Below are 233,595 nucleotides of genomic sequence, written 5' to 3' on the forward strand. Positions count from 1 at the left end.
GGATCTGAAAGGGTATTTAAGGCTTTCTGTGTAATGCTGAATATGTACTGAATATGAATTATACTGATGCAAACTGACACTGATTTAAGTTACTAAACAACTGCTTTTGCAGACGGTTCCACCAATGATGTGAAGTCTGTAAAGCATCAAATAAGAGAATATATTTACATCTGTATCTGGCTCTCACCTAAAGACCCGCCCTGTTGGGTATATTCATGTGATTTAGTGGATTCCAAGAATAATCTTGCACCACTATTATCATTCAAAAGTTAGAACACTTGTTCATAACAATGAGAAGGTCTTAGATTCTAAATTATGTACATTTTTTGTTTCTGAAAACATCCTTAAAAAAAATCTAAAAACAATTTTGCCCTTGTGTTATTGATGTTGTCCCATGTTCCTAACAAGGAAAGAGTTTCAAGGAAATTGGATAAATTCAGCTTCTGGTAGCTTTCTCTGTTATATTTTGTTTTACAAAACCATAGTAAGATACGTGGATAAAGGTGGAAGGAATAAAGCTGCAATATTGACATGATTTTATGTTAGATATTGAGTTCTGCTAACTGTAGGGAACAGAGGAAACAGCTAAAAGTTGTATCAGACTCTGCATTATTTTGAAGCATTTTAGATATCATAATCCAGTGTCTGTCTTCAGTGATAGAAGCTGATTTCTTGAGACTTGCAAGGACTGTTCTGGAAGGTGGTAGCACAGAAAGGCAGACTCCTCCAACAAGCAGAAAAGAAGGGAGAAGGTGAGACTCATGATCATCCTCATCAGCCCCATCTGAGCATTTCTTCATGTCAAACATCAATCTCTGTTTTTCAGAATCCAATTGTTGTTTGTCCACATTATGAATCAAAATATTAAAGAAACCGATCCCCAAAATAATTTTTGAGGAACTCTGCAAGCAAAATTCCTCAAGGCAGATTCCTACTCTTCTAGTTCTACAGCTCTACACATTGTCATCTTTCACTTAGTCAGTTCACCACCCTCTTTATAATTTCTGCCTTAATCCCTACCTTCTTCCATATAACTAATAATTTCCATGGTACTATATCACTTATTTTATGTAGTCAAGAGTACACTTTTCAAATAAAGATACTGGACTAACGAGGTACAATGTACCTTTAGTAATTTCATGTAGCATTCTAACCTATTTCCCATTCACTTTCATATCTTTGATAATTCTTTCTCTCACAGTATGTTCTAAAGTCTGGATACACTTGACGTCAGAGTGAAAAGATTGCAGATACCTAATCAACAAGCCAAAAATGTAAACTCTAGTTTGAATTTGCATCTTAGGTAAGGGGAGAAAAAAAATATTGAAGTCTTAAGACTCAAAAAGGTAGTAAGTAGAAATGGCAAGTCTATTAAAAAAAAAAAAAAAAAGAATGAAAAGGGCTGATTGTGAAAGAAACCTATGAATAAAGAGCCAAGGACTGTAGGGCTAAAAGAAGATAGAAAAGTGAAAAATGGGTTTTCTGAAGAATGACAATAAATAATCTCAGCATATTCCCACAATAATTGTTTACCTGTATGTAGAGTTACAAAGTTGAGCTTAGCAACAAAGCCAGGTTACTTAGGGGGAATGAGAAGAAAACAAAAATTATTGCTCCTGAGGTTATAACAAATTTCAGCATTTGCTTGATGGATTTTTAACTGTATAAACAGAGTCATCTTCACCCCAGCATGATGGAGAAACATGAAACTACAAGTCTGACAGCAAGGACTGAGCAGAGATAGTAACTCCCCAATGGAAAATAACAAATTTACTCCTTATACTCAGTAAAAGTGGTGGTAGGATGTCTGAGTGACAGGGCAACAACAGGCCTCAGAGATATGCAGCATGCACCACCATGCTAACTGCTGTGGAAAATGGTTGCATAGGACCAGTGCTGGCCACAAAACGTGATCTAACCCCCATCAACAACTTTGTACTGTGACTTCATGTAGTTTAGCTCATCCCAAGAGGGCGTATAAAGTTCTTGAACTTTGATCTTGAAGGTGATGCTGGTCTTCCTCCCTACCTCTTAACAAGCTGTGACAGCAGCATAGTTGCTCTCTGCACTCACATGAAATCCTGTTAGCAAGGTCAGCTTGACTACCTTTGCTACTGAGGGCCATGGAAAAATCCTGGAGACTGAAAACAACCACATAGCAAGGACCAAACACAAAAGTGAACCAGGCTGGAAACTCCCTAAGAGACATCCCTTCTCACTCTGCTGAGATATTTTCCTTAGAGAATCAGCAGTAAGAGAAAGGATGAAAACCAGGATCCCACCTCTCTTTGGGGAGTTCCCATTCACCAGACCTGGGAGATAAGTTTGCTCTTGCTTATTTTTTAGACTCTGGTCCCTTTAATCTTTCCTTCCTCTCTGAAAAACAGTTCAGCCATTTCAGACTGAGGCATTTTGTCAGAGGATCGAAGAGTATGCAGCAACAAGGCTCATTTTGTCAAACAAAGAGTATGCAGCACCAAGGCTAGACATTCCTTAGGGTGACTCAGGAGTTCATCAGAATACTGTTCTACACAGTGCTTTTTTGAAGAATGTGAATAAATCATAGTGGGAGAGAGCATACATCTTCAGTAGCTAATTAACAAGAATAATCATAGTAACAGATAGACATAAGAATCATACTAAAAATGAAATTTTTATCTTAGCAGATGCTAGATTTGTATAATTGATGCACATCTACACTAAGAGCTTATTTCTAATTGTCTGCAGTTGATTTTTACACTATGTCAGTATTGTTCAAACATTTACACAAGATATTTTTCCCACAACATCCAACATTTCCTGTTTGATATCCAATGACCTTAAATGCTGAGAAGCTCTCTAAATAGTTTGTGGTGGGTGACACAAGCTCATGTTTTTATTTTAATGAGAAAAGACACATATCTAATGAGGACCATCTACTCATGCAATTTGAAACACTGGGGCAAAAAAGAGTTTAGGGCCATAGTCAAACACCTTCCATTCCCCATGACTAATTTTCTAGTTGTTTGGCTCTAGCTGGCTGGATGACTTCCATGGGTATTCAGTAGATGATATTCAGATCAGAGATCTAAGAGAAATTTAAGCCTTCCTATTTGTTGTGGTACACCTTCACAGCTCATAAATTGTAGACAAAAACATTCCTCTGTTTTATGGGTAAGGAAGAACTAAAAAACTACAAGGCATTAAGATGTTACCTTATTGAGGAGGGACATATAAATATAAGATGCAACTAGTATTCACAGTGTCAACACTGACTTAGTTTGATTCACTGTTTTGTTCTGCATTAAAATCTCCTACCCTTCCCCAAGACAGGAAAAAAAAAAGTGCAACTTTTAAAAAAATAATGTTGGATACCCAGTGCTACATGTTTGTTTTTGTAACATCAGTATTTTTCCACTTGTGATGGAAATATTGTTATCAACTTACAGAATCACAGAATCCCTAAGTCTGGAAAAGACTTTCAAGATCATCAAGTCCAGCGTTCAACAGAATACCACTTTGTCCACTAAACCATATTGCCAAGTTCTACATCTACTTTTTTTGAACATTTCCAGGGATAGTGACTCACCACTTCCCTGGGCAGACTGTTCCAGTGCTTAACCACTCTTTCAGTGGAGAAATTTTTCCTAATATTCAGCCTGAACCTCACCTGGTGCAACTTGAAGCTACATCCCCTTGTTATATCATATCTCTATACTATATCCTCTGGGTGTTTGCATATATATATATATATATATATTTAAATATTTCTGTTTTCAAGAGCTGAAAAATGTTACAGAAGAGTTTACTCAGTTTAAACTCACTGGTAATATAGTCCTAAGGAATAACAAGATGTGAACATAAATAAAATAAAATTTCCTTCTGGAGTAACTTTTTCTTAAAAACTGAATTACCATCCAACATTTACTCAGGAGGAATCAAAGACATCTGTTAAGAACAGCTACTTCTGTGTTGCTTCTAGCCTTATATGTGCTACTTTTCTGAGTGGAAACAGGAGAAAACATGATACTTAAATAAACTGTAAAGTAATAAATTGTAAATCAGAGTAGGCAATATTATACAGAGTTAGAAATTACCCAGTTTACTGAGAATCAGTCTTCATAAAATGCACTATTGCTGCTCTTGTTGGGAAGTGAAAGCAAAGAATAATGCTCTTTAATACTAATTCAGTATATTCAGGAACTACTTAGCTTGAAATGGGCTCTCATTAAGGCATTGACCAAATTTGTAAGTGTAGTTTTTTTCATCATAATTATGATGAAATAGGGTAGTGGTCAATCCAACATTGTTAATTGGTTAAGTAAAATTTTATAAAAGTGTGGGATCACTAGAATGACTCGAGAGAAGTCTTTAGCACATAAATCTGATGAAGACGAGCTTGTAAAAGTTAAAAGCAAGAAAACAGTAGGGTAAACACAACGGATATTGTTGTAGGGAAAATCAAATTTTATCAGAGCACAAAAAATTTCTGAAGACATTACCAGTAATCAAATCCTACAATTTCAGGATGTCCAGTAAATCTCCTGTAAACCTTTGGCAGCTCAGCCAGTAGCATTAAGAACATTGAGACTGGATCTTTCCATTTTCTGAAGATTTAAAAACACCTCTCTTATAAACCACCTTTCAGAGTAAGATTAATAAGCATAAGGTAGATCCCCTAAGCATTGTTAATTCTCTTGTATTTTTCATAGTACAGGAAAACTGACAGTAAAACTAAGAACTATGGACTTAAATGGCTGTAAACCCAACAAAGCTCAGAGACATGCACTGTGTATTTCCATGCTGCATATTACCAAATGATTAAAGTAGGAGAACTATCCAGTGTATATCTAGATATATGGCATCTTCAGATTTTACCTTCAGCTGGTTCACGGTACAATTTTAGGCAGGAAAAAAGCTGGATATGTCCCATTTATTTTACTTAAAGCCCTCTCACTGAAAATCTTACTGGTTTAAATGTGCTACTGCTACATTTACTGGGAAGTTGGTACTCTGTCTTTACAAACACTACATCATTATACAAGGAATTGGTATTTCATTTTCAGTTGGGCCAATTCAGCTGACCAAACACCAAATTCAGGTTTATATGTATGTTTATCATTGCTCTTCCTATAAGAAAGTTGCCAGGCTGAGTGAAATCCCTCATACAGGATGCAAACCAAGAGCTCAATATTGTCTGTCCCCACTGAGTATCATCTAGATTGTCCTATTCTGCTGCATTAAAAAAGTAATCAAATGATGTAGCAACTTGTTTACCATACTGTTTGAATGTCAAGGTCCCCACAGAGTTAATTGCTAAGGATCTGACAATGACCTGTGCTCGTGTTCTAGGTAGTAATGATGTGAGGTCCTAAGCAATCGGCAGCTGTAAGAAACCGGACAACTACTGCCTCTGGATGTGTCCAGAGTGGTCTCATATGTGTTTAGTGATTCTTTTAGTAACTACAGTAACTCGAGTTGATCAGATGATAGAACAAAATGTCTGACCCTACACTGAGACTGTTTCTTTCCCTGAAAAAATTTACCACTATGAGCAGGATTAAGGACTTCTGCAGGTTCCAGATACAATGAGATGGACATTCTTGAACATCATTAAAGCAACCAGTCAGCAGCTCATTCCTTGATTGAATGCATATGAATTTGAAGTTCATCTGTGTTACAGAGAGTTATCATGGGGCTGAAGCAGATTACAAAAGCTGTTTGTTTAGACAAAGAATATTCTACTGTATTCCTTCTCTACGTCCCTGTAGACAGCTGCATGTTTTGCTAAGATTCTGTCTCTCCTTACATAAAACATCTTATATGGGTGAAATTTTAAATGACGCCTCTTTCTTCTATGTTAGCCATGTTCCAGCTCATCTTATGATTATACTAGTTCCTGGTGTTTGCTTGGAAGCTGCATGGCTGCCATAGCCTCATTGCAAAACTTAAGCTTAGAGGACTTTGTGTTCCTCTCTCTTCTTCTACAGCAACTCCCCTGACATTCAACTCTTTTGTGGCAAATATTATCTTCAATGAAGCGGGTCCAGTGTGAATAAATAAATAATGTGTCAGAATATTATTTGGGATATTTACTATAATCTCTCCTATTCTTTATAATTTTTATTTGTTTGTTTCTTCTGTGTCACCCTACTAGTCTCTCCCTACTTATCTAGTCTCATCTCTATTGTCTGATTCACCTTACTTCTGGATTTTGTGTGGGAACAGTGATCACCTGCTTCTTCAGGTACACAGACCTACACCGGCCTCAGCTGCAGAATCACAATCATTATTATTATACCTGCTATACACAGCAGATATTCAAAGCAGGAACAATCTCTTGGGTGACCAAGTTCAAGCTGAAACAGAAGCTTTAATGAAATATGAGCTGTTGCCTTTGAGTATATCTTCAGACTTAATCATGCACTTAGTGGAAAGTGTGCACTTGGTCCATCTCAGGCTGGAGAGCGTAGCCTTTCTGGAGCTCTCCAATCACTTGTTTCATCACCTAAAAAGCAGCTGCCATTCAGAAAACAAAGTATGATCTAGTCATCTACAGTTCAAAACACAATTAAAGTACCCAAACTAGGGATGGGGTTTCAAGCTCTGACTTTCAGTCAGTCTCACATGGGAGAATAATACTCAAGTCCTCCCCCTTTTCTCCTTGAGGTTTAAAAACCTTTCCTCCTGGCTGGTTTAGATACCCTCAAGAGAGGAAACTCTCTCTCTAAATGCACAGGAGGGAGAAGGCACCAAAGCTGGGTCAAATATGCACTGGAGCTCCTCTTGTTTCTAAGAGCTTGACTCATACGTTGCAGATGCTGAGTCAGGAAAAGTAAAGGTAGTCTCAGAGATCAGCTCAATTATTGCCCTTGCTTTATTCCTGAACTTGCCTCTGAATGACAATTTGATTATGCATAACTAACTCTGAGAATTTCATGAGTTGTAACTAAACTGCATGTTTCTTATTTTCTGGATACCTGACAAGCAACCCCAGGGTCTGTTTTTCTGAAGTACCAAGCATTTCCATCTCTTTTATGTAATACAAAGTACTTTGAAAAGGCTTAGTCTTTAGCAGACATCTCTGTGGGTCTCAGTCCCCAGTATGTGCCATGAGGGTAACAGAATTTTTGCAAAACCAAATTAGTGTGTTAGAAAGCTGTATATTTCACATGATGATTGCCATGAAAATAGTGCAAGGAAATCCTCCTCTCTTCAATACCTCTGCACCTTCTTCTGTTCCTTGTACCTGTTTTCTGTCAACACAAGCAACACGCAGGAAGGCCCCTATCCAAGAGGTAATTTTCTGTTTCTGTTCTGTATAAGAAACCTTAAAAATTCACTGTTTTGCCTTCAGGACTCTCCTTGGACTCTGAGGTTCATTATAAGCCCCTTATGATAGTCTGGCTTCTATCTGTTAAAATGAAACCATCAGCAGCTCAGAGTAGCAACTTCTCCACCATTATGTTAATCCTAAAGTGGATCCAGAATTAGCCAATTTCTGTTCTAGTCACTTTGAGAGAATACAGAAGAGTACCTGAATATTGAGAGTTTCTTGGGGGCAGGACAATAACCTTGGAAGAAGAAACCTTGCTGACACAAATATACATGTTTCACCTGTGACTTATTTCTCCAGACAGCACTTCCTGATCTCCCTTTCACAGGAACTGGTTTTGATGGACAGGGTGAGACCAGAAACAAACAAGGCAGGCTTGACAAAATAGCAAAGGCCAGCTAAAAGCAGGAGATGATTCTGTTGGTATGGATTAGATGTTTTCAACATTTGTCAGAGCACTATGGAGACAGAGAGATGAAGAGACCTCCATGTGGGACAGATATGTGCTAGGTATCTATTCCACAGATTTAGCTTCATGCCAATGCAAACATTTTAAGGGAGTATGCTTGGTCAAAGATAAATATGACATATGTGAAAAAGCAGAGTTCCCTGACCCTGTGTAAATCAAAAAATGGCCATCAGTTTTCCTTCCTTTCCCCCCTCCAGATATCTCCATGCAGTTCTAGCAAATCTTATTCTGCCCAATTCAGCCTCTCCTCCCGAATTCCTCCTCCACAGGAAATGGTGGGGGTGGGTGGCATATGGAGTCAAATTGATTTGGAAAGTAACTGCAAAGTCAGCATTACAGAATATCCTGTTTGGGAAAGCTATTTCTGCAGCAGTGGCTGGGAAGGCACAAAGGAGTGCTGGCTCCCTGTGCCCCAGACCCAGGACTGCCAGGAGACAGCAGCACACGGAGCTAGAACTTAGCACCAAGCAGAGGGTGTGTACAGGGAGCAGGGCTTTTATTTGGTCTCAGGTCTCAGCTGATTGCTCCTGGGTCACAGCTGATTTCCTTGGAGTAGAATAGCTGCTGCAGGGCCTGCTTGCTACTGCTGTGCTTTTGCCACCTCTCAAACACCTGTGGGGTCCCACTCCCCATGTCAAAAGAGAGTTTTAGATCTCTTGTGGAGTCCTAGACTTCAGGTCACACTGAGCTTCTGAAGAGCAACTGAAGAACCCAGATGAAAAACCAGAAAATAAATACAAAACAAGATAACAAACAAGGTTCCAAAAGCTTCCTAAACCCCGCATTTTTCAACAGAAAACTGTTGGCCAGAAAAACATCGTACCAACTCCACTAAATTTACTTATTTATGCTTCCCCAGCAGTAAAACACATTTCTATTTTTTTTAATTTCTCTGAGAACCATGTACAGGGGTTCAGCTAATAAGCAAACACCCTAAAATGCTTTCAGTATTCCTGAAGAAAATCCTCGCATAGGTGTGCAAATTCAGAAACAAGGAAATCTCCCACTACCTTAAAAATTTAATTAAATCACTACACTCACAGCTGTAAAGGACTCAAATGATTGCTATTTCATAGATGTGCCATAAAAAACTTATGCAATATTTTTGGCGTTTGCTTTGTATCTAAGGAACTTGACATTTTCTAAAGATCAGCCTCTTCAAAAAAGCCTTATACAATTTACAAATGGACCAAATGGATCAGCTAAGATCTGTCTGTCCAGCAGCAAAAATAATCTCATATTTCTGCAGCAGACCTGATTCTAGAATAATACTGACTATCATGAACTATGGAAACACCTACTTTGCTCCCAGTTAAAATGGGTTTTGAAGGTTTTCTCTCAAAAAACCACCCATTTCTTAATCCAAGATTACAGTCTTCAGTGTATTGCAAGGCTCTCTATTTTTCTATCCAGGAGGCATAATTTTTTTCTTTTTTCCTTTCTATTCCAATAGGATATTCAGAAGAGATTTGCATTGCTTCAGGAGTATCCTGAGAGATGGGAGACATAAACTAAGAGTGAGAAGGAAGGGAGATGATGAATCGTCACGTGAGGTCATGGTGGCCTGGCTTAGCAAACAAAGGGAGTAAGTTGCCATGGAAAAGGGAGACCCCAAAACTGACAAAGAAGGGCTGACAGTGGCCCACCTCAAGCATATGTACACAAATACAGAAGTGGAAAGAGGACAAGATGATGGGAGAAGCATTCACATCCTTTCTGGAAAATCTAGAAGAGTGTGCACCTCTCCAAGATGCATGGAAGGGGAAACCAGGCTTGACCAAGATGTTAGCCTTCTACAAGGGGATTACTGGCTCATTAGCTGAGAGGAGAGCCATGGGTGTTTTTTATCTTGACTTCAGTTGTGCTTTGGACACCTTTCCCATCACTGCCCCCTTCAAAACAAGCTGAGGAACTATATCTACAGATAGATGACACTGAGATGGATTGAAAGCTGGCTGAACTACCAGGCTCACAGGGTTTTCAAAAACATGTTCCTGGATATGCTGAGCACACATTGCAGTTATTACATGTACATACATTATAAACATATGGTATACAATAAATATGTATATTATACACACATACGCAGACACAGAAAGTCCTGTCATTCTGACTTCCCAGTGCAGAAACAAATAAGCATCTGCATGGAAATGCAGTTGGCTCCAGATAAACCCAACAGGTATATCATGAGAGGATGGTAAAATTCTAGCAGTATTAACTGGAGAGGTAAAACAGCATTTATGAAGCACAAGTTTTAAATCAACAGGATTAATTTGCATCTACATATCACAAACTGGTATTAAATTTCAATGCATCTTGAAATATGGAGGGACTAAAAGTCTTCAACATTGTATCAATTCTAAAAAAAGGTATACAGGTTGTCTGACAGAATTTGACAACAGTTTGCCTGATTTTTATTCCAGGCAAAATAAATATAAATTCTACAAGGGATCCAGATAAAACAGAAGAACAAGAATAGCAAAATACCAGTCTGCATGGCTTTAGAGGAACCAGAACTCATTAAATGAACTAGATTTTCTTTCATGATCAGACCCCGCACCTGATTTACTCATGCAGAAGCAAATATATAAGAGTTTATAAGCCATTCACTTTAATGTTATTTAATACTGTTAAATAAAAACTAGTACTCTAAGAGGTCTTTTCCAAATGTAACGATTCTATGATACTATCTCAATTCAACAGAGACTAGCTAGAAAGTGGGAGTAAAATCTGGTAGCTAGTAACTGGAGAGTAATTCCCAAATGTACATATTTCTGCAAAGCTTCCTCAGGGATCAACATTTTTTGCAGGTACTCTTCATGCTCAGTGAAGAGACAAGCACAAACTCCACTTTGTTCTTTTCCAGTATCTGTCTGGAGAGGGTTCAGCCCATGGCTCAAAGTAATACACCCTTGACCTTCACTGTGCTTCCAGCAAAGTCTGGGACTTTGCATTTTTCTATTGTTTAAGATCACATCAACTATTTCAGTCTCTTTTCTGAGTTACAAATCCTTTCCCTAAACTGTAATGCTTGTAGATCTGCTTATACCCGTACAAAAAGAAATTTTTTTTTTATAGACTTGATTTTTTCTGCTGACTTCAATAGGGTGTGGATCAATATCCTATACACTTCCTGAGCATATACTGTTCTTTCTTGCCCTACTTCTGTAGCACACAGGTCACTGATGTCTGCAGCTGTACTTGCTGGCTGTACTTTCATAGCAGGCCGTGTCAAAAGGCATCTCTGTTGTCAGCAAATGTAAACTCAAGAAAGAGCCTATCACAGTGTCACTGACTGACACACAGTCCCAGATAACTCAAATACTCAGCAGGTCAAAAGAAACCTGGTGGCAAAATGTCTTCATCCACTCCATACACTTCTTCCAGGAAATGAAGACACAAGCAGCATGGAAGAGTCATCTCATAAATACAGACATTGTTTGGGTATAACATATTTCTCCTTCTCTACTTCCAAATCACAGGAAAGCAAATATCAGAAAATAGAGTTAGTTATATCAGAGTTCATAGGAGTTTCTGAATACGACATTAGGTACAAGTTTGAGGAAATTATTAGAAGTGTTATATCAGTGTGACTGCAGCAGCATCTCTTCCACACTGACTACACAATTTCCCCTTGTTTAGGCAAAAACTTACAGACAACTTTTCTGCCACCAAAGGGGTAACACTACCAGTATATCTTACACATACAGTGGGGTATATATACTGGACATAACCATGTTTTGCATCGTGTTCATAGGCAAAAGAACGCCTTTGAGAAAAGAAATGCTCCAAATTAGTCATCATATTGAGCCATCAGTTTACTGCAGGTTGACTGTGCCCTGAGTATTCATCCCAATCCAGAACTGGTATGAGTAGTTCATGGTAGGTAAACCACAAGAGGCTCGTGAAGCCCCCAGCCAGCCCACAAATCCAGTGTGAAATGGCAGCTGCATGGTTCTGGGTGGCAGAGGAAGCAAGTGTTTGTCACCATTGCACTGAACCCAATTGTACACACAGCCACCATCACCATCACCGGTGTTGTGGGGTGCTCCGGTGCATTCCTGACAAAATCCAAATGCAGCTCTGAAGTTATTTAAAGACGAATAAAAAACTGCATCAGGGGTTTGGGCTGTGAGCAGTGTTTTCCTTCTATCACATCCCCAACATGTTGCTCCATGGGTCTCTTCCTGTCTCTGCCCTGGTGACAGCCTGCTGCTGCCTAAACCCACTCATCTGGTCTGTCCCATGCCAGGTTGTCTGCCATGCAGTGTGCCTTAGACACAGCACCGGTGAGTGCTACAGGACTTGTCTGCAAGCTTCAAGTCCCCCACTGAGATCCTGTAGTTCTGGATGTCCTGCCTATGCAAAGCCTCAGGACACCAAGGTGCCTTCAACGTGACAGCAGGGAGACAGTCAAGGACACCCTGCAAAAGAGGGTGCTCAGTCTCCCCATCCCCTGGTTTTCCTCACCATCCTCTCAGCATGCCCCCATTTCCAGTTTCCACTCAGGAGTGGCTTCTCCAGGAGACCTGAGGGTTGGGGGTTGTCAGGGGCAGGTGGCCCCTGATCAGTTTGGGGATATTTCCACAGTAATGTATGTGCCTCTTTAGTCAATGTTTTTATTGTTTGGATTAGTAAGATTTACTGTTTGGATTAAGACTAACTTTGTTCAGGCATCCTGAAGCAAGCCTAAAGCAGATTCATATATCCTTCCTTCATAACCTTGACTTAGAAAAATTCCATGCAGGAAAAGTCCATATTGCATAGAATTTTTTTCCCATAACTCTAATCAGGAATGGCACGTATTTGGCTCAAGGCAGTGGTGCATATTTGTGAGCTTTCCTTGCTCCTGGGTGACTTCTAAAAATGTCAGATCTAGAATTTGAGCACTTCCTTTTCTGATGTCATTTGAGAAAGCAAGTTTGTAAACAATTGGACTATATCTGCTGTTGATAACATTAACTGCATCTATTAGTGAAGCCATACATCCAGTTACTGTCTCCAGTAAGTCTGTAAGTAGTAATGTAGGAAAAGACAGGAGTTTTACAATGAACAGCATCAACTACTCAATAAAAGTATATTTGATTGTCTCCAAACCAACTGTGGAATTTTCCTGTAATTTTAAATGTTCCTTCACTGCACAACAGAAAATAAATTAAGCCAAGGCTTTCTCCAAGTAACATTTTAGAAGTTATCCACAAATTCATGAAATTAAAGCTTGTCATATACATTCTTCAGAGTCAATACAAAAATAGAGCCTGTTGAGCTTAAAATTATTTTATAGTTACTTCTGTAAAGGAGCTTAATCACAGTTCATTCAATTCAATAGAGATTTCACTTTATAATACAGTTGAAGTACACTCTGTCAGGGCAACTCGGCAGAACACCTTGCACCAATATGGCTGATATTAAATTTAATTAAATATTTCAGCTAAAGATCTTTTGCCTTGATTGACTAATCATGGGTCCTAAAACGAGACTTCAGCTTCCAGAAAAATACCTCCTTTGTGTATCTACCTGCTCCAGTGTGGGGTCTCCCACGGGCTAGAGGTGGATCTCTGCTCCCCTGTGGACCTACATGGGCTGCAGGGGCACAGCTACCTCACCACAGTCTGCATCACAGGCTGCAGGGGATTCTCTGCTCTGGCAACTGGAGCACCTTCCCCCTCTCCTTCTTCAGTGACCTTTGGGTCTGCAGTGCTGTTTCTCTCACGTATTCTGACTCCGCTCTTCTCTGCCTTCAGGTTGTCTGACAGAATTCAGTGACAGTTTGCCTGATGTTAATTCCCTCGCCAAAAAAAAAATTGCAAGTTCTACAAGGGGTCTGATTAATACTGAACAGCAGGTTCTGTATTAATCCAGAATGGCAGGGTTTTTTCCCTGTCTCAAATATGTTATCCCAGAGGTGGTACCACTGTCACTGATGGGCTCAGCTGTGGCTAGCAGTCTTGGAGATGGCTGGCATTGGCTACACGGGACATGGAAGAAGCTTCCAGCAGCTTCTCACAAAAGCCACACCTGTTGTCCCCTTGCAGCCCCCCACTACCAAAACCTAAACACATGAACCCAGTGCAGTGTTTTAAAATGATAAGCATTAATCAATCATTCATTTTCATTAGAATGCAGGAGTTATTTCTGCTTATGTCTTGTAATTATTAATTTAAAAGGACAGAAAGGATCTGAAGACAAATAGTTTAAGCATCTAAAAAGGTATTAGCAAAAGAATATAAAGCAGAATCAAAAAAGTTACAGAGCTGAATTCCTTCAAATATTTCACAAGAAAATAGAGTGTACTTTTTCTTCTGATTGCAATTTCCTAATAAGGAAGAAGTTATTAAAATTGTAATAGCTAACAGGCCTTATATAAAGTATTCTTTTATATTACTTGGACCTTCTTAGCTTTTGTACTCTGGCCTGCTGAATTCTGTTTATTTCTCAGCATTTTAGTGGACTGCCAATCTATTTGGTAGGATCAGAATTAAATCAGAATGTTAGAAAGGTTTGAAAAATATTTAACGTTGCAACAATGCAGGACCTGATTGACTATTATGAGGCAGAAATAGCTGCAAATATAAAAATTAATCTGTAATCATAGGCAGGAGACACACAAAATGAAACTTTATTTTTTAAACACTCTTGTGTTCCTGTGCTGAGTTCTCAGTTTCATAACTCACATATTTAGCTTTGCAACCAAAAAATACAGAAGAAGAAATAATTTCTATTTTATATCTGTTCATTGTGGAAAATTAATTGGATTTTGGCATTTTTTGTCTGCAGCTACATACCACAAAATAGCTGAGACTGGAAACATCTACTTCATTTTCCTGTATATCTCATAGTTTCCTCATCCCTGTTTCAGTTGAGAGACATAAACCTACATTTTTGTACATGGTCCAAGAAATGAGGTACAAGGACAGAGAGGGTTACATCTTCTCCCTCTACACTTAGGTGTGGGTACATGGTGAACTCAGAAGTCCTGGTCTGACAAGCATTCTGACCAGCACCTGGTCAAAGTGTGCTCTAATGCCTGCCTAGGGAGTGCCATGTGTTACTTCTGCATGAAAACCCAGGTGCATCAGAGGAATTAAGGGTCCGGGAGGCACCCAAGCACAAAAGGAGATAAGCACAGTGACATTAAGCCACAGGCAAAGCTTACCCATCCCACCTTAACTAGGAAGTGCTTCTCACATCTATCTCTATAAATTCAACTTCTAGGCACTTACAGAAATATATTATCCATGCCACACATTCCCACTATATAATCTTCATCCAAAGGTCCATCTAATCAAGCCTCACACCTGGTGGGAGCCTACAGCAGATGCCTGTGGAAGCTATCAAGGCAAAACAACACTCAGCCTTCAGAAACCTCTGGTGCAGGCATTTCCTATTCTAATGTCAATGTCTGTGAACATAATAGCACAGGGGAAGGTTTAGATTGAATATTAGAAAAAAATTCTTCACTGAAAGGGTGGTCAGGCATTGGAACAGGTTCCCCAGGGAAATGGTGGAATCACCTTCCCTGGAAGTGTTTAAAAAAAACGTGTAGATGTGGTGCTTAGGGACATGTGTTTAGTGGTGGATTTTAAAATGTTGGGTTAATAGTTGGACTAGATGATCTTGGAGGTTTTTTCGCAAACTTAATGATTCTATACATTCACCTTCCATGAATCCATCCAAGTCTTTTTGGAATACACGCAGACTTTCAGTGCCTTTGGCAAACGTTTCATGTGCGAAGATGCATTGCCATGAACCCCTCTTCCCTAATGCTACATACAAAATCCCTCCCAAAGTATTGCACAAAACCATAAAATACCGGGGAAAAAAAAATGAAAAAAAATAATTTAAAAAAAGAGGTGTGAAAACCATTAGTACACGGAAGTGCAGCGCATGCCTGAGTTTTTCGCATGGAAAGCAAACCCCAGTGACCGAAGTTCTGGGCTGCAAGGGGAGCCCAGCACAAGCTGCGCCTCCTGCCATCCAGCGCGCCCCGGGCTGCGCCATACAGCGAGGTACAAGTGACATCACTGCTGGAGGAGACTGTAGGCAAAATACATCCAGGAAAAGGAAACAGAGAAAGAGGAAGAAAATGAGAAAGAGGGAAAAGGGAAGGGAGAAAGAGAGGGGAAGGTAGGACCCCTCGGAAGGCGGAGAGGGCAGCGCCTCACGGCGGGGCCCGAGCGCGCGCCGCGCCCGGCGCTTTGGCGCCCCCTGGCGGCTGTCCCGGAGCAGCGCCGAGCGCAGGCCCGTCCCTGCTGCGGTCTGGAACCGCCTGGGATTCGGCTCCTTGGCAGGCGACAAAAGGGGTGTACCTGGAACAATCCTCTCAGTTTTGAACGGTTTTTATAACAAAGCTTTTCTGGACTCAAAGCTGAGCCTGATATTTTCTTCTGAGAGCTTGTCTTTGTTAGGCAGCCTTGCCTGTGAGCCCCCTGCCAAGGACAGCCGCTGAAACCACAAAACCCGAAACTGTCGGACCAGATAAGGGCTGGAGAAAAGCTGAGGCAATGGAGGAAAATACGTGGAAAATAAATGGTTGGGAGTGTCTTTGTTACTGTGTGTCCTAACAGCCTTCTGTCTCACTGAAAATTGCATTAGGAATATGCATTTGTACATAGGTTTGTCTGCACGCCTGTGATTTTTATACACACATACACAAATTGAAAATTGAAATGATGGAGCAGAAAAGCTTTCTGTAATGAAAGGACCATTCCCTTCTTCATGTGAATTGTATCTTTGTACAGTCCTGCAGAATACCATGTCATTTGCACCACTTGGTATAAGAAGTATTCATTAGAGCACGTTATAGAATAACAACTTCTGGTCAATGAATATAGAACATGTCAGCAAAACCTGTGTCTGCTGAAAGCCAAGGATGCCTTCCTTTCCTCAATTTTAACTCATTTTACAATGAACTACAAAATGAAGTGCAGCCTGTCTTTATAGATTAGAACACCTGGCAGATCAATACCCATCCTGGAAATGTGTATGCACGTTTCCAGTATCCCCTTTGTAAATAACTTATGTTCTTCGTGCAGCCATATCAACAGAAATCCCACAAAACAACCCTCCCATGCCAATGGATTGTCTCTGCTGGCTTTTGGGTTGATAATGGGACAATGCAGGGCATGCTCCAGGGGGAGCGGTGCAAAAGTAAATTGAAGTCCCCAGAAAGGTTTCTTGTGACCAGAAAGGTCAAATGGTTAAATAATTTGAGTTTGCCAAACTAAGATTTACAAATTAAAGATATACTATGGGGAAAAGAAAACAAAAGAAATGCAGTTTCATAACATCAAAGGTTGCATGTCCTTTAAATGCAACTTCTCATAGCTTAGAGTATCATTACTGGAGAAGATATTAAGAGTATTTAAACCAAGATACTCTTTATTTGAAACACTCAGTCAGTTTCTCTTAATATGGTACATCCTACATGTTCCTTTATATTATAGTTGAAATAAGACTACTTGGGCAATAACCAACTGATTACTGGTCCTAAGTATATGGCCACAAAAATCTTATGTGTGGTAGTTGGGAACCATCAGCTGTAAATATGGAACATAGGCCTCTGAAACAGTTTAATATTCTTGTAAATTCTCTGTGTTTAACTAAAAATTTATTTGTTTTCACAGTTGTTTTATTATTAGAGTGGAAATGGAATGAACCTTTGAAGACAGTAGCCATCTATCACATGGAAAATGTTCTCTTGTCATTGCTGTATTTCAGATTTGCATAGGCAAGCTGCCAACTAATCTGTAGCACTCTGATTTTCTGAGCATATGCTAAATTTTAAAACAAAACTAGACTAAACCAATACTCACATTTCAGAACATCCAAATGATAATAAAACTCAGATTCCTATGCTCAACAGCTTTTCATAGAAACCTCCATGAAAGGCAATAAAATCATTAAACTATATTAAATTATATTAATTATTGTCTAATTACTTGTTTTGGTGCCACAGAAGCACTTAGTGTGATCATGACTTGTAGATAAAAAAGAATTAAAGCATTGCCCATCTTTTGATTGAGAATATTACATTGAAAACTCATATCTGGATGATTTATAGGAGTTAAAACCTGACTAGTATTTGCAATTTGGACTTCATCCTTTTTGCAATTAACACTGCAGATCCAGCTCTCAGAGCACAACAAAGACACAAGTCAAGCCTGGGGCAAAATAAATTCATTTTATCTACAAAGGGACAGAACTCTAAGACACAGAGAACATAGTATCTACCTGCAGCCTTTTAGTAAGTAGTACCTAATGGTATTAAAGCATACGTATTGAGTTTAAAGCAAGTGTCTGCAAATAGTCTTGGAAATGTTTTTATCTTTCAAGGAACAGTAAAAGTCAAAACCTTGCCCAACTACCAATATTGAGAATTCAATTCATTTTTTTATGGGTTTTCAATCTGACTTGACTTAAAGGTCCGATGCCTATTTGCAGGAATGATCCTTCAAGATTTAGTTATCTTTCCAGGCCCATCTCCACTGTGATTACTTGCTGCCAGCTAATCTAAGCAATGATGGCAATGGGGAGATTAAACCTGATAATTAATCATGGTAGTATCTTCCAGCACACATCTGCAATCTCCACTTGTCACCTTCGTTTTTAATCAGGGATTCTAATTAAGCCACAAGCAGCCTCAGGGTGTCAGTAGAATATAGCTCTATGCATCCAGAGTCCCTACTTAGACTCTTCATTTGTGCTTGCAGGTTTGGACCTGGTTGTCAGAACAGGGGCCCCACGATCAAAGTTTGAGGCTTTCATTAAAGCCATTAAATTTCCATGAAATTTAGCCACTGGCATTCTCCAGTAGGATTGTTGTACTGCAGCCTGAGGACTCTTTCTGACATAAGAGCCCTAATACAATGACACCATCCAGGCTGGCAGCCAGGATTAATACTCTTTTTAAACTCTAATTAATACTCTTTTTAAGCCTGTTAATCTTGGTGCAGAAGCTCTTTCATTTCAGTATCTACCTTTATAGGTCTGCTGGGTCCATGTTGCCATTCAAAAAGATTGCATTCCTAATTAATATGGAGTGAGAAGGAGGGCTAAACAGGGTTTACATACAATCTCTTCACCTCTAATTTCAAAGACTACAATGTCTGACAACAAAATCCCCCCCGTGCCCAGAGAATTCAGTTTCCCCCAAGAGTGGGACCTATTCCCTTTCTCACAATCCCTCTACAGGGCCTGTGATATTCTTCCTCAAGCTGCTTCCTACCCTCTTTCTACTGCAGCCCCTGTCCCCTGATGAGGATAGTGCCCAGTTTCTCTCTAGCAGAGAAAGGCCTTCTGCTTTTAGTAACTTTTTACATCCAACTGTTAAAGACTAGTACTAAAGCATAGAAGAGGAATGTTTTCTCTCTCATAAGCTTGTAACACACCCTACGAAAAGCTTCATTTCTTCCTATAGCTACGTATATCTTTGGGAAGAAGTTCTAAACCACTGTGGTTCTGAACTGATGATGGTTTCTGCTCACTGTAATAGTATTTGATCAAAACAAAAAATAGCAAAGAGGAAACTCACAGAATTTTTAACTGTTTTCATTCCACGTGCTGCTACAGAGCTGATCTACTGAAACTGAAGCAAATACCATGTCTAGCTACTGCAGATTAGATGCCAGGTTCCAGAAACACTGCTGTACTGACAACATTCACATTTTTATTGATATTATTTTATTTTTACTGACAGACATTGAAAGAATTAACCATTTTAAACATACTTATACAACTTAAATTGGTTTTGTTCACCACCACATGATCATTCACAAAGTGAATGCCAATGAGAATGAAAAACCCATCAGGCCCATATATCCAAAAATTAAAATTCCAAAGCTATGCATTTTCTTTCAAAAAAAAATTTTATTTGTAGTGAACTGTGAAATAGACAATGGTAGACTAAAAATCATATTATGAAACACATTGACTGTGCAAATTAAAAACAAAATAGACCATAGTTCTTGAATCTCAGTATCAACCGTACTTGTATAAAAATCAGGCCCTAATTCTATACTGAACCTTATACATCCATTGCAACATTTTTTAACTTGCCTGATAAGGAATAGAGAAAGAAGAGCTGATTCTGGAAAATTAACCAATGGTGAAGAAAAGATATTTTTCCAAACTATTATGATGGAAATGGCAGGTATATAGGTTTTTAAAAGAAAATTTGCTGCAATTTCTTAGAATTCAGATATGCAGAGAGCACAGAAAAAGCACATTCAGAGGTCAGCATTACACTTCCTTTTATAATTTTTTTCTGCTGGTTCTGAGATTGCCTAAGAGTAAATAAAAGTTGAATAAAAGCTGACAAGAACTAAGCTTAATTCTTTTTCTGAAAACACAGTTCTTTTAGGACCTTCTTACTCAAGCGGGAACACTACAAATGCTGACATTTCCCAATAAAAATTAGTAACTGTATTGTAGAAGTACCTAATAAAGTTATAAGACTGAAATCTTCAAGTGAAGATGAAAAGTATTTATGATTGCAATGATACATTATTCCACATAATTGCTAGAAGAGATATATTTCTATTTTCATATGCTAATGGAAATATGGATAATAGGTTCTCCGAATTTTCATTGAAACTGATTTAATTTTGACTGGTTTATTCTTCATTTTCCATGTATCCCAGTGAATCCCAGTTGCAAGAAATCTACCTGTGTAGCGATGAACACCATTAAGGTTTGCAAGACCGCATTTGTTGAACCACCATCCGGTGCCATCACTGAAGTTACTGCAGCTCTTTACAGGCTGTTCTTTAATAGTGCACACTGGCCTGCATCCATCATTATCAACATCAAAAGTGCTGAAAGGCATTGAATTCTGGTTATCTTCTTTTCTATATCCTCTGAATGCATCACCTAAGCACAACAGATAGAACAGAAGGATAAAAAAATTATTTATGGAAGAACATTTCTTGCTTGTTGCATATCTTGCAAATTTTTCCTCTAAATTTATTAGAAAAAATAGAATTCTTCAGAAACGGTTCAAGAACACCAGATAATGAGCTGGTGAACTGGTAAAGATGAAGGAAAGAAAAAGAATAAAATACTGAAATATGGAAGAAGTTAAAATTTGATGAAACAACATCTTTATACTGTTGTTGCTTTTAGCAATGCATACTGGCTAGAAAAGTAAATGCTTCTGTCCTCAAAGAGAGAGGAAGAAAAGATAAACAAAACAAAAAGGCTTATAACTTCAGATTTTCCAGTAATGTGTCCAAAGTCCCAATGAGAGTCATGAGAAAAGGTGGAATTGTTAAAACTCAAAGGTCGTTGATTATTGGCTCTGTTGTCTTACTAAAGAAATACAAGTACAGTATTCTTTCAGATACAGGTAGAGGAAAGCACCAACACCTTTAGAGAATAGCTATTTCATTGGTAATAAGGAACATTCTTGCATATTACTAAACATGTAAAAAAATAGAGAAAAAAGCAGTAAGACATTGTGCAATACTTAATGAAAATCTTTGCAGACTTTGGATATTTATGCTATTAAGAGAGGTCTGAAATTGTAAATTAATTTCTGTCTAGGTATCACTCAGTAACTGTTACACACTGTAGACCAACTTTTTTCCACTCAGTTTCTATCTCTACCCTTTGTACTTGACTCTCTGGGCACTTCTGAATTAACCAAAGCATCGTCAGGAAGTCTTCCACTAACACCAGAAAATCTGGGATGAGATAATGGACATCTAAAAAACTGTCCCATTAGACAGATAACAGTAATACTTACAAAATCCCATATTTATTATATACATCCCATGGACTTGAATCTGTTAAAGATCCTTCCTTTATTCATCTTTATTAAAGAAGAGTTTATTCAGTTACTCCATTAAGGACATTGAAGTGATAAAGTGATTTCCTACTATGTAAAGATTAATGTTGGCATAACCAAAATCACTATATCATCAACCATTTATCTGCATAAGTGTTCATTATGCGCCAGAGAAAAACACATTATAAATAATTTTTTTAAAGTTATCTTAGTCATTACTCTTTTGAATGCATTTTCTCATATTAAGAAAGGGAGCAGCTACTTTTAAATACTTTAAAGTAGAAGTTCTTACCAGCATTTCCTGAATAATGCCCCAAATGGATCTTAAAAGAACATGTTTCATCCTCTATCCAGAATCCATCATATGATGCATAGGCATGCTTGTCATTTTCTGATTCCAAGTCCACATAAAGATTGAAACTAGTGACTTTTTGATTTACTATGTCAAAAATCTTCCTTAGTCCAAGCCAAAATTCCCCTTAAACAGAAATATAATATATAGTCTAGAAATGGAAACTGTAAAAGAAAAAATTATTGTTCTTTCTTTTCTACTTTTCTTCCTGAACCAAATGTAATAAATGTTGTATGATACGCTTATATTCCTTTAAAAGACCAATGAAGGAACATCCAATTTTCCTACTTCCTTAGGAAATCCACGGAAAGAATTCGATGTGGGTATCATCTTTTTTCTCGATGATACTTTTTAGAAAATTGTCCACATGATAGATTTCGAACATTTGTCTGCAATATATCTTGGAAAACCACAACAAAAATGGATGTGCTAAAGATCCACTTGCATAAACCAAATTCAGTAGCATTCCTAAGGGCAATACTGAGAAGTGATAAATGTTAGCATTCTATGAAACACAACAAAACACAAACCCTGTTCTCGAGATTTGCTGCCTCCGTAAATTACACTTGTTGCCCCATATGGGCTGTGCTTTTTTGTACAGAAAAGCTGTGTGGTTCCATTGCAATCCCAGATAATCTTCTAAAAAAGCAAATGGGTTTGGACTTGCTGGATGAAAGGTGGAAATAAAAAATTATTATCACAATTGTGTTGTTATTAGCTACTGAAATATTTCCATTCTGTTTCTAACTTTGCTTGTCCTATGGTGAAATATTACTGATTCTTCTCTCATTTAAGGAAATATTTTGCAAATGTGGTTCAAACCAACTAAGGCTATTTTTTTTTAAACTGAAAAGAGAGGAAATACAATCTATACATTATTTCAGGCAGAAAATATCATATTTTAAACACCTCCTATGAGACTGCAATGCCTGAAGACTCTAGTGGGGTTACAGTCATTATTGAAAAGATCATACAACAGATTTTATTAAAAAAATCCTTACATAAAAATAAGACTTTTAAGAAACAAGAACTTTATACTCCTGAAACTCCTACACAATTAATTTAGTGGTATGTTGCTTACATAAAGGCAGCAGAAATGTAGGCTATCAAGCACTTTAGAGTATTTAAAATTAATACCAGTAAGATCACCAAATCCATCCAGATATTCAGACCATGTTCTCTGGAATTGAATGATTCCATCAGTTCTTTTCTGAATCACAGTCCATCCACCTCCTCGAAAATCCATGTCACAAAAAACCTAAAATAGACACAGATATGACTTCAGAATTCAGATTCAGACTTCAAGCATTCTTGAAGGAGCTGTTATGAAGAAAACATTTTAATTAAATAAAAGTGGGCTATTCAGAATTTTGCTAAGTAACATACCTTTCAAATACCTTAACAAAAAGCTCAAAGAAAATCAAAAATGAAGCTGCTGTATTTTCTTATATGTTCTTGTGGGACTGCTTGATTTGGTGTAGTGGGTTTCTGTGGCTGGGGTTTGGTAGTGGGGGTGGGCTATAGGGATGGCTTCTGTTAGAAGCTGCCAGAAGCTTCCCCTGTCCCATGGAGCAGTGACAGCCAGCTCCAGGATGGACTTCCTGCCGCTGGCCAAGGCCGAGAAAATCAGGAGTGACAATAAGGCCTCTGTGATAACCTATTCAAGAACAGGAGGTTGTGGCACAAGAAAGAATTCCAGCCAGGAAAGAGTGGAGTGAGAACATGGGAACAACAAGGCAGACACCAAGGTCAGTGCAGAAGGAAGGGCAGGAGGTGCTCCAGATGCCGGAGCTGAGGTCCCTGCAGCCCGTGGTGCAGACCAGGGTGGGGCAGCTGTGCCCCTGCAGCCCATGGAGGAACCCAGGCTGGAGCAGGTGGATGCATGAAGGAGGCTGTGACCCTGTGGAAGGCCCAAGATGGAGCAGGGTCCTGCCAGAGACCTGCAGCCTGTGGAGAGGGAAGACCACGCTGGAGCAGGTTTTTCCCGGGTAGGACTTGTGGCCCCTGTGGGGGACCCATGTCAGCACAGCTCATCCGTGAAGGACTGCACCCCATGGAGGAGTGACCCACGGGACAGCAGTTTGGGAAGAGCTGCTGCCCAACAGATGGACTCACACTGGAGAGGTCCATCAAGGACTGTCTCCTGTGGGAGGGACCCCACAGGAGCAGGGGAAGGACTCCTTTCCCTGAGCAGCAGCAGAAACAACAACTGACTGTAACCCCCATTCCCCGTCCCCCTGCACCGCTGGGTGGGAGGAGGGAGAACATGGAAGGAGGAAGGGCAGGGGGGGAAGGTGTTTTTAAGTAATATCCCCACTTCAAGTCTGTTTTGCCTGTGAAGGTAATCAGTAAGTGACCTCTCCCAGCTCTTACCTTGACTCATGAAGCCTTAGCTGTTTGTTTTTTTTCTCTCCTCTGTCCAGTTGCAGAGGGAGAGTGAGAGAGTGGCTTTAGTGGGTACCTGGCATCTGACCAGGTCAACCCACTACATTTGGATATTTCCTTGACCAGTAGAATCTGTTGTGTGCAAACATCTACTCATATCAGATATAATAAATAAGCTTCGATAACTATTGCTGTAATATTTATAACATGAAATGGAATCAATATGCAGAGTCATGTATAGTCAGGCAAAATATTATCTCCACAGGCAGCAACACTGAATAAACCTTTATTTCAGCAAGCAAAACAGATACAACTTCTTACACATTCTCCCTCACCATCACAGAAATACTGTGCTTGTGGTGCCTGGGAAATGTAGAGCCCTTAATAAAGGTGAGAAAATGGGAAAAAGTGATAGCAGTAACCCAGTATATAATAATACTTTGCAGCAGCAAAAACCTCTGCATAAGAAGGGGCCCCAATCCATGGAACTCCCAATGTGAACGTTGCAACTGAGCAGTCCCACTCAATATATAAGATCAGCTCTGAAATTTATGAGTCTTTATGAGTCTTTGCTAAAATTTGTGCCCAACAGTATGTCAAATGGCAGTGGTCCAGCTGCCCTCTGCTCTGCTTTGAAATATCACACTATGTGGTACATTTTCTCCTCAGTCCATTTAACTTTAGACATGTAATTGAATTCCCTACATATGTCCCCAGTGCCAGATCTTGACCAGTTCTAACTGGGATTATAGTCTGGGAATCTAGGTGTAAGTCAGTTTGACCTTCAGCAAAATCTGTGGCAGTCTGAGTGTTATGCGTTCCCCACACACACACTGCCTGTACTAGCCAGATATTTTTCATGAACCAGATTTGTTCCTTGGCAGGAATGCATCAACATCATATTCAGAGCCTCTGTGAATTAACATCTTCTCAATGAATGACAAGAAAGCAACAGGACAGAGCTGCAATGTGGTCTAATACAACCTCAGGAGTCTTGGATTTTCAAGTAAGCCAATGCCATTGGATGCTATGGGCAATCCTTTCAACACAAATACTAAATGAACCATAGCAAGGGTCATGTGCATGCATGAAAATTGTGGTCGTTATTCCCTGGAGAATCACATGCTTATTTCAGTCACCCAGGGAGGGCTGAACATGAATAAAAAGAAATACAGAAGATTCCAAAATCAATATTTAGATGCAAATACCTAAAAGTCACTCAAAATAATCCCATTGCCTCATCTGCTGTCTTGAGATGATTGCATGCTTGGCTACTTCTCTGACTATGAGTCAGAAATGCTAAGAGGAGCCCACTTGATCACAACAGCAATCTTCAGTCCAATATAAATCAACAGGAGTGTTGACAATTCTCAGAAGGAGCAGATTTGGTTCTACATGAGAGGTCATCAGCCAACTAAATACAGCACCAATACAAACAGCAGCTAAGTAAAAATATAAGATAGATAGATAGATAGATAGATAGATAGATAGATAGATAGAAATAGAGAGAGAGAAATACAGTCATAGCTGTGTAGTTTCTTAATTCCTTATATGGTGGAAATGTTGCAATTGAAAACCCTTATAAGACTTTACAGTTTGCTCTATGTCTCATGTCATGTAAGATATGAGAGGTATGATTGTGCCAGGTGCAATTTAAATTAAATGAGCAGGAGGATGCTTCCACTGAATATTTCTCCTTTTTCCATCTTTAGTGTGCATAAGAGGTATATTCCAAACAACTGTTTAGTTGATTTATCATTGATCAAATATCATTGATCTAATTTTACTAATTGAAAAATGTATCAGAAATTGATCATGATTAATTTTTCCCAAAGTGAAATTGTTTTTAATTGCCTCATGTTTAAATTCTCATACAAAAGCCCATTTAGGATTCATTTTCTAGATGCTGAAAACCTGCCACCACCACTGAAATGGGATATTTTTATTGCTCCTGGAATTCAGGTTTCAATTAGCCTAAGTTAAGCATCAAAATCTATACTCACTTCTGACAACATGAGGCTTCAAGCATGAAAACATGAGAACAGGATCAAGTTGTTTAAATAGTTTTGTTCATTTAACTGGTATCTTCATGGAAATGATTCTAAACACATTTTCATTTAGTTTCTCTTACATTAAAAGGGCAGCTTATTGCTGAAAAGGTCCTCATTGAAATAAATTGTTTCATTTTGGCTTTGTTTCCTGTTTTTTAGTTTCTTACTATGGTTTTCTGATTCTTGTTTATGTTTTAACGTCTTGATATTTTTGTTCATCTATCATTTCCCCTGTACTTTTTTATGCTTCAAACACATGAAAGAATTTGCATAAAATAGTTTTCCTTAAAATAACATCCTTTATAGAACACATATTTTACATATTTTTCTCTGAGAACTTTTTGGCCCTGTCTTTTAAGTTCTGTGCAACATCTACCAGACTAGGAACGAGACACTCATTTCACAGCTGCAGACATTCTTCTCATTATTTATTTTTACCTTTTTGTTTTAATCAAATTATTATGATTTTTCTTTTTTGTAGCATTTTGAAAGGCTCCAATTGGCTAGAGGTAAAGGGATTCATCCTTCCTTTGTTGTATATAAAAGAAGACTATAACGTTAGATATTAAACTTTGCTATTTATTAGTTGGCTTAAATGTCATGCTTTTGTTTCAAAAGCTAATGACTCCAGCATGTACTGCAAAGTTAAAGGTTTGAAATTGCAATATCTGCCTTTCCACTACACATAAGGCCTCCTCTAGGTAGAATAGCCTGAAACAGAAAGAAAGACATAAAACAAAATATTCCTTGTGTTTGCATGAATGTGAATGTCCTGAGCCTGAAGAAATTAACCCAAAATTCTCTTCTAGATGAACACTATAACTCACTAATAACATAAAGTGCAGGTGGTGATAGGAAGCATGACTGCTGCAGTTTGTCTTAAGAATATATATCCTGCAAAATGGATATGAAAACTAGAATTTTAGATGCCTCTCTGCCTCAAGACTGGGTTATAATGATTGATACTCAGACAAGAGCTGAGCACCTGCTCCTCACACTAACGTACATCTGCCCCTATATTTAGATGCCTCCAGGCATCTGTGGAGTCACACTGAAAGAGAAGGCAATGGTATACAGCAGAATAAGTCAAAAGGCCAAAAGTCCCATTTTAGAAGCCAAATGGATCAGTCAACTGGCTCTCCAATTTTCCATCTCTAAAACAGAAAAGAACAGCACTTCTAAATGTCCAAACAGTGGTTGGACATTGGGTGCTGGAAAGTACGTTGGGTTTTCCTCTTTGGTACATTTTTCACTGCATATGAAAACTGACAATGTGCTCTTATGACAGAGATTCAATTTCTTTGTAGAAAATGAGAAACTTGTCAGAATTATAGTAACAGCAGACACATGCAGAGGGTTTACTACATTTCTTACTCATCTGTTGAGAAATTGTCAAGGAAAACACTTTAATAAAAATATTCTAAGTGCATATTCTCAAGCAAATTGTGACTATCCTGAGAGATAAATGTATTACCTCAAAAGGATAATTTGATCCTTCTGGATGGATAATGTACAGACCAGATGGAGTTTTTGAAACCGAACCAACGGTATCTTTAATATGAGTGCAGTCCAAACCTAGAGAAAAAACGTATTTGATGAAATTCATTAGCAAAATATGTTTTTTTAAAAAATACAGATTAAGCACAGAAGTATTACTATTCTTGGTAACATATGAATGACTTAAAATAGCATTTTTTTCTCAGGTAAACTTTAAAATTATGTTTTGTCATGAAATTATCTTGTAAATTCAAATTCTCTGATTTCCATTAAGCTCATAAGTAAGTATAAATTACACTGCATAGAGAAAGTTCTTTCTAATCTTAATAGATATGATACAGAAATTAAAGATTAAGTATTTGGGTAATTTTACAGATTTTTACATTTTATTTATAATATTTTACATTTTATTTAGAACACCTGTATTGAGAAAAAGACATATTATCTGGGAAATTATATCTTTTTCCTACAGATATTTGTATTTATGCTTGTAAAAGCCTTTTCATCATAATGTATACAAGAAAACCCATTTGTCTCTAAGTGTTAAGCCAGGTACATGTTCAATATACTCAAAGAAGCAGTTTCCACAGCCAGCACGGATGCTTAGACATAATGTTTCTTTTAGTTTGGATGGACACTACAAAGAAGATCAACTGTCCAGTGAGCAGTTGACTTACATCCTATTTGAAGAAGGATACTGCAGATGCAGAGCACACTTTATGTCCTAGCAAAAGAACATGCCATTTAGCAACATCAGATTTGTTACTAACAGATAACCATTCCTGGTATTTTGCATAAAAATCAACAACATGCTAAACAGGATGCCTGGAAATTATTATTGAACAGGATGCCAGTTACAAATTATTAAAAGCAGTATTTATGATAACATTTTTTAACCCTTTGTAAGTTTCCAGAGTTTATATACTACTAACACAGGATAAATGTCAATGTAACAATTCCTTACCTTTGCTGGTTTCTTGTCAAGATAAAAAGGTAAAAAGGGAAGGTATCAAGACTATATATGAAAAATATTTACCATGAGATTGAACTGCTTTGTAAGGAAGTGGATTCAGATGCTTTCTCAAAACTACCTCATTCAAAAGAACAAGTTTGTTCTTGAGTTCATTTACCTGTAAATTCAAATAAAAGATCTTTAATTAGGAAGCAATGAAGAATTTTACATTCTAAAGATTTTTTTTGACTCCTAGGAAATATAATCTGAAGTTTGGTTTTGTGATGTGTTAGTAAACTGTACCTTTATTACGCAAATCAATCTTCTTTTTTACTTTTTTCATCCAAAATCATTTTTAGGAACAATTCCAGTTAATTCAAAAAACATCCTTCAGTTTGATTAAAGCTTTTTATCTGTTCTGAGTGAGGCAAAGTGCTTGTAAAATACCATCAGAGCTAACCATAGTGTAATATGTTATCTGCACAAATACAATAGGACAGGAGATGGCAACTAATGGGAAGGAGTAGTCCTCCACTTATGCTACTGCCATGTATGACACTAAGTTGTAAAACAGGTGGTGCTCATCACTCCTTGTAGAATCACTCCTCATAGTATCACTCACAGCCTACCCAAGGTACAAGGAATAGTGATAGGGTCTCTAATTCTAATAGGGATAATGACAATAGTAATACTTATTTTTCCTCAGATAGACAACACCTGTAGTGAGTGAGAAATAACAAATACAAATGTTTATGATAAAGAAAAAAGTACCTGACTAGAAAGGTAGTCCAAAGAAGACTGTTGGTCATCCATCATGTCTCTGACCAGTTTTTGTGTACTTCTTGCATATTCAACAAGAGAGTCCTGCAAATTTCCTTCAAAAGAAATATGTTCATCTACTTTGTTATAATAAATCTAGAAATATTCTCGACTGAATGACAACACACTTATTTATGATATCTATGTGAATAGTGAAGGTGTTTTACCTTATGGAACCTGAAAGTGAAATGAAAGCAGTACAGTGGCCACAGATTAAAGCCAAAGATGCTAAAAACTTCAGACGCGCTAATTGCAGTAAAGACATCTTAAGACGTGATGGCTTTTCTTATGTTTTGAAGAAGAATTTCATCTTATTTCATCTTGGGCAAATGGGATGACCAGTAAACAGATATCACAGAAATATAAATTCAAATGATAAAAGACATATATAAGGTTTCCTATCATCATACATTTGCTCATTCACTGTGCTACTTCTATTTTTTGCCCTGATGCTAAAAATAAAATCATCATCATCATCCAGACAGATAATTAATAATATACACTAAAAAATCATATGTGAAAACCAAGAATTCATACAATTGTTTTCTGAGCCTGATTATATCATTTGCTGTGTAGTTTGTCAAGGCAGTGATAGAGAGTGTCCTGTGTATGCATGTATAAAAGGTAAGCTGAAGTACAGATTTACTCCCATGTAGTAACTAACTAACAAACTAGCTAACTCCCACTTAACACCCACACACCAAGCTATGATGTTTAAATGAGGGACAGACATGCTGCTCTTCCTCTCTAATGGAGACAGATACTGATGTTCAGAGGGTGACACAGATCTAGGTGGGCTGTGCTGCTGCTTGGACTTGTCTGTCTTCAGCCATAATTAACTTTGTCACACCAGCTGCATCCCAAAAACAGGGCGCCCCAAATTTTCTGAACAATAGGCAGTTTGGGCAGCAGGGTCAAAGGCTGTCACGTGCTCAAGAAGATTAAAAAATATATTGGCACAGCATAGCGTAGCATAGCAGAGGATTGCATAGCATGACATTGCATAGCTCATCACTAGAAGTATTCTTTATGAGTACATACTGCACATGTAATGTTTTTCCCCTTGTAAAATTTTAGCTTGAGCATCACATGGTACAAGGCATGGTTGTTTTTGTTTTGAAATATCTGCAGATTTATTTTTCTCTTCTGCCTTGAGTGGTCCCTCCACAGCTCCAACATTCCTTGTGTCCTGTTGTACCAAACAATGGAGGGGGAAATAAATTGATCATAAAGCATATATAAAATAGCTCATTCTGTCAAAATGAAGTAGGTTGCTCCACAGATCTTCCTTCAAAACCTCTTTCTTTACAACTTTGTCAAGCAAGAATTGACAAAGCTGAGGCCAAAACCTGTTTAGCCATACCTCACAAGAAAAAGATAGTGTCAGAGGTAAAGAATAACCTCTATAAATCTGAAAAAATGCCACCAGTATTTCTGGTGAGGTATTCTGCCTGTGAGAACTGTGAACTGGAAGCAAGAATGTGCAAATCTTGCAATTCAGAAGCTCACATTTTAGAAATCACCACACCCAACAAACATCTCAAATGCTAACAAAGGTATTTTCACTGGAAAGGAACAGGCTTCTGGATTTACCAGATATTAGCAAAATACTTTTAGTCTTGAAAATCCCTAAATTTATTACTCAGACTCTGATCAGGGAAATACTTGCATAAGTTATTAACCTATGCATTTAAGAAGTCCAGAGCAGATTTACAGACCAACTCAGCATTACAAAACCCCATTTTAAGTGTTTCTATAGAGAAATAGAATAAAGGGACAATATTCATGGGCACACGATTATGTGAAATAGTAACAATAATAGCATTAGTAGAAGTAGTTACAGTTATTAATGGTACTGAAAATAATATTTTCCTATTTAATGGTTTTTATTCTATGGTACCATGTGACATAAAATAAGGGAGTGCCTCTGAGTCATCACTTAAAGAAATGCTAAAAGTAATTCCTGAAATATGCGTCACTGACAAAAGATTAAGCAACGTATTTTCATATGAGTCTTTGTTTGTTGATTTTATAATCTCAGCAAACCATTTGCAGTATGTTCATATGATGTATTTTCAAATGTAAATAGGATTCTTAGACATTTCAAAATTTTAATGAAAAGGAAAACTTATTTGGACTTGAATATATCTTCAACATAGTTGTTCTTTTCCTGCTTCAGCTTTTTTCTTTCTAGTATTGGCACTGCCCTGGCAAAGCACTGAACAGGCTTTTCTCCTGAGTTTTGCTTTTAAAAAGTAAAACTAAAAATTACATAAAACTCTTAACAAGGAGATTTTACAAAAACGGTTTCTGAATGACTAGTATAATTGCATTTTGCACCTGGAAATAAATGGTAGAGAAGTAAAAGAACATGTTTCTTTAATTTTGAAGTAAGCACAAAGTAAAGGAGGAAAAATTATGTAAGAGTTACAAACAGATCACTTAAAATTTATAAATAGATCACTTGAAACTACAGCTTGTTCCAGAGCTTTATCACAGCTACTCACCAGATGTTCAATTAAATACTCTCAAGCAAATATTTTTAATCAATATTTATCTTTAACAAAAGCCAACATGACAAACAATTAAGTCTGAACTCAGCAATTCAAGCAAAAACTGCGACTCTGCCAAAAACAATAGTTACTCTGCATTTAGAGTCATGCAGATGAGATTAAAAATATGACCTAACAACTGAGCTGTGATAAAGGACATTAACACAAAAATGTTCTAATATCCTGAAGTCCTACAATTTCCATGTAGTTTCTTTTCTGAATCTGAAAATACCTGATTCTTCTGCATTTTCATATCTATCTTGAATAAGGCAATCTACATCTTTAAAACATCTGTCACTTTTCTGAGAAATCATTCAGTTATATTCATTATCTTTTCTAAGTAAAGTAATTTAAAATCTTACCTTACATGCACAATGCTTGCCATTACTTATGACAGTCTCTCCTAAACTGAACAAAAAAATATTAAGACAAATCAGTGAAGTTACCATAAAGTGGTGGTTCATCTTTTACTTGAAGAAATGCAAATGTTTTAAAAGGGTTTCAAATTTCTGTGGAAAGGATTGTACACAATGAAGTCCTGATCTAAGTATTTGGGAATGTCTACAGCACAAAGGGCAGCCAACACATCACTCCTTTACTGCCTGGATTTAATAAACCACATTTTAACTTCACAGTAGAATTTATATACTACTTCTTGGATCTTGAGGGAAGTTACCGCTTATCACCTCTACATGACACATCAAACACATATATTTTTATTGTGATAAACTATGACAGAATTTCTTATATGCTATTTTTGAGCATTGGTATATTTTGGTATGAGTGGTCTGGGCTACTTGAAAGAAAACCTAGTATTAATCAATGTCTTCAAATTTTTACAATGGTTTTTATCATTAAAATGAAGGTGTTTGTATTGTGGTGGTAGTGCACTAGAACAGGCATGGAGGCAATTTTGGGATATGTCATAAAAGCACGTTCAAAACAGAAAACTGAAAAACATTATTTTAAAGTAGTACTTTGCATTACATAGAAAATATTTACTGGAGGGACAACAGCAGTCTCTTGGTCTGACTGGTAGACCCACCTGTAGGAACACAGCTGCTGAGAGTGAGACAATCATTCAATACAATGGTTTTTATCCCTGAAGAATGTTAAAGTACAAGAGAATGGCCTGAAAAAGAAGAAAATTAAAGGCAGTCCACATAAGCTTAATTAAAACTATGAGGCACTAACAGTTTTCACACACTCAAGTGCATTACTTTTGTACCTAAAAACTGGATCTGATATTTTAACCAAAAAAAAAAACAAACACAAAACACAACAAAACAAACAAACAAAAAATTTAAATTGTTTTTTCTCTGGCTAAATAAATGAAATCTCAGCTTTTAATATACCACTAGGAGATACACTGTTCAAAGACTATTCAGAATACACTGTTCAACAGCACCTTACACTGGTACAGCGAGATAATGTTCCAAATTTGTCTTGATAAGGTGGTTCATCTCCATCCCTGTCTGAAGCTGGAATAGACAATAGCTTTTGCTATGAAGAGATTTGAAAGCATTTGTGAGCAGAGGGTTAATACAGTGTTAAATGCAGATTTAATTTAGTGGTTTAATCCATTTTTTCTTTAAAATTAATAGCTAAATTTGCTGTTCCTGAGACAAGCATATTCAACTGCTTGTGAAACTCTAAACAACTATCACTATTCTGTAGCTCTTGAAATCAAATTCTTATTTTTTTTCTGAAGTACCACACGGAAAATCATAGTTTTCCAGTATGAAAATTACAAAAGTTTGACTAGTGCATCAGTTGATACTCCCTAAAGACACAGGTTGTGATCCATAGTTTAATATCAGGAAAGTGAAAAGATTCTCATGGCTATCTATATGTGACATTAAAAGGGACCAAAAAGTTTTTCTTCTTCTTTCTATGGTGAAAGACTTCCATTTTAGGGTCATCTTCTCAACTGCTGTAACTGTGATATTGTAAATATTATGCACGTTTGGTGACCTGACCATCAGTGATCTTGACTGTAAAATGGTAATAGTAACACCTACTTCACAAGCTGTGCTACAAATAAGGGGGAAAGGGGCTGGGGGACGAGGTGTCTGTAGAGGAAAGTATTTTACAAATGCTGAGTACTATTTTTACCTTCCTAGTCAAAGACATGGAACAGCTGCACAGTGGAAAAAAAAAAAAGGAAAAATCGGTTTAAGCTGAAATACAACACCCAAGAAACGTCTCGCCAGGAAATCACCAAGGCATTTAGCCTGTTGCTGACAGCTCATCCAAGGCAAGGCAATATCCCAAGACAACCCTGCTTTGCCCCCAAAAAAAAAAAAAAAAAAAAAAAAAAAAAAAAAAAAAAAAAAAGTTTTACAGTTTTAAGAGCAAATTACTTTTGGGTTTGTTTTGTTTGTTTGTTTGGGGGGTTTTGTGTTTGTTTTTGTTTGGTTTTTGTTGTCGTTTGGCACTCAGAAGGACGTGTTTTCGTTCGGATACCGGGTGCGTCCCGGGTTTTTAAGCGGCCCCCGCGGTTCGCAGCGGTGCAGGGGGCACGGACAGCGCGGTGTCCGGCTCCGGGGTCCCTGATGGGACGGCAAGGCGCGGTGCGAGCGAGGTGCCCCAGCGCAGCTTCCACCCTGGCACGGGCACCGACGAGGACCTGCGAGGCGAGGCGGTGCCGGGGCCCGCCCTGTCCCTCGCTCCCGGCTCGGAGCAAGCGCCAGCACAGGCAGCGCCAGCCAAACAAGCTCCCCCTCCCGCTCCCCCGCCGCGGCCCCGCCCCGTTGCGAAGGAAGCGGCGTCCCCGGTTGCCACGATGCGGCGGGGCTGGGGCTGGGGCCGGGGCCCGGCACTGACCGCGGTCCCGGGGCGCTGGATGGAGCCCGGCGGGAAGGGCGGCGGGGCGGTGCGGGGGCAGCACCTCCCCGGAGCCCCGCAGGACCGCGCGGGAGGGAGGCGGAGCGCCCCCGGGTATCCTTCTGCGGGACGTGCGGGGCCGGGGATGGGGCCGGGGATGGGGCCGGGGCTCGGGCGGGCTCTCGGGGCTGGCTGCGCCGCTGGCCCGTGTGGGGCAAGGGCGGCGGTGGCCCAGCCCCCGCCCTGCTCTGCCTCTCGGTCAGGGACCGCCTCACGGGTGGCGTTAAATTAAAACTTAGACTCTTGTGAGTTTTAAGCTGCTGTGGGAAATTCGAATTCTCAGGCAACTTCGGAGTTTTCTTGTTTTCCCTCTTCTACGAGGCTCTGCTACAGGGAGCTGTATTTTCCATCCTAAGTGCTACTTAGATCAGTCTTGCCTCCTGCCAGTAGTGATTTGTCTCCGTGGAGAGAAATGCAGTAATGGTAATCAATTTCAATGTAAGCAACAAATAGTTTAGGTACGTGAGGGGCGGGGGGTGTGTGTTGGGGGGATTTGCTATTGAATCATTCTCCCTGTGGTACATGGATCCGTGTGTTACAGATTTAGAAAACTACAGAAATATGTCCCTTCAAATAAACATAATAAAGGTGAGATTTTTCAGCTGGTGATATCATGAAAGATGAGTGGAAAGCCTCTCTTAAAATCCCTTTAAAAAGTAATATGCAATTACATTCTTTTCTGGATAAGCATAAAGTTAGTTATGATTATAACATGCAATTATGGGACCAACTACTGTATGCTTAGTCAAAAGTCATATCAGCATTTTGTATCTCATCAATAAAATTTGCCTTTTCCCAAAAGAATTAAAGAAACATAAAAATCAATCAAAAATATAAAGTCAATTAAACAGGCTGTTTGATCCAATTTCTATTGTCCTTAACGCAAAACTAGGGGTAGAGCTTTAACATTTCATTTTGAACAGGATTTAGAAGAAGAACGTCGAGCTTTGAAAGAGGATCAGAAATTACATCGGAGTAAGACACAGAAATATTTGATAGAGACAAACAGAAGAAGAAGGTAACTAAGGTTCCTTTGGTGGAAGATTTAAAAAAAAAAAAGTCAAAACTATTTGCATATTCACTTTGGTCTAGCAGAGTCTAGGATAAAAAGTTTCACAAGTCCAGTTTCATGCTGTAGGACTAATAAAATAAAGAAGGAACAATATTCGGATTTACTAATTTTTGGAAACTCACTGTAGTCACCTCTTATTTTATAAAGTAAAAGTAAGTAGCACTTCCATCTTATGGCTCTGGTCTGCATTTCTAGTATTCTTCTGGGTTTTATTAGCTTCAATGGATGTGTAAAAAATGCACTCAGCTGTACAGAAAGGGCCAGCAAGCTGGAAATTGTTGTTTCCTTCTGAAGTGTATGCTTTTCTGGCTGCGCAGCATAACAGCTGCACAGCCTCCCCTTTGTGGTGGGGGTTTGTGCTCCCACTTTCCAATAAACACAGAGCAACATCTTTCTAGTACAGTATTATAAAGTTATTCTGTACTGACATTTAAAACAGACCTTTGAATAGTCTGTATTTCTGCATACATGAGAATGCAAAGCCATGAAATATTCTGTGACAAATGGATTAAGTAAATCAGACACTGAAATGTTTCATTGAAGTTCTGTGAGTAGTTTTAACAGATCTTTCCCCTTGCACTAGGATTGTGCTCACACATACAGGAGGCTTGCCTGTGTATTCTGTAGAGGCAGATGGGTTCCTCCTTGCCAGTCCCCAGCCTCAGGCCGGCGTCCTCTGCCTCATGTTAACTCATTAACACTCATCCCCTACAGTTCCTGTGTCAGGTGATTTGTTGTACAATGTTTACTGATTGGCATATGTTCATAACTCCTAAGAGAGGTGGTATATGTTTTTTATACTGCCACCTTAGCTTGACAGTATGTGCTGTCAAGATATGTTTTGAAATATAAAGAAAAGTGGAAGAGGAAATATAATCACCTGGGAGTGATTAAAGACAGTGTGTGACCCACAGCCTTTGCAGACAATAAACTGAGTCTCAGTTGAAAAATTAAATATCTAATTTAGTTTTCTGGAACAGTACCACTGTAACACTACACATCTAAGACGAACACTGTTTATTGTATTACTGGACTTGAAATATTATACTCTAATGTAAAAGCAAATACCAGACAGCCTGCATAGTTTTGACAGACTGGTGTAGTTAAACTAATGCTCACTGATACATAAATACAATTCCATATGTATTTCATTGCAACCTTAAGAAACACAGTATAAATCCAAGTCACTCAGGTGAGCCAGTTAAGAATTATAGGTATGGTAATTTCTATATAAAATGAAATTGTTTCAACTAGTGATAATTGAGAATGGCATAACTATTCGCATAATAAGCTGTTCAAATGGAAGTCTGGCGTGACAAGTCTGAAAAGGAGTTAGCTATTTAATGTTAGAAAGGTACTAAGTGCATACAGTGTTAATAAACTGTGAAATATAATTAAAAATTAAGGGTCAGTTGCATATATGGAGGAAAGTAGTTTGACAATAAAGGGTTCCTTGAATCTGAATATTTTCTCCAGACAGTTGTGCAGGTAGGAATTGATTAATCAACCAGCAGGTCATGTCTCAAATCCGTGTATGAATCTCTTGTTCAACTTCATGAGGTTCTGTCAGCACATTTCTGTAGCCTGTTGAGGTCCTTCTGAATGCCAGCACAACTGTCTGATGTATCAACCACTTCTCCCAGTTTGGTGTCATCTGCAAATATACTGCAAATACACTCTGTCCCATCATCCAGATAATTTTTGATCAACACCCAGCTGAACATGAGCCCGCAGTGTGGCCAAGTGGCCAGAAGGCCAATGACATCCTGGCTTGTATCAGCAATAGTGTGCCAGCAGGACCAGAGCAATGATTGTCCCACTGCACTCAGCACTGATGAGGCTGCACCTCAAATCCTGTGTTCAGTTTTGGGGCCCTCACTACAAGAAAGACATTGAGGTGCTGGAGCATGTCTAGAGAAGGGCAGTGGAGCTGGGGAAAGGGCTGGAGCTCAGGTCTTATGAGGAGTGGCTGACAGAGCTCAGGATGTTCAGACTGGAGAAAAGGAGACTCAGGGTAGACCTCTTCTCTCTCTACAACTACCTGAAAGGAGGTTGTAACAAGGTGGGGTTTGGTCTCTTCTCCCAAGTAACAAGTGCTATAGGATGAGAGCAAATGGCCTCAAGTTGTGCCAGGGGAGGTTTAGATTGAATACTAGAAAATTTTTTAATGAAAAAGGTTGCCAAGCATTGGAACAGGCTACTCAGAGAAGTGGTGGAGTCATTGTTCCTGAAGGTATTTAAAAGATGTATGGATGTGGCACTTCAAGTCATAGTTTAGTGGTGGACTTGGCAGTGCTGTGTTTGTTGTTGGACTTGATGATTGTAGAGGTCTCTTCTAACCTAAATGATTCTATGTTTCTCTGTTTAATGAAGATGTTAAACAGGATTGGGCCCAGTATTGACCGGTAGGGTTCGACACTATGTACTGGCCTCCATTAAGACTTTGTGTCACTAACCATCATGTACTTGTAATGAGGGAGCCCCTGGTGGTCTAGTGGTAAAGGCGCCGCGCTATCACCGTGGAGACCCGGGTTCGATTCCCGGTCAGGGCCACTCCCGGGCAGGTGGGGCTCGTTAGCCCTTAGAGGCAACCCACCTACGTCCTAAGGACCTCGCTGCCACCGTCCAAGCTCGCTTGGCCCCGGCAGATGAACCTTAGGATTAAAGGGTGGGCTCAGTTCCGCGCACACTGTGTCTCACCTAAAAAAAATCCAATGCGCAGGCTGGAAGGTGGAAAGACCTTCCCCGGATCTTTGCTCGCGAAGACTGGCCATTATTACTTGTAATGAATTTTCTAAATGTACTTGTAATGAAATTTTCCCTGACCATGTTGTATTGATTTGTTGTCAATACCTCTAAAATGCAGCAGGTTCAGCTTTAAAAATACTCAACTTCTACGAGATGTTCTCAGTTAATTGGTTTAACGGTGAAAGACAAAAGCATCACTTGTTCAGAAAAGAGCTGGTATAGCTTTGGAAAGAAAAGTCTCAGTAACTTAAGTCACAGACCTTTCTGATGCCATCTATTTCTTTGCATCTTTTGTACTGACCAAGCTACTTCATTTTGTGTTAACAACAGTGCTTCAAAACAGAAAAAAACCCCTAGCCTATGGATAACCTTTATATGAGTTGCCTGAGTATCAATAAAGTAATTTCTTTATTGTCTCACTAATATGTGAAGTTGCAATTTCAAGATCAGATTAAGAATTAAATATTCACTGGGGCAGTTAGTTGACAGATATTTTGTTTAAATAACAGTATTCTGGAAATAAGAGATACTGAATAAGCACATACTTGATGTAAATGAATAGGGTATCATATTTTGTGTTTATATAACACACTGCTTTCTAAATACCATCTGTCAGTTTTGCTGGGGACTATATACTTCCTACTGTTATTGCTCAGTGCAAAATGTGCATTCCATGTTACTGATGTTACTGGATGCACGTTGTTTGTCCACTCTGGAAATGCAATTGTCTATGTGCATTTTAAAATAAACCTTACAGTCAGTTATCTTGGTTCAGCATTTTGAATTACCTTGGAATAGCTTATCCATCTGTTGTAGCCAGGGAAGGGAATGCTTTCCCAATTTATATCAGTTTCCAATCTATTCTCATTACTATTTCTTTTCATAATACTTTATTTTCAACATGTGCACAAGCTTTGTGCTCCACCTGCTGGCTGATTAACATTGATTATAAAAGCTCTTTAAATTTTTCATCAGTGATACTGACAGAGAATGAAAAGCAGTCTGGGGCCAGAAATAAGAGAACAATGCTAGCACTTGGTAAAGAAAGTGTTATGCATTTTGTATTGCTTTCTAGATCAGAATGAAACTGTTAAAAGTAGGTGACCACTGTAACTTGAAATGCAGTATTACCATTTCTAATAATGGACCACAGGATTGTGCTGAATTTGCGAGGCCTTGGGACAGATACTTGCTAAGCTTGCTCTTTCTGAACTTTTCCTGACCTGACAGCATCTTTGTTTTACTTGGTTTACCTGTAACAACAGTTTCTCTAATTGACCAGGTGTCTGAGGCTAATTTATTTTGCCCTGGTTAACTTTTTATGGTACGACCATGGTTTTATATAGATAGCACTAACAAGCAGTTTTTCTATGTAGAGGCATTTATGGTGCTAAACTAATGATGTAGTGTAGGGAAATGCAGGCCTGGTACAGTAGCAGAGGCCTTGATATCTGAGGTGCAGGATGCAGCACAGAGGAGCACTGCAGACCCCATGGCTATAAATAACTCACCAATACTAGTTAAAGAAATGCAGAACTAGATCTGACAAACCTTTAGAGGCTTTAGAGGTAACAAAGAGAAGAAAAGAATAGTATATAATATACATAAAGGGCACCATGTATGGAGTATTTTTGGAGGTACTGTGGAGCTGCAGTTCAATGGAGAGCAAAGGTGTGGAAGTGTGTTAGCAAATATAAAAATTATTCCAAGTGGATCCTGAGGTGAGGAAGAAGAAAGCAATAACATGAACATCCTGTTGGTCCTGCTGAAGGGACTCCAGATGCTGCCAGTTCACCCTAACACTCCAGCACCACCAGAATGAAACTAGATGCAACACAAACATGACCTTTTTCTGTATAGAAGTATTCTAACTGTATTATTATTTTTCATTAACAATTATAGATGAATTAATAATAATTAGACTCTTAAGATTTGAATTATGCTAAAAAAAAATGCTTGGCTTTATATAAGATGTGCATGCTTTTTGTCTGTAAACAAGATATGGAGCATAACAACTGGTATAAAGTGCAGGCAGCCCTCCTGTGAACCTTTGGGGCATTTTGGAGGACAGCCCTCTGTGAGCCCCTACACTGTTGTAAGGGTTGGTCCATCTGAAGCCCTTACAGCACTTTCAGGCTGTCCTTTTGTAATAAGCATACAATAATCAAATTAATATGTGTTCCTGGTCTGGGTAAGCATTTCACCTAGAGGAAAAAGTTGATTTATTGGCAGTGTGCACAGATCTTTTTAAGGATATAAGGTGTGTTTCCTGCTTGCCCATGTAGGGAATTTTGAGTGTGACATCCCATTCTAACCTTTTCTTGATCTTGCTGTAGTCATTGACTACACAAATACCTCCCTACCTCAATTTTATAATGATTGTGCACTGATTTGCAAAATGATACGGCAACCAAAGGATGAATAACATCAACTCAATATCGAAAGGTTCATTTCATAGCATTCCATATGCACTGTATATATTCTTCCTTTTTATTATTATTTTCATCCAAGGCAGTAGTAAGCATTTAGTCCACCTGGGAAGGTAGCATCCATCACTCTACTGTGAAGACAATTTTGTAAAATTATCCAGGGAGTAGCTCCACCATTTAGTCGTACTGTTTTTAACATAAAAATGCCTTCCACATAATGTCTGTATATCTGAGACGGCTAAATATTTTAAGTTTCATATTCCAAATTCACTATAAACATTTTGGCAGCCGTTTCAAAAATTGCTGCACTGCTGGGTTGTTTATAGTAGACAGAAAAATTGGGTTAAAAAAACACCAGTCAGGAAATTCTTCTGCTAACTCTTCATCTTAAAGCCATACTCTTTTGCCAATGTTACATCTGTGATATGAACCTAAGCTGGTGGCTTAAGGAGAGTGCATGAACAAACATTTGCTTTAACTGTTTTTCAATGTGCATTTGTAAAATTATTTATTTTACATAGTGCACCTGGGTGTCACAATTTACATTCTGTAAGGTCAAAAAGTTAATGATGCCAGCTTCACTGAATATCTTTCATGCATTTCTTTACATTTAAAATAAGATCCTTTTTTCTCCTTCATGTCTTAATCCAAACCAAATAATGATCATGATGAGCTGTGGTGAAAAAGATCTCTTGCATCAGCATTTGGCCTTGCTCATTCCCAGCTATATGGAACAACAGTCCTTTTTTTGTGCCAGTTGTTAGGAATGTGGAAGAGTGCAGCTAAGTCATATCCAAAATAATTTAAAAAAATAAATAACTAAAAATTCTGTCAGAATTCACTTTTTCCTTTTTGGAGTTATATGCTGGAATTACTCCAGGTGTAAAGTTGCAGAATTTCCCACATGTTTGAATTTAACAACTACAGTTCAACTAAAGGCCTTCTTGACTGGCTTCTAGAAATATTAGGGACATCATGAAGAATGTGTTTAAAGTACTTACTAGGATAAGCAAGTCTGTTTCCTCTCTTGTGATTTTTCTTATTTCTTTAGTCAGGATAAAGATGTAAAACACTGCATATTTCTGTATCAGATTTTAGGTGAGTGAAATTCAGAACTACTGAAAGTGTAGGATGAACTTTAGTTCTACTTTTTAGTTCTAACATGTTTTGACAGACATGTATATGTGAGTTTTCAAAACAGTGAAAGTTGTTTATGTGTCTCTCTGCTATGCTTTGGCTTCCAAGTGGATTAAAGTGGATATTCCTGTATAAGTGTATACTTGGGAATTATTTGGCAGTTTTCCTATTTTTTTACTGTTGTTCAGTTACAGCCTTTAGACTTTCTAAAATAAAAAGAACCTATTTCAAATTATTTTTCTGTTTGTTTTCACAGGTCATCAGTTAGCATTTTGAAGGTATACTAGGGAGGCTCAAGTTGAATATTTCATTTTGAACATTTTTCTGAAAGGCAAAGGGAAGAATCATTAAAATATCTTAAGGAGAAGCTCTGTTAAGCAGCAGTCTTGCTCTGTTAAGCAACAAGATGTATGAAGCAACTGCAAGTGATTAAAGTTATGAGGTGATACCTTATTGTGATGAGAGAAACAAAGAACATATGGCTAAGCATTTCTTTCCACTAATGCTGGCTAAGAGTAGGACCCTACTTAGTGTACCAGTGACCTGTCAAATCACGTTTCTAATACACTGAGAATTTCAAAAATGGGAAGCTGCCTTGCATGGAAGGCTTTGGAAGTTGAACTTGAAGAATATTACTTTTACAGTATTACTACATTTAGAATAGAATGTTTCCAGGGATGGGGCATCTACAACCTCTCTGGGCGACCTGTTCTGGTGTTTCACCACTCTAACTGTAAAAAATGTCTTCCTTTTATCTAGTCTGAATCTACCCTCTTTTAGTTTAAAACTGTTAAATATGACTTGCCTACATAGGCACTGTGCCAATACATTTAATGGGTATATTTCACTCAAGGAGCTAGTTTGTCAGTAAAAGCTGATGATTTTGTCAGCAGGAAAAAAAAATCCACGTAACTTCATCAAGCTTGTGCCTTCTGAAGGAAACCTTTGTGATGATGGTTGGTTTTGATTAGAGCTGCTTTCCTTTCCATGTGGTAGAAGGACATGTTTAACATATTTGATATTAACAACTGATTCTGTCAATTACAGTTTAACATTACTATTTTATCCCATTTTGTGCTGCTATCTGATTGTCTTTCAGGAAGCTTCTTAACAACTAGAAGTTGAAACTAACTCTTGCATGTTTGCAGGTAAAAGCTGTAGTTCTTTTGTGTTGTTTCTAAATAACAACTTTTTCTATTTCCTGAACAGCTTGGAAAAACATACACACAGAGCATTTGCAGTTCAGCTTCCTATTGATCTGCTCACTGTGGTACGTTTACGGGGTCTTGTAAAGGCTGTTGTGAAAGTCACACTGGTAACAAGAACTGGTCAAGTCTGCATGTTAATTCACATATAAAAAGGAATCAAATCTTTGGCTGAGGCTAAAAAATAAAAATATGTTGTGACTTCTTCCCCACCCACTCTCACATTTACTATAGAAGTCCAGCTGTGCTGAAGGTAATATCATTTAATTTATGGACAAGCAAGCTTTTGTACTAAAGTGGAAAGTTGGTAAGCAAGTAAGTTACTAATATTTTGGTAAAAGTAATTTGAAAATGTAGGAAATATCTACTTCTTATTCTTACATACAGAGCCTTTGAGGAAAGACAGAAGCAAGAAGAAGAAAAAGAACAAAGATTTAGAGAAAGAGTTCTTCAGCAAAGGAAAATTAAACTTCAGGAGGCAACTGAGAAGTTCCAGCGTGCTCATCTACCTTTTTCTCAGCACAAACAAATAGGTTTGGAAACTAAAATTTAATCATTATTCGCAATACAGGTGTTTTTCTATTCACAGAATCATAGAATTCTTACGGGTGGAAGGGACTTCTGGAGATCATTATTACTCCAACCATTCCTATTATTCTATCAGTATAATATAATTGAGGCAAACGGAACAATTAACTTTACTCAAATTCATTGAATTCATAAAAGCAAAACAACTGACAAGAAGCTCAGATCTGATACATATGGCAGTTGAGTAGAGGGAATTAAAAACACAGTTCTGTTTTTTTTCCTAAAAACTGTTACTGTGAGATATTGCACTATATTCCGGTCACAGTAAGTACATCACCTCCTTGGGGTATTGTGGCTTCCTGGGTTTTCTCCATGTTTTTGACTGCAATGTGCTTATTGCTTATAGTACTGTGCTTTCACAGCTGGATGAGAGGTGTTACAAACAGTTACTAGGGTAGAGGAATGGTCCCCTCTTTGAACTGCTAAAAATGACATGTTCAAGAATGTGCACTTTGTTTATCAATAAGTAAAAGCAGTCCTAGCATATATTAATGTGTTACATAACCTTTTTTTTTCTGAATTAGTACATTTTCTAAGCTGTTCTCTCGTTGCTGGGAAGTAATGATCACTGCAGCTCAGTTCCTGCTTTCTTGGAATCAGTGCAGATTGGCAGAAGCTTGTAACAGCATTGGCCAAGTCTGATTTTCAGTCCACTTTCCAGTGTTCAAACTCTTCAGATATGGTCTATTACTTAGGTATGCTTTAGCAGATTTACTCTCTCAACTGCAGTTGTGCCAACTGTGAGGTAATGTCTCTTACTTCAAGATCAAATGTCAGATTAAAATAACAAAATAGAAAAGTACTGGTTTAGGGCTTCTTCGTAGCCCTACTGACAGTCCAGACTGTGTAGCAATAGAATGAATCATAATTTTTTTCCTTGGTTTTCTTTTATAGCAAAAAGTTACTCTCTACCCTACTTTTACTTACTTGAAAGAGGCAGTAACTTGTGCCTGTCTGGACTCCTTCTTTCTCCACTGATTGGATTATTAAATTACAATTTGGCCTCTGTAAAATATCTGCAAGCCATAACTTTGTCTTAGTGCATGAGCAGAATAATCATGATGTAAAAATAAAGTTAGATTTTTTAACCTCCTACTTTTTTCAACAATGCAGTTTGAAAACAAATAGCAAAACTGTTGAATACAAGTGTAACTCTAAACACTTAAATAGACTGGCATTTTGTTTCAGAGGAACTCAAGGTTCTCTAGCATGTCTAGTAATGCTATATCACTCTGTTTATTGTAACTATGGATTTAGGCTTCCAAACTTCAGAAACTTAACCAAACCATTTATGGTAAAATATTCCAATTTTAAAAATATTTTTTTCCATTGTGTTTTTTTAACTCCAATCCCTGTAGTCCAGACAAAAGCATCTTCTCAGTTAGAAGAAGCTCTTGAACAACTTAAAGGATCAGTTTTAACATCAGGATTGTGCTTGGCAAGCATAAATAAAATCAGGTAAGCATTCCTGTTTACTCTGATGATCAAAGGAAGTAAATTGCTTAGTGTATTCAATAAACAGGAGAAAATTACTCTTTAAGAAATTGCAGGACATTTCTCTCATAGCAAAGAAAGCATTTCTGTGAACTTTTCCAATGAAACATTATGCACCTTCCTTGAGTTGTTTGTGTCCACTTGGTAAGACAGCAGAGGAGGTGACACACACCTTTTCCCTTCAGCAGAACTCTGGGAATAGTCAGGACTAAGCCAATCTCCATTCAGTTATAGCCTGACTCAGATTTCCGTGGTTATCAAACCATTTGCCCTACTGTGATTTATAAAGTACTCTGTCTAGATGATTTCTTATTCTCATCCAGATGTTTTTCCTTTTGACGTTCAAGGATATTTTAGTTTATATATTCATGCAAGGATCTTCTTTCCAGCTGTCATTCCTTTATATTTCTCATTCTCTATATGTATTGAGTATCCTGTAATTTTATTTTATATCACGTACAATTTGATTTGCATACCTTTCACTCTGCCCAAGCACTCTTTCAAAGATACCTTGACTTATAGCAGAATGTTTCTTCATACATAGTTTGTCTAACTGCTGTATTTCATACTCCTTTCTGATTATTCCCTTCCTAATCTCTTACCTCTTTAACATTTCAGTTCAAGGGGTTATTTTTGTTATTGCTGCTTTTGTTGTTACTATTATTATAATTATTTTCTGCATTATATAAATTGTGCAGATGTTCAGAATAGACAAATTCTGTCTACAAGGGGTCTCCCTAATTTTGAGCTTCAGTGTGTTCTTCATTGTGACATTAATATTGAGCTTGTTTACATACCTGCTGCTGATTAATACCTTTACAGGTGATAAACTGGTCGATTGAGAAAATATTTCATAACTACAGCTAAACACCCATGCTATTTGCCAGCCAACATTCATAGGAAGATTTCAGCCATAAAAACAAAGAAACAAGCAAGAAATCTACCTGTTAAACTTAAGTTTAATTTATGGCAAAAAAATGTAGATGTTTCTGAACCTTGTCTCAGGGTTCTTTATGGTTTGCCTTATTTCACTCATAGGCTACATTAAAGACAGCAGCTCAGTGCCTCTTCCCACAGCCTTTATAATTTTTCTTTATTTTTAATCTTTTTTCAAATTGTTCCTTGTGCTTTGCTTTTGTCTCTCAGGGCCTCTTCAAACCACTTACCATTTTTTACAGCGCTGTCACTCCATTTTTATTTGTATAATTTTAAATATTCACTATCCTGTAATAATGATAGTTGTTCCTTTCCCAATTTTCAGTTTTATAATGAAAATTTTATTTCATTTTTATATGTTTTCCTAAGGAAATTACATGTTCATATTCTTTTACACCTTGTGTTTCCTTAGTAACCAAATTTGAGAGAGAGCTAAGAATCTCAAAGTTAATTATATTTTTATAAGTTTGAAATTAGTAATTGCTCAAAGCAAAAAATTTAAAATAAGTGACCCTAGAATGAAAAAAGCTTAGAAGTTGAGTCTAAGGACCTTAGGAAGGTTCTCAAAGGTGAAGGTTCTTCAAAGCTCACCAGTTCTGAGTTTTAAAGCTTTAAACATTTCTTGTAATCCCTTTAATTGGAAATTTTGGGACAGCTAATAAATAACTCAGATGAAGTAGTAGATACCTTTCTGTGTTTCTCCTTGCAATTCTATAAACACTTAAGCCAAAAATCTCCTCAAAAACAGAGTATATAGAATTCATTGACAGTCACCTTTTAAAGTTAGAAATGAACACTCTATTAAGCATTCAAGATAAATATGTCTGTAGACCCAGTTGGATATCAGTGAATTTTAAAAGGTTATAAAATTCCTAATGTCTGTGTTTAAAAAGGTGTAAAGAAATAAATTGAGCAATGGAGACATATTAACCCCTCTTAAAGAAAAGCAAAACCAGATTTTTGGGGGCCAGGTGTCTAACAAGAAAGTTTTGGGATAGGGATGATATCTGCCATACAAAAAATTACAGCGTGCAGTTTTCTGAGTTCTGTAAATAAATGCGAGAAGTTGCTATCCTGTCTGGTAAATCTTGTTGAATCTCTGCTTTTAGGTAAAAGCCATACCCATTTTACAAGTAACTTCACTGAAAGTTTATACTGATAGACTGTTTTAAGGATCTGTTCTACTTCTACCACCATTTGTCATCATTGAGGAGTACAACAAAGACAGTCATAGAGTCATAGAACTGGTTTGGTTGGAAAAGACCTTTAAGATCATCCAATCTATTTGTTAACTCAGCACTGCCAAGTCCATAATTAAATACTTGATCCTAAACCATCAAGACATAACCTTGACTTTCTAATCAATTGCAAGGATTATGGCTCTATTAAACATAGGTGAGAACATAAAGCATGGATCTGGTGAGAGATAGCTGTCTGTGCCACTTTGGATATGCCAGACTAAGGGCATTTAAGGCCCTTGAACCATATTGGAGCCAAAAGACAGGATCAGTGTCCTTCACTAAACTGTTCCACCTAGACAGTCTAGCATAGCTGGCAACCCAGTAATAGTTATACTTCCAGAATACTAAAGCTTGATCTACCCACAAGCTGTGGGTTTGGCATCTGGGTTATTTTTGATTTTTTTTTTCATGCCTTCTTTTCTTATTGCTTAAAGCTACTTGTTTCTTGGTTTTGTCATCCTTGATATCAACCCAGTTCTTGCTTCTTGTTTTCCAAAGCTTGGTTCTTATTCCTAGTGATCTTACCCAGCTTCATTCCAGTTCTATCTGTTTTTTGTTCTTGAACATACCTTGTAACACACTCCCTGCCTTCCTGGTCACTAATTGCACTTTGCTTTGCATGCTTCTTTCATTCCTGGTTGTCAACCAGTTCCATGGCTTTTGCTAATACTCATGTTGTAGAGACCTGTGGTTTCCTCTGCCTTAACTTGGGCCCACCCTGGTCACAGAAGCCAGCTACACTAGCTACTCCAAAGGTGGGTTTTTTCAGGCATCAAATACGTATTCTTTAACATAGCACAATACTGACATTACACATCATCAGTAGATCTGGGGTCTCTACATACTACAAAGCTTTCCTATCTTTGAAGTAAAGGAACACCTGACAGCATGCTCTATATAAGCCAACTTTATGAGAAAAACAAAGCCCATTTTCCTTGGTTTTTTATTTTCCTTGGTTTTTTTTTCTTTTTTTTTTAAAACAACCCTCTGTGTTCCATTTCTCCAAATTACCAAACTGTTGGCTGACATTTTCCGTATTAATTCAGCCTGAGGCAGTCACCCAACAACCCAATCAGAAAAGTCTGACTATTTATAAATAACAGAAGAGAGGTTTTAAAATGGAAAATGTTGGACACTTTTAGATAGTACTGACAGCACCACCTGTAGTTGCATGCAGCATGGCTGTCCTTCCCTTGGCAGGCATTTATTGGTGGTACAAACCTTTGGAAAGGGACATATTTAAAAGTGTACCGTTGACACATAAAAATAAGATAAAGTAATAAGTTGCTTGTCTGCATCAAGCACCACAGATGATACATCCTCATCAGCATCTAGAAATGATTCTTTGCATCAGAAGCAGAATTCAGCAATGTTTGGCTGTGATAAAACAATACGAGAGAGCAGTAGAACAAACATGGATAGTCACCAACTTCTCTTCCAGAAAAATCTGAAAGAAATGCAACAGCTTCTTGAAAAACAGCATCTGAACAACATGGAGGTAGGATATTTTCATGTGATTCATTACATGATGCTTTTTAAGAGTGACAGAAAGTTTCTTGAGTGTGACAATAGATTATTTATAGTAAAATTACACGTCTTTTGCAGTAAGAAGTCAGAGATTTTTCAAAATATTTGTAAGAATATTTTCACAAATTCTTCAAAGATATATGTCATGTTGTCTTCTTTTTCTTTGAATCTAAGATTTGTGTGTCGGACTTCATGGCTCTGAAGTTGTCTATCACAGGAGTCTTGCCCTACCTCCAGATTTAAATTGGTGGTTTTCAGTGCACACTAAAGTGTCTGCTTTTCTATTGCTATAGCTCAGCTACTGCTATAGCAGTATAGTGATAGTAGGTCAAATGTTGGGGAATTATTTTCTTGATTTTTTCCCAATGCATGGTGATTTGTTAGAGATTGGCTTCCAGACTCTTGAGGCCCTTTTTTTTGTCATCTTTGGAATAGCTGCAGGTGTTCCAGCAACAAGCTTTCTACCTAAACTGATTTTTGGACCCCAAATCGGTTTCATAACTCACCTTAGAAACAGTGAAAATCAAGAAGAACTGAGCTCCAAAGTGACTTCTTATTACTGCACTTTTAAGTGCAGTGTTATATTGGGTCTGTCAGTGTAGTCTTTGATTTTCGAAATACTGTCTTCAAAATTACATTTTATGGAAAGGAGCAGACATAGTTTGGGGCTGTTTCTTTTATTTCTGTAATATCTTACTGGTATCCAGAGGCATGGTATCTGAAATGACCTGGACTCTGTGAAACACCACCCCTCTATACTTGTGATGGCTAGAGGCATGAGATCATTGGTGGCCCTAAAGTAAGAACTTTTCTTTTAAATACATGTGTATAGATGACTTTTGAAAGACTTATAGAGTTTGAATATGCTTTGATATGGATGTTTTCAGGAACATTCATCTCTACCTTTGAATCTACTTTGTTCTGATGGTTATTTATGAAAATCTTGAGCAGCTGATGGCTAACAAAGAAAATCTCACTGAACAGGAGTGAGATTCGAAAAGATTGAGAAGACAGAAAGTATAGTTTGTACTCGCAATGACTAATGTTCTTTCTTATTTCCAAACATAAAAGAAGGAAGAGCAAATGATAATTTATAGAAAAATAGATCATAAAACTGAATTCTAGATAACCACTTTAAAACAAAATACAAAGAGGTCTAAGCTTTTTTTTTTTTTTTTAATTAATATCACATTGGTATAGTGCTTTCAAATCCCTCCCTAAATGATGATGCTGAATTTGGCAGTAGTTCCATTAGGATATCTTAGAATTAGAAAACAAAATGCATTCTCTTTGAGATTAAAAGATTCTTTATCTCTCTGAGATAAAAAGATTCTTCTTAATATATTGTAAGACATGTATATTGTAGTGTATTTTGTCAAACACAGTTATCACTTTCCAATGGAATACTAGGAAAAAACTGCCATGAGTCATGCATAATTTTTTACTTGCAGTTTTTTCTAAATGTTTTCAGCAACTTTGGACATTGTATATAAACTTGTGTTTACAAATTAATGTATTTTTGAAAACACCTTGGTCCTGTTGAAAATTTTGTGCTTTTTTCCAGAATGTATTTTTCTGCTGCCACTAGGGGTTGCTCAACTTCTTTCCTCTAATAAATAGTTTCAAAATGTAAATATTTGTACTTAAGACATTTGGACTTCCTTTCTTGAAATTGCATGTTTTGGAGTCTGAGAAGATAAAAAATCAAGAAAGCTATTGTCCTTGTTCTATAGCCTGAGTTTTGGAAGTTTAATATTTGGATTGTGCTGGTGTGTGTGTGCATTGGGAATTCCTGTGTTGTGAAATAGTATTTATAATACTCTTACTAATAAGATCTATAATTTATAATGATTTGAAATACTCTTATGGAAATGAATAGACTTCATTAGTCTTGCTCCTACCTGTTGTCCAAAGTAATTTCAACAGTGCTTGCCTTTCTGAAAGTAATGTCAAAGTATTTCATTGTGCACATGCTTTGCAATCTAACCATCCACTGAGATCCTTTGACCTCTCTTTGTTTCTGTTTTTACAGGCCCAGCAGGATTATAAAGATTCCTAAAATTCTTTACTTTCCTACAGGGGAATAAAGTTCTATGTAAACCTTTACCAGTAGATTTGTTGTGTTCCCTGTTTTACATCCCTAAAAATTTGTAGAGATTCATCAGTAAGCCAAGGTTTTTAGTGACCTCTCTACCATTTTCAAAAAATTATTTTTCTTAAAATATTGAGAGCAGTAGATTTTGGTTTGTGCAACAGTTGTATCTGAGCCAGTACATCAAATTATTATTTGTTTTATGTTCATGAGTATGTTCCATTTTGAAGAATTTAATATTGTTAACTTCATTCACAAGAAAAGGATTTGTTGCACAGTCCTTTCCTGGTTTGCTTGCATGCATAAATAAAATCTTTAAGGTGGAGCTGGTAGCATAGTCTTTGGCTAAAGCTGCAGGCATTCACCAAAAGACATTAGTCCCAAGTGCTTATAATTTTTCTAAATTATTAACCGATTACGTCCAAATTTTTTATTTCTGGTGCCTGCCTTGAACTGAATAATTTAGAAAATTCCCATTAAAATGGCTCAACTGTGACTAGTAATAGTATTATTCAGGTATCTTTTGTCTTTTTCTTTTGGCCACCTCTTTAATTTGGTGGCCATACGACATTGTTTGGGTCAGTACAACATTTCTAGGCTTCTCCAGAAGAATACATCATGTTGGAATCAAACTGATTGGCATAACATTTTACCTCTTTTGTTTCACTTTTTAAACAAAATACTTGGAAGTAAAGAGCCAATTCACTGACAAAATAGGTAAAGATTATCACATGGAGATCATATTTTCCTCTTCCGTCCTTTATATGCCCATAATTAGGTTACTCGGGTGATATCTGTGAAATCTAAATTTAAATCCCTTTCTGCTTGATTTGAAGCAGGATTTTTAGCTTGGCTCTCCTTTTCTTCCAAGCATATTGTCCAACCAGTGAAGTATTCAGTATCAGTCTTTCTGTGGATTCCATTCCCCTTGGAAGACAATACTTCAATATTTATTGAGATAGGGATGGAACATACAACTTGGAGCCCAAACCATGAACTCGGAAGGTTATTCTTATAGTATCTCTAATACAAGAAAAAGTTTTATGTTATTGTACTGTGTGTGTTTATGTGTGTGACACATAAAATCATATAAGTCTCTGAGAAATAATGAAAAGTGTTTTCTAAGTGATGTTCTGCTGAGTGGAAGCAGCATAGGTGTGAACGTGGCCTTCTTTGCCTGAGTCTACCTGTATGATGTCAGCTGTTTGTGTTGCTATGCTTTTGAGGTTGGACAGTGTCTATGAAATGGAGATGTTTCAGGTAACTGATGGAAAAACTGTAGTATGAGTGGAATGAGTTAAACAAAGGTTCCTTCTGCAAGGAATGTCATATCAGCCTAATTCTTCAGAGGCAGAGACAAGACCAGCGTGGAAAAAAGGAGGGCCTGTGTACAGAGTCTCTCCCAGGTATCAGGAACTTGTAGAATGCTCAGGGCCGGTTAGTGAGAAAACAGACTCTGAAGGGGAGGTTTGCAACAAAATGGCATTGAAACAGAAGTCAGACTAGATTTTGTAGAGACCAGTCAACAACTTGAAATAGGTTTCTACAGTCACTTTAAACCTAGAAATGTTGACCACTTTTTACTTATAAATGTGAGTGTTAACGTTCTTTATTTTGATCACTTGAATTTTGTGACAGACTTAAGTGATTTCCCTCATTATTTTCCTTTTGGCAAGTTCAGAGGGGTTCAGTTTTCATTGGCTTTCAACCAATAGTGCGATATACAGCTATCTTCCACATTATTTTGCTAATCCAAAAATCACATGTGCTATAAAAACAATTTGAAATGTATCTCCAGACTAAATTATTTTACCCATTTATTTTACTTTTAGATTGTCCTGTGTGGAGTCAGGCTTTAGACTCAGTGATATGTGTGTGTCCCTTGCAACTCAGAGTATTCTATGATTCTAAAAGTGTTTCTGAGTCTGACCTTTAGGAGCTCCTTATATAAATCCACCTTCTGCCTTGGCTGCTGCTGTGCAGTGCAGAAGATAGAGCGGGAAAATGTTAAAAACTATTCCATCTTTACAGTCTATTTACATTGCTAAAAGAAAAAATCATGTTTTGTCATAGACTACAAAAATGTATATAAGTGTTTTAGCAAATTAGAGAGTTCTGATAGAGTAGTCCCTCAGTTGACTTAGAGATTATTTTAAAAGTTATATTCACACATTGTGTGATTCTCTCAGGAAGTGTGTACTAGTCATATAATATTAATTTATTCTTTCTTACTGATGCTACAGCTCCAGTTCATTCAAATCTGTTAACTTAATCATTAAAATTATATTAGTTAAGCACTTAAGAACTTCTACAATTAATATTTCATATGCATGCCAAATTTTTTTCCATGACTCTTTGCCTCATGATTTTCAGTTATGCAGTCCCATAATACTTTTACATGACAAATTTGTGGGGTAGATGGTGCCTGCTCACCAGGTGCATAAATTTCTTAGTGGGTTAGAAGCAAAAAAAGGGACTAATGCATTATGGTGCACAATGCCTCAACATTTAATGTTTTACAAATTTTCATAGTGTTTAAACCTAGCATTATGAGTTCCACTCGTGGAGATGAATGACCAGGTTAGTCTGTGAGGGCTAGACACCTGGGACAGGGTACCTGAGAAACAGCACTCTGAGTACTGAGGTGCTAAAACAACAGAGAGACAAGTTTAGCTGAAAACATGTTTCCTGCACAACTATGTACATTTATGTCGGGACTTAATGAAAACTGGAAGTCAGACTGGCACCCTGGCATTCAGTGTTCAGATCACTTTTCTTTTAAACTTCTCTACCAGTATGGCTTACTGAATTGCCCAAGTGCCCATGAAATTAGAAACATTAGTTCTTTTTATCCCAAGAGGTTTGAACCTACATTTCTAGTATCCTGTGATGATTTTTCAAACAAGTGAATCAGGTCCTTTTAAATACTCGTAGAATCACAGATTTCTAGTTTCTGTATTCTAGGTAGCTTGAGGGGAGATCAGGCACTAGGAGTTAGAAAAGACAGTGTTAGTAGTAAGATTTTCTCTGGTAACACCTCCATAGCTTCTTTGGTGGGTCTGGCACAATAGAATGTATCTCTTGTGTAATGTAACTATTAGAATCCTTCTTCAGTGGAATTTGCGCTCTTGAGTCTTCCCAAATCTTCTGAGAACGTAGTGCCAAACTCAAATGGAAAAGAGATTATTAATTTTAATGGCCTTTCCTATTCCACAGTTGGTAAATTCAAAACTAGTGAAGGTGTTTAGCTACTTCACTGGCTTTGAGAGGTAGTTTTGTATCTGTATGTCAGCTGGTGTCTCTTACTTCAGAATCAGTTAGGTGTATAACAGTATATATCATATATAGGTGTCAGGTGTATAACATTATATATATGTATGTATATATGTATAACAAGGAAAGAATATCTGTAAAAATAAACTGGTTGAAATTATCAAAATAGTAAGTAGTGTGAGAGGTGAGGGCTTTCAGAGTAGGTAGCATTTTTTCCAGCATTTATCTTCAGAAGAGTGTTCCCATTCACCTCCTGGAATTATGAACAGTCAAAACGTCTTTTGCAGAACATGTCAAATATGCATATAGCAGCTCTTTGGTGTAATAGTGTTCTGACAGAGTCCTTTGGCAGAAAATTCACTTGTCAGGTTCACTTAAAATTTCACTTGTTGCAATGTTTCATTGGCCTTATGAAAGATTTATTAGGCTCATGTTTTCTCTTTGTTTTAGTGCTTTACTAGAATGAAATTTCTTGACACAGCTGTTGTACGCCTTAAGACATACAAGTGACCTCTTTAACTCCTCGGAAGTGTTCCCTTTCCTAGAATACCACATATATGGACAGAGGGGGGTTAGATTTCAAACACTAGAACAGAAGATAATGCAGGCCACAGGCAATTCAATACATTGTACTTTTATAAAAGAAATGCAAATACAGAAAATAACAAAACAGTACACTCTATGAACATTTTGTTTCCTTGTCATCCTATAGTATTCTCACAGATTAAATCAAATTAAATCATTGGGATTTCCAGGTTTATTTCCCTGCACTTATCGATCACTAAAAAGGATAATTGTTGAATGCGTTTTTTTTTACTGCACAAGTAGTTCTAGTTACACATTTTTACAAGGAAACATGGCATTCACTTGCATTACATGATAGGTTAAAATGGGAAATGAAATATGTGAATATTTTAATGAGAATGTTAAGCGTCTTTAATGTGTGAAAGGATGAAATTGTATGCTGCAACAGAATAAATGTAAAAAAAAATTAACTAAATTTGCATAAACTATGTAAAAGTGAGTATGTGTTTAAATGAGGACTCTATTCTTTAGTTCCTAACATTTCTGGATGTTACCTCAACTGAGATTTTGTGGTTTTTTACAGGGACAGTAAAATTATATATATATAATGCAAGATCATGTCTTTTGTGCTCTGGAGCACAACTAGGTAGAATTTTTCTTAATCTTAATTTTTAGAAGTGCAAATTTTCTTGCATCCTCCAGATTTATCAGTTTAAGCTGACCTGCTATCAGAAAAAGTGCTTTTTAAATCAATCCTTACAAAATTTTTCTGCTGTCTAACTTTGTCATTTTAGAAACACATATTTTGCCATATAGTTGCGATTTCCAAATTAGACAAGAAGTAAGCCTAACATCTCTAATTTCTTTTTACTGTTTTTTTTCTTTCCGCTTGAAAATTTCAAAGCTAGTTCTTAAATTTGGCCTGATACAGAAAATGCTGAGTATATGCCTTTTCCTTGTTTGGTGAAGTTCAAGCAGAGGTTAACAATATAATTTAGCCAAACATAAAAGTTAATAAATAACTAACAAAGTGTTATTTCTTTTTTTTCTATTAGAAAGGCACTGGTTTATATAGCGTTAGTTTGAAAGTTTTCCCTAAAGGGATCTTTCCCTACACTTAGTTCTTTGTTCTTCTATTTAATTTCTTTATCTCAGATCATAACTATGATGGAAGACTGCACCAACCTCTGAACATATAGTGAAAGATAAGATTTAATTCAACCATAAAAATCTTTCAGGACTTATTAAGCTTTTTAGTCTGCAATTTAATATATTTGTACAACTATAAAATATGCAATACTAAGGTATAACAATTTTATTAGAATAAAAATGTTTACGACAAAAATATATTATTATTATTCACTAAAGAATTTTATGTATTCTTTGCTGAGTTTTCAAAATATTAATTTTATGTTATTGCCAGGGGATATATAATCACTTACCTAGGTTAACAGATTTTGCTACTTGAAACATTTTCCATTTAAAGTCACTAATAAAAAAAATAAAATTTTCATTGCATAAGTTGCATATCTAATTCAACTTCTCTTAGTTTTTCACACCAGTTTTTTCCAACGTAAGTTTAAAAATCACTTTGCTTCTGAGTTGGTGACAGTGAGTGTATGAGATTGTGAAAATAATTGACATGTTTGTTGTCCTTTATGCTTATGGGTATTTTGAAGTCTTGTTCTTAAAGAAGTATATTTTGTGAATGATGTCAGCATCTCAGTGCTTGGATAGAGAAGTAATAGTGAAGAAAATGCTTGTACAGTGCATACATAAAATTGTCCCACTGATGTTTCAGATGGTGCCAGGTTCTCGTATTCATCACTCCATTAAAATCTGATGAGAAGGTTGGGCGAGTTCATGGGACTCCCTTACACTCTTAGACCTGATCTGTCCTCTTAGATCAGATGATATTTTCTTCTTTCTGAAAGACATCAACAGGGAATTTCACCGGGGGAGTTGGTAGCTGTTAGTCGCTGTGGTTATGATAGCTAAGAGATTTTTTTTGTGTGGCATGACAAGGCTTAACTCCTCATCATTTGTGGCCCTTTATATGAAAAGAAACTTATTCAGTCTAATATGATGGAAAAGTTCCAGTTTGGGGCAGATCCATTATCAAATCTTCATTTTCATGGATTCTCTTTCAATTTGGAAAATTCACTTAGAACTCTTACAGAGTATGGAAGCCATCCTGTATCATAGGGAAATCCAGAAACAGTACTGTTGTTTAGATAAATCTAGTTCCTTTTTTGATATTGCAGAATTCATATCTAACTGGGGATTAAATTTGTTGAACCATGCAGCTCTCTCTTCTGAATTTCTCCCCAAATTACATTATTTTCTTTTGCAACTTAACACAGGTAAATTTTGACTTGATGGAAACACTCATGGTGATATGAACCCAAGTCATAAAAACGCCAGGCTTAATATTGTTTGTATTTTAGTCTAAGCTCTCATTAATGAAAAATAGTATCAGCAAAACCACATTTCTGATAAATCTAACAGCCTGGTTCTATGCCTGTATTTCAGAATTTTTATCAAGAACTCAAAGAAAAAGATGATTCAGAAAGCCTGACAAGCCTTGACAGTCTTGAGGCTGGAGGACAAAGTGGAGATTACACAACACCAAGTGAATCGTCTTTGACTGCACAGTGTGACTATGCCCTGTATGATCCAGAAAAATCCCAGACTAGGAATAATTGCTTACTTCATATAGATCAAAGTACTTCTAAAAATGCGCATCTAAATAATTGCCTGAGAAATGCAGATTCACAACACTACCACAACATACCTATTCATGATCTTTTAGCTAAATATCATGTTCTAACTCTTGCTGAACACATGAACACTTCAGAAGAGGAATCATCTGCTTCTCAGAGATCTGGAAAAAAACTTGAGGAGTTCTTGACCTCTGATAACCAAAAGAGCTCTGTAATTAATACATTTAGTTTTCTGCAAAGTATAAAAGACAGAAGCAAGCCATCTTCTGGAACGGCTAGCACATTAGCCACTTGTCATCCTGTTTTCAGTCGTAGCAAAGCCTGGGACAGTCCTGATTCTATTCCAGGAGAAAGAGTTCAGGATCTGATGCAAGATCAGGGTTTTAAAATGACCCCACAGAAGAGAACTGTATCTGTGCAAGCATCCAGACAACCTATTGCAACATCTATAATCTTATTTCCTAATCGGGGATGTTCCACTGGCATTCCCAGCACAGCTGATACGTTACCAAAGGACAAAAATATCAGTACAAAGTTTTTTAAAAATACCTCAGGAAAAATGACTGAAACAAAAGAAGAAAATATGAAATGTATTAATGATACTATTCCAGTAACATCTTTATTTCAGGACATACCAAATGCCTCAGTTCGGTTGGAAGTTAAGCAACAGAATAACAAAGAGGAAGGAGAGGGAAATATAATTGAAACTATGTCACTGGGGTCAGATACAGAGTTCAATTCTGGAATTCCTGCACAGGACAAAACCCTGAAAAGTAACATTCTTGAAAGAAAAAGAGCAAAGTTACTCACAAGTATCCTAAAGAAGGATGCTAAATATGAATCCAGTCCTTTCAAAACTGTGGTTATGAACCATGGGATCAGTTTCGGAACTCGATCCATGCCATCTATCAGAGACAGTTTAGAACTGGCAAAAATAAAAAAGAAAAGTGCAGAAAGTGAAAAATACAATAGGAAGCTAAGATGGTGTGATCAAATTGACCAGATAATAACAGAAAATAATGAAAAATTCTATGAAAGAAGCACCAGTGAAGTATCTTCTTCAAAGCTGCAATATGTTCAAACAGCAAATAATGCTCCTAAGAATAATTTAAGTATTGTTGCTCAACCTTCAAACCCCATGTTCATAAAAAAGCATCAGGAAAATTCTTATATATCAAAACCAAATGTTAATACTGAAGAATCAAATAAAGAATGCACATCTCAGAATATATTTATGTCTGCTGAATCCTTTTCTGCTAAAAAAGCTTGGATGGTGTCAAAAGATGAAGCAAGTAAACCCTCAGTATATATCAATAATTCTAAAATTAATGAAGGTAATCAACTCAAAAATAAGGCAAAAATAACTGGAAGAGAAACATCTATAAGAGCCCAGTCAAGTTTTATGCCCAAGAGAAGAGGCATTATACTCCAGCTGCAGTCAACCACTGGAGCCAACGAAGCTCAAAAAGCTCCAGGGAAATTGCTAACACCTCACCCGCCTTCCACACCTCTGCCGGGAAACAGAAGTGCCAAAAACACCTCCAGCCCTGGGTGTCAGTCACTGCCGCCTTCAAGCCTCCAAGCTACCACTACTGGCAGGAATGATTTAAATGACAGGCATGTTGTGCTAGCAAATTGGGGTTTAAATAGGAACGGTAGAGAAAACAGTGAGAATATTGCTTATTGTTCTGGTTTGGCCGCTGTGATCTCTCCACCCGACTGCAGCACGGCCAAATACGAACCTTGGGCAAAAAATACTTGTTCTGTAAGTGGTGTTCAGGCAAGCGCCTGTCAAGATCATTCAGTAACCTGCACTGAGAGAAGACCTGTTAATGCAGAAAATGGATTACATCTCCATCATATTCCAGCAGCTGGAAAAACAAGTACCTCCTGGCATGGAGCACATTCTGCCCGAGCTGCAAAGGAGTCTGCTACTGGTAAGAGTCATGTTTCTGGGTCTGGAGTGGGGGGATGTTCAGACAAAAGTCTTCTTCAATTACATCATGAATTTGTTTTCAGTTAAAACATCCAACCTTTCATCCATCCACGCAGTACAACCAGTTTTAACAAGCTTTCACCATTTGTCATTGTCATTTCTATTCTAGTGGTGCCCAAAGGCCTTTCAAACATTGATCCCCATTTTTAATAGCTCTCTACAATATTAAATGAAAAGGAAGTATTTTCCCTGAGATTATATTCTTGACTAATGAGCAGATGTGACAGGTGGTCTAAATAATGATATAGGAGGAAGTGAATAAGTTTATACAAGCAAGTTTTACAAGGTAACTGAGTCATAGCTTGTCAACAGACACTGCCACATGAGAGTGAAAGAAGTGTAGATCTACTGTGTTTTTAAAATGTTGACACTGAAAATGCCTAAAATTATTAAGACTTAGTCACAGTAATATAATTAAACCTTAAAAAAAAATAAATTAAAGGTAAGTTAAAATTAAAGAGCTTCTGCCAAGCAAACTTTGCTCTGCTGCAAAGTATGTCTGATTTATAAAGAATTTTAAGGAATTTCATAAACAATCCTACATTTTATTAGAAATTAACCTTGATGAAGAGATTGGTTGGTAAGATAGAGCAAAGATGCATAAGAAATTTTTGGGAGAATAAACTTCAATCTCCCGTTTTTTACATTTCAAATTACATTTCATGCTTTTTGACTTGCCTTGTTTCTCCTGTGCAGCCTATTATCTGTGTCCTGTGCCTTGGTCACTGATGACATCCTTGTGCTTACAATTTCTATATAGTTTGCTGTTTTGTTTCCTATTGAGGGCTGCAGCTGGAGTTCCTGCAACTGTAGACCCTGCTCCAGGTACAAGCAGCATTTCAAACTTTCTCATGTACCAGAATCACCCCAAGGATTGGCCATGCAACTCAAAAATACTTTCCAGCAGAATAATTAATTCCCATAACTTAAAACCCATTTTCTAATTTTATTTCTAAACATTTCTAATTTTATCCACAGTAATATATAGCTTTAACTGTGGAGTGATTCAAAACAACTCTGTTGTGTAAGGCAGGCAGGTGAATATTCTTGGCCTAAAGTAGGGGTGGGAAATGAAAAATGCTATCTGCTTGTCTATTCCAGTTCAAAGTCAAACAGCTGAATTTAAGATCTGGGTGAGTTAACCTATTTGATTTTACATTGGAAATGAATGAAGACTTGCATTACCACGCCTCGCCTCCAGCAGAGATTCTTGCCTTTTGATGTCCTTATCTGCACATCAGATCAATCAATCAGGAAATGTACTGGGTCAAAGTTGTGTGCACTACTAACACTGTCTTCACTGCAGGTTTAAATGCTACATTCCCGGTGTCACATACCTCCAGCTCTTTCAGAGGAAGAGCTGAGTAATAAAATTTGGGTGGGTTGCCCTCTCTTAGTATCTGCTTAGATTCTGTGTTTTGAAAGTCTCCTTTATTTTGAATACTCTAGATAACTCTTACTGACTTGCTGTTATTTTTTCAATTGCCTACCAATTCACGCAGACACCATAGTCTTTGTCCTGAAGTGCTTGTTGTGGGATTGAATTCCTCATTGCTCTTGAGTAAAATACCTGCAGAGTTCTATGAGGTTTGTGAAGACACTGTAGAAAATGTGATTTGTTGCAATGCTTGGCCAAATGTACCTAAAGTGTAAGTGAGAACAAGATGAATGAATGAGTGTGTCATCTATGAGGATCTTAATTTAGTTTGGCTTCCATACTTCAAGTTGTATATCTTCTGATGACACTTATTATGTTATGGCTGGATATTAGAATTATTTTAAGACCTTTCTTGTTTAGTCAATAAAAGGCTTTAAAAATGTGTTTGACCTTTAGCCTGTCACAAATATGGGACTAATTACATGCTTATAGTTAATCAGCTGTAGACTGCTTAGTATCTTGTTCACTTAAAGATACTATTGCTTATTATAATTTTGTCTTACATGTCTCAAAGGAATCTTTTCCTTGGCATATATCTAGCATGTCTTGCAAACTAATTAAGTATTGATGCATATGCATAGAGCAAGTTTGAATTTTATTTTTTTTCTGAGAAAATCCTGTGACAACTAGTATAACCAGGGGTGTCTTGTTTTCTTTTCATTTTTCTGGTTTTGGTTTTGTTTTTTTCTACCATATTCAATATAACATTTCCTTTTTTTTTCAGGTGCTATTTAGCACCATGCATCATGTTACAATAACTTTCACATAACTAAATGGCAACCTTTTAAATCTAATGTGTCCCATGTTACTATTGATGGCAGCAGCCAGATGACTAGTTTCAAATATGCTTTAAGGATCAATTAATATTTTTCTTTTTCTGTGAATGGTAAGAATTCTGCTTTGTTAAATGTCACTATAATAACCACGAAAGAAATAAAATTTTATTAGAATCAGTAAAAGGTCTCTTGGTCAAATCATGAACTGTACATTAAACTGTGCATGTAAATATTTATTATGTAAAGAAAGAGGTAATTTATCTTCCCAAGTATAAATCAAGTAACTGCATTTACAAGTCTAGTAACTGTGTTTACAAATGAGAATATAATATCTCATTGTGTATGTAGATTCCTGAGTTGCCCATGAAAATACTAATTTGCATCTCCATTTTGTATGCATAAACATTTAATTAAGAACATGATTTTAATTTTGAAACTTGATGCTTTAATTTTGAAAATGTATTGCTATGCCAGACAAAACTGAGACAGATTTGAGGTACAGTGTCTAGATTAGACCTCTCTGATGAGGGAAAATGCTATACAACAGTACTGTCATTAAAATTAGTACACAGATGTATGAATTAGTAAGATTAACTACAAAATCCCAAGCTATAGAAATAAGATTTGAAACCATGGCTTTTAAACCTTACAACACTTGTGAGGCCCCACCTGAAGCACTTAGTTCTGGACTCCTCAGTACAAGAGACATGGACATGCTGGAGAGAATCTAGTGACTGGCTGTGAAAATGGTAAAGGAACTTCCTGGAGAAGAGAAGGTCATGGGGAATCTTATCAATGTCTATAAATACCTGGAAGGAGACTGCAAAGGGGACAATGCCGGGCTCTCTTCAGCGGTGCCCACTGATAGTAGCAGAGGCAAAGGGCCCAAACTGAAACACAGCAGTTTCCTTCTGAATATCAAGAAACGTTTGGTTTTTTCCTTTGTGACTGAGCACTGGCACAAATTGCCCAGAGACTTTATTGAGTCTCCATCCTTGAAGATACTCAAAAGCTGTCTGAACATGGTCCTGGACAAGGAGCTTTGTGTAGCCCTGTTTGAGTGGAGGTGCTGGAGACAACCTCCAAAGGTCTCTTCCCACCTCTACCATTCTTTGATTCTGTGAATCAAATAAACTGCGTGAACTACTACATATTTTCTGCAAACTGCTATGTCATCTTAACAAAAGTTGAATCCGTTAAGATGTACATTACAGCAACTTGTCAACAGGCATTTACTGTTTTGGGCAGTTAGGCTTCAAGATTATTCTTTAAATACAATTTTTCTAAAACATTACTTTTTGGCACATTATTTGGTATTTTTTGTATCATAGCTCACCTTTCATTCTCCTTTTTACTTGGGAAGACCACCTTGTATCTTTGTACCGACCATTTTTATTATCTGGCATTCAAAGTGGGGCTTCGCTTAACCTGTTTATGTCCACATACAATCCACACCTGTATCTCCTAGTCCTCTATGCTAACATGAGGTAAAAAATGTCTTACAAGGGCCTGAGATCAGATGTAAACATCTGAATGTGGGCAGAGATATTTACTCACCATTATTAGTTTTGCTACTACTGTCTTTATCATGTTTTTACACATTTTTGGTTTATTTTTGTCTGCATGTCGTTTAAGGTTTTGCTCCTGTTACAAGACAAAATCAAGTTCTTGGCAACTATGAAAATAAACACAGAGCTGTTTCAGGACACAGAAGACAAAATGTAGCATTTAAAAGATGGGAGCCTATTCATCATGCACAGGTTAATATAAAATACTATAAAAATAAAAAGCTTATTTATCTTCAAAATGGAAAGAGTTCTAGAAATATCAAAGATTTGTTCAGTCTCATGCAATTTTGAATCAATATGCTTAGTCAGCTTGCTGTCACTGCTAACAAGAATAAAACGAACCAGAATACCTCACTGAGTTAGTATACACTAATACTTTTGCACTTCTAAACATTTGGTAATATGAAATAATAAATAAAACATGTTCAGAAGGTAGTAGTTACCTTAAATTATACTAAAAATATTCTTATAATATTTTTTATAGAATTCATTATGTACTGTCCAGCTGAGTCCTGTTCCATCTGCATTTGATCCAGTACAAAAGATGAAAAACATCTATAAATCTGAGGAAGGTATAGTAACACAACTCATTTCAATTCTTGGTTGTGCATAAAGTAGAATGTGTAACATGACTTGTGCCTTTTGACATCAGTGATTCTAAGCAGAAAAAAAAAATTTTGATTCCATGTCTGTTTGTAGCTGTACGTGTCATACAAAACTGTATGATATGGACAGGTATTGCTTGCTACCATTTCGTATTTCCAAACTCATTAAGACTTGCTCTGGTGCCAATTATAAGATGAATTAGTGCTCTTAATTACTTTATTTTCTAATGTATCATGTTTCTTGATTTTGCCAATTGATCTTTCAATGTCAGTTTTATGTGTTTCACAGACATACAGTCATGAAAACAAGCAATTTACTTAAATGTAATGAGCTCTTCTCATTTGAAATTCCCCCCTGTAATCTCTTCAGTTTCAGAAAGCACTGTTCAGTTTCTAATGGCAGAAAAACTAGCAAATACACCCATTGCAGAGGGTGAAATCCTGGCAGCTATGGACAGTGTGCAGCCAGCCAGCCAGCCCTCACTGCTTAACAGGGCTCCGTGTCCAGGCATGAGTGCACTTTCAGTGGAAGAACAGAGGATTTTCCAGTCTCTTAATTGTCTCAATCAAAGGCTACAAAGTAAGTTGGATAATAAATATGATGATACATCAAGTGATTAAATAACTTGTATTTTGTCACCATAGATTTATTTGGATTAAACCCAGGAATCCTGTGATAGAAATTATTATTATTATTATCATCATCATCATCATCAACTGAATTTAGCAAACAGTATATCAAAATCATTAAACCCTTCTTGAAGTCAATGAGATTAATTTAAAATAATGGTGACCTTTTCTTGGCCAAAAATATGATTCAAAATATGACACCTTCAATCCAGCTGTAGATGTTGTTTGCAACAGATGTTTGTCAAAAATGTTCTTTCAAGATGCATCTTATCCATCTTGATTTTTTTGCAATTATTTTTGCAAATAATTGCCTTTTATATATCATACATTTTTTGTAAATATATCTCTTTATAATGAATGGCATTTTATTTTCTTCTAGTATTTTAGAATGTTCCTCTTCTCCATCAATTCTTAAAGGTCACAAATACTAAGCTAGGACATGGCTGCAGACAAATCTGAATGTTTAAGTGAATATCACTTGTGCAACCATTTTAAAAATGTCAAACTTACTTAAGTGTTCTCTAACTTGTTCTTTCTCTAAGCCAGGCTAATTTCGTGCCTACTTTATACTGGCACTTTTTATATGAAATTCCAATCGCAGCTTCCATGTTGCTGAAGAATGTGGGGAAACGTCTGTACCTGTTCTCGATAATTTTTTCCCCAGTGATTAATTAGCTAAAATTTTGCTTAGTCGTCTTACAATAACTAACACGGTTGTTGAACAAACTTACTTCTTGCATCTCTTCCTTTATCTAATGATTTGGATTTGCTTTGACCTATGCACTCATACATGTCTTCCATAAGAGCTCTCATTAGTTGGCATAGTTCTGGTATTTTGTGTGCTCCATCTTGTATTTGAAATCAGTGGGGAACTTGTGACTTAGTCTACATGGTCTCTTCACTTGACTTTTCATATGATTGAAATAACTTCTGCTTGCCTTTTGTGCTGTTTGTGGAATTGCCAACTCTCTTGAATTTTATGTTTTCCTTGGACTTTTTTCATGCAAGATTTTACATGCCAGTTATTTGAGTTTATACGAGTTCCTTGAAGTCCATTGATTTCATTTTACTAGTCCACTACTTTTCCTTCTGGACTGCACCATTTCATGATCAGGTTACTCAAGTATACCCCCTCATTTCCTGGAATCAAACTAAACCAGGGCTTATTAAGCTTCTGCACACTATCCATACATTTCTACATCACATGGTGGATTGCATGACTTTGAGGAAAAAGGCTTCAGTTTCCTATAAACTGCACAGCAGAATAATAGATCTTTGCAACTGTTTAGGAATTTTCTGCAGCTGTAGCTTACAATTCCTGCTCCATCAAACAGTGGTTCAGAATTTCATTATTTCATAACTTGTGGTTATTGCTTCCAGGCAAATGGAAATGAAGAATTCCATTCTTTACCAGAGAGATGTTTTAGTACGATGTGCTCAGGTTAGGAAAGTAGATATGAAAAGAGACATACATGAATATAGAATCTAAATGGCTGTATGAGTAACAGAGAAATTACAAAGAAATATAGGGAAAGGTAAATTCAGCAAAAGAACTGGGAGCAAGAATGCTGAAGTTTGCAAAGTGTGAAAAGGAAAACTATAAGAAAAGTATGTAAGGAATATGAAAGAAACAAAGAGTCATGGGATTTAACAGATTGCAAATGAAGTAACTGTGAAAATTAATGTAATACATACACAAATGTATGTACCTGGGAAACTTAATTAGCTTGCATAATTTTTTAGGGATTAAAATTGGCAATAGGAAGCTGGGAAATTTTACAGGTAGACTTACATGTAAGTAGGTACCTGTCCATAAGCAAATTGTTGTATGTACTTACATGTCATAAAAGTACATTGCTTTTTTAAACTGTGACCTTTCTGCACACCTTTTTTTGGCTTTATTTTCACATGTTAAAAAATTAACTGAAACTGTGCACTTTTATAGTAGTCTTTTTAATGAATAACAGTTTGTCACTAACCAGTCTATGCCTGGAATATTTGTTGCTGGCTTAGAGTTGCTGGCATTCTTTTCTCTAGCTTTAGATTTCTTTATTGACACTCAATCTTTTGTTCATATAATGTCTAGATACAGATTTTAAAAAATAGAGATGTGGCCTATATTTCAGCAGCAGTTGATAGGGGAAATAAACCCAGTGCTGTTAAACTACATTTTCACAATCTTCAAAAAGTTCTGTGTTGAATGTTTGACTGTGAATCTTATTTTTATTAAAGTATTTGGTTTACATAATATTTATTATATACTTTCATGCTTTTTTTAGATGTTCAAGAAGCCATTACCAAAAACCCATTTGCTTCACATGTTTTGCAGATAAGCACTCCTTAGTAAGTATTTAATTTAAATGTGTTCAGTTTTAATACCTACAAAGGGAAGCTATGGCTTATGTTGTAAAAATAGAATTGAAATACTGACATCAGTCTGTTCATCTGGCTTGCCATATTTTCAGATTTCTATTTATGCAAAACAATGGCCCCAAAAACATGACCTTTATAGTACTGTAAACAGGCTTTAACAGACTGCCTCATCCACTGGTTTCGTTTTCATTTTGGGATCTGAAGACACTTGCCAAGTCCAGGAAGTTCTGAGAACTTTTAAGGAACAGTAATTTACTAGGGTCTATTTGAAGTATATATAACTCATAAAAAAATTTTTGTTTCTTATTAACATAGAGAGGAAAGGGGTAATTATGCATGGCAGTGCATAAAATAATTGTTAATGCAATGAATTCTTACTTTGACCTGAAGATATACCATTTTCTATAAGTGACAGGTATTACCTTTCTTCAATAGGTGTTTGTATTTTATTTCATATATTCTAGACCTTGTCAGTTTGAAACAAATATGATACCTGGAATGCAAAGAAATGAATAGGCAGATGAGAGTCTGAAGTATAATATTTACATTTCAAATGTAAATGCATCAAATTATAGACGCATGACCATATACTTAGAATCATAGAACTGTTTAGGTTGAAAAATATCTCTAAGATCATCAAGTCCAGCCTTGAGCCCATCACTGCCCAGTCCATCCCTAAACCCACAGTGCCACATCTACACTACGCCAGGGGTCGTGACTCCTCCACTTCTCTGGACAGCCTGTTCCAATGCTTGACAATAGTTTTCATGAAGATAATCTTCCTAATATCCATTGTAAACCTCCCTGACACCATTTGAGGCTGTTTCCTCTTGTCCTGTCACTTGTTAGCTGTGAGGAGAGACTGACCCCCACCTGGCTACAACCTCCTTTCAGGTGGTTGTAGAGAGCAATAAGGTCCCCCCTAAGCCTCCTTTACTCCAGGCTAAACAACTGCACTCCCTCAGCCACTTCTCATAGGATTTACGTTCCAGACCCTTCATCAGCTCCATTGCCCTTCTTTGGACATGCTCCAGCACCTCAATGTCTTTCTTATCATGAGGTGCCTAAAACTGAACACAGGATTCAAGGCTTGGCCTTACCAGTGCCAAGTACAGGGGGACAATCAGTACCCTAGTCCTGCTGGCTGCACTATTGCTGATAAAGGCCGGGATGCCATTGGCCTTCTTGGCCACCTGGGCACACTGCTGGCTCATGTTCAGCTGCTGTTGGCCAGCACCCCCAGGTTCTTTTTGGCTGGACAGCTTTCCAGCCACTCTGCCCCCAGCCTGTAGCAGTGCCTGGGGTTATTGCGAGCCAGGTGCACCCAGCGCTTGGCCTTGTTGGACCTCGTACAAATGGTCTTGACCCATCAATACAGCCTGTCCAGATCCCTCAGCAGAGCCTTTCTGCCCTCCAGCAGATCAACTCCTGCCCAACTTGGTGCCAGCTGCAAAGTGTCTGAGGGTGCTCTTGATCCCCTTATCCAGGTATCAGTAAAGATATTAAACAGAACTGGCCCCGGCACTGAGCCCTGGGGAACCCCACTGGTGACCAGCCACCAGCTGGATGTAACACCCATCACCATGACTCTCTGGGCCCAGCCATCCAGATAGTTTTCTACCCAGTGAAGAGTGCATCCATCCACACCATGAGCAGCCAGCTTCTCCGGGAGAATGCTGTGGGAAACTGTGCCAAAGGCTTTACTTAAGTCCAGGTAGACAATATCCAGAGCCTTTCCTGCATCCACTAAATGGGTCACATGGACATAGAAAAAGATCAGGTCAGTGGAACAGGACTTGCCTTTCCTACACCCATGCTGGCTGGGCCTGATCCCCTAGTCCTGTACATACTGTTACAAAAAATGTTAGAGAAAATATTATTTTTCATAAGGCTTTTGCAACCTAGTGAATTTGAGACTGAAACGCCCCAGGAATTGTCCCAGCTCATAAATTCAAAGTGGCTGCCTGGTTGTGAAGTGGGACTGTGAAAAGACCACAGGGTACATCATTACCTCTCTTTTTGTGAATTTCAGTAATAGGTGTGACTTAGAATCTCAGCTGCCTTTCTTCTGCCTCCTGTCTTATAAATTTAGTGTTTTATGGCTAAACATCTTTTAAATTATTCATTTTTCATCAGGGTTACCTTTGTTGGATCTAATTGTGTTTTACTAACACATTTTTGAGCTTGCTCTCTGGTCCTTTCTTCATAGTCTGTCCTACGTTAAAACAAAACAAAACAAAAAAACTAAAACAAAACCCAAACAAACAAACAAACAAAAACCAGGAAACAAATCTGTTCCTTTAAGCAATGTGTTTTTCCTTGGCTGGCTGGTCTGTGACAAAGCTTTCTTCCACTAATTCTTCATCTACAAAATTTTTGTTTCACAAATAAGATATAAACACTACGTATTACTCAGGCTGTTTGGTCTCTGAAATTGTAAGTGCTCTGATGGACATTTAAGACCTTTCTTTCCCTAAAAATATATACTTAAATATTTAAATAGGTGTCCAACTGCAGATAAACATTCAGATCTCAGCCACTGGGCTAGAATTCTTCTTGAAGATAAGAGTGAACTGTCATACAAGTAGCCATCTTCAGAAAAAATACAGATGAATGGGATTTCATCAACTATGATAGGAGAAACACTGGGATTTTAAATTTTTACTTTACTGAGAGAACACCCCTCTTCAGCTCTCCTAGTTTCAGAGCACTCTATTAAAGTATGGCTATTCACTCAGTGGTTTCTGTGAAGGACATTGTATTCTGCAATACCAACCTCTAAATGCAGATGATGGTACACAATTGTTTATATAATAGAAAACATATCACATGACAACATCAAATGATATTTCTTGAATGTAATACATAATCACATTTCTGTTCAAATACATGTATATCTCATTATTCTCCATTTTATTATAGAGTATTCAGCAATGCATGTCCTCCTTTGGTGAGCCCTACAATGGCCTCAGAGCAGTGCCAGAGTGCCTCAGCAATCCATTGCAAATGTACAGAAGACACTGACATTATCTGCTACAGGATCTTGCAGCTTTGTGTTCTTTATATGCAGTGTCTATACTGTTTGACACTACAAAATTAGCAACAGAATAAAGATGAAAGCAAAACTCAAATAATGAATTTAAATTGACTGGTAAGCATTTTTAGGATAATTAACTTTGTTTTATTCTGCTTTTTATTGTCAAATTAAAATTCAAAAACCTGCCTGAGTTGTTACGCCAGTTCTAGATTAAAGGCCCTTTGTTAGTTAACCAGCATGATACCTAAATCTGTGAAGTTAGTTAATTGCAAAGAAGTGGTGACTTTTTAACTTCCTCTGTTTGCTCTTCCTCTGCTCTTTCAGTACAGAGTAGATAAACATTCACAGAGTCATAGAATCACAGAATCACTTAGGTTGGAAAAAACCTCTAAGATCATTGAGTCCAACCTGACAACCACCATGTTTACCACTAAACCAAGTCCCCAAGTGCCATATCCACACTTTTTTTTGGAAAAAAGTTCTAGGCTGCTGATTAGCTGTAAGAAGCAATAAAAGCAATTTACTAAATCTCTGGATTTATAACTCCCTCTTAGATGCCTGATTTTCTGCTCATATAAGTATACAGTAAGAATTGGGTAGGGTAGGGTAGGGTAGGGCGGGGTTTGTCTGGGGAATTAAGTCCCATACTTCCAGAGATGTGGTGGAAGTGTGTGACTTCCACCCCACACAGTGTCATTGCTAGCCGTTGAAACAAAGAGTATGGAAACTTAGGAGAGCTTTATTTAAGGAGTGCCGTAACAGTGCAACCATGGGAACATGCCCCCCGAGGAACACTGGTATTCTCTAAATGGAATGCATCTTCCCAAAAGAAGCTATTAAATGATTGTTTGGCAAAAGTATTTTAAAAACTTTATTGTTCCCCATCATAGTACCAAGATCATCCTGCCATTAGCTGTAAAAAGTGCTCCATTGCTTAGGAGGGGATCAACCTGTAAGAAAAAGAGAAGAGGAAAACATGTGCCATCCTAACAGTGGACAGTTTATCAGGGATTAGAGCTACCTGCTGGTGTATTGTATCAGCCAAGACTAAGGTGAGCTACACGTGTAAATAATAGTTAACCTCTGAAATTTTACAAAGAATGTTTAGGGAGAGATTGATTTCTTTTTTGATACAATGTTTTGAAGAATGGAATAATAAATAATAATCTTTCTCCTCTAGCTAGGCATTGCAACATCTTTGGAGGAAAAATCTGACAGGCTTAAAGAGGCTGACTTCAGTCTGGAACCTCTTAAGAAAAACTGTATTTAAACATCAAAATTTGAGAAACTTGGTGTCTTTTAATCACTGTTGCCATCTGTACTGACACTGCTGCCAGAAGAGGGAAACTATAGCTGAAGTCCACATGTCTAAAAATTCTGATGTGTAACAGGACTTACTGTGTCTTAGGTGATCAAATACATGTAGAATTTCCAGCAAAAGACATGAAACAAATGAACAAAGGGCCTTCTGAGTTGGAACTCAACACTGGTTTGCACTGAAATACTGAGCCCTGACATCTCTGTTTGTAAGCAGTACCCTGCGACATTCCAGCATGGTGAAGATTTCATATTTAAATAGCAGGGGAAGGTTTCCCCACAGAGATTAAGAGAGGGGAGAGCAAATAATCCAAATACCAGAGACCATGGATCAAAAGCAGTCCTGATAGTCAGCAAGCCAGAGCACCAGCTTAACCAGGTTTCTACTCCTGTTAACCGGTTTAGGTGGCAGAAGTAAAGCCCATGAGTCAGCTTCCTCAGTTACATGGAGACATTCTTTCAAAAACAGGTTGCCTGCATTTACATTTCTAGGAAAAGATTTTCAATTTAGTTTTTTTATTTAGGATTACAGGCTTTTTAAAATAAATTAGTCCATATTGTTCCTGTGATAAAAATTTAATATGAAAACATGAAAACCAGTTTAATATTATGGTTTCCAGTACTAGCCTAAATTCAAAACACCCACAAAGTTTCTTTAAAAATGTACCTTTGTCTCTGACTTTCAACTTGATTGAACACCCGTGGTTTCAGATGCAAGCATGCCATGGTACTTTTACAGAGAATGACATGGAAATGATCCCAAAAAATAAGCATGTGCAAGCAAGCAGTAAGGCTCCCGGGTCAAATAAAGACAAGATTTCAGCATGAGATGGCAGCTCCAGAGCTCTTCTGTGGCACTGTGTGGTGTGTCATGACACACCCATTATAGTTTAACTTGGGAAAAGTATTGTCTTTTGCCCATCAGCTCCTAGAAGGCAGTAGCCTGGGAGAATGTCCCAAAGGGGTTGCAAGCGGCAGCAGAGCAAAGCCTGATTAGAGTGCAATTGACAGCAGCCTCCCGAGTGCAGACATGGCCAGGAGAAGGCCAGGGTTAGAAGAAAGGAGTTGATGTTAACACAACCTTTGTGCCCCATCAGGAGTTTGCAGGGCATGAAAGTGCCTCTGACAAGGTTCACCTTCTCCTCCATTGCCTGTGCAGCAGCCTCCAGTGCCAGGAAGAATATTATCTACCTCCACATCTGGGGGGGCACCACAGCCAATAGCCACCAGCCACTCCAGCACTTGCAGCTAGGTTCTAGGATGGCAGGAGCCAACAGACCTGAAGCCTGCTGCTGTCATGGGAGGCAGTAGTGACAGGCATAACGGTGCTGTGAATGTGTGGGCTAGGTGCAGCTGCAGACACATGGGGACTATGACAAGTCCTCCATGCTGGCAGGGACAGGCAGTGAGACAGGGATAGGCTGAGCTACAGCTGGAGCTGCCACAGCAGCCTTGTTCTCCATTCTTTTCTGAAGCTTTCAGCAATCCAGGATCATCAGGCAGCAGGGCCCTTGCCTATGCTCATGGTAAGGTCTTGGTGGTGGCAAGAGCTGCAGTGGTAATGGGAGGGAAGAGAGGGGCCTGGGGGAAACCAGAGACCTTCCTTCTCCAGCCACTGCTCCTGGCCAATTTGCTTTCATGGGGAAAAAGTATTTTCTGTAGCTACAAAATTCACAGACTAACAGAACTATAGTCTTGTGAAGGGCTGAAGGCCTTTGCAGAGCCTCTACTGACACCTGTAATTGAGGCTTCAAGAATTTTAAACATAATGTTTTGCAGCCAAAGCAGGCACAAGTAAACCTTTATGACACTGTTTAGGGGCAGCCAAAGAGTGTGTAGAATTGCAGCAGTGAATACTGCTGTGATGTACAACTGCAGGTTGTTAGGACTGAGGGTGCTTCAAAACATTTGAGACTAAAGTGCACCCTCTAAATATGCATTTACCTGTATTAGGCTGGTATATAGTACACAAATCTTGAGTTGTGTGACGGCAGCTGTGGTAAAGCCCCTGCTGCTGGGAGGAGAACATGACTGATACTGTCAAATTCTGCAGACAAAGTGAGAATGACAATGCACATTACAAAAGAAACTAAAGATGACTCCGCAATGGTTTTGTAATTTTATTTCAAATCATAGCTGCAGGATTCCTTCAATATTGAATATAAATCCCAAGCCAGCAACAATGGTGGCAATGATCCAGACAACAGAAGTCGCTGTGGGTGACATGAATCTACATATAAAGTCTCTATTATTGTATATATTAATTTTGTTCTTTTTTGGAGAAGGAAGCAATTGTTCAACATTTTTATTTAATCTGTATCCAATAGTTTGTGCTCTTTCAGAAAAAAAAGAAACAAGGAAGAAAACAAAAACAGAAAGGAAAAATTAAAAAATGGAAAGATAAAAGAAACAAGGGGAAGGGAAGGCGAGGCAAGGGAAGGCGAGGCAAGGGAAGGCAAGGGAGAAAAAAATCACTTTCTTATGCTGTTTATCAGATTTTTAGCAACGTCTGTTCATATTTAATCTTTCTACCTGGGCCATGATGAGAATCTAAAAGATGCTGAATTTCTTTAAAATTGTGCCATCCTGCAGTTAGGTAAAAATGCTGATAGAATGGACCATTGTCTGTTATTTGATGGTCATTGAAGAGCTGTGACATTAAGCAAAACAAATATAGTGAAAATATATATTTCCAAAGAAGGGAATGCTCCTGAAATAATTCATGTTCAGAGTTTTGATCAAAGAAAAAAAATCACTAAAGTTCGGATATTTCTGTTTGTATATAAAAATGTGACTTTTCACTTCAAGGTAAGGTTTTGAGACTAGCTTAATCCAGTTAGTCAAAAGTTATGTGAAATGTTTAGTTTCAGGTCCACTTTTACCAATTTGGTCATTTTTGCCTGTGGAAATTATTTCCCCTTCTGATTTCTCAATTTGGCTATCTAATAAAAAGCAAAATTTGCACAGTCAAGCAGCCTGAGCTCTGTTCTCAGCTGTAGGCCAAGGTTTTGGCATTAGGGAACCATGGCCTTCACAGGTCATGTGGTCAGTGTGCTGGAGTTACTTTCTCTTGGTTATTCACACTGCAGCACTGATCTCTGTGATGTCCAGTCAACCCATGCCCATGGTCTGCCTTTGGAGAACAGAGCTATGTGGTGCTGCTTTGCAGACGTTGTCAGTAGCTCAGATCAGCACAGAGAGGTTTCAGCTAGTGGGGTTATGGTGGGAAGGATGAGTATTTACACAGACCTTTCATGATATTGCTCTGAACAGCAGGCAGAACTAGGGAGGCAGGGCACAGGGTACTAAGGGAGAACCTCTTTCCCTCCCTGTAAACTGAATCCTATCAAAGACAAAAGGTGACTTGGTTGAAAGGTTGTGCATTTAGGTTAAGTGTTTGATGAGTTACATTTGGTGGAGCTGATGAGTGAGCTTGGGATTTTCTACACAGCTTCTGAGCCAGTAATAAATATAGTAGATCCTTTCCTTATTTTCTGGGGTTGTTAGAAAGCTGGATGAAAATGTGAAAGCAATTATGTCCTTCAGAGCTCTTGAAATTACTGCACCGTCCGCACCCTGTGACTAAGTCCCCCTCTGACTGAGATCGTTAGAGGGAATCTTTCTTTTTGAAGCAGAATGCTCTGTGAGGTCTCGTGGGATGACAGAGGCTTCACACACACAATGAGCCTTTGCAGACAGAACTAAACCTTTCAATTCAATGATCTTGTTACATGTATGTGTGTTTGTTTTCTAGAAGGATGGAGATATATAGGGTATACATAAAGATATTCTTCGTCTTTAGTAATGAGCACTGTTTCTGACAGTGCTTTTTTCTTTTGTTCCTAGATTCCAGGATGTGGCACACTATAATGCATGCTTCTGTATCTTTGCTACAAAAAATACCCTGCTGCAAGGGGGGGGGATTTGTCTTCATTCAAGGGGGGTTGTAGACCAAATATGGCCCAAGCCTGTTAGATAGTTCTCTCGTAAATGAAATGATGACAATCCTCTTGTGACTAGGAAACATTCCAGAGCCAGGGTGTAGGGTTACACAATGGTACAGTGTCTTGCCCCTGATTTATAATTTGAGAAGCAGATTGCGTTCAGACAGAATGTGAGTTGAACAATGAGGTTTCTAGTCCTGATCTCATTAACAGAGATTTATACCAAGAGGCTATTGTATCTTGTTCCTTTGGTTTGCCATGCCAGCAAACATTCATAAAGTTATTTAAAAAAGAAAGCTTCTGTCACACACTTAGGTCAGAAAGTTCTCAGGAAAATAGCTAGTCAAATACAGAGCAGTCTCAATCTGCACTTAACTAATGCTTATGTTTCTGGCCTTTGTAAGTCTCAGAATGATTAGTGGATCAAACATCACATTCAAGCTTATTACATGTAAAGATTTGTGGGGACATGGCTTAAAATGCCTTTTCACATATTTATGTTTGTTCATGGTTGAGTCACTCTAAGATAGCTTACTATTTGCAAATCATACATAATCACCAAAAGAATGTTCTTCCAGTGCAGAAGAACCATTAGAGTGTGGAATAACAATAACATCCTGAGAGCTACTTTCCCTCCTGTGGCCCTAGAGCCTCTGTGCTAAATGAAAGGTTATAAAGACATGGCCTGGAACCTGCTCTTCATCGACAGCCTAGTAGTCATTGCACATCCCATTAATTAATATTTCAGTAATCCTGCCAGGCAATTTAGACTGACCACCAGTAAAAAGAAAATGGAGGTTCTTTTCCAGACTCACTGTGCCAGAAAATAGACTGGCCCATCCATGTGTGTTGACAACATAGCTCTGAAGCCTGCAGACCAATTCTGCTTCCGCAGCAGGAGGCTGTCTCGGAGTGTCACAGCAAGAGATGAAGTCACACAGAGCACAGCAAAATCCAGCACGACTCTTAGAAGATTAAAGGACAATGTATCTGGAATACAGGAGGCATCTGGCTTCAAAGTGTCACACAGTTGTCATCACCACTTTCTCATATCCTGTGAAACATGGACAGCTTATCATTATCAAGGCATGTGACTTCCCAATTTCACCTGCACCGACTTCTGTGTTGTTGCTGGTATAAATAAGCCCACAGTGCAATTAGCCTGTTATTCACAGTCCTGTCAAATATTGAGTGCTGTAGTAATACTCCTGTGAGCTGTGTTCTCCCAGGCAGCTAATGCACATGTCGGATGAGAGACCACTCATCCCCAAATTTGATGGTCAGTTTCTACATATGAAACACCTGAGAGTATGTCAGGAGACAGGGCAGCAGAAATGTCAGGCAAACCTGACATTGTGGAAAATTGCTGCTAAATAACATCTGTTGCAAAGAAGTTGGATCGGCCAGATTTCATAGATAAAAAGGGAGAGTAATGCTGTGCAGCATAGGGGCATGGAGGAAAGTGGGTGTTGGACAGATTGACAGTAACATCTTTGGTAGGTTCAAATTGTCCTGTGACAATGGGACACGTTTCTCCCCAGAAAAGGCACAACAATGGAGTCTTTGCGTGTTGAGTGAACAGCAACAATCATCCTTAAATCCTATGATGCAACTGTACCTAGACCTTCCATTTCATCTCCTCTGCTTGAACTCCTAGCAGAGTTTAAAAGAAATGATACAACATACTCTCAGCTCCTGGCCTCAGTGTTACGGAAGAGTGGAAATGAATTTTTTACCTTCATTTTTTAAAACACGTTTTGAAATGGATTCAGGTTATCTCAGCTTCATATCATGTACCTTTGCTCTCTGGTGAGCCTGGGGAAATTGGAACATGTTGATCATGTTTTATGTGCCCTTCATTGTTTTGTAAGCTTTTTCCAGAGGATTTCAGATTGTATTGCAATAGCAGCTTGTCTATCTTGCTAATGACTTGTTACTGAATGCCAGACAGCCCAAATATGGAATAATTAGGATAGGAATGAATGACATTTTCTAGGCAATATGTGAATGATAAGCGTTAACTAACTTTGGCAGTCTTCTGCTTAATCCATATCTTTTTTCCTTGGGCTGAATATTTGGTGTTAAGTGACAGAAAAGTGTGATCATTTAATTCTCTCTTTTCCCCAAAATGTATTAACTATTCTTTATCTCCCACAACAGCCACACTTTCCATAAAATTTATTCTCCATCCAGAAAGTTCTTCTTTACAAGTTTCCTATCCAAGTGCAAGTGATTTCTAGCATTTTACACTTCCTTTATTATGAAAAACTGGAAGACACAATCCAGACGGTTTGCTTAACTCCAGTTACTAAAGCTCTGTCAAAGGGCAATGATCTGACAAGGCAATGCTTAAAGCAATGAAACCTATGTTAAATCTTTGCAACAAAAAAAACCCAGTTTTCAATTCCTTTCTGAGTTTCCCTTCTTGCTGTCATCACCATTCACACATTTCAACTGCAGCACTCACAGCAGGATCACCAGCTTCCTCCCTGAAAACTGCCCTTTCCATGTTTCTGAGGACCTAGCCCCAGAGTGGGAAAAGCAAGGCTGAGGCCATGCAGAAGGAGGTTATGCTAAAGCTTCTAGCCTCTACTTTAGAATCAAGCTCCCCAATGTGTCTTCTTAAATCGTATTTTGTACTGACAAAATCAATATGAAAAGAGCCATGTTATTAGATTCCCACACTTTGATTTTAAAAAAGGTATACTTGACAGAAAGGGTCCTACTGGTAAGAGCAAATTGTTATGGCAAACTCACTGTCTGAGGGACTGCTCTGGCCATTAGACCCCTACACAACAGGCAACCAGGGCCACCTCCTCCACCCCTCACCTTGCTCTGAAACATGTGTTCCATGTTATCTGGATTTGTTACAGGTACTTTGTGAGTACCTCATTTTTCAGAACACATATACTAAGGAACAGGTAGATTTGGGCTCTCAAATGCCTTAGACCTATGACTGATGCCCAGGTAGTCTGTAAAACTGAAGTAGTAGCATTTCTGTGCATGGGTGGGAACCAAAATTTGGATATGGATTAAGTACTGGACCTGTGTCATGGAATTATTTATCCACGTAGATACATGCTCATCATTCTGAATCTTTCCAGAGATTAATATCATACAGAGAAATAAATGATTATTCCTTGCTTCTAGTCACTGTAACATATATCTCTAAGATATACCAATAGTCATAGCAGTTGTGCTTTCTCATTATTCAGTGAATTAGGACAGAGAAAAGGAATACAGAAGACTTTTCCAATCTTATTGAGGTTACATCCTACTCTAATACATGAACAGCTGTTTCCTGAGTCTGTCTCCTGTCTTTGCAATGGTCCAGCCACATGGTCCAGTCTCAGTGCCATTGAGCCCTTATTAGGCCCCTTGCTCACAAGGTCTGACAGCACATGTTAAAATCATAGGGTCAGTTAGATTGAAAATAACCCCTAAGATTACCAAGTCAAACCATGGCCCAACACTGGGCCACCTAAGGAGTCACAAACCTCATCTGTCCATCCCCACTCAGTCTCTGGAGATTTGCATCCCCATGGCTCAGCTCTACTTCACGAACAGAACATGTTAATGAACACCCAGGGCTGGGACCTGGGACACCTCAGGGCTCTGACTCACAAACCTTGTCATGGACAGCACTGGAAGTAAAACACAGTGTTTTCCAGGCTATCCTCAAGTCCTGTTCCATAGGAGACATTTAAAGAAGGAGAAATTGGATAGAAAACATATACTTGTAAAAGAGAGAGCCCTGGTATGCTCTCAATACCCATTCACTTTCTCCTCTTGTCAGGTATCTGGTAGATATTTTCTGCTCTTCCGACCATGAGTGCATGACAAGAAAGGAGAGGAAATAGCACTATAATAAGCACTGACACAGACCATTTCCAACAAGAAAACTGCTCCTGGCACTGCACGTCAAGTGGGTACATAGATGTATAAATGGTGGTTATGTAGATTAATATCTCCAGAATTTCTCATTGCAGCTAAAATAAGCTTGTTTCATTTTTGGTTTAGGTCTATTTTTTCATTTTTTTCTTCTCTGATATTGTTATTAAATCCATTGCCATGTCAATACCTAATGGAAAATGGTTGCAGAACCAGAGGCAGAGACTTCTGGATTCAAGTTTTGGCAGGCAGGGAAGAAGAGGAGGAGTTTGAAACTGAGCTAGCTATGGCAGTACCATTCCTAGGAGACTCTGCAGCAAGATGCAAAGCTTGCCACAAACCATTTGGGTACACATGGTAATTTCAACAGCAAGATCTACTGAACTGTCTCCAGCACAGCTGTGGTCTAAATGTATTACTTTATTGACTATGTAGAGTCCAGTGCAACTGTCCCTCATGCATATTAGTGGGACAGAGTATATTGCCCCTAATTTTGTGTTACTTTTTATTGGCATTTGTAGCAGACTTAGTCCCATCTCTTCTTTCACCTGAGGATGCTATGGGATACATATTTTTTTAGAGATTCCATACCAATATCATAGAATCATAGGATGGTTTGGATTGGAAGAGACCTTAAAGACCACCTAGCTCCAAACCCTCTGCTGTGGTCTGAGACCAGGTTACTCAGAGCCCCATCTAGACTGGCCTTGAACACTTTCAGGAGTGGGGAGTCCAAAATCTCTCTGGACAACCTATGCAAGTGCCTCACCACCCTCACAGTAAATCTGTCTAATCTAAACCTTTCCCTCCTTCAGCTTAAGGCCATTCCCTTTTGTCTTATGGCTGCCTATGGCTGGATATCCTTGTGAAAAGTCCCTCTCCAGCCTCCTTGTGAACCACCACAGTTTTGCATTATGGCAACCCAAATTATGAGAACATCATCAGGACAGACTTTGCCTGAATAATGTACAGAAAACTGTGCTTAAATTGTTTTGAGAGTGGTTCATCTCCATTCTTCATCCAATATACAAAAAAACATTAAGACCAGGTTTAAGTTGCTCTGCATCTGCCATTAATGGAGTAACAGAGACCCCACACAAAAGACAACTCTGTACTTTCAACCCAACACCAGCACAGCAGGAAGAAAGTCGGTACCATCTCTCTGCAGAATACTTGAAGGGTCTATTTTCTGAGGTCCTGTCATCTGCACTCAGTTATTCCAAGAGTAGTAAATACTAAAATTCTTTCCTCTCTCTTTACAAGTGACCCTTTGGCTCATAGGATTTACCCAAACAGGCTTCTCCGGGAAAGCACATTTCAAGTTTCCTTTTGGTCATACCACAGATTTTCAAATAAAACTTTATACTGGACAAAATTTCTTGATTTAAAGTTTAGATTAAGCAGATTATTGTGAGACGTTATATCCAAATGGCCATTTTTGTAAGTATGGTTACATTCTAGAACAGATCAGGTGTAATAGATCAGATGTCATGTGGGGAGTCAGATGGCCTTAGTAACTCAGCATGCTCATATCTCAGCATCTGTTACTCACATGTCTTTAAAATTTTGGGGGTGTACACCATGAGGAGGGGAACATTATGAAATCTATTTTTCAAAATTCTTATATTAGTATATAAAATTATGTGTAATAAGTTTTATAGTGTATATATATACCATATTGCATACATCTATTATTATATGTTGCCAATAATATCATTACATACCTAGTTTTATATTGGTGTCTTCAGCAAAATGGGAAGCCAAGAGAAAGCTTGAGTTTTGTGGCTTACTGAATGGAGCTAGGAAAGCAGAAAACATAGCAGGAGATTACTTTTCTTTTGAATGTAAAAGCAAGATGATTCTGAAAAGTGAGACTGATCTCTGCAAAATACTTTAATTTGACTTTTGTGCTATTGATAAAAATCAAAAATCAAAACAAATATGTTGCCATCAAGTCCTCATCAGAAGTGCTTTTTTATTATTTTATTTTTTTCTTCATTTTGAAAGGAAAGAAGATGAAATAAAGTATTCAATATACTGGGATGATCAATTATTTGTACAATGTTATAATAGTCCAAATCTGCTTCAGAAGTTTTTGTGGCACCTGAAGGGATAAGGTTCAAAGTTCCTGTTCATTTTAATGGAAATTCTGTCCCCACAATTTTTTGAAAGATTTTCAAATCTCAGGTGTTATTTATAAACCAAGTACAAAAGCATCTAAACAACACTCAAAAAGAACAGTAAATGTAGAGAGTACATTGCAGCAGAGCACATTGCAGCAAATCAAGGTGAATCCAATTGAAATACCTAGTTCAGTTACTGAATAACAAAGTTTAAATCCTTTACAGAACTTGTGCAGAAAATACTTTAAAAGATAACATAACTCTTAAAATCATACAGATTTTCTCAGTCTGTCTGGGTCAAAACTCTCATTCAGTGGTACGTAGCCACGTTACCCTTCCTCTGAGAGCTGACTACAAACACACAACTTTGTGGCACAGCACTTATAGCCCCGAACAGTCCTGTCAATTTAGCTTGGCCCTGCATACAACATCTGGCCCATAATAATTACAGCATTTTAAAATCCTTCTGGTACTATTAAATGGAAGATATGTTAAACTAAATAAGTCTCAAAGTTACTCTTTTTTTTTTTTTTTTTCTTCTGGAGAATTAAAAAACCAAAGGGTTAAGCAAGATGGAGTTATTTAAAAGCCAGAGTACTAGATTTGACAGTTCCTCAGATCTCTTTTGTCCTTAATAAGACAGTACTCGCACATTAGTCTGTGGGGTATCAGATGGCCTTTTTGTGCTTACTCATTTCCTATAAAGAACACAACTACTGTGGCTGCTCATGTTTCCTTTGGCAGCTGAGTAGGCAGAGATTTAACATGCCATAAAGCTGCAGCTGTAGCAGAGCCCAGGTCCCAGCAGATCCATGGCCACTGTGTTTTCCATGTGCTGAAGAGGGCCCCCAAGGTACTCCCCTTCCCTGGGCCACCATGTGTCACCTACATCCCACTGAGGTATACGCCCCTAATCTTCACTGCCTGACCACCATGGGAGGACTGCACATAAGCAAAATCTATGCCTTGGTAGACTACTGCTGCTGCTGTTATTTATTCAGAAAGTTCGAGGAAAATGTTAAAAAACATTGTATGGCACCATTGTAGACTGAGGAATTAGAAGCTATGCATATCTCCTGTAAATGTGCAGAAATTATGTGTGAGATGATTGCCATGTGATTCCTTTATAACAACTGGAGAGTAACAGACAATTTTAAGGTAAGTTTCAACTGTTCCTGTGTATCTAAAATAGGTCAGATGAATCAGTCCCTAATAAGTGCTTACTTGTTTCTAATGACTTGAAAGAGAGCTTACAGATTAGCTCAGATATAAAGCCGTATAGAAGTTAGATGACACGTATGCCATTGTAGGCAGACTTGGAAGAGGTCTACTGACTTCTTCACTTTCTCTCTTGGTGTATTGTAATGTGTTTTGAAAAACTAGATCTAAAGCTGAGATGACCAAAAATAGCTACAAAAGGATGTATAACATGCAGACATGATGATCACCAATGCATATGTACCTATGACACATTTTGGCCAAACTGATCGTGTTCCTGTAGATACAACTTTGTTCACTTGCAGCTAATTCTCCTTTATCCGAGTAACTGCAGTGCTGGGATTCCACAAGTAAATTAAAAAATGTGTTTCCAAACCTAAAATGAGGAAATTTGAAATCTCTGCATCCTAATTCCTAATGTGCAAGCGGCACACTGAGTGTTCAGAAGCTAAGCTGTCTCTGCATAGATCAGTTTGGCTTCATCTCTGTCAGTAAATAAAATGGATTAGAGCCCATTCTCTGGCTCCCAAAGAAGTGGCACACTACAGTTTGCAATCACACAATGAAACTCTCCTCTCACCTAGAGCAGGTGGCTCTGTTCATATTGCATTTGGGAAAAGTCTCAGGATTACACCAAGCCCTGAGCTGGACTTTGTTTGGGAAAGCACTAGCTGGAATGTGCCATACCATGGCAGGGACTGCCACCAGCTAAACTGTACAGAGCATTAGCAGGTCAGTGCCTAAACACATCCGCTCTAATACCACCTTTCCAGTGTAGTTATAGAAGTAGTTTAGGAGTCTAATAAAACACACAGGCACAGATATGCTGCTCTGTGAATGTGGGTTAGGGCTGCCATCAGGCAGACAGATAATATGGCTAGGACTTGGTTTAACTTCAGCAAAGATAATCTGACCATCAGTATGGGATAATTAGCTGTATTTTCAATATCATATCACCTTATGAGCATATCAAGGGAAATCAATATATTGCAGTAGCATGTTCAATATTTAACAGGAGTGGAATTTTGACACTACCTTTCTAGTCTCTGGACTCAACCTTTCAGGGCAGAAATTCAGTATTACCTAAGTAAGTGTTACAATCCAACCTAACTAACGCCACTACAAAGGTTTGAGTTGCTCTAGATGAAAGTTTTAACACAGGAAAAATGTCATTTCAAATTTAGTAAACGCAAAGTACATCTATACTGTCTTGTTGGTGTCTGCTGCATTTTTGTGCTTAAGTGTTATTTCCTGACTGTCCATGCTACTTAAGTGTTAGTTCACCCTCAAGCTTCGTTCTGGAGCAAGGTCAGTTGTTTATGGGCTGGGAAGAACTAGGCAGAGAGTAGGAGACAGTGTGTGCCAGTGTCCCACCCCCACACTGCATGAAGATATGGTACAAGTGTGACTCATGTGGGGCTTGGCTTCTGCCAGACTAACCAGTATTTCAGATGGCCTCACGTCCTAAGCCACCCTTGGTGTTACACAACAAAAAGACATATCTTGCAGCCTGTAAAGCAACTTTCCAACAGCAGCCCAGGGCAACATCTTAAAAGGACCATACTCAAATCAATGGCTCCATTGTTGGGAAGATTTCCTAGCAGCAATTTAAAATTATACTGAGTGCTGTAGCACTATGTGGTTTTATTTTATATAAACAAGAGAAGTGTTAGTTGTATTTCATAAATCTATCTGTATATCTACATACATGCATATAAATTTTATCTCCCATATGTATATGTGTGTGTGTGTATGTGTACATACATACAGGAGGGGTAACCAACTCTTGGGTGCAGGCAGGCACAGCTGCCTAGGCTATACCAAGGTGCATGTGATTCTCGTAAGGTCAGCTTTCAGCAGAATTCTTTGTGATCCATGCTGTGACCATGATTTTGAGAGGCAGGTCTCTGCTCTGCTTCTCCAGACATGAATATTACTGAGAGTAAGAGGGAGGAACCCTCTTACTAGGCTTAGACACATACCCCTGTAGACTCACACATCTAATGGATGCACCGTCACTGGTGCTCCGGTCGCTTGGTTTTACGTTTTCACAGCAACTGGATATTTTTTGCTTTAGAGAGTATCTATACTGATAAACCAAAGACAAACAGGTAATGAGCTCAGGTATTCACACTTACTGTCACACTGCTTAATTCTTAGTGCCCTCCTTCACTCTGTTTTGAAGCACTTCAGCTGTCACTGAGAGAAGTCAGTTGTAGAGGGAGTTGACCTTGTGGAGTGTGGACACAAGCCAGTCAGTGCTATTCAGCCTCAAGGCTTGAATCAACTCAGCAGTATAAACACAGCCAAACAGTCTGTATGTTCAATGAGATGAAAAGAAGCAAACAATTCTGATTCCATTTAATGCCAATTTACGGCTCTTAACACTGCCTTTCCCACAAATCAAGCAGTTGTATTGTCTAGCTGAGGGCTTTTGTCCAGTGACAGGATGAGACTCTGAGAAATCTGTCTGTTCTGATAATGTTGCAGGGAGTGTTCACGTTTACTATCAGGGCTTCACTAAGACATAGTCAACATGTTGATTTTGCTAAAATAAATGTCTGGAATAAAGGAAGGCACTAAAAATAAACATGATCTTAGGAAGGGCATTCACTTTATTTTTTCCCTGATGGGAAGAGGTACAGTGTGCCAGCCTTTCAAGTTGGTTGCTAACTGAGTAATGAACAGGGATAAACTAACTCTGACTGTGTTTTCAGTTTCCTTAGGGAAGTTGAAGCCAATGAGTTTGAAGTTTTTCTGTTAACATCTGAATACTTCTGTGTAGGGTGGCCCTTTATGCAGCTGAGGATATGATTGACTTTCTGGACACTAAGCACACATTGCTGGCTCATGCACTTGGCCTTGTTGATCTTCATGAGGTTCATATGGGCCCATTTCTTGATCTTGTTGAGGTCCCTCTGGACAGCATCCACTCCTTCAGGCATGTCAACCACACCACTCAGCTTGTTATCATCTGCAAACTTGCTGAGGATGTACTTGATCCCACTATCTATGTTATTGTCTCCCAGCAGGACAAGACCCAGGGACCATAATGCCTCCTGTAGTTGGAGTAAGAAGGCTTCATCAATAGTCTTCCTTTGATCAGGCAGCCTGAAGCAGAGATCAACCACAAGGTGTCCTTTGTTGTCTCAGTCTCTAATTCTTACCCATAAGCTTTCAACCTGCTAATGGCTATTCTTCAGAGACATCTCTTCACACTCCATCACGTACACCCCGCTTGGTGCAGAGGGCAATCTCTTTGCCCCTCCTTCCTTGTCTGACCCTCCTGAACAGCCTGCACTCATCAGTAGCTGCACTCCAGCCATGGGATTCGACCCACCAAGTTTCAGTAATAGCAACAGTAATAGCACCTTACAGCCAGATGATTTGCTAGAATTACAGTTCACAGGACAGTTGGCATCATAGATCTAATTTATGACAAATAAATAGATATAAATATATCATTATGAAAATTTCTCCCTGAGATCCCTTGTTTATTCCTTGAATACTCTTCTGTTCCCTTAACAACTCTCAGTGTGTTCTATATCTAACTTTAAAAAGTATATTCTGTAAAATTCTGTATTAATATTGTAAACCTAATTCTACACAAAGAGTGATAAGTTTGCAGCTCGAGATACTGACATATGAATAAGATGTATGTCTCCAGTCCTTCTGCTGTTGAAACAAAAGACAGACCTCAATAACTGTTGTGGAAGTAGCATCTGAAACATTTTCAGGGACCTAAAATGGGGAAGACAAATGGCTAGGAAGGAAAGAACAAAAATTAAACTCAAAAAAGCCCAAACACAACCAAAACAAAAAAAAAATCTGCACAGTAGCAAAGCTTGTTAATGCATTCACTTAAATTTAGTTTAAATAAAAACAAACAAGAAACCTATAGCCAATTCCAGGCTTATTAGGCATCAGAAGTTCTGCTAAAAGTCTTTTGGAAAAATCTTTGTATCTCTTTGTGCTTATGAAATAAGGAAATGCTGACAAGCTCTCTAGAAAATTAAATAGTGCTTTCTGAAATGTATGGAGATCTCTAGGTAGAATTGTAAAGCATCAGATTGTGTACAATTCTGAGTGCATTTTACAGATGAATTTGTAAGCTCTGAAGGAATTTATGGGTTTATTAAGAGCACCTTCACCTTTTCCTACTTATGTCCTGGATACAGGATTGAAAAACCTTTACACCTCTCCTTCAGATTGCAAACTCTTTTATTGCATGCACATGTCTGGCACAATTAGTCTATATTTTGGCAAGGATCTCTTGGTCTATTGTTATATAAATAATTTCTCCAAATGTTATTTCTCTAAATGTTCTTTAAATGTCCCTTATCCATTTTTTTTTCCTAAGAGGGTCTTAACACTCAAACATTTACCACTCTAGTCTAAATATTCCTCAGCTGAACTACAACATGAGTAGGAAGAGAAATGCAGCATTAGAGAAAATGGCAATGTTCCCACTGTGAGCTAGATCGGGCATTATAAATCATGCATCCTTCAGAAGAAAACCTCACATCCTTCTGCCAGGACTTCTGATTATGAAGTTTGTAAACTGAAAACTTTAGCAAATCACTTCTCAGCTTAAGCTCTAGGAAGGAGAATTTTAATTTAAACATTGAACTACAGGAAGTATTAAAATCAAAATCAAAATGCTGCCATTTCTCTTTCAGACTCAATCCTGAGGAAAAAAAGCAGATTATTCATTCTTCATCTGTTAGTTGAATAGAAAGGACAAATAATTTTATTTTGCAGGAGATGGAATGGTTTGGTTTCCATCAATTTCCACAGTTTGTAGCTAAGTTTGGCTTCTTCTTATTGCAAGTAAAAGGTATATCTTCTCAGAAACACTTTTAGAAAGCACTTATGTATCATTTTATTCAAACGAAGCTGTGCATAATAATAAACAAGTGAGACTCTTAACTGGCCCGTAACTCAGAATGAGTTTGTAATTTCCTCACTGGGACAGTATTGCTTTAGTAACTGAGCCCTACGCACTCATTTGGAAAGCTAAGAGAAAGCTCTTCTCTTTCATACTGATTCTTTCAGGATGGAGTCAGAGGGAAGCCAGAATTGACGCTGGCATTCTAGCTACACAGCATGATTTGCAGACGCAAGGACTGAAAGGAGATGCAAATACCTTGTGGGGAAGACAATATAAGGACGGATTCTAGAAGTTCTTTTTTTTTAATTGGAAGAATACTATCCTGCTCTACTTGCTGTAGATTGAAGGTAGGCTTTTTATTCACTTTGCAGGTGCAAATCTATTCTCACTAGATAAATTACAGAAGCAAACTAGTGTGCATATCCTCTTCTGGCATCTGTAGACAAGGTATGAGCTCTCTGATATGGTTTCCTAATGGAGGACACGCACAAGATTTAGGCCACACATTTCATGCCCATAAACAGGAACTCCACACTCTCCTTGCAGTCTTGGACCTTCATCTGAGGAATTTTTCCTTCAACATGGATTCTGAGGCATACTACTGTCAGAAGATCACTATTTAACACTATATACAGCAAACAACACAGAAGCTTAGAATAGAAAATAGAGAAGAAAATCACCAGCTGATCCAGGAGGAAGAGTTTGCAAAGATAACGTAGCAATCACATTCTCTGATATGTTATTTCATTCTGTTGTGTAACTGGAAGTTTTGGAGAAGCAAGTTTTCATTAGATAATCTCAATTTGTATGAATCAAAACCAACTTCACCAAAACTCATGCAGAATTCTGAATAAAAGCCCTCCTCATTTCCTGTCATCAAAAAAACTACTGCTTGGTAGAATAATGAGGACTTGGTCTTCCTGGGTTTGTGAATTCAAGATATTCAAGATAGATCTATTGTGCAGGTAGATCTGGATTCCTAAACCTCTATATTGTTATTTGCAGAGGCTAAAATTTCTAACTCTAATGAGAACTTCACCTTGGTACTGAGGGAGAAACCTGGACACTTGGTGACCTTCATCATAAACTGTGGAACCAAAGTTTTAGATTTTTAGCTCTGCCCTTGGAGACACCATTGAGTTTTCCTAACTACTGGAAACCCTGTAGACTTCTGCAACACTGACAAAAAGCCACAGATTCACCAATGGGCTTTCCACAGACAAACACCACAGAATTCCAGAAATTTAAAGCAAAACGGTTACCTATTTCCTGTTTCTTCTGCAGAAAATGTAGAAATGACAAGCTTTTGTTCAAACTGAGCAACAGTTTTGTTTTGACACCACCAGCGTTTCCTAAACTGACCCTATATTTGACTTCAGGCTATGCTGCTTTAATACACTCAAAATAGATATCCTTGACAGGCTACCCTCACTCTTCAATTAGTCCTGATTGCTATAGTCTGTCTCTTAGGCTGAGTAGAATAACAAGAACCCTTTGCTTCACACATTTACATGGGTGTCATTCTGCTCCCATGTACTTATTATCCCTAGGTCCCTAGAGATGTTTGTCTGTCCTAGAGCTGAATTTGTAGAGGTGAACTAGGACAGTCACAGTGCCTGGTGCTTTGCAAGGAACCCATTATCGCCAGCTCTCTGGCAGAATCTTTATCTCGCGTTGAGCAGGTCAAATTGCGTGAAACATCTCTGCCTTTCCCATGGCAGGAGGTACAAGCATCACCTTGAGAAATCAATGTCTTGTCTGATAGTCTATTGGCTGCTGTGGAAATCATAATTGTGGAGGAAAACAGCAAAATAGTTGTCTAGGCAATTTAAAAGAAAAAAAAATCTCCCCCAAGACCCCTTTTCTTCGTATTTTCTTTACTTTTGTGAACAAGCCTGCAACAACCTTGAACTTTACTTCATAGAATATCCTACACCTAAATAGTATCAGGATTCAAAGCATAGACTTTCCTCTTTCACATGAATTCAGCTCAATTCAGTAAGTATTCACTGAGGTGTCCCGGCAGATAGAATCCTACATTTAACAAGAGAGACAGTGGCTGTATCACCCTTCTCCTTTCGTCTGTGTGGGTAAAGCTGGATTTTACCCATACGGGAAATGAGTATTCATGTATCACCTTTTATAACTTCCAGATCAGAGGGCAGTATAGAACAGGTCTCCTTCAGTCTCACTGTTGAAAGTGTCTCTGTCTGGGTAGAAGTGTAATACTTGTTGAGCTGAAGAGCATAAAAACGACTGTAAAATTAACAGCCAGAATATTTAATTGAAATCAGGGAAGCTTAAATTCAAGGGCATGCCATAGTTCTCATAGTTCATATGGAACTTCTCCTTTTGTCAGATACTGGTTCCTTATAGCTAGTTTAGGCATCTTTTTGCCTAAAGTGGGGCTTTTTGAAGAGGCAGCTCAGACATGTATCTTAGAATCTGGATCTTGATGGGCATCTCAACCCAACAACAATACCTTCTATGCCCAGTGGTCTAGTGTTAAATGACTTGCTTAAATTGCAGTAAAAGCTTTGTGGTCACATTGGGAACTGATTTCAGTTCTGCCCAAAACAAGCAATTCACAGTGGAGTTCGTCTTTTCCTCCCCTTTCTAGGAAGAATATAATAAACTAGTTTTCCTTACACGATTGAAAACAACAGCAAGAAAAAATCTGCATAGGAATTTAGACCAGTTTAATGGTTTAAAATAAGCTCCCAAACAAATGAGGCATTCTGTAAAGGTCAAAGAACAGTTGCAGTTCAGCAAAAACCTCATAATTTTAGTAAACAAATCCCAAACCAAAGTAGTTTCTCCACCCTCCCAGACTGGATCAGGAGTTTAGATTGCCAGTCTCTCAGGTGGCCTAGATTAAGGTTCATGATTATGCAATGAAGGATGCTTGTCAGACTGAATGGAAGACATTTGGATACCTTATTTTATAACACTTCATAAGCTTTGTTTAAACAGTATAAACAGCAGACAAAGGAAAGTTTATTTTGCAATAAAAGCTATTTTTATGAAAGCAAAAGTCACATGACCTGTTACCCGGCTTTTAAGAGAGCAACAGAACTTGCTTTGCCTGCCAGCCCTGAAAAAACCTGAATTTAACGTCAAAGACAGAGGTCTTGTTAGGCAACAGTGCTAAATTCCAAATCTTACACATTTATAGCTTCCCTCCTTGCCTTAGCCTCCCCCTCTGGATGAGAAAAAAAACCAGTGGAGTTAGGTTTAAGTCCATAGCTCTCAACTTTTATAGCAGCTGTGACCATCTTGATTTTTCACTAGGCAAATTTTTCGAAGGGAAGTATTATGATGGGTAGTTCGCATACATGGCACATGTTAGTAAACATGCACTGCAGGAGAGAAATCAAGGTCTGAAATGAAGCTTTCCTTTTCCTTCCCTGAAACCTTTAATAAACTCCTAAAATAGAAACCCTGTAAAATCCCACGCAATAATAAGAAGAGCCAAGAAAATCAAGGTGAATAATTAACAAAATAAGCACCCAAGGAGTATACATTAGTGATCTGCTTAGAACTCATCTGTATTTCAGCAGACTGATACAAAATAAGCAAAAAAGAAGCTGTTTAAATACAGGAATAGTATTTAGCCCTTTTCAGAGAAGAAAAAGATATTTCTGCACTCTCTTTGTAATGAAAGTGGCTTTAGTATGTACAGTGAAGGACTTATGAGTGAGACACCAACGCCATGGCACAGGGAACACCACAGGATGCAAAGAACCCTGAGGGTCAGTGCAGCAAAAGGGACAAAGGAACCGAAGGCTGGATACAATGTGCCAGAGTTGGGAGAGAGGGAGGAAGATGGGATCCTGTAGATGGCTGTAATCTGCTCATAGGTACGGGGGAGTGGGGCTAAACTGGGATGTACAAAATACTGCTGGGAAGGTAATAGTCAGGAGTGTAAAAAGTCAGGAGACTAATGTGTACAAAGCTCAGAGGGATAGTAAGTTTTAGATAGTAAATTTACAATAGAAGGAACAGTTGTGCTTTTTCAGCCACTCAGTCAGGACCTCCACAGCTGGAATTCATCCCTGTTTTCCAAACTTTAGGAGCCTTATGAGTAGATGTAACGTGTACTTCATGTAATATGTAACATGTACTTCAGGTACACATGCAATCATACATTCAATGGAGTTCAATTATGGAGCTTAGGATGTTTTGAGCTCAACTTATGGTAGACATCTCATCAGCTGAATAAATCTGTTGACTCTAAGGACAGTACTGACTAGGGAGTCATTAGTGTTTCCACTGTTAAAATACTGTAAGATAAGTCTGATGGAGAGTAAATTAAAGTCCACATCCTGCACCTTTTCTATAATGAGGACTAGAACTATCCAGTATAGAAGGCACTGTGCACTACAGTGAAGTTCAGCTCCTGCAGAAGGTTTATGATGTATCAGTGTTCAATTCTAGGCACTTACACTGATTAAAGACTCCAGGTTCAAGCCTGTGAGAGATATAGAAGCCAATTAGAAGTCAAATACAAATATATCTAAATCAGTAAATTCCTCAGATGCTTCTATGTGGCCACCTAGATCCATCTAAGACAAAGCAGCAGTATGGCCTTTGTGGAGCTGGCAGATATATCACTACTTAAGAGAAGACTCAGCCTCTAGTTGCCATTCCAGAAAAACAGAAAAGAGGTATCTGAGACAATCTGAAAGATACCTTAGGCATCTGAAATACCTCTCTATGCAAATAAATTTACATCTTGATCTCCCTTGATGACAATGGAACTTGGCTGACCTGTAAAGACCTACAAGCAGACATCTAAAATTAAGTCACTGAAGCTGAAACACACCCCCAGGTCTCAGCTCTCACCTCCATGTCTAGTGCCATTTGAAATATCCACGTGACCTCTAGCCACCAGTCTGGAGGAGCATAAGTCTCCTCTAGGTCCTGTGCCGTGTCTGACAGACCCATGAAGATGTTCCAGCCCCTTGAGGGATTTTAAATGGTAGCAGACACCAAGTTCAAGCAACTAAATCAAGCTTCTGGCACCTAGACCTTCAGTCACTCCTGCAAGTACCCAGGTCATTGTCCAGAGACAAACAGCATATCCAGTGGCTGGGTAGTGCTGTATTCACACACACAGAGGGAGAGGAACTGTTACACTTTAAAGGAATTTGTAACAGAACACCTTGCAGTATGGCTACACAGTTGTCTACAAATAATAAGGAAAAAATTTAACCAGAACAAGTAAAAAACATTTAAAATAAGGTTTCTGAAGATTTTGCATGCCTAAATCCAATATTACTTCAGTATTACATATTAGCCAGGCAGTCACTGGATAAAAGTAATAAACAGTCTTTTGGAACTTGAACAGGCCCAGAGTTGTCCCCTACTTCCTAAAGTCCTTAATCAATAAGTTAGAGTTAAAAATTCATGTTTATGTTCTCCAACTATTATAGTAAAACTTTATTTTCTACACAGGGAAACAGTTTCCGAGGCACAGCTACCCAGACACTTTGTAAGCTTTTGTAGGTAAACTGTGTAGGAAAACTATGTATGCAAGTGCATGTTTGGCTTGTGGTCCTAGAACAACGGGGGTATAGCACTGAACTCTCAAAGCATAAGGTGAAAAGCTTAACTTTGAAAATGGGTATCTCAAATGCTGTTTATGTACTTGAAAAACTCCTGTATTTCTTGAGAAGAGGATTAGTAGCTCAGAAACCCTTTTTTTCTTCTGCTGCATTTAAAAGTAACAGTAACTCATATCTGATTTAGAGAAAGTGTGTTTAGCCACCAGCCTTTGAAGGAGAGCTTTAAGGCAGTGAATCTCCAGGGGAGCACGTAAATTGTAATGGTGAGATGAGACTTTAGTGTATGAATCCTCTTTGTTTCCCTCTTAGATGGGGCTGGATGTTTTCATACACACTGTGTTGAGTTTCCTAGGCCTCACTATAATTCCAGCTGTGCATCTACAGCATTTCATGTTTCTTTTTTGAAATCTAGGCATTGCAAAACTTGTTTCTTTGATACCTAAGCTCATTTCTGTAATTTATCCTCACATATTTTCCTTACTGCTTATCTCTAAATACTTTTAAAAACTTGCAAATTGTAAATTACCTGTATTTGCCTCACTTTTTAAATTAAGCCTCATAATAGTGCAATATACCACACTTCCTTTGGAAGCAGAGGTTATTCATGGAACAGTCACTCATATATATAAAGCTGATTACACTTAAACAGACAAATCTGACATGAACATAACCACCTATTAACCAGATACTGTGTGTCAGGCAATTGCAAGAGAGGGCTGCTCTGTAAAATTGGCTGAGCTGGCAGCCAAGGGTGACAGCAAACTTGGTAGGGCAGTGCCCTCTCTGACACAGCCCCGTCCCACAGCACCCTAACCAGCAAAGCAGGTCTGGTGACAGTGACCACATTCAACCACAAGTCCAGATCACCAGACCAGTCCAAACAGATGAGACAGGTTGAGTCTAAGGTCAGACTCAGGACCGGTAGGTTCATGGCCAGGCACGAGCATGCTGTCCACACAGCTACAACAAGAAGCTGGGACAACAGCTGGGTCTGAAATGCAGCTCCTCGAGCCAAGAGGATGAGGGTCCCATTGAGCTGCCTTGCAGCTCTGTCCCACCCTGCTGTCTGATCCAAGGTCACAGTGGAGCTGGCCTCAAGTACAGCAGCCCTATCACTTCTAAAGTGGTTGCTGAGTCTCTGCAGGATCCTGACACTATGATCCAGAAACACACTTGCTAGGACAGTGGCAGGTTAACTCAGAGGATGTGACAACAGCCCTAGTAATTGAGGCACTTTAGATGTAAAAGCTTGGACTTCCTCATGCCTAAAAATGCTAAAATCCAGATTTTCCTCTTCCTGGGTGAGGCCTCCAGTTGCATGGTATGAAGGTGGCCATCACAAGCCCTTTGGTTGTGTTTTAAAAGAAAAAAGTTCTCTGCAAGCAGAGGTGTTAATGCCTGCCCTCGCCTGAGGATCCAGACCTTGGCTCCAGAGCAGACAATGACTTCTGCTTTGCAGCCTTCAATTACTGAACAGTAATACTAGAGGTGGCTGGCAGTGGAGAAAGGGAGAAATTCAGATATATTCAGACTTTTCTATTTACTTATTTTGATATATTTGTATTTGGCTTCTAATTGGCATCTATCTCTCTCACAGACTTGAACCTGGAGCCTTTTATCAGTGTAAGTGCCTAGAATTGGACATTGATACCCCATGAATCTTCTGCAGGAGCTAAACTTCACAGTGCCTTCTATGCTGGGCAATTCTAGCTTTCACTACAGATAAGATGCAGGATCTGAACTTTAATTTACTCTCCATCAGACTTATCCTACAGAATTTTAACACTGGAAAGACTAATTTACATCACAGATGAATATATATAGTGATAATGATCCCTTTTCTCTTCCATTTGGCTAATTCAAGTGGCTTAACTATACCTCAGCGATGCTGAAGACTTCTGCAGGAGGGAAGGAGGGAGGGAGGAGCTGCCGTTCAGGTTCTTCACTACCTCCCCGACTGGAATGGGCTGCTGCTCTGTCACCAGCTGACCTTTGCCTTAAAGACTGATGCACTTCGAAAAGGTGCAACAGGGCCGGTCCTCTGTAATTTGATTTTTGTTTGCCATGGAAAGGCTGGTTTGTTTGCTTTGCACTTAAGGCCTACAGATTATTCAGGACTGTAAAACTCTTGAAAATCACACATAAGTAAATATGTGAAAAACAAACAATGCTGAAAATCAGTCTGCCTGAAAGGGAGGGACTACTATTGCTTAATAATATATACCTACCAGACTTCACTACATGACAGAAAAATATATTTTCCACCCTTCAAATGTCTTCTGTGAAAAGATAAAATCCTTAACGTTTTAAAAAACAAGTTCAGTGTCTGTGTTTAAAAGAGTACTGTGCCTGACTTTCTACTTCAGGCTGTTGTTCATGACATCAGAGGATAATGAGGTCAGTGTTTAAACTGAAAGTCCCAATTTAACTTTTATTGTTGTGTACTGCTTAAACTGGAACTATTGAATCATAAACTATGATAGGTAAATGGCACAACATTAAAGAAATTAATTCCACAGTTTAGAATTTCCTGTCCTGATCCCTCTGGGCCAGTCCTGAAGTCCTTGCTCATTTCCTTACTCCTGATTCACCAAAGTGTTTAAACACTCTAGATTTCAGTGGGGTTTAAGCATATGCTAGTTGATTCAACACTCTAACCAGAGCAAATCCCCACTAAAGTCAGGAGAATTTTTTGCCCACAAAGACCTAAAGTTTCAGTTTTGGGTTGTTGTTGTTGGGGTTTTTTTGTTTGTTTGTTTTTGTTTTTAAATCTGTATTTGAGTCCACACAGCTTGAAATTAAGAATTTATGTGTTTAGTAGTTGTTGCTACACATCACTCCCTGCCCAAACCAGTTCTTTCACTTTGGCTATTTAATCTATGGCTAGCAGTATTAGTGGCAAGAGGAATTTAACAGATGGGGTAGTGCTGGAGTAGGTGGAGACGTGTTGAGAATAAGGTTATAGTAACTTGTTTCTGGTGCCACCACTCTATATCATATTTAAAAACTGAGAAGAAAGGCACACTTTTTCTTTATCCCCTCTTGAACTGTCTCTACCATTTAAACATCTTGAAGTAAAGCGTAGCTTTATTTTCTATCATTGCTTAGGTGTAAACAAAATTTATTGGGTGAAAAAAATGGAAGTGTGTGGGAACTTGGAAAAAACAGAATGGAGAAGATACAGGGGAATGGATCCTTAAATCTCACAGACATAACTGCTACACAGCAACTTGGTCTGCTGAACTGCATCTCACTGCACTGTTAGAAAATGTAGTGAGTAATGAATTCTACTGAAACTATGCTAAAACAGGGCTTCTTAATAGGCTTATGATATCAATTTCTTCTGGATTCCTTTGGTCCAAGCCAGTTTGATGAACGTGTCTTACAAATTAAATCTGTGGGTCATCTTTTAGAGGCCATTCAGACCAGGGGTGCATGCCAGCAGTTTCAGCTTGGCTCCCCACTGTCGTGGCATGCTGCACCTTCCTCTTCCGCTTTCTAATCAAATGGAATTTGATTAATTTTTTTTATTAGAAATCAACAGCAACACTCCTAGGGGTGCTGGGGGAACAGGCGGAGGGTGCTGAGGGTTGGAGTCATCACCACGCCCTCAAGGCTCCTGCTCTGGTGGTGGTGGGTCTGTGTTTCTCTCTATTTTGCTTTTTCATTTTTTCCTTAGAAATGAGGCTGCTGTTCAACCTGAGCAGTAGATTAATGGGAAAATGCCATTTTTTGGAAATCTGTGGCAAAGTGAGGGTGCGTTTTGGAGGGGATGGGCTGCTGAAGGAGCACATGAGATGTGCAGCAACCTTAAACTCTCACTGCTTTCCCTAAAAAGGCCAGGAAATTGCCAAAACTTTGCATGGTTCCTTGCTTTACTAGACTTTAAAAAATATCTTCCATAAGTAAGAATGTGCTCTCCTTTAATTTCTACTGAGAAGAGTTCAAGAGCACGGCTCTGCTATTCCTAAGTGGCTCAGCATCCTGGAAAGCAAGAAGCAACTCTGATTCATTAGAGGTTCATAATTCATAACTTTGGGCTTTTCCTAATAGGTTTTGGTCTCACGTTACTGGGGTGGCCTTGGCAGAGGCAACAAGGGCAGCCCCCGCCCCTGCCTGTTGGGCTCTCCCTTGGCAAGCCTTTCCTGGCGCAAAGACAGGAACAGAAGGGAGGGGGGAGAAGGCTGGTGTTGAATTAGGGGATGTTATAGGTAAAATCCAAAGAAAGAGGGGTAGAGCCGTGTCTGGGGGCGCTGGCGGGCGGCGGAACGCTTGTGAGCGGGGTCGAGCTCCGCGCCGGAGCGGCGCCGTCTCCACGGCAACCGCCGGGCCGCGGCGAAGATGTCGGCCGCGGCTCGGCGCGGCGGGGCGGGCTTCGTGTTCCGGGCCCTGCCACAGAAATCCTTCTCCTGCCTGCAGGACAGGGACATCGGGGACCGCCTCCTCAAATGGTGGGAGGGGGAAGCCCGCTGCGAGAGGCGTCTGGCTAGGGGCGGCGGGGAGCGGTGGGCGGCGGGGAACAGGCAGGCGGTGCTGAGGGCTGGAGTCCTCACCGCGTCCTCAAGGCTCCCGCTCCGTTGGCGGCGGGTCCGTGTCTCTCTCTTTTCCTTTTATTTTTTTTTTAATTTTTTGCCCCCTGTTTGTTCCCCCACTTCTTAATCTGAAGTCTCCTTAATATTTTCCAGGCACACAAACCTCTCTTTCTGAGGTGCGAGGCATCTGTCCTCGCCTTCCAGAGTGAGCCGAGATCTATTTCAGCTTCGCAGCGATGCTCTGATGCAGCCTGAGCCCTCCGAAGTGGGGGGAGCGGGTCGGGGATGGGAAGCTCCTGTAACTGAGAATGAAAAGCAAAAACAAAACAAAACAAACAAAAACCCGAACAAACAACCCCTTCAATTATTGGTCAGGATAGGGCTCTATGTAGTGTACTTGGGCAAATTTGCGGAGTGAATAAGTTCTTGGTATGTCTGCAGAATATTTAATCTCATTTTTCCATTTCAGGTCCATGCAAGGCAGGATCACAGCACAAGCATTCGGTTTTGACCAGCAGTTTAAGCCCTATCAAAAGGATGAATTTGTTATGGTGGTTCTAAGTCCTTTGTATTTTAAGTTGACTTTTTTTCCCCCTCTTGAAATTAGAGCTAATGGAAAACTGCATAACAGCAAACATAGTGTTGCATGCTATTGGCCTGCTCACTGTCTCTTTGAAAACAGGTGATTTAGGTGTGGTGCTCAAGTCTTATTTTGTGGGTTAACTGTATTGTCCAGTAAAAATATTTTATTCTGTACTAATGTTACTCTGCTATAAGAGGGAACAATTTAGTCATTCAGGTTTCCCAAGAACGGAAATCTGAACTGGAGCTGATCTTGACCACAGCATTTAATATTGGGAAGTCCACCCAGGGTGATACTTTAAACAGCGTACATACAGGTGGTACCCTTGCTCACAGCTGCTATGGCTTTGTCACAGTAAATACACCATGCAATTAGATGTGCATGTGCACCACATATCTGGAAATAAAATTTTTTGAAAATTAACAGGTACTATTGCTTTATACTAGAAGTTTGGACTCTCAGCTTTTTTGAGACTCAAGTCTCTTGCTGATTTTTGTCCTTTGCTTCTCTTGTCTGCAAAATCAGATCTGTTCATCTATTTGCAGACAGAAAAAACCCCAAAGGAACCTGTGGTTGTTATATGTCTACTTTATATTGTTATCCTGGATAAAGAATTTAGCCTCTTTTTATTTTAAAGAAATTCACACAGAAATGCATGAATATTTCATCTTCCAGTGATAAAAATTTCAATTTATTGAACCTCAAACTATTGAAGTTTTCAAAACACACATTTGCCTTCTCAACGCTTGAATCCTTTGAATGGAAAATGTAAAGATATCACTATGAATTGATGAAATCTGAATAGCTGTGAAGTAATTGGGGGAAAAAAGGACAATTACATTATATTGTCTGATCTCTCTGTATCCCCGAGGGGTGGTAAAGAGATTTGGTGATGCAGAGACTGAAAAATCCATGGTTTTTGTAGCAGCTTTTTCAATGATTATTCACTCTGCTTGTATACAAGTACTTGAGTGTGGGTTTTCTCAGTTGCCTTATCTATCATTTAAACTTGCCAGTTACCAACATTTCTGTGCATTTTTAACTGATAAATCAATAGGATTGAATACTTCAAATCTTAATGTGGAACATCTTCTCCATGCTGTCAATAACTTATAGATCTCTTCTGTATCGGTTTAATAATTTTTGTGTCTCTACACTTCTCCAAGCTTTGAATTTATTTGAAAAGTGCAAATTTTAAAATCCTACTTAGCATTTCACTTTTAACTTCAATGACATTGCATAAAGAGGTAGAACTGTCTCAATTTTCTGTACCTCCAAGAATTTAATACAGCTTTATTGTGTATTCCTGGACTAAAAGTGCTTTACTGTAAAACTTTAATACTGCATATATAAACATGCACCTGAAGGTATCTTGGATGTATAAAAGATACTGGCTACATGAAGTTACAAAAACATGGATTTGGTGGTATCCATCCAAACTGAAAGATCATACAGAATCTGCTATTGGAATTTAGAGCCTTATAATTTGCTTTGAAAATATCCAAGACATTATAAATGGTGATTTTATGTTTCATTTCATTAACTGATATTCTCTTATTTGAATATTATAGGCATTTTTTAATGATCAAAATGTGAACTCCAGTTTAAAGTTGCTGTCAGCTTCAGGACAGTGGACTACATTGGGTAAATTTAGAATAAATAAGTCTTAAATAAAAAACTCTCTGTTGTAACTATTTTGCTCTAATTTGCCATTTTCTAATAACGACAGTTCATATATGTGTATTCTTACCTGGTTGAAATACCTTAAAGAATGACTTTTTTACTAAAAGAAAAGATTCCTTGTCTTGTCTGTTACTAAATTGTCACATTTTACACTTTTTTTTCCCCTTGATCCCTGCATCATTCATAAACCAAGCACCTAGAACTGTTTCTGAATGGTCTGTGACATCTGGTTGACCTGACCACATATCCAGACAAAATCAACTGCATTAATTTGTCAGATAACATTTGGAGAAAGGCATTCTTCTATAGATGCAACAACCTTACTTGAGACAGATCTGAGAATATTGTTCTGTTACACTTTAAGGTTGAGAGAGGAGCAGATTAGGTAGAGCTCGTGTAAATCTGCTGTCTGTACAACAGAGGTGACCGAGGCACAGAAGAGCCCCATGTCATAGGTTGCTCCAGGTGCAGTCACGCCATGAGGTTGACTTCTAGTTTGTTGCCATATCATCATCTTACCATTAAGAAACTACTTAAAACACTTGGTTACGTCTATAGATGTAGATGATACACTAAAGCAGAAAGGCTAAAAGCAAATAGCAAATTTATGGCACCACTTTGAAATGTATTTTTCAGTGTGTAAACGACAGACAAAATTTCATGGCAATTGCATGTGATAATGTGGCGGGATTTTGTGCATAATGTGATCTCTGATATTGCCAAAGTGATTTTCCATAATAGGAATATTTTAAAAGGGGATAGTGGGAAGTCCTATTTTCTTTTGGTTTGTCTGCAAATACTTTACTGTGTGTAAATATTTAATAGAGCTTTGGGAATTTTCTAACTTTTCCATTTCAGCTCTCTGAAATTGGCATAGGTTTTTCCCACTATATACAATGACACTAGACACTGCCACCCTTTTGTTCAGTTCATTTTCCAAACACTACATCCAACTGTTAAAACAATTGAAATAAAAGATGCAAAAAATATCTCAAGTACCCCTTCAGGTACCTCTTTTTCACTCTGGCAAGCAGAAAGAAAATAGATATATTTCAAACTATTAGGTAAAGCTCTTCCTGCTTTAGGCAAGAATTTTTTTAGGCTATCTGTCTAGCCTATGACTTGCCAGTCCCTGCAGTGAAGGTCAGTAGGTTACATACCTTATGTTAAGAGCGGAGGGTCGCTTGCCAAATATCCCAGTTTAACTTCCAATTCTACTCAGTCTTCCTCTGCACAGAAGTAATGCATTTTGTTCTAAGGACTGGAAGGGTTCCCTTTCTAAATCCTGAACAGCTGGTATACCCCATTTGCTCTTAAAATTTCATCTTCCCATTCTTTGCCTATTTTTGGTGAGGAATGTTGGCACATTTTTCTATACTTAGTCTTCATGTGCATTTTTTGAAAATATAGTAAGAATTTGCTGTGAGTGGGAGGAGGTAAAAATCATCTTCTAGTATTTTCTTCTTCAGACATGCTGATACATTAATCCAGATATATCATTTACTTATCACTGTGGAATAACTCTTTTAAAAACACATTCCTGTTCTTAAAAAAAATACTGGAAATGGGCTTATTTTGCTTTTTAGAAAATCTGAAGAAAAATTACATAATCTATGTTGGTTCAGATACTGCATTTATTCTCTTGCAAACAAAAATGTTAGGATTTTTTTTCAGGGGGAAATAGTTTGGATGCATAATATAAGTCAGATTTAGATAGATCCTTAGAAACTTCCCTTCTCCTCTGCTCCATGAGTAGCAAGTATTTATGGACCCACAGAAAGATGTCAGCATTATAAAAATCACCAATATAATATAACAGTAGTGTTTGTTTTCATAATAATTTTGTCTTTTTTGAGGATGTGGTCCCCTTGCACATTTTCACTAAGAATGTATATTTTTCTAGTAGAATCCACAATTGTACATTGTCTCAAGGACTCCAGCTTTAACATTGCTTGAAATAAAGCATTTTAGGTAAATTATACACAAGGACATTCTCTAGTCTGCTTTATCTGATCAGACAGATACTGTCCTATTCTCACACCACACTTTTTGCCTCTTATAGTAGGGATATCTTTCCCCTCCTCCTGGCTGCATGGCAGAGTACCTGATAGTTCTAAGATGTGCTTTAAGCCACCTCTTCATGGGTTAGTCTGATATTTCAAAAATAGAAGCAGCTAAAGGAACAAATTTGATGCATACCAATTTATGTCTTGAGTCTTGTGTTTTCTAAATAGGTGCAGTGAGAACTAAACAGTAGTTTTTCCTTGGACGCGTTGCTGGCCTTGCACCTGTCAGCAGTCTTGGGGAGGCAGGACTGTATCTGCTTAAGCTCAATTAACACTTGAAAACTTATCTTCAAAGGGGTAGAGTTATGGTCTTTTTGTGTAAATAAAAATTTAGTATTTGCCTAAAAAAAGATTCTTGAGTTCCCATGCATACCTGAAGCTTTAATGATTTCTGTCTTTGGAATGGGATTTTAAAATCTGAATTATAATCTCAAATTGGCAATATTTTAGACTGCAGTTGTAGGTTATAACTGTAGGTTAATTCTGAGCACTGAACTTGCAGTATATATAACCTGTTTTGTAAATAGTAAATTGCAAGATGTTTATCTGATGTAAAAACCCTTCTTAGATTTTGGAGGAATTCTAAATATACCTAATCTGGGGTTTATCTGCCCCCTACTAGATATGCAACGTGTTCGTTTAAAACGTGTATTGGCAGCACTTTATAGATACTCCAGAGCTGGCTGTTATAAGAAGTTGAAACTGCTTTAGGACTTCTCAGCTCTTTGTTTTACACTTGCAGAGTTGTCAAGGCATTTCTTCTTCCTATTTTATTGCTCACTTTTACAACGTTATTAAAACTGGTCATTCTTTTCCAGGAAATTTGGAATCTCCAATTTCAAATCTCACCTCTCAAATGGAGACTATAAGCTTCCAGTGTATTTAAACTTTTCCATTTATAGTTCAGTTTTCTGAACTACTGAATAGATTACAAAGCTCTGGATTTTTTTTACCTGATTAAAGTTTTCATAATATCTTTTGTCAGAGCAGAAGTGTGTCTTCTTCACTCCCCCCAGTAAAATCCTCATAATTTGAGGCCTGTAAATGGCTCAGTTTCTTACACTTTTAGCTCAGTAACTGGGAAAATGTAAGATTTTTCATTTTTCTCAAGTCATTTAACATCTGATTTATATTAGTTGACTCAGTTTTTAATTCATAGGTATTTACACAATCAGCCTGTTAAGGGCTGATTTGGCTCATATTAAATCCCTTATAAAATAAAAATTCTATCCTTGTGAAAGGAAGCTGGAAGTGAGAGGATGGGAGGAAGGATGAATAAGTAAATATAAATAAGTTTGGTTTTTTCCTTCGGTTGTGAGGCTGTAATTCATGTTTTTTTCTGACTTGTGTTTTTGGTTACATAATTTCATTATTGTTTGATAGTCACTACGTGGACAGGTAGGAGAACGTCCTAACCTTTTTTTTTTTTTAATAAAAGGTACTCCTTTTCATAACCATTATCTGTAGATGTGAAGCCAAGCAATTAAATATCTATAGCTGATTTTCTTTACATCACATTGGTCCAGTAAAATAATTATAAAATTTCCTGTCAGTATTTTAGCTCAAGTAGGCATGTTTTCAAGCCATCAACTTGTAACTTCTCTTTTTTTCTAGTGTTGATCAGGTTTACCTGATGTACAGTTTACCTGTGTTTAGATATTAAAATGCCAGTCCTACTTAACTTATGAATAAATAGTCTCCATGTAAGTATATGGCAGAAATCCCAAGGGCTTTCTAGAGGTGTGTGGGCAAGAGAAATTTTAGGTTATGCTCTTGAAGATGAGCATCAGAATGAAATAATAGGTGCTCTTGGAAGCATCCTGTTTCATACACCCCTTTTTGGCATGTTTCTGTTCCTGAAATACTATCATGTAGAGGGAAATACGGACATTTCCCAAATAGTAGTCCTTATTGATCCTTTAGGTTAGTTTGCCAGAACACAAATGAATTTTATCTTTAATTGTATGGTAGAAAGCCTTTTGGTACTGCTGTGTTGTTGACCAGTCTCCCATCAAGGGAACCTACAGAGGAGAATAGATAAGAGTAAACTCATGGACAGCTGGAATGCTGTGAATATTCTCTCTGCTCAGGCACACTGCCCTTGTGTTGCGTCTCACTTGTGCACTCCTCCCCTCTCCTGTTCAGAAGCACTTTGCAGGGTGTTCAGGTGGACTTACGAGAGGGATAGAGAATATGTTCTGAACACTTAGACTGTAGAGAGCACACAGAACTGGACTGAGTCCAAAGCTTCTCAGACATGGGGTCTTACGCTATTTAAGGTGCCATAAGTTATCCAACACCGTGCATACAGATTTGTAGATGTAACACTGTATATAGAGAAGATATGTGCCCTTATGGACTGCTGCCTCATTAAGGAAAATACTGTAGGGCATCTCAAATGGTTCAGATGTCTATGAGCAACAGGACTGGCCTTGGATGACTTGCAAGCAGAGGGAAAAAAAATATAGAAAAATATACCCTGCATTTAATGATTACAGAGATAATACTTCAGATTCCTACAAGAAGCGTTGATAGTACCTTTTTCATCTTCTGAAATAGCTAGTTAATAAAGCTTTTCAAAAAGTTCAGATATAATACTTAACAAATAAAAAATTTGTTGGGGTTGTGTTCATTGTGGTTTTTGCATGGTAGGGTGCTGTTAGCAGCTATTGACTTTTATACTGCATCGTGCCAAATTTGGCAGCTGTCCTCAGATTCTTTAAGGGTTAAGATGTGGAATATGATTTTTCTAAGGGTGTGGTCTAACGTGATGTTGGGTTCACGGTGTTCCATCTATTCCCAGTTTCGGTTGATAGTATTTACCGACAGGGGGAGCAAACACATGAGCCTTATTGGAAGGTGGTATTCAGAGGAATTTAATGTTTTCTTTACACTTGTTTCTTTCTTACGTTTCTTTGGCTTTTTTTGAGGGACTGTGTGATTGAGTCATACTTATGTGATCTTTTTTTTTTTTTTTTAAAGCATATGAAACATGCAACCAGCTTCCTATATATTCCAGGTTCCAAAGTGACAAAAATTGAAGCTACAGTGGTACCCTGTACACAGATTTCCATGTCATTTTTTGATCGGCTATACTGTGAAGGAGTTGTTAGAGAAACTGGAGATATTGTGAAATGTTACGATGACTATTACAATGATATTCTTGTCTCTGATGAATTAAGGAAGGTTAGTAAAGTAATGAATAATTTATTAGAATTTTTCATACTCTGTTAGGTACCAAAAGGACACATTTTTCTGATTGTTGGAGTTTTTTCCTGACAGTACCTACAGTTTTCTGACAGTGGTAAAAATGGGCATTGATAGCCCACCTGTGTCTCAAGTAGTCAGTGCTTGGGGCTGTACATGGGGAAATGCAGCTACTCATTTGCTTAGGAGAGGGAAACAAGGGCTGCCAAAGGGAAGGTTCTGTGATATTCAGAGCTGTAGGTTCACCTGGCCCTCCAGGTTGTTGATAAAATTGAATGTATTTGATAGCTACATCCTGAAGCATTCATGGCCAGGGATGCTGACCATATCATATGTGAAGACATTTAAAGAAAGTCATCTTCATAAATTTTCACTAAAAAAAAGAAGAGGAAACTATGAAAAAGGAAATTATTTTTCAGTGTAACACTGGAAAAGGACTAAATATAACTCCTGAACAGGCCTGCAATGTAAAAACTGTTTGTTATACTGTAGTGGAGATATCAGAAAGCAGATTATTCTGAAAAAGAATCTCTCTAACAGTGGCACCTTCTTAATAAATGTATGTCTTTATTGTGTTTCTTTTGACTTCATAAACTAAGCTAATACTATTTTTTAAACTTAAGTTTGTTTAGCATTAGCAAAGCATTGTGTGGGAGAACTGGATTTTGCTCTTCCTTGTATATATAATCAGCATAAGTACTTAATAATTATAGAGTTGCACTCATTTGCACTTGGCAAATCCTTTGAAGGCAATGTATTTGAACCAGTGACACTGGTTACAGGATGTGGCCTGAAATACTGGTCTGTCTTGTAAAGTTCTGGGAAAAGGTGAGAACTCAAGCTCATGTTTAACTTTCAGATATGGTTTGTAGCCTAGCAGTTCAAAATACTCTGTATTTATTTATAAGCTGGGTACATGCAAAATGTTTTCTGAAAATTAAGTATATTGTATGTAGGAAAGTTAGAGACAAATTTAAAATTAGAAATCATTGGGGTTTCAGTGTCTTCCCATTTTCCTTCCCATGGAAGGGATATGTGTGTCAGCATTTGCAAGTTGAGGGTTTCACATTCTCCTAGACAGCAGAAAGAATAAGAGTCAAAATCTTTCAGGAATGATATAAAAACTTCAAACTAAATTAGTCAGGGCTCTAGGACAGAAGACTGTAGAGGGCACCAAACTGTCTCCTGGTGTCAGAGGGTGGCCCTCAGCTGCAAGGCTCCATGTTTCTTTCCTACCTGCCACGTCTTCTCTTGCTTCAGCCAAGAAGGGGGTTGGGATATATATGAAATGGCCACCAAGAACACTGGTTGCCCTGACCTGTTTTTACTCAGGCTGTGTTAAAAAGAGGGCTAGAGAGCAGTAGGCTCATGTCTAGCTTTGACCAGTTTGCCTAGGCTGGCATCTGCAGTTTGGCTGATGTGACTCAAATGTCTTGCAGCCATTGGGATTGTTCTGTCCACATTTACAGTGTGCAGTGTTGGGACTAATTTAGCAAGTCCTCTGTGTTCACGTAATATCTCAGCAAAAGGCAGGTGAGACGCATGGAGACAGCTGGAGAGCATGTCTGGTTAATCCAGCCTACAGATTAAGGTTTACTGGAGTCTGCAATAAAGCATGATGTGAGTTTAAGTGATCTCCTCTGGGAAATCCTCAGAATTCTTTTACAAATGTGAAATAACTGTGTAAATCTAAGAGTGCAAAAGCAAGTGTTGGCTAAGTTGCCAAAACCTAACTGATTGGCAGTGATTCACATACCAAATATAATTAGATAGTTTTCAGATTATTGATTGTTTCATTAGTGTGACAAATAATTAATCAGTGAAACAACAAGACGAGAAAAATATTCCCTTACGTCTTTTGGGCGCAAATCTGACAGTGATTCTGTTTTAGATTTTATGTAAGAATTTTGAACATAATTGCATCCCTGGAAGAAGGATTTAGAGAGAAACATTTATTTCTGTCCCATATATTTTATATGGACATAATTTCTGTGTGCCATACAGCAAAGTAGTTGCATTATTTATAAACTGAATCTCAAATAAGAAATGTTTATCAATTTGACTGCCTTAATTTTTTCTTGTTGCACAAGGTCTTGCTTCTGGAGGATTCTGACCATTATGACTTATTCAGTCAATTGGATCGCGAGGAATTTCTGTTCTGTCTTTTTAAGCATTTTTGCATTGGAGGAACTCTTTGCCAGTTTGAAGATGTAGTTGACCCATACTTAGAAACTACGAAAGCTTTTTATAAAGACTTGGTGAGGTAAGTGTTATTCTGTTTTATACAACTTTATATGTATGTACTGATGCTTTGTGTCAATTTGTGTAAATTTATTGTGCATTGCTGCTTCAAAAATGGGGCTGTTATTTAATCCACCTGCAAACTTATTTGGCTTCAACTATCGAAGTACCATGTAACAACAGTAGTAGTTCAGCAGCAAAATATATGTCATTTTAATCACATCTATCCCACATAAGAACTCTTTTTATATAACAATTTTGGATATTGAGGGTTTATATTCACTCCCATTTTAAACATACTTTTTTTTGTAATCATCTATTGATTTTTTGGTAATGCAGTTGGATTTTGGCCTTCCTAATTCTGCAAATACACTTCTCACAGTGTAATGCTAAGGGTGATAGAATCTGGCTGTTAACATGACACCGTGGACTAACACATATTTTATGCCAGGTCTGGTGTATGGAATTGTTTGGAATTTTATGTGAGGGTTTCTCTTCCTTGAGATTAGGGGTGATTGATCAGACGTTCAAATTCAGAATAAAAAGGCGATTTTTTTGCCCTGTTTTGATATATCCATATGCTGACTTCTCCAATGGACAAAACTTCTTATTCCCTGGTTAATGGGATGTGGAATGTAGTTATAGGTTATGCAGACTCATTCCTAGTTAAGCAATGGGAATATAGAGATTGTCAAAGATATTACTAAATTTTTTATTAGTATGATTAGTTTCTGTATTTTCATATCATATATAGATGGAAATCAAATGAGTTCTTCAGAAATACTGGATGTGACAGAAAAAAGTCCATCAGTGCTTCAGCGCTATCCTCCCTTTTCTTTTAAATTGCTCACTCTGCACTTGAATCAAGCTCCTTGTTACTGTAATCCTGGGCCTTAGTTGACTCTGCATTGACTGCAGCTGTTTCTGCTCTTGTGTTGTTGAACTGATCTGGGACAAAGTGCAAATCCAATCAGTTCCTTTCCTTTACTACTTCCTTATGCTGTTGAATTGTTTTATCCTAAACATGGTCAAGTTCTCTTCTAAGCCACTCATTTTCTTTACCTTCCTATATCCTTAAACATCTTCCCATTCTTTTTCCTTTTTATGCTGTAAAGTTTGATAAGAATGTCAAGTAGTTCTTGTTACTTAAAACAAACAAAAAAAGCATCTGCCAAGATCTTCCCCCAGTTTTATCCTGCTTTCAAGGTTTACTTTTACTTTTTCTGTATCCTCAACCTATTGGCCCTTTATATATCTCTGTGATTTTCCTTTTGTGTGCTACTTCTGTCCTTTATACAATATTAGGAAAAAATATTTCAAGATCATTCCTCTGATGTTTGGTTTTGGTATTTTTATTTCTCAGTTGGCAGATTACGTTCTATCCTCCAGAGTTTTGAAGTACGTCTACTCAGTTCATGTGACATAACTGATCTTCAGTTTTTATCTACCATATGTCTCTCCATTTCTGTGCCTGTAAATGTCTGCTGGTTCCTCACTGCCAGAGGAACTGGTGTTAACACTCAATACCAGTTGAAAAAGAAACTTAAAATTTAACTAAACCTTTTATCTTGCTCCTTTGATATTAAGTTCTCTGTCAGTACCATGAGAAGTTTTTGATCTTTACATTTCAGACTTTCCCTCCCCCTTCATAATCACAGTTGTCTTTTTTTTAGTCTTATTTTCCCCCTCCCCAAAATACTGCTGTTGTTTTATTTCCACTATCTTAAGAGAGGAAAAGCCACTGAAAAACTCTGAAGAGGACCACTAATGACAGTCCTGACTTAATTTCTAATTTCTAGTCCATGCTAGGCATTGTGTTACTTCATTTTTTGCACAAATTGGCCAGGAAATTACCTGCTCATAGCCTTTTATTTTCAGTAAACAATTGCTAATGTCAGTAATAATTGCTTAAATTATTTTTCCCAAAGAGTTCACCTTCAAATTCCTGTTGAATACTAACTATCCTTTAAATTCTTTTTTAGACTGCTATCCTCTGTCTGGTTTCTTGTCATCTTGGATTACAGTTGCATTGGATACTTTCTACTCTTTGTAAAGTGATATTAAAAACCTTTCATGGTATTAAAAATTCTGTGAACTGTACTCTCCGTAGAGTTTCATTTTTAATTTTTATATTTGAGGGCTAAGAAGGCTTGGTAAAAAACAAATGGATACTAAAATAATTATTAGCTGCTAGGTGACGTGCACTGAAAAATTAGCTGCCACAGATGAATTCGGACTAATAACAATAAGCTTATAGAGATATAAACTACCACTGTTCAGTCCTGTAACAGTATTCCTTATGGAAAAGAGCCTTGGCGTGAAGAGTTACACAAAAGTGTCTTTACTGCTGGGAGCGGCAGGCCTATTATGAGCTTTTCCTTACTTATCTTTATTACAGCATTTTTTTCTGGCCTTTCCTAAGTTCTAACTCCAAGGCACTAGCATTCAAAATAGTATCAAAAGGTTTGAGATTTCATTTTATTAAAGCATTTCCATGTGTACAGTTTTATTATGAGAAAATGCAATAATCTTTTCAAAATTAAGAGATCTAGATATTTTACAAGCGCAGCTAGGGACTTCCAAATACAACTATTAAATGGCAGACATTTTCTTCATTGCAAAAAAAGTTATATTTTCTTACTAATGAATTAATGCACAACTTGTAATCTGTTACTAATCCATTTATAATTAGTCTGTGACCAGTTGAATCCATCCAGAATTCTAGTGTTTAGTGTCATATCCTGTGTACCTAAATAGTTTCAAAATTTCTTGTAATATTTTGATTTGGTTAAAGAATATACTAACACGACAAAAACTTGTTAATTAAAATACAATCTATGAATCTTGTCTTCTGTACTTAACCCCAGATTTTTCTTACAGTGTCTGTCGATGGTGACAGCTTCTGTGGTATCTTGTAGTGTTTCCTTCTCCTTGCTTCATCTTCATCTCGACGCCCTTTCCCCCATAATGAATGAATGTATGTAAAAGCATTAAGTTGTTCTTTTTTGTTGTTTGGAGAGTCTCTTAAAATATTCCTGGTAAGGTTAGGGTATAAATAAATTCGAAAGAGACCATGAAGAGAATTAACATGAATTAAGAGACCATGAAGATGTTTGCTCTTCATAAAAATAGAAGGGATGCACATTAAAATGATGAACTACCATAGTCAATGAATAGTTTAGAAGTCTACAATTCCAAAGAATATGGGGCTACTAACACTCTTTTTAAGGAAATACTGTCCTCTTCAAGAAGACAACATAGTTTTTTCTAAAACCTTTTAGGGAAAAAAAAAGAAATGGGGCAAATGCGCTTGTCAAAGGCAACCTCCTGGTTTCTCTCAAGTCAGCAAATGGAGAATCTCATCTGATTTTAACAGACATAATTTTTTGCCTTAAAACAATAACCAAAGTGCTAGAAATAAACACTTATTCTGAAAAATTACAGGAAGCTTACCACAAGGGGAAAATTTCTCAAGGCAGTGGAATAAATAGAAAAACTTACTCTTTGTCACCTCTTTCTTTGGTGTCCTAGATATATGAAACCAGAAAGTGGTAGCATTATTTTCAGAGAAGAATCTGAAGACAGAGTAACATAGAACTGTAGCTTTTGGGGATGGTAATATATGGTAGAAAGCAATAACCCCACTAATTCTATATCTTGTTCTGAAAGTTGTCACTCTTTCAACAGAGATGGTTAAACAGTTTCTGAAGTGCTGTAGTTTCCAGCTGAGTATGTCAGCATAAACTGACATCTATGTTAGTTTGTCTTAATAAGCTGGTCTGTAAACGGCAGTGGTTCAGAAGCTGAGTCATGAACCAGCTGAGCTGTCCCTGCTGGGGACAGTCATCCCTGAAGGGCTGGGAAGACAGACAGCTGGGGTCAGTACCAATTTCAGCAATGCTTTTCAATCCACTCTTGAGTATATCCACATATCAGATGCAGCAAAAGGTTCTGAGAAAGCCTTGTTACTGACTCGCCACAGGAAGATGATCTTCATAGTATGGGTTCAAACATGACTGTGTCATTACTCCAGACTAAGTCAGTTAATCGCAGAGTCAATTTCTTTTATTGGCTGGAGAGGTTGAATCAACAAAGGTGGTGTTGGTTGATTTGGGATTCATTTGCCCTTATTAAAAAAAGCTTTGCCAAAGCACTGGCAATAGGAGACTGCTGTGACAGCTTGGACCTGGTGTGGTGATTCAACTGGCCTGTGTTTAATGTACATCCTCTAGTAACTTGTCTATACTGGGACCTTTCCCAGGGATGGAACCTGTTGGTGACAAGGCAGGTATTGAGCTATGCATTTCTTGGAAGTGTGTAAGTATGGAAGTGATAAGCCTCAACTGTTCCATAGTGAGTTAATGTAAATAGGAACCTGTAAAATTAGAGAAATTATTAGCAATTACATGATCTAATTTCTGAAGAAATGTAAACATCACTTAAAGCAGAGCTAAGGAAAAATGACATATTAAAAATACTTAAACTGAAAATATATTGAGGTGCCTGGATTATTTGCAACGATATCTCAGTGTTTTTAGTAAACATGATGAATGAAATAGCAGTCTTCGTAAGACAGTCTAGAAATATAAAAATTCAGAACTAATCCCTTCCTAGGTTGCATAGCTATGTATACAAAATTCCAAAGGAGTAAAAATGATCCAAAACTATAATTATGTAATAGTTAAAAATGGGCTAAAGACTGCATTTCTTCACCAGTACTGCTGCTATTCCTTGTGGTCTGTACTAAGATGCATTTCACTTTGCAGGTTTCTTTCTCAAAGAATACGTGAAAAGATTTTTACAAAATACTTAGCTGCATATTTTTTCATAGCTATCAAAATGCAAACTATACTGGAGTCGTCAACATCTGGGTAATACTGCTGTGATTTATTAGCTGAAAACTGTGAAAAGTAGTGGGGTTTTGCAGGGCTGCATTTTGGGCCCCGTGTTCTTCAACCTCTTCATAAATGACTTGGACGCAAGACTGGAAGGGATACTGAGCAAGTTTGCAGATGACACAAAATTCAAAGGAGCTGTTGACTCCCTCAAAGGCAGGGAGGCCCTGCAGAGCGACCTTGACAAATTAGAGGACTGGGCAATCACCAACCATATGAAGTTTAACAAGGGAAGGTGCCACATTCTGCACCTGGGACAGGGCAACCCTGTACATATGTACAGACTGGGGAATGAGATGCTGGAAAGCAGTGCCGCAAAGAGGGACCTGGGGGTCCCAGTTGATGGCAAGTTGAACATGAGTCAGCAGTGCCCTGGCAGCCAGGAGGGCCAACTGTGTCCTTGGGGGGCATCCGGCAAAGCATCATCAGCCAGCCAAGGGAGGGGATTGTCCCTCTCTGCTCTGCGCTGGGGCAGCCTCACCTTGAATATTGTGTGCAGTTTTGGGCACTGCAATATAAGAAAGATGTTGAGCTCTTAGAGAGTGTCCAAAGGAGGGCAACAAAGATGGTGAAGGGCCTTGAAGGGAAGCCAAATGAGGAGCGGCTGAGATCACTTGGTCTTTTCAGCCTGGAGAAGAGACTGAGGGGAAACCTCATCACAGTCTATAACTTCCTCGTGAGGGGAAGAGGAGGGGCAGGCACTGATCTCTTGAGACCCGAGGGAAGGGCCTGAAGTTGTCTCAGGGGAGGTTTAGGTTGGATATTAGAAAAGGTTCTTCACCCAGAGAGTGGTTGGGCACTGGGACAGGCTCCCCTGGGAAGTGGTCACAGCACCAAGCCTGACAGAGTTCAAGAAGTGTTTGGACGATACTCTCAGTCACATGGTGTGACTCTTGGGGATGGTCTTGTGCAAGGTTAAGAGTTGGACTTAATGATCCCTGTGGGTCCCTTCCAACATGGCATATTCTGTGATTCTGTGATTCTATGTCTAAAACCAAGTCAGTTTCAGACTAGATATATTCAATATTTTTCAGTAAAATGTCATAATAGCCACATTATCTAGCAATGGCCACATACCTTTCCATGGTCAGTGTGACATAAGTTGATTTTAACTATGAATTTGACCTTCATAAAATTCGAGTGAGGATACAGTGCATGTGTTTAAAATGTAATAAATGAAAGATTCTAATTATCAGTACTTACAGTGTATATTAAGTCCATATTATTTCCCTGTATTTCAGTGTTCAAAAGAATCCTGAAACAAAAGAAATACGTATTATTTCTACAGTCTTCAGGGTGTCTGCATATGTAAGTATTAACAATGTTTTGATACAAGATTTTACTGGAAGTTTCATGCACAACATGAAAATAATGAATTGAAGTTTACACAAAGAAAACATAATATTCCATTGTAATGGGTTATTTTCCTATAGTTGTAATTTTTTTCATGAACTCTCATCCTGCTTTCTCATCCTCTCTACTAATTCTTCATCAGTAACCACCAACTAAAGTTTTATTTGGTAGCTCACTAAAAATAGGCTTACTGGATTACACTTGAAGTCATAATAGTCATCCAGAAACTAGTTTATGGAAAAAAAAAAAATCTGAGTAATTCTGGGTTTAGATAATAATAAAACTTGAGATAGTAGTAAGGATTAAGAATGTACTCCTGACTTCATATAGTTCTGTTTTCAGAAATGTTGCTAGAGCTTTCTGAATGGCTTGCATTGCTTCTGTTTCTGTAAAGACTGCAAGGAAGTATAGTATATAAAAAGGTTGGACATGACTGCTAACCTCTTTTCCCCTCCCTTGTCAAGTCTCATTCCTCTTTGTTTCCCTTGCAAAATCATACATTTACCATCAAGATAAGTTTGAGAACTGGCTGCATGTTTACCAGTTTCAGCATATCTGTCATTTGTTACAGTAGAATTAACTACTCCAAATTCCTCTTGAGTAACCAGAATATGTAATAATTAAATGTCAGATAATGTACCCCTTTTCAACAGCAGTAGCTGATGTCATTTCAGACTGCACAAACTTCCCTGTAGGTTGCCAATAGCCCAGTTGTTCATCTGTGGGTCATCAGCTTTAAGTACTATGTATGATTCATAAAGGCTTTTGAAAACAAACACTTTATGAGTGCATTAAAATTTATCTTTCTACTAGGTTGCATACTGTAATAAAAATAAAATAAAAACCCAAACCCCTGATAACTTAATGTTCTTCTGTTATTACTAGTTTTTACCCACTTCTGAATCAAGTGCATTGATGTGAACTTTGCAGATTTCTATGTTTAGGTAGATGAATGACATTAAAGAGCTCCCCTAGGTGTCTTAGCCATATATTAAATATCATTAGGGAGAAAAAAGCGCAACTTTTTGTTAACAAAAATGTGGATGGACGGAAGAAAATCCAGTGTAAATGCAGGGCAGGCTATCCTCCTTATAGCCTTGGAGGAAAATTGGGCATTGCTGGGCATTCTGAAAATTTGTGAGGTGAAGGAGAATTCTGAAATTATGCTTTGTATTAAAGAACATACTGAAGAATTTTCTCTTGGAATACAGAAAGGCTTAAACAGTATGTCTAGACTGTTTGATGGCTGTGTGGATCAAAACTATTCAACTCGGCACTTACAAGAAGGACACTTACCGGAGTACAAATGTCTTGTGCTTGTGATGAAAAGTTTCTCTCAAGGAGATAACTACATTTCTGCAGTAGATTTAGTTTGAGTTCATTTGATTAGTAACTGTAGAGTGTGTTATTATAATCCTTATGCTAAACTGACAGTTTTTAAGCCATGTTTTCTTGTTTTGTATCTGGAAGAAGGGGACTTACCCTCTTCGACTGATATAAATAAATAAATAAATAAATCACTTTTAAAAAGCTGTTCTGGTAAAACTGACTTCTGCAGATAATAAGTTAGAAGAACACATATTTTTGCTCACTGGATTAAAAAATGAACAAATAACTATACATGTGTATTTGCACAAGTGCAAATGGAATGAGGAATTAAGAACTTTACGTAACATCATCCTGGCACAGTCCCTTCCTCTTTCTTTGGTTTTTAAGATGTGGCTAAGAAGCCCTTGTTTTGGAAACGATATCTAAAAAAGTACACTATTGAGAGGTGTAAATAGTTCAAGATATTAAGGTGTAGTTATAAATGTCTGTAGAGCTGTGATTAGCAGCTGGGATGTTTAGCATCAAAACCTGACAGACCTGGGCATCACAAGAGAAATAATTTTAGATCTTGTGACAAAGTACTCTGTTGAACTCTAAATACCCTTGAAAGCTTTGGGGCTTCGCAAATAATGAAATACTGTTACAGCTAAAGTATTTGGATGCTCACTGATATTTTTGAACGTTTTTTACCTGAACCCAAACTGTAGCAGTGTTAGAAATCAGCATAAGGCAGAATTTATTCGAGAAGTATTTTTTTAAAAAGTGTTGATTAAATTATGCAGTTTTGAGAATGTTCAGCAGTATTTTTATTTCTGTATTATGCTGTGCATATGTATTCTTAAATCATCAGCTGCTTATCTGTGTTGCTACAAAGAAAAAATACAGTACATCAGTAAATCAATCATTACACCCCCTGGATGTCTGAACCAAAGTCCACACTGCAGATGGAATTGGTATGGTTCTTAATTTGTGAACATGCATGAATGTAAATTTCAGAGTCCTTATGCTCAAGTATTTTAGGGTTTTTATGACCTCTTTTACTAATTAAAATAAATTTTAAAACCCTTTTCATTTAATTAGGTTATATTTATTATTTTCCTCATACCAAGTTTGGTATATTCTGCAGTTTCTTGAAATGCCTCATCACCAGAACTTAATTAGTTTTTGTTCTGGTTGAAAAAATTTTTAGTGGGCTAACACTGCCTTTAAACAGCCAAAACGTCAACTGGCATCGGTCAATTCCATAAGGATTGAAGGAGTGGGATCCTTGGTAGCAGTGGGAAAAGAGTTTAACTAGCAATCACATCTTCCTTACTTTTTTTTGTTCAGTTCTGTGCAAGAGCTTAGATTATTTTTGGATCAAGCTCCAAGGGCATTGTGATGAGCACTGTAAAATCTTAAAACTTTCTCCCTTACTGCAGTTGAGAAGCCAGTGTTTGTTACATATGTATCTCTAAAAAACACCTGAAGAGAGCTAGGCATCTTACAATTGAAGCTACAGAGTTTGTATGCTGCGTTGGCTTAAAAATAGAATGCTATTTTTAGCTTGTGCCATTTGACTACCATTAGAAAATGCTGTGAATAAACATTATCAAATCTCTACCTGTCTTAAACAGTGCTTTCATGGTGGTGCTTAGCTTAACTTAAGGTTCAGGAGTTTGAATAATCCCCCAAAGGAAGACACCAGAACACTTATTAGGGTGTTCATCCACTTTGAAATACAAGGAGAAAATGTGGTGCCAGTAACAGCTAATGGATAAAATTCACAAATGGTCCTTGGAGCAGAAACAGGGACCCAGAACTTTTCCTTCTAACCCGACTGCCTTAACCACTGAGATGGATTATTTTATGCAAAGGAAGACCGCTTCAACAAAAGAATGTGAGACATGTGACCCTAATCTGAAATAGTCTGGAAGTTTAAAATTTTCCTGGAGAAAATGGGCAATATATGCAATATAGCAATTTCCCGCAGGCAAAAAAGTGAAACAGAACTTACATCTCTTCAACTCTTGTATAAAGGTGTTGGGGAGCAGGAGGGAACTGTTACATTTTAAAAGAAAAGAGGTGTCACTATGTATTTATTGATCTTTCAGGTGTTCAATTACTACACTGACTGAATAAAAAAAAATCAACTCTTCAAAAATCCCCCCACCTAGCTCCTGGTTCCCTACTGGGTTTGAAGTATGTGTCAAACTATGCTGCTCTGTCAGCACTGAGGCTTTTATTGACATGTGCAGACACAGGATGAAGAGCCCAGTTCCCGTGCTGATTGTCAGCCAAGAGTGTTTTTTCAGAATGAGTATTTTAGAGCTAGGTGCCTAGAATCCTTTCAAGCCCTTTCTGAGGACTGGTACACAAAATGTTTTCAATAACAGTCCTAAATTGTTAATAAGAGCTGTAATGAGGGTTTTGCTTAAATGCAAATATTCGAACCTGAACAGATGCATTAGCAAATGTTAAATGAAAAAAAAAATTAATGATGGAACAGCTTTATGTTTTAATATAGAGCCTGTGGATTTTTTTCTCTTTCACAGGAAACATGATGGGGCTGTTGTAAATTTAATCATTCGTATTTTGGGCTCTGTGTAAACACATACTTACATGTTTATTTTTACATTTTGTATTAATATCACATTTACCTCAAGGTTACTTGAAACATTCAGCCAGAACTAATGTGCATTTTGTAGTGTTGGGATTCTCATGGAAACATAATGCTATTTCAATAAATTATGGTGTATTTGTTCTGTTTTGCTATGCAATAAACTATTACAATTGGAACAAATTATCAGTTTAATTCAGATTTTAATAATTTTCTCATAGGTATCCATATTGTCCCTAATACCGCTTTGTTTTTTCTTTTTTCACTTCCTCGCAGGATGCTAATGGCCTATGTTACCCTTCAAGCAAAAGCCACGAACAGACTTTTGCCTATTTGATTGTGGATCCCTGCAAGCGACACGTGAATACTCTGTATCACTGTTTCGGTGGAGGCGTATTTGCTAACTAGTTATAATCCTCAGTTTTACAATGGAGGTGGCCTTCTCTCTGCATGGATTCAGGTAGAAAGTGCATAGCTTTTCTGACGAGGAACGATGTGCTCCTTGACTACAGGCTCGGAAGTGCTTCACATTTACTCAGTTGTTACCACGGGGTTAGTGACAAAAGTTTTCCTGTATTTGTGGTTCTTGACGCTGTTTTCTGGGCAGTTCCCCCCTCCCCTCATCCGTTTTATCTAATAAAAAGTGTTTCCCTAGAGGTCCCGTCCCTTTCACGAGCCAGTTTCACAGACCCACGGCGCGTAACTGCGGGGGAGGCGCTGCGGGATCGGGAGAAAGCGCGGGAGGGGGCCGACAGGAGCGGGGGGTCCTAGGACGATTCCCCGTTTCGGGCCGGGGGGGAGGGGAGCACGGCCGCCCCTCCCCACCCCCTCGCGGAGCGGCCTCCTGGAAGTTGGGATAGAAGTTAGGGAGAAAAAAAAGTTCTGGTTGGCGGCACCGCTCCGTGTCGGCCGCGGGCGGGCGGGCGGCAGCAGGGAGAGGTGCGGGCAGGCGCACAAGGAGAGGCGGCGGGGAGCGAGCTGAGCGCGGTCCGAGGCGGGCGCAGTGCAGGCCCGGCGCGGGGTGCGGGGGTGCGGGGTGCGGGGGTGCAGGGTGCGGGCAGCGGCCCCCGCGCCGGGAGCGCCCCGTGCGGGAGGCGGTGCGGGCGGGCGCGCGCAGGAGCGCGGCGAGGCACCAGGCTGCCTCGGTCGGATACGGTGCGGGCGGGCTCAGGAGGGGCGGGGCCGGCGGCGGAGAGTGAGTGATTCGGGCGGGCGTAACTGCGAACTTTTGTTTGGTGTGTTGTGTGAGTTAGTTTCCGCCGCCGGGACAGAGGCGCCGGCCGGGCTGGGCCGGGCTCGGGGAAGCGCCGCACGGTCAAAGTTGTTTTGCCAGTTGCTGCGGCCGGGTCGATTTCTCGACGGAAGGGTGAGAAAGTACCGGCGACAGAAGGACGAGCCGCGGCCCGGGGAGCGGGGCATGCGGGGCTGGGAATCCGGGCTCTGAGCCGTCGAGCCCCGCCAGGGAAACGCCGGGGGGTCCTGACGGAGCCATGGATCCCGGGCAGCCTCAAGCGCAGCAGCCGCCGCAGGCAGCGCAGCCCCCGGCCCCGCAGCAGCAGCAGCAGCCGCCGCAGCCCCCGGGCGGGGTGTCGGGGGCCGCGGCCGGCGCGGCGCAGCCCCCGGGCGCGGGGCCCCCTCCGGCGGGGCACCAGATCGTCCATGTGCGGGGCGACTCGGAGACCGACTTGGAGGCGCTCTTCAACGCCGTGATGAACCCCAAGGGCGCCAACGTGCCGCACACGCTGCCCATGCGGCTGCGGAAACTGCCCGACTCCTTCTTCAAGCCGCCCGAGCCCAAGGCCCACTCCCGCCAGGTGAGGGGGAGCGGAGGAGGGGCCGCGCCGCGGGCGGGCGGGGGGCGGCCCGGCCCGGCCGAGCTCCCTCTCGCCGCCGCCGCCGATCTTCTCCAGGGGGAGGCGTGTGGGGGAGGGGGCCGGGGCGGAATCCGCGGGGCCGAGCGGGGCGGGGGGCGCCCGGCCGGGGCTGTCGGGGCGCTCGGTGCCGCCCGCTGGGGGAGTCTGTCGCCCGCATCCCTTCATTGGTTCTTCCCCAGGAGCGGGGGCGCCGCGCGGCCCCTGTCGCGCCTCTCGCACTTGGACGCGGACGGGAATCCGGACCGGGGCCGGGGCGGGCGGGCGCTGGCCCCGTCCCGGTGTCCGGCGTGGCCTCGGACTCCACATCCGCTCCTTGGCTGTCTCGGCTTCGCCGGGACCGCGGCGGTGGGGGTGAGCCCCTAAAACTTGGGTGAAAACGCTTTGCTTGGAAGACGGGGAAAATTTCTCTCTGCGGTCCAATTCCCTGCCTTCTGTGGAGGGGCTGATGAGGCGGTGCCAAACCTACTCCCCCCCGCCCCGTCAGACAATATGGATGTAGCTTTTCCACCATTTCGGCACTTCGCTGGGTAGAGTAGGATTAACCCTCCCACGTATAGACGCACGCACATCCGAAGTTAATTCCAAACTGAGCCAGACATCAGGTCTGACGGCGTCGAGGGTCCGGCCGGCCGCACCTCTCGCATCCTGGAAGTCGCTGGACTCGGAGCTGTGGGACTTCAGCCCTGCTGGCCTGGGGAGGGAGGGAGGGAGGGATGCGGGGCAGGGCCGACGAGGGAGCGGGGGAGGGATGCGGGGCAGGGCCGGGAGGGGGAGGCGGGGCAGGGCCTGGGGGAAGGGGCGATGCGGGGGCAGGGCCGAGGAGGAGCGGGGTGGGGATGTGGAGCAGGGTCGTCGCTTGGCTTCCGGGAGCGTTTCGTCTTCAAGTGGAGGGACTTTAGTGCCAAGACCTAAGTGCTGGTGCAAATACGGCTGAAAGTTAGCGTTTAGGCCACGCTTACCAACTTTTTTGGCAGGAGGCTGTGCCTACCTACTCGCGTGTTATTAAGTAATGAACTTTGTTGCTATGCTATAAAATAGGTTTTATTTTTGGCTATTGTCACTTTATCTGTGTAGCCAGTAAAAGTGAAACTCGGTGTGTGGACTGGTGCTTAGTACCCTTGTTGTTAAGGGTCTGTCAACATTTCCATTATTAAACTTCTGTTTTGAAGGATTTATAACTTGACTTCTGAAGTTCATTCCAGGCTGAACCTTGGCACGTACTCTCGCAGCCTAGGAGTTAATTCATTTTCCAAATACTCGAAAAGTCAGTCTGGCCTTCATATAGCAAGACTGAAAAGAAAATTGAAAGGAGTGCAGCTGAGTTGCTTCTGTAATTTTGCTAGCTTCTGAGTTGCAGAGCTTTAATAACATGCGGATTCCAGCAAGGAATAAGATTTTTATGTATAGTCTTTTTCCAACTCGTGCAAATCTTATCGCAGTTCCATTGTGTACACAACTGAATAGATAGACATTCACCTAACACTTGGTGCTGTGTCTTGTTAAATACAGTAACTACAGTTAAATAGCTATCGTGTTTGAAATGCACTTAACGTCTGTGATGTTCCTACAGCTTGTACTTTTAAGCTTAGCCTTATCTTCCTTGTGTATGTTACTCTTCATCTGTAATGCATATTTAGTTGGATCGCTGTTCCTTGTACCACTCGGTGGTTGTTAAAATATAAACTTGAAAGCCAGATAAAGCCAGAGAATATTTTGCTTCACTGTGGACTTTTAAAATATGACTATTATCACTTTCCTTTCTGTTCAGTTCTACCACAAAAACATTCTGTTTAAAGAAGTCGTCTTTGGTTTTCTGCAGTTTCTCCTGATTCTCAGGAATCAAAATGCCACAAATTCAGTGGATTTGCTACTTGCCTATTTTGTTTAAATGTAAGTGCAAGGTAATTCGTTCCCAGTCGAATACGTGGAACTTCACCTGTGTTTGCATACAGATGGAGTGAAGCAGAATTGTCAGTCTCCTTAAGAGTGCGTAAGTGGGGCCTCACATATGGTGCAATACCTTGTGTAGAGAGGTGTGACAAGGGCTGATACTTGCATCTCATTATGGGTATCCACGTTCTGCTCTATCTCTAAAACCGGTTAATTGGCAAATATATTTCAAAAAGCCATTTTTACTTCAATCAAGTCTTCTGAGCTGCCTTTTCTGTACCATGTTGGATCTGTATTTACTACTGCCAAGGACATTCTTTGTACTTGTAACTGATGGCTCCAGTGAATGGTTTTGTGAATCATTTCTGATTGACTGATTCAACCATTTCCTGAAGCTTTGCTTTGAATAAAGCATGGACAGACTCTTTAAACTCTCGAAAGTGTGGTTTGCTAAGAAATTCTGTGTTCAGTCTTTTCACATGTGGTTTCTTTATGGTTGAATTCGTGAGTCTTCCTCCATTGGAACTCACTGCTGCGAGTTGGCATTTCTCTGTTGCTTTTCTCTTCGTGTAATCTTTTAAACCCCTACAGAGGGTGTGTGTGTGGGTGTACTTGAACCCCCACACCCTTGTTTCAAAAGGAGAGTGGGAAATTACCTCCTCCAGCAGAAAGTGGGTGTGATGGTAGTGAGTGGGTACAGTCCAGTAATGAACCACTCAATACTGTATGAGGTCTGCTGACTGCGGGCAATTTTGTTTTTTTTAACCCTGCACCAAGGAGTAAGAACTGTAGTTTTCAAAGTTAAACTAAGGGCGCTTAGCACATACTTAGTGTTAATATGTCTTCACTTACACCAGGGCTTTTGTGATGCTAATTAACCAAATTACTTGGAGGTGCTCTTGAACAGCATCAGTTAAAAAATAAGCAAAATTTAGAATGAATGACTTACGAATTTCTCCTGAAAGGTTCATTTAAAGTGAAATGTCGTTTGACAGCTGCATTTCTGCTGAAATATAAGAATCTTAATGGGAATAATTTCACTCCTGGCAGGCTAGCACTGATGCAGGGACAGCAGGAGCCCTGACCCCACAGCATGTCCGAGCTCATTCCTCTCCAGCATCACTGCAGCTGGGAGCTGTTTCTCCAGGGACGCTTACACCCTCTGGAGTAGTGACTGGACCTGGAGCTCCATCTTCTCAACATCTCCGCCAGTCTTCATTTGAGATCCCTGATGATGTACCTCTGCCACCAGGCTGGGAGATGGCTAAGACACCATCTGGACAGAGATACTTTCTTAAGTAAGTAAAATTTCTTTTCAGTTAGCCGTATCGTTTGGTGCTTGTGGGGATATATTTTATACTTTTTTTACAGTCTTTGAATTTTAGTAAATTTCATTGTGTTTAAAATACGTATTCAAAATAAAAATAAATAATAAATAATAAAATAAAAACATGCTCCTAATTTTAAGTAGGAGAGCTTGCCACTTCTGTACTTCTCCCATACCAGCTCTCTGCTGTTTCTAGAACTGTATGATACTCTGTGAATATTCATCCTACCTTAATCTTAGCTGAAGAATGTTACCAGTTATATTGTCTACTAAAAATCAGTGAAGCGCACACAGTGATTTTTAAACAATGTGACTTTTGGATTTGCTGAATCTTGTCAGAGTTGTCATGAAGGTCAAGATATATTTTACCTCATTTTTATAGTACAGATGTTAAAATATAGAGTAACTTTAGAAACTCTTCTAGTGACTGTATATCAAGACTTCTTATCTCTTGATTTAGGACAGTTGTGTAAATACACAATCAAAACGTTTTTGTGTACTCTCTGTTCATGAGGAAATTAATATATGTGTTTGAGTGCGGTATTTTGGGTCTGTAACTTCTTTGCAGTGAAATTCCTTGCAATGAAAGGGAAATTACAGAACTTGTAACATTGTTTCATGTTCCTACAGCTGTAGCTTTTGCACACAGTGAAATTAGTATCACCTTTTCTATAACTGAAGAGAGGCTACACATGCTAGCCATCTGACACCTAATCCATCAGGGAGCATTTTCTTTTATTCTGTGCAGTTTTCTAAAACAGCAGGAGCTTGTCCATCTCTTTCAGAAAGTGTGCCCACCAAGACCATAATTTGCCCTCAAATATTTTGACTGTATTTTGAACTTTTTATTTTACTGCAAGTCTCTAAGTAACCCATTACATGTCATTTTCAGGACCAGGAGAGGCAACACTGTGTTACTTATGTAAAACTTGTTTCAGCCAAGAAAAACACCTTTATCCCTACCTTTCTTGCTTAGACATTAATATGTGCATCCAATTGAAGTAGTCGAGTCTGTAGCTTGAAAAACAAATTTACATTGTCTGCAATGAAAGTGGAACTTGCAGAATCTCTTAAAAACGTGTTCTGTTCCTGTAGTAGTGGTGTTTTGGTGTTTCCATACAGAGAAATTAGCTCTTTTTTTTTTTTTTTAACCAAAAAGAGGCTGCAGTAGTTGTCTGACATTTAGCCTGAAGGTTGTTTTTTGAAAATAATCATTCTCTATTAGGAGCATGAAAATAAGCATTATCTATAGAGCCTGAAGATGGGATATTTTGTAAAAAATCAGTGTGTTCTAGAATGTGAACTTTTCAGCAGGCACAAGTAGAAGTTTTTTTTGAGCTATGTAAGTTTATGCTGTTTGGGAACTGTAGCTCATTGGACCTTGAGGAAAGAACAGACCGTGTTTTGAAATGAAAAGCAAGCTTTGTTTTGACTGTGTTAGTGAAACCTCTTAAAGAGCAGCTTATGAAGCACAAAAAATAGATATTTAGTTTTTAAGTTTTACTACCACAAGTGTTTGCTTTTGATTGTCAAATTTACAGAAAAATATAACAGTTTAAAAGATGAAAAAGTGTCTTCATGCTATTATAATAAATTTTTTTAATTATGCTCATTCAGGTGAAAGCAGAGTAAAAGATACATTCTTGGAAAGCTTTTTCTGTGGTTTGATTATTACCGCAAAAAGTCTTTTCTTTTTTCTGCAAGTTTTTTTGTCCTTTCTTGGTGTCCTGGTATCCATTTCAAAGGGTCAGGTTTCATCAAGAACAATAAAGAGCCTGAGAGTGGAAAGTACACACAAGTCTGGCAAACTCATCTGCATGAGCAAGATCGTTTGTTCTCAAGCAGACATCCAAAGTAAATGATTGAAAGAGCTGCTAGCTGCGAAGGATGTGTCTTGAAGGGGAAAGGAGTGGAAACAAACCATGTTGTTAGGAAGAAAAATAAAGGCTGTACTTTTTGAACCTCTCCCTGCTGGGTCACATGCTGACCTTGGGAGATTTTAAACGGCGTAATCTGCTGTTTTATTTTGGCTTTCCTTGGGTGATGCTGTGGTATGGGAGAGTCTAATGAGGACAGTTCAGAAGGCTCTGTTCACACTTGAAGAACAAGTGTTGTTCCTAAAAAGTTGCTTAATACTATCTATAGGTGAGATCCACGGAGTTAATTGGAGTTCATGAAGATTTTAAGCATTTCAAGTATTAGCAGAATGTTTGCTCTGTATGTGTAGGAAGTCAAAAGAAATGTAAGAATTAGCTTTGAGTAGCAAGTTTGTATATTAAAAGATTTTTTCAGTGTTAAGTTCTATCTCACATCTACAAGCCTGTTAAAGACTAACGTCTTGCTTAGTTATACCTTAAACATTTGCTTGAAATGTGAATACTAAGATTTCTGATTCTAAATACATTTAGAGTGGTTCCTTCTACCATATGCAGATTTTTGGTGTCTGTTCCAAGTATTCAGCTTTTTTTTTTTTTTTTTGAGTTGGCTGCACTGCTTTTTGTTTCCATTTGCTCTGTTCTGTAGCCACTCCATGAACAGTCTGGTAACCAGGCTCTAGAAAGACCTTTGCAGAATAGGTAACAATGTTATATTTTTTCCAGATGTCAGTAAGCCTTATGGTTATAGTTATCATAATATACTGCGGTGCAAACAGAATAAAGTAAAATTGAGTACTGTACTTAATACACTTTAGAATTACAGTCACTTCCACTAATCGATGGGTCAAGTACTGCAAGCATAGTAGTTTGTGCAAAGAAATGAAAGTAGTGTATGTGGGAGAGAAAATATTTAATTGCCTCTGTGTGTGTATGTATATATATATTATACAGATACATGCACAGAGTTATTTGGCCATGTATTTAATGTATGCACCCCACATGTCCATCAATATTAAAAGAGGGTGAGAGTGACGGTGTAGGGTCTGAACAAGAGCTACTCTTATAAATTAGTCAGCTAGATAAATGTATGAATGCCCAACATATGATTTGCCAGAATTCCACTCATTAATGTTAATCTCACTGTTATGAGCAGTTCTTCTGAGTATAATTTTCCATTAGTGATGATTTTGAGCAGTGAGTTAAGGCCACTATTATACAGCTGGTAAAACTAATCATATTTTTTTACTGATACTGCTCCTTAAATTGAACTCATCAGTTAAGACTTGCCTGGTTAGTAAGTGGTCAGGTCTGACTCATCCCAGCATTGCTGTGCCCTTTCTTAAACAGGCAGTGTAAAAGCCATGCTTGGTTTGTGTGGTGATGTCAATTGCATTGCTTTTTAACCGCTTCCTGTTAGCCAGCTGCTGGTTGACATTTTGGTGAACTATGGAGAAAGATTGAGGATCGCTCTCTAGGCAAAAGATAATATACCATGGGAGTAGCAGGCAACAACTTGCAGAAAGAAAAAATAAGTTTTGATCAATTTTAGAGTTACTCGTGTATCGTTTTAGCTCAGAGTTATGCTTTTAAATCTTACAAAGCTTGTGTAATACCTCTTCTCATGTTGTAGTGTGAGGAAAAGTTAACTGATTGTCCAGCAAACAAGTCTTGTAATTATTTTTCCTACAGGAAGTAGTTCTTGCAAGCAGTTTATCAACAACTTCCTATTTTTTTTTCCTATGAAGTGTTGAATGACTTCCTGAAGGAGGCCAAGGTGGTTTTCATTAGTATCTGTGGGTGTGTTTGAGGTGTTTACCCATCTGGCAGAAACCTTAAAAATAGATTTCTGTTACACATTTCTTATGTGCTCTGTACAGAGGTATGGCTTTGGACATTATGAAAGCAGATCATTTTAAGACAACTGGGAAGTTTGTTGCTGTGCTTTTACTTTTTTTTTTTTTTTCCTAATTTCCTCATGTCACACATGAAAAATACCCAGCACAGTTGTTAAATTTCTTTCATCCCTTTTTTGCACCTGACTGGAGCCACCCACTACACCAATATCATCTGCTCCCCTCCTCCTCCCCGCCTCACCAAAGTAATCTTAGTCTCCAAGGGCAGAAGATGTTTACTGGAACAGCTGCAACCACAGTTACTTATTTTATTGAATACCTTAATTTACTGAGGAAATACATATTCAGGTTCATCAGTTAATGTGAGTGCTTATAGTTCAGTCTAGTTGGTCAGTAAAATAGTATTGATGGAAACCAAAAACGCAACCACTGGTTTTGATGGATTTCTCCACTTTTTCATGCTTTTTTGTACTAAAAAGCAGTTGAAGATGTCTGTTTGCTAAATTTTATTTGTAATATGTCAAGTTAGTTGCATTTTTGTATCGATTTGACTGTTTAATGTTAGATCGAAGATCTACCCAAAAAAACCATGAAAAAAATGGGCACCCTCAGTTTTAGCTTAAGAAAAAATTTAATTAAACCGCTTTTGAAGTAAAGCTTGCTGTAGTATAGTTTTGGCATTTAAGAGGGGGTTTTTGTCTTGGAAGACAGTCATAGCACTACGAAGTGTATATTTTTCCTTCTGTCTCTTACTTTGAAAAGTCCTACGAAAGAACAGTAACACAAGCTACTAGGAATTTGCAGTTGTACTAAAGATTTCTTTATCTTTAAAAGGGCCGAGGAAGAAAAAGGGCAAATGTGCCTTATTTGTGTTAGCACTGAGACTGAGTTCAGAGGAGGATGAAAATACACACTCAGCCCTGTATGAATTCAGACAATTTGCAGTCAGCTTAGTTGGTGGGCATCAGTGAAAACAATTGCACACAGTGCATTGCTTGGGTTTGGTTTTGTTTTGCTTAAGAAAAATTTTTAATCATGATATCCATGCATTCAATACCCTACCATACAAGGTGATTTTATAAGGCTAATTCCAAAAGCAGTTTAATAGATGTGATTTCAGGTAAACCACAACTATATCTTGTGATTTTCACTGATGTATTTTTTTCTCTTATTCTTAAGCATATTGACATTTATTATCTTCAGAAGAAATTAGAACTGAGGAAAATATAGAATCTCTGGGACTTAGTTGGAATAATTAAATTATCTCTGAGGACTTTTTTTTTTAATTAACTGTTGATCTGTACCTTTCTTCTTCCCACAGATTTTGTCTTTCACATGTCTCTCATAAAAATACTCTCTGTGCTTTATAATGTCTGATTTTTAGTTTATGTGCTGTAAATGCTTCATGCTGTTTTATAGCAATGCTTTCCTATCTCCTGAATCAAATTTGAGATTAATTTTATCTTACCAGTGGTCTGAAAACTTTGTATTATGTTGAAAGCAATAACTGTGATCAAGATCTATTAACTTGTCTTTTATGATGAAAAATCTCAAAGTCTCTGATCAGTAATAAGAGTCTTTGATACAGATTTAATCAGAATTTCATGTTTATAAAGAGATGTTTTTGCCATTCTACATATTGAATATTTTGTCAGGTTATATTTGGTTAAAGTATTAGCATCAAGCTCCGTAGGTGCAATTACACTGCTCTGGAACCACTTTAGTTTTCTTCTAAAGACAAACAAGAATTTGATATTTCAAGATGAGCGTCTTCTGGACTCTTACCCTTTTGCCTTTCTTCTTCTGTATGCTGAAGATGGCAAAGAACTGTGGGTTTCTTAGTAGTCCTCTGGTTTGTAGCATAGGGTAATCTGTAACCTGTCAGTCACATAATGGAAACTCCTACTCAATAAAAAGCAGTAAAATAATAAAACTGTTAATTTGAAAGTTCCCGTGAAAGTAAGACCAGGTACTACACCACCATTTTTTTTTGCAAAAAAACTCCTAATGGATAAATGCAATTGAACTGATCAGTGGCATATGTGGATAAAACCATACTTACTCACTTTTACAAGATTAATCTCTCACTGTCTTATCTTTCCTTTCTGGAAATGAAAAAAAAAAAGCAGTAGCTTTAAAATTCTAAATATAAAGCTTCCATTTATAGTTTGCTCAGTTTCCCCTTGCAGTTGTGGCACAACAGCTACAAAGTTTTAAAAGCTGACACAGCAAGTAAAGTGAATTTTTCACTCAGTTTATCAATTTTTAGACTAGACTCTCAGAGAAAGTAACTTATTACCACTGATAATGCCGAAATATATAATTGCAGGACCTAAATTGAATCACATATAAAATTAAAGCAGAGTTCTTAGTTTGCTCTCAAAGAAACATTTTCACAAATCAGACATAAGCACTTAGGGGATGATGCCCAGGAGACCAAGATATTTTGTTCACAGTTGAGGTAGAAAATTAACTGTTATAACTAGTCTGAGTTACAAGCAACTTCTTCCAGGCTCTTGAGGCCTCTCCTCTGCAACCAACCAAAGTAAAAAACCGAAAATGAGGTAAACAGCAATAGAGAACTGCCAGCCAAAACTAGGGATGTTTGTCTTCTTTTTATATGTGGCCAGACCACTGCATGTGTTTATCTTCGTAGCTGGGAACAAATTCAGATGATGTAATTAGGTTTAGTTTAACCTTTCAAAACTGAGTTTCCCTATTAATTTGTGTCCTTGTGTTTTCATACGCTCCAACATATTTGCATTTATTTGTACAATTCACACATCCCTATACAGTAAACTGATTAGCGGTGGAACTGTCAGTTTTTGAGTAAACATTGTTCACTTTTATAAAGTGTGGTTTTTATTTTTCCTTTTTTTTTCTTTTCTTCCTTCTCGCCCCCAACAAGCTGTGAATGATTATATTAAAGCCAATATTTACATGACTCAGTTTCTCGTGTGAATTCTAAAGAAAATTTCACTTCCTTGAATGCAGGAAATTTACAGGAGATTTCCATGAGTATCAGTTCTCTGGCAGGTGCCCCTGGGATGTGGTTAGGGTTCCATGTAGTTTACCCAAGGGAAAGACAGAATTGTCCATAGGGGGAATTTGACAGCATGGGGGTTACCCTAATGGGAAATGAATTCTTGGGAGAAGACTATATTGGAATGTTAACAGGTAGATGCCATGTACTTGATGGACATACTCTCCCAAACAGCTTGTTAAACCTCATTTTAATGTCAGTCGCTATTGGGAAATTTACCAGATGAACTGTATTTTTTGTTAAGCATTTGAATAGGAATCTACAGCATGGGGGAAATTTGTCTTTGATATGAAAAAGGTACCTCATAGCTAGTTTTTGTTAAAAAAACCTTGGAGTATTATTTGGAGAACAGAAGTTTTTGTTAGGCATGACTAAGCTGTGTCGCTGTTTCATGGCCTCCTGAAGTGCTTCTTGGAGTCTGTTTTCTGGGATTCACTCTGCTGGTGTTTTATTTGACTTTTAACTAAGTTACTTCAGGATGTGTTTCAGGCAAGTATAGTTAGCTTTTCTAAATTGCTGGCTAAATCAAGCTAATAATATAAAGTTGCCTTGTAAAGTAAGACTTTTACCAATATACTGCCTGTCAGTCATGCCAGTTGCCAAGGAAACAAAGCTGTCTTGAAAACAGTCTTGGACTTTGCTTTAATTTGGCTAATGAGACTTCGCTGCATCATAGTGAAGGACTAGATCCCTTTTGTTGAGTATCTGACATGCTGTTTGGTAACTTCGATCAGTGTTAGTGGCTCAGTGTAGTTACTGATTATTGCACGGAGGTTGCGAAGCCAGTTTTTTCTCTGCTGAACTGTTTTATAGGAAAGTCAGCTAAAGGTCATTCACTATTGCTGGTTTATCTCCAGTGAGTTCTAATTTATTGAGAACTTTGTTGGAAGTCTGTCTGCACTACGCAGATTTGTTTAAATAGTGTTACTACTTTGAGGATGCCTTTCCTTTTCTGATTAACTGTTGCAATTGAAATGCAACTGAAGTGGCTCTCACTTCTCAGTTATTTTTTTTCTAATTTGTTGTACCTACTTGAAAAGCTTGGTTGGAAAGTCCTCTGCAATTTTTTTGATTCCAGCATTTTATGTAGTCTCTTTAGAATGGTGAAATAGAGAGTAAAAGAGAAACTTCTTCCTGTGCTTTCTAACTATGTTGACGGTATAGTTAATATAGTTGATAGACCTACATGTCCAATGAACTTATAATTCAGTAGTGATTTTTATTTACAAAATCTTTGTCATTCTGAGAGCAGCTTTGCATGAGTTAAGGGTTTGAAATGATGTATATTTAAAAAGATGTAATCTGAAGTATAAAAGGCTGTTACAAAGTTGCTTGGAAGATTGTTCTATGCCCAACTTTATAGGCCATATTTGTATATATATTTGAAAAATACATATATATATATATATGAAAAACATGTTTGTAGAAAAACGTGGTTTAATTGGAGTTTAGGTCTCTGTTGACTTCTGTGATGGTCTTTGGGTCAGGATGAATTACACTCATTTAACAATAAAATGTTTTAAATCCCTCGAGTCTTCAGTGAAAACACTTAATAGTACATTCCACAGTTACAGGGCTTTGTACACAAGGACCTGACTAAACTAAAACTGCCTGTGTTCTAGTTCCTGTGTGGATAGATTTTTTAGAGCTTTTTGCTATGCTGCTGTTGACATAATTATGTAACCAACAGTGTGGAGCCATGTTTCATTTTCATACCTCCTGTCCCTAAACACATGCACGCTTAATTTCTATCTATGTGTATCACTTCTGGCCCTTTCATAATGGGTATTTCAGGCTTTCATTTTTTATGAGATTCTAATTCTAAAAGTATTCTAAAGCAGACCTAAGATTTTTAGAAGCAAACAATTACTAGGTAACAGAGGGCAGGAACTTTCAGATTTGTAGTACTGGGAGAACTGTTAATAGTTATGCATGTGGGGGTTTGTTGTTGGGCTTTTTGTTTGTTATTGTGTGGTTTTTGTTTTGTTTTCCCCCTTTTTCTTCCCGTAAGGACTAATAACTGGGAAAAAACCCCTATTAAATATTTCACAATATCTTGATAACTTAGGCACTGGTTATGCATAAGGAAGAGAAAATGTGAAACAGACCTTAGCATAAACAGTTAGTTAAGAATTAACATTTTAGCATCCTTGTTAGCAAAGTCAAAGGAAGTCTTAATTACATACTTTTAAAAAATAGTTTGCAATTCAAATTTGTCCCCATTTTTTATTATGCTGTCAGATGGGTCCTAACATGATCAGCTTTGTATTATACAAATTTACTGAGTAACTTGGACAGTTCATTGTTTTCTTAATGAATTAAATTTCAGTTGTATGTGGTAATGTCTTCAGGAAAACAGAATCTTAATTCAGTTTCGTAGTTGTGGTACCCATTTTCCAACTTTTGTTTTTAAGGTTGCATTGGAATAGAGAGCAGGGAACATAAGGGAGACTTAGTTGTTTGTTTTTTTCTTCTGGTGCAACTATTTGTGTGGCTTTTGCTGAGGGCTACAGTTTGAACCCTGTTTATGCTGTGATGGTGGGCAACTCAGAGATTGTGTGTGAACTTTAATTGATTCCTTTGCTCTGCAGTCCTTTTGGAGTAGGAGTGTAGGCTCTGGTCTGTGCCAAGCTTTGCCCTTTTGAAATGGCCTCAAATGCTTACTCTGTGAAACTTAAGAGGGAGGGTTTTTAATGGTTTCCACACCAAGGTAACAGCTAACTTACCAAATAGTTGAAGGAGTTGCAATGAAGTGAAAAATGTAATGGATAAATTCTATGTAAATCAGTTTATGGGAAGAAGTCTTTTTTTATCCTCACAAGAAACCATTGAGTTCTTGTTTTGTGCATGCAAACATGCATACGTGTTTGTATGAATTTTATTTGAAATAAAGAGATTCTGGTGTTGATGCTTCTTGCTTTGCCAGGATCTGTGCATAATTTACCTATAACTTTGTAACATTTTTTTTATGAAAGATATAAGCAAATGTACAATTTTGCTAATGCACGGTGCTTTTACTTCTTAACTAGTTGAAATACCTAACTTATCTCTGATTTCTACGGATAAATATACTTGATCATTGTTGCCCTTACCAGCAGCTGTGATATGAAGTACATATGAACTGAAATGTAGTCATTCAGTTACATACCCACTGTCAACTAAAATTTTCCAGCTCCACCTACCTACCATATGTAGGTGAATATGCACATATTGTCTCTCTTCATTTAGTCAATCTGCAAGATACACCTTTAGTAAAAGGTGTTCTTTTATTATATATGATGCAGTTCAGCTCTTGACTTCCAGCTAAAAATCTGTGTTATGCAAGTTGCAGAAAAATAAGTAAGATGCAAATTCTTGTAAGCAATTACTTAATTACTTAATCAAACTGATTACTCCAAAAAGTGCTGCTAAACTAATATGTACAGACTGCAGTGCAGTGGCAACTGATGCTGTCACACTGTGCTTCATGAAACAGTTCTTTCATTTGCACTTCATTAGGATTAGTAGTTTTCCAGTTAGGTTGGTATAAATCTTGCATACCATTTGAGGCAACATTCTGCCAAAGGAAAAATGTTTATTTGTCAAAGCTATTAGGCTGTTTAGGTCATGCTCCTGCCCAACGTTCTAGATCAGCTCTAGTGGATCCTACAGCAGAGCTGAACTGCAGGATCAGATGATAGTGTTGTGTTGTTTCATATATAGTTATCTTTCTATATAACACGTCTAAGGTATACTTAAAATGATCAGTTGAAGGAAAAAAATCAGATGATGATGTGAAGTTGGTGTGGAGATGAAAGAGTAGAATGGAGGCAGTAGAAGTAGCTGTATTGTTCCCCATCAGTCTTCACCTGCTGTTCTTGATAAGTTGTTCAGTTTTAAAACCTAACAACTGCTGGGCAATGCCAGCTTTGTTTTTGTTCGAGAGCTTGTTAGCAACATTGCTTTAAACTGCCCATACTGGTTCAAACCAAGTGCCTGTCCAGATCAGGATCTTGTTGCATGCTAATAGTGGGCATGAGCAAATTTCTTGGAAAGACAAGAACAGGGCGAGCATATGTGATATTCTTCTCTGCGAACTCTTCCAACTCTCCTCCAAGACTTGTGCTGTCTCCCCTTTAGGCCATAGAAACTTTTAGCATCTGCTGCTTGCTTTGGCAGGAAGTCTCACTAGTTGTCTGTCTGCTGTGTGAAGAAGCACCTCTGATCTGTTCTGAGCTTGGCTCTCAGCAGCTGCATTCAGTGGTGCCCAGTTCTTACTTTGGAAGTGACAATAAACAGTTGATGCATATTTGTTCTGATCAAGATTGATATCTTTTCCTTGGGAAATTATTTCTTTTGAAACTTGAGGAATCCTAACCTGCTGGGTCTTCCTGGGATAGAAACTTTTTTCAAGTATCCCTGCAACCCTTCTTTTTCATATCATTAACTCATGCCTCTTCCAGTTTTTGTTACTTTTCAAATGAAAGGTTAGGAATTTTTTACAGCATTTGCCATTCTGAACCTTTCACCTAAAAAATACTCAAATTATTCCCTCTGCTGCTTGTCCTTTTATGCTATATAGCTTTGCCCTCACCCCCCTGCCTCCCCAGTTCTTTGAAGCTAGCAGTTCACTGAGAGCAAATTTGTATCACTGGGAAAACTGTGATGCTTCTGCTCCTTCTGCTTGGATAGATCCTAGTGTATAGGCCCCTGTGGAAGTTGACCAGAGTCCTACCTCAGGTGCAAAAGCTGCTAATTCCTCCCTCCTAGTGGTGTCTGTGTATTTCCTAATTTTTAATTTCTTATTGGTAACTGTTCATGTCATATCAGGACCTATCTTCATCTTGTAGCTGCCTTTTGTTTGTTTGTTTGCTTTTGTAAAAAACAACAATACTTGCTGTTCCTAATCAGACCTTGTAGTCATTGGTTTCTGGAACTTAATGTCTACTATGATTGCTGTGTCTTCAGAAGTTGAGCCTTCTGTATGAACTTCAGGATGCAAATACTTCTGCTGGTGCTTTCACCTTGAAAGAGAGAGGGCATTTGCACTTGCATACTGCTTGTATTTGGGAGCTGCTCCAACAACATGGAAGTATGCTGGTGTGCTAAAGTGATGTGCATGTGCTTTAAAAAAAATCCAAGTTAGATTAATTTCTAGAACAAAATATGTTTTGGATGATATACTACACGTGTATGCAGGTCTTTAATTGAATGGATATATGATTACAGAAGTAAGCAATGCCAGCATATTTGGAAGATGGTTTGTTTCTTCATATACTCAGTTCCAGTGATGCTGAAGGAATGTCCATCTCAAACATGTTTTGGAACTGTAATTTCATATTTACTAACTTTTGTTACAAATTTTTTTCTGCCAATACCATGCTTTACTTCCTAGTATCTGGGTACCATATTTTTTTGTGTTGTGCAGCATGTCTATATATCACAACATTTTAGTAACCGAAAGAAAAGTATTTGGCTCTCAAAAGTTGTGATTTTTTGAAAGACTGTCAACCAGCTGTAACTGAATTTGTGATATTGAATATATTATTTCAAATATGGCAATTAGTTAATGGATAATAAGGGACATTGGTTAGCGGTTAGCTCAGTGGAGGCTTTCTTGTCCCACCAGTGAAGGCTGATTAATTAATTGTGCATAGGAGTTTCAGGATTGTTAGGATCTTCAGCTGACTGGAAGTTCAAAGGACCATGAATTTACCTGGTGATCTAGATATGTGTTTTCATAAACACAGTCATTGGTGTCTTTCTTATTATCTAGCTATCATAATACTTAGTGAAGGTTGGTTATCCATCCAACTTTCTGCTGAAAGCACAAATGTTGCTAAAGCTAAATCAAGTCAGAATTGACTGTTAAAGTCTGGAAAACCTCCAAGGATGAAGATAACCACACCCTCCCTTCCTATTAAAATACTCCTTCAGAAGCTGGTTTCTCTACAGCAGAGCAAAATATCTAGTGTTGCTCCTGATGGACAACTCACACCTACTGATTTTGTAAATGGGCTGAAGTTTCTCTACTAGACAAAAAAAAAAAAAGGGAATGTCATGCTTTAGATAAAGGTTTCTTAGGGTTAAAAAAAAAAGCAGCGAAGAAACTTGCTGTATTGGTTTGCACGTCAAGATTTTGGTCGCATGGGGGGACTACAAAGGCGGCTTCTGTGAGAAGTTACAAGAAACTTTCCCCATGTCTCACAGAGCCAATGCCAGCCGGCTCCAAGGTGGACCCACTGTTGGCAAAGGCTGAGCTTGTCAGTGACAGTGGTAGCGCTTCTTGGTAATGTATTTTACAAGAGGGAAAAAACTGCTGCAGAAAACAGTAGCTGGAGAGAGGAGTGAGAATATGCGACAGAAACAACTGACCCAAAGGTCAGTGAAGAAGGAGGGGTTGGAGGTACTTCGAGCATTCCCCTGCAGCCCGTGGTGCAGACCATGGTGAGGCAAATGTGCCCCTGCAGCCCAAGGAAGTCAGTGGTGGAGCAGAGACTGACCTGCAGCCCCTGCAGGATCTCATGCCAGAGCAGGTGGATGCCTGAATGAGGCTGTGGCCCTGTGGGAAGCCTGTGCTGGAGCAGGCTTCTGGCAGGACTTGGGACCATGTGGGGGACTCATGCTGGAGCAGCCTATTCCTGGAGGACTGTGGGAAGGACCCACACTGGAGCAGTTCATGAAGAACTGCAGCCTATGGAAAGGACTCACATGGAGGAGTGAGTGAAGGACTGTGTTCCATGGGAGGGACCTTGCACTGGAGCAGGAGTTCTCCCCCTGAGGAGGAAGGAGCAGCAGAGACGGTGTGTGATAAACTGACTGCAGCCTCCATTCCCTGTGCCCTTACACTGCTGTCAAGGAGGAAGCAGAGAAATCAGAAGTGAAGTTGAGCCCAGGAAGAAGGAAGGGTGAGGGAAAGGTGTTTTTAGATATTTTTATTTCTCATTGTTCCACTCTGATTTGATTGGCAGTAAATTAAACTTGTTTCCCCATGTCAAGTGTGTTTTGCCTGTGACAGTAACTGGTGAGTGATCTCTCCCTGCACTTACCTCAACCCACGAGCCTTTTGTTATGTTTTCTCTCCCTCTCCCAGCTAAGGAGGGGGGTGATAGAGTGGCTTTGGTGGGCACCTGGCAGCCAGCCAGGGTCAACCTACCACAGTTTCTCAGTCTGTTTCATATGCATAAGTTAGTCCTGTGTTGTGACATCCCATGATCCATCTTAAACTGAGTAAGTTCTCCAAATGACTATGCTGTACTCTGCAGTCTTGCATGTATTCAGTAATTCATCCAAGGATTTGCCTTCCTGGAATACCTGGTTGATGTATATCAGTTTTCTCGGTTATTGCTTGCTTACAGTTGTGATCATATTTATGCAATTTATTTTAACTTGCATGAAGCTCTGACAGGCTACTGGATGTGCAATACAGTAACTACTTTTCAGCTAGCACATGACATGGTTCCTTAAATGATCTATACACTGAGTGTTAAGTCATAATAGGAGGGAATCCTATTCAAAATAGAAAAGATTGCTGCTTGTCTATGAAGTCATCCTCCATATTTGTACTCTCAGTGTACTGTAATTACAGGTTTCTGAACAGGATAGAATGAAAAGAGAGAGCTAGATAGAACAGAGAGAAACATATTTCCATTGGGAAAGTGTGTCTTTTAATGTAGTGTGGTTTTGAAAAGAAGTCTTACAGTGCTGACTTCCCAGCTGATTTCTAGTATTTTCGTGCCTCTAACACGAGCTGATACACAGATACTTTTGTCAGCAGTGGTACTCCCTGGCTCTTATTGCTACAGTTATTCTTAATTTTTCCCTGTAAAGTCATGGGAAGACAGCAGAGCATGATGAGGTTAAAGATGTTAGAATAAGTTGCGTTTGAAGAGTAAAAGCGAGCTCTGTTTATAGACTTTGAGGCAGCCTCTCTTAGTTTTGTAGCTGAAGCTTCGCTGGCATAGTTCCTGGTGTAGTTATGTCATAAACCACACATCCGTTTTTTTCCTGTGAATATGTTTTCCAATGGATTTGTTCTTTGATCCAGGTCATGGTGTGACTGCTCAGAGGAGGAAGTAGAGATAGACACTTTCTGGGAATTAATTAAGCCATAATTCAGTGATGCCACTAATGAGAGTTGCATATTATTCCATCTGACATCAGAATCTGGTTTTACTTTTTTGTCAAAACAAGCCACTATTCCATGAAGCATTTCTGATAGGCTTTAGTATTGCTCATCTAAAATTCAATATAATCATAAACCAAATATTTTATGTTCTTAGAACCTTTAAAATAATTTGTACAATATTTCTGACTTTGAGCAGAACTAGTAAATTGTGCAACCAGTTAATAAATATTATTTATTTATCCCTCCACATTTTTAGTAATATTTTACTAGAAGACCAAATATGATTTTGGAGCTCTTTTCATTTACTTTTTCATTTACACTTGGGATATACTGAAGGGGATTTGGGATTTAGAGGAGTGGCTTGTCAGTTGTGTGGTAGGCTATGGTTTTTGGTTAGAGGTTTTTGGGCAAGAGTGTCTGTTGCGTGGTTTTTGTATAATTTGTTAATTTTTTACATTTACTGTCAATACCATTCTCTTTAGTTCAAAATTACATGGTTGCCATTTCCTGTAGACAAATAGGTGGATTTTGTATTGCTCTGTTCTGGGCAGCTTCAGACAGGATTTGACCCCTTTGTTTTGTGTGCAGTAAATATATTTTAGGTTTAACTGATGCCTGTTCTTATACTGTGATGTACTCAAACAACATTTTGGTGAATCTTATAGTGACTGAGTTGAATGATAAACCTACATTTAAAGGAGAGACAATATAAACATTTTTTAAAAGCTTTATTGAAATATTACATTTTGATTCTTGACTGAATTTTCTATGCAGTTCATTGTGAATATTAAAGTCATTCCAAGAGTAAACCATTAATAAGTCATTCTTGTCTTTCTTGAATCCAGATTCTATTAGGGACCTACAGAAAAGAGGACCTTAAGGTTTTTCAGTTAATCTTTATACACATCATATTGTCTGTGTAGATGCTTAACAAATATAACAGTTCTTAATCTAAAATTCAGAGAGCTGATTGACTGCAGTCCTCAAGAAGTTGGCTTAACAAGTGTACAAAATTTCACTCTTAAAATTACAATTTGAGGTATTTGGTTCAAAAAAACCCAAACAAAACCAAAAAAACTCTTGTGTTTGAGCTCCTGTAGATATGTGATCAGCATTTTCTTTTGTTGCGGAGTGTGCATTCTTGTGCTCTTTATGGAAGCACAGATCTCATTGAATGGAGTAGTAAACATGTAAGATGGTGTGAAACTGCCAGTCTTCTGCTCTGAATATGTGGTACATGCACATTTTTTGAGGAAAAAGTACAGATAGGTTGGTATAACAAATCTTTGGTTTGGATGGGGATTTTGGGGGGCTGGTAGTTGTTGGGTTTTTTGTTTGGTTTCTTTTTAGTAAATAAACCCATGCATTAATGTATAGCTTAATATGAACTTCACAAGCAGCAAAAAAATAATGGGGAAAAGGTGTTCTTAATGAGCTATACGGAAAAAAAACCAAAAACAAAAAACCAACTAAAAAGCATCTGTGTTTGTCTGGCTTGTAAACTTCAAGTTTTATTGCAGCCATCTGTGTAGAGTTACCACCTCCCTTTTGCATAGAAACTGGACTAGGGTGACACATTGGTTCTTCCAATTACACAAATACACATCTTAGTTACTTAGTTACTTTTGGCAACTCAAAAAAAACCCTCAATCCAGAAAAATAGACATACTTTAATGCTTGATAGGTATTATACTTGGCTGGCATCCAGGATGCATTCTGTAGCTGATGCATTAAGGTCTGAACTTGGTTTTATTCTAACAGTATGCGCAAACTTGGCTTTGCTGCAGTTACAGATTCAATGTGTGATCTTAATTCAGCTGAAATCAACAAGGGTTGTGTGGTGGTTTTGTGGTTGGATTTTTTTTTTTTTTGGTTTGTGGTTTTGAGGTTTTTGGTTGTGTTTTTTTATTTAAAACTTGCACATTGTATTGAGCTGTTAGCTCGATGATGTGTTATGCTATCTTAGTTAATATGCTAATAAAGCTGTTCTGAAATAAAATAGTGTTGCCTTTGTATTGAATCTTCTGTTTCCTTGTAATTTATCAGAGTGAAAAACTTCTAGCTTAACTGGAAGATCTGGAATACTGTGGGATTTGGGAGGAGTGCTAGCAGGAAGACAGCTTGGATTCTTGTCACTGCATATAAGTGTTAATCTTTAAACCTACAAGCATTTAACACAGTTCAAGACTGAAAATCCATTCAAGCCTTTAACAGGGTCTAAAATCTTCACAAAACAAGCATTTTACTGTAGTTAACTTTCAGTGAGAGATCAGAATATTAATTTTATTTTATTAACCATGTAAATTTTGTACACCTGGTATTAGAAAGTTAGTGTAAGAAAAACATACGAACTGAACTAATGACTGACCTAAAGGTGACTTTTAATCATGGAATCATTAAAGTTGGAAAGGACCTCTAAGGTCATCGAGTCTAACTGTTACAGTGAACACAGTGGTGTCAGGTTATCCCAAAGTGCCATATCCACATGTCTTTTAAATACCTCCGGGGATGGTAATTCCATCACTTCCCTGGACAGTCTGTTCCAATGTTTGACAGCCCTTTTTTCAGTGAATAAATTTTTCCTAATATCCAATATAAACTTCACCTGGCACAACTTGAGGCCATTTCCTCTTGTCCTGTTACTTATCATCTGGGAGAAGAGACTGACCCCCACCTGTCTAAAACATCCTTTCAAGTAGTTTTAGAGAGGGGTATGGTCCCCCCTGAGCCTCCTTTTCTCCACGCTAAACCACCACAGTCTCCTCAGCTGCTCCTCATAAGTTTTATGTTCCAGACCCTTCCCCAACTCTGTTGCCGTTCTCTGGACACACTCCAGCACCTCAGTGTCTTTCTTGTAGTGAGGGACCCAAAACTGAGCACAGGATTTGAGGTGTGGCCTCACCTGTGCCAAGTACAGGAAGACAATCACTGCCCTTGTCCTGCTGGCCACACTGTTGCTGATACATACAGGATGCCATTGGCTTTTAAAGGCTTTACTGAACTCCAGGTAGACACATTCACAGCCTTTCCCTCATCCACTGAGTGAGTTACCTTATCACAGAAGGAGATCAGGTTGGTCAGTCAGGACTTGCCTTTCCAAAACCCATGCTGTCTGGGCCTGATCCCCTATTTGTCCTGCATGTGGTGTGTTGGCACTCAAGATGATCTCTTCCATTCCTTCTCAGCACCAGGTCAGGCTGACAGGCCTGTAGTTCCATGCATTGTCTTTCATCCCTTCTTGTAGATGGACATCAAATTTGCTGACCTCCAGTCAACTGGGACCTCCCAGGTTAGCCAGTGCTGCTGGTAAATGATAGAAAGTGGCTTGGGGACCACTTCCACCGGCTCCTTCAGGACCTTTGGTTGGTTCCAATTTGACCCCACAAATTTCTGTGTGTCTAAGAGGTGTAGCAGGTTGCTGATTGTTTCTCCTTGAATTATGGGAGTTACGTTCTGCTCCCCATCCCAGTCTTCCAACCTGGGGGACTGGGTACCTAGAGAACAATTGATCTTACTATTAAGAGTAATTGAGGCAAAGAAGGCATTAAGTGCCTTTTCCTCATCCTTTGTCACTATGCTTCTCCCTGTTACCAGTAAAGGATGGGCATTCTCCTTAGTCTTCCTTTTGTTACTAATCCATTTATAGAAACATTTTTATTGTCTTTAGCAGCAGTAGCCAAATTAAGTTCTAATTGTGCTTAAGTCCTAATTTTCTCCCTGCGTAACCTCACAACACCCTTACAGTCCTCATGAGTTGCCTACCCCTTTTTCTAAAGGTTATAAACTCCCTTTTATCATGTCTTCTGGCCAAATTTCTCTATTCAGCCAGGCTAATTTTCCCCAATGGCTTGTCTTTTTACCACATGGGGAGGGCCTGTTCCTATATGTTTCAGATTTCTTTCCTGAAGAATGTCCAGCCTTCCTGTACTCCTTTGCACTTCAGGACGGCCTTCCAATCTCCAACCAGGCTCCTAAACAGGCCAAAGTCTGCCTTGTGTAAATTCAAAGTGGCAGATTCTGCTGATGCCCATCCTTACTACTCTGAGAATTGAAAACTGTAATTTTGTGACTTCTGTGCCCAAGACAGCCCCTGACTACCACATCAGTTCTTCTCTGCTCACAAACAGCAGCTCCAGCAGGATGCCTTGGCTAGTTGGCTCCCTCACCAGCTGTGTCAGGAAAGTTTCTTCCATACACTCCAGGAACCTCCTGGACTGTTTCCTCTCTGCTGTGTCGTATTTCCAGCAGACATCTGATAAGTTGAACAAGGGCCAGCGATGGTGAGACTTATCCCAGCTGCCTACAGAATATTTCATTTGCATCTTTGTCCTGGTTGGGTGGTCTGTGGCAGACTCCCACCATGATATCTGCCTTGTTGGCATGAAACAGTATTCATTAATAATTTGATCAAAACATACTAAAAATAAAATGATGGGGAGAAATAAAAACTTCTACAGAAGCGGAGTGGTTTAGATCTAAAATGAGGTATTGATAAATAGTTTGAATTGTTCTAGTGCTAAGTGGGGTATTTAACAGTGAAACTATTGTACTTAAGCAAGGCTTAGGTCTGTTGCAACTCTGACTGCTCCTGGCCTAGGTAAAAGCAGAATGACTATTTTCTGTTCTCCAAAGTTTTGTAAGTACACATGTGCAAGCAAGAGTCTCAGATGTTCTGATGGTCAGTGTCAGTAGAATAAATTACAGAAAGGGCAAACTTTATTAAGAAGGGTGAACACATAATTTTGTTCATAACTGTATCCACACCACACTCTAGTTTTTTTGGTGGGTTTTTTTTGGCAGTTTTGTTGTTGTTGAACGTCTTGCAGTCTCTTGAAGCACATCTACCAGCAAAATTCAAGTGTAGAGCAAGGTACAAATTAATACATCAGGTAATTTGAGTCAGGGTTTAGAACGAGATTGAAATAGAAAATATCTGAAAACTTATGCAGAATTGGCATTTCTTTGTTTCTCTGTTGTGTTGAAGAAAAGTTGTTCAACAAGAGCAATAAAACAAGTAATGATTTATCTTAGTTTTAAAGAGTAATGACAGTTTGAAATTATAATTGTATACTTATATGATACAGTATAGTATGCTTTTTAGTGACAAAATTAGCATGCTACTGTCCTTCATTTGGAAGCCTAAGAGGAGGGATAGGCTGTTTCTTTGCTGTGTTTTTTTCTCAGAAAATACAGGTGGATGTTTTGTTTGCCATTGGCAAAGCAGGGCGATGAAGAATACTGAGTGTCTGACCAACAGGAGTTGATGTAGGGAAACAAGAAACACGTCTCTACAGGTCTGCTACTAAAAGAATTTCTCATGGTTTGTTCTTGGAGGAACTGATACTAACAAAGAATTCAAGCCTGTACCATTGTCTTCAGGTATTCTACTAAAGATTTAAAAGTGTGAGTAAACAGTAATATTTTTTTTAAATTTTCCGAAATTCAATACTTTTCTAAAATCTCTTCTTTCATTCCTTATTTAAACAGTTCTGCAGTTGTGGTTTGTCTCAAACATTAGAATGAAAAATGAAGTTGTTCCTTTTGCTACACATGGCTTCTCTTTGATTTATGACCTGTTCTTCCAGTTGACCAGCTTGGTTTAACTGCTGTGCTGTGTAAAACTAAAGTAAACTTCGAATGCTTTAATTAACTGTCCTACCATATGATGATAGAGCAAATAGTTTCAGTGTATGTGTTCATTATAGAAAGATGTATTCAACTTGTCTGTGAACCTTTTATACTCCCATACGTATATAATTAGATACATAGATCAAGACATACACAATTTGATTTTAACCAGAAGTCAAAATTGTAACACACAAACACGTTTTAGGAAACAAATGCCATTAAAATTCTGAGTGCAGTGTTCAATACAGAATGTCAGTGACTGACACATCCTTGGAATGAAAAAGCATAGCATTGTTAGATATTTTGTGTAAATCCAGTCAAGGACTTTATAGCATGAAAGTTCTTTCAAAGTAGAAATTATCAGATGTGCCTGAAATCTAAAGGTGGTAGTTCTGATTTGGGGAAATTTTTATATTTGAAGTTATTTCAGGTAGGTTTTAATAGTTTTTACAGAGTAACTGTGCATCTTAACCAGTGTGACAAAATAAGAGAGAATAAATCTCAGTCATGAATTTTATGCACTTTTTACCTTTGGTTCTGAGCTGTTTTTTGTTTCTAGTAGCAATAGGTATACTATTAGTGGTAATGTGAGTCAGTAATGATAAGAGAGAGACAGTAAAAATTAATTACTTTAATTTCCTTTTTTTTGATACTTCTCTGTCTCAGGATACAAGCTTTTTGATTGTATGGTCAACTGAAGCCAATTTCCAGGTTTTTAGACACTGAATACTGCCTTCTTTAATGAATGATTTGGTATTAATACTATTAAGATTCATTACCAGAAGTCTAGTATTTTAACTCTTTATTCAATCTGCTTCCATTTGGTGAATCCATTTTAATTCCAAGGTAATGTTTTGCTAAACTGTGAGAAACATATTGGGAACACAGTAATGCAGTAATGCTTCCTCTGAAAGAAAAGGGGAAGGGTCAAAAGGATAATTTCTTTATTTGATGCTTACAGCATGCTGTTCAGAGGCAACCAATGAATTTCTATTGATTGGGGTAATTCAACCCCTTATAAAGAAAGCCTAGGTTTATTATTGGTTTGGGTTTGACCCCTGATTAAGTTCATCAGTAGTTATTTTCTGGGCAGATATGTCAGCAGTGTAGAAGAAATTGGCAGTTAAGGTTGCAAAAGCTCAAAGTTGTGGTAGGTTTGATTCTAAAAATATTTAAGTAATCACAATTGTTTGGTTCTGCGTGTGAGTGGTCTCATGTCTATTAAACTGTTTAAATAGAGTTTGTACTAAATAATTTTTTTTGACATTGCAAACCTTGGAACTCCTTACTGGTTGCTTTTGCAAATCACAATCACACAACTTGGAGATCAACCTAGTGTTGTTTTTACTAGTTCATCGGATTTTAGACTGCACAAACAAATCCAACCTGGCTAAAAAATTAAATGATGCTCTTTTAGACAGATGCACTTTCCAGCTACAGCCAGAGAATTTGGAAACAGTAGAGATGTCTGTCACCTAGTTTGACCTTCTTGATAAAGGCCAGATAATATAATTCATGAATTTTGCTGTTGACAATATGTACATTTCTTCTTAAGAAATACAGATCTATTTAAATATTTACTGCCAATGAAGTCATGCAAAGACCATGCAGGAGAAACTGTTTGTGCGTGAAATGGGGACAGGATTCTGAAATTAATGTCACTTTTGAGAGATCAGACAGAATACTGAATTTGTTTTATTAGAAAAATAAAAAAGTAATGGAAAATAATTGGAAATAATGTTTAACATTAACTCCTCCCTCTGTTGAAGGTATAAACATACTATATTGCTTTTAGTCCTCAAACTTTGGAGAACTGAGTCTACTAAAATACAGAGACCACTTTAATTAAGAAAAAAAAAAGAAAAGGAAACATAAAGCTTGAATACTTAAATGAAATTGAGATTTAATATTTTATTTAATTTTATTGAAAATGATCAGAGAATATGTGACAGATAAAAATGAATCCCTGCAGTCTGTAAAGACAGCAGTTTGTGTATTGACTTCGCTTTTCAAAGTCATTGCAATCTATCTAAACACCTTATAAAGCCAATTTTAATCGGCATATAGGAATTAGTTTGAGACTTCCCACCTTCTTGTGGAGTTAATTAATAACATTTAAACCAAAACCAAGTTAGTTACTTCATAGCTGTTTGTGGTAGAGAGAGGCAATGAGTGGATTAAATGTGAGGCCTAGTTTTCTTGACAGGGATTTCATAACATTTCCCACACAGTACTGTACTTGTCTCAGGCTTCAGAGAAGTGTGTGTCTATAGTTCCATGTCTTCAGTAATGACCTGTTTGCTGAGGCTCTGGTTTGCAGCTTCCTTAGTGCAACTTTACAAGTTCAAGAGTTGGGTTATGAAGTGGGTTGTAGGAAGTAAAACTGCACTCATATTGTTTTACCCAGGTTTAGTGATCAGTAAACGTAATTGAGACTTTGGCAATGTTTGCAACTTTGTATAAAAGATAATACCCTAAAAGCATATATTAACTATATGAAAAGAAGAGTGAGGTCTGTGCCACTTCCTGAAAGTGAAATTGGGACTGATGTTTAAAGGGAAATTTGGTTCTCTTGTAGTTGTGCCAGTTTGATAGGCATGTAATGTTTCTTTCTTCTCAAGGGAAGTAGAGGAAAACAATCATATAAAGACATGTTTTAACAGTGTCTTGTTCAGCACAGCAGTAGTTAGCCATGTTTTGAAGCCTTCTGGGAAGCAAGGGCTTGGGCATTATCTGTGAGGCCAAATGATGAGAAATTTTGAATACATGGTGTGGGGAAATACATGCTACATACTGAAATTATTATAAAACTTATTACTGCCTGAGGGAACACTTCACAACGAAAGCATTAATTAAAAGCAGTATTATCCTGGCAAGACATGGAGAACAGGATCTGCTCTTATAACAGAAACATAATTGCAGTCTTGTCAAAATATCATTAGACCCTGTGGCAATTGAAAGACTGTCTCTCCAACATGGCATGACTTTTTGGACTCTATTTTTTATGCTTTAAGTAATTTAGCAGTTTTCTATCTACATCTTTTAATTTTTGCAGTTGGGTAGAATAATTGTGTTTTTGTGAAGATCAGAAAAAAGTGAAACATGGGACGAGATGCCCTTCAGCATGTTATTAGAGGAAGTCGTACATTGTTTTTGCAAAGCTGTTTTATCCTTCTACAGTATAAACCTGGTGGCTTCTTGGTGTGGGAAAATTAGAAGAAGATGCATTATAGAGGAAAGACATGATGGTTGTTAATTTAATCCTCCTATGTTTTAGAAGGTTGTTTTCAGCTTGAGTCAATGAAGCATGAGATATGGGAGACTGTCTAAAACAGCTTTATCAGCAGTGTGCTGCATGCGGCATTCTCAGCAATGTCATTCATGCTATCATGTTATTCCAAAATTGTTGCATGTATGTAAATATATCCTCCTGAAGGCTGTGTTTACAGTGAAGCATTGCTGTTTAAAGGGGATGATTGTTCTTGTAGATGAGTTGCTATCTTGTCGAGATACTAGCTACAAAAAGAGTGAGTTCAAATACAATCTGCATTATATTAACTATAAAAATTTGAAACGTAAGCTCATTAAATGGCAAGTCTGTACAGAAAAATATATGCACATCTGTACACCGATGCCTTTAATGTTTATCTTGACTTTTAGTCTCTGTATTTTAGTAATTTTTAGGAGTATGTAGTTCTATGGTTTATAGATATTTAGAGCAGCTGATCACGATTGACTTAAGAAACTCGAGTGCTCCTGTCAGAGTTGCTTGGTGGTATTTTGAATACTTCAGTTCTGCTAATTGCTTACATCTGGCAATAGTTTGAGAAGGCATAGTTTAATTATTTTTCTTCTTTGTTATTTTTTCGTAAAGCTACTCAAGAGTTTTTGACATTTAATAGTGTTGTTCTCGAAGGTGTTTCTTTTCATCAATTTGAGGGGAGGGAGGAGCAGAGGTAATATTAAAAAATCAAAATGGCTTGGTGGATCCTAAGATACCAAAAGTCAGCTTTCTGAATCTGGTTATAGAAGAGATTGAACCAATTTGCTGTTTCAAATAATTAGTAATTGAATCGCTTCAATTTCTAAAATTCAGCAGTTATTTTGATAGTTAGTATGCAAATGTTTAAAAACCAAAGCTCCGTTTCACTGTTGAATTAATTCATGAAACTTGTTTATTGTGCAAAACTAAGTTAATCTGCAGGAGTTGGCAATCCAGTCTGTCTGCAGCATTCAGGGTAACTTTTGTTTAAATTGGTTCTTAATTGTGAACTTGTCAGACTTTAAACTAATTAGAAGTTCCCGAAACCTTACTCTTGGGAAGCAACTAGAAACGAACACTTTATAAGGTGACTTAGTCAAAATCTAGTACGATGTGAGAGCTGCTGCTCCATGCGTCATGTGCTGTACATTGGTGACATGAACCTGTTCCTAGGCTTTTTCTTCCTTAGTCCCTTCTGTCTAGTATGTCTGAAATTGGAACTTTAAGAACCTTCTGGCTCCTATGTTCTTTAAAATAGTTGGACTTGAAGACTCGATTTGCATGTGGATATGTGAATTTTAGTAGCTACCCCAATACCTAATATGTGTGTCTATTATGTGGATGTGTATTTTGAAGTTTTCTGGTTTCAGAACTGCTGAAAAAATTAAAATGTATAAAAGCTTTCATGGTTTAGAAACTGTAGCCTGTAGGAAGAGATTAGTCTTGACAATGCAGCATTGTCTATTGAGTCAATTAAGCATGTAGGTTTAGCTAGCTTGGGAACAAGTTCCAGCATGTGACATTATAAATAGCACTCTCGCATAACAAATGTGAGCTTAGTAAGTGGGCCATAATTTCCCCTGCCACTTTACCAGGGTTTTTTAGTTAACTGTATGTTTTTCTTTTGTTCTTTGTCCTGCTCTCCTTTCCTATTGGAAAACCTCTGTATTCTCTTATATTTAAAACAGTTGGAACGAAGCATTTTTCAGTTTATTTGTAATAGATCAGGTTTACCTCTGTGTGCATATATGAGGTTGTCTGGTATGAACAAGTAAATTGTGGTAAGATTGCTTTGGTTCAGTTGCTCTGGTGTAAAAATTTTAGAAGTTGCACTTATATATGACATCAGAATTTAAAATTCCAAGAACTATGGTGCACTTTTAAATAACATAGTGTTAGGTTTCCTGGTGTTTATAGGATAAATACAAAAAATAAAACCTGTCACGGTTTAAGCTAAAAACTTAACTTTGGAGGTCATGTGATATTTGATGAGCCATCCATATTGCTGAAATGGAAAGTGTGAAACTAAGTTATTTTGATCTGCATCCTCATTTTTGTTTATATGCTTCTCCTTTCATGTTTTCTGTTAATTTAAATAATTTTTTTGTTAATTTAGAAATGATAAGCTTATTGACCTGTTGGTTACATCATAAGTCATAACATGAAATTAAGCTGAGGTTCTAATGAAATGTCTAAGGTTTCACTATAAATGAAACTCTTTTCAATTCACATTTTAAGAAAGATAGGTGTTTAGGCTGTTTTTACTAATTTTTCTTTAACTTGATCAAAAAAAGGCAATAGCTCTGAACATCTTTCTTCTGTACAGTTTCAGGATTGATATAGGGCACTTGGCTCTGCATCCTCTGGACAGATTCTTCCATTGCTTGAGTTTTGTGTGAGGGAATTACCTTTTTCTTAAAATGGGTGTTGCTTTCCAAAGTGGTCTTGGATGTTCTTCCTGCATTATATTATGTACAGGAGCCCCTGGTGGTCTAGTGGTAAAGGCGCCGCGCTATCACCGCGGAGACCCGGGTTCGATTCCCGGTCAGGGCCACTCCCGGGCAGGTGGGGCTCGTTAGCCCTTGAAGGCAACCCACCTACGTCCTAAGGACCTCACTGCCACTGTCCAAGCTCGCTTGGCCCCGGCAGATGAACCTTAGGATTAAAGGGTGGGCTCAGTTCCGCGCACACTGTGTCTCACCTAAAAAATCCAATGCGCAGGCTGGAAGGTGGAAAGACCTTCCCCGGATCTTCGCTTGCGAAGGCTGGCCATTATTATTTTATATTATGTACAGCAGAGAAAGAAGAGGCTGGTTACAGTGCATCTATTCCTTGGCCCAGTTGTGTCACCCTTAAAACATTACAGCAATCTGAACCTTTAACATAAAAACTTACAAAACCGTAGTCCTAAACTTTAGCCTTTTCTCATGTTACAGGTTTGCGTGGTATCTTGGCCTTACTGCTGCTTACGGAGAATTTTTTATTCATTTGTTAGTGTCCACTGTTGGTTTTGTTACTTTTGGGCATTTTAAGTATTTTGGAGATTTTTTTATTTCTTCTTAACTGTGGTGTCTGTAAGAATACAGAAGCTGCAGTAAGCTCCACATTTTTTACATACTAAATTTAATTCCTTAGAATGAAGTAGGTTAATGTAGTCATAAAGTAAGTACCTGTCAGAAAATGTGATTACGTCAGCAGAGCCCCTCAGTGTAGTTTGGGTAGTTGTTGGCATAAAGAAGTATCATCTGAGTAACAAAAGCAGTAGAAATGCCTTAGTGTTATCACAGCATATACCATGGGAGGCTTGTTTGCATGCACAGCAACATCAAGTTGATCACCAAGGTGATCAAAGACGTGCCTGGTAGCAAAACAGCATGTGTTATTGAGTCTTGACTCAGTCCTTTCTCTTCTTGGGTTTTATTGTCATGGCAAATTTGAAAAATAAATGATCTGTTGGTGTTGTAAATGTTTCAGGTAATGTGGTATCTGTGCTTTATGCCTGACCAGCACATTGTGTACCCAACATTTGTATGGGAGTGGAGCAGGGCTTGGGTTTGGTAGATGTTAGGTGTGCTGGCCTTTGTGGCCACCCCCAAAGGGGCTTGAGAAGTTTGATAAGGTTAAGTCAGAAGTGCTCTCCATTTGCATCTGGACTTGTAGGTGAAGTAGTTTTGGAGGCCCCTTGAAGCATCTGTACTTTTAGTTATATCTTTTTACAGGTGAATAAATTGAAGTCACTGGATCAAAATTCCACTTACACTTCTGTGCTTTTATATGAACTATGATATTTCTTCTTTAATGATGTATTTTATTGTTTTCAGTGTAAGGTTCTGGCATTCTCAGTCGTTTATTGCTGTCTGCCAATACAGGGGGTATGTTTTCTTTAGTGTTTTGTGATCAGAGGCAACTGGTTAAGAAGAGGAAGCCTGTTGATTCTACCTAGGAAGAAAAAGCTGTAGTATGAGCCCCTCTCTTACTGGGTATTATTAAATCTTGAGAGTACTTTAATTGATTGAAATACCTAGTTAGTAAGGCTGTACAATTGACTATTCTGGAAGTACTTCTGACTCGAACAGCTGTAGAGGTGGGTTCATCATCAAACACACTGATGGCTGAGTTTTAATTGGCTTCATCTGTCCAAACATATGGGTAATGGCACTGGAGGCAGAACTTCACACTTACAGTTATACAGAGAGAAAGAGCCTGGCTTGACTTCCAGGGTGGTAAGAAAGCTTTTTGAGCAATGCTGAGAATCAGTTTTATTTGTAAAGTGATATGAAATTGTGCCCCCTAAATATGAAGCCTCAAAAAATTGCTTCTTCAGTATACAAAATTTATGCTACTTTCTCCTGTTTGGACCAACCCTGAATCCGTTTTTTAGGAGTAGATGCTTCAAAGTGTCTAGAGCTTTCAGTGTATACACTACAGCTTAACTTTTGTATGTATGAGAAAAATCTGAATAGTTGTGGCTGCCTGTGGATTGGTAGGTTTGAATGTATAGAAAATGTGTGTACTTAAAAAATTTAATTAGTGTATTTAAACAGCCATCTGAAATACGATGATTGTTTTGCTGGATATTCCAAAATATCTTCATTACTTAACTTTAGGACCTAAAAGTAAGGAGTCTGATGCCTATAAATAAACTTTCGTATACTCTGTAGGATTTCTTTGAATGTCTCTGGTGTGATACTGCTCTGGAGCTGGAAGGTGCTACAAATCTGAATCCTGATTAGTTGGCTTCATTTCAGTCTTCATTAAGATGGTATGACCTGTAGGTTCCAGTTGATTAAGTCCAGGGATGGGGCAAATAAACATCTTAAACTTTTTCCAAACCAAGGCAGACCAGTGTCGATCTGTTTGTTTGCAAAGAAAAAGCAAACTCGGGGTTTTTTTGCCTTTCAAATTTTTGTTAAGAAGGGATTACAGGCTGAAATTTTTATTGGAAGTTTTTCAGAAAGAAATCAAATATTTTGTCATGCTAGATATTCAGGCTGCTCAAACAAGTAGAACTTCTGAGAGTTTTAGAATGTCTCCATAGAAATTCTTTCCTCCCCCACCACGTTCTTTCATATTTAGTTTCCATAACCAGTGCACTGTTGTGAAGGAGGGGAAATGCAGGGTAACTGCAGGGAAGCCAGCCAATCACTCCAGCATCAGAGCAGACTCTGGGCCTTGTGGAGCTAACCTTTGTGACCTTCGCAAGGGGCCTCTCTGAGGAGACCCATTTTTCCTGCCTTGTAATGGTAAAGAAAAAACTTGGCAACTCCTTTGATCAGCAAAGCAAAAACAAGGAGAGCAAGGATCAAATGGGCAGCTTTGTGCACAAAACTGCTAAGTCAGTGCTGGCATTTTCTGTGCTGAGAACAGCGGTACCACCTTACATAGAGTACATTTCTGTAGGATACTGGGGTATTTATTGCACATTTAGAAAATCCTTCAGTTCAAAACTAAGGGAAAATCTTGGTTGCTACAAGTTAGGGTGAAGTAAAAATGTTTCATCTAATAATTTGCTCTGTGAGAGCGAGATTTTTCCTTTCTTACTTTTTCGGGCAAGATTTTCAAAAGAGAAGGAATTGCACAACACTTTAAAAATAATTCTAGCATTGAGAAGTAGTAATTTCTTGTATCCAACTGGCATGTATTTTTTGCTGTAAGACTTACTGCTTTGCAGTTTTTGATGATGTTTTTCTGTTTCTCAGTTGATGTCTACAGTGCATTTCAGATGCATGCTTAAAGAAAGAACAGTAGTTTTGCTTTGCAAGTGTGTAAAGTTGGTTTTTTGGCTTGTGCAGATTCAAAACCAGACAAAATCTGTTCTTAACATATCAGCTTTTAGCTTCTTTTCTCCTTCATTATGTTCTTTTACTGTTCTTGAGCTGCTGATATACAAATGCCTGTATCCTTCTGTTACTGTTGCTAGTCTCTGATAAGTCGTGTTCCTCCTCTGTGATAGTTTTCTGCTCAACAAATTGAGTTAGTTCCCCCCCCCCCAGCTGAAGTGCTCTGTGTTCTTCCTCTGCGTGAGAGTAGGAGAGGATTCATAATGTTTTTATTCATACTTCCTTCCAGTCCAGTGAGAGTCTGCCTCCCAGTTTAATCTCCCAGACCAATATATTTCTGCCCAGTGAGCTCAACAGTTCGTTCATTCTCAGCTAGAATTCTTCCTGTGCTTTGAAAATTTGCAGATTTTGACCTTCCTCCTTGGCTACTTCAACTTCTCTTCATGCAGCTTGACTCCTTGGGAGATGTTGATATTACAAGATTGCCAGATCTCTCCAAGACATGTTTCTTCTTTTACACTTACACTATTCACTTTCTTTTGATGTTTCATCCTTTCCTCTGCCACTCCCTAATTAATCACCCCTAGTACTCTGCTGAAGTGCTTCACAGTGATTTTTTTTTTTTTTTTACTTGACTGAAAATAAATAACAGTTGTAGAGTCAGTTGTAGAGTCAGGTAAACCATGTTTTCACATCTGCAGTTTTGAAGTGTAGTGCCGTTCACTTTTATGAAAGTACAGAAATTTACATGAGTTTCATTATCTCACAAAATAGCTACAGGTTTTCAGTAATTAAACAGTTTATTAGATTTTTGCACAGTTCTGGATAGGATGCAAATTAATTTTCAATGGACAAGATTTATTTTTGTGCAAACTTTTCTTCAGCGGCTTTCATGTGCAGGACACTGTTACTGTAACATATACAGGGATTTTCAGATAAGATGCCAGATAACTAACTTAGCATTTGATGAAGATATCCAGGAAACAGATCTGTTTGAAGTCCCTCATCACCAATGATTTTCTAAGTATATTGTAGTATAGTGATTCCATCAGCAGATTCACTTGTCTTGTGTGCATTAACAGTGTGATATGGTCTCAGTGCAATTACTATATTTAAGAGATAAATCCAACATCTGCCTACTGCCTCCCCCATCGATTGCATCAACAAAATCAGCAAAGAGCAGTTCTGGCCTGCTCTGTGAGCAGGAGGAGTGATGCCTCCAGGCCCTCCTCTCCCATGTGGAAGCAGTGTTGGCAGCAGCAGCAGCTTCCAGTCAACTCTGTGCATGCTCTAGCACAGAAGGTGGTATTTGGCTGCTTGGATGATGCTTGCTGTCCAAGCAGCTGGTCCCTGTAGTAGAGTAGGAGAGTTATCAGATAGACTGCTAGATTTCTGGCCTACTGCAAGTTAGTTAAGTAAGATTGCAGTCCTGATTAGCTCAGCACATATTAGTCAAGTCAATGGTGAGGAGAAATGTAGCACAAAGAAATGGGCACTTATGAAATAGAGCACTCAACTCCAGGGCCTTGTCGAGCTTCTTTGTTTCATATTAGATATTTTGACTGTCTTCTGCAGCATATTCTTTGCCCTTGTTATACTCTTAAATTTTGTTGTTCTTGATATACATGAAAATGTAAATAGGTTTCTTGTAGAGAAGCACATTACATTGTCAGACCTGTAACAGTCCTTTTCAGTTCTCTTTTGAACATAAATATTTTGCAACAATTTTCTGAAGAAATAGATGTTTGAAAATATATTTAAAGGATAACAAGATATCAGAGAAACTTGACTAGGAGGTTTAATGTCCCAATTTATACAACTACAGTCATGGTATCTAGGATAGATTTATTTCTTTTTAAATGTACAGTTTACTTTTAAAAGGTTTTGAGATAAACTTTAAAATTATAACCTGTGTAGTGATATGACGTGATTGCAGAATAAATTTTAAGATAACACTAAACAGTGCATGTTTGCTACTGAATTTTGAGTGATAAATTCTGGAAGGAAGTTGCTGAGTAAGTACCTGGAACTATAAAGTGTTAAACCACAACTTAGAAAGCATTAACCAAGGAAATGTTTACTTTTTTGGTTTATTCAAGCATCTTAGTGTAAAACTAAGAAATTCAGCCGAAAAACAGAGTGGTTTGTTTCTTTCCTTCTTCCATAATTCTGAATGTAAAATTGATGTGAAAAAAGGACATCTGCTACAAAAGCTTTCTGTACATGGTGACTAGAAACAATTGATTCAGATGACTAAATACAGATCAGACGTTTTATGGGAATGTTGAAAATTACTGGAGGAGGGCAGACCAGAAGGATTATATTAACTCAGTGTTCTGTTTTAGCAACCTAATTGTGGGTGACTATCAAGGGTTATTAATTAAAAAAGATATGGAGAGTTTCATTCTCCTCTCGGAATATCCTTCTTTTTTTGCCTGCAGGTACTGGTTTACATCTTCTGATCTGAAGATTACAGTGTAGAGGGGGCAAGTTAAAGGGCAAGAGTGGATATATTCTGAAGTTTGCAGTGACAGTGAGTCAGTGTGAAGGAACCATGTTGTAACTGAGTGTTCTTGTGCAGTTTAGGCACCGTGCCCCAGCAGGTGTGTATCAGGTAGCCTATATAAAAGCTTGCTTAGTGAGAAGTTGACATGGAACTAGGATGAATATTGTTCCATTAGCTGTATTCACTAATTTAATGCTTAAATTTCAGAAAAGCTTTGTCTTGTTACTCAGCTGTTGAAATTACTGATATGTGATAGCGCATATTGGCTCTTCGGAGATCAGTAACAGTATATTTTCCAAAGATGGGTTATGAAACAAATATGTTTTGTCTTTGGAATTTTGTATGTTAGCTACTGTGAATGAGCTAAACCCAAGCAAATAGACAAAATCTAGACAACTTTCAGAGCTTGCACTTACAATTTTGTTTGAATTGAAAGTTTTAAAACAATTTTGGCTGCCTAGTTGTTGGGAAAAAGTAGTCCTGTAGGATGGTGATAAGAAGATTTGACTATAGGAAACCTCTATATTACACAAAGATTAAAGACACTCAGTTTGTCCAAGAGCTCAAAGTGACTTAATACTCATGGAAAAAAGCTGCTTCACCCTCAAGGGAGTTTCTAAAATAGTTTGTGAATTTTGCAGGCAAAAAAAAGGAAAAACTGGAAGCTTATAATGGCGGCAGCATTTAGAACTGAAAGGGAGTGGAGGAAAGGGATGAGTCATAGGGAAGTGCTGACTAATGGTCAGCAAACACTGTAAGGGAGTTAGGGTATTAAGAACTGACCTCACTTCCTAAAGAAAATAAATCCCACACTATTCAAGCATAAAATTTGGGCTGGGGAAATCTCTATACTGGACTATTAGAAAGTGGGGAGGGACTGTGCTAGAAGAAAAGTTTGATCATAATCATGTTAGCCATTAAAAAAGACACACAACTGACCTCTGGAACAGAAGTTAGTAGTGCTGCATAATGTGTGAGCTGTAGTCTGATCTCTTGTATGGCTAGGATGTGGTCTTATCTTTAGGGCAGCCTGTTACTAGTATGATTGCTAAGCATGATTTTAAATGCTAGACATATATTTGATGAGTACATGTTTTTTAAAAATGTATGCCAATAAGTAATGTTTTTCCCCATCTCTCATGGCAGCAGCATAGCCCCTTCACCACTCCCTCCTCCCCCAATGCCTGAATGCTGATTTTTATAACTAGTAGACGAAGATAGCAGTGGCTATAAATTTGGAATTAACTTGTGCTAAGTTAAAGTGATAATTTTAAGTTATTTAGGATTTCTTTGGAACTCCAACTCCTGTTATAAATCTCCTGCTGAAATTTACTGAAATTTGTAAATTTGTGATTTTTGCTTTATGATCTGTTTTGACTAAACTGTTAGTACTTAAAGAACTGTTAGTTATTTAAGTCATATGCTTTTAAATATAATCATGTGTTTAACACATTTTATAATCAATATTTCTAATTCCCTCCATACCAAAAGATACTCAGAAAGCTAATTAAATTACTGCAAATCAAATACAGAAAAGCTAAACTATTGGTATTTATTATGATGATTTAATGAAATAACTAAAAACTTTAATTGGTTCTTTAAAGAAGATAGTTTGTTTTGCTGCTGCTGATTTCACAGTCAAACTTTTAGTTTCTGTTCCTTCCTGTACTTCCTGTACTACTGTGTTACTTGTTTGAGCAGAGGTTGGACTGGCTGACCTCCAGTGATCCCTTCCAAACGTACAGATTCTGTGAATACCCAAATTCTTAATAATAAAACAAAATATAAATGAATATTTCTAGTTGATAACTTCTGAAACATGCAGTGAAATTTGAGTTCAAAGTTGGTTTTACTTTCCTTTACTTATTTTACAGTGGGCCTCTGAATACTTTTTAAACTGATGCTCTTCAAATTCTTTGTGAATGGTAAAGGGAAATGTAGAACCTGAAACTTTGAAATCCTCAAGTTGAAAACATTTTTAGGTCACTTTTAAAAATAAATATAATAGCTATTGTATTTAAGTATACTATACATTTAAATGATAACTATAATAATTAAAATTATATATTAAGTAGCTTGATTTCTTCTCAGGCTTTTGCTTTGTATTTTCTTTGCTACTCTAGGTTAAATAGGTAAATAAAAATAACTTTTCAAAGCATAACCCTTAGACAATGTATTATATCTAGGGTCGAGAAATCAGTTGCCTCTGGTGCATTGCAGCTTGGGAAATCTGGCTTCAGGGGGTTTAAGTGTGGGGGAGGAAAAAGAATAATCTACTGGTGAAAAACAGAGTATGTGAGATTGCCTAGAGTTGGCTGAGCAGTTATCTTACAAGTACTTACTAACTCAGGCAGCAACTTGCTGTTGGAAGATTTTCTTCTTTGTTTTAGGCAGAAGTCTGCAAAGTTTTCGGGGACAAGAGCAATTGCCTCCAACCTCAGCAGTACATAGTGTTTGAGTTGTAAAAGTAAAAAGGTCACCTGAAACACGGTCAAAAGGAGGAGTTGTTTTGAAGCTAAATAAACTGCAGTCTCTTAACAGGGAAAAAATAGTCCATGAGGCTATCTGTGTGACTAAAACTGAGAACGTCTAAATAGCTGATCGATTTAAGGTGTGAAGTGTCAGTTCTGAAGCATGTATTTAAAACAGATGTCAATATTAATGATTTTAATGGCAAGAAGAACAAGTCATTTATTCTTTGTAGCAGAAAGCTACCTGTGCATTCATTTCCAGTAGGTCCTACCTAATGGTTTCTTAAGAGTCAGTTCATCCTGTCAAGGCCATCTGGGAGTGATCATTGTCTGAACACTCAAGCAACCAGTTCAGACTGCCCTCTGAGACTTCCTACTTAAAGCAATAAGGAAACAACCTAAAGAATCTTTTTATCTTAATATTTTGTTTTCCTTGGTGGTGGTTAGCCTCAGGGTTAATCGACAGGATTGCTACGAACCCCTTTACTGAGACAGCTGGCTATAGCAGCTTTTATTGCAGCATGCTTAGGCAAGCCTCTCTGACTTGAAAACCTTCAGGCAACATAAGTATGGTGTATAGAGAGGGGCGTAAAATTGCCTGGCTTGTGTTCATGCAAAGAGGCATTTGATTTCCCTCTTGCTTTCTTTGTCTCCTTTTAAGAGCTAACTAGGGAGAGAGAAATGAGATAGAATCTCAGAGATAAAAGGACAAGAAAGTGATAAAGTATTCTGTGGCCCATCACATCTGAAAGTAATCTGCCCTTCCCTTAATAAATGTGAGAGCTAGTGTTTGTGTAATCTTGTCTTTAGTGTTACAGAAGGCAAAATGCTTGCATCTTTAGGAGGTCTGAATTTGCTAGGCAGGGGTGTAGGAGGGTATCTGTAAAGTTAAAGGAATATAGTAATTTCACTTAAAATAGCAACAGAGACAGTTCTTCCTTTAGATTTGCCCTCCTTAGTGATATACCTTCATCTCTTTCATTGAAAATTAAGGAGAGAGTAAAAGAGATGAATTCTGCATATGGTAAGTGACTTAGCCACGGGAAGCAAACTTCTTAACTTTGGGGGCAGGGTAGAGAGAAGGGAAGGTTTTCTTTACAAATAGCGTCTTTTTCTGCTGTGAAACTGGAGGCCAAGTTTAAAATTAAATCTCTGTGGTGATAGAGAATGTGATCACAGCATTTAGTCCTTTATGGGGTTTGGGAAATGACTGAACTGGTACAAAGACTATAAGACAAGGACTTTTCTTAGTGTCTCTAATACTTCTATGTCTTACAGTTTTCAAAGTAATGGAAAGTGCCCTGGAAATGAAAACATCCTCATGCTCCTTTTTTGTTCCTGAAACCCAGAAAATAACTTCATTTAATTTGGGAAATCTACAGAAGAATCCAAGAATAATATTTTTGACAATCCATTTAAAATACTTCTAAGCATTGTAATACTAGACCTGTTTTTCTATGTGAGGTCCTTGAATGTGGGCAGGAAGAGGGGCAGAAGGAAAAGGTATAATAAATGCAGAAATAAGCATGTTATTGCTTCCAGTTTTGTTTTGACCAAGGGCAGTTGTTTCAAGAGCACATTCTAATAAGAGTCGTGCTACCTTGGCAAACCTTTGAACATCATATCATGTGTTCATCTCTTCTATTAATCATGCATGTATGGTCAGACTGCCTACTGCCCACACATCCATTTTAGCATTACACACTCTGAAGTGAGGACCTTCCTGTGAGGGCTTTGCTAAGAAGGGCAGTGCTGTTCTGCAGCTTCAAAAGAGCGAGGTGTTTATACACAGAACAGGAAGCTTAGTTTTAAGTCCTTGGTGTATGTATTGTCTGCATGCAGGCCAGTGCTAATGAAGGCTGCCTTTGAATACCTTTATATTAAGGTATCTGTAAAAGCTCTCTATTTCATGTAGCAATGTCCACAGCTTTATGGGCCATGTTTTCTGGAATTTCTGGTAGCTCTTAGCATCTTGCAATCTCCAACCACTTTAGGAATAAACTCCTGAGGGATTTGTAGAAGAGCTAGCCTGACCAGTAATGACTGCGTGCAGAAGCTGTTTCTTGACCAATTAGACTTTTGTCAGAGGCATTTAAGTTTCCCTTACTGCATAGTTCTAGTTCAGATTCAAACCATTAATTTGCTGAAAGATTTCCTGCTGCCCAAGACTGTAATTTTGTAGGATAGCATATGTGGCTCTATTTCATACTTAGATTAAGGGGCTTCAGCTCTGACAGGCTCTCTTCCCACCTGGTCAAAAGAATGTTTGTGCCCACAGCTCTCATACTTTTTTTGCTTTTGTTCTGTCTCAAAGTTATTGAAATCACAGTTTGGTGAGGACATGATCAGTGGCATAGATGGTATAGTTTAACACAAGCTTTGTTTAGTTAATGCATAAAGACCTGTCAAGTAGAAGGAAGAATATGAAAAAATCAAAAACACAGCCATTCAGAAACTTATATTAATGTTTCTTTTTCTTTGAGGCAATTAGACTATACCTGGAGACATTACCATTGTTAAGAGATAAAGTGTGTGATTAATTTTAGAGGCTTTTTCTGACACTTTGGGAAACAGATTAGAAAGTTATGAATTTTACTGCCATGTGCTTTGCTTTTATATATATTTGGCTGTAATAATCCCAGACAAGGAAATATTGCAGGCTAATATGGAGAAGACAAGTGGAAACACAGTGCTTTCCCAAGCAATGGGTGGAATATAATCTCTCAGCAGATGAGATTTTTGTTGCTTTTTCTTTACAAAGCTAGGTGGAAAACCCTTGAAGTGTTTTGGGCAACTTTTCTAATAGTGGTGCAAAGTTTTTGTGGAGGACTGAGCAGGTAGAGATAATTGCTGTTTCATTTCCCCTTCAGGCTTTTCTCTGTACTGTTGCTGCTTGGAATTGAAATCTTCTCAAACAATGTATTCATGCTACTTAAGGTATAAATCTGTAATTTTGTTACACCACTTGCAAAGAAAAGTACTTCACTTTCAAGTCAGTTACGTCTAATTAATAATGGCACATATATCTGAAGACTTAGTTTCATGTTTTACTCTTTTCCAATTCTTGAAATCCCCCAAACAGGATAAAAAAGGGTGTATGCACAAAGAAGGTCTTCTACCCTGGGACAAAGCTGAATCCATTCCATTGTGTGTAAATACCCTAAGAGCATCATCAGCCATAACCCGGAAGCCCCTGTGTGCTATACTCCAGTTTTTGAATGCCTAATCAAAGCAGCTCATGTGGAGGTGTTTATTCCCAACCCTTTTTTTCTATCCCATTTCTAAATGAAACTATGGAAAATGTACCTGTGGGAATCCCCGTAGCGCATCTGCCCTGTCAGACTGATCTTGTAGCTATTACCACCTTTCCTAGTAATATACATCCATCTCTATTCTTGAATTAGTAGGTTCTCTCACAACTGCCCTGTGGTCAGACCACCACATTTGTTACTCTACTGTAGTGTGTAGGCCTCTGCAGAAGTAGATATTCTGGTTTATTCTCTGCCTGCTAAAATGATAGGTAGGTAGATATCTTGGAGCTACCCTATACCGCCAATGCCCAGGAAAAGATTGGGCAAAGGGGTTAGTTGATTTTTTGTTTTGGTTTGTGTTTATTTTGTTTCAGTTTGTTTGTTTGTTTGTTTGTTTGACAAACTATGCTAGTTTCAAGAGCAGAAATACTCAGTTTTTCCTGACATCACCAGGAAAACTGAGTTTCAATATATACATCAAGACCTGACGTGCTGAAGTGTGCTGGTGACAGCTCTGAAATAATTCTGGCATTGATGAGGAGATGCTTACTCATTACTAATCTTTAAAGTTAATAGATGAAGATAAATAAAAAGAGAAAACCTTTCAGAAAGTGATGTATTAATGTGGCTGATGAAACCAACTGGTTAGGAAGACAAAGGAAAATACATGAAAGAGTAGAAACTACGTCTCAGTCATTTAAGGTAAAACAGAACCATAGGTAACATGCTTGTCAATGGAGCAGTTGACATTTGGGATATAATGAAAAGTTTAAATTTCACACCAAAATTAGAACATAATTAGGTTTAACTTTATTGGTGCACTCACTTATGGTACACAGAGACTTTCCTATCTATCCCCAGAACAAAAAGTACACAATGCCACGTCAACAGCTTTGGAAGGTCTGTGATGATGTGGTCAGTGGTGTGTGACTGTGTTTTCCTTTTCTTAAAATACAATTTCAAGTGAATTCTTAAATCGGTCCCAGAAGTCTGAAAACCAAGATCCAAGTTAGTCATCTCAAGTTCACTAGAGACTGAAAATAATTTTCTCACAGACAGAAAATACAAGTCTTGTCTACATTGTAAAACACAAGCATTACCTTATGGAGAGATGCTTGCATAGTTTTTTATGGTGATGCTTTTGTATTGAAGAGCAACTTGTCTTTCTGAATGTTTGAAACTAATTTTTTGAAATGTCCTGTTATGAAGAGTTGTGTCTGAACATATTGAGAAGCAATGGATTATTTACTGTGCCCTGTGTTTATTTTTTACATGTAGATCAGACCTCTTCAGTGCTGTTGCAGAAATTTCATACAGTATGTTCATCTGGTACTGAGGATTAAAATATCTTTTCATTGTCTTTTGCCTTTCTTCCTAACGTTACATTTCTATTACGCACTTCAGTAAAATAGTCCTGCAATTCTGACCTGCTTCTGTTAGTATCTGTTCTGAGAAGATCCTTTTTTTGTGAAAGATTCTCATTACAAATGATGTAGCAGATGTACACTGTATATAAGGTGACTTTATGCTAATAAAGGTGAAAAGGGGGGAGAAAGAAACATGATTTTGTAATGACTTGGAATTCTGTTGCACAAATGAAGTTCTCTGCATAGCTTGAAAAGTGTACCTACCAGTGGGGGCGCTGTAGTTGCAATAAGTACTACAGAACATCAAAACTGAAGGCCTCTTAGATATGCCTTTCTTGAAATGTTTAAGTAATTTCTTAAGTGTCTTTTGTGTGTTAGTTCATTTCTGACATGGCTTTCAGTAAAGCAGTTCATGTCTTTTCAGTGCAACCACTGGAGAACAAATGTGAAGGTGTATTACACTTTGTGCAAAAGGCAGATCAGTTGTTTGGTTTAAGGAGTGGTATTGTTTTATTAACCTATTGGGATCTAGAGATTATTTTCAATTGAAAGTAATAATTTCTTTTATTTTTTTTAATCTCTGGGTCTCCTGCTTCTTTTCTATTTAAAAAATCCCCAACCAACCAACCAACACTCAAATCAAAATCCCTAGTACCCCTCTCCCTCTCAAAAACCCCCAAGAAACCCAAACCATGAACTCTAATTACATTAGAATTTGAATCTGACAAATCTTCAGGATGTGAGAGTGTTTAATGCCAGTAAAGATTTCTTTCAGTCAGAAATTCCGATTCTTAGTAGCTGCTCTTTGTGTACATAAGATTAGAACATTTTTCTTTTCTTTAAAGTTGTTCTTGTCAAAATGCGAATAATTTGTATTTTACTGTAGAACTTGGTGATGGGTGAAGAGATGCAGCTTTTTCTCTTCTTAACGCACAGCACTTTGAAAGTGCTTTTTTGTGGAGGGTGGTGGGTGATGTGACTTGGAATAGTCACTCTTCTTGGTACTAGAATTGACGTAAGTTTGCTAACAAATGTTTAGCATGTGGTGGGCGTTTTAGCTTTGTTTTTTTTAAGGCCTGTTACCATAGACCTACATTTATGGTACAGCCTGATAGATTTGCTTAGTTAATAGTATATTTGTCCAGTTTGACAATGATTTGCTTCACCGAGACATAAATGAGCAATAATAAACAGTGCCAGGTAGCTAGATGTTGGATGTGAGAATTTATTTATGAAGTAAAATGTCTTGCATTCCTTGATTATCCTAGAGATGTAGATTTTAATTCCAAGAGTGTTTACTCATTTTGTTCTGTTCACACAGTATAGAACTGTGATTCTCATTCATGAATAGGTAGATTTTGAGTTTTAATTTGATAATACATACTAAATAGAATGGCTGATTTATAGGTATCATTGATTTGATATAATTTACTATTTTTTTTTGGTGTTTGGTTTGGGTTTTTTTGTGTTGACAGTAGTTCTTTTTTGAGATATGGCTCAGATCATATAAAATAGAAGATCTTGAATGTGAGGATTGGGGCAGTTGTCTTGTAATACAGCTACTATGAAAAAAAATCTGCTTAGTGCAGGGAAGAATAATGTAATGTTGATGTCAGTTATGTCCATTTAGACATTGTCTGTGCTGCTATTCAAAATAGAGGGAAAGATCTTTTACCTGTGGAGAATGTCCTGTTCTAGTACTTAACCTGATAGCTAAAAATACGTGGTGTTTATAGTAAGTTACTCTGATGCACGTACTGCAGATAGGAACAAAATAAAATCCTGTATTCCTTCCCGTAGTACTAGGATTTATTTAAACATTTCATCCATATCAATGGGGTTTGCCTACTTTGTATTCCATACAATTGATGAGCATGTTATGGAATTTGTGGAAAAGAACTATCTGTTGTGATGTGTTTTGGGTGGTTTCTTAGTATATAGCATTCACTCAGGATACGGAGCAGGTAAGATATATAGAAGGACTGTGATTTGATGCAGGTTGAAGAGAAAGGTTTTGAGGGAAGGTGCAGGGGAAATTGATATGCAGGTCAGGAAGCACAGAGCTGAGCGGGAGGGGGGAAAAAAAGGAGTTTACCTTCTTGAACCAGTCATATGATTAGTATGATATTGATATAATCAGCTTACTTTAAGGTTTTTCTTCCGTGGCTCTTTGCGCTATGATGACTACTGGTTGGAGTTTAGTTGCTGACTTTTCTCAAGTGATACTCAACTAGGGAAAAGTCGGAAGCTGCTACTGCTGCCTAAAATAGCTATCTGTGTTAACAACTTGTTATGAACATTAACTATACTTAGCGTGGAATGCTTAAGCAATCTTGAGGAATTGATAATGTGTGCTCAAATTGGAGATACTTCTAAAATTGCTTCTTCCATAGTCCATTAATCTATCCCGTATTCAGATCTGTTTTGAAAAACTGGTGAATGTTGTTTCACTGTGTTCCTACAGTTGATTGCAAAAAATGGTTCTGTAATGCAGGGAAACATTTTTCCTTCTGTGTCTTACTCTGCACTCAAATAGCATATAAAAAGAAAGGCTATAAATTATATACCTTAGATGGACATTTTATAAGTTCATAGTGTTACATGGACTTTTATAGTAGTTAAATGGAAATAAATGAATGTGTTATCATGGGTGCAGTGGTGTTTTCCCAGTTTCTACTATTCCCAGAACTGAGTTGAGCAAACATAACAAATCAGAAATGGAGGGGAGGAGTAGCACATGCCGGTACTGTAATTTAAACACACAGTCTGTGAAACATTGCTGTGCAGTGTTTTTACATCTGTATTATCTTTACCTGTTTTCATTGCTTTGCAAAATTGACCAGCAGAAAAGTGAAAAACTGTTCTCCAGTATGAAGGTTTATGTATAGTCCAGTGTATATAGGGCAGTCCTTACTATCGCTGTTCCATGTTTTATAAATAAATAGGCTGAAAAAAGAAATACAGAAATCATGCTGTATGTGGCATGTTTCTCAGTGGAGCTGAATATTTGAAAACGTACGCAACCAGAGATGCAGTGTGCTTACAGTACCTTGCTGAGGTTGAAGCCCATCCACTAAACAGTTTAAATCATTGGTGTGACGATCAGAGGGAAGTCAGGTTCATCTAAAACATAGCCCAGTACTAGCCACTGCAAAGAAAATTAACTCTACTCCAGACAAAACCAGCACCTACCTGTATTAAATGAGCTGTATTGTGACCCTACTACAGTGTGTCTGTAACTCTTTGACCTGGAATTGTTCATGTGCATGTTTAGAGAGAATAAAATATATATATCTTAAAACATACTTTTAAAAACCAGTTTGTGATATGTTCTACCTTATAACAGAAAGTACCTTCAGTGATTAGAATGTGATAAGTAATTCTACATCAGTAATGGTTTTGGTGACTACTGCCCCATTGTATGTTCTGAATTTAAGTGTTGTGGGTTTGCTGAAGTAAATGAAAATGGGTGTTCCATGTAATCCAGAAAACCTTAATGTTAAGGATAATTAGTCTAAGAAAAGAATGGTACCAAGTTAATGATGCATTGGATTCTAATGATGAAAAATATCTGAAAATTAGTTTCAGTTGATACCAGTTCTAAATGAATGGATAACCAACTTTGTTGTCGACACGCAGTGTGTATTGGGAATTGTATTTTTGTCAACATGTACTTCTCAATGTTGCTTAATGTCATGAAGATAGCATTGATACTTATTACAAATACCCTGCATTTTGCTGTTCATTAGCAAAAGATGCTAATCACATAGTCAAAAGGTGAAGTAATCATTCATTACATCATTGGTATTTTCATTGAATTGAATACTTTTATGAATGACAATGCTGAATATACTTTTTTTTCAAAATGTACCATTGTTTTCAAAACAGAGAAGTTAGGCTCTTCAAAGGGCTTGATGGATTACTTGACAGTCTCACTGTCCTCATCTTTTCACATTAAGTTGAAAGGCAGCTGCACATCACTTTCACATTACTGCTTTAGTGTGAATGGTTACTTAAATTACCACAGAGAAATTGTTCAGTTGTTAGTGGTGAGGGGAGAAGTCCATCAGATAATCTGAAGACATGGTCTATGCACAGAAAGTTTGGGAAGACCAGTGATTACTTACTAGCCGGCTCATTACCACTCCCTAAGCACTGAATATGAACTCAGCATGCCAAGGTACTGGACTGTGCTTGAGATTCCAGACATAACTGGCTTGGTTTGAAAGTCTGTGAAGTCACATTTAAAAATGGCAAATACCCAATCAGTGAGAAGAGGGAAGAGAATGTTTAGTTCAAGGGTACAACTTCTAGTTACGATACAACAGTCTAGATTACAATATTCATGATGAACCTTATCTTACCATTCCTCCAGCTCTGATTGCTACAGCTGTTGGATGGGAAAGTGGTGATGGCCAGGGTAAGGGTTTGAGAATTTGACATACAGTGATGCTTGGAGAGAATCCAAACCTTCTTGTTTGGTTTTCAATGTGCCTGTTGTTGGCAGGCTTAACCTTTTGTTGTTAAACTTTCTGTGTGAGCAGGTCACTGTTGTGAATGCATGACTGTCCTAACTCTCACTTTGTTTTGTCTTAGTCACATTGATCAAACAACAACATGGCAGGATCCTAGGAAGGCCATGCTCTCTCAGATGAATGTTACAGCTCCCACTAGTCCTTCTGTGCAGCAGAACATCATGAACTCAGCATCAGGTAAGCAAAATCTGTATTTATGAGAAAATCATGGAAATAAAGAAACCACAAGCTATTGTAATTGGGCAAGAACATCTAAGAAATGTTCTTTTAGTTATCCTGGTTTAAAACTTTCAAATTTGTTGATGCATGATGCAGCTGATGCAAGCAAGAAGCTGATACTTGAAGTAATAGATTTTTTATAGTATTTGTTTTTATAATATTTATATTTGTACTGTAGTTCTTTGATTTGTGTTTTTATTTTTTAAAATGAATGGTTCAAATTTCTAAGGAAGCAGAATTTTTATCTAATTTCTTCTGACTAAAAATGCTGTTAAATTGATAAAGACCAGAATTTCCATTAAATAATGTCAATTTACAGTAAAGCTTTTGTGCTTCTGCACTGTTTTTCTGCCTCCCCTTACTCACTGACTGGATGCGGTATACTGCCATTTGTTTACATTTCCTACATTTTTGTGAACATCTCATTTTTTCCTGTCTTCCCTAAGTGGATCAAGCAAACACCTAGAAAATCCTGTTTAGAAGCAGAGATGTTTTGGTTTTCCTCTTGTTTTTCTATTTTTTCCAAAATCCAGTATCATAATGCTTATTCCTGTAGCTGAGGAAATCTGATGTCTTTTCCTGGAATATAGAATTGTTTTTCAGCTGGTCTTGGGGGGCCATCACTAGACAGCAGTAAAGTGTTCTTGTTCTTGCTATAGAACCTACTGTGTTTTCAGAGCTCTCTTGTCCTTATTATGCAGAGAACACGCAGATAAATTTGGTGCCACGCTAGTTTGAATGCTGTGGTCTTTCCCTTGCTTTGTCACCTTCTGTCTTGTCACTGAGGTTCACGTTATATTTATTTTCTCACAATCTGATTGTATTTTGTGTGTGTCTGCTGTTCCTGTACTTCACAAAGGTTATTCTCTGGTGCTGCTCTCTGTGGTCCGTTTAGACAGCTTTGTTTCGTGCTGCAATTCATGTGCTGCAGACAATACTGAGAGATTAACAGGCGTGACCAAACTGTGCTGTTCATGACTGAGTAGTAGAGGGGAAGTTAATCAAACTTTTTGCTGGCTAGGCCAGGAGGCTGGATTATCCTGAAACAAATGAGTCCTGTTCAAGTTCAGGAAGTCGTGATTCACAGCAATTAAGGTCTCAGGCTTTTATATGAAAGTAAAATAGCTTGATTATTTTTCCTGTAAATTTATCCCAGGAAACCTGCAGCTATAGAGATGGGATGTTTTTGCAGGGACACTTCTGAATAACAGAGAACAGGAGAAAGGAAACAATTCCCTTGGTCTATCTTGCTTTTTGGCTTATCTTGTTTGTGCTAAAATGAGGTGCTTGCTGTTTCAATATTAATATAAATTCTGTATTTTCAGATAGTTCCTCAAACGTTCAGTTGTACCAAGAATTAACAGGAAAAAATACTGATAGTAAAGTAGGATTCATTTTATGTACTTAGATAGAAATGAGGAGTCCTTAGCAAAAAAAATGACCTTTAATTGTAACAAGGTAACAAACTAGAAGAGAACCTAGCAATCAGCACACAAGGATTATATTTATAAGAAAATAAAGAATTTACATGTAATTGCCTGATGTGTGTGAGTGAATGGTGCCACACAGATATTGTTGCTCATGCAGTAAAAAATGGTTCAGATGTTTAAGTGGGTTGTCTTGTGATTTGACAAAGCACTTATTTAAATACAAGTTTATTGAACATTTATTTTTAATTTCACAGATGATACTGTGTTGAATATCAGCTGAAAATTATGTAAAGTTTTTCCCCCAATACTCTGAACTTTATAAAATGCATGAAGAACTCAGAACTTCTCTGTATACTGAGTTACATGTTTACATGGTGTTAGGGTTTTTATAAGCTTAAATCAGTTGAGATACTATGACTTGGAACTGGCTCTTTGGATACACCTGCTTACCCTTAACTTATTTGCTTTTAACAAAAGTCTTCTTTGAATTAAATAATGATGAACCTACATTTATTGGGTATGATTCTTTTTCTGATACCTGATTTGGCAAATGTTTATGTACTAACTTTAAATTATGACTGTAAAATTATTTTTCCTAAAGTCTCTTATATCTATTTTTGTTGGTTTTGACTACTGAGTTCAAGGTAGCTTGTGCTTCCATGGTGGCCTCTTAAAAAATCTTTGAGAGAAAGGGAAAAATCAAGTAACTCTTGTACCACTTCAGCATAGCGGAACTTAAATCTTAGTGCCAACGTTATGGATATAAGACTACCTGATGTTCTAATTTGGATATTTATCCTCAAGAACTGGGAAATAAAGCTGAGACCTTTAAGACAGAAGTTTCCTGTTATGAAATATTGCTGGCAATGAAACATGTCCTAGTGCTACGAGAGCCTTTCATGAAAGATATTGGGAAAAAATGAGTGTAAGTATTGTGACAGCTGGAGGTCACTGGCTTGCAAAAATATGTCAGAAATGCCACAAGCGAGAATGTTTTGCTTTCTGTATAGACCTTGTATAGTGCTCATTAATTGTAACCCTTAATCAAAGTTACTGTCCAAGTTTTAGTGTACTGCCATAGGAGCTTCTGAGTAAAGTTGCTGTGATAAAACGCAAGAGAGATTTTTGGGAGGTGTCTCGAAAGTCTTCAGGAGCTTTAACTGTTTAGCCAGAATTAGAATTCTCGTCATTAGCTAGAATTAAGAACAGGAAAACAAACATAAGAGGCAGAGAGAGGAGACATGAAAGCTGCTGTGTGCATATTGGAGATAAACGTGTTGTCTTTTTGGATAAATAGGGAAAGTAGAACTCAGAGAAAACGGGAAGAAAGCATAATTAGGTGTGGTAAGGGTAAGGGCAAGTCAAAAGGTTATTTAAAATATAAAAATGGGAAAGATGTTGTTTAGCATGAGGTTGAAATTTTTCAGCTGTCTTAGGAAATTCCATCTCTTCATGCACGTAAGACTGGATGAGAACCCAGGTATCTTTCTGCACGTAATGTTTGTTTGAGGAAGTAAATATACATCTGAACCAACTTCATCTGTTCCTGGCATGATTTTGTGAATGAATTATTTTTTGAGTGCTAGTTAGCATACTACCTTTACGGGAAGAGTAAAGAGTGTGAAAAGTGAGGGTTTTTTTTTCTCAGTCTTGCTGATCTTGCTACACTTAATCAACTAAAATAATTTGTGCCATATGTATCATATGTATGCAGAGAAAGCAGCCCATTGCTCTTTTAGATATCATTTGTTGGTTAATCTTCTGTGAAATACGATTGCATCTTTACATCAATAGTGGGAAGGAAACAAGCCTGTTACTTGTAAATATCCTACATGTATATAAAAATCATTTGTGACTGCTCTGATTTTTTGTGTTGTTTCTAACCATTTTTTCCCTAAAGGTATTACAGAAGAAACTTATGTTCTTCTGTCTTCGTTTAAAACAAACCAAAAAAGTAGTAATAACTGTACATTGTTCTTCTGAGGAATATCTCCTATACATCTCTTACTGAGGTAAAATGATACATTTGAAAATAAACAGTGGCTGTTTCTTACAGAATTGCATTTGATATAACAGAGATGGGCTAGTAATTGCAGTCATATACTTTTGTTCTTCAGATACTTTTACTTCTTGAATCATGCTTGACAGCACTTAGTTTACCCTCTTCCACTTGTGCATAGACCTTAGATAATTAACTTTGGAACAGATTACTTGTCTTTGTCCTCTTTTGTCTTCACTCTTACGTGGCAGTTTTGAACTGCGTTTCCCAGTGAGAGTTTATAGACCTAGTGCAATTCCTTTGTCTCTTAAGGTAAGGCTGTAGTGCCAGGTTAAAGGTCGGTAGGAAAATGAACACTCAAATTCATAACTCTTGGGTGACAGGAAGGTAGGAAGGAATATGACAGTAAATAAAACAAGTTTTAACTCTTCTCTTAGGTTCTTGCTCACTTCAATTATATGTTTCTCCTCTATGAAGCCAGTCTTACTACAAATTCTGCTTTGTGTAAAGTCAACACTATATATGATCTGCTGTGAAAATCAAGTTTCTAAGTATCTGCATGGCAGTAATGTTCATTGCTTTCTTCATCTGCAAAAAACGCCCCTTTTTAAATTGTGTCCATTTGTAATTTTTACTAATTTGACATGGGAAAGATATAGTCTAGGTAAATTTTGTAGACTTTGCTATAATTTTAGAAAGTTTGGAAATCACAGTGTCAGTGCATGAAGGGAAAAATTTCAGCTTTCACAGAAAAAAAAATTAGGGAAGTTCTTGGAGATCAGTGTTTGTATTAGATGAGGTGATTTCTGTTGTTGAATATAGGTGTTCTAGTTCCTACGTTGTCTGTACATATTCTTTTAGTATACAGATACAGCTGCTCTCTAATATGCATTGACCTTTTGATAAAATATGGCTTTATTTACATTTATTTTACAGTTAAATCTAAGAAACTGTAGGGACTGGCAAGACTCCCTATGTATGCAAGTATAGCTTGAACCTCTACTGCATTTTTTTCTTTTGTTACTCTTGCCGTTGTTCTCCACCAGCAGCAAACTCTACTTTGTATTCCATGTTTCATGGCATACGAGAAGGTAAAAAAAACCCTCACAAAATGTGTAGACGTGCACCAAAGAGACATGTGCACAGGCTTTTAAAATTACATGTTATTTATGTTATGAATATTTAGTTACAGAGATATGCCATATCAGTAGTTATGTACAGATGGCTTACATTTGGAAATTAGAATTTTTTTTTTTTGTAACTTTGTCCTTAAGAGTACCACAGTGCAGGATGAGTTGCCTAGAAGGGTTGTCTGTCCCAGTGCAAGTAATCTCATAGAATTGTAAACTTATGTGCTTTGACATATTGTTGGTGCTAAACGTTTGCAAGAGTTTGAGGGCAGACTGGAAAAGTACTTGAGAGATAGTTTGGTACCTAGTAAGCAGAGAGAATCTGGTTCAAGGAATAACTTGAGATAGAATCATAGAATGTCCTGAGTTTAGAAGGGACCCACAAGGATCATCAAAGTCCAAGTCCTGGCCCTGCACAGCAGTGTCCCAAGAATCACACCATATGCCCAAGAGCGTTGGGCAAATGCTTCTTGAACTCTGGTAGACTTTGTGCTTTGACCACTTCCCTGGGGAGCCTGTTCCAGTGCCAAGTGTACTTGGATGCCAAGGGACTATTCAGAGCCTCTTTAGCTTTTAGGTCTATGTGTGAATTCAGTGCTTTTTTTTAAAGTTTATAGAGTATGACACCAACTAAATGGGCTGTTTTCATCAACAAGATCTGTCCATCACACCAGGCTATATGTCTGGACTAAACGGACTTTTGGTTAGACCCATCTGTTTCTGTACCATATGGGCTACAGTAACTGTGGGAATTTAGTGAGAAGGTCTGAAGAGCAGCAATATAGGGCTTAGATAATTGAGGTTACAAAAGCTAGTGCTGGAAATTCTGTTCCTATTGAGCCTTTTGGGTGAAAAGTGACGTGTAATTGCAAAGGAATTTTCCAAGATACTCTGGATGAATGTGCCTGCTATTCCTCAGCATGGTTTTCTGCCTTTCCTCTGGTACTTGCCTCTAATACAGAGTTTGTCAGACAACCAGTTAGAAAATCAGACTTGTCTTCTAGTTTCACAGTTACTCACAAAACCAAACAGGAATTACAGAAAGCAGTACTAATCAATTTTTGAACAACCATTTCAACATGCAAGGATGACAGCAGAAATATGAGAGCAGGTTGTTGTCCAAAGAAAAAAGCAATGTTATTAATGCCAGAAGTTTATATAGAGAAAAGTTGTGTTTCTGCAGTCATTGATGGCACTTAGCAAGGAAGGTTTGCTGCTGTGACAGCCAGTTGAGCAGATGAACCTTTCCTGTCCTGTTCCACAGCTATGCATTTTATTTGGTAGAAGAGCCTTGCTCAGGTTTGTCTCTAGTAAGCTAGTACTCATCAGACCACTGAATCTCATAAGTAGTATTGTTCCCAGGTAGGTGGACTGATCAGCTTCTGGCAACCTGCTTCAAAGGCATTTTGTTCTTATTTGTCATAAAGGGACATGCTGGACCAGTATTGACTTCAGTGTTCAGCAGGACTGACACCCCAAGGCTGGTTTTGTTTTACCTGGCGCCAGATGGAGGGTTTTTTGGGTTTGCAGTTCAAAAGAGAATTTCTTGCTAAGTTTCTCCAAGGGATGTGTGGCTTAGATGGACTCTGAGGGAGAATGGTAGTGAGAAGGTCTGCCATATGGCTAGTGTGTTGGCTTAGCAGTCAAGGAGTGGTTTTGGTTCTTCATTGGCTTCTACACTTGGATGATGGGGGCCATGTCACTGTGCTCCTGTGAACCAGTTTTATAAAATAGCATCTCGGTGATTATGTGGCTGGTCTTTGGGTATAACAGAATACAGGGTTCTTTGCACTGGAGCTTTCAATTCTGCATCAAAGTCCTTTTGTACAGTGAATATATTAGGATTTAAGAATGATTTGCAGTATTTTCATTCTTTCTTGCCTGTACTGTTCACTAGCTTCTAATAAAAGCTGAGGTTCTTGTTACTTGTATGCAACATTTAAAGTTTATGAACATTAGGGATGGGAAGGAAATGTCCAGTTTTCACTGTTTTCTTCACTTGAAAACCTGTAGCTCTAATGGTGAACTAGTGAAGTTGCTAGAGAAGGGCATTCTTCTCTGAGCCAAAATGGAAGTTTAAATTAGAAATGTAGTTTGAAAGGGATCTTCAAAGACCACAAGAAACTCTTGTCCTGGTTATGCCTTGAGATATTACTGGAATGCAATCAAATTTTTGTTTTACTCTTCTTGATATTTCTCCAAGAACATCTTTTGAGATTAAGCAAACAAATCTATCCTGCTCCCCAACCCCCTCCCAGCTTTAAACTGAATTTTTCAGCAGGAACATGACTTCAGGACAAAATGACAGTCAAGAACTAATATAGTTTGAAGAGGGATATAGTAGGTATTTATCAGATAGATATATTTTTGTGTGTATATCTGAATCTCGCGTGTGAAATTATGATGTTTGTGCATACTTAGTGTATCTTGTATTATGCAGAATAGTCTGTTAGTCCAAGTCTAACAGCCAGATGGCTTTTGGCAGTGTATTACTGTATTATGCTGAGGAAGAGTGGAAGGAGAGTTTGTAATAGGATGGCTTGCTGCTGCAGCAGGTTTTATTCTAATTACTTTTCTGTTCTTAACATTGTAGTGGGTTTTTTGTTATATAATTTTAGGATTGCACTTAAATCTAAAATACAGGGAAGATATTCCTGTATCTGATTTAGCTATTTTTAAAGTTGTGTCTGTGTGAGAACAAGAATTAAAAACCACATATTTTTAAAGCCCCTGCCAGATAAGATGAGATGAATATAACTTTAAGAATAATTTTCAGTCTAAGCAAAATACAGATGAATGTACATAAAGAGATGGGAATGAGTGGTTTAAGAACTGTGTAGGAATGAAAGGTGGTTTCTTGGAAGCTGCTGATTAGAACATAAGAGGAGCACTCCTCAGGCTCTGTGTTCAGATGTTAGCTGTGAACTCCACAAAACCATCACTTACCTCTCTTTCACCATTTTCTAAAAGCAGTTTTCCCTGTGTGTGCCCTTCTACTCGTAGAGGTGTGTAGCACTGTTGTTCATAGCACTATGTCTCTGGCTGCTCGTGGTGTTTTCTTACCTTTGCTTTGTCATTGCTTGTTTGCCTGCCTTGTTCTTCAGGTTTGCATTTTTGCCTACTTAAGCCTTTCATGTTTTCACAGAAAGTTATGAGGTAAAGGGGAAATTAGTTTTGTTACTTTTATTTTAAATTGTTTGTGAAAGAGGAGTATTTCAGAATCTCCTCAGTGTTATCTTGCTGCTCCTGCTGTGCCTTAATCACTAGATGAACTTTCCTATGAGAACTAGAATATGTTTATGCTTCTTTCTCCTGGTGCTCATGCTGGTTTCATTCTGGCAGGCTTGACTTATTGCTGGTTTTATACTATAATGCTATATCAAAAGGAAGTGTCAAAAGCATATGAAAGGATGCAAACAAGTTTTAAAATTAAACTCCAAATCCTAAATCAAAATGATAGGAGTGTTTTCTGTTCCTTGATTTCCCATCCAGCACTTCTTTGCCCTTATCCCAGAAATGTTAGCCATGAGCTTGAAACTCTTCTGTTTCATGTACTGTTATATATGTAAAATGTTGAAATTTTTTTTAGATCAATTTCAGCTGGAGCAAACAAGAGCCCGCCATCAACTCCTTCCTTCTATATTGCAGGCCCACTCCCCGATGGATGGGAACAAGCTATGACCCAGGATGGAGAAATTTACTACATAAACCATAAGAACAAGACCACATCTTGGCTAGACCCAAGGCTTGACCCACGCTTTGGTAAAAGTTCATCTCGATTCAGAATTATTGATTTGCTTCAGTTCACTCAACTTTAATTTTGCAGGCATATTTTCAAAACTTCATAGTACAATTAAAATATATTTTAATTTGAGTTATGGAGACGTTATTTAAATAATTTTTTTTTAAAGATAAAAACTATAAGTATATATCTTCAGGACTGTATGTTACCCAAGTTTCTAATGCTACGGGTTGGTATTTTGCCATGTGATCCATACAGTTCCCAAAAGTGGTGACATTCAGAAATTACTTATTTAGAGACAGGTTCAGCCAAGCTCACTCTTCCCCTTAAAACTGCAAAACTTTACCACAGAAGAACCTTTTAATTCCCAAATATTTGCTTTCCTTTGTGCTATCTTAAGAGGGCATTGTCAAATAATAATTTATTTGTTGTTTAAATTCACTTGAAATATATACCAGCTTATAATTCCAGCTTGTCACAGTGATGATCATAACAAAACCTTCTGTTTTAAACAGTATGGTGAGAAATTCAATTAGTTTTGTTGTTTCTACTTTAGTAATCTTTTTGTGGGCTTAAGACTTTGTAATATTGGAAATAGAAATAGTAAATTAAGTGAAGGATGACAAAGTCTGGATGTAGAAATTTAAAGAAACAGAACTTTAATTTTTTCAGTAATGTTTTTGATCTGTATGAACAGCAGAACTGCAAACTTTCAGTAATATATTGGCAATGATGACTATGAAAAGCAATTATGTATAATATGAAGACTATAAACTTGTTTCTTAGATTGTCCAAGTGATGTATTTAAAGTGGCATTACAATTTCTGGTTTTGTATAAAGCCATTACCTGTATGTGTAAGCCTTATTAGCTGTATTAATTTGCCCTTGATTTGTTTTCCCAATAACTTACTGTTTTCAACTCCTTTGAATTTTAGTTATTTTTCCAGAGACATGGAAAAACAGTAGGGGTAAAAAAAAAAAAAAGGAAGATATCATTGTGGTTTTCAGGCTTTACTTTTGGACTCAGTGCAGCCAAATGAAAACAGTGTGCAGATCACTGAGTAGGTCAGGCTGAGGGGATACAAAACCTTTGAAGCTTTACAGGGGTTGACCTAACAACAACTGCGGGCCTCTTTTGGGAGAGGCATTAACTCCATGAATGCCATATAAATACAGAGCTACAAAACTCAACAGTCACTGTTCTGTTTTGTTTTCTGAATTGGCTGTTAGAAATTCCTGCATTTTTTTTGTTTGTAGGCTTGAGTGTGTACTTAAAACATCCATTTGCTCTTAGGGAGAACAGCAGATTGTCACACTTTGTTTATAAACTGCTCACCAGTTTGTAGACAGGTTGAACCACTGTGCAACTTGAGCCCAAAGGTGGGGCATCAACTTTGGCAAATGTCCATACTGGCTTTAACACCAGCCCAAACTACAGACCTGTTTGCGTGTTGCAAGAGGAGTGTGTGGGTAATTTGCAACTTCGCAATTACTTAATATGTGAATAAGGCTGGAAAGGAAGCAGTCATTTTGAAAATCAGTGTTGCCTTTTGCAGTCAATTATATTTACTCAGGTAATCTTGCAGGGTATCTATTTTTCTTTACATGTATTACTTTATAATTTCCAGTGATGAGCTGGAATTAAAAAGGAGTGTGTAAAAGGCCTTGACTGGCAGAAGTCATGAGTGAGACGAATCTTGCTTTTCAGAACTGTTTTGTACTCCAGTAAATAAAGTAATATAACTGTAAGGGCAAAAGCTACTTGACTTGTGCCTACTGAAACTCCATTAAATGTTAAGGCTGTGCAGTTAAACTGAAAGAAGTTAGAAATGTCCAAAAGACTGATTAAGGGTTTCTTGCTGCATAGCTTCCCTTTTTGGGCCCACTGCGTATGTGTATCCCAGACAGGCTTGAGTACATGCCAAGGCTCTTTATTTTGTGGTCGGACTTTTAATCTGTTCCAGACCTTTTCAGTCAAAGAGCTCAAGTGTAACTGAAAGGGGCAGGAAAGGAGAAAAAAAAGCATGTGGACTCTTCTGATCTAGAGTGACAGCAAATAGAGACAAGCTGTTAGCTGCTGTTGAGCTTGAAGGAGTTTTCCTTGAAAACTTAAGTTGTACACATTGTGTTGTGGTTTATGTTTTTATCATTTGAGCCGAGAAAATACAAAATCTTATGCCTGTTGCTTTCTCACTTGTGACGTCCTTAAGTCTCTCCAGTCATAAAGCAAAAAAATCTCTTTGACAGAGTTAACTTACTGGGCCTTGTATTTATTTATCATGTGGAGATCCTTGACAAATATGTGCTGTGACCCTAAATAGCATGTGAATGACTCAGAAGTTTACCTTTCTATGCTTAATATAGGTTGAAAGTCCCGTTGGGTTTTTTACCTCCTTTTCTATCACTGTGTTGTAATGTAAGGGCTTGGGTTTTGCTATTTTTTGGCTAATAACACTTTCAGAAGCAGGGTGAATTCATCTTTGTCATGTTGAAACTTTTGGTTATTACAGTGATACTAATGTTGATTGAAAATGAAGGAGAAATTAATTTCTTCCTTGATACTGACACTTTCACCAATCTTAAGAACCACTGAAGAGAACAAAGCTATTGAATGGCATATGCCAACATACTCTTCTGTTCCAGTATTCAAAACCAGAAGGTATGAAGAGTCTTTGCTCATATTGCTTCTGAATTTCCAGCTTCCAGGGAGACAGCCTTTAGATCTCTGTATGTTCCTCATCAGATGGAAACTATGCATTCATCTTTATTTTCTCTAGTAAGTGTGCATATACCTCTTTTTCAAATACTGCTCAGAATTTTCCATTATTGTGGCTCAAAAAGAGAGAGGAAGGAGGATCAATTTGAAAAAAATTATTTTAGATGGAGTGACTGACTTGGTAAGGCAAATTTTGGTATTGCATTCATGCTTTTAAACAGAAAATAAAAGAATTTAGTTAATATGGGTACTTTCTTGGATCAGGTGTTTAGAAATAACGTATCAGATAAGAGTCCCTGTCAGAATATCCAGCTGTGGAGTATACTAAGTCTAAAACCTGAACTGAAGATAAGAACTTCTTGCCAAGACTCAGGTCTAACATCTTTGAAATAGGATTGAGGTCTTCAGCTACACCACAAATGGCAGTGAAGTCTTGTGGCTCAGATGTTTGTCCTCCAACTGAATGAATATGGCTTTAAAGCAATTTTGCGTTAGGAGAATTGATGAACTTTAAAATCTAGGAGAGAACTGAGTATGAAAGGAGGGTCTTCTTATACCAAGCATAGGTAGTCATACAAGGTGACATGGGATCAAAAAAATGGGAATGGAGGGGGTTGGGGGTGGTCCTTAGGCCTGTGTTGGCAGGATTCTTGTCTAGCATCTGGTGCAAACATACTGTCCTACCTTCTCGGTGCCTTTAGAGGCCTCATAGTAAGGGGCTTCAAATTGCCTTTTTTTTTTTTTTAATGTGTAAGGTGAGGTGTTTTTTTTAATTAAGGTAGTTGGACTATCAAGTGGAGCTCGTGTTTTGGACTGTTTTGTCATTTCTGTTGTTGTTCATTGGTCATTCTTCACAGATCCTCCTAGATTTTTAAACCTTCCAGATAAACTTAATGCATTCTCTTGATAATGGAAGAACATCTGGATAGGAAGCAGGTCAGCTATGCATTCTGCGTGGCTGCAGTTGGTGAAGTAGAACATCTGCTTTTTCTATAAAATTAAATTTCCTAGTACCAGTTGAAGTTTGAATCATTCAACTTTATTGCTACAAGTTTCCAAGAATTGGCTTTTGTGTCAAATGCCATTGAAGGGATTTTAACTGTTATTTAAGTTAGCAGATGATAGGGTTTGGCTTTAAAATCCAAACTTAAAATAATTTGCCTTTTGAGGATACTTAATTTGTTAAATTCAAAGATGGAATAGCGAACTTGAAGTGGGAAAATTCTGGAAACTGGCAGTTCATTTCGGTGTCTCTTGGGTTAAGTCTGGTTTAGAAACAGTAAGTACTCCATTAGAGTAGTCAGACAAGTGTCTGCAAGGATTGGAGTAAAGCAAGATACTATTTCAGTTTCCTTGTTATTTTATTCCAGACTTCGGTTTTAAAGGTCTGTAAGTAGTGATCATACCAGTATTACACACACCCAGTCTTCTTCCTCCTGTTCTTTCAATTGTTGGGAGGTACAATATGGGGTATGCAGCAAAAGATGTGACCTCAGGTTGAAATCATTGCCACGACTCACTCTCTCACTCCCACTTAAAGATTGTGTTAATGTTCTTTGAAGTGCTACATGAATTTTGGATGAGGGGGCAGGTATGGCAAGTCAGTGTTTTAATATTATTATGGAAAGTGCCATAGGGGCTCTGTGTACAGTAGGTGCTTGAACTGCACAAGTAGGAAATGGAATAAAACTGATGATGACAGTAGGAGTATAGAGAATGCACATCAGGATTTTCCACTTCCTTTTTTGTGTAATGTAAAAACATTACACCTTTGAAACAATGAAAAGGACTTTGTTTCAATGAAATGTACATGTAATTGAAACATGTATTTATCGTTTCTATTTAAAAAAAGCAAGCAAACACAACAAGCTTGTAATTCACTTAAAAGCTTAAGCTTCAGAGCATCTGCTACTTTTTAAGTATCAAAATTAAAAGGAAGTATTCCATAGTGTTGCTTTCTTATCCCTTTCCTGTCTAACTCTTTGTTTAATGTGTGTTTCTTCAAATTGGTTTGTAGGAGCTTTTCCAGATGCAGATTTGTGGACAAGATAGAACGGGAACCCTAGACTGGAAAACTGGTTTTTGGCCTTTGTCTAGTCAAAAAAAAACCCCAAAAAACAAAACCAACCAGACCTTGTGTCTGGTCATAGTAACATTTCAGACTTAAGTTCCAGATCTGCCTTCCATTTTTGCACAAAAAGCAGAGTACGAGCCACAAGTGTTTTTGATCTGCAAATGCAATGACATATCCTCTTTATATACTCCTTAAAACAAAGAGGATTTGATTCATCTAAAAGGTCTAGTGGTATTAGATTTTTCATTTCCCTATCTCTGTTTTTCCAGAAGAACAGTTTCAGGAGATTATTTAGGATGGGGAAATGCCTTATTTATTTTGGTATGTGTGTCAGAGAGTATGTACAGATGAAGCAGCATCAGTTTTCAGTGAACTTTCTGTGAAGATGAGCCCATTGCAAATCTGCAGAGATAGATGAAATTTCACTGGTAAGCATCACTGGTAATAGGCAGATGCTGCTCTTATGGTAGTGATGGTAAATACTTATTTGTTGTGCACCATCATATCAGAAAGTGAAATCTTAGTTTGTTTGAAAGCAGGGTGTATTTATATCTCTTTACTGAACAGAGTTCACTGAAGAAATTATTAAATCTGTCCACAAGTATTACGTCAGGATGCAAGTTATCTACTTTATGTAGAATATTTCTATACTAATAAAGAGGGGGAAAACCACAGTTTTATTAAGGATTTATGAAGGTAGTAGGTTTATGTAAGTTTATACCTAAGTTTGGGGTTTTGTTTTGTTTTCAGAGTAATTTAGCCCTGTTTAAGAAAGGAGATTTATTGCTAATGATGTCTGTGTGCCAGTAAAAATAATGCATGCTCCCAGTGTTGTGCTAAGCAGCTGTGATAGTAAAAGGAAACTGCACTCCTAATAGGCACATTTTTTCCACCATATCCCTCTAATACTACAGTTTGCACTTCTCTGTTAATGAGCATACTGTGTTAGAAGTTGAAGGTGGATCCTTTTGAACACATAATTTATTATATGTAAAATAAATATACATGTATATCTCCAATAATTATATGTCTCTGTATCTAATCATATATGATCTTAAATTCAAAGAAGCATCAGCTTTTTTCCTTTTTGAATTCAATCGTGTTGAAACACGATTGCAGTTTCTTATATATAGAAATGTTTCTTGACAGTATACTGTTGATTTTTTTACAGTAGTTTTCACTGGATTTCTTCAATTCCTGTTTAATCATTTCTAATGGCTTTATAACAGAGATTAAAAAAAGATATAGATGTTCATGTGCATATACATAGGGCTTGTTCCCTTAAAATAAATTGATAGAAACCTGAATTAAAAGAAAGGTTTTTGGCCTCTTTAACCCAGGAAGTATTATGTGGTGATTAACCAGTAAAACTATTTGCAGCTAATACCCTTCTGTAGACTCTTTGCTGATTAAACTTTGGTCTAAAATGTAGACTAGCTTTCATTAAATATATTTTTCCAGATACACAGTGGACAGATATGGAGCCTTGGTGAGCTCAGATTCCTGCACTTCTCCATTTCTTACATATAATTTAAACTGAGATGATATTACATCACATTTTCTTCCCATAATCTGTCCAATGCAGTGTCTTACGTAGTTCTCCTGTAGTACTAATACTTATGGTGTCAGTTGCATTCTGTGTGAAGATTTAAAAATAAAGTCAAATATTTTAAAAATAGTATTGACTTTCAAAATTAAAATCGATTTATTTTTAAAGAGTGGAAAATGTTCTGTTTTGTATGTGTGCACTGAGCAGAAGTTCCTAATAGCTACTTTACTGCAGAATCTTATTTATATTTGCCTTTCTGGCTGGCATACATTGAGTGAAAGTCCTTTATAAGTGTTACTGCTGGGGAAAAAACCTGATACAGCACTTTACTCCAGTTTAGTTTCCAGTGTGTTAATAGTCTGTGTGCAGAGCTGTAGAGTCTTAGTCATGATCAGTCAATCCAGCCATTGCACCTTGGCATTTTAGAATACAGAAAGAATTTTAAAAACAATAACAGCTTTATCAAAGAAAAAGTTACTTAAATTAATTTAAATTGTTTTAACCAGCTGGTGCAATAGTGGTAGTAGAACAAAAAGAAAAATACTGATTTCTTTTGAGTGCAAGTAATCAGTAAATGTAGAGTAACCAATCTGTAGTTTGGACGTGCTTCTGTAATAATACTTTCATTGGGTAGATCTTGTTTTAACCAAAAGTTCACCTCAGGAATCTGTGAATATTTCTTTTTACCTGACTAAGACACTAAGATCTGTTTGTCCACTTAAGAGAGTAAATTGAGCCCAGAGTCTGTTTCAGGTTTCCCCCCTAGTCTAAGCTCCAGGATTCTAAGATTAATCAGATACTGAAAGCAATGGAATATTTTATTGTGTTAATTTTTAGATTGGTTTATAACAGCAGTGTTATGAAACTGCAACTGGGATTTCCTTAAAGTAATATACAACGCATTATAAAGAATGCAATCCAGAAACATTACTTATATCTTGATTAAATAACAAATTGTTGTCCCAAACCTCTTTTAAAGCATCACTTGGAACATGTTTTTATTACTTCCGAGGCTCACTCTTTGAAATCCTGCTGGTAACTTTTTTTCTTCACAGATCTTTTAAGTGTATTCAAAGAGGATTTTTTGCCTTTGTTGTAGTTGCAAAGTAGCACCATGTAAAAACCTGACAATAGCCAAAAGTTATGCACAATGACAAAAATGATATCTGGTTTCTAAATGAAGCTGAAGTGGAAAAGTTCTCTTTTAGTTCCCCCAATGAAAACATTGATTTTTATTACTAAGGACAGTCAGTTATATGCTCAAATTCTGAGCTTTTTTGTTATTGTTTGTTCAACTAAATAACGTCTTTAATTTTGCAGATTAAAATTAGGTTTAGCTTTGAAGGGTGGAATTATAATGAAAGGAAAAAAATCAAACATTCAGCTGTGCCTATTAATCATTAAGGGTGCAACCTCTGCATGGGATTCTCCATAGGGAAAAAGAAGTTTTACTGCAAGCCCTGGGACTTGTGATTTTCAATTGATGTAGAATCTTGGGAGAGAATTAGCCTTTTATGTTTGAGTTGTTAACAAGCTGTGGCCTTTTCTCTCTAGCACCAATGCCTGGTAATAGTTTCTCCCTCTTGGTTTTGGTTTTGGGGGTTTGTTTGTTTCTTTCTTCCTTTTTTTTTTTTCATTCAGTCTTTATCATTTAAACAGCAGTCTAAATTTGTTTTCAATAACTGTCAGGTATTATCTCCTGCAGTACAGAAGAGGCATTTTTACTGTTGAGTTTGGACAGTAGAACATTTAATGTGTAGCATTTAAAGACCACTCATTTTCTATTCTTGAAAGCATATTGCAGAAATTACAATTGACTATATCCTGCAGATTGTGAAGCTAAACCATATTATAGGACTACAAGATCTTTTTTATTGTCTTAAATTGCCTGTGTTTTTTAATTTGTCTGCCCCTCCTCCCTCAAATCTCCTCTTCTAGAAAGAAAGACTTGTTTGTTCCTGCTCTGCCTGTGAGGTCTTTGCAGCCTCCACTGTGTGGGTGCAGAGACCCTTATTTAAATGCTTTCTATAGCCATGGAAGGTAAGGAATAGGATGCATTAGAAAACTGGTATAGCTAACAGATAAAATGAAACTCTTCACCTTTGAATTCAAAGTACTTAAAAAGAGCTGTGCGTGTCAGGATCATCACAAAACCATGAGATGTGGAAAAAATAAAATGTGCTTATCTGAGGTCACATTGATAAGCTTGTTCTTTAGAGTGCAGATCTCTGCAGTTGCATCCCTGGTAAGTAAGGGAGAACTGAGAATGTAAAAAAAAACCCAAACCACCCACAAAACAAACAAACAAAAAAACCAACTCCAAAGCAACAACAAAAAGCTTTAAACCCCTCTTTTTTTCACTGTCATAGAAACAAGATGCGTTTCCCCTCTTTTCATTAAATATTGTGTTGGAAATGATAAAAAATTACATTCTTCCTTCTCTTTCCCTTAAAGATTGAGCATTTGTGTAATCACCAAGGTGGCTGAAAATCACTCTATTATTACTTTTGGGGTTTTGTCCACTGGTTCTTCACTTGGATATGTTAAGTCAATGAAATTCAGTTAACTGCATCTTCTTTTAATATCCTAACTTTTAGTTTATATTCAGGGTTAAAAATAGTTCACTCATATAAAAAAACATCTTCATGATCTGTTCTGAGGACATTTTAAAGTCTTATCGGTTTGAAGTCTTTTGCACTTTCATTCTTGAAATAAATGTTCAGAAACATCCTTTTAATGGATACCTGATTAATAATAATTTAGAAACTGGAGTTTAGGTTCAGTTTCCGAAGAGTTGCCAAATCATCTCATTAAGTTTTTCTCTAATATTTATTGATGAATATTAAGTATACACCAAAGTCTCAGTATCTTATGATATTCCAGTTTTAGATACGCTTTCAGTTACAAAATTACATTAAAAATAGATGTTAGAAGGCATTTTGGGGATCTAGGATGAGGGATTAAAATGAAAAATGTCAGAAAAACATGATTTCTTTCTTATAGTTATGTTGTGAAGTCAGTAGATGAGAAGAATGGAGCAAACGGTGGTCAGAACAGGAATAATACAAGGAGTTGTCAGAAAGATACACGTATATTAAATATGAAGCATTTGGCACAAGCAGGAAATTATTTACAAATTATTTCTATTAGAAAAGAGACCTAGGGAAATAATATTTGTATGGTGCATTCAGGAAAAACAAAATCATAACATATTGAAGGAATGTTACTGATACTGCACTTAAGTGTTTAACTAAGGTTAGACGCTGTTAAATTTTTATGAGGTTATCTGTAACATGACTTGGCTGTGAACTACATTGAGGCAGGACTCCAAAACCATGATTATATCACTGGGGACTAAACCATAAAGGCAGCCTTTTTAACCAAAAGAAAATTGACATTTTTCAGCTTTGGTTACAAACTAGGTAGTCTGCTTTTAACTTAAGTGTGTTGCTCTCATGTGATTGTAATTTTCTAACTTTCTTCCCTCTTGACTTTCCACTATAACTGACCTTCCATCTTGTTTAATAACAGGGTTTGAATCCTGGAACTCCTGAAGGGTAGCACAAACTTCTGATGGAGTAGCAGAATTCACTAACAACAGGAGAAGGCTGTTGTTTTCTGTTGTTCCCTACTAACTCCTTTACTGCTTTTAAGTTGAAAGAGGGTAAGATATATAAAGCAAAAGGCATGGTCCTGGTTCCAGACTTGAAAAGAGAGAAGGAAGGAGATTATATTCCCCACTCCAGCAATGTCACGTCTAACTTGTCTAGAGCTGCTAGATGGGCTGCGTTTCTTTTTGCATTGCTTTCTCTAGCTTCAACTTTGCCCTAATTTGGTAACTGTAGGTCTAATTGCTGTCAGTCTTCCAGCAGACGTTGCCCAGTGGAGATCCTGGAGCATGTAATTAAAAGTTCACTGCCCACATCCTTACAGGACAGCTGTTGAAGCTGTTTGAACTACTGCTTAACATTTTCTGGTGTCTATGGGCCAGTCTTCCTGTTGCTGCCTTAGAGACCACAGCTTGTATAGGAAATCTGGTTAATTAGCTGATTCTGGTCAACTCTTCCTGAGTTCAATTCTGACGGTGAAGTGATGCTGGGTGTCTCATCACATCAGCTGCTTGATTTTAAGCTTTGATCCACACGAATCTCATCTGCCCACTGTTTTTTTTTTTCCACGCGTGACAAGGATGGGACTTGTGGGTTGGAGTTGAACCTTCAGCCCTTGGTAGTCGCTTTGTTGTTTCTGCTTGGCACTGGGATTCAGTTTCTCTTCCTTTTCGCTGGTTCACTTACCTTTACAGGAAGTTTTATCTTATTAGCGATTGTATGTATGAAACTCTCTCACTAGTAACTGCATAAAATATTATTTCAAATTACTTCAAGCTATTTGACATCATTTTATTTTGACTTGACTCATGAAAATGGAACCCATCTGACTGTTGATTCTGTGCTAGACCAGTGGATTAGTTGAAAGGGTAGACTGAAGAGTTAAGTCTGTAACTGATTTAGTTTTTTTGTTTTTGTTTTTTTACTTTCTGTTATCACTCCAGTTAGTATATGACATTTTTTCTTCATATATTATTTCCCAATGGAAAGGTGAGCTGTGGCAAGGGAAAAAGGGAGAAAAGCTTATGGACAGTGGAGACTGAAGGACTTTTCAGGGAAAAGATGATACTGATTCTTTATGAGAGAGTTCTCCTTTCTTATGGTAGTTAGAAGTGTTAGTGTTCCAGGAATCCTCTATGATGAGAACATTAAATCAAACTAATTCAACAGATGTTTTTTTTTGCCCCAAATCACCCTGTCATCCTAAAAGAAGCTCTCTCCTTTTTTTTTTTTTTTATGTTTCCATAAACTATAATCCTCATTCACAGAAAAAAATATAAACCCCTACCATTCTCCTATCACTGCTTCATTCTGTAGCATATTGTGAATGTTAACAGATTCAGGCTGTTACAGACAACATGATGGAGAGTTAATTCCAAAACTGAAAGCCCTTGAAAATGTTGTCCTTCCAATATGGTCAGCTTTTCCTAACCCCCCTATTTTAGTGTGGGAACTCTGTTGACTTTAACCATACTGGTCTTATATGAGAGAGAAATCAGGCCTGTCAGGTAGATGCATCCCAGTCATGCATTATTTTATAAAATAAAATTGTCTTAGACCTTGATTTTATGGGGGAAGATGGGTTCTCATTGTGCATTAGGCATACAAAGTGACACTTTTTCTTCTCCATTCCTGAGAAAAGATGCATTGCATACTGCTGTGGGGTAAAAGAGAATGAAGCAAAATCCTTCCTATGTTGATGTCAGTAGTTATGGCTGTATAATTCATCTGCCATTTCTGTACCAGCTCTAATTTTTCCTGTCAGAAGCTCTAAATAGAGTCTGCAACACTAAAAGCTTGATGTGACATGGATGCGAATGCTCATTGCATGACCTTCACCACAATGGGAAGAATTTAAGTTCCAGTTAAATTAACCTTTAATTAGATGTAGTTCAGTATAAGTAGGATGATCCATTTTGTCATTCTGTGTGTTCTTGAGTTTAATGGTTCTAAGATTTCACATGACTAAAAGAAGTTATTTTGTAGTATTTGTGTCTAAAGTGAGAATAGTTTATTAGAAAGAAGAGAGATCCTTCTAATTCGACCTGAAATATTTTACTACTACTTTTGAATATTTCACCAGCTTACCTATTTAACTGTTTTCAGAACCCTTTAGAACAAGTATGCATTCTTAAACAGGAGACTATTGCTTTAATTTTACACACATTGATTGCTCACACATGTGAGCGTACATGTCACACTTTGAACATCAGTGTAGCTTCCTATTTTGCACTGTCATGGCTTGTCATATAAATTTTTTAGTATATGCCTTTTATGGATAATACTTTCCTTGCGTGTATTTGTTTGAATTTCATTTTAAATGTTTCTTGTTTTGGTTCCTTAGCCATGAATCAGCGAATCAGCCAAAGTGCTCCAGTGAAACAGCCACCTCCTCTGGCTCCTCAGAGTCCCCAGGGTGGTGTGATGGGTGGGAGTAGCTCCAATCAGCAGCAACAGATGAGACTTCAGCAGCTACAGATGGAGAAAGAAAGGCTGAGACTGAAGCATCAAGAACTGCTTCGGCAGGTGAGGCCACAGGTTAGACACCTACTTCCACTCTTTCTTTTGTATGTTACGTTCTGATTTGGCTAAGTTGTTGTTTCAGTGAGTCTTAAAGACTTGTGACTGTACAAAAAGCTTTGAGATCTAGAAAGGTCTGAATTCATGCTCTTACTGATATCAGCTTGGTAGTGAAAGTATCTGACTTATCAGACTGAAGGATTTTGCTTTCCTCCCTCATTCCTCCCTCTAAGAGAACTCTCTGAGAACAGGTTTCATAAACTAAAAAGGATGACAACATGGACTGTTGATGTGATTGGATATTCCTCTTGAGGATATATTTCATATTCATTGAGTTCCAAGTCATGCAAAAAGTTGGATCCCACAGCTGTTTTAGTGTTCTCCCTTTTAAGTGGAAGAAAGTCTTCAGTTTTAGAACCTGTCACAGTCTACAGTATTTTGAAGTATTTTTAAAGTTCATATGAGATATATTAAGGGGGGACACTTTGTTGCTGAAATCTTACCTGTTCAACAGTGGAGTGAGCATGGAACAACTGAATCAGTTGTACTGCATTTTGAACTCGTGGTTTTCGTATGCTGAAGAACTTCAAACTTCATAATTAGGCAAACTTCATAAAAAGTTAAATTCATAATAAAGCAAGCTATTCCTTTCAGTATTTTTCTCCTATATGATTATAGCTGTAGCAGGTGTTAAAGTGTAGGACTGGACTTTGCAATCTCTGGATTTTGAATTCGGGCTTGACCTCCTTTTGACTCTAAGCCTTCCGCTTCGATTTTTCCATCTGAATGTTTTAAGAGTTGCTACCATCTTTGCTAGATACTTAGGGTATTCTTTGGGGTTTTGACACTGCCAGAGAAAGCACTAATCTTTTCTTTGAGGAAAACCTTCTAAAATCTTATCCTTTTCACTTTGGGTGATGGGCCTTGTATCAGAAGAGGATAGTATCTTAATGTCCTCAAAGACAGCTTTTCTCTTTCTTCATCACCTGCAGTATTCTGTCCTGGAATCTGACTCCCGTTATCCCCTTTGTAGTCAAGGCCTGTTTTGTAGGAATCTTCAGCATCTCTTGGTGTAAGATGGGTCATCTTTACAGCCGTTACTTTTTATAGTACTTTAGGTAAGAATACATTGCAAAGGTGGCATCAGGACTTTCTCTCTGCTTCAGCACCTGGGCTTCTGCTGTTTCTGCTTTGCAATTAATCCACCAAAAAACATTTTACCCTGCGCTAGCATGCTTCTAGGTAGGCCTTCTAATTGTCTTCTTGCCTCAGTTGTCATTGAGAACCTGACTAACTTTGGACCAGGTGACAGCCAGTTTTCTTCATGTTGTTCTCCCTAGTTGTTAAGCTTTATCTGTCAAATACGCATCCTTGGTAAATCTGTGAGTTTTGTTTCACTGTGTCGTGATTTTTATAGTTTCTTAACTCCCTCATCCTGTCTCATCTGGCCTGTCTTGGGGGCTTGATACTATAAGATGGTGTTTGTAAGACAGCCTGCATAGGTAAACCATGCAGCTAAAGTAATTTTTATCCATCTTATTTTTACTCTTAGGCATTGCGGAATATCAATCCCAGCACAGCAAATTCTCCAAAACATCAGGTAGGCTCTTAACTGATGTTTCAGCATAATTAGAAAAGTGAAAGCATTAAATTAGGCTAGCAGGGAACTTTTTGCTACATGAAGGCATTCTAAAAACAGAAAAAACACACAAACCCAAGCTCTGCCATGCACATTTTTGAACCATGTTTCTGGTCACGACCCTAAAATTATTTTTAAGAGTGCTGCATTACCACAACTTTATATCAATATTTAAGAGCAAATGAGGAATTCATTGCACATTTTTCTGCACTGGAAACAACATTCTTGTTTAGCATTCTTGAGGATACTGCTGTTCCAGTCCTGTTGTCATCAAGATGTGTATTTAAAAGCTATCTAAGGTAGTAGTTGGTGACTTTTAAGTACTGTTCATATGAATGTTCTTATCAGTTTATTTAAACAGGTATGATCTTAAAGAAGGATATCTGTAATTAGTTAATAAAAAGTCACTTGAAATATTTATGATTTTTAAGCATGCACAGTGTAACAGAATTACTTAATAGATTAGACTAACAAAATAATTGCTATGCAATTATGTAATACATAATATGTAATTATTCCATTTTGACATTTAACAGGCTCTTTCACAGGTACATTTTCCATATTGGAACAATTCTGGAAAGCCTTTCAAGCTCAGACCAAAACAAAATTGTTCAAAATGTGAAGCATAATAAACAGGTTAATGTGATCGTCTTTTAGTTTCTAAAGAAGTTGAATAGGGAATAAATCTCTGAAAGGGTGATTTATGTAGATTTAGAGAGCTTCATGTTTGCTGTTGCTAACAGTATTCCAAATCTATTGGTTCTTAATACAATATTTATATTGGCTTGTATTGTACTTTGTGTTTTAAGAAAAATTACTGTATGCACTAGGCAGGAAAAGCAGAATAAAAGAAAGTATCCTGTGTTTAGAAGCCATGGTGTACTGGTGTACTAATGCATACCACAAAATTTGTATGTTACTAGTTCTGTGAAAAGGAACCTCAGACCTTAGAAACAGTGCTGACATCCTGGAAAAAATACTTTCTTGTTTGGCAATACCAGTGCAGTTCTTAAACTGAAGCATTTTAATTGAGATGTAATAACTTGATCCATTTACAGAGCATTAACCACATAATGATCTTGTCAGTCAATATTAGATACTGTTTTAGAGGAGAAAAAAAAATTCTTAAGAATTGTGGGTATACAAGAGAATAAACAAAGGAGGACGTTCCTCCACACCAGTTGGAAACACCTTATCATATTCTGGCATAATTTTGTCATTCAGAAGGGATGTTTTTCTTACTGAATGCCAAAAGCGTATTCTATGTTTTCTTGTATGCCTGGAGCCCTGTCATACAACTGATCATTCATCCACAGTATCTTCTTCCTGTAGCCAACTCAGAAATATGCAGCAAATGGAGAACTTTGGTATCAGTTCCATACTTAACTCTGTAAGATGAGATTTTTGGAACTTCTTGAAGTTCTGGCTTTAAGTTCTAAAAAGCTGCAAAAACTCAAAGGGCCTATACTGGTAATTCATTAAATGCCTATGTAGTGGTCATTCTGTTTTGGCATGGGAACTAATTAAAGGATTTGTGCAAAAATCAGGATTGCAGTTACATTTAAACTAGCTTCATACCAGGCTCACCTATATAGTCAACTGCCTGGGATCAGTTTTGTTAATCTACATTTGTTAATGAGTTAAGATGGTTTGAGTGATCTGTTGGATAGAAAAGTAGACAATCATGTCAACTTAAAAGTTCTGTAATACTAGATTATTCATGTTGTATCATCTAAAATGTATTTTTTGTGTTTTCATGTGTCACCTCAATAATGTATTGAGCAGCCACAGATGGAAGAAAGTGCCTAGAGAACTGCTTCTGGAAATTGTTCTCTAAATGCTTCTTGAGGCCTTGTACTATAGAAACAATTGTCTGTCTTCTCCCACGATGCTATTATTATCTGTACATCTGATCAGGTCATAGATGACCTAATGAATCTGTGAAAAATCTGTAGAAAGAATGAACATTTCTTCAGTCAGCTTTTTCTTTCTGACAAATCCTTTCTTTCTTTTTGAATAAAATTAATGAAGTTTGGAAGAATTACCTGCTTTCATGATGATAAAGCTGTGCTTGGTGACAGAATAATAGCTTCTCTTTTGTAAATTTTAGATGTTCTCCTAAGGAATACTGAAAATAAAATCTTCATATGTTCTGTGCTCTTAATTCAAGGAAGACTAAGGTCTTTTATTTGTAAAGAAATTTTGTGACGCCAGCGTTCTTGAAGCTTGTCTCTAATGAAATATCTGGTTTATATGGATAAAAAAATCCAAGAAATGTTCCTTGACTTTGAATGGGATCTCTGAGCTTTTCTAAATCACAGAATCAAATAGGTTGGAAGGGACTGGTGGAGGTCATCTAGCCCAACATCCTCTTCCTTCTTGACATTTTTGTCCACGTATCCTGGATACAGTACCATGGGTGTACTGTTATCTATGGTCAGGTTTTTTTGGTACTGAGTGACCATAGTGTCCTTGCCACTTTTTATCTCTCTGCCATGATACTGTAGTGTACTGTAGTGACATAGACACTCCAGGTGTTATATATGGAGGCTTTAGCACCTTCTGGAAAGAGTAAACAATTGCTCAGCTTCATCTTTTTTAGCAAGCACTGTAAGAGACTCTTCTTGTTTGAATGAGGATTTTATTGTAATTCTAAAAATGTCCAAGTCAAAGGTATCTGTAACAAAAATTGTAATTTTCAGACTTACTGTGTGTAAACAAGAACTGTTGATACATCCATGAAGTTTGAAAACACCGAGCATCTGTTCATTTACTTAACACTCTTCATTATCAATTATTTATGAAATCTTAAAGATATCTATCTGTCATAGTTAAGAGATTGAATGATTTGAGTTTCTCTCCATCCCCAGTAGTTTTCCTTCCATTTTTCTGCAGTTAGCATCTGATTGTCAACAATGTCTCACCTAGAGCAGATGTCAATCAACTATTGTATATGTCATAAAGTTGACTAGATATTAAGTAACAGAATTCTTGCCTTCTGGTGTGTGATAGAAAGAAATAGAGGCAAATAATGTCGAGGCACTGATGGCATTATTCTTAGATGTTGTGCGAACTACTTTGTTGTGCTAAGACTGGAAGATTTATTATTTATCTGCTGCTAATATCAAGGTATTTGATAGTAAGATCAGCTTACTACACAGACATTTATGAGATAGTTTCCTATGTATATGCTTGCTCATTCTGTATCTACTGCTTGTTTCTAGCACTGAAATGAGATCTCTGAGAACCAGATACAGCCCTGATTCCCTGCTACTCTGTTCAGCTGTGCTTTCCATCTTGGCTTTCTGTTGTTACCTCTGTGCTGCTTTCTTGGTAGTTCTGCGTACCTGGAATGTGCTCTCTTTTGATTGTCTCTATTCTTTTGTCCTTTATATTTTATGAATTACCTCTCATATTCTCTGTCCAGTTGACCCAAACTCATTTCTAATCAGTTATACTAATAATTAGTATAACTTTTGAGTTATACTAATTTCTTAGAATACTGATAAGTTATTTTTCAAAAAAAGATTTTTTTTCAGTCACTTAGCATGAACACTGATTCAAAGCTATGTTACTGTCAGATTTGGGACATCATTTAGAAAGAAAGGAAGGCGTCATTTAAAACAAGTGCAGTCTTGAATTCTGTACTCCTGGAACTTCCATGATGTTAGTGAGGCTGGAAGTTTTACGGAAAACAACAGGTATTATTTGTGACCCTTTTGTTGGGTTTTAATTGCTTGATAGCTCTTTTTACTACTGCTAAGTTTTGCTTTATCCCTTGTGGTTTAAGTTTTGTTAGATGTTTCTCTAGCACAGTGGACAGAAATTGTTACTAGAGAACTGTGATGAAGATAAGGAAGAAGAGCAGCATATATAATACCATAAGATTCCAAGGAAGCAAAAATCAACTTTGTATGCATTTATTTATCTCAGCTTTCATTGAACTGTTGATATGCTATAGTTAGCAGGAATATTTGACTTCATTAGGTAACAAACTGTTGTTATTCACTGGACTACCTTCCAAAAATCTTTGTTATTATTGAACTGATTCCTTTAGTCTATGGCAGTAAATTCAGAATGTAATAACAAGTCTTAGCTTACTATCTTTATATAGGCATTTGATTCTAGGAAAGCACTTGTATTTTAGGTAGCTAAAGGTTAGTTCAGATAATCTATCAAGTACCTATCATTTACTCAGCATCAGTTGCACAGAGCTTTGTTACAGAGCACCATGAGGCTTACACGTAACGCAGCACACCTATGCAGTGCCGTGACTTCAGAAATTAATTCACAAAAAGACTTAGCCAGCTGGCTAGAGACAGCCTAAACAGGGGCTAAAGACCACAGCTGAGGAGTTGTGTGGTTATTTTTTTAAGCAAAGTATTTGCTTCTTAATAAAATGACTTCTTGCTGAGAGGTCTGGTAGACATACTCTGGCAAACTGAACTGCAGCAGTTTAAGATGTCTGCCAGTGATTGCCATAAATAATAAGCTGGCAGAACAGGAAGTATTTAACATCCTTTTTGCATAATCTATTAACTGAAGCACTGGTATGGCTACACTGCAAGATAGATCAAATATCTGATCTATCAGAAAAAATCATTTTTCAGCTCGCTCTGTGTTCTGATTCGTCTTGGTGTATGGCCATACAAAAATGCTGGTTCCAGCTGAAGGAAGGGTAAGAATACACAGTCAAAGGCCATCTGTAACTATCAGTAGAAAGTCACTTTGGAGTTGCCCACTGTGTTGACCCACAGTGATTAAGAAATCGAGATCTTTCTTTGCCCTGACTAACAAACTCTGCTGCTTCTAAACACTGTGAAATAAATACGATAGTTTTGTCAAAGCATCGAGGATTTCAGCTTGAAGTGTGATGTCCTGTAGAAATTATGGAGATGTTCCTTGACCTCATTATTGTTGAAGTCTCTGGCATTTCTGAGGAACATGCACTAAGGTACTGCTTAAAATACATGATTGGACATAAATAAGAAGAGTGAAACTGAGCTGTTGAAAGGGAGTCTTGTGTGGCTGAATTGGAGGATGGGGGGTCAGTGTATGCTGACTGCCATCAAAGTATACAAAATGTGGGATTCAGCCAGTTTTACTGCTAAAGCAACATTACTGTTGTTCAGGCATCTTGGGAACTAAATGCTTTAAATGTTATTCAGATCCTGAAACAGTGTAGCTTCCTTATTGAAAATCATAGATCTGAGTGAAACCTTATTAGTTCTTGTGGTGAGTTTGAGTTTCATATGCTGTTGGTTTAAGTGGAAGCTGATGAGCATCAGTAGATGGAAGATACCCAGTAGGAAAGATATTTGTGTTATATCAGTAATTTGAAAATTCAGAAGCCCTTGATTGGACTTGCAACACCTAAGCTTTACAGATATATAACACAAAATAATTGTATCGTTTACTTGTGAGTGTAGATCTTTATGGATAAACACCTTGTCTTGAAATCTATAGAGTAAAACAGAACTGCCTTCATTGCCTATGCCTCTAATTTCTTCAGGACACATAGGAGTTGTAGCTCACTGCAGAGGGTTTCTTAGAGTCACCAGTAGTGCTTGCAAGTTGCGAAACTTAATCACACAAGCACTGCTAAAGCAATTGGGCAGCAGAAGATACAGGTCATGCTGACCGAGTATGAGATAGCCATGAATAACAAGCGGTAGAGGGAGGCCATTCAGCTGTGCTTGGCCTTCGTGATTTCTGACTCCTGCTGACAGGGAGCTTCGAAACACTTCAGCAGGGCAGGTGTAGTGCTGTGGAGCCAGGGGCAGATAACTACTGAGAGGGTATAAAGCTATTGCTATTGCTTTATACCCTAAGAGGAATATGAAGCAGGGGCACAGCAAAGGACTGCAAAATCAGACAGGAAGCCAGATTTCCATTAAAAAAGTCTATTCCATTTTATGCTGCCCTATCTGCGCTCGTCGTGCTCTACATAGCATTGAGTTCTTTTCTAGGTGTATACAATAGAATTAATTATCACTCTGTGAGTATCACCTCTTAAATTAATTTTGCTGGTTTTCACAGTTGCAACACTGAATGGTATGTTTCCCCCTTACTCTTCAAAATTGCATAATTTGTCATTGCTGAGTTCATTTGTCTTCATCTGTCTGTGTGTCTTCCCTATTTCTTTTCTATATGTGCTGTAACTCTGTGGCCATCACAAGAATGCAAACATTTAATAGGAAGAAGAAACTGGTGCTCTAAGTGTGTCTATAAGTGTTGTGGTCTTGTCGTTCCCCTAAAACTTCTCTCATATGACAGGAAAGCTTGTGGAAAATTTGATAGTCAAGCAGTGACTGGGGGCAGAAATGTTGCAATTGACACTCTTAAAGTAAATTTATAAAACCGATTAAAAGCATATATCAGTTCAAATTGAGTAGCGTATCATATGTTTGATACAGTAAGAATATGATGATGAGTTGCACAAGGGAGTCATCTACTTTTCCTCAAAAGCACATGAAGATAAAAATGCTCTGAAAAAGGTATTTTTATAAAGTTACTTTGGACATGGTGTGAATGACCTTGGAACTGCATGTAACACTTAATCTGTATGCAATTATGACAAAAAAACATGGATAAGGTGAGCCAGATAAACTACACAGTGCTGACCTTATTTTTTAAATTATTTTAAGAGATGACAGATCATTTTGGTCTTTTTGTACTAACAAAAATTCAGTTTTTGTGTTAACAATAGGAATACTAATCTTTTCCCAGAGGTACTTAAAAAACATTTGACATACTTACAAAAATAGGATGAGATCAGGTTATAGAAATCTAAGCCAGGGTTTTGTCATGGTTTTATTTTTGCCTCCAGACTTCTAATAAAGGATATATTTTAAACATGGACTAAAAGCCTAGAGTTCACATTGCTCTGTTTGGAGCTGGGAGAGGCTTGTACCCTTCCATACATTTTTTTTTAAGTATAGGAAACACATTACTTTTTTTATTGCAAATCAGTTTTATAAAGAAGGAGAAATGAAAAGACCATTCTTCAAGCAACACAACTTCAGTTTCCATTACATGCACCTTTTAGGAAAAATAGTCTTAATACACTCTTTAGGGCTTGCAGGAAACTGCTGATCTTACATAATGATTTAAAATTGCTGTGTACTTGTTTCTGAATAGCTCATCTTTTTTGGTAATTCTTTTCTCTTTTAGACTCCCAGAATGACATAAATGTATTACTTAAATGGCTAATGTAATAACATTCTTTCAAAGGGAAAATGCTTCTGACTCCTAAATAAGTATCAGTAATGCTACTTATAAATAATTAAAAATAGTTGTAGTTTTACATTTTTAGCAGTGTTGTTGAAACAAGGGTAAAAGTAATACTAATTTTAAAAATACTAGTTGGACTACATTGTACGTGCCACAGAATAGGCAAAATACAGTTGTCTCTCCTGGCTTAATACAACTCTTTTTAGTGGACCTTCAGTGAAATGTGATTAACAGAAAAGAATTTGTGGCTTTTTTCTCTCCTGTTGTCAATAGCTCTTGAAAAGGGGACATGTGTGGATTTTCTCTTCTCTCTTTCTCTCACTCTCTCAACTATTGAATCAGGAGGCAGTGCTGCTTGGAAAGACCAGGCCTACCACACAGTGAGACGCAATGTCACTTTAGTGCATCACATACAGAAATGAGTCCATGTAGGTTTTGCTTTGTTACTACTCTTTGTGGCACTGGTGTATGATTAAGCCTCTTCAGCACTTTTGGCTCCTCCTCTTCATCCTAGTCAGGGACTGCAGCTCAAGGAAATAAAGCTGCAGTGTATAGATCAAACCAAGAGAGAAGGGGAAAAGGACAGAGCATGTGAGTGAGTAGTTTTTGAACCGTCTCTGCAATGACTGTTTTAAAACCTTCTGCCTTCTTCAGATCACTTTTTGGGAAGCATTCCAGGAATGAAGACTTTTCGGGTTTTTTTCTAAATGGATTTAATCAATTTAGAAAATTTAGTCCATTTACCTGTATATCAGGTAATTTGTGACTGATACAAGTTTGTAAACTTAGCTATGAAGTAAGACCTCATTATATAGGCTTTTCCACTTGTGTTTATTACATAAACAAATGAAAATTGTATGGATAAACCTTTATAAATAATTAAAAGGTGCCTAGCATTGTGTGATCTGAAAATGGGGAAGGAGCATTATTACTGTTTATTAGAACAGTGGCAAAGTAAGTAGTGGTAAGCAGGGGACTGGATTTACTTGAAGTAGGTGGTTGGGTGTGATGAACACGAAAACCAGTGCTATGTTTGTACACTTTCTGCGATGACCTACAAGTGTAGTGAGAAAATCTCCCTGTACAAGACATAAAACTTGGTATTAAAGGGATATGTAATAATAATCCACAGTAATGGGAGTGAAGCATATGCAGGTTAGAAAAGAAAAAAACCAGACAGGAGGGAAGCATTCGATATTCAGCACAGTCTGCTGGAAATTAAAATAACCTTAAATTTTTTTTAAAAAGAAATCACTTTGAAGAAGAATTGGAGAAAGGTTATTTTTTATATTTTGAAAGTGTACAGTACAGTAGTTCTTGTCATTGAGAATTTTTGAAGACCTCTCACTTTACAAGTGAGAAATATTGAGTATTGTCAAGACTGACAAGATTGGTTTTGCCTGAGATTACCTTTCCAGGCACAACCTGGAAATCACCTACTACTAATAATGGTAACAAGATAGTCAATAGATTTATTTACCAGTCTTTACATTAATAAAACTCAGTCATGGTGAGCCATTGATGATGTCTTAGGAGAGTTGCTTGAAGAAAATGATTATTTTTTCTTTCACATTTAACTCATTGATTACTTGTTTAAAAAGGGGGAGAGGGGTCACTGGAAATTGCATAAAGTGCTGCTTGACTCCATCCACCTTTAATTTCACCTATTTTATGTTAAAACTTATTTTCATTAATTACTAATGACAAGCTTTATGGATGGTTTGATTCAAGCTGGTGAACAGTCAGATGTGCAAAAATGTATATGTAATCTAGGTTTGTAACTTTAGAATAGCAGTGTCTTAAGTTTTATGAAGAAATTACTAGGAATTTAAAGAGCTTTGGGATTTATTTGTGAGACAAATCAAATAGGTTTGATCAGTCAGAAATTTTAAAATGCATGCCTCAAACAGGAAGAGTGAATGGGGAAGACTTGAAAGTTTGCTGACTGAAACAAGAAAGGTACAAAGGAAACGAGAGACTGAATCAGAATTTAAGAGAAATGAGGAAAAAGTGCTAATCGGTAGAGGTAGACAGACATACCTTTGGGGTCAAATAGTATTAGCAATTCTTTTTTTTTGGTCTTAAGAATATACTTAGCAAAAAGATACTGAAATGAACTACAAAATATTTATGTAAATATACAGATATTTGTATCCATAAATACATTTTCAATGCAGTCTTTGTAATGCTGGGCATTACTGGTGGAACTTGCATTGTCATTGAAGCCAGGACAGAGTCTTGCTTTGTCCTCAGAAACTTACTTTCATTTAACTCATGTAACTGGAAGCAGTAAAAGCATCAATTATCTATAATGTCATGTGTCTGTGTATCTGAAAAGTGCATTCAAATGCCTAACATGATCTCTCTTTTCCCCCCTCCTGCTGTTTTAGGAATTGGCTCTCCGTAGCCAGCTTCCAACAATGGAACAGGACGGTGGATCTCAAAACCCTGTGTCATCTCCTGGAATGTCTCAGGAACTGAGAACAATGACTACAAATAGTTCTGATCCCTTTCTTAACAGGTTTGTAGGAGTAGCTACTAGAGAAAAAAAATTTGATTTAAAATTCTGTTTGGTACATGTAATAGTTTATTTTGAACATCTGTCTGTGCCAAGAGCCACAGCTGTAAATGAATCTTTCCTTAAATGGCAAGTCTAGTAAAAGTTGAGGATTAAAAGCTGTCTCCTGTGGGAGGAAGTAGTCTGTTCAGACTTGTAGGAAGGTTTTTATTCAAAGTCATAACATGTTTGCCTCTGCATAATCTGTTGACTAACAGTCATTTCAAATTACTGACTCAAAGAATTTGTGAATAGCTTGCTGTGAGATCAAATGAACTGTGAGGCACATTTAGGACTACACCTTGAGGTTAATTTTGAAAGTTTCTCCATTCACCCCTTCCCTCCACTTCAAGTATTTAGCAGTATTTTTACTCTGTTAATGTTAGGTCTGCAAATAGTGGCATGTTTCATTTTAAACACTGTATTATTTTGAAGTGGGTATTTTAATTCAAGATTTAGAATTTTAAAATATACACCAGTTTTCATGTAACTTCTTCCTTATTCCCTCTGAGTTGGAGTGTTTGTTTTGCTGGAAATACTGTTCAAATTACAGCTTGCAAATGCTTCATACTAAACATTACAACTCTGGAAAAACTGCTGGAGCTTGAGATAAGTGATATGTGTATTTCGGGTAATCCCTTCAGGAAAATTTATCTCCTACACAGATAAATATGACTGGAAAACTTAATCCCTCCCTCTAACAAAAAATTATCCTCCAATGGAATTCATCCTGAGATCTCATGTGAGCTGCAACTGTGCTGGTCTTGTCCTAAGGAGCAGAAAGGACAAGAAATGTTAAACCTTGCCTGCTCTCCTATAAGAAGCCTCAGTAGAGAGATGACGGTCTTGATGTGTTATAGTAACATACTAGCTTGAATTTTTGGAAGGCTGTTGCCATCATACATACAGGTCCTTACAGGTCCTTACATCTTCAAAACCTGTTTTCTGAAAGAAATGCATCTTCAGGTTTCAAATGGCCACAGCAATGGGCTGATGGAGTTTATCCATTGTGAGTCAATACACATGAAATATAAACGGATGGATCTTTGCCATTAGGTACAAACAGGGCAAAAGCTACAAAGAGCAAATTCATGTTTTGTAATTTCATGGCAGGTTGATATTTACTGTAAAGTGCAAACAGATACTGCTTGCCTAGTTGCTATAGGTTTGACTGGGTTTGTGGGGGTTTTTTTGTAGCCCTTACCCCACACAAAATATGAAAAATGTGTACTTGACTTGACTTCAGAATATTTTAATTTGCATTTTGATCTGAGCATTGTCTTCTTCTAGGTTACTGTATGTTCATCACCTCATTTAATTTTGTCATATGGGTATGGGAAAGAGATTTTTAAGAAAGGACGTTTGTGAAAATGCTTTGCTGTCCTGAACTAGATACAGCAGCCCAGTAGTTTTGCTTAAAGTTCTTGTTGGTATTCCTTATGTTAAACTTCAGACTTAGGGAAATACTTCTTTCTATCTTTATAGGCTGTATATAAAGTTCCTGGTGAGACAGTCCTAATTTTAGGCCCTGAAGTTTAGGTAGTCCACTGCTTGTATAATAGAATCATTTAAAAAAAAAAAGAATCTCAGAAAATAATCGCTGCACTGGAGCAGTTTAAGAAAATGTGCAGTAGTGTTTTCATTTACAGAGACTAATCTTCTGCCTGCTATCTTCAGTACTTCCTGTCATTGTGGCATATTTGATTTTTTTGAAGGGGTCATTCAGCAATGCAGATTTTATTAGACTATTTCACCTTTTGATTTACCACACTGTTCATATATTTTTATGTGCTAGATTTATATTGGTAGTATGGTAATTCTCTGTTTAACTCCTAAATTGGTTATTTCTTCTTTCGTATACACATATTTTAATAGCTATTAGTTGAAGAAGAATCCACTCTATTTTGGGTAATGCTGTTTAGTTGAATGTGGTAATTTTGGGTGGCATGACTACTAAATGAAGAAATCCTTGTGGAAGAAAGAGGAAATGTGTATTAAGGAGTGATTTGAAGTGAAGTGCTGGACATTCCAAGTGTGAGAGCAGCAGCCAAAAAGCGTTCTCCACTAAAGTGATTTAGTTCAGCATAGCCTCAGTTCTGTTTTTAGTATTTTGTCCCATAAAGTAAACCAGCATATTTTTTCACAGAAGTTTTAAATAGTTTATTTATTAGGATTGTATCAAATGTGTGGTGATTCTATTTTTAAATCAATCTAAAAAAGAGAAATATTTATGATTTAACAGTAAAGAAATGTTAGGTTCCTTTCTTGCACAGTAAAGATGTCCTCATGAAATCTAATACATATATATTTATATGTCTTGTGGCATTCTACTGGCATCCACTGTTGAATAGCTGTTCATCATCATTTTGGTTCTTCATGCTTAATAAAAAGGCATATACTTAATACTTCACAAGCCTGTTATGAGAAGTATCAGTATGTCTTCAGATGCTAATTAGAACAGTAAATGAGGTTGATCTTCACTTAGTGTGCAGGCTGGAAAATCAGTAAGGATTCTCAGTGAATGCTACCCCAACCTGAAGAAGTATAGATTTGTAAAATACTTTGTGAAGACTAGATATTAGGAGATGCAGGGGAAGGGAGGTAGTGTTATGCTCCTGCAACTGCTTATGCAGGCCACAGCTCCTGCCAGCAGACCTCCTCCGGCATGGGCTCCTCTCCACAGGCTGGAGCTCTTGCCAGGAGCCTGCTCCAACTTGGGCTCTCCATGGGACTGCAGCTTTCTTCAGGGCATGCCCACCTGCTCCAACACAGGGTCCTCCAGGGGCTGCAGGTAGATCTCTGCTCCATCATGTTACCTCCATGGGCTGCAGGGGCACAGCTGCCTCACCATGGTCTGCACCTTGGGCTGCAGGGGAAATCTCTGCTCTGGCATCTACAGCACCTGCCCCCCTTCCTTCTGCACTGACCTTGGTGCTTGCAGGGCTGTTTCTCTGACATAATCTCACTCCTCTCTCCCGTCTGTTCAGCATTTTTACTCTTTTTAAAATATGTTACCACAAAGGTAGCACCACTGTCACTGATGGGCTCAGCCTTGGGCAGCTGGAACCAGCTGGGTCAGATGTCGGATCAGCTCCTGGTGCCTTCTCACAGCGAACATCCCTGCAGACCCCTTGCTACCAAAACCTTGCTGTGTAAACTCAATACGCTAGCCAGCTTCCCCACCCCATCCCAAATTTCCCACTGTGCTTTCTTGGTCTTGCTCGCTGCGCTGGCAGTAAGATGACAGTAAGAAAGTGAGTGCGTGTAAGGCCCCATGCCATCAGTTTGGTTAACTGTTCTGTCAACAGGATCATTCTGAGTAGGGTTTGTTTACAGGATGGCTTCTGTACCAGTAATTGATTTATATTAGGGCACTCTCTTGCCTTGACATGTGTGACTGAACAAGTAGTAATGCAGCAGTGGGAAGCAATTGAAGAACTGCTAAAGGAGTTCCAACTATTTATAACAGCAGCGACCTAAAAATATACTTCAGTGGTTGATTAAACATGGGGACATTAGTAGTTAGAAATATTTTTTTTTATCCTTATGGGAGCATGAAAGGGTGAACTATCATTATTATTATTTTTTTAATAATCATTACAAACTATCTGATATGCTTCCAATGGTTTTAGCTGTGGGTGGGTGTGAAAAGATTAAAATTATGCAGAACACAAGTAGGCAGTTTCTTAAAGCTACTTGAGTATGCTCTCATCAAGTTAAATTGAATCTAAATAATATGGTTTTAATTGGAAAAGGTCTGCATAAAATACAACACAGGCGTCTCACCCAGACAAAGGCTTCAGGTTTTTTAGTAGAGCATTTCTCAGGACAGCAGTGTTTCCAAAGCCTTTGAATTGGTTGAAAACAACCATCTATTTTATTTTCTTCAATAACCCTCTGTTTTTCTTCAGAAACCCTAATTTTTTTTCTCCCTATCTTCTGTTACAGTGGAACATATCACTCCAGAGATGAAAGCACAGATAGTGGACTTAGCATGAGCAGTTACAGTGTGCCCAGAACCCCAGATGACTTCCTGAACAGTGTTGATGAGATGGATACAGGTCTGGTTTTGTGTTCATTTTTAACGCATGTTTTCCTAATATACTTGTATCCATTTGCAATGAAAACAAGCAACTCTGAGAAATTGTGATACTTATTGCATTGTTTTTCTACCTTTTTCTATTATTTCTATTTCCCCTATTTCTGTAATAGAAATATTATGGTTAGATTTGATAAAAAACATATTTGTGATCAACTGTATTGGAAGGATGGGAGATTGCTCATGAACAGTATCAGTCCTATTGTTATAAGGAATTTGAGTGTTATAAGGAATTTGCTTTTTAAAGTAATATTTTTTATTCAGAGCTAAGAATACTACCTCGTCCAGTGTTGTTAATACTACTCCAAAACTGTATTTGATTCAGTATTGTCTTTTTCCTTTAAATGTAAAAATCAAATTATACTAAATGACATCAAAGACCTGAAGAGATTTGGATTGTGTAGATGAAGGTTTGAAACAAAGGCATGTTCTTTGTACATCTTCATGCACTGAAGTTACCTTTGGGTTTTGTGATGGATTTCTATGAATCACATTATTTGTATAATGCAAGAGGTACATGATTAACCTTTAACCAGTTGTCCTGTTAAATTATAGGTTTGGTACTTCCAGTATATTTAATATCCATTTTACTTTGTGTTATAACTAGGTGACAGTATCGGCCAAAGTAACATACCATCCCATCAGAACCGTTTCCCAGACTACCTTGAAGCCATTCCAGGGACAAATGTGGACCTTGGGACACTGGAAGGAGATGGGATGAATATAGAAGGAGAAGAACTGATGCCAAGTCTGCAAGAGGCTTTGAGCTCTGACATCCTTAATGACATGGAATCTGTCTTGGCAGCCACCAAGCTAGATAAAGAGAGTTTTCTTACTTGGTTATAGGGGCCTCAGGGAGACTGAATTCTAAATCTGTGAAGGATCTAAGGAGATTAGGACATCTGTATCTGAAGTTCAGAACAAGCCAGTGTGGCACACTTTGGCTTGTGTTCAGAAAAAGTAAATGAACAAATACTCAACAAGATTCTTTCAGTTTGCTCTTCCTTGTCCATCGCTGCTGTTATATATTGCTGACTTTTTTCCACAGTTGACTCTGAAGAACAGACATCTTGTTTTTTTTCTATTGCTGTTGCAACTACTGTTCAAGGGGGGTGGGGAGGGATGATGAGCCTATTTGGATAACGAATGCCATTCCTTCTGTCCTAGTGTGCGCTTGCATATCATTTTATCTAAGTACTCAGACTTGAGAGTTAATTTCTGCATGTCACTGCTTGTAGTTTGCTTAGCTAGTTGTCTCCTGCTGCCTGTGACAAGTGGTAAAACATGACATACTCGGGTGACAAGCCAAAAATGATGTATCTGGTCAAAAGAAGTCAATACTGATTTGGAGATACAACTTAAAGGAGGGCTGAAGACTGTTTGGCATTAAATGTTTCTACTAGTAGCTCTTTCATTAGTCATGAAGTGCTCTTGTTCATATGTTATAGTAAATCATGAGTCATTTTACATAGAAACATATATGAACTTCGATTGTTGCCACATACTCTAGCCTAACTTTCGTTTGTCAACAATACTTTGATTATTTTTGTTAGTTGGTTTAACTGTAGCTGTAGGATGGGAAGTAATTATAGGTGTTCTTGGGGTTTTTTTAATAGTGAAATCTACGTTTTTCTTCTGATTTCACACAGTCTTATTTAAATCTGAATTGTCTGCTTTTTTATACTTAAAACATGCCTATTGTAGCCTGATAAGCTAGTGAGTACATAAACCAGTATGTTTTGCCTGTAACTTTTTTATTTTTTTAAAGGCTAGTTTTGAATGTAATCATTAGAATTTATGACCAGTGGCTTATTTTTCGTGTATATTTGCAAGATTATGAATTAGAATCTGGTAACAGCAATGTAAAAGTTAAAATACTGTGTTGTATGTACAATTTTTAAATGCATTTTAAAGTAGCAGAAACCATTTTAAAATTACATGCATCTAATCTCTCTTCTGGTTTTCAGTTTTGATCTCTAAGTGAGTTTAGATTTTAAAATCCTTAATGGGAAAAAATTGGTGAAAAATTTCTCTTAAGTTAGCATGGACAAAAAGTCTGAACCCTTAATGTCACTATGCGTTGCAATGAAAAGGCTAGAACACCAAAAAATTCTCAATTGAAACTTCTAAATGTAATATTTATCGAATGCTGTTTGGTGAAAAATAAGCCCTGGACACTATATGTAGAAGAATGTAAAGATATGTGTTAGATGGTGACATGAGCAGGTAATGAAGTGTATATTAGTAGTAGAGCTTAGCATGGGGTAGAGGTGAATATGAATTATCTTTATTTTAACAGGAAAAGATGTATCACTGAGTTGTCTGCAGGAGTTGACACAAGTTTCCAAAGAGTATTTTTAAATGAACAAAATGAGCATGAATCAAACTTTCAATATAAGCTATGAATTTTTGTGGGACTTTTGGGCTTTTTTTGATGAAAAACAGTGTCACCAGTTAACACCTCTATAATTAAGGGCCTGTCACCATTCTCAACATGAGCCTTTATTTTCAAGGGTGTATAACATGACTATAAAGATACTGTAAGCATGTAACTTGGTTTTGAAAAAAAATCTCACTTAGCAGGGACTACTCCTGAGGAGGGATTTTTGGGGTTTTATTGTTTTGCTTTTTATTTTTTTTTTAAGACATTGATTATTTTTCAACTTAGAAATGAATCAGCAAAACACACAAAAAACCCCCAGATATTATCATTGCCATTTGATTTTTTTTACGCTTCAGAAATAGTTCTGTTTTAGGATGATGTAAAGAACAGAGACTCTGAACCAAGTTCATTTTAAAAACTGGAGCAGCAGAGGCAGAGATTTGAAATTTGCCACTACAAATGTACACTTACTATCTTACATAAGGATATTAGTGTTTGAAAAACACAAAATTTTGTGGCTTGTTATGGGATACAAGCACGTTTTTAAAATACCAATTTTTAAAACACATCCACAATGACAAATATATTCTGCTACACCAATACTTCAGCGATCAATAGGCCACTTACATTGTGCAATGACACAGTAGCTCCTAAAGCAGTGTATTGTGTCCAAGGTAGGGATTTTAGTAGCATTTTTGCAACTTTATTATGAGTTCTTCTCTCTCACTCCCTTCAGGAGAGGAAAAAAAAAGGACACTAAGTTGTTATAACTTGAATGGTCTGACATAAAACCACAACAGCAAGGAAAGTCAGAGTTGATTCCATTTCAGTTGTCTTCCACAGTTATCTCCAGGTATCATAGCTCATACAGGACCATAGAATATACTGAGCAGGAAGGGACCCATCAAGATCGTCAAGTCCAACTCTTGACCCTGCACAGGACACCCCAAAAATCACACCACATGCCTGAGAGTGCTGTACAAATGCTTCTTGAACTCAGGCTTGATGCTGTGACCGCTTCCCTGGGAAGCCTGTGCATGAACAAACTTTTCCTGATATCTAACCTAAACCTCCCCTGACACAACTTCAGGCCTTTGGGTCCTGTCACTTGTTACGAGAGTGAGGAGATCAGTACCTGTCTCTCTACTTCCCCTCATGAGGATGTTGAAGACCATAATGAGGTCTCTCCTCAGTCTCCTTTTCTCCAGGCTGAACAAACCAAGTGACCTCAGCCACTTCCCATCCAGTCCCTTCACCATCCTCGTGGCCCTCGCTCTCTAAGAGCTCAATATCTTTTTTTATATTGCAGTGCCCAAAACTGCACACAATATTCAAGGTGAGGCCTCCCCAGTGCAGAGCAGAGCGGGACAATTCCCTCCCTCGACTGGCGGTGCTTTGCCTGATGTCCCCCAGGACAGGGTTGGCCCTCCTGGCTGCCAGGGCACAATGACTCACGTTCAAGTTGCTGTCAACCAGGACACCCAAGTCCTTTTCTGCAGCACTGCCCTCCAGCCTCTCATTCCCCAGTCTGTACACACAACCAGATATGATGCACCGAGTGCAAACTCCTGACACGCTGTACCTTGCAACAACAGAAATGAGTACAGAACAAATTTCCTTTCCTTGCTTTTGTGTGTTTGTCGCAGCTTTAATATTTGAATGTTTTATTCTCATTGTAGAAACACTAAATGGCTTATACTGTATTTGGGTAGCACTGCTTAGGGTAGATACTGACAAACTGGGAATCCTTGAACTGCTCTAACATTAATTATGTTTTGTGATACTTATTTTAATTGATTATAAGACATTTCCGTTCTCTCATTTATTAGGAAACGTACCATAGAGATGCTGTACTGTTGGCAATCAACATTAATTTGGGTTTGTTTGTTGTTTTTTTTTTTTAATTCTGCAAATGCATTGTTTGATGAAGTGGTTAAAATTGTTTGAAATGCAAAAGTGTTTTGGGTAGTATTTTATACTGTTGTATATATTGAAACAGAAATCATTGTAATAATTGTAATAGCTTTTAGTTATAAATACACTATATGCAGACAGATGGGGCTGTACAGTACTGTACTGTTAACACCCAGGCAGGGCTACTGCTTGGAAACAGGTTGCAGTGTCAGTAAACCACATGGATCAAATATTGTACCATTCAGTGTTGGCGCTCACCAATGCAAAAGGAGAAGAGACAATTTCAACATGATTAACACTACATGGTAAATTAGTACTACAGTGACCTTTTCACTTAAAAGCATGTTTTTTATACAAATTAACAGGTGTGCCTGTGTAAAATAATTTGTGTTCTGTATCTTGGAAAAAGTACTCTCCACATTTAGAATCACAGAATCATGTTGTATGTTAGAGAATTATGTCCAAAATTATATATATTACTTACCAATGTTATTTTTAGATACAAGCATGACTGTAAGCTAGGTACTTAAGTACATTCTGTTACATTATTTTTTCTTTATGTAATACTTTTTCAGTTGTTTTATTTGTTATAAATATATACTTTGTGCTTAAACTTCTTTGTTTGTTTTTACACATTCAGTGGTATGTAAAGATATGATTTCCTTCAGTAAGGTAGATGCATTGGATTGTTAGAATGCCTACTGTAATGCATCTGTTCTTGTCCCCTTTGTCACTGCTTTTGTAGTCATAAACTCCAGTCCTGCAAACATGGCATGCAAGCTCACCTGAGAGACAAATGAGTCCCACTAATGTCAGTGAAGGCTTAACATTAAAGTAGACATCTCTGTGTGCTTGCAATAATGAAGAGACAGTTCTTCTGCTGAGCATCAGGCAGCTTGTGTAAAACAATTCTTAGTTGCATTCAGCACTATAATGAGAGCTGGTAACAGAACATCTGATTATCTGAAAGCATCCAGTTTTTGCAGATATGCTTGCCGTGTTCAGATGGCAGATACATTTTTGGCTAACTCTAAGTTTATGCATTAATTTGTGGCAGACTATCAATAAAGACACTAATTTCCAAGTTTTGACTTATGAATTGTGAAATACTTAATGACATACTTTGAAAGTACCTGAAGATTTTAGTTTAAAATATCTTGACAGGATTCATTAATTTTGACCTTCTGTAAAAGAGAAATTCTGAAAAGTGGGTTTTTTTTAATGAAGTGCAATTTGTAATGGCCAAAGTCGTACACTATTTGCATTTAGCAGTTCCAGAGTTACTACTATTCAGCACCAAAATGCCCCAACCCTGTGAAATTCAGTGCATTTGTGTTTTATTAATTAAGGGTCCAGGGCTTGATGCTTATGTCATTTTGTCTTGTACTCCTGAGTTCATAGCCAGCTTTAGTCACCCAGGTCCTTTAAATTTAAGCCTAACATCGCACCTTGCACCTGGGATTAGAAAGCCAGTGCCCAGGAAGGATAAGGCACCTATTTTATTTGCTGATATCACTCTCATTTATAAAGTGGTGACATATTGCAGTAGTTGAAGTATGAGTGACCTTCTGAGGCAGCCATAAATAGACTGTATTACTGCAAAGCAGGATATTTGTTCCAGGTGTTCCAGGCTCACTTGGCAATTCTCTAAAATATATTCAACACTTAGTTAAAAATAAAAAGTATTTATTTCACTAAATCAGAAATAGCATGCTTCCAAGGAAGCAAGTGCAAGTTATTAGCTAAAAAAAGCATTTTTCATCTTGGATCATTGGAAAATAATTATTTGAAATCAGGCTATGATCTGTCTAGCACCTCCTGTTTTGGCAGTTCATTTGAACATAAAGTGAGGCCATTGATTTTATTTACAGTATCAGCATCCAGCATTTGTATGTTCATGTTGAAGAGTAAAAGTGCTTTGTGTCCCTCGTCACCACTTCTTATTGCTAGCAGCGGTTTTCTGCACCCTCTAAATTTACGTGTCATCAAAATAGGAAGACATATGTACAGTATGAGACATCGTGATTGACATGAAATGGTAAAACCAACACTAACTGAAGAAACAAGTTGTCTTTAGAATATAGGGTAGAGCTTATCCAGTATTGAATGCCTCTTAAAGGGAATCGCTGATGTGTTTTTCTCTACAGATGGAGAAAGTATGTTGAATGAGAAACGTATAAATACCAGTACATCTGACAAATCTGCCTAATGGTTTTTGTGGAAAAATCATGATTTTTACTTTTCCAAACATACTGCTCTGTCTTCAATGCAGAGGTCATACTGGTGAATGTTACAGATGAAGGCTGTCGCTGGTTGACTGGTATTATTTTCTCTATATGGGAATGAAGTTCACTCTGATGATAGTAATTTCTATATTAAATTGGCTTGTATTAGAACTTGAGAGGCAAAGTAATTTTATTGGATTTTCCTCTCTGTATTAGCAAGGGAGGGGGCTTGGGTTTTGAGTTTTTTTGGAGGGTTGTTTGGGGTATTTTTTGGTGGGTTTTTTTGATGGTTTTTTTTGTTTGTTTGTTTGTTGGTTTGGATTTGTGGTGGGTTTTTTTTTTAAGGGAGGGGTCAGGAGGAGCCCAAGAGGCTTTTTCTTCAATGTTCTGCAACAACAAACTAGAGCTCCATAAAAATGGTACATTAGATCTCACCCAAAATGACCTTTCTCCTCCTCTCATAGATCTTATTTCTTAGCTGCTCTACCATGTTTTAAATTATTTATTGTATTTACCATATGTGAGTTTTGCTTTCCTAACACCTAAAAACTGGGACTGTAGTGGTAAGTGCTGTTCATCTCCAGAGGAGAACAGAGTTCCTCCTCTCCAGAATCCAACTACCATCCTGTTTAAAGTCTGTAATATATAACAGAAATTACAGACTGACTCCTGCCCAGCTCCTGTTGTGGGATGGTTACTGACAAGCAAAGCAAGGTTTCCTGTTCTTGTTTGAGACCTTGGTTATTTTATTATTTTTGGTTTCTACAGCCAGCTGTGCTAGCAGGGGCACAGGGTGCCCCTGTGCCTACTGGACGACTCCCACTCAGAACTTCAACCTGATGTTGACAGGGATGGGTTTTTTTTAAGCTGACAGTTTGATTCAGTCTTTCTCTCATAGTTTCATGTTAGGCATGCAAATACAATTGTCTCAGCTCTCTCGACTGACAAGGGACCCTTTTCAGACTTCACCAAGCGATGTAATCCTTTCATACACATCATCCGCTGTTGACGAGTGTGACCCAGAGGCCTCTCAGAGGTTCAGTTGTAATCCTGGACTTTCAAAGTCTACAGTCGAAAGGAGATAACTGGTTATGTACGTATATGACAAAATCCCAGACCCTCAGTGCGAAGAAATGGTGTGATTTAGATGGTGATACCTCACAGCAAATGGCAGTAACTGTGAGGTTCCTTCTGGTCAGAACAGTGGCCTTTAGCCTGGAAGCTCTCACCAGTGTCTCTGTAGTCCAAGAAGTTGCTGGCAAAAGCAAAACCTGTGGGTGAGCCTTACTCTTGCTGTACAGGAGAGATTCAGGCTGCTGCTGTGAAAAGTCAGCACTACAAAAAGGTCACAACTGCTGGACTTGTTAAAGCTCAGCTGCTGCTGCAGCCTGTACCTGCCACCCCCTTCATCCCTGCCCTCAGGTGATTCTACCACTGTTTTAAAGCCCTGGGCTTTGATTTATATTCATCAGTGTATAAAACTATGGGACTTCTTTTATTTCTTAATTTTTGTTTTCACTTAAATTACTTTCCCTTTAAGAGTTTTGTTCCTGTGAACAGCCTTTCAGGATCTGGATATTTTTCTATGGGTGTGTCTTCTTCTAAGTAATCTGAATGTGATAAGCACCAACAGATCACTGAGAAATACAAATTTCACTTTGCAGCTTAGTGGCAAGAATGCTAGAAAACCTGTCACCCAAGCCATGATATCAGTATTCAAGCTCCTCTCATCCATGTACTAGCCATGATTTGGAAAATAAGCTGGTTTTACTTGAAAATCCATGATTGCAAGAAGGCTCAGGGTCCTTACAACTGTCATCTCTGCTGACGAAGTTTACTCTTGTGATACGTGGATTTTGCTTTATCGTCACCTTGAAAAAAAAGTAATGGAGTCTGGTGAGGTCCATGAAAATAGGAAGGAAGCAGACCTGTACTGCTGCTGCATGAGGCCAGTGTTTCTTAGCTGCTCTTGGAAATGTCTCGCTTCTAACCAAGTGAAGATATCTGGTGGACTTGTCTCTTCACATTTGCTTGCATTTAATTTTTAGTGTCACTGATATCTAACAGATGACCACGTTATTCAAGTAAGTGCAGTGGTGACAACTGAAACAAAGGATAAAGATGGTTTTTTTAAATGTAGTCATGTGTAATCTACCTGGGTATGTGTTGCCTTGAATAAATATGGCTCCCAGTGTGTAATGGCACATCTGCCTTTCTGCTGGGCCTTCAAGCAAGGCTGTGTGCATGGTTTCACTTGTGTCCTGGGAGCACTGAAACGTTAATGTTTGCAAAATGCTTTGAGGGTAAAGCATGAAGTGCTTGCTATTAATTCATTCTCAAACTGTGCTATTCTAGGGCTCTTTTACTCAGTGGCAGCACCCCACAGGAATATAATCTTTGCAATACGGTATAAAGTATGCATCTGATGTACATAGAAATGTGTTATAGAAAGGCAATATGTTAGTGCATATCAAATGGTGGTTTCCACTTGGATGTGGACAGTAGGAAGGGGGAACTGACTTTAGTTAGCCCTCCTCTGCTGCTTACCAGATAACTTGAATTCCCTTGTATTGGGTGGAAGACAAGAGTGCACAGTTACCACTGACAGATTAATGTGCACCAATTCTTCCTTCCCTGAAAACTTTTATGCCTAAGTCCTTAGGTTTTTAGCTATTTTTTTAGGTTGAGGTTTCTTAATGATCTGCTGCTGGGAAGCCAGAATAATCTTTTAGGTACAAGAGAACACTGATCATGAGTGTGAGGGGGAAAATAATCTTGCATCATTGTACATATATACAGGCATAGAGTAACGCTGCATGCATTTGTGTATGTGTCTATATATAGACACACTATATATAAACACTAATTTCCTGCCTAATGACAACTCAAGTTCTCATGAGCATTATATTTTTTCTAGGTTTCACAAGGGGAAAAAAAACAGTAGAAGTGCCATCTAGGTTATGAAGTCTGCATAGTTGTTGCTTATTTTTAAATCTTCAAGTTTTTAGATGTGATGTAGAAGCATTTCAATCAGAAAAATAATGAATAATGAGAGAGAATATGAACACACATGGTATTCCACTGTGCTGCCTCTCAAGAAACCAGTTTTGAATAGTCAGCTTTTGGGAGCTGGGTCAGAGAAGCTGGGTTGCCAATCACTGCCCCCTGTGAGAATGCATTTTTAGCTTTTAAGCTGGGACAGATGAGGAGGTGGATGCAGATCGGATTTGTCTACACTGAAGTACCTTCAAGATTAATGCATAATCCATGTTATGCACCTTAGCGTGTGTGCCCTCTGTAAATGCACAGTCATGCATGTGCATACACAAACACAGAGATGTGTGTGTGTGGCTATGGAGACAGGGAACTGGTACATTATGGAGCAAAGTGTTTACTCATGGCAAGGATTAAACCATAATGGGTGCCTAATACAACTGAGTGCCATGTTCCACTGACAAGTAGCACATACTGTGCTAACTTGCTTGAGTTATTCTTTTTAAATAGAGATTAAGATGTGTTTGGATTACTTCCCCATCACCAAGATCCCATGACACTTGCTGGGGTTTCTTTTGTTTTTGGAGATTTAAACTGCCTCCATGGGTGGCCCTACACTGCTTTAAAATGTATTAACATGTGGATTTATTCTGCACTTGAGTATAACTATTTCTGTGCTCTGACTTTGTTGCTAGGTATGCCTTTGTTAGAACAGCAGCAGTGGAATATAAGATGACAAGTTGATGTCCAAGCATTTGAAACAGATTCAGGGTGCTTTTGAAGCTAGAAGTCTGGGAAGCATGGGTTTAGGAAAGGCAGGTCCTGCTTGACCAATCTGATTATCTTTTATGACCACGTGACCCACCTTGTAGATAAGGGAAAAGCTGTGGATGTTGTCTACCTGGACTTCAGTAAAGCCTTCAATACTGTCTCCCACGGCATTCTCCTGGAGAAACGGGCTGCTCATGGCTTGGACTGGTGCACTCTTTGCTGTGTAAAAAACTGTCTGGATAGGAGGCCCAGAGAGTGGTGGTGACTGGAGTTATACCGAGCTGGGGGCTGGTCACAACTGGGGTTCCCCAGAGCTCAGTATTTGGGCCAGTTCTATTTTATGTCTTTATCGATGATCTGGATGAGGGGATCAAGTGCACCCTCATCACCCCAGGGAAGTGGTGGAGTCACCATCTGTGGAAGTGCTCAAGAAATGACTGGGCATGGCACTTAGTGCTATGGTTTTGGTTGACCTGGTGGTGTCCAGTCAAAGGTCAGACTTGATTATCTTTGATGTCTTTTCCAAACATAACAATTCTATAATTCTGGGACCTTAGATTTTGAATCAGCCCTTTGGACCTTGCATTGGAAATGGGGGCTACTGGAAAAAAGATGAGATTTTTATATCCCATAGTAGGCAAACTGAGTGATCTAGCTGCTTCTACTTCTAGCACTGACTCCAGTGGCTTTTTTTTTGCCTTTTTTTTTTTTTGCTTTTTTTTTCCCCATTGTGTCATCTGTAGAAATGAATTTTATACTTTCTGTGTTATTCAAATACTCAGATCTCAGCCAAGATGTTTACATTTTATGTATTTATATGCATTAATACATTTGCATATACTTGTGGATTGTATTTAGAAATACAGACAAAATTTGTAGGGGCTCCGAGTGTGCTGTAAGACAAGATCAGACAGTGAAGTTTAGAGAAAACATGGAGGTAAATCAATTGAGACAGATAAACAAGTATGTACTCAGAAGTAGTCAGCTACAGGGATCAAAGATTAGGACCTAGTAGTTCAGTAGATAAAATCGCTTTTGTGGCTCAGGAGAACATCACAAAATTCATTTATCTGTTATTTAACTGAGAGAGAAATGCATATGCTCTTATGAGATGCACAAATGCAAATACAACAGGCAAAGAGGAATCCTATGCTGGTTCATATCAGTGAGCAGCTGCAGTGCTGGTCAGCCTTTTGAGTACAGCATTTGATGATAGAGAGGGACTCAACATGGTCCAGAGGAGAGCAGTGATGATAAGGAAAATGCAAGAGAGGAAGATTACAGTAGTTGGGTCATTTATCTACTGAAAAGTTGGTCAAATTGTTAAAGATGATCTTCGAGTTAAAAAGCAACTGCTTCTATGACTCTTTCATCCACAGAGCAGAGGATTGGAGTAAAGTAAACCAGGTGAAGAAAATCTTCTTTCACTCTTCTGACTATCTTGCTGGGGTGTCTGAGGAGGCTGTAGTAGCTCTTAAAGTGTCAGAATTCAAAGAACAAGTTAGATGAGCATCTCAGAAATGGGATGAAGCTGACCCAGCCTCGAGGGGGCTGGGTGACCCAGCTGAGTTCTGAGGTCCATTCCTGAGCACCAGCTGTAAGAACTGGGGCCACTTAAAACTCAAGCACTAGGTTAAAAAATGCAGGTTCCTAGAGTTTTAGATGAATGGACACTTTTCTTACACCAACTAGTAATCCCTGCTGCTCCTGCAATTTATTGTTAGCTAAGGTAAACACCTTGCATAGGTGCAGTTCTGACCCTGCAACTTTGTCTGTTAATTCCTTAAAATCGACGATCATTCTGATGGTGTAAAAATAAAAATAATAAGAATTTAAAACAAACTAGCAAACAAAAACTTTACTTGTTATTTCCATTTATTCAGTTTTGGTTTCCAAACACTGGCTCTTTCTCTGCTTAAGATGTCTTTTGGTACCTGATTTTTTCTTTTATTGAAAATATTAACATTCTTTAATTAAGCTCAACTGCTTTAATAAACTGGACAAAATGTTTCCACTGTGGTAAAGTGTGCTTTAGTGCTATCTGTCTTCTAACCAAATGTACTGCAATTTGTCTGTAAATTAACCCAGCAAGTCGAGTTTGAGTGTGGCCAAGATACAATAGATTGAGCAGAGCTCCCACTTAGTAGGAGAAAAACCTCCTGCGGAGAAGTAAAATCATCCTGAAAATCATCCAGCCTTTGTGGAAAAGATGTATTTTTGGCTGAAACTCTAGGGGAACTACTGATGAGCTTGAAGCTAAGCCCAGATACCAGTCTTGGCAAAAACAAAAGCATCAAACTGGGTAAGAGGGGAAAAAATCCAGCCAAAGAAGTGTGTGGTCTTTTCTAATGGAACAGTCTTTTGCACGTTCTCTGGTGCAGAGCAGTGTGGTAAAAATGATGGCCTGCAGACTTATACATCATTTGTTTACTGGTATATATTTCCCTTAAAGGAGTGGCATATTTCCCAGCCCCTTCACCTCAAAACTTTCTCTTTACAACTTTTTTTTTTTTTCTTTTTTCCCTGTCTTCCTTGTAGCTGACTTTCTGCTGTTCACAATTCTGCCTTAAGCTTCATGAGACTTGAAAGAGAATTCTTTGGAATATAAACGTTTGGGAGCAGTTTCAGTAAGTTAAGATGAAATGGTTTGTGTTTGGCTCAGGGTCATTAAACAATTCACTCTGCTTATTGCCAAGCAAGGACTATTTCATACATTGTTTTCCTGGCTAAATTCCAAGCTGTCTATTACATGTGCCCACCTAAATTCCTCCTGCGTGTTTGAATAGAGGAGATGATCGTCTTCACTTGCCTCGTTAACACACTTGTGCCCCATCTGGCCCGTGCAGCCCGCCCTGCTTTCCACAGGTGCCTGTTCATAGGTGGGTAGGCAATAACTCCTATTATATAAAACACTGCAGGCTCTCTCGGGATGAAAGGTGCTAAATGTATGCAAGTCATTTATTATTTTGCTCAGAGCCTGAGCTGGAGACATGCAGGACCTGTTCTGACTTTTCCAAAACAGGTTTTAATGTGCACTAAACCCACTTGCCAGCACTCCTGCGCTGCCTTTTGTTTCTAAATTTACCCCATTGCTCAGCTGATTAGGGAGACAGGAAGCAATGTATCTTGCAGCTTTCAGAGGCAGCCCCTCCCTGAAGATGTACTTTAGTGACCTAAATGTACAGTGAACAACATGTGAGAGGTGGGGTTTCAGGCCTGGACATGCCGATTTTACCATCAAAGAGTCTGTCACTTCCTTCAGAAGTTCACTAGCATTTTTTCTCCCTCTCAAATGATTTCATTTTAAAACGCAGGACAGATAACTTTGCTGTTTCTCGCTGCCCTGCACGGATGGGGTGGGACTTTCAGGAGTTTGTGATCAGCAGCATCAGCACCGGAATAGGTAAAGCAGCATTTTGGTGAGCTTAAAGTAGAGCTGGGAGTGGTTTTTGTTCATCTCTCTTATCATTTTGGCAAATGCCTGAAGAAGTATTGTCTCTCCCTTTTCTATTTTTGGATAGAGGGATGGAAACACTTTGTTCCCTTCAAGTAGTGTGCGGGTCCAGTTAGCAGAGAACTCCTTAGCACTGTGTCTATCCCTCTTGCACAAAAGACAACACACTACCTTCCTGAGGTTATTAACTGTACAATACCCAGACTGCAGCTGATGCCAGCAATCAGGATGCCAGATTTACAAAATGCACTAATTCTCTTGACTCCCTGACATGGCAAATAGGAGATAATAATATACTCATTTTATACAAGCAAGCTTTTCTAGTTTGCTTTCTGTGGAATGACAAACAACAAAACCAGTCATTTGATACTTCTGACTGGTGAAGTAGTCACTCATGAGTGGATAGGCAGGGGTATTGCACAGGATCACAAGCCAAAGCCTGAACTGTAATAGAGCACAGACTTCTGGCAAATCTCCTTCCTTTACGTCTCGCCTGTGAAATGCGTATAGTTAATTTACGACTGTGAAGGTAACCTGCTTTATCAAGTCATTTTAAGGTTTCTTAACACTTTGCAAGCTAACGAGTCATTCTTGAAAGGCATCCACAAAAAATATGTAGGGTTAAGAACTCCTGAAATATTTCCCTTAAGTTCAAGTGCCATCTCTGGGAGCCTAGCTTGTTAACAGTGTCACTTTCATGGGCTTGGCAACACTTGCATCTGCCACCAAAACTCTGGGATGCCAGAAAATTGCCTGTTTGTACTAGAGGGTGCCTAAACTCTGTGGTGGTTTAGAAGCTGCGCAGCTTTTTCTGCGAAAAGCAGGAGAAAAATTCTAGTAAGTCAAATCACAGGTGTAGAAACGAGTTGTCATAGGTAGTAGAGACCCTGGAAAATTCTCCCTGGGATATTCTTCAACTGCATTCACTGCTCAGTATAAACCTGTTAATACCATTCTGTCTGGCAAGGTGAGGGAAACAGGAACCTGTAGTCAGCTTCAGGACTGAAAAGAGTGGTTGTGAAGGTGTCAGTAATCACGCAGTCATGCCCAGTGCAATTACTTCAATGAGAGCACAGTCATTCATCTGTTACTTCCCATGAAGTTTACTAATCCTGTAAAGCTACCTTAAAATGTTTTTGATGAAAGGTAAATTGCTTGATTCATCCATTCAGAAGGTATGTGGAGTCACTACATCATTTACCAAAAAAGTCATTACATTACCTCTGCCGTGTTTCTTTAGTGGAGGGTGTGATGGCCAGGTAACAGAAAAATATCCCATTCCCAGGGTGTAGTTCAATTATCAAAGCATGACCATAGTTAAGAAATACTGAATTAAGTGCATCATTCCAGAATGTTGATAGATGAAAGCAAACATAGAGCCAGGTAATCCAGCATCCTTTTGGATAACTGTTGCGATGCCATAAATTGCAAGTTAATAATGGGATTGTCAGTTTAGGTCCTATCTTATTTTTCTGTCTGGGAAAAAAAAAAAATTGAAACACAGCTGATGAGGCAGTAGGAGGTACAGCCTTCTAAAAGCAATTTTTCCATTGAGCTTGATTTTTTTTTCCCCTGATTTATAGTAGAAATTCATTCACATCCATTACTTTCAAATTGCTCCTTGCTTTTGGCTTAAAACAATGTAAGAGAATAGCTGAAGTTGATAACAGCAGAGCCCCCTTTCAGCAGACCTTGAGCTTTCTCTGTGCCAGTGCCCTCACTGAGGCCACAGGTTTTTGTGTGGTTGACTGAATCACCCTGATCCTAAGCATGCAAATCCTACTTGTCTGCTACAACTTTAAATAAGTTTGGAGCTCTGCGCAACATAATTAAGAGCCATGGCAGGGAACTCTAAACATTACTTACAGCCTACAGTAAATCACAGATCTGTGTACGGGACCTACAACAAACTGAATCCAGTTTTGCTTGATGAATATTTCCATGTTTTTAACCTTCCCTTTGCAGGGCAAATTCCACTTTTGCATTAAAAGATCTGTGAGGAATTGAAAAGTGATCCAAATGCTATAATGCCAATCTGCTTTGAACCATCTGTGATCCTACCAGGTTGCCAGATACTCCAACACCCCCCACCATGCATTGTACTCCTCTCAGCACAGATTCCCCCCCCCCCCAAACCATAGGGGTCTATACATAAAAGACTGGGATCTCCTGTCCCACCAGTGATATGGTGACTCAGGCCCCAGCATTCTTGCCTGAGCAAGTCCTCCAAAGTCCACACATCTAAAAAATCCCATGATGATGGGATCAACCCATTAAAGTCAGTAACAACGGGGATCCCCTCAAAAAGCTGGGCTTCTCTGGCAGTGTTATATCTGGGCAAGTGATTTTTTTTTAAGATATCTATATAGCTTTAGCAATATCTGAAAAGAAGTGTGTGCTGAGAGATTTGGCTTGGCAGGCTTGCAGAAGCCACCAGCTGACTCCTGCAAGTGAGATGGTCCTTGTGACACTGGTGCTGTTGAAATTGCCTGGAGACTGCTGCTCTCCAGCTGAAGCTGATTTTCTGTATTTTGTGGCATTTGTGTGATTAGTTCATGGCTGTCTGGGAGAGAGAGGTCATAAACATCAGACTGGGGGTGAATTTTGGTTTGCTACCAGCTGGAGAGAATCTCAGTTACCCACTGAGAGACACAAAAAAAAAGAACTTCATTTCTCCTTCTCCTTCAGAATAAATGAGCCATCTGCTGATCATAACTGATTTTTTTTATTGGCTTTTTGGCTCTTCCCATTTTTTCTTTTGGCCTAATTCTCCTACCTTTTCCAATCCAAAGGAATTTGAAATTGATGCAGCCAATCCTATTGGAAGCAGTGGTCTTTCCCCTCCTTCCCCCAGACAGAATGGCACCCTCACCCCACCTTTATGGAAAATTGAGATAAATAAAAACTATCTCCAAGGAAAGAAGAAAATATTTCACAACTAATTTTTAAAGAGATAGAGCTTTCACCAACTGCTTACATTAAAAAAAAACCAAGAAAAAACCAAACAAAAACCCCACAACAACAAAAAACCTAAAAATACCCACACACTAAAAAATCCCCAACCAACCAACCAAACAAACAAAGAAACAAACAAACAAAAACAAACAAACAAAAAGGAAATGTGTCCTACATAGCATTAGATAATAGGTCCATAAAACCATGGCCCTCAGGGGAATAACATGACCCCAACAGCAACTCAGAAGCTTTGGGACTTTACAGAGGAGTGTTGGTAGCAACAACACTAATTTTATAAAGGTAATATATAAGCATGGACCTCAAATATACAACCTGAACATCTGCTTGCTGATGTTGTGAAAACCGGAAGAGATTTTTATTATAAATTACATTAATTGTATTCTTGAATTATGTTTTTACCAAGTGCGAAGTAACTGGTAATATATGTTTCTTGGTTTTCTTTAAAAGCATCATTATTTAATCAAAATTCTCTTATGCAGAGCAATGCTCAACTTCTGAACTGATTATGTCTTAAGCTGAAGAATTTCCTTTGTCCTCAATCCTTTGTCTCCTAAAAAATACTCTAACCATAATAGTCAATTGGGAATGCCCATTTCTAAATGCCTAATTGCCTCATAAATGCCCAATGCCAAACATCTGTAAAAGCCAGAATCTCAAACAGAAGAAAATACATAGATGAAGCATCAAAAAAATCCTAGCTCAGTATAAATGTGAATATTGTTTATGATCCTGAAATAACTTTTTTAGAGTCAGAGCAAAGAAAGAAGGTTTTTAGCTTAACATTTCCTGGATCTTAATATATTTGATTTCTGTTAAATTTAACTTTAGCTTCATTATTTTTAGGCTATGTTTGCTTTGGAATGATTCTAGAATCCTAAGCTATTTTTATGTTGTTCACAGTGCATACTTAGAAATTTAATGTGGTTACTTCAGCTTTTTTTGTTAATTGTTAAAGCTTTCATGCCACCAATGTTGAAACAGCAAAAGGATGTGTCATTTGCAGTAATACAAAGATAAGTGTCAGCTTTGTAGGGCAGTTGATTTTTTATGATAGATTAACTAAATCCTTGGCAATTATCCTTTATTTTAAAGTAGTAAATAAGGAAGCAATCTCTCTGGCAGCTTTAACTGGATCTTCAGCTGCTGCATCCCCAGAAGTGGGCTCGGTTTCCTCCTTCCTTCCCCCTGTTCACTTGTATACAAAGAAGAAGGAGGGAATGAACTGGAGAGCGCTAGGAGATCCACTTCCCTCCCAGTCAAACCACTGCCTGGCCCTGTATAAAGGAGAGAAAAAGTCTTTGCAAGCCCCTTGGAAGGTGGGTGACATGCATCAAGGAGTACTATTCCTCCGTGATAATGAGTCACTGCTGAGACACCACGCAGAGTTTCTGTGCTTGGTGTTGCTGCAGATGGATGCCAAGGGGAACCTGCAGAGGCTTTGCTTTCAGATGATGCTTTTGCACAGGGACCTGGTGACAGGACAAGAGGAAATGGCCCCAGGTTGCACCAGGGGAGGTTTAGATTGGACATTAGGTAAAAATTCTTCACTGGAAGGGTGATCAGGCATTGGAACAGTCTGCCCAGGGAAGTGGTGGAATTACCATCCCCAAAAGTGTTCAAAGGGATGTGGATGTAGCAGTTGGGAACGGTGGTTCTGGGTTAACAGCTGGACTTGATGATCTTAGAGGTCCTTTCCAACTTTAATAATTCTATGATTCTATGACCTTGGGCTCTCAGCTGTGAGATGTGCTCGTTGCCGTTCTCTTTGGGCACCATGTCACTTACTAAACCACCAGACTGAAGGACTAAAATAATCTCAAGAGATTATAAGGTCCTCTGTCAGCCCCCAGAGAAGCTGTGGCCGGATGTGACTCAGTGCATCTCAACAGCCTTGTCTCATGTGGAGATCTTCAGAAGACCTAGGAAACTTTCAATAGTTTTTGATATCTTCGTAAAAAATATTGTCCCAGTCATCACAAGGCATTTGACAGTTCCATTTTAAACTAAACATGAATGAAAAATCATATTGACTGAAACTTAGGCACTCTGACAGCACTTGGGACCTGAATGGAATTAAAAAATAAATACATTCAGTAGTGTGTAGGCAATGAAAACCTTACCACAGGTTTATATATTTGGTTTATAATTTGTCCCACACAAAGAGCTATGCTAAGATTGCCAAGTTAGAAGTCAAAGGAATGACAGATTGAAGGCTGCCAGGCAATCCCACCCTGCCTTCTCATATACATTATTTATGTATATGTCTTCATTGTAATATAGTCTTCAAGTAAATATGGCTACAGATTATCTTCCCTACAGAAGCACATTAAGAAAATATTCAGTGAATAAGCAACCAACCTATAGTATGTAAAAGAAGCTTGGAACTTCTTTTGGAACAAGAAGATTGATTTTTGAAAGATGATGTTATTTCAGATTTTCTTGTTTCAATGCTCAAAGAAAAAAGTTAATCTTTCTGTAGTAAAACTTTGAGAACAACTGTTTAAGATCAACTTAAAAAATACCCCTTATATATATATTTATCTATGTATTTGTGCACTGTGTTTTTGTTTCTGAATTTTGTTTCATGCTTACACACAACTTTTTTTTCCCTAGAAAAATCTGCTTCCCGAGCAAAGCTCTGCAGAGGCAGGTACCATCTTGCAGCTGTGGCAACAGCAGAGAGGCTGTAAAGCACTGGGAGAAACACATGTGTACATACCTGTTTGAAGGCCAGAGTACAGGAGCATTGTCACTGACTGCACACTGTGAGTGAGGTGTAGAAGCCCTAAATGCTCTCCTAACAGATGGTAAGCATTTCAGCATTCACTACATCATGTTGCAAGGAGTTACACAGTTCTTCGCCTGATTAACTGTTGTGCAAGTAGCCATTGCTTCTCACCTGTCTTGAACTTGTTCCCTCCTGATTTAATTTGATGCCGTCTGATTTTTGTAACAGAAGAAAAGGTGATGAGTAGTTTCCTGTTCACTTTATTCCTCTTTATAGTTCTTCTTTTTCTCCTCAGTCTTCTTTATTTTTGAGAAAAAACCCTGTAGCTTGTTCAAGTACTCCTTTTGTGAAATGATTCCCAAACCTCTGAGCCCTTGTAGCCCTTCCTGGAGCCTTTCCATTCCTACAGTATCATTTTCAATAGAGAAAACTGCCCAGGGAATTCCAGACACGAGCCCATCGTGGAGTTCTCCAGTGTATAATGTTATTGTCTCCTCCATTCTGCAGCCTCTACAACTTGCAACCAACTTTTCTGGTCAAGCTGATCAAACTGGAACGTACCTTAACAAAAGATATCACTTAAGCGTATTCTAAACAATACCTAGCTGAGAATGCTGTGTTGTAGGAACAAGGATGGAAATGGTAGAGAAATCATTCCTAGAACTTTCCCTTATTTCTGCTCTTCAATAAAGCTTACATGCCCTGGCATTTCTGTGCCCAACTGCGTTATGGATTTTTTTTTTTTTTCCCCATGCTCTGAGACCCCAGCTCTTATGGTCTGTTGTGGTGTGATATAGCATGGTATGGTTGTGTGCTGATGGTATTGATCAGTCAAAGGTGCTGCTGCTGAGCCAGCTCTTGCTGGGCAAGCTCACGGCACAGGATGCTCCCTGGAAATCTGAAATGCTGTTATGGAGTACAGTAAAGATTAGTGCTGAGCATGACTTAAGAAATAAGAGTGAACACACAATGTTGTTTGGTGTTCAGTCCTCTCAAAAAACTTTGTATATCAACAAAGGACACACCTAAACTGAGCTAATAAAGTGAGGTAGATCAGTGGTGCCCTAAAAGTATCCAGTTACCTCCATTCACTTTAAAGGAAACTGATACTCACTGGATTGGATGCAGGCATCCAAGGTCAGCTGGGAGGAACACCAGCCCTGGGGCAGAATTGGCTGTATCTAGAAAAGACAATCAAGTGCTGTGCTGTTTTGCTGGTGAGGTCTCTGTGTCCACCTCCCCTTGCATGAAGAGGAGAAGGCAGCTGGAGAAGGTGTTCAGGATGACACTGGGAACTAGACCTTGGGGTCTTGGGCAACACCAGGGATAAGGGAGTTGTTGTAGGAATAAATCTGAAGGTGATCAGGGTCATTGGTGATGTGGGGATGAGTGGAGTGAGAGGGTGTAGAGGCTACAGAATAACAGGGTTTAATGCAAGAGCCAGGAGGGCTCTAAGGCGCTGTTGCTGGATGTGAGTTATCGGGAGAGTGCTGAGATATTCAGATAATACTGGGGCTGAGGCCTGAGGGATAGTGGTCACTGGTGGCAGTAGTATTGGGAAGATGCTGAGGTGCAGAATGAAGACATACTTGAATGACTGAGGCAGAGTTTTAGTTTTATATTTATGGAAAATACTGGGGTGAAGGGCTGGTGGGCATGTGACAGGAGACTGGCTGTTGATTTGGCTGGGGAAGAAAGAGATTGTTAAAACACAGGATTAAAGATGTGGTTAATGACCATTGCTTCTTGCCTTTCTTCAATTCTTCCATCACTGCTCTGTGCTGTGCTTCAGGGCTGCCAGCAACATTTGGCATTAGGCCTTTTTATCATCTCTGTGTGGCCCAGCCTAGAGACAGCTGCTCTTCTTTGCCCACCAAGCAGCAAGGAAGGGAGCACAGACAGCTAGACTGGCTCTGCACCACCTCTCATTGCCCCTGCAGCTTTAGGGGAGAGCAATGCATGACAGATGGCGGAGATGTGTGCCCTGATCCCAAACTGAGTTGCTCCACCAAAGCAAAATGCTAATGCATCTCTCTGGTGGAGAATTGAAGCTTTAGACCTAACCAAGGAAGAGAAGTTATAGGTTTTCAGCCAGTGTTGAAGATCCTGGAAGCAGGAAAAAACATACATGCCAGTTGACTTCCAGATTTCTGTTGGGGGTGACCTCAGCTCTACTGTGGGCTCCGAAAAGGACATGGTAACATCACCAGGGTGTTTTTATGTCCTTCCTCCTGACCACCCTGCTCCTCTTGTCCCACCGGTCACCCTGTTTCAGGTTCTGGGCTCTTTGCTAGGCTGGTGCATTAGTACTTATCTTTCCAGTTTCTTACGTCATCACAACCTGATTCTCACCGTTTTGTAATCCAAGTACCTCAGCCCCATTTCCCTGCTCAAACCCTCCTCCAAGCCTTGAGCCCCCCGGGGCACCCAGAGGCAGGCACCTACCCTGCTGATGGCCCTTGGCAGCACTGGATGCAGGCAGCATCCAGCTCTGCTGCCTGATGGGGACAGTCCTGCCTGGACCTGGGAGTAGGCAGTGGACACACTGTGCTCTGTGCTGACACAACCCTGTGCAAATTCATCTGCCAGGCTGACAAGTCACTGCTAAAGTACATGAGCTGAGACTTTTTAAAAACACATTTATAACTTGGCCACGTCTTCTGGCATCGGGGTGACCTTCCCCCCTGTTTTGCCAAATTTCAAGTTCTTGCTCAAATAAACAGTTGCCTAATCTTGCCCTGGAAACCACAGAACCATTTTTACTGAAACTGCCCTCCCCTTTCCTCCTCCCAAAAGAAAATGGTAGGGGAAAGAATCAGCCCGAGGCCAATCCTTGACAGAAGACATTTCAGCCTGGATGAGTAACATCTAAAAAACTTACCAGCAGTTGAAAGCAGGAGCTTGTAACAAGAACTGTCAGGCGGGGGTAATTGCAAACAATTCTACCAACTCTATCTGCAATGTGCATCACCCAGAAAAGAAGGGAAGTGCATAAATGGTAAAAATTATTTTACGTAACCTGGAGATTTGGATGCCTGCCTTAGAGTCTCTGTTTCTCATCCTACTTCATCTATCGTTAGCTTCCCCTCATTGCCTCTCACAGTCATGCTCTTCTTCCTCTGCAGTTCCTGCCATCTGGAGCAGAGCTCCTGTATTCTCCTGTCAACTCTCTAACATCAGCTTTTCGTGACGTTTGTATTGGGGATCCCTTGTCTTTTGCTCTCTTCTCATTCTGCTAATATTCATCTCTGAAACGGTCAGTTAACTCAGCTGAGAATATTTGGGGTTAGTTTTAAAAAGGTTTATAAAAAGGATATACGTATATACATATATACAAATATATATGATCCTGACTAACTAACATTTATGACACTGATTTTTATTGGGCAACTTATGTAAAGCTGCTTCCTGACCATGAACCATTATTTACAGGAAGAAGGCAAAAAATCAGTGAGGAAGCCATGGACATCTTAGATTGGATTAGCTCCATCTTTAAAAGGTGGGACTTTTAGTAAAATCTAATCTCTTCCCAAAATCAGAAATATTAATAGATGCTTCCTTTCAATCTCTGCTTATTCTGTAATGATTCTTTTAAATTGCTGGTGCTAAAAAAAAATCTCCACAGGAGAAGCAAGGAAGAAGTATTTAATTTACAATTTAGCACAGGAATGAGCTTCAGATAAAGGCAACTAAAAAACCTGATAGTATATAATCCCCATCTGTGGACACTATTTGATAATCTCCTCTATATAATCTTCAGATATAATCTTAAAAAAAAGATAATAGATATGAGTGACATATTGAGGAGATATGTGGCTCACCAGTGACACAGAATAAACTATATACAGGGCAGCTTGCTCAGTCAGCTCTGGTTTGGATTCACAGAGGGTTAAAATTCTACTGAGTCAGTTGTAGGAAGGATTCAGCCATTTCACAGCTGTAAATCAGGATGGGTTTGTTATCTAATCTGGTATCTTGAATAAAGTGGGCTGCAGGGCTTCCCTGGGTTGATCTTTACTCAATTAGACCATAATCTTCATAAAAAGCAATACCCTGGCACTATTTTATGGTAGCTCTAGGTACTTCTCACACTGAGCCCCCAGGTGTTGCATCTGTAATACCTTCCGGTTAACTGTGGGTGTAACTTATGAGCACTTGAAGTTACCTACTTCAAGTTGGCGCCTGCTTAATGGTGATGAATCCTCTGATGTGGAGTTACCCAACTGCTGGTAACACCAGCAGTTTAATCACAACCATACAAATGGACGTTGTCCTGGGATGAGAACTGTTCCACCAGCTGCAATTGTTAAACAGGAACATTTGTTTCAAAAATAGTCTATTCCATTTCAATATCAGGTTCCTTTACAGTTATTTGCTGTTAAACTAATTTAAAATTTACTAATCGATGCAAATACCTGGGATTTCTATTAGTGAAAATCTCTTTTCCCATTCACTTGAAACAAAGGGAGCACGCTGCATTGAGGAGGTGTCTGCCTTTACACAGCTGCTGAATCCTGCTCTGGAGACCTTTGCAGATGTTGTTGGAAAGGTTATGGAGACAGAACAATTAGAATTGCTGGAAATTCACATTTTTCTTTATTTATGGGGTTTATGATTCTAATCTCTATTTACATGTTTTACCTTTCTGGTTTCTTCATTCACTGTCTCCCTGAGAAAGCACATGTAATCAGGGAGTTTGGTAGGTGACACCAAGGATTAGAGGGATGTGGTGTGGTAGGATGGTGTGATGCACGTGGGATGTGGGTAGCTGTCAGCTGGATCTTGTCCTGTTTCCTTTCCTTGTCTTTTTTCTGTTGCCCAATTATTGAATGGTGTTTTTGAGAAACAAGCTCAGAATGAGAGTGGTTAAGTGCTTTGTTGGTGCCTCCTGGGAAGGATCAGAGGGTCAGGAGGGGACAGGGTCAGATGCTGCTCCCCGGGCAGGGAAGAGTCAGGGAAATGATGCGTGCCACTTATGGGTTTAGCTGTCTTGGCTGCATTTCCATGGAAGTTCAGTTGGGAAATAAAACACATTGCTACATCTCTGAAAAGTACTGCAACAGGTAAGAGAGCCCAAGGGTTTGAGCTAGCCTCATGGCAAGATGTGTAAGAGAGACCTGATTCATATTTGTGCTTTTTAAAACTCTTCTACTGTGAAAATCAAGGCACAAACTCTTTTCTTTCCTTAATGTCACTGCCACAGCTGGGCCAGTTGGAACAAAATCTTCATTGTATTCAAATACCTTCATGGTCCTATTTGCATCCCTTTTCCCATTCCTGTGAGGTACCAGGACAGCTGTGAGGGAGTACAGTCTCTCCTTTAATCAGCCTTATTCCAAGGGAGGCCTGGGAATTGCAAGCTCGCAGATGCCAGCTTGTGAAACTGCTGAATGAACCAGGCAGAAGCAGGTTTGTTTACACAGAAAGCTGGTACACAAACAGCTGGGCAATGCACAGCTAGGAGAGACAAAATGCAGGCCCTCTGCTCCAGCCAGAACCAAGATCAAATGTACTTTCTAAACAAGCTCTGTAACAGATCTCCCAGGTGCTGAGAACCAGATGTAAAAGATGATTTATGTGCTTACAAACTGAACGTTGCAAGGCTGGACTTTTAAGGAGCTTTCTATTCTGAATAGAAGCTGGACCCTGTGTTAGACACCCCCCTTTCCCTGTGTGCAATATTTAGGAGGACTCAGATTGTCTCAAAGGGATCCAAAATGCCAACAGGTAAAGCAAGAGTTGGGAAGCTTCTTGGAATGAACCAGCAAGAAGTTCTAGGGACACGCATTATGTCAAAATACTGCATTTCAGGGATCTCGTTACCTTGCTTTTCTTAGAGTCTATAGCTCAGAGGCTTCCCCTCAGCCCAGCTGTCTTTGCAACTCATTTATTTGTTTTAAAAGAGAGAAGGTGGGTGAGGTTGTTGTGATAGAGCGCATTGCATGGGATCAAACACACTTATTCCCCGTCCCTGCTGATTTTGAGTAATTTCTGTGTTCCCATGTGTTCAGGTCTCCAGTCCTGTGAGTTGCACAGCACCTATGAGCAAGTAAGAAGTTGTGCTCTTGTGACTGCACATGTGCCATCAGCTGCAGAAGGTGAGGCAGCCCTGACATCTGGGGCACCATGCTGGCCTGCCTGACCTGCTATCCTGCTGCACACATCGTGTGCTCAGGATGAAGAGGACCAGTTGTGAATTCCCTCCTTACTATTAAAGGTTAAATGAGTACAACCAACATATTTGGGTTATAGATACTTTGCAGTAATGCCACAATTTGCCAGTCTTCCTATAGATGCTTGGACTACCAAGCAGCCAAGGCTGAAGTCTCAAGTGCCTTGTCTGGCACAGTACAGTGGCAGGTAGGTAGGAGATGGATTTTCCTCCACCAAACCAACTTAACAAGCAAAATAGCAGTCAGACTCCTTCTTGTTTTCTTTAGCCCCATGACTAGTTTTCTTTGGCTGCATTATTTTGGACTTTGGTGCTCTGGTGTATTATAAAGAGCTGACTGAGTGTTCACTTGACCTTCAGAGGTGTGTGAGTAGGGCAAAGGAGAAGTACGTGACAAAGATTAGCAATAACTACAATATGTAGGCTTTGAATGTCTGAGAGGGATTTTTTTTCTCCTTCATTCAAAGCTGAAGGACCTGAGGCGTCAGCTGTCTCTCAAATGCTTCTATTTTGAGCAGGCTGTGTGTGATAAGCAAGCAGCAAACATGCTGTTAAATGTGGAATTTGCAGGAAGAGTGTGCATGGTCTGCCCGGGAGCTGCTGCCAGGAGAGATCTGTTGGCTACAGCAGTGGGGTCGGGTATACACAAGGGTACCACCGTAGTCCAAGTGTTAACCTTTTATAGGATGTATTTTGGGATTGTTGCCTCTCCTTGTCTCTCATATCAACATGAAGAACCTCTCCTGGACAGGAGCCATCTCTGCCTACTTTCCGCCAGCTCGGTGAGGGAGGACACAGACCCCTTGTGCGGCACAGGCCATCGTGGGGGTCCTCATGAGGAGCTGCTCTGAATTTGCATGCTTTGATTTGAATTTGAATGCTTTAATTTTCTCCCTGGCTTATGTCAGCCAAAGGTAAGTGCCTCAGTAAAGGGACAGCGTGTGCATTCATCGAGTGGAACAAAGGGCTCTCTAGGCTGTAGTGTAATCCAAAGAACAGATCCATAACAGGTAAAGTCACAGGACACAGAGCTGGCCAAAGCTTTAGGCAGAAGTGTGCTAGTAAAGTACATAGGATACAGGTAGGGAGGTGTGTGCACTTTTGTTTAATTCAACAAACTACCTTATCTAGTGCCAGGGGAAAGCAGTTCTTATGTAGCTACAGCTGCTACACGTCTTCATATATCTTCTATGAACAGCATTAAAAGCTGTCCAAGGCCAGCCATCCACAACAGTTACTGTTCAAAAGTCTGCAGAACAGTTGGGGTGTAAGAAACACTTTGAAACACTACATTAAGAGGTTGTTTTCTTTTTTCCCCTTGATTTAAGGAACAATCCACTTATTTACCTACTGGGGCATGGATTTCAAGGAAGGCAAAAAAATGTCAGAAAATATTGAGAAGTGCCTGAACTATTTCTGAGACAACTGAAATTCTGTATTGAAAATTGCAGATTGTGTTTGTTTTTCTATTGTGGTTATATTTATTACAGATATTATGTTTATATTTATAAATCTAATGTTTTCTGAGATGACTTTCCAGACTCGAGGATCACATGCAATGTAACAAAAACCCATGATTTGGTGCCGAGGGGTATGAGAGCTTCCTGAGATACTTGTCAATAAGAAGAACAACATGGGTGAGGTTGGGGCACTGCTCAGGGCTCCTGCCCCAAGGTGGAACCACTGCCTGCCAGGACACCCGTGCATCCAATCTCAAAAATGAACTTTTTTTCCCTTATTCGTCCACCCGGTGGAGCTAAAACACCACCAGCCCCTTTTTGGCATTTTCTCACTGGCCTGTGTCAGGCAGGGAGTGTCTGTGCTCTGTGGGATGTTTAAGTCACCGCTTTAAAGAAAATAACTATGCAAATCCAAGGGGCAGGAAACCAAATTATCTCCCTGGGTCTCTGCTTTGCACCTTGGTGCTTCCTTTCCAAGGAATAGAGATAAGCAACACAAAAGACTTGTCATACCTAATTACACAGGAAAAGATTAGCAAATCCATGATATTTTTCTCTAATTTTGATTATAATTAAATTAATTTTGGATTCTGTGTTAATTCTAGAGAAAAAGTGAACAAGGCGTGGTCATTACCAAGCTACTTTTGTTTTCAAAAAGAGTTGACAGGGAAGAATTAACTCTGCTAGGCAGAGTTTGTGGACAAAATAGTGGTTTTTCTCTGTAAGTCAACTGATACAACAAAAATGGGTGAAAAATTTTAAAGTTTATTCTGTTACACCCAGTTCTCTTCAGGTTCAATTTCTTTTAAACTAATGTGTAGGTGAGACTGAGCCTCAGCATCCAGCACAGAGCCTGTCCTGTGTGGAGTGGTACACAATGAGGAAGTGCAGAATTTGAACTGCCAGGAATGATTCCTAACCCTAATTCTTAGAGTCAACACTCAAAACATGGTAAGTGGCTCAGTATGACTGAAGGGCAGGAGTCTCTGAAGTTAAAATCTGTGAGAAAAACCTATATAGCACTTGATGTGATTACAGAAGGTGGGATTAGAATAGATATTAGGAAGAAATTCTTTCCTGTGAGAGTGGTGAGACATTGGAATTGGTTGCCCAGAGAAGCTGTGGGTGCCTCATCCCTTGAAGTGTTCAAGACCGGGCTGGAGATGATTTGAGCAATCTGGTCTAGAGGAAGGTGTCCCTACCCATGGCAGCAGGGCTGGAATGAGATCTTTAAGGTCCCTTCCAATCCAAGCCTTTCTACAATTCTATGAATTCTTGTAATATTACTCTCTGTAGACAATTGCAATAGTACCTCTAAACTCTGGTATTATGAAGAAACTCCAGGCATCCTCAGCACTTGGCACACGGGCAGTTAAATCCTTGCACACAATACTGTACTTTGTTCTCCTTCTTTATATTAGTTTTTCCCCTATTAACTTCCTGTTACCAGAAACAGTGTTGGGGGTTAACAGCCTGAGTTACAGCCTATGACCTGCTGATGTGCACACACCTCTTAATCATTCAAATTCCGTGTGAAGAGTGCTCCAGGAATGTGGCCACATGGCAGCAACCAGCAACACGACCTGCCCAGATTGTCCTTTGCCCACCACTGCATGTGGGTGACACTGAGTCAGGCAGTGTCTGTGCTCTGCCAGGGCTGGATCTCTTCCAGTTCACAGGCTGCCCAGGAAACACAGATTTACCTGAATCCTGGCTTCTCCTGTGCTGTGAGTCAAAAAGATCCTGTAACTTCTCTTTCAGGGATAGAGATAGCTGTTTGCATCTCTCTTTGGGGGCACAAACAGGGGAAGCCTGGCTGTGTGGGCTCCACAGTGGCTGGGTGCAGGAGGTGATGGGGTGAGGGCTTTGGGAGTAAGGGGGATGCCAAAGGGAAGGACACGGAGAGAGTGTCTGGCTGTGTTGCTTCCTTCTCTTTACAGTAGCTTTCCACAGAGGTGTGTGGTCTATAGCACTTGTGATGATTGTAGCTATCCCAAGGAACCCCAGGGATGGACTTTCCTTGCTGAATACATGTCTTCTGGAAAGGCAGATGTTCACCACAGAATCACTCTGGCTCTGCAGCAGTGGTGTGCATCACTGCTCTAAGTCCTTGACTCCATGGGCTGGGGAGATTCATAATCAGCCCATGAACTCTCACATCCCTTCATCCTCAAGGATGATTCCCACAAACTTTGAGGGTAATCCTGCCAAATATCCTGTCCCCCCCAAGAGTTCCTTTTGCAGAAACCAATCTGAAAGCTCACTGAGGATTCCACTGAAGCCTCTTTGGCAATAAAATACCACTGTCATGCTGCATGATGGATCATACTCTGGAAAACACAGAGTATGATGGTGGGAGCAGCCAGATAATTCTGATTATCTTGACTACTTATTTGTGAAATTTGGTCCCATGCCACACTTCGTAAGTATGTCATAAGTTAAAAATTTCTGTGTGACTGAACCCACCCCTAGACTGCTCAGCTTTCCAAAATCCTGACGTGTGAAACGCCCTGTTGTGCTCTTCTGCAGGACCACCCTCCCGAGGAGCTGTTCATCCTTATGCCCTCGCTTCCCACCTCATTGCCCCAGCAGCAGTCACCTCCTGCGCTTTACCTGTTGAACACACACAGTGAGGATGAGATGGCAGAACTGTTGCTAATGTGAGATGCAGCTGCTATGACTGGATCCACCTGGATTTTCAAATTCAGACGTGGCAGTGGGAACAGTGGTGCCCTTAACTGCAGGGAGGATTAGCCCAGCCCAAGAGAAGGTGCTCACTGCTCAGAAGAGGTTTTTTGGGATCAGTGCATGTGGCTAACAAGCCTGAGCCTTCTGAGATGGTGTTTTATGAGCTCAGGCTTGCCAAATGGACATCTACATATAGTTTATAGTGTCCTACTAGGAAAAAGTTATTGCCATAGCTCATTCTGTGTAATTACACCACTAAAACAATTACCCTTTCCTGATTATCTTCTAAAAAACCCACCACAAATCAGTTCATTAAAAAAAACAAAACAAAACAAAAAACTATTTCATGTGTTCTGATCCCCTGACCCATAAGGAAAAATTTCAGTTTCATTTCTCTGCAGGATTTTTATCAAATCCTGTCTGTGATGAAACAAAAGTGAAAACAGACAGAAACAAAAAGAAAAAATGTATTTGAAGAGCTGCTGTGTTTACCCATAATTTCCTGCTATAGAATTTCTTGTAACTCCTGTGGTTTCTAGAAACAGCACCAGAGTGCACCAGCTGGACCACAGGTACAGTTTGTGAGAACAACTGCTGGGTTCCTGCCCTTGCTACATAAACCACACAC

The 233,595-nt window shown here is 38.3% G+C and overlaps 4 protein-coding genes across 7 annotated transcripts; 3 read left to right on the plus strand and 1 right to left on the minus strand.

The window, feature by feature from the left end:
- Positions 1-20,334: 20,334 nt before the first annotated feature.
- On the minus strand, positions 20,335-32,642 carry ANGPTL5 (angiopoietin like 5). Its single transcript, XM_050333946.1, has 8 exons — positions 32,541-32,642; positions 30,668-30,815; positions 29,579-29,682; positions 28,892-28,985; positions 27,833-27,933; positions 23,060-23,180; positions 21,863-22,048; positions 20,335-20,654 (listed from the first exon to the last, which is right to left on the minus strand). The coding sequence occupies exons 1-8, from the start codon at positions 32,640-32,642 to the stop codon at positions 20,335-20,337; spliced, it is 1,176 nt and encodes a 391-aa protein (XP_050189903.1).
- A 2,365-nt stretch (positions 32,643-35,007) lies between these two features.
- CEP126 (centrosomal protein 126) lies at positions 35,008-70,538 on the plus strand. The gene is made up of 11 exons (XM_050333941.1): positions 35,008-35,118; positions 35,957-36,082; positions 44,043-44,188; positions 45,602-45,701; positions 49,217-49,412; positions 57,864-59,991; positions 63,900-64,024; positions 64,317-64,404; positions 64,808-65,017; positions 67,347-67,410; positions 70,363-70,538. Coding segments are annotated over exons 1-11 (3,279 nt in total). The 5' UTR covers positions 35,008-35,023; the 3' UTR covers positions 70,364-70,538.
- A 27,196-nt stretch (positions 70,539-97,734) lies between these two features.
- CFAP300 (cilia and flagella associated protein 300) lies at positions 97,735-118,572 on the plus strand. Its single transcript, XM_050333947.1, has 7 exons — positions 97,735-97,879; positions 98,430-98,511; positions 100,115-100,187; positions 105,312-105,478; positions 107,590-107,762; positions 113,877-113,943; positions 118,193-118,572. The coding sequence occupies exons 1-7, from the start codon at positions 97,770-97,772 to the stop codon at positions 118,322-118,324; spliced, it is 804 nt and encodes a 267-aa protein (XP_050189904.1). The 5' UTR covers positions 97,735-97,769; the 3' UTR covers positions 118,325-118,572.
- A 546-nt stretch (positions 118,573-119,118) lies between these two features.
- Positions 119,119-208,583, plus strand: YAP1 (Yes1 associated transcriptional regulator). Of its 4 annotated transcripts, none has more exons than XM_050333270.1 (9): positions 119,119-119,730; positions 122,731-122,978; positions 166,749-166,864; positions 175,114-175,227; positions 187,499-187,692; positions 189,227-189,274; positions 198,937-199,067; positions 203,052-203,164; positions 203,810-208,583. In XM_050333270.1, exons 1-9 carry the CDS (start codon positions 119,407-119,409, stop codon positions 204,046-204,048), a joined length of 1,527 nt encoding a protein of 508 aa, XP_050189227.1. In that variant the 5' UTR covers positions 119,119-119,406; the 3' UTR covers positions 204,049-208,583. The 4 variants fall into 4 exon arrangements, with proteins under 4 accessions (XP_050189227.1, XP_050189228.1, XP_050189229.1 ...); XM_050333271.1 differs by having other exon boundaries at positions 187,499-187,680; XM_050333272.1 differs by lacking the exon at positions 189,227-189,274.
- Positions 208,584-233,595: the final 25,012 nt, after the last annotated feature.

The sequence above is a fragment of the Myiozetetes cayanensis genome, unplaced genomic scaffold (assembly GCF_022539395.1).
Source record: "Myiozetetes cayanensis isolate MyiCay16 unplaced genomic scaffold, myiCay2020 scf5-8, whole genome shotgun sequence".
NCBI lineage: Eukaryota > Metazoa > Chordata > Aves > Passeriformes > Tyrannidae > Myiozetetes > Myiozetetes cayanensis.

Bases quoted from the DNA above. Each gene is read 5' to 3' on its own strand.
- YAP1 (XM_050333270.1), top strand. From the start codon at position 119,407: ATGGATCCCGGGCAGCCTCAAGCGCAGCAGCCGCCGCAGGCAGCGCAG. The intron at 119,731-122,730 runs GTGAGGGGGAGC...CACTCCTGGCAG, and splicing joins CCAAGGCCCACTCCCGCCAG to GCTAGCACTGATGCAGGGAC. The intron at 199,068-203,051 runs GTTTGTAGGAGT...CTTCTGTTACAG, and splicing joins TCTGATCCCTTTCTTAACAG to TGGAACATATCACTCCAGAG.
- CFAP300 (XM_050333947.1), top strand. From the start codon at position 97,770: ATGTCGGCCGCGGCTCGGCGCGGCGGGGCGGGCTTCGTGTTCCGGGCC. The intron at 105,479-107,589 runs GTTAGTAAAGTA...TTGTTGCACAAG, and splicing joins TCTCTGATGAATTAAGGAAG to GTCTTGCTTCTGGAGGATTC. The intron at 107,763-113,876 runs GTAAGTGTTATT...CCTGTATTTCAG, and splicing joins TTTTATAAAGACTTGGTGAG to TGTTCAAAAGAATCCTGAAA.
- ANGPTL5 (XM_050333946.1), bottom strand. From the start codon at position 32,642: ATGAACCACCACTTTATGGTAACTTCACTGATTTGTCTTAATATTTTT. The intron at 28,986-29,578 runs GTACTTTTTTCT...TTGAATTTACAG, and splicing joins TGGACTACCTTTCTAGTCAG to GTAAATGAACTCAAGAACAA. The intron at 20,655-21,862 runs GTAAGAACTTCT...TGTTGTGCTTAG, and splicing joins GCATTATTCAGGAAATGCTG to GTGATGCATTCAGAGGATAT.
- CEP126 (XM_050333941.1), top strand. From the start codon at position 35,024: ATGGAGCCCGGCGGGAAGGGCGGCGGGGCGGTGCGGGGGCAGCACCTC. The intron at 35,119-35,956 runs GTATCCTTCTGC...ACGCAAAACTAG, and splicing joins GGGAGGCGGAGCGCCCCCGG to GGGTAGAGCTTTAACATTTC. The intron at 64,025-64,316 runs GTTAATATAAAA...TATTTTTTATAG, and splicing joins AGCCTATTCATCATGCACAG to AATTCATTATGTACTGTCCA.